Raw genomic sequence first — 225,216 nt, 5'->3', positions numbered from 1 at the left:
ATACTAAAAAAGGATAAAACAACATTAAAAATAAAAAGTATCTACATAAATAATACAAATAATACATTGACGAATTGAATTTAGCCTTAACACTTAAAATAATACATAATAAATAACTGATTATTCAACATTCCCATCAGGTTCGTTTCCGCTCATTTGTTAAATACACCCAAGTAGTGATAACCCTATTTTACCGATAAGACAAACAACCAGCCTTCTGATAATTGACTCCGCCCACAAAGCAATGGCCGCCGTCGCATAGTCCGAGGTGTGACAGGGAATTTTGCCTACTTTAAAAGTCCATAAATTAAAACACAATAATTAAATAGTAAAAATATCCTAAAACTAAAATTCAAATTCGAATTTAAATAAAAATAGCATAATAAAATAAAAACAGCATAATAATTAAATTAAAATACCTAAAAAATAGTAAATACGTAAAGTTCATTAAAGTAAAAATTAAAAACTAAAACATTTAACTAATTTAAAACGTTAATAATTAATATAATATACCTTTCACAATATAAAATTACTCATAAAATTAACATTAATAATAAATAAATAATAGTAGATAACAACTCTCAACACCCGGACTACATTCCGTAGATCAAACCGATAACGCAGTCAACAACACCATAAGTGCGAGCGGGACAAGTAGGGCTGACGCGCGCGATATCCATCTCGCTCACTGCCCCACCCACCGACGCGCCCAGGGCTGCGGATCAAAAATTGTTTTAACTTTAGTAAATAAAATATTAAAATAGTAAAAATTTGGAAATAATTAAAATCATTTAATTGCACTAATAATAATAAACAAAAATTAAGTAAATCGCAATAAAAACATAAATAATAGGTAAAATATTAGATAAACTAAAAACAATATTTTATTAAAATTATAACATTAATTAAATTAAGTAAGATTAAACCCTAAAATAGCCAAATATATTTTTTACATAAAACGTAAATTACACAATTAAACACATATAATATAAAAGCATATTAAAATACACAGTAAATAGGACATAAATAATAAAAGTATTTAATTACAGCACAATAGAAAGTAAGGAAATCTCAAAATTCCCATCAGGATACTCCCGCTCATTGATTGCGTAACACAATATATTCTCGCGTGTGGCAGCCCTGACACGCCCACCTGGCGCCAAGCGCTGTGTGTGGTCTGATAGTTCGAGAGCCGCCATCGGGTAGATTCTGTAAAAATAAAACGGATATTATACTAGTTAAATAAATATAAACTTAAATAAAAGTAAGAATAAATAAATAATATAAAAACAAGTAATCAAATAAATCGGGTTAAAATCGTAAAATATAAACAGAAATAACATTGAGAAATAATAAAATCGCGGGATATTATTCTACAAAAATTTATAATTAAAAACAGATATAAATTAAACTATTAGGCTTTTTTAAAATATATTAAAAAACATTAAAAGAAACTAACTTAAAATAAAATAATCCGGAAGACTACCGGCTCTTGAACTATAACAGATTGAAGGCGATAAGAAACGGTTGTGTTTTTGCTATTTTAAAACCATAGGCACTTGAATATTTCTCAATCTGGTAGAATTATAGAACATTGCTTTTTAAAACTAGTAGGCGAAATATTATTTTAGTATTGACTAAGCATTAAGCAAATCGTAAAAAGTCTTGCTATTAAAAATTTTAAGGCGCAAACATTTTTAAACAAATATTTAAAAACTTTAGTTAGACGTAAACCACGTGTGTTGGACACAGATCATTGACAAAGACAGACAGGGTACACGATTGTTAGCAAGTAGGTGACCTCGACCGGCGAAGGCCGTCCGTTAAACCGTGTTAAGCGGTATTTTTAGACCAGTTCGCTTCCCTATTGGGGCGTCTGTTAGAGTAGTGACTTTGTACATACACTTTATACTGTGACGTCTGTTTTTACAGTTTTAATTTGTAATTTTATATATACATACTCATTAGATAGTTGACCGGCTGTCCCCTATTGGGGCAACCGATTAGGATAAGTAGTGTAGTGTTTCAGTGTGATATATTTTAAAGTAAATCTTATTATTTTTAGCTTTACATTATATAATTATTGACAATTCAATTGACTGGTTGATTCCTATTGGGACAACAGATTAGTATTAGGACTTTTAAATATTTTGACAAAGAAAATTTTACACATTATTTACATAGACTCACTACACTTTTTATATTTTATATTTTTAAAAAATCGACGCGTTTCCCCTGTAATTGATATAAAATGGCAACGGTCCGTACCCCGAAAGACGCGAAACCCCCCCAAAGAAATAAAAAACGATCCTCTCCCGAAATTCAAATACATGTCCCAAAAAATCCTCCTATCGTACAAAGCCCAGTCGATCCTGCAGAGGCTCTCCTGACAGAGACAAGGGGCACAATTAAAAATAGTATTTGGCTGCTAAACCAGACCAGAAACATGAGAGGTGATTTGAGGTCTGGTCTAGCAGACAATCTGGAAAAATTGGATAGAAAAATGGAGGAGATAAAGGAACTATTCAGGGGAGGCTCAGCAGGAAAAGCAAACGAGAATAACATAGAGAAGAAAGATATGGAGGTACAATGCGAACATAAATTAAATTGCGACGAATGCAACTGCCACGAGCTGTTGGTCGCAATGTATCAAAAATTAAAAGAAAAACTTCATGTAAACATGGAAGAGTTAAGGGATTTTATGGCAGGTAGGATAGACGAATATGTAGAGAAATTAAACGACAGAATAACATATGAAACTAAGAAGGATACCGCTGAGGTAGTGGAGAGTTATGCGGCCAAGGCAGCGAAGGAGGTGGTGAAACCCTCACCTTCGAGATCGGGGCCTGTAACTGTCCACTCCTTAGCAATTACGGATAAGGAAAATGATCTGACAGGACAGGAGATAGTGAATAGCGTAGGGAAAATAATAGAAGCGAAAAAGGAAGGATTTCAGGTAGAGAGGATCAGAAAAGGGAAGGGGAGGAAAGTATTAATAGGATTTAGGGACAAAAATGAAAGAGATAGAGCAAAGAGAAAGTTAGTGAAGTGTGCGGGAGAGAAGTTTGAGGTAGAGACAGTAAGAAACAAGGACCCCCAGATCATACTGTACGGGGTGTTGAAGTCGAATACGGATGACGACATCTGTGACGCAATCCGTAATCAGAACAAACACCTCATACAGTACGTTCTGGACGGAGATGAGGATAGGGTACGAGTAAAATATAGAAGGAAAGGAAGAGACCCTCACACTGAGCATGTAATACTTGAGGTGTCTCCGGATATATGGCAGTGCTTCACCAAAGCAGGCCGCGCATATATAGATATGCAGAGAGTGAGAGTCGCCGACCAGTCCCCCCTAATACAGTGCTCTCACTGTCTAGGGTATGGGCATGGAAGGCGATTCTGCACCGAAAGCGCGACCCAAGTGAAGTGCGGCCATTGTTCCGGACCACACCACAAGTCGGAGTGTGAAGGGCTGAAGGCAGGTGTAAAACCCTGCTGTGTAAATTGTAAAAAGGAGGAATTGAACGCGGAACATAGTGCGTTTAGCGCGGAGTGTCCGATTCGACGTAAGTGGGAAGCCATAGCGCGAGCGGCGGTGGCATACGAACCAGAGGACGAAGAGTACGTGGAGCCCTCGTGGTTAAACAGTACTCAGAACACCTTTAACGTCACCGAATAACCGTCGCCGCTACGTGATATTGCCATAGTAATGCCATAAATATTGTTAGTATAAATGATGGTAATTTGTAACAGCAATAACCGTTAAAGCCAAATCAACTTATAATTAGCTATGTATAAATAGTTTATGTAATATGTAATAATAAATAGTTTATGTAGTATGTAATACATATTTAAAAAAAAAAAAAAAAAAAAAAAAAAAAAAAAAAAAAAAAAAAAAAAAAAAAAAAAAAAAAAAAAAAAAAAAAAAAAACCGCAATAAAATCTTGTATGTATTTGTACTCCAAATACAACAATTTTAACTGCAAAAAATAGTGTTTGTAATTGTGTTGATGTGAATTGTGTTATGTTAATCATCGTTTTAATCTGTGTTCTTTGTAATTGTTATATTATTGTATCATTGTATGTATTTCTTTCTAATGCATAAAAAACTTTGTATGTATTTGATCAGCAAATACAACAAACGTAATTGCACTAAAGAATCTTTATTTTAATTTATTGTATTGTTAGAAATGTATTGTGTCTTACATTAGAATACTCCATAAATATATTGTAATACTTGTAATTTAATTTAAACATATTGGTGTAAGTAGATATTGTCTTATTTTAATACTATTATATTGATTTTAAAAATCTGTGAAATTTTGATATTTGTTTGAAAATAAAATTAATATAGGCGAAAATACGGAAAGGCAAAATAAAACCGGCTACACGTTATAAAATGGCAACCCACTACTGTATAGTACTATAAATTTGTATAAAATTATTAAGTGCTATAAGCACACTCGAATCGGACACTCGTGCTGCTACTGTGTAGAAAGAATGTAAAGTGTATTGTTTGTGAAAGGAAATGTTAAATAAAAATATAAGTAGGTATAAAAAAGTATAATAATTAAAATTAAAGAAAGTATAATGTATATCAAGTAATGTAAGCTGAAATATGTAAAAAATAAACATCATAAAACTATGTAATAAGGCAAAACAATGTAATAATTGGCCTGTATAATGTACGGGGGAAATTTAGAAAAAAAAAAAAAAAAAAAAAAAAAAAAAAAAAAAAAAAAAAAAAAAAAAAAAAAAAAAAAAAAAAAAAAACCTAACCTAACCTAACCTAACCTAACCTAACCTAACCTAACCTAACCTAACCTAACCTAACCTAACCTAACCTAACCTAACCTAACCTAACCTAACCTAACCTAACCTAACCTAACCTAACCTAACCTAACCTAACCTAACCTAACCTAACCTAACCTAACCTAACCTAACCTAACCTAACCTAACCTAACCTAACCTAACCTAACCTAACCTAACCTAACCTAACCTAACCTAACCTAACCTAACCTAACCTAACCTAACCTAACCTAACCTAACCTAACCTAACCTAACCTAACCTAACCTAACCTAACCTAACCTAACCTAACCTAACCTAACCTAACCTAACCTAACCTAACCTAACCTAACCTAACCTAACCTAACCTAACCTAACCCGGAGTAAAACACATTAGCGGATGTGTCTCTGGTCGCAGTCGGTTGCATGCGGTTGCAGGTGCGGCCGAGTGTTGCCGGGTGCGACCGACATTGGCTACATCACAAGTTTTATGTAACCTTCTGAAACCCATGGAGACACGTCCGACTATCCTGTGTCGAGGACATTAACCAGGTGCCGCGCGCGCACACCTTTGGTTATGCTTAATGCTCCCGAGTTCCCCATCGCCGGGACGCTCCCAGGCGCAGACAGTGATATTGGTGAACAGACAGTGAAATTAGTGTTAGTGAGTCGCAAATCAACATCCGCGATCGCGTGGAGTGATACACGGTAACGAACGTGTCTCCGGTAGACATCGGTTACATGCGGTCACAGATGTGACCAAGTGTAACCGGGTGTGACTGAGTGTGACCGGGGGTGACCAACTTCGGTTACATCACAAATTTTATGTAACCTTCTGAAACCCATGGAGACACGTTCGACTATCCCGTGTCAAGGACATTAACCAGGTGCCGCGCGCGCACACCTTTGGTTACGCTTGATGCTCCCGAGTTCCCTCGAATGCAGGGTAGCACCGCGCGCGTCGCGAAGCAGCTATCGGTCGGCTGCCGTTACCATCGCCGGGACGTTCCCAGGCGCAGACAGTGATATTGGTGAACAGACAGTGAAATTAGTGTTAGTGAGTCGCAAATCAACATCCGCGATCGCGTGGAGTGATACACGGTAACGAACGTGTCTCCGGTAGACATCGGTTACATGCGGTCACAGATGTGACCAAGTGTAACCGGGTGTGACCGAGTGTGACCGGGGGTGACCAACTTCGGTTACATCACAAATTTTATGTAACCTTCTGAAACCCATGGAGACGCGTTCGACTATCCCGTGTCGAGGACATTAACCGGGTGCCGCGCGCGAACACCTTTGATTATGCTCAACGCTCCCGAGTTCCCTCGAACGCAGGGTAGCACCGCGCGCGTCGCGAAGCAGCCACCGGTGGGCTGCCGTTACCATCGCCGCTAGGATGCCTGACGAAAACAACCAACCAAAGAAGTTGACACAGAAGAATCAAGATTCAACATAGCATAAATGACATTGTAAACAATTGATATTGTATATTTCATGACAAATAAAGAAGAGGGAAAAAAAAAAAAAAGAAAAAAAAAAAAGAAAAGGAAAAGGAAAAAAGGAAAAAAAAAAAAAAAAAAAAAAAAAAAAACCAACCTATATCACAACCTACCAACCCAATGCAACCAAATGCAACCAAATTATTATTCCAACACGCCACGCCACTACTACTATATATTCAATACCATTTACAAAACAACCAAAACACAAAACACCCAACAACTCAGCACTACAATCAAAACTATCCTATGCACATCAAATCTTATGTATATATACAATCAAAACACAAACATCCAATAACTCAGTTACATTCGGATACACTCGGTTACGCTCGGCTACACTGGGTCACACATGATCACACTACCAACCCTATACAAACTACGTCACTAACCCAACTCATATTCATTACAACCAAAAACAAAAATAAAGCAATCCACACACACAACCTACCCAACCCAATACAAACTTTGTCACTAATCCAAATCGTATTAATTACAACAAAAACAACAAATAAAACAAACCAATCTCACAACCCAGCAACCCAACACAATTACCATTAACACTCAAATCATAGTAATTGCAACAAAAACAACAATAAACAAACCAATATCACAACCTCCTAACCCAATCCAAACTTCATCACTAACCTAACTCGTACTCATTACAACCAAAAACAAAAATAAAGCAATCCACACTCACAACCTACCCAACCCAATACAAACTTTGTCACTAACCAAATCGTATTAATTACAACAAAAACAACAAATAAAACAAACCAATCTCACAAACCAGCAACCCAATACAATTACCATTAACACTCAAATCATAGTAATTGCAACAAAAAACAACAATAAACAAATCAATATCACAACCTACCAATCCAATACAAAATTTATCACTAACCCAACTCGTATTAATTACAACAAAAACAACTAATAAAACAAACCAATCTCACAACCCAGCAACCCAATACAATTACCATTAACACTCAAATCATAGTAATTGCAACAAAAACAACAATAAACAAACCAATACCACAACCTACTCAACCCAAAACAAATCTTCTCACTATCAAACCGTGCTAATTACAACAAGAACAACAAACAAAACAAACCACAATCATAACCCAGCAACCCAATACAAATACCATCAACACTTAAATCATAGTACTTGCTACAAAAACACCTATAAACAAACCAATATCAAACCTTTCAACCCAATACAAACTTCATTACTAACCCAACCCAAATCGTCTCAACTGCAACAAAAATCAAAATATAAAACAAACCACACTCACAACCTACCCAACCCAATACAACCATTACTCAACCAATTCTTATTAACCCCAACTCGTCACACGTTATAACACACACCAACCCAACAATCCAACAATCAGCCCCAAACCAAGCTCATACCTATCAACCTGAAAACAGCCTGGTGGAATGTGTAAACCGATAGCGCTGAACACCGGGACGAAGCCCCAAATAACTGCCCCTCAAAAAAAAAAAAAAACCTAACCTAACCCAGTTCCGCTCCGACCGTGGCCCGAGCAAGTCGCAAAATCACGCGCTCCGCATTTTAAAAATCATTTCCGCGGCTAAAAGTGCAATAGTGAAGTGAGTGATACGTCATTCGACGCGGCTCGACGAGAGGAAAGGGTCAGTGAAAACCGCGTGGAAATCCGACGTCTCCAGCCCAAGAAATCGACGAAAAACCGGATTTTCCACCGGTTTTCGACCTTTCGACGCGTGCGGCGCGCGATTTATCGCGACGACCCCCTGCTTTTTGGACACCAATCGACGCGCAAGATCTCTCTGCTACTGTTCCCAAAAAACCAGATTTTTCTGGATTCTGGGTGAGGAGCAGGAGCTGAAAAACCCCGAAGAGAATTTTGGAAGTGTGCGCGGTGAAGTGCGGGGGGAAAAAGTGACCACCACCACTCGAGGCGGAGCATCAGGGGCTATACGGACCAACTCGCAGAACAGAAATCGGACCAGTGGTTCCCGAGAAAATTGAACTTGAAAAAGTGTGGAAATTTCGGACTCCCGTTTTTTGAGTTTATAAGCGACGACCCCCATTTTTCAAAATTTTGTTGTGTGTGTTGTGCTAAGGAGCTGCAGTGGAAAAAATTTTGTGAAGTTCCTGTGAGCGGTTCGGCCGGAAAAGGGGGAAAACCTAAAAGTTCCTAGGCGGTCTGGACTCGCAGGAAACCCGAAGACCAGCACCAGGAATCATCACCAGCAGCCGGGGGCCCCCGAGATACAGCTAAGTGGAAGTTTTAGTCAAAAATAGATGTGGAAAAGACACTAAAATTTTAGAGGTAATTTTAACTGACTTGCAAAAGTCCTACAACTATAAATTTTTGTGACATTGTAAATAATCTAACGTAGAATAATAATTAGAAAGCCCCATTAGAATTAAGATAATAGTTTAAGAGGAATTTAGATTTTAAGGAAGGAGCAAATCTCCATATATAAAAAAAGCTCGGAGGCAGTGCCACGCCCCCGAGTTTGGAAATTGCTAATTTGTGCCCTATTTTGTCAAAATTCATAATCTACAAATACAGTCCCAAATAGCCCATACAGGAAATAGCCCACACCCCAAATTTCATTAAAATCCAATCGGTAGTTTAGGCAGAATAAACAACATTCCATAGTTATCCGTGACGTAAACAATTTAAACTAGGTCAGCAGAAATAGGGTTGCAAATGACGCTTTTCGTAGGCAGATAATAAATTTCATAATTAGTTAAGTGTTTTCTAAAAAATTCCTTAAATAGCCTAATTGTCACTTTTAAAAACAAGTTACGCAATTTTATTCACGACATTTGGATAATCAAAATTGATATACATATAATAAGTAATAAAACTTGCTAAAATTGATCAAAAATTTGCATAAAAATCTAGAAAACTAACTACTGGTTTAAGTAAATAAAACTAAAGTCATTAAAATACACAATTAGAAATAAATATTAAATAAAAACTAATAAAAAGTAACAACTAAATTATACTATATAAAGTCATTCGGCAAATGCGTTTCTTAAATACTACTAGAGTACATTGTTTTAAACTAAATATAAAATTTGACCCATAAAACACAAATATCATCAGGTTAATTCTCAGCTCGTTTGTGGAAAATTACTCCAAGCTGATAGCCCTAATACACGCGAGAACGAAAACCCGCCTGGACTCCACCCACTATTCAACTTGTGTGGTCGTATAGTCCGGGACCTGCAGGTGGTTTAAATTACTAAAAAAGTTTTACTTAATAAAAATCCCCTAAACTTGTTATCTACCTATTAAATTAAGGAGATCTATATAATTAAGAGTTATTAGTAATTCATACCAAATAAAAAACGTGTAAATCTCTAAATATTAGAAAATAATTAAATAATAAAAATTATAAAACGTAAATAAAACATAAAAATAAAAACTATATACAATATTTATCTATTTAGTAACTGGAAATAGAATAAAACGGTCAATTTAACGATCAAAAAACAATTTTTAAAACCACCTTTAAAGTAAACTTAACGCACGGACTATATTCAATAGGACATAGTTAACAACACCATAAGTGCAAGCGAGACAAGTAGTGTTGACGCGCGCAATACCCGTCTTGCTCACCGCCCCGCCCACCATAGACCGAGGTGTGACAGGGAACATTGTTTCTCTTAAAAAGTAAATTACTAAAACATATTAATAAACAATAAAACAATCTAGAAATACCAAATCTTAATTCAAGTTGATATATAATAAATAAAATAACATAATAAAAGATTAAAATAAATTAAAATAGCATAATATATGCCTAGTTTATAATTAAATAACCAGAAAATAAAACATTAAACTAATTAAAAAACGTTAATAATAAATATAATATTTCTTTCATAATATAAATTAGCTTACAAATTTAACATTAAAACAAATTAAAAATACTAAAATTACACCCTTCAACACTCGGACTACATTCCATAGATCATAACCGACAACGCAACGATAATACTATAAGTGCGAGCGAGACAAGTAGGGCTGACGCGCGCGATACCCGTCTCGTTCACTGCCCCGCCCACCGAAGCGCTCAGGGCTGCGGATCAAAAATCTCGGCAACCCTAGTAAATAAAAAATTTAAAATAATAAAATTAGAAAAACAATAAAAATCATTTTGTAGCATAAATAATAAACTAAATTGAGTAAATAGTTATAAAAACATAAAATACTAGGTAAAACAGCAAACCAACTAATAATAATATTCCATTTAATAATAAAACTAATTAAATTAAAGCAATATTACACTATAAATTAGTTTAATATACTTTTAACAAAAAACGCAAATAACACAACTAAACACACATATTGTAAAAACAAATTAAAATATACAGTATAAGAACACAAATAACAATATTAAAGTAATTACAGCACAATAGAAAGTTAATAAATCTCAAAATTCCCATCAGGTTATTCCCGCTCATTGAAACTTATGAATAAAAAATTTTCCGTGTGGCAGCCCTGACACGCCCACGTTACGCCCTAAATACGTAACACTTCGTGTGCGGTCGAGGCGAATTAGAGGGTAAAGGAAGGACGAAAATAACATTGCTATTTAACTCTGACAGGCGGTTTGATTTTCAATTTGAAGTAGTTTGTTCTTTTAAACAAACCAGATTTGGGCTCAGATTATATTCAAAAACTATATAAACGTGAATAATCTTGCGACTGACATAGAGTTTTTTCGATTCGGCCGACGAAAAGCGTCCGAAAACTCGAAACAAAGATTGACGGAACGAGGTTTAAAAAACCGAAATTAGAATAGGACCAGTTTGTCTCCTTTTGGAACAACTGTTAGTATATAGGACGTAAGGACTTAATGCTATAAATAAGGTTTTTATGATTGAGTAACGTAAAAACGATAAATGACTTAGTGACATAGATAATATATAAAACTCTTAAAAAATCCGATATAAGTAAGAAAATTCTTAATTTACAAGCACTATCAGAGTTAGTCCTAAACGTAAGAGACCGAACACTACCATATTTGGGGTATTCGATAGTTTAGAATTAAGAAAATGACACTCTAAAAATTTAATATAAAATAATAGTGTTCCTGTGAAAAATAATTAGCAACAAGATAAGGTTGACTTGTGTTTTGCTTATAAAAATCTTAATCTTATACTAACTTATCCTAAAGATTAAAAGTTAAATAACTGACAAACATAAATATATATAGTGATAAAAATAGGCTATATTACATTATTAACACATCTATAAGGAATTAGGACAATCACTGTGATAACTTAGGATAGGTATTGTGACTAGTAATTATTCTATTTATTTACTTAATTTTACACAAGTATATACAATTTTTAGACGAAATATAATATACATATTTACAAATAGAGTTAGGATTAGTTATTATAACACAATAGCATATTAGGGTGTCGACCGAGTACATCATTTTTGGTGTATTCGTTAGGATAAGGTTTTACTTTGACAAATTGTATAGCTATAGACCGAGTGCATCATTTTTGGTGCAATCGTTAGGATTAAGTTTTTAAAATCGACAAACTATTGACTGGAATTAGAATTAATACATGTTTATCTATTCTTATTTTAAAACAAAAGTGACATTGCTATTGCAAAACAACAGGGATTTTATATCGACTTAATACGACATCTCGTGTGATATTGCTATAAAAATTGGACAGGGACTCATTATCCCATATAATAAATTCCCTGCATAAAATAAAAAGCAATATAAAATTGCGTAGTAGTATCTTGCTTTAAAGTCGCGAAAGTAAATCGTCGGTCATAACTAATCATTAAAATAATTAAAGATAAGTCAGCAGGGATAATATTCTATAAAATATAAGCATAGCGCAATAATTCTAGTCAGTTGTTACAAACAAATTAATACTTTTAAAAAATCTTAACACTAGTCGATTCTTATTTACTAAAATTTTATTTTACTTAATATTTTACGTTTACACTTTTACAATTATTTATAATTTTATAAACAGACGCATTCTCCCTTCAATTTTAAGTTAAATTATTATATTATTTTAAATATTTACAACTTGTATTTAAATTAACGCGATAACCTCCTCTTTTCAATTATAAATTGCATTTATCTATAAATTAAAGATGGCAATGGCCCGAACCCCTAACACCTTCAACCCTAACAAAACCTACGACGCGCACGACAGCAGCTTCAGCCATTTAAACTCGGCCCAGCTGCTGGCGAGCATGATGTCTAAGGTAAAACGTACTCTCCATCTCCTCAACATGACTAGAAATATGAAAGGGGATCTTAAGTCTGGGATGGTAGATGAACTACACGCTATCAGCGACTTAATTAAGGAAAGTTTAGACAGGCATGATAAAGAAAAAGGAATAGGAAAATACAAAGATATGGTACAGAGTAAGGACTCAGGAACGCAGCGTGAAAAGGATAGGGAGTGTGAAGGACTAGGCAGAGAATGTAATTGTATGGAAGAAGTAAAGGAGGAGATAAGTAGTTTTAGGAAGGAATATAAGAGTGAATTAATAGAGATTAGGAACCAATTAACGGAGGCTGCAGGTCTTAACGTGGACAACATCCACGTTAAGATAAAGGAGGAAAATGGGAAAGTAGTAGAGCGGGTATCAGAACGGATAGAGTCAACGGTAGGTGCCCTGACTGGCGCGATCGAGGGGAGGGGGGTCACAGTACTGAATGAACCGGAGACAGAGACACCTCCAACTTATGCAAGTGTTGCCCGGGGAAAGGGGAAAACCCAAACTCCATCTAGGGAACCCAAGTACAGGACCCTCCACTCCCTGGTCGTGACGGACAGGGAGAATTTCATGCCTACTACCGAAATAGTACAGCAGGTAGGGAAAATTATTGAGGCAAAGAAGGAAGGAATACAGGTAGACCGAATAAGGAAGGGAAAAGACAGGAAAGTCATTATAGGGTTTAGAGATAGGAAAGATAGAGACAGAGTCAGGGATAAAATAGAAAAAGCGGGGATATTATTAGAGGCACAGGAAATAGAAAACAAGGATCCCCAGGTTGTACTGTACGGGGTGCTGAAAAGCAACACTGATGACGACATAATAGAGGCCATCAGGTTGCAAAACAAACACCTCGTAGAGGACATCCTGGGAGGGAGGGAGGACAGAGTGAGCGTGAAATATAGGAAAAGAGGGAAGGATGATCACACTCAGCATGTGGTGCTCACTGTGTCGCCGTCGCTGTGGGCGCGTTTCACTGAGGCAGGACATCTTTATATAGACGTCCAGCGCGTCAGAGTCGCCGACCAGTCCCCCCTAATTCAGTGCTCCCGCTGCTTAGGGTACGGACATGGGCGGCGATTCTGTAGCGCAGCCGAAGATAAATGCGCCCACTGCTCCGGAGCACATCACCAGTCTGAGTGTGATGATCTGAAGGAGGGCGTTAAGCCGTGTTGCACTAATTGTAAAAAAGAAGGTTCAAAACAGCTGGAACATCATGCTTTCAGTGCGGAATGCCCGGTGCGGCAAAAGTGGGACGTTATAGCACGTGCAACAGTCGCTTACGACCCCAGCGACAAATAAGTGAGTGATGTAAGCTAGGCAAATAATGCATTGTAGGTAATTAATATTGTTATTGAATACAACAATGTAACAATTGTAAATGTGTTGTGTCAAAAAAAAAAAAAAAAAAAAAAAAAAAAAAAAAAAAAAAAAAAAAAAAAAAAACTTTGCACCTACATGGTATTATTGTGAAATAAGTGAGCATGTAAGGCATAAGACATTAAAGACACAACACAAAACTTCCGAAAACTGCCTCAATAACAAACATTACATATATATTTAACACCAATTGCACGCGCTATAACACCAACTTAACTTGCACCTACAATTATATTATTATAATTATGGTAGCAACAATGCCGCCGGTAATTCCGCGCTGACAGAACATTTAACACTAACAGTGCAGGCAAATTAAAAACTATATTTGTAAGTATTGTAAAATTTATATAACAATTAAGTAAGTACAAGATTGTTAAAATGATCATATATTAAGAAACTATTAATAAGAAGGCGAAAAATTGTAATGGAATAAACATGTTTTTAAAATTAAGATACAATTATATGCTATGTCAACACAAATGTAGAATATATACCGGAAAGAAATATTATACACAATATATATATAATACAATATAAGAAAGATAAATGTAAGGAGAATATAGAAAATTGTAAAAAATAATAATTGATAAGATAAATATGATAAGATAAATGTAAAGAAAATAGACATTAATACCGAAATAAGTAGAATGTAAATGAAAAAGTAAAAATACTGTAAGTAAAAAATTGTCAGCACACAAATTTCAAAAATAATGAAAATGTAAAAATCGACATAGGCAAATAATTGTCCCTTTTTCCTGAAGGGGGAACAAGAGGTCCCATATAGGGACCATTAAAAAAAAAAAAAAAAAAAAAAAAAAAAAAAAAAAAAACCTAACCTAACCTAACCTAACCTAACCTAACCTAACCTAACCTAACCTAACCTAACCTAACCTAACCTAACCTAACCTAACCTAACCTAACCTAACCTAACCTAACCTAACCTAACCTAACTAGATTAGAAATTGAACGTTGTGCTGTTATACTATTTTAAACTTGACATTTTATTTTGTGAAATTGTCATCATTGAAATTGTTATTGAAATCTAATCAACTTGTGCTGTAATTGTACTTTATTGTCCTATATATTTTGACATCTTACTATAAATTGTTTTTGGAATTTTAATTTAGAATATATAAAAATGGAACATTTTAATTGGAAATCTATATTGCTGATATTACCATATGGAAATTTAAAACAAAGGAATCACTTGTAATGATGAAAATGTAAATTAGTATTATTAAAACATGTATAAATCTGACGAAATGAGTGTATCATGGAAAATTGTAAAACCGAAATAAAAACTGGAAATGTACATAGCAATAAGACATGATGTAATAAAAGTAAGAGAAAAAACAAAGAAACAAAAAGAGAAAAGAAATAAAAAAGAAAGAAAACAAACAGACCTAATTATGTTAGGGGGAGGATTAAAAAAAAAAAAAAAAAAAAAAAAAAAAAAAAAAAAAAAAAAAAAAAAAAAAAAAAAACCTACCCTGTCTGTCTGTCTGTCTGTCTGTCTGTCTGTCTGTCTGTCTGTCTGTCTGTCTGTCTGTCTGTCTGTCTGTCTGTCTGTCTGTCTGTCTGTCTGTCTGTCTGTCTGTCTGTCTGTCTGTCTGTCTGTCTGTCTGTCTGTCTGTCTGTCTGTCTGTCTGTCTGTCTGTCTGTCTGTCTGTCTGTCTGTCTGTCTGTCTGTCTGTCTGTCTGTCTGTCTGTCTGTCTGTCTGTCTGTCTGTCTGTCTGTCTGTCTGTCTGTCTGTCTGTCTGTCTGTCTGTCTGTCTGTCTGTCTGTCTGTCTGTCTGTCTGTCTGTCTGTCTGTCTGTCTGTCTGTCTGTCTGTCTGTCTGTCTGTCTGTCTGTCTGTCTGTCTGTCTGTCTGTCTGTCTGTCTGTCTGTCTGTCTGTCTGTCTGTCTGTCTGTCTGTCTGTCTGTCTGTCTGTCTGTCTGTCTGTCTGTCTGTCTGTCTGTCTGTCTGTCTGTCTGTCTGTCTGTCTGTCTGTCTGTCTGGCTGTCTGGCTGTCTGGCTGTCTGGCTGTCTGGCTGTCTGGCTGTCTGGCTGTCTGGCTGTCTGGCTGTCTGGCTGTCTGGCTGTCTGGCTGTCTGGCTGTCTGGCTGTCTGGCTGTCTGGCTGTCTGGCTGTCTGGCTGTCTGGCTGTCTGGCTGTCTGGCTGTCTGGCTGTCTGGCTGTCTGGCTGTCTGGCTGTCTGGCTGTCTGGCTGTCTGGCTGTCTGGCTGTCTGGCTGTCTGGCTGTCTGGCTGTCTGGCTGTCTGGCTGTCTGGCTGTCTGGCTGTCTGGCTGTCTGGCTGTCTGGCTGTCTGGCTGTCTGGCTGTCTGGCTGTCTGGCTGTCTGGCTGTCTGGCTGTCTGTCTGGCTGTCTGGCTGTCTGGCTGTCTGGCTGTCTGGCTGTCTGGCTGTCTGGCTGTCTGGCTGTCTGGCTGTCTGGCTGTCTGGCTGTCTGGCTGTCTGGCTGTCTGGCTGTCTGGCTGTCTGGCTGTCTGGCTGTCTGGCTGTCTGGCTGTCTGGCTGTCTGGCTGTCTGGCTGTCTGGCTGTCTGGCTGTCTGGCTGTCTGGCTGTCTGGCTGTCTGGCTGTCTGGCTGTCTGGCTGTCTGGCTGTCTGGCTGTCTGGCTGTCTGGCTGTCTGGCTGTCTGGCTGTCTGGCTGTCTGGCTGTCTGGCTGTCTGGCTGTCTGGCTGTCTGGCTGTCTGGCTGTCTGGCTGTCTGGCTGTCTGGCTGTCTGGCTGTCTGGCTGTCTGGCTGTCTGGCTGTCTGGCTGTCTGGCTGTCTGGCTGTCTGGCTGTCTGGCTGTCTGGCTGTCTGGCTGTCTGGCTGTCTGGCTGTCTGGCTGTCTGGCTGTCTGGCTGTCTGGCTGTCTGGCTGTCTGGCTGTCTGGCTGTCTGGCTGTCTGGCTGTCTGGCTGTCTGGCTGTCTGGCTGTCTGGCTGTCTGGCTGTCTGGCTGTCTGGCTGTCTGGCTGTCTGGCTGTCTGGCTGTCTGGCTGTCTGGCTGTCTGGCTGTCTGGCTGTCTGGCTGTCTGGCTGTCTGGCTGTCTGGCTGTCTGGCTGTCTGGCTGTCTGGCTGTCTGGCTGTCTGGCTGTCTGGCTGTCTGGCTGTCTGGCTGTCTGGCTGTCTGGCTGTCTGGCTGTCTGGCTGTCTGGCTGTCTGGCTGTCTGGCTGTCTGGCTGTCTGGCTGTCTGGCTGTCTGGCTGTCTGGCTGTCTGGCTGTCTGGCTGTCTGGCTGTCTGGCTGTCTGGCTGTCTGGCTGTCTGGCTGTCTGGCTGTCTGGCTGTCTGGCTGTCTGGCTGTCTGGCTGTCTGGCTGTCTGGCTGTCTGGCTGTCTGGCTGTCTGGCTGTCTGGCTGTCTGGCTGTCTGGCTGTCTGGCTGTCTGGCTGTCTGGCTGTCTGGCTGTCTGGCTGTCTGGCTGTCTGGCTGTCTGGCTGTCTGGCTGTCTGGCTGTCTGGCTGTCTGGCTGTCTGGCTGTCTGGCTGTCTGTGTCTTTTGATTCCTTTATTCTTGTAATCCAGCTTTATTCTGTATTTCGTTTTAATAGGGATGATGACAAGGTCAAAGATTAGCGAATTTTGTTAATAAAATAAAGAAATCACGGTAAAATATAAGTGTTCCCAAAGTTTCAGCTTGATAGCATTTGTATTTTTTTTGTTATGCGCCTTCAAATTTGGATATTCAAGTCAAATTTTTTTTCAATTAAATTTCTTAATATTTGTATACAATGCGATAACTCATGCAATTAAAAGGAACTTTTGTTATGAAACCACTTTCATAAACGCAATATTTAATATACCTGTCGAACAAAGTTGTCTCCCGATGCGTACAAACTACGAAAGACTGACGTCATACTTTCGTAGCACTTTGTATGGAGCGTTTCGGGCAGGTCTTTTTATGAGATATTTGAATTGTCATATCTTGGTGAATTTTTAAGCTATCAGAGTCATTCTTTCAACAATGTTTCTATTTTTTAATTGTCTTTGAATTACCGATCAGAAAAAAAAATAGTCATCATGCCTATTGTTGGCGAAAAAGCATATTATTGTATTTTGTCCACACCTGCCTGCCCTGCCTGCCACCTGCCCACAGGCATGGATTGCTTAGGGCGTCAAGAAGTCTTAATCCGTCACTGCAAGAATGTCAATGGAAGGGCGGGACGGGGCCGGGCCGCGCATGTGTCCATATTTTGTGGTGTTTGGTAGGATAACTTTCGGAAGCTATTCCTCAAAATTTTAGTACAGAGTGATTATAAAAGAAGAAATACGTGTATTTTTATTTTTAACAAGGATCAATATATCCAAATTTGGCAGGAAGGTTAAATTGCACCCTGTATATTATAGTATTGTATTTTAGAATACTTCATTTTATTTAAATATATTTAAAAATAAAGGTAATATTATTATGTTGCTATAGGTAAATATGCACACAAAGGTTATGATTTTGATTTGTCAAGCCGCGCGGAACATCTATATATAATAAAATCGTAGGAAAGTCAATGCTGTACATTTAATATTTTTGTACAAAAAATAATACTTGGGACGTGATCTATAATAAAATCGTAGAGGTAAAATTTTTGTACATTGAAAATAAACTTGAAAAATCGAGTCAGGGGCATGTAAGAAGAGTAGTAGAACACATTTTAACTGTTTTTGAAATTTTTGTTTCTTTGTCTGTTTGTACAGGCTAATCTCTGAATCCGTTGGACCGATTTCAATTAAATTCGGCATGATGATACCTTACATCCCTAGTCAACATCTTAAATACTTTTTTAACCGACTTTCAAAAAAGGGGAAGTTAATGTTTACTGCGCTGTTTGTGGTCAGATTTTCAAAATTATTTTTTTGTTGTATAGATTGCCCGAATTTGATACCATGTTTACAATAAAATCGGCCAAGTGCGAGTCGGGCTCGCGCACGAATGGTTCCGTACCGTTATAGAGAAAAAAAAGGCCAAAAGTTGTGTTTTTGTATGGGAGCCCCCCTTAAATTTTAATCCTATTCTAATTTTATTATTAATTATTAAAGTACACAAAGAATTCTGAAAAAATTTTAACTGCCTGCCTGTTGTCATTATTGATATCGAGCAAAAAAAGGCCAAAAAAATTATGTTTGTTGTATGGGAGCCCCCCTTAAATATTTACTTTATTTTATTTTCAGTATTTTCTGTGATAGCGGCAATAGATATACACAATCTGTAAACATTTCAGAACTCTAGCTATAACAGTTCTTGAGATAGGAGATAGACAGCGGAGTCTTAGTAATAGGGTCCCGCTTTTACCCTTTGGGTACGGAACCCTAAAAACGGTGACATGTAAATTAACAATTTCGTGTGTAATATAGATCCAACTAAAATAATCGTAGATGGGTGTTAAATTTTCTAAATCTCGATTTTAATAACATACATTCACGCGGACGAAGTTGCGGGCAACAGCTAGTTTGACAATATTTTTAAATGTACAACATCCTATCTTATGATATGATTCAGGTGATAACGTCCCATCTGCACAACGGACTTACAAAATGCATCAGTCATTCCGTAAAAAAGCGTCCTATAGTTACATGTAACCCATAAAAGTATTTGTTGAACATCGTCCTATCATCAATTATAACGTCAACTTTTAACGACATTATTTTTGATGATAACACGGCGAATATTTACCTAACATATAAATATTAAACAAGTCTTACTTTTTACACTTAAAAACGTATTTATAAAACAACGTCTGATGTCAATATAGATTTGCCATAAATTAAAAACACTTTTAGTAGCCGATATTTACTATTACAATCATACATGATACAACTTTTATCCAAGCGAAAATTTCTACGCACATGATGCAACAACAACGTTGTCTCCGCACAACAACGCTCGAAGTGATAATAGCACGCCGCGAGTGCTCCCCTCTCCTCGTCCAATGTACGCTTGGTGCATTTTAAGACGGAGTTTGGTTCAAAAAGGACGTCTTACGATTCTGTATCTCGGAAAATAATTAAGACATAAAAATTCTGAAAATGAGAGACTGTAGAGCTTTGATTTCCTATTTCATTTATACAATAAAATCATTTTTGTCCTATCATCACATAGAACTCTGTTCTACGCATAGGTCGAAATTATAGTTTATGGGTAAAGTTGTGTAATGGGTGGCTAAAATATAAGCTTTAAAATTTGGCATACTTAAATAAAGTTTATTAAAATAATGAAATATTATGTGCACACAGCACAGCTATTTTTGGGTATTTTGATTTATTTTAAAAATATTTTTTGACAACATTTTTGTTGACACTGCGCGCTATAAACTGAAGTCCACGCGGACGAAGTTGTGGGCAACAGCTAGTAAATAAATGAATAATCGATTAATTCCAAGAATTCAGGCAATAGACCCATGAAATAACATAATTTAAGAAAAAAATAGCAAGTAAATTAAAAGTTAAAAAGTGATAAAATCTTATATCTTTTCTTGCAATTCTTGTATCATCATCATCATATCAGCCTATAGTCGTCCACTGCTGGACATAGGCCTCTCTCAATGAACGCCAAGATGACCGATCTCCTGCTACTCGCATCCAACATGGGCCTGCAACTAAGCGGAGATCGTCGTCCCACCTATTTGAAGGTCGACCTATTCTTGTATATATATATATATATATATATATATATATATATATATATATATATATATATATATATATATATATATATATATATACAAGAATTGCAAGAAAAATTGGAGTCACGGAATCGGTTCCATGGCCTTGCAAAAAACATGTGGTATCAACGCATATGGGCACAAATATCACTGATGTGAATAAAATAACACTATGATGTTATTTCAGGTTTGCGTGGTGTGTATTAATCTAATATAAAATTATAAAAAATAATAATAGTACAGGGTCACGGGTGGAACGGCAACGACGTAAAGCCGTAATGCCACAACACTTGCACGATTTTGTTGTATAATTTAAAAAAAAGAGGAAGAAGGAGTTTGCCGCGGCATTTTAAAATTTGAAGAAAAATAGAATAAGATGAGAGAGAATTTTCCGAGCTCCGCGCGCTATCTTGTTTTCGCATATTTTATATTTAATTTTATTAGTTCAGTATTTACATTTTATTTCATTGTTTTAATTTAGTGTTTCTTTTCATGTGTTTTACTCAATATATAAAATTGACTTTACGCGAGTGTGCTTAAATTTGTCCTGCCACCCGTGAACAGACACAAGCACTGAATTAATTTACAATAAATGGCGTCCCAACTTTAGGCCCGAATCCTAGCCGATGTATAATTGTAAATATGCCAAAAACACGTGGAAGACGATCGTTTGATTCCTCTATGGGTGATTCCCATATCACCATGTCCAGTGAAAATTTTGCCGCGCTGTTAGAGACTATTCAAAAATCTAGCTCGGAGATGTGCGAACGTGTTTTGGAGCGATTCGCTGCTCCAGCTCCTCAAGCTGCTCATTCACCGACGCCAACGTCGAGCGCAGCTGAGTCCACAGGAAACTTTCTACACTGCACTGCAAGGTTTTCCGGCACGGAGAATGTAGAAACGTTCATCGATGCAGTCGAAACTTATAAGGAGTGCACGAACATGAATGAATTGATTGCAATAAAACGTATGTCAATGCTCCTTACAAATGAAGCGGCGACTTGGTGGCAAAGCATTCGTGCCGAAGTCACCTCATGGACACAAGTCATTGAATATTTAAGAGATGCCTATGGAGACCGTCGCCCCGAGTACAAAATTTACTGGGAGCTCTTCCAGTTCGAACAAAGCGAAAAGGAGTGTACTGATTTATTTGTCTCAAAATGTAGAGCGCTCCTATCTAGATTACCGCCAAACGATCTGACGATCAAAGTTCAGATTGATATGGTTTACGGACTCTTAAATCATAAAATAAGAAAGCGATTACGCCGGGAAGACATAACAAGCTTCACAGATTTGCTTCACAAATTTCGCTTAGTAGAGGATTCATTGAAAGAGTCTGTAAAACAACATAGTACTACTAAGAAGATTTTATTCATAAATACAAACGAACAACAAAATGTTCCACATTTGAATATGGTGCGCTTGCAAAGCGCAGGCATAGGTGGTCGTCATGGAGACGGTGGCCACTGTCGCGCCACCCCACCGGGGCCTCTTCCATAGTGGTGTCGTTTTGGATTTTCAACAGGAATGCTGGTCTTTTTCAAATAATAGCGCTAACCAGTATCCCATGGCTTATGAGCCTCTGTTGTCTCCAGCAGTGGGGTGTTCCTACACTGACGTGCTTCGGGAAGATGAAGGGACAAAATTAGATCCACCTGACCGGGATCTGCTTGCGCAGACTTTGGTGGTCAATGCGGATATTTTCCAGCCAGGGGGAGAACCAACACCCTTCGCTGAGCACCACATTGATACAGGGGATCATTTGCCTATTTTTGTACCTTCTTATCGAATGATTCCCGCCAAAAAGGAACTAATGCGGCAGGAAATCGATAAAATGTTAAAGGAGGATATCATAGAGGAGTGCGAGTCGGCATGGTGTTCGCCAGCTCTGCTTATTCCCAAACCCAATGGCACTATTCGATTCTGTGTCGATTACAGACGTTTAAACGCTGTCACCAAATCCGACCATTACCCCTTGCCGATTGATGAATTATTACAATCAACGAAAAGAGGTTGTTACATGAGCACACTCGATTTGCGATCAGGATATTGGCAGGTAAGGGTTAATGAGCAGGATAGAGATAAAACTGCATTCACAAGTCCTCTAGGAACTTACCGATTCAAACGTATGCCGTTTGGCTTAAAGAACGCGCCAGCCACGTTCCAACGTTTAATAGATCGGTTGCGTTCTTGTTCATCCTTGGCAAATGTTACCCTCTTAGCATACTTAGATGACCTTTTGATAATATCTGAGGGTTTTCAGCAGCACCTCCAAGATCTCCAAGCAGTATTTAATCGTTTGCGAGAGTTTAAGTTACGCGTCAATCGCGAGAAGTGCGTTTTTGCCAGAGAACGAGTAAAATATCTTGGCCACGTTATAACTCAACAGGGTGTGTCTCCTGACCCTGACAAGGTTCAAGCCGTTTTAGGAATGAAAGAACCTAATAACTTGAAACATCTGCGGACATTTTTACAAACCTGTTCTTGGTTTAGGAAGTTTATCCCCAACTTCTCGTCCATAGCAGAACCGTTAACTAAGTTAACGAGAAAACAGCAGACCTGGACCTGGGGTTTAGCTCAATCTAATGCCTTTAAAGAGCTGAAACATCTTCTCAGCTCAGCACCTATCTTGATCCAGGCAGACTTCAATCAGCCATTCATACTGCGAACCGATGCCAGCAACTATGCCGTTGGAGCAGTTCTTCTCCAGGGGGAGGATAAATCTGAAAGGCCTATTGAATACGCAAGCCGTGTCCTGAATGCCGCTGAACGCAACTATTCAACCACAGAGCGAGAAGCTCTAGCAGTAGTGTGGGCAGTGGAGCGATTCAGATGTTACTTGGACGGACATCCAGTAATTATAGGCAGCGATCATCAGCCACTTCGATGGCTGATGACTCTCAAGTCTCCAACGGGACGTTTAGTGAGGTGGGCACTCAAGCTTCAATCATATGACATTCAGTATCAGTACACGCCTGGAAAGGCCAATGTAGTGGATGATACTCTGAGTAGACCCATGTGTTCCGAAGACACAGCAGATAGCTGTGGAGTTTGTGCAGTCATAGTTGACTTACCCACTAAAGGTCCTCTCGATTGAGACAGGAACAACTTACCGATCCCGAGGTCGAGAAAATTATAAAAGACATGGAAAGTCCAGATGAAGTGTCAGCCCGAAGGTGGTCAGAGCGAGGTTACCTGCTGTCACAAGGAGTACTTTACAGGTATAACCCCGATTCTGAAAGCGAAAATCCGCAATTGGTTATACCCAAGTCCATGCATCAGGAAATTCTTAAGGAATGTCATGATTCAGCTCTTGCAGGACATCCTGGAATTGATCGTACTTACTTCAAAATAGCGCAATCTTATTATTTTCCTGGAATGCGAAAGATTATCATAGATTACGTGAAGTCATGTGTGGATTGTCAGCGGTACAAAGCTACTAATGACAAACCACCTGGTCTTTTACAAACGCCAGTTTTGCAGCAGCGCAATGAGGTTCTTGCTATAGACCTTTTCGGACCATTGCCTGAAGGTGAAAATGGTGAGCGATGGATCCTACTGGTGGAAGACACTGCCACCAGATGGGTTGAGCTGTTTTCACTTCGAGAAGCGACTGCAGAAGCCTGCGCCCGTCTTCTTACTGAGGAATACTTTCTCAGATACGGTTTCCCACGCAGGGTTATATCTGATAACGGCGTTCAGTTTGTCGGAGCAGTCATGCAACAATGCATGTTTATTTTAGGTATTAAGCAAAATTTTGTTCCTTTATATCATCCCGAAGCCAATCCTGCTAAAAGGAAAAATCGGGATCTCAAGGTCCAACTGGCACAGCTAGTTGAAAACGAGCATACCTCGTGGCCGGAGAAGCTTCCAGTAATTCGTTTTGCCTTAAATAGTGCTTTATGTAGAACCACAGGAGCTACACCGTCTTATTTGATGTTGGCCCGAGAAATGAGGTCTCCTACTGAAGCTCGTCATGACTCATGACTTACGGGCCATCCTAGATAAAGAAAACTTTGTTCCTCAAATAACACCTTACCTACGGTCTTTTATAAGCTCGTTGACATCCGTCAGAGAGCGGGTAGAATCCCAACAGGACCAGGCTAAGCGTGTGGCTGATGAAGCACGCCAACCTAGCCCAAATTATCAGGTAGGAGACAAAGTTTTAGTGCGCTCCCATGTACTTAGCAAAGGCAGCCAAGGTCGAACGGCCAAATTTGTTCCCAAAAGGGATGGGCCTTATTTAATTACAAAGATATGTAGTCCAACTACATATTTCATCTCCCCAGTTGAAAACCCTGCTGACTCTTTAGGTAAATACCATGCCCGGGACCTAACTCCTTTTATAGAAAATTTCAGTGGGAAATAGGACCTGTACCTGAGCCAGTGGTGCCAAAACGGCATCGCGGACGACCAGCCAAGCTACCTAAACCTAGACTAGTCCAGGAACGGGACTAGAGTTCTCCTGAACTAGAGGGGGAGAATATAGAAAATAATAATAGTACAGGGTCACGGGTGGAACGGCAACGACGTAAAGCCGTAATGCCACAACACTTGCACGATTTTGTTGTATAATTTAAAAAAAAGAGGAAGAAGGAGTTTGCCGCGGAATTTTAAAATTTGAAGAAAAATAGTATAAGATGTTAGATGAGAGAAAATTTTCCGAGCTCCGCGCGCTAACTTGTTTTCGCATATTTTATATTTAATTTTATTAGTTCAGTATTTACATTTTATTTCATTGTTTTAATTTAGTGTTTCTTTTCATGTGTTTTACTCAATATATAAAATTGACTTTACGCGAGTGTGTTTAAATTTGTCCTGCCACCCGTGAACAGACACAAGCACTGAATTAATTTACAATAAAATTAAATTCATTATGCAACATTATTAGTAATTAGTATATAAAAGCGACTCACTTTTGCATCGAGGGCTCGTTTGAGTTCCAGCATGTACGCATATTGTTCCGGGTATATATAGTCGTAGGGAAAATATACAAGTAAACCGTCTACAGTTAACCTAAAAAAATTTAAAAAAGTTTATCAACTATATCCAGAAGCGTAATACAATATAAGTAAATACAATACTTACTTCATATTAAAGACGGTATACTTATTATATAAAATATTATATAAGACAAATTAAATATCAAGTAAGATAAAGGTAGGTAGGTAGTTTGTATTTATCACAAAACACTTTGTTGTTGTTTCTTTTTTTTTTTTAATTTATTGGGAGCTGGAAACGAGTCCTTTGCTCCAAAAAAAATACAATTAATTTCCAGTGTTGCCAACACGACTTATACAAAATTTGCTAAACTGCTGTTAAAATTTTGCCAAAATTATGCCAATTGTTATAAAATTATGCTCAACTGAGCTCCTCAATCAGGTCGCTAAATAAGTCCGGAGTGGTTACTGGTTAGTCCCCCTTGGCGCACCCCACGCTCTAATATAAAGTCATTAGAGGTTGCGTCGCCCGTTTTACAAAGTTAGTTTGGTTTTCGTACCTGTATCCCAAAAGACTTACAGTTTTTGATGGAACATTTGACTTCAGCAGCTTTCGCCATAGTAAAGTATAGTTTACCAGATCGAATTTTATGCTAAATTTGGCATATTTTTACGTTGTTTAGCATATTTATTTGTTGTTTAGCATATAGCATATTTTTTAGCATATAATTATTAAATAAAAATTTAACCATGAATCAAACGATCCGATTTAATTTATAAGCGTGAGTTCTAAAATAGAGTAATAATTACTCTGAAAAGAGTATTTATCACTCATTATTATCACTACCACATTCTAACGCCGAAATTGAACGCGTTTTCAGCTAAATGAATTTAGTAAAGACTTCGCAACCATTTGTCAGTCAAAATTTTAAATGCTATTTTATACATCTGTGGAGTATGCGTGGTGGCCACAAAGGAAGATCTTCCGACCGAGCGAGGTGGTATGCTCGGTCAGGCCGAAGCCCACTTGATACATCTCAGCTGTCGTTAGGTGAATTGTGGGTACCGCCACACATCAAATTCGGCCTAGAGAGGACAAATAAATGCTGTCATTCTTACTAAGTTCCGGATAACGTATTGCGCTCTATAGGTATTAGGTAGGTACCAACTGCCAAGGAGAGTTATAGTTTGGACAATGAATTTTCTATTATTATACATTTACATGTACATCAGCAGCATATTCAGGAGAACAAGGTATTTTGTTCGATAACGTAATTGATTAAAACATAAAATGAATTGAGATTTTGTTGATTATTAAAGATTTACAATTAAATAACGTTTTATTAGACTTTGAAAAGTTTAAGCATATTTTTTAGCATAATTTTATAACAATTGGCATAATTTTGGCAAAATTTTAACAGCAGTTTAGCAAATTTTGTATAAGTCGTGTTGGCAACACTGGAAATTAATTGTATTTTTTTTGGAGCAAAGGACTCGTTTCCAGCTCCCAATAAATTAAAAAAAAAAAAGAAACAACAACAAAGTGTTTTGTGATAAATACAAACTACCTACCTACCTTTATCTTACTTGATATTTAATTTGTCTTATATAATATTTTATATAATAAGTATACCGTCTTTAATATGAAGTAAGTATTGTATTTACTTATATTGTATTACGCTTCTGGATATAGTTGATAAACTTTTTTAAATTTTTTAGGTTAACTGTAGACGGTTTACTTGTATATTTTCCCTACGACTATATATACCCGGAACAATATGCGTACATGCTGGAACTCAAACGAGCCCTCGATGCAAAAGTGAGTCGCTTTTATATAATAATTACTAATAATGTTGCATAATGAATTTAATTTTATATTAGATTAATACACACCACGCAAACCTGAAATAACATCATAGTGTTATTTCATTCACATCAGTGATATTTGTGCCCATATGCGTTGATACCACATGTTTTTTACAGGGCCATGGACTACTGGAGATGCCTTCAGGTACGGGAAAGACCATTTCATTGTTGTCATTGATTGTTGCTTATATGATTCATAACCCAAGCCATGTGAGGTAAGCAGAAGCTAGGTACTTAAATAATAGTATATGATGTATTATTAGCCCTGCATTCCATTTGATGTTAAAAACGATCAAATCTCTCAAAAAAGATCAAAATAGGAGGCATTTTGAGTGTTTTGATCGTTTTTAACATCAAATGGAACACAGGGTAGAAAATTAAAAACACTGTTTGAAACTAAATAAATATTATTTATTTTCTAAAATAACCATACTATGTTGGGCAAGTAACCGACAGACAGAATAGTGTTTCATTTTTATTGAACATACAATACAGTAGGTTGTTTATTAACCATGTTTATCTTCACTTTAAGGAAACTGATCTATTGTTCTCGAACTGTACCCGAAATTGAAAAAGTTTTAGAGGAGCTGAAAAACTTGATCAACTATTACGAAAAATGTCAAGGAGAGAAGCCAAATATCACAGGAGTCGTGCTCAGTTCTAGAAAGAACTTGTGCATTCATCCAGATGTAAGAAAATAAGTCTTCTAATTATGAAATGAAATGAAAATATTTATTTCTAAATAGGTTAACAAAGTTAACACTTTTGGAATGTCGCGTCTATATGAGGCCTACCACTAACCTAACCTAACCCGGCGAGAAGAACCGGCGTAAGAGACTTGCACAGGGCCAAAAAGGTGGAAAATAACAATAGTAGCTTAATCTAAATTACACTATGTAAAACTGTGGTACATTTATATTATAAAAGCGGTCTATGGTTTGTCAGCTTATTTATCCCTGGTGTGCTACTCGTATCATTGAGGAAATCAGTTACCTTATAATAAGCCTTAGCACACAAACATTCTTTGACAACTTTTTTAAATTTATTAATTGAAAGATTTTGGACGTTTCTGGGATTTTATTGTATAGGCGTATACATTGACCTTTGAAAGATTTATTTACTTTGCTCAGCCTGGTTATTGGTATATCTAGCGTGTGCTTATTCCTAGTGTTTCTGCAGTGAATGTCACTTTTCGTTTTAAAATTATTTACATTTTTTCTCACGTATAACACATTGTCCAAAATGTATTGAGAGATTACTGTTAAAATTCTTATTTCTTTTAACTTTTCTCTGAGAGACTCAAAGGATGACATTGTATAGCTCGTTTCTGCAGCACAAAATATATATTGTGTTAATATCAGCAGCACTTCCAACTAATTGAATGCCGTAAGACATTCTACTATGAAAATAACTATAATAAACTAATTTCGCCGCGTCTTCATCACAATTTTCTGACTGCATATGCTGCGGAATTGAGCTTATCGGCCAGTTTGGACTGGCCCCCACATAAAGAAAACTAGCTATTTGATTGAGCTTTGCTCGGTATTCGATAAAATGACATTTTCTAAAAATGATTCCTAGCTAGATCGATTTATATTCTAAATTTCACGTTTAAAGATCCTACTTCCTACTATCCTACTAATATTACTAGCTGTTTGACCAAGCTTTGCTCGGTATCCGATGAAAATTACATTTTCTAGAAATGATTCCTAGCTCGATCGATTTATCGATATGAAACTTTACAATAATATAGCTTATACATCAGAATAACACATAGGCTACAATTTTAACCGACTTTTAATATGGGGGAGGTGTTATGTTCGTTTTCTTATGTTCAACGATTACTCCGCCGTTTGTTAACCGATTTTAAAAATTTTTCTTTTGGTATATAGGGGATCTGATGAAGGATCCATAAGTAATCGAGGAAACTCCTCAAAATTTATAGGGAAACATGTGGTGACTTCGGTTTCGTGAGAACTATTCTAAGCATATGCTACCAACAAGTAAGATTTCGCACCGAGGTATACCTGGTATACCGTGGTTCGGAAGGTGCTGAGAGAACTCCTGATTCTTTATAGATACAAGTTTGAGAGTTTCGGCGTTGTTTTAAAAACGGAAAGCATATGCTACGATGCAAATTACATTCATCATCAACATCATCATCATCATCACTACCATATTATACCATGTTATAGGTACTTTTCATAGTCTTTTAGATCGAGACTCGAGTTTGTCAAGCGATAATCAAAAAAAATCTATACCTACCTAATATTATAAACCTGAAGAGTATGTTTGCTTGAATGCGTTAATCTCAGGAACTACAGGTCCGATTTAAAAACTTATTTCAGTGTTAGATAGCTCATTTATCGAGCAAGACTATAGGCTAAGACCGAAGAAACTCAGGAAAATGTGGAAAAAACGGGGGAAATATTAGAAATTAAGAACTACTGGAGCAATTTTTATGGCAATATTTGGCATAGATATAGAGTAGACCTAGTGAAGGGAGTAGGGACATAAGAGCTATTTTTTATGGGAAAATGTACGGTTTCGGTAAAATTCCTAATTTACGCGGGCGAAGCCGCGCGGGACATCTAGTATAAGATAAAGTAAAGATATTGTAAGAAAATAGGTCTTCTAATTAAGAAAATTGTTAATGATTACTGCATCTGGGTGCACGGGAGTGCCCCCGCCAAGATGAGCCAAGCGAAGCGCGCACGGGCACTACCTACCTTTTCTCGAAATGTTTCGTCGTATTTTTGCACCCTCGTAACTTTGGTTCGGATAATGCCAGATAGTTGAAATTTTGCGGATATAATGGCATGAGTATAATAATTAAATGCGCAAAGTTTGAATATTGTTACTATTATATTTTAGATTTTATAGGTGTCCAAAAAACATTTCTGGCACTGACTCACCGATCATCAAAATTGTTAGGGTACTTCCTGAAGTCTGAGAAAGCTGAAATTTGGTATGTAACCTACTATTAGTACAGAAACAACAAAAAAATTATCAAACCCAACCTAACCTATCCCGTCCCCTTGATATAGAGGGGGGATGTTAGTATGGGATACCCCCGTTTCTTGTTCTGGATACAAAATTAAAAATAGAGTATAAAATATTTACGTATTTTAAAATATTTTTTGGCACAAGGAGTACCTTGTGCCAAAAAATACGTGTTAGCCATGTGAGACCACAGACTCACAGAAAACCGGCGTCAAACACCGCTCTCACAGAAAACCAGTGTAAAACAGCGCTTGCGCTGTGTTTCTTCTAGCGAGTTAAGCGGAGACCGGAAGCCCAACTGAACTATACCTTATTCCCTAATCCCTATCCCTGTTCTCTTCTGCTTATTCCCTTAGCCTATTCCTTCATTAAAAGGGCGAAAATGTACTTGCAACTCTTCTAATGTGACAGTGTCCATGGATCGCATGGACGACGGCAGTTGCTTTCCGTCAGGTGGCCCGTCTGCTTGTTTGTCCCCCAATTTCATAAAAAATCGGCCAAGTGTGAGTTAAACTCGCGCACAAATGGTTCAGTACCTCAATCGAGCAAAAATAGGCTAAAAAATTGTATTTTTCCCATACTTAATTATTTAATTTATTTAAATTTTATTATTGATTATTAAAGTACAAATATAACTGAGTATTTCGTCAATATTACGAGTGCCTTTGTGTTGCAGTTATTGATATCGAGCAAAAAATAGCAAAAAAATCACGTTTCTTGTATGGGAGCCCCCGTTAAATATTAATTTTATTTTGGTTTTAGTATTTGTTGTTATAGCGGCAACAGATATACACAATCTGTGAAAATTTCAGAAATCTAGCTATGCGGTTCTTGAGTTACAGCTTGGAGACACACAGACAGAAAGACGGACAGACATTGATTAAGTTTTAGTAATAGGGTCCCGTTTTTACCCTTTGGGTACGGAACTCTAAAAAGGGAAAGAGAACTTTTCTCTCTAAAAAGCCAGCAACTCGGCGACGATAGTTACTTTCCATCAGGTGACCTGTTGCTCGTTTGTCCCCTAATTTTATATTTTACCGATCCTGACAAGACACTTGCAACTTTTATAATATTGCGAGTGTACATCCTCGTTTGCACCTTAATTTCATAAAAACGCATGTGGTAATTTTTATTAAGTACAGAATCATTCTGTAACTCTTTATAAATAATATTATATTATATTATTATAATAGCAAAAAAATCACGTTTGTTGTATGAAAGCCCCCCAAAATATTCAATTTATTTTGTTTTTAGTATTCGTTGCTATAGTGGCAACAGAAATACATAATCGATGAAAATTTCAACTCTCTAGCTTCTACCGTTCTTGAGATAAGTACATCCAAGAGACAGATAGACAGACAGATAGACAGACAGACAGACAGACAGACAGACAGACAGACAGATAGACGGACAGCGGACAGACATCGAAGTCTAGTAATAGGGTCCCGTTTTAATCTATGTATAAAACGCCATCTGTTGAATCGTATTAGAACTAAAATGTTAATTCCATCGATATATTTCTGGATTTTTTATAATATTATACATAAAATATGTTTAAGATTTTTGAAATTTTATTTTAATACACATCCAAGACCCAGGAACATTGAAAACTTTTTGTTCCGCCTGCGGGACTCGAACCCAGGACCCCCGGCATGAGCGCTGGCCACGCGCAATGCGAATTCATTTTCATCGATATTTTCATGGAAATAAGATATTTTCCCACATCAAAATGTAGCCTATGTCCCTTCTCAGACTCTAGAATAACTGTATACAAAATTTCATTGCAATCGGTTCAGTAGTTTTGGCGTGAAAGCAAGACAGACAGAGATACTTTCGCATTTATAATATTAGTATGGATTAAGATAGTCGCTAAGTTATGTCTATTGTGCTACGGCCGGCCGTCGTATTTGATGTACGAAAAAGTTGACTCTGACGTAGCGCTGCAAGTGAGGAGTAATATTGTGCAATATGTTGTAGATCACTGGACTGAACTGCAACTTTATACTTGTGTTGAGGACGGGGAGATCTATCTCGATTCCGATACTTATTCACGGGATATGTTGAACACAAATACTTACGGTGCAACAATTTATGCCTTTACTTTTGAGGTTTACCAAAACAATGTTCTAAGAGGAACCTTTTCGCACATCGGCGGTCCAGTGAATTGGACAAGAAAAAAAATGAACTAAAAGAAAAAAATATCACCAACTTACAAAAAGAAATGAAATCCCATCAAAAACATTTTTATGTAAAAATGTTGCCAAGATGAGAACATATAGTTCGTGGTGTCAAAAAGTAGTGAGATCTCATGTAGAGCCAAGTTTTTAACCTTACATACTCAGCCCTAAATCTAAAAACCTTAATTTTACACTAAAGCCGCGGCAAAATACTTCATAAAATAATGTGTCAGCTGCACGAGGAGCATTTAAAACTCTACACATAAGTTAAAATGAGTGGCTTGGCCATTTTGTTATTCGGTATGCTATGGGCTTTGAATTAAACATATTACTTTTCTGTTGTACTTAATAACTTTTATATTTACTGTAACAAAATGGCCAAGCCACCCATTTTAACTTATGTGTAGAGATTTTAAATGCTCTTCGTGCAGCTGACACATTATTTTATGAAGTATTTTGCCGCGACTTTAGTGTAAAATTAAAGTTTTTAGATTTAGGGCTGAGTATGTAAGGTTAAAAACATTGGCTCTACATGAGATCTCACTACTTTTTGACACCACGAACTATATGTTCTCATCTTGGCAACATTTTTACATGAAAATGTTTTTGATGGGATTAACTATTTACCAAATATAAACATTATTTTAATCCCTCAAACGTGGATTCGTGGAAATCTATTGTCATTGCAGCCGAATGTTGCTTGGGAGTTGAAGCATTAATATAATACAGTGCTATCAAACAAAAAAGGCATCTAACGTGGGAGAGCCATGCTTCGGCACGAATGGGCCCGCTTGACCGGAGAAATACCACGTTCTCACAGAAAACCGGCGTGAAACAACGCTTGCGCTGTGTTTCGCCGTGTGAGTGAGTTTAACGGAGGACCAATTCCCTTACCTACCCTCCCCTATTACCCTATTCCCTCTTAAAAGGCCGGCAACGCAGCTACAGCTCTTCTGATGCTGCGAGTGTCCATGGGCGACGGAAGTTGCTTTCCATCAGGTGACCCGTTTGCTCGTTTGCCCCCTTATTTCATAAAAAAAATATTGAGTAGTGGTACTTGGTCGTAAAATGTAAATAACTGACCTTGGCAAAATGGACACGGTAATATTTGTCGGATTATTCCGACCTTGGCGGTTAAAAGGGTTAAGTAACTCATAAGTATTACTAGTTAACTAGAGATCGCCCAATGGTCGAAATTCGACCTTAGTTTCAACGACATTAGGACTACTACGTTTAATTTGTAAAAAAATATTTATCATATATTTTTTATACTACTTTATATATACATATATTTTATACTACTTTATCATATATTTTTTTCAACTCTCGTCTCTGGAACTCAGCTGATCTCAGACTGGCCGTGTAAGCATTGTCTAATAGTATCTAAGATTCAATAAAAGAAACTGTAATCCATTTTCAATTTGTCAATTTGTTGTCAACAGACTTCAACCATAAATAAAAGAGTATAATTCGTATGTATAGGCTTGTCACTCAAAAATCTGTCATTTCTCATGTGTGTGTGTTGTAGTGTGTGTAATGTTTTATTTGTTAAAAAATTGTATGATAAAAGCATAATTTTAAAACAAAATTAGCTCGATGCACTCCTTCAGCATATAAACTATAACTGTGCAAAATTTCATTCGCCTACGTTTCCCCATTTTTCGTCAAAAGGGATACAAAGTTTTTGGCTCACGTATTAATATATAGATAGTTATAACTTATATCAAAAGCTTGCAAATACCTTGGTATAGTTTTTTACAGTGAATGTAATTTCAGTCGGTAATTAATAATTAGTGTGTGGTTGTGTCAGGTGTCTCGGGAGCGTGAGGGCAAGCTGGTGGACGGCAAGTGTCACTCTCTCACAGCCAGCTACATCCGCGAGAGACACGAGCAGGACAGCTCAGTGCCCATCTGTGAGTCAACATTTATTGCACTCCGTTACATACTACACTTGCGTGCAAAAAAATCGACCCACCCCGCGCATTTCTATTCAAGTCGCTATATCTTAAAAAGTTATAGTTATTTATTATTTATTTTTATTAATAATGCGAGTTAATATGATAGGGAATGTGTACGTTTACTCTACATTTTCATTTCCAACATGCTTGACTACAAACGACACAAATCAGTAAGCACCCCCATCACTCAGTTTTTTTAATCGTTAATTGAACGGTTTTGTTCTGTATGAAAAATCGGTCAAATGTTATTGTTTTTGTTTTGTCTCGATTTTTATTGATTTATTGTTCATTTAACTCCATTTTAAACGTAATTTCTTTGTGGCGAAATGGATATTACTCCAAATAAAGCCTCTCAAGCAAGGGCTTTGCTAAGAGCTGAATTTAGACAACGAGTTGTGGCTAGAAGTGTTAATTTAAGTCGAACTTCGGATACAAGAGTATACCGAAGTATTCTAGAGACTCTAAACTTTACCATGCGACCATGTTCAGGAAGACATTGGGCTACATTTGAACGTGATGACCGTTTTAAGGTTTGGACTGGCCAGCAAGGAGTCCTAACCTTAATCCTATGGAGAGAACTCCTATGGGGAGATACCTATGGGGAGAACTCAAAAGGAGGGTCAGGGCCCGGACTCTTGCCGCAGATACCCTTCAGGACCTCCAGGTGGCTGTACAAGAAGATCGGCATGGTATCGCTCAGGAGTTCATCATAACTTTGATAAGGTCAAGGAAAACCCGAATAGAAACCTAAATTAGGGTAATGGGTGGCACTATGAGCTATTGAAATCAATTTGTTAGTGTTTTTTACAAGAAAGATGTCATTAATCGCCTACTGAAATGTTATGCCAAACTGACCGGTTTTTGTTTTAAGGCTGTAGAATTAGTAAACAATTTACAATTACAATAACTATAGCAATATAATTAAATCCTTATTGTACTACATTTAAAACGATTCCAACATTTATTTAATACTAATTATTTCTTGAGTTATTACCGTTTGAATCATAAGGAGAGAGGTGGGTCGATTTTTTTGCACGCAAGTTTATGTCAAGGACTGACTATTTCTTATAATTGTATGTACTTCATCACAAGCCTCATGGGTTAGTCAGAGTATTAATTATTATATTATTATGAAATTCTTCCTGCATCGAAATTAAAAAATAATATGTCTACTCAAATTTTTCCCACCACCCATGTATTTTGTATTCCCTGGGAATGCCATACATTTCTAAATTAAAAAAACATTTATACACTATTATATCCATACTAATATTATAAATGCGAAAGTGTGTCTGTCTGTCTGTCTGTCTGTTACCTCTTCACGTCCAAAGCGCTGAACCGATTTCGCTGAAATTTGGTATGGAGATACTTTGAGTCCCGAGAAAGGACATAGGATACTTTTTGTCCCGGAAAAATGTACGGTTTCCGCACAGTTAACTTTTATGATTTGCGCGTAAACTATTCGATCGATTTTGATGAAATTTGATATGGAGATATTTTAAGACATAAGAAAGGACAAGGGATACTTTTTGTCCCGGAAAAATGTACGGTTCCCGCACAAAAAACTTTTATGATTTGCAGGTAAACTATTCAATCGATTTGGATGAAATTTAGTATGGAGACACTTTGAGTATCGAGAAAGGACATAGGATACTTTTTGTCCCGCAAAAATGTACGGTTTTCGCACAATAAACATTTATGATTTGCGCGTAAACTATTCAATCGATTTTAATGAAATTTGGTATGGAGATACTTTGAGTACTGAGAAAGGACAAAGGACACTTTTCATCCCGAAAAAATATACGGTTTCCGCTCAATAAACTTTTATGATTTGCGCTCAAACCGCTAAACTGATTTTGTTGAAATTTGGTATGGAGATACTTTGAGTCCCGAGAAAAGACATAAAATACTTTTTGTCCCAGAAAAATGTACGGTTTCCGCACAATAAACTTTTATGATTTTCACGTAAACTATTCAATCGATTTTGATGAAATTTGGTATGGAGATACTTTGGACATAAGAAAGGTCAAGGGATACTTTTTGCCCCGGAAAAATGATACGGTTCCCGCACAATAAACTTTTATGATTAGCGCGTAAACTATTCAATCGATTTTGATGAAATTTGGTATGGAGACACTTTGAGTACCTTAAGACTTATGGTTTGCGCTAAAACTATACAATCGATTCTATTCGATTGTAAGATTTTATATTACAATTGATTGTATAGTTTTCGCGCAAACCATAAGTCTTAAGGTATTCAAAGTATCGTAGGTATCTCCATACCAAATTTCATCTATACGTGACATAATTATAAAAACATACGAGAGTCAATTCTGCAAATAGAATATTAAAAAAAATACTTGGGACCTCATCTACAATCGATATAATGGAAGCCAAAAATGTAGTTTTCATAATTTTCGTCTTTTTGTCTGTATAAATTATGTCCGAGATAAACTCAAAAAGATTTACTTCAAATACTACTAAGGGGTCAGGTCAGCACATAGGCTCCATATTATTAAAACGCTATCACCTAGGCAGGGCAAATTTAATTTTTATTAGTTTTTTTGCTCATTTCGTATCGAAAAAGTGTCTTCAACATAATGAAAGCCCATAAAATTTGCGCCCCCCATACCCCCCCCCCCCCCCCCCTAACACTTTTCGGCTGTCATTTGATTAATATGTGGAGTGTGTGTGCTTTAATAGAATATAAAAAAAAATACTTGGGACCTCATCTACAATCGATATAATGGAAGCCAAAAATGTAGTTTTCATAATTTTCGTCTTTTTGTCTGTATAAATTATGTCCGAGATAAACTCAAGATTTACGTCAAATTTTGAATATTACTAAGGGGTCAGGTCAGCACATAGGCTCCATATTATTAAAACGCTATCACCTAGGGCAGGGCAAATTTAATTTTTATTAGTTTTTTTGCTCATTTCGTATCGAAAAAGTGTCTTCAACATAATGAAAGCCCATAAAATTTGCGCCCCCCATACCCCCCCCCCCCCCCCCCTAACACTTTTCGGCTGTCATTTGATTAATATGTGGAGTGTGTGTGCTTTAATAGAATATAAAAAAAAATACTTGGGACCTCATCTACAATCGATATAATGGAAGCCAAAAATGTAGTTTTCATAATTTTCGTCTTTTTGTCTGTATAAATTATGTCCGAGATAAACTCAAGATTTACGTCAAATTTTGAATATTACTAAGGGGTCAGGTCAGCACATAGGCTCCATATTATTAAAACGCTATCACCTAGGGCAGGGCAAATTTAATTTTTATTAGTTTTTTTGCTCATTTCGTATCGAAAAAGTGTCTTCAACATAATGAAAGCCCATAAAATTTGCCCCCCCCATACCCCCCCCCCCCCCAACACTTTTCGGCTGTCATTTGATTAATATGTGGAGTGTGTGTGCTTTAATAGAATATAAAAAAAAATACTTGGGACCTCATCTACAATCGATATAATGGAAGCCAAAAATGTAGTTTTCATAATTTTCGTCTTTTTGTCTGTATAAATTATGTCCGAGATAAACTCAAGATTTACGTCAAATTTTGAATATTACTAAGGGGTCGGGTCAGCACATAGGCTCCATATTATTAAAACGCTATCACCTAGGGCAGGGCAAGTTCAATTTTTATTCGTTTTTTGCTCATTTCGTATCGAAAAAGTATCTTCAACATAAAATTTACATTTACATACAAAATTGTCTTTCACACTTTGTATCAATCTCCAATCTTTGCCTCTTGCTATAAGTTTCTATCTTAAACGCGCGCCCAGGTTACTTTGCAGGGGTATTTGCCCTCGGCCATATTTGAGGGGGCTGCGCCCCCCCCCCCCCCCCGAACCCCCCCTGTGATTGTTGCTTACATCAAAGTGGTATCGCGTCGTTATTGCTAAGTTTTAATTTTCCCTTGTAGGAAAAAGATTCCCTTCCCTAGTAGGAAAAAGTTATTAAAAGTGAATTTATTCCAACCTTAACTAAACAAAGTTTTCGAGTGTCATTTCATTAATATGTGGGACTTTGCCCTCGGCATTGAACCTCGACAATGCAAACGCCTCCGACAGAATTAGGTCTTGTTTCGGTCTTTTTAGTTAAAATTGTTTTGCAGTCGGGTTTTTGATTTTTTTTAATTAATTTATTTCTGTTTGCCTTTTTTTGGCATCCTCCCCCATTTCTTTCTATTCTTTAGCGCTGTCCTTGTCCAAGTTTTTCCTACTATTTTATATTATACACTATTGACTATACAATATATGAATTATGAACTGTAGTGAATAATTATAACTCTTAATTATTTAGTTATAAGTGACTTGTAAAATTTGCACGCCATCCAAAGGCAAAATATGAGAACTGTTTTACCCGACTAACATCATAATATTGTACTTTTAGCAAATTAACGATTTCTATTCTATTCTAATAAATGTGATGTATTAACATTATCTGAAGACTGAAGTCAACTGTTCCCACTGGCAGGTCAGTTCTACGAGGGCTTCAACCGCGAGGGGCGGGAGTCGATGCTGCCCTACGGCGTGTACACGATGGACGACCTCAAGCAGTACGGCGCCGACCGGAACTGGTGCCCCTACTTCTTATCCAGGTTTGCGGTGAGCCCCTTCGTTTCCGTTTGTCAGATTGAGTGAGGCGCCATCGAGGAAATTGATTCCTAGGCAGTTGACGGACTCCAACGTACCAACGGAACCAACGTCATTCGGTTGGATCGTGTCAATTGAATGTTAATTATTGTGATATGTCGGCTAGGTTTGACGTTACGCGACCAAACTACGTAGGTTCCCCATCTGCCTGGGAATCAACTTCTCTGATAGTACATTACGTCGATACAACACACCTCAGTCGCAGATGCACATTAATGCAGCTCTGCCGGGCGGCGTGTTACAGATAATGCACGCGGAGGTGGTGGTGTACTCGTACCACTACCTGCTGGACCCGAAGATCGCGGAGGTGGTGTCCCGCGAGCTGGCGCGCGACACTTGCGTGGTGTTCGACGAGGCGCACAACATCGACAACGTGTGCGTGGACTCGCTCAGCGTGGCCCTCACGCGCCGCCACGTCGACCGCAGCGCCGCCGCCCTCAACACGCTCGACGCCGAGGTCGCCCGCCTCAAGCAGGAGGACGCGACGCGACTGGCGCTGGAGTACGAGCAGATGGTGGAGGGGCTCCGCGAGGCGGCGGCGGCGCGCGAGACCGACCTCATCCTCGCCAACCCCGCGCTGCCCGACGAGGTGCTGCGCGAGGCGGTGCCGGGCAACATCCGCAGCGCCGAGCACTTCGTGGGGTTCATGCGGCGGTTCGTGGAGTACCTGAAGACGCGGCTGCGCACGCAGCACGTGGAGCAGCAGTCCCCCGCCGGCTTCCTCAAGGACGTGGCGGCGCGCGTCTGCATCGAGCGCAAGCCGCTGCGCTTCGCCGCCACGCGCCTGCAGACGCTGCTGCGCACCCTGCAGGTATCGCCGACGACCGACCACGGCAACCAGCCCCTTTGTAACTTTGATTGAACATGGTATACAACTTTGACGTTCGAACTTTTTTAAGTCAATTTTAAAAGTTTAAACGTCAAAATTGTGATCGAGCAATTATACATTTCAGGAACTATACATAATATTACAATATTATGTAGGTCCTGTTCATAGTTACATAATGAGGGGGCTCAGCCGACCCTAAATGCGGTCGATCTATCTAGCTACACCACTACACCTACTGTGTGTGATAGCACATTTGGACGGCGCTGTTGAGCCATGTTATTGTTGCGATATTGTCGCTAGTGGTGCAGTGGTATAGAGATCACTTCACAATTCCGAGGACGTTAATTCAATTACTATACTATACTGTACTCGGTGAAACGAGGCGGTAGCGGTCATTGACCTTTTTAGCCTAGGCGCCAAATGAAAAATGGTCGTACTATGTATTTAGAATATTTAATAATAAAATTGACCTCTTATAAAGACACAGATTATTACAGATTCATCGGAAAACCTCTTGGTAACTCCAGAGACCGTAACTCTTAGAATGATAATCTTCAACTTTTTATGAGTTTTATTTTTTTATTTTTATCGATTCACTAAACTAGATAATATACATTTACATCTTATTTCTAAATACAAGTTAGTAAGTATCATAACGTACATCCTCTTGAAGTGAATACTACATGCAAAATAAATCTAAGTTACAAAAATGGTGCTAAATTCTTGTTACCTAATCTTTGCTTACAATTTTATGTAACTTATCTTTGAATAAAGAGACAGAAGTACCAAAAATATCGATTTCACCGCAGGTCTTATTGTATAAGGCACACATTCGGTATAATGGGGAGTTTTGTCCATAATTTGTGTGGTGTACAGGTATGTCAAAGGTTTTTCTATTTAGAGTACGGCCGAGTACGGTCGAGGAACTGATAAATTGATCTTATTTAGAAGTGGCGTGCTGTCTAAATTCCCGTTTCGAAGTGATTTGCTTCATATTCAGTTCACATAATGTCGCCCCATTGTCGCCCAGACTAGGAACATCTGACACTTCATTGTCAATCGCGGTTTATATAGAAAATGACAAGTTTTTTGACAGGGATTCAATGACGGAATGACCGCTACTGTCTCGATTCCCCGAGTAACCCTAATAATATGTCGGTGTCGCAGATCGCGGACCCGTCGCAGTTCGGCGCGCTGACGCTGGTGGCGCACCTTGCGACGCTGGTGGCGACCTACACGAAGGGCTTCGTCATCATCATCGAGCCCTTCGACGACAAGACGCCCACCGTCTCCAACCCCATACTGCATTTCTCGTGAGTACATTTAAAGCGACAGTTAAATATCGTAAATGTACAGACTACAGTTACACATGCTCATTTCGAGCACAAAAGCGCTTCAACCGAGCAGGCGCTGCTCTCGTGCTCGTGTGTCCAACCGTTGCTCGAAATAATGCTACCTGCGGCGCGGGTGGCGGGGGTGGCGGGGGGCGTGGTTTACTAGCTCCGGGCTAGTAGTGTCCATCAGTTTGTCGCTGCAGGAGTACTATAGTAAGCATGCTCAATAGAAGCAAACGTATCGAGTTCAAACAGAATGCTAATATAAGCATGGTGTTTTTGAGCAAGCGTAATGTACCTTTATGTTTTACATAAACGTAAAACACGTTTTGTGTGCAGGTGCATGGACTCGTCGATCGCGATGCGGCCGGTGTTCTCGCGCTTCCAGAGCGTCATCATCACGTCCGGTACGTCTCACTCTATACTGTTGGCGGAGCTTCTTGTCGCGGGAAACTGTTCTGGTACAAATCGCTTGCAGTTCCACAGTGAGGGACGAACCGGTCGAATAATATGCATAAGACACTGAGTCATATAGCTACTGTACTGACGAGAGTTCACGTACATACAACACGAGGGTCGAAACTTGTAAGTCGTAAAGGTCGAACGACGGCGGGTGCCGACTCCCGGTGACGTCCATGACCGATGGTGTGTGTGTGCGCAGGGACGCTGTCGCCGCTGGACATGTACCCGAAGATCCTGGACTTCACGCCGGCGGTGATGAGCTCGTTCACGATGACGCTGGCGCGGCCCTGCATCCTGCCGCTCGTCGTCTCCAAGGGCAGCGACCAGGTGCGCCCGCCGCCCGACTCTTCTAAAATCTCGTCATTTCACAGATTTAACTCGATTATGACAATATAAAGGAAGAATTTAATAAAACTGTCAATCGAGAATGCATAAAGGCTCTCCCACACAGGCGCGTTATTTATTTATTTATTTCGGTGTGTGTACGATCGTTTGCGTCCTGATACAAAACATTCTAGAACTCATTTCGGAATATCGCAGAACGGAGAAACGCAACGTCCTACTTCCATTATAATAACGATATTAATAGTAACGATATCGCAATAACGCATGCGATATTATCGACCAATAATAACGCGCCTGTGTGGCCTTAAACGATTTTCCTCGAGTGAGTTTTAACTCTATTCACTCCCGCTTATTTTAAAAGATGAGGGGAGATATAAGATAGCGGTGTGCGGTGTGCAGGTGGCGATCTCGTCGCGGTTCGAGTCGCGCGAAGACGTGGCGGTGGTGCGCAACTACGGGCAGCTGCTGGTGGAGGTGGCGGCGGCGGTGCCGGACGGCGTGGTGTGCTTCTTCACGTCCTACATGTACCTGGAGAGCGTGGTGGGCGCGTGGTACGACCAGGGCGTGGTGGCGGCGCTGCAGCGGCACAAGCTGCTGTTCATCGAGACGCAGGACGCGGCCGAGACGAGCTTCGCGCTGCTCAACTACGTGCGCGCGTGCGAGAGCGGGCGCGGCGCGGTGCTGCTGTCGGTGGCGCGCGGCAAGGTGTCGGAGGGCGTGGACTTCGACCACCACCTCGGCCGCGCCGTGCTCATGTTCGGCGTGCCCTATGTCTTCACGCAGAGCCGCATCCTCAAGGCGCGCCTCGAGTACCTCCGGGACCAGTACCAGGTGATTCGACTCGTTCGTTCGCCTTCGTTTTATTTATTATAAAAGTAGCTTTGAATGAAGCTCGATTATCGATACAATCGCCAGTACAGCCAGTGCAGTGGGGTCATGCTGTATAACCTCCGCGTGCTCAATATTTTTACTAAAAATTACATTAATGTAAAAAATACAACAGTATGAAAACAACAGAGTAAGCCGCGACGTGGTTTTCCCGTTTGCAGATCCGTGAGAACGACTTCCTGACGTTCGACGCGATGCGGCACGCGGCGCAGTGCGTCGGCCGCGCGCTCCGGTAACTCGCTCTCGCTAGTCGCTACTTATATAATATTGGGGAAGATGCTGTTTTTTATCATGGCATAAATTTTATAATTTAACGTAAGAGAAGTTTTAAGAATGCAAAATTTACGGTTTCAAACTTTTTAAATTCCGAAACGAAACCGATGACGTCACATTTGTATTATTGTATGAAAAATTCAAAAAAAAGATTGCAGCAAATAGCAATGCATGTACTTTCCACCAAAACTATCCACCTATTTTCCAAATGTGTAATTTTATTAAAATAGAGGGGAGAGGAGAAGGGGGGGTTTCAGCATTTCATTCGTTTAGTATAGTCTGACAAAAAAGTGAAGAAATTAAAAAGTGGCAACATCGTAGTGTCATCCCTTTCAAATCAATCTAAGAAAAAAGGGATGACACTACGATGTTGCCACTTTTTAATTTCTTCACTTTTTTGACAGACTATAAACGTTGGGAACCCCCGGCTTAGCCTGGGCGCGCATTAGCGGCCAGGTCGCGACGGCCATCGAGATAATCACCTTAGTATGAAACAGCCATAGACCACGCGCACCTGGCCGCATACTTTAGATGGCCGCCGCGACCTGGCCGCAAGTGCGCGCCCGGCCAGGCCTAACGCTGAGCATTAATCCGCCGCCTGAGGGCATTCGTAGCCGAGTCGGGCGTAAGTTGCACGTGTTCCCCCAGGGGCAAGACGGACTACGGCATCATGATATTCGCGGACAAGCGGTTCAGCCGCGCGGACAAGCGCAGCAAGCTGCCGCGCTGGATCCAGGAGCACCTGCGCGACTCGCTCACCAACCTGTCCACGGAGGAGGCAGTGCAGATCTGCCGGCGCTGGCTGCGGCAGATGGCGCAGCCCTTCACGCGCGAGCAGCAGCTGGGCGTGTCGCTGCTCACGCTGCAGCAGCTGCAGGCGCCCGAGCAGCAGCAGCGCATCGAGCGCGTCGTGCAGAAGTAGCCGCCGGCGGGCCGCCACACACTACCGGGAACACTCTGCCACGCGGACCGATCGCGATGCTAGCGGCCAAAGTGAAGACAGAACCACGAGACGGGACACAAAACGAACGATCGAAAAGATTAGTGTCTCGCCGCGCTATAAAGCTTGTAATAAACAAGGTAAATAAAAAGATTTCAAATTTTGTAATAAATTTTATTTATCAATAAGGTAAAACAAATTCTGTTTTTACGCTTTTTGCACGCCGACGCCACGAACCGCAAGAAAGAGCGCAGTTCGCAGCGTCGGTCTACAACAGGCGATAAATATATTAAATATAAAATTGCCTATGCATTTAAAACATCACTTGTTCTTTTGCCTATAGAACGTATTAAAACAATCTTAAAAAATAAAATATCTAGTAGGTGAGCACACGTTGAACTATGGCTTTATATGCTAGTAAAAAATGTCTAAGTAAAATACTGTGTCAGGTCAAATTATATAAAGTTGCTTCACTACAGTTTGTGCGTTTTAAGATGATATGGGTGACAGTTTTCATATTCTTTGCTATGGGTGTTTTTTACAAAAAATCAAAATGTAATAAATTATATTCCATCTACACACAAAAACAAATGTTTCCTATAATTGTAAATGTATAAAAACGAAAAGTAGCTAAATGCTAACTTCTTAATATAAAATTACAAAATTAACTGTGAAAAATTATTGTTACGAAAATATTTGAAAAATGTCATATGCATGAAACGGAACTTATGTCAATAGAGATTGACTCTGTTGAATCGAAATCAAATCGATAAAAAAGGCGGCCATCTTAAATCGCCGGCACCACTGAAATGTCAGTAGGAAATCGATAATTTCGATTGCAATTCCTTTACGAAGTGATTCGATATTTTTAAATTATCGATTAATTTTTGTTAGGTAACTTCCCTACTATTGTCAATTATAATGTGTCACGCATATCATCATAAAACGCACAAACTATAATTTGCATAGGTATCTCTTGGTGCAACTTATGTATCGACTTGGATAATGATTTTCTTGTCAGATCTACAACTATTGTTAGCCACCAAATCAAATTCATCATAAAATATGAGGAGTTGATGACGAATATTTTGAATCTTCAAAATATTGGTATTCTAAACAACAAAGTTTTATCCAAAAATTTACAAAATTTCTTGCAATTTCTTACTGCTTCTAAAACTTTTGTATTTTTCCTACCCAAAGTTAAAATTGTAATGAGGCTACCATGCAATAGAGCATTAATTTTCAACGTTAGCACAGCTAAAGTATTATAATATATTTTATTTGTTGAATATTTATATACTTAAAACAAAAATTAATTTCATGTCCCTAAATATTTGGCCAGTTTGACAACCCGACAAGTTTTAAAACTAACTTTTGGTCACTAACTCAGTATTAGTGTTACAACCATAAAGTTAATATACCTAGCGGAATAGAGAAACAAGCAAGGCCTGAGCAAGAGAGATGTCACTATCAGTAACACTGCATAGTAAAATGAGATGTGTGATACATAACAGCAGCACTCTTTTTTTGACGTCCAGTCGGCACGTGCCGCACGTTGACAATTTAATCTCATAGAAATCATGTTCAATCATGCTTGTGTAAGTGTATACGTACACGAGATTGTTGTTTTATTCCGCTAGGTATATGAACTTTATGGTTACAACTTATCAGTTACAACTTATGTTATTACCTGTACTTTATTTATTTGTAAAATGATTAAATTAATGTTAAAAAGCAGTGATGCCTTAAGAGGATACAACAGGGGCTAGAGAAATGAAAAAAAAGTACGTGTAATATCTATAGCTGTCTCCCTTACCTCAAGCCTATACCGCAGAACGCGATAGAGACAACTGCAGAAAATCCAGAAAATTAACGATTCGTTGTCCCCTGATTCCTTCTCCAAAACTTAACCGATTTAAGTACTTTTTTCATTAAAGATTAAAAAAAGGCTTGAGCTGTGTTCCTATGTTTTGCTTTTTTTGTATAATCTAGCCAAATCTGTTTTCTGGACGTTTGAACACAGCGGAAAATCTGGCCATTTTTTTGGGTTTTTGAACGTTCATATCTTATTTAATAATTAAATTATGAAAAAAAAGAAAACATAGGGACATTGTATTAGTGGCCGTATGTATTCAGGAAAAAAATTATAACTCTACTAGCATTATCCAGGGAGGAAACAGGGGACAACGTTTGTATGGAAAAAAGGGCGGTTTGGAATCCTCTTAATGTTATGAATAACTTCAGCCATAATAAGAAGAAACAATAGTATTGAAATAGAATCAGTTCATACTCGGCAACATGAAATTTTAGGGGGCGTTTAAAATTACGTGAGGTGTTTTTTTTTTATTTTCTTACCCTTTAGTAAGATTTCGTGAGATTTTATTCAACGTGGTGGGGGGTGGGGGAAAGCCACCCCCCAATCTTACGTGAAATTTTTCAAAATGTGGGTTTCTTACGTAAACGCGTTGGATAGTCTGACAGTTAATAGATGTATAACGTCAAAGGTAGCGTCAAAGTATGAATGAAATTATTTTCTTTCGAACGAATTAGTGAAAGGTCCTAATCGTATTACGATAACGCTTACGATTAAATCTTAAGCATACAATCTGGATGATGTGGACTAAAATAGTATTTTTTTTTTGTAAGAGTGAGAAAAAAAAATTACGTGAGATTTGCTGAGACCCCCCCCCCCCCTCTCTCCAACGTAAGATTAGATGAGATTTGACTCGACCCCCTCCCCCTTAAACACCTCACGTAATTTGTGGGCGCCCCCTTATGTTATGGCGAGTACAATCTCTTAAAAAGCTGCTCACTACTTTAATACACACATATTTGCACGTTCTCAATAATTATTATGGTACATAATATAAATTACTTTATATACAATCCTCTCATACGCAAATGTGGCTCAGTCGTAAGTCATAAGTATTAGTAATATTTACTGACTTAAAAATATAGTATATACAATCGCATCACACAGTACGTTCAGTTCGGCGACAGGAAGGCACGGTCGGCGGGCGGACGAGCGCCAGACGGCGAATTCGCCCCCCGGCGCTAGTGCGGGCGCGGCGGGCGGCGACGCGGCGCGGACGGCGCGAGGCCGGGCTTGTGGAAGGCCCGCAGCAGCGCGCGGCCGGAGTGCGCGCACAGCTCGGCGCCGTCGCGAGCGTCCACCGCGCGCGCGCCGCCCGCCAGCGCGTTGGTGACGTGCCGCACGGCGCCGAAGGGCACGTGCGCCGTGCTCAGCCACTCCACGCCGCCGTCGCCTGCCGCCGCCGCGCCCACGAACTTGCCGGCGCCCGCGCTCGACACGAACACGATCGCGCGCTGCCCCTCCTGCTTGAGCTTCTGCAGCTTTCTGGCGAAGGCCTGCGAGAAGGGGAGCGCCGGTCCGGTGCCGGTAGGCGCCGCCTCCGCGCCGGGCGCGTCGTCCGCGCGGGCGACGAAGTATCGCACGCCGACGTCGCCGTTCCTCGCGTACTTCTCGATGTTAGCCAGGAGGGTCCGGCCGTTGGGCGAGCCGGGGCTCCCGGGTCCGCCGTACGGCTGCGGCGAGTAGCCCCGTGGGGGCGCCTCCGCGCGCCAGGAGGGCCGTGGCGCACCGTACGGGCCGGGGTGGGGGGGGCCGCCGAAGTCGTCGGGGTGGTCGTCGGGTCGCGCGCGCCAGCCCGCCGCGTCGACCGTGAGCGGACGGGGGCGCTGGCCGATACCGGCGGGCTGCTGCAGGCCGGCGTTGCGCTCCTCAGCACCGAGCACCGCCACTACCGTGCCGAGGATCTGCTCGTCCAGCGGCGTGGGAGGCTTGGCGGGATTGGCCATGCGCCGAACGACCAGCGCGCACAGCTTCTGGCGCAGGTAGTACACGCTGAGCGCGTCGCTCGCGTCCGCGGCGAAGGCGGTCCAGTCGTCGAGCGCAAGCACCGCGGCGTCGGGCGCGGCGGGCGCCTCCGCCTCGCTGTCCGAGTCCGAGGACAGGCCGGGCGGGTTGGCGCGCTGAGTGAGCGCGCCCGGCCCGAGCCGCAGCGGGCCGCCGAACAGCGCCACCGTCAGCGGCGTCACCAGCGTGCACGTGCGGATGAAGCAGAAGCGCCCCACGCGCGAGATCTCCTCGAACACCACCCAGTCGGTGGGCAGCGTCTGGGGCCCCGCGCCGCGCGCCGTCTGCAGGATCGACTTGGGGTGGAAGCGCACGCGGACCTCCTTAGACGTCCGCAGGGTGCCGGAGTCGCGGTCGACCCTCGCGACGGAGGGGTAGAGGCCACTTACGAGCACCGCCTTCACGACGGGCCACTTCTCGGAGTTGAGGTTGACGTCCTTGATGTCGCCCGGGCCGCGCGCCTTCACCAGGCCTATGGCGCGGAGCTGCGCCAGCAGCTGGGCGCGGTGGCCGACCACGGTCTCCATGGTCGCGCCGCAGATGAGGTTGCGCGCGCAGAAGGCCCGCTCGGTGCCGGCGGCGCGCGCGCTCTGCCACGCCTGAAAGGCCCGCAGCAGCGCCATGTGGTCGGAGTGGCTGTCGGCAGCGAACTCGCGTCTCGCGACGTGTCCGGCGCCGGCGCTGCCCCCGCCGCCGATCTGGAAGGGCTCCTTGTTGGCGAGGCTGCACACGATAGTGAGCACGGGGTCGAGGCACTTGACGACGCAGGCGTACAGCAGCATCTTGCCGAGCTACAATACAATAGAAAATCTTTATTGCAAGAATGTAGTGTTATATTTTAAAAATAAAATACCACAGACGCAATCAACCGAAAGATAGGTAGCAGCAATCTTCTAAGACATGACCGAGGTGTTAAGGCTGCGTTTTCCACCAGAGATTTGTTGCGAGGAATGTGTTTTTTCAGATCCAATAGCATCGCCGCGCTGAGCGACGTCATGGCAATGATTGCCAGGATTGCCAGGCAATCTCACGTCAATGAAGCGATTCTATTGGTTCTCAACTCACATTCCTCGCAACATATCTCTGGTGGAAACTCAACGTAAGACCACCTTGTCGATCACGGAAAAGCTTACGAGGAAGAGGAATCTCAATTATGACAATCAATGTAATAAAATTAACTTTTCAACGATGTCATGGCAATCTCACGTCAATGAAGCGATTCTATTGGTTCTCAACTCTCATTCCTCGCAACATATCTCTGGTGGAAACTCAGCCAAAGACCACCTTGTCGATCACGGAAAAGCTTACGAGGAAGAGGAATCTCAATTATGACAATCAATGTAATAAAATTAACTTTTCAACGATGTCATGGCAATCTCACGTCAATGAAGCGATTCTATTGGTTCTCAACTCTCATTCCTCGCAACATATCTCTGGTGGAAACTCAGCCAAAGACCACCTTGTCGATCACGGAAAAGCTTACGAGGAAGAGGAATCTCAATTATGACAATCGATGTAATAAAATCAACTTTTCAAAGTCACTATATTCATATATATATATATATATATATATATATATATATATATATATATATATATATATATATATATATATATATATATATATATATATATATGTATATATATATATATATATATACTTTTTTGTACCAAAAATTTTCCGCTTTTAGTGCTCCGTTATTTATGACGAAATCACAGTATTTTTATCATAACCTTTTCAAATATTTTAGAAAGAACCGGTGTTAAGGATATCGGTTAATGTCATTGTGTCTGTTTGTGTCACCTTTTTTAAATAAAGGTGTAATGGACTTTATAAGTATATCCGAACATTTTATATACCTTGGGCTCAGTTGCTTTCGATACGTCGCTGAGACTACACGTGCGCTTATTGTTAGCAATTATTACATTTTCGCGTGTTACCTACGAGCGCGCCGCACCGCGCCCGGTGCCCGCGCCTATCGGTCCGAGTGTTTACTCGCTAGTCACGCATCGTTTCTGACTACGGGAACGATGGAACCCAAAAGTTATTCGTCCGTTACCCAATCGTTCGTTTTCCCGACAAAAGAACAAGCAGTGATCGTAGACGCGATAGACGATATGCAAATAAAAGACTATGCCTACGCCTTCGGCAAAATTATCGATCCCGCAAAAATTAGATTCCTCAGTAGGATGTCTAATAACCGTGTTTGCCTATTCGTTTCTTCTAAGGAAGTCGCCGAAGAGTTAACAGACGTCCATCAGTGTATCACATTGAACAATATGAAAGTACCGATTCGTCCTCTGATAACGAGGAATAAACGCATTATACTGTCCAACGTATGTCCAATAATACCGCACTCTGTAATTGAAGCAAAGTTAACCGAGATGAAGATAGAATTGGCCTCACCGGTATCTTTTATCCGGGCCGGTATCACCGAGCCCGGGTTTAATCATATACTCAGTTTTCGTCGGCAGGCTTACGTTCCACCGGAAATCATTAATACTTTGCCTGAACGTATTCAGGTGGACTATGATGGTACATCCTACTGGATTTACGTGTCCTCAGACTCGATGACGTGCTTTTTATGCAAAAAAGAAGGTCACGTCGCTAATAAGTGTCCAAACAATACACAGTCGAATGAGAATTCGAATCCTGCTAACAACGCTAGTGATATTTTGAATGTCCCTAATTTCCGTCCGCCCGTAACTTTCAAAAGACCGCACCCGCCTACTACGACCGAATCGTCGCAAAGCGCGCCCGCTCCTACAGAAATATTGTTGTCAGATAGCGAGGCTATGAGTGAGTCTGACTCGAGCGAAATTTCCATCGACGACACTGACCCGGCTAAGAAAGTTGTTAAAAAACCAAAAAGGACGATCGACATACAACCCTCGGAGATTACAGAAATTGAAAAGATTTTGGAAAGCGGCGATTACCCCATGTCGATTAAAGAATTTATGAGTTTCTTAGATGAATCGTACGGTAAAGAAAATATTCTACAGATAAGCTTAACGTACACGGATGATATTGGACAGTTAGTTAAAATTTTAAAAGAAGTTATAAAAGAAATTTCGGCAAGAAAAGTTAAAAATCGGATTACTCGTATGATTAAAAAACTTAGCACATATTAACATCATGAATCTTAAAATTGTACAATGGAACAGCCGTAGTATTTTACCGAAGAAAGCTGAATTGGAGACGTTTCTGAGCAGGGAAAGTGTTCACATATGTATTTGTTCCGAGACGTGGCTTTCTAGCGATAGAAATTTCAATGTATCGGGCTACTGCTGTTTCAGACAGGATCGAAATGACGGGTTCGGTGGTTTGATTATTTTAGTGCATGTCTCACTTCCAGCTAGAGTAAAAGAATTAAATTTACCATCGAATAAACTCGATATGTTGTGTGTAGAATTAATTAATCAAAGTTCACTTCAATACGTATTAGGTGTGTATTCACCGAGTAATGTTAGGATAAGGAAGAGAGATTTTGACGAATTGTTCTCTCTCTTTAGCCGGAAAACCCTAATAGCAGGTGACTTCAATGCTCACCATGTTTCCTGGTCCTACACTACTGACGGCAGAGGTCGTATGATTGCAGAATCTTGCTCGGACCATAACTTTTCCTTTTTAAACGATGGGAGCCCAACTCGTATTTCAAAATTACACGACAGAATAATCTGTTCTTCTCCGGACATTTCCTTCGCCAGCTCCGATTTGGTGCTGGAGTGTTCGTGGGCAGTCACTAACGAAAATTTTGGTAGCGATCATCTACTTATTATGATCAAAATTAAAAACCATTCGCTATGTGAAAATTTTTCAAAACGAAACGTCAAACGAGCAAATTGGGAAGGGTACGAATCGGATATTGAATCGAAATGTAGCTCGTTTATTTTTAGTGATAGTGTTCAGGAAAATTACGATAACCTTTTCGGTATCATTAGTAGCGCAGCAGATGCTTTCATACCTTCGACACGAATTAGCGCAGGTCCTCTTTCTAAATTCAAACCGAAGCCGTGGTGGAATCAAAATTTGTCGAGAGCGATAGCGGAAAGGAGGCTCGCTCTTAAAACACTTCGCAAAAACCGTACGACAGAAAATTATTTAGCTTTCAAAGAGAAGGTGGTCGTAGCCCGAAAACTAATACGGCAGGCCAAACTAGATTCGTGGCAGAAATTCTGTGAAAGTATCGATTATAAAACGAATTGCACCGATATGTGGCGTAAACTTCGATGGATCAAGGGTTATCCGAGTAGAATGAACACGTTAACGGAGGAGGAGGCGCAACAGTTCGTGAGGAATCTAACTCCCGATGGCGCGGCTCCCCCTCCGCGTAATCAGTTTTTTAATAATTCCCGGGATCAAACGTTTTATCATATCACAATGGCCGAGCTAGTTTCTGTAATCAAACGAAAAGATACTTCTGCCGGTTTAGACGGTGTGCTGTATTCTATGATATATCACCTCCCAGGTAACGCTAAACATATTCTGTTAAAAATTTATAACTCGATTTACACAACTTCTACGATTCCTCATCAATGGCGAAATATTAAAGTCATCGCTATACCTAAACGCACCGGTGCCGATTTAAAGCATCGTCCGATATCGCTGATTAATTGTCTTTGCAAAATCTTTAATAAAATTATTACCAAAAGACTGGAACAGTTTTTCGAAGGAAATAATTTTTTTCCCGATTATATGATAGGCTTTCGTCGAGGACGATCCTGTTTGGACGGGCTCGCGCGGTTCGCCATGGATGTGGAACTCAGTTTTAATAAAAAAGAATTCCTTTTGTGTGCATTTACGGACATCGCGGATGCCTACAACTGTGTATCGGTCGAGGTGCTCATCGAGCGTCTCGTCGAATTCGGTGTCGATGTCCATATTTGCAATTATGTACGAGAATTTCTCAGTTGTAGGTTTATTGTCTATAAATTGACGAACGGTGAGGTGATCGTGAGAATTTGTCGCGACGGTTTGGCACAGGGGGACCCCATGTCCCCGACTTTATTTAATATTGGATCACTTAAAATTAAAGTATTGGCTTCCCCAAAATTAAGAATTGGGCAGTATGCGGACGATTTTGTTTTATATTGCAGTAGTAAAGAAATCACCGAATGTGCTTCACTAATGCAGGAGACTCTAAATAGTTTTGAAAAACTCTTAAACGAAATCGGTTTACAGTTGTCACTCAGTAAAACTAAAATATGCATATTCACCCGAAAATATCGCGTTCCCTCTGTCGAAATTAAATTGTATAATGTTACCTTAGAGATTGTTAAGTTTGTAAAATTTTTAGGTATTTGGTTCGACCATAGATTGAATTGGAAAAAACACGTTAACGAGACGCACCAAAAATGTCTAAAATACAATAATATTTTAAGCTGTGTCAGTGGCTTCAAATGGGGAGTTCATCCCATTCATCTAAGAAAATTGTATATAAGTCTTATCAGGAGTCGACTAGAATATGGAAGTGTCGTATTCGCCAACGCCAATCGGAACGTTCTTAGCAAATTGGATCTTATCCAGAACCAGTCACTGAGGCAATGCGGTGGTTTTATCAAGACTACGCCTGTTCATGTATTAGAAAACGAACTTTGCATACCTCCTTTAAAAATTCGAAGACAATTTTTATCTGAGAAATTTTTTATTAAAACTTTTTCGCGCCGCGACGATTATTTGATAAAACTTGTGGTTGATTTTATAAGTGAGATTGATTCCGGAACTCATTATTGGAACAGGAACGGTCTTCCTGTGATCGTCGAAAGTTACAAGAATCTTAATCACTTACCAATCTCGAGATACGACATTTGGCCTCCATACGAGCTCGATATGCATAGTTACGATATTCCATTTCAGGACGTATGTTTTACCGAAGTTCCGCTCGTACATAGGGCTAAAAAGTTAATGTCCCCGATAGAACTTAAAGCGGCCAGTGTTGAGCTACTGTCCACTAAATACTGTAACTACGTACATATTTACACGGACGGTTCGAAATCTTCTGACCTCGCAGGTTGTGCATTTTACGACTCTAAATCTAAGACCAAAGGTCAATTTTTAATTGACAATAATATCATTCCGATCATGAGTGTAGAAATAATAGGCATACTTAAAGCATTGCAATATATAGAAACTACTATCTATCGACGTGTCGTCATCGTTACTGATTCTAAGAGCGGACTTTTACATTTGATGTCTTGTAGTAAGGGTAGCACGGGTAGGCCCGAAGCTTTCCTCGTTATTAAATGTATTTACAATCTAATACGTAATGGGGTTAATGTTCGCCTGCAGTGGGTGCCCTCTCATGTAGGTATTTCCGGAAACGAGATTGTCGACGCTTTGGCGAGTGCGGCACGATCCGTCGGTACGTCTACTGTTGTGACACCTTTTTGCTATGATTATTTAGGAACTATTAAGAAAAATTGTTTTGATATGTGGAACCAATATTTTCAACAAAAATCTGTAAATTCGGGTATTTGGTATAGGACCTTAGTAGAAAAACCACCGAAACGTCCTTGGTTCGCAGACGCCAATCTCAATAAAAGAGATTTAACTCTCTCCTTCCGCCTCCGTTCAAACCACATTCCATTGAATAATTTTATTTACCTTATGGGGAAAACAGACAATCCCAACTGTACCGCTTGCGACCGATACGAGGACCTCTATCACATGCTCATGGAATGTAGGAGGAACGAAGGTATCAGGCTTGAACTTATACAACACGCTAAATGTAACAATTTGTTCTTTTTTGTTCATAACATTATGTCATCTAATTTTAAGGCTGAATGCAGTGATATATTTTTAAGTTATGTAATCCACTCATTGTATTTAAGGGATTTAGATCTAAGTTTTTTGTAATTATTAATGTTTTAAGGCCGACTTAATCTTACGATGTAAGGCCTATAAATAAAGAAAAAAAAAAAAAAAAAAAAAAAATATACCTTGGGCTCGACGGTGAGGTCGAGCAGATGGCGGCCGATCTCGGTGAGGTCCTCGGTGGGCGTGAGCGCGCCGATGGTCTTGAGCAGCGCGACTGCGTTGCGCACGGCGAGGAAGGAGGGCGGCTCGAGCGCGCGCGACAGGAAGTCGGCGATGGGCGTGTTGCCGGGCGCCAGCAGCTTAGTGTGCAGGCACAACTCCTGCAGCGGCACGCGCAGGATCTCGGGCACGGAGGTGAGCGGCAGCGCGGCGAAGCGGCGGCGCGAGCACAGGTGCCAGCAGCGGCCGGGCTGCGTGCGGCCCGCGCGCCCCGCCCGCTGCGCTGCGCACGCCCGCGACGCCCACACGCACTGCAGCGAGCACACGCCGCCGGCGGACTCGTAGTACTTCTCCTTCACCCGGCACGAGTCCACCACGTACACCACGTCGTCGATGGTGATGGACGTCTCCGCGATGTTGGTGCTGATGATGATCTTGCGCGCGCCCGGCAGCGGCCCGAACACCTTCTTCTGGTCGAGCGTCTGCATGTTGCTGTGCAGCGTGAACGTCTGGTACTTGACGGCGCTCATGTCGGCGCAGGCCTGCACGGCGTCGCGCAGCGCCACGATGTCGTCGTAGCCGGGCAGGAAGACGAGGATGCTGCCGCGCGGCATGTTGAGGTGCAGGTGGCGCACGAGCGCGAGCAGCAGGTCGTGGTCGACGAGGTCGGGCGGCGTGGCGTGGGTGTACACGTCCAGCAGGAAGTCGTCGGCGGCGGCGTCGGTCGCGGGCGGGGCGGCGGGCCGCGACGCCGCCAGCAGCGCGGCGCACTCGGCGTGCCCGTTCTCCGCCGCGTGGTCGTGCGCCGTCTTGCCGGCCTTGTCTTTGGCGAGCGGGTCCGCGCCTGCAACACGACACGACGATTCAATTTCCATTTTGTTTATTTGGAAATATTAAACTGACTCCTTTGAACGATCAAAGGAGTTTTTTCACATTTCCTTTTACAACTCCGCAACAACGATGGTTTCTATAAGTGACGTAGCGTCAAGAGTAATTATATTTTGTCTTTTACAAAAATCATTTAATTTAAATAAGTGATGTAGAAACAGCGCGACTTGTTTACTTTAGTTACTTCCACAGCATTATGGGCCAAGCCACAACACTGCGTTGCGGTGTCGCAAAAACAACATCGCACAAAAATACGATATGTTCTCACAGCGCAAAAATGTCATCGAAAATCTCGCTGTCGCGTCGCAAATTTCCACGATGCGTTCTGCGACGTCGTAGATTTTTACGATGCGACGCCGCAACGCACTGTTGTGGCCTGACCTCAACATGGTATCCTCCTACGGGAAAAAGCAGCGGACATTAATGCAATATCGTGCTACAGAAGCGAGCGATACGTTCTATTTATAAGATGTCATCATGTGAATCCTTAAAAGAAAAGTTCAAGGAAATAAATATTCTGACGGTCTCATCTCAATACATCTTGGATAATGTACCATATGTAAGAAAGAACTTAAATAATTTCAAAAAGAAAAGCGACAATCATGTCAGTCTGGCCCCGTGCTGAAGGACTTGTGTTACGGGGACCAGACAACGGAAATATATTTAAGATTTTTGTTATATGATACACATAATATTTAATACACATCCATGACCCAGGAACTTTAAAACCTTTTTTTCCGTCGGCGGAATTCGAACCCGCGACCACCGGCTTGACCTGCCAACAGCCCATTAACTGAGCCACAGACAAAGTAAGGGGGGCCAACAGCCCACTAACTGAGCCACAGACATACCTATGGCGAGGAGCTGCGCGGCGGCGGCGGTGAGTCCGCGCGCGGCGGCGGCCATGAGCGCGGTGCGGCCGCAGCGGGAGTGCGCCGCGTGCAGCGGGACGCCCTCCGACATGAACATGTACACCACCTGGCTGAACGCGTCCTGCGCGACACGACGGTATATATGTACCTATGGCGAGGAGCTGCGCGGCGGCGGCGGTGAGTCCGCGCGCGGCGGCGGCCATGAGCGCGGTGCGGCCGCAGCGGGAGTGCGCCGCGTGCAGCGGGACGCCCTCCGACATGAACATGTACACCACCTGGCTGAACGCGTCCTGTGCATCACAATATATTAATACAAATTTTAATTTTGTTTATCTCGCTAAAACTCAAGAACGGCTGAACAGATTTGGGTAATATTATTCTTGAAATATTTATGGAAGTCCGTAATATATTATATTAGGAGGAAAATGATACGAAGTCACCGGCTCGGGTCGTCATCTAGGAAGGAACAAGGATCAAAATAATAATAATAATAATATCTATGGACACTTCACAGCACGTCAGTCTGGCCCCGTGCTAAGTACCTGAAGGACTTGTGTTACGGGTACCAGACAACGGAAAAATAATTAATACTTTTATACTATACATATATTTAAGTTTTTATTATATGCTTAATACACATATTTAGTACACGTCCATGACCCAGGAAATTAAAACTTTTTGTTCCGTCGGTGGGATTCGAACCCGCGACCCCCGGCTGGAGCTACCAACAGCGGCAACAGCCCACCAACTGAGAAACAGAGGTCGTCTAATATTATAATGTTCTGCTGTTTAGCCGACAAACTACTAGATAATCCTCGTTGTGTACTGACCGCGCTGCCCTCGTTAAAACACTCGTCGAGGAACTCGTCCATGTCGGCCTGCATCTCGGCGTCGAGCGGCTCTCCCCCTCCGCCCGCCTTGCCCCCGCACGTCTCCGTCGCCGCCGTTTTTTGTTCTGGACACAGAGACAAGAAAATAATGTTTAAGGCTAGGTTATTCCAAATTCATGTTTCTAGAATGAGTAATTTTTAAAGAAAGCGTCATTAAAAAAAACTGAAAAATATATACATGTATAGATACATCTTTTAACTAGTGACTTTTATGGTTAGAAACACAATACAAATAATTTTACTCGATAAAAAAAAAACCGAAACAACCTCGATTTTAAAAACATTTTGAGTTTTATAGCACTTACAGGGACTCAATCAAAAAATGATTTGGATAGTTCGATTACTATTAAAATTTTACAGGGAAATGTACGGATACATGTTTAGTTATACTATTTTTTATCTAAGTAAAAAGGTTTTTTCTCCTATTTCGCCCTATCATGGACGCGGCGAGCGTCGTAAGCGTCGTGTACAAGGCCGAAAGTCTTTTCATACATTGACCATAAAATCATCATAATAGGCATGATGACTATTTTTTTTCTTCTTATCGGTAATTGAAGGACACTTAAAAAATAGAAACATCGTTGAAAGAATGACTCTGATAGCTTAAAAATTCACCAAGATATGACAATTCAAATATCCCATAAAAAAGACCTGCCCGGAACGCTCCATACAAAGTGCTACGAAAGACTGACGTCAGTCTTTCGTAGTTTGTACGCATCGGGAGACAACTTTGTTGGACAGGTATATTAAATATTGCGTTTATGAAAGTGGTTTCATAACAAAAGTTGCTTTAAATTGCATAAGTAATCGAATTGTATACAAATATTAAGAAATTTAATTGAAAAAAAATCGACTTGAATTTCCAACTTTAAAGGCGTATAACAAAAAAAATACAAATGCTATCAAGCTGAAATTTTGGGAACACTTATTTTTTACCGTGATTTCTTTATTTTATTAACAAAATTAGCTAATCTTTGACCTTGTCATCATCCCTATTAATAAGTAATAATAATAATATAGTTTACTAGCTGTTGCCCGCGACTTCGTCCGCGTGAATTAGTCCACAAAAATAGCCTATGATCCTTCATGTGGTCTACTTCTTATCTGGGCCAAATAATAGAAAAATTGCTCCAGTAGTTCGTGAGATAAGCCCATTCAAATAATTTCCCCTGTTTTTTTCCACATTTCCCTCTATTTCTTCGCTCCTATTAGTCTTAGCGTGATAAAATATAGCCTATAGTCTTTAATAAGCCATCTATACTAATATTATAAAGCGGAAGAGTTTGTTAGTTTGTTTGTTTGTTTGAACGCGCTGATCTCAGGAACTACTGGTCCGATTTGAAAAATTCTTTCAGTGTTAGATAGCCCATTTATCGAGGAAGGCTATAGGCTATATTTTATCATGCTAAGACTAATAGGAGCGAAAAAATAGAGGAAAGTGTGGAAAAAACGGGGTGAAATTGTTTGAAAGGGCTTATTTGAACACGCTAATCTCAGGAAGTACTGGTCCGATTTGAAAAATTCTTTCAATGTTAGATAGCCCATTTATTGAGAAAGGTTTTAGGCTATATTTTATCACGCTAAGTCTAATAGGAGCGAATAACTAGAGGAAAGTGTGGAAGAACCGGGGTAAATTATTTGAACGCGCTAATCTCAGGAACTACTGGTCCAATTAAAAAAAATCTTTCAGTGTTAGATAGCCCATTTATCGACGAAGGCTTTAAGCTATATTTTATTACGCTAAGACTAATAGAAGTGAAGGAATAGAGGAAAGTGTGGAAAAACGGGGGAATTTATTTGAAAGGGCTTATTTGAACGCGCTAATCTCAGGAACTACTGGTCCGATTTGAAAAATTATTTCAGTGTTAAATAGCCCATTTATCGAGGAACGCTATAGGCTATATTTTATCACGCTAAGACTAATAAAAGCTAAGAAATAGAGGAAAGTGTGAAAAAAAACGGAAATTATTTGAAAGGGCTTATCTAACGAACTACTGGAGCAATGTTTCTGTTATTTGGCACAAATAAGAAGTAGAGTGTAGACCACGTGAAGGATCATAGGCTATTTTTTGTAGAGTAATTTGTCTGTGAAACTTCTAATTTACGCGGGCGAAGCCCGAAATTATATTTCACGTGATCACGACATCACGCGTAAACAGCTGGACCCATTTTGCTGAAATTTGATACTTATATTTATAAAGATGCTTTGAGTCCCGAAAAAGAACATAGGATACATTTTGTCCCGGAAAAATGTACGGTTACTGCACAATATACTTTTATGATTTGCGCGTAAACTATTCAATCTATTTTGATGGAATTTGGTATGGAGATACTTTGAGTCTCAGAAAAGGACAAGGAATAAGTACTAATTTTGTCCCGGAAGATGTACGGTTCCCGCACAATAAACTTTTATGATTATCGCCTAAACCAGGCTTCCCAAACTTATTTGGTTTGTACTGTGACGCCCTTGGGACTTTGTCATTTCTTTATGACGCCCCTCAACCCAGCCCCCAAGAATACTTTCTAATATTAGAACTAGCCTACCCAACATAGGTTTTCATAAAACACTATTTGGACATTTATATTTTTATTAGGAAATAATGACCAAATCAAAACACAAACATAAGCCAGCAAGGCTGGCTAAAGTGAAGGATGCGCTTGCTTTTCTGAGCATAGCTTCTTAAACCGGGGATATAGACTGCCCAGGATGTATGAGAAACATAATGGACGAGGCGTTTACTCGATTTGGTTGTGTTGATATGCAACGCCCTTAGGACAATGTTGTGACGCCCCGGGGCGTCGCGACGCACAGCTAGGCACGCCCTGGCCTAAACTATTTAATATATTTTGATGAAATTTGGCATGGAGATTGGAGATACTAATTTGAATCTGGGACAAGGAATGTTTTTGTCCCGGAAAAATGTGCGGGTCCCACACAATATTATACTTTTCTGATTTGCGCGTAAACGACTCAATCGATGTACGGAAACAACTATAAACTAAGGTCTGTTGCCCGCGACTTCGTCCGCGTGGACTTTGTAGTTGTTCCCGTACATCGATGGAGTCGTTTACGCGCAAATCAGAAAAGTATATTGTGTGTCCCAGATTCAAATTAGTATTTCCAATCTCCATGCCAAATTTCATCAAAATAGATTAAATAATTTAGGCGAGAATCATAAAAGCTTATTGTGCGGGAACCGTATATTTTCCGGGATAAAAAGTATCTCTTGTCCTTTCCCGAGACTGAAAATATCTCCATACCAAATTCTATCAAAATTAGATTGAATAGTTTACACGCAAATCATAAAAGTATTTTGTGCAGTAACCGTACATTTTTCCTGGACAAAAAGTATCCTATGTTCTTTTTCGGGACTCAAAAGTATCTTTATACCAAATTTCAGCAAAATGGGTCCAGCCGTTTACGCGTCATGTCGTGACCACGCGAAATATAACGTTCCGCGCAGCTTCGCCCGCGTAAATTAGATATTTCACAGACATATTAGTCCACAAAAAATAGCTTATGATACTTCACGTGGTCTACTTCTTAGCTGTGCCAAATAACAGAAAAATTGCTCCAGTAGTTCGTGAGATAAGCCCTTTCAAATAATTTCCTCCATTTTTTCCACTTTTCCTCTATTTCTCCGCTCCTATTAGTCTTAGCGTGATAAAATATAGCCTATAGCCTTCCTCGATAACTGGGCTTCCTCGATAACACTGAAAGAATTTCCTGTGATTAGCGCGTGCAAATAAGACCTTTCAAATAATTTCCCCCGTTTTTCCACATATTCATCTATTTCTTAGCTCCCATTAGTCTTAGCGTAATAAAATATAGCCTATAGCTTTTCTGGATAACTGGGCTATCTAACACTGAAATATTTTTTCAAATCGGACCAGTAATTCCTGAGATTAGCTAGTTCAAATATGCCCTTTCAAATAATTTTTCCCGTTTTCCCACATTTTCCTTTATTTCTGCGCCCCTACTAGTTTTAGCGTAATTAAATATAGCCTATAGCCTTCCTCGATAACTGGACTATCTAATACTGAAAGATTTTTTCAAATCGGACCAGTAGTTCCTGAGATTAGCGCGTTCAAATAAGCCCTTTCAAATAATTTCCACCCGTTTTTTTCACATTTTCCTCTATTTCTTCGCTGCTATTAGTATTAGCGTGATAAAATATAGCCTATAGCCTTCCTTGATAAATGGACTATCTAACAGTGAAAGAATTTTTCAAATCGGACCAGTAGTTCCTGAGATTAGCGCGTTCAAACAAACAAACTAACAAACTCTTCCGCTTTACAATATTAAAGTACTAGCGACCCGCCCCGGCTTCGCACGGGTAAAAAATATATAGCCTATGTCACTCACTGAAAAAATGATTAAAATCGATTCAGTAGTTTTTAATCTATACTAATATTATAAAGAGATAAACTTTGTTTGTTTACTCATAGATCTTCTACTACTACTCGACTAAGAGCTGACGACCAAATCAGTCATATAGCTTCAGCTGTGTTAAAACTCCGTTAGCTACTTCCCTGAACAACCCTTTCTGATAATCTGCGTGCTGGCAGGCCGTGGGCGGTGGGTGTGGGAGTGGTGGGGTGGAGAAACATGAAAAAAATATGACTCTCTGTCTGACTGTATGAATCCAGGCTGTATCACAAGGACCGCTATAGATAGACTTCTGAAATTTATATCTATAGCTATCTACTTCTGAAATACGGAACCCTTCGTGCGTGAGTCCGTCTCGCACTTGGCCGGTTATTCTTTATTATCTATGTGAAAAAATTATAAATTAACATTTACCATCGCAAACAATTCGTTCGTCGACTCTCGAGGTGAACGGACGTGTTTCGTGTTGTCTGTTTGAGTAGTGTATTTTTTTGTGCTGTGTACTCTCTGAACATTGGAGCCCCCGCAGGGTGCTGTCTCCTTGGAGCCTTCGCCCCTTCAGGATTGGGACTTCGGACTGTGAGTGTGGCGGCCTCGGTACGAGTTTGCGGTTTTTGAAAGTTGTGAAAAGTTGAAGAGTAGGCGGGGATCGAACCCCGGCCCCTCGTGCGGTGTGCTGTGTTCCGAGCCATTCGACCACTGGATCGTGAGCCGCCGCTGCGAAATTTTCATTCGCTTTCGTATTGCAATCTCTAATATGTCAGCAGATATGAATTGCCACGGTTGTAAAAATACTCTAAGTAAGAGCAACTTCTTGAAATGTAATGGGTGTCACTCAAAATATTGCTACGAATGCCTCAATGTTACAGTAGAGGCAAATAAGCAATTAAATGCCGCTCAACTTGCTTCTCTGCGTTGTCCATTCTGCGAAAATGTTACAAGACGAAAATATAATGATGACGATACCCCTGTGCGTCGCAATCGCAAATACGACTTGTGTGATGAATCCTTGAATGTATCCTTCAGTCAAATAACTACTGGGTCAAATACAAATATTGCTCTTAATATTCCGTCAGGCGCCGAAAAAGGTAGCTAACCTGTTACTTTGGAAAATATAGGGAAGCTCATGGATCAAAAACTTTCTCTTGACTCGTCTTTTATGACCAACTTAAGATCTGTACTTCTAAAGGATATGAAGGACATGGTAGCCGCGGAGGTGGGGCAGGCTATTCAAGCGGTAAAAGCGGACTTTACAGCTACTACCGACTTTATCACAATGGAACAGAACGACATCAAAAAGGATATCGCTGAGAAAAATTCTCGCATAAAACACCTTGAGTCTGAGCTGTCTAAATCCCAAACTACACTGACAAAATTACAAAAACGGTTGTCCACTATGGAAAAAATCTCGCGGGATGTAAATCTCGAAATACATGAGGTCCCTGAAAGTAAATCCGAGAACTTGATAGCATTATTTAAGGGGCTTTGTAAGTGTTTAGATGTTGTTATCTCCGAAAACGATCTTAAGGCATGTCGTCGCGTGGCGAAGATGGACCCCAGCTCTAAGAGACCTCGTAATATCTTGGTCACTCTCTCGTCGCAACGCCTGCGGGATGCACTGATATCGGCAGCTACACGTTTTAACAAGTCCCACCCTAACGATAGGCTGTCTTCTACTCATATCGGTTTGTCTGGCGCTAATTGCAGAATTTATTTGTCTGAACACCTGTCTCCCGAAGTCAAAGAAATACATAACCTGGCCCGTAAATTTTGTAAGGACAATAGTCATAAATTTGTATGGATCCGTTTTGGCAATATTTATATTCGAAAAAATGAAACGAGTCCAGCCATATTAGTTAAAAATGCCGAGATGCTAAATAAACTAGTTTAATATTTTCACTTTTTGTGGTTTCTATGTATAGTTTCTTTTAATTTTTTGCAGTGATTAAAATATATTACCAAAATGTAAACCGAATAAGAAGTAAGCTTACACAATTTCATCTAAATGTATTAAATAGTAATTATGATGTCATTTGCCTGACGGAAACAAATCTTAACAAAAGTGTATTCGATAGTGAAGTAGTTGATTCTCGCTACAATGTCTTTAGACGCGATCGTATAGATACTCTATCGAAAAAAATCGAAGGTGGAGGAGTCTTACTGGCTATCCACAAAAAGTACCATGTAATCCGTCAGGCATCTTGGGATAGTGATATGGAGGATATCTGGATAACTCTTTTGCCTAACTCACACACTGAATCACGCTTCCATTTATGTGTTTGTTATCTGCCACCTGACCTAAGCCATAATCTTCTAGAAAGTTTCTATAACCACTGTCAAAATTTGCTTATTAATTGCTGCCCTGCTGACAACTTCATGCTTGTGGGCGATTTCAACACCCCCGACTACTACACTGCTTGGTGTAATAATACTCTTAATACAGCGATACCTCATACACACAATAAAAAGCTTTACCTTCTAAGCGAATTTTTGTCTTTTTGTAACTTAAAACAGTACAATAATGTCAAAAACTGCAATAATCGTTTTCTTGATTTAGTTTTGTCAAACATGGAGCAGGTAAGTGTTAACGAAGAGCTCGCATTAATCCAAGTGGATAAGCACCATCCCTCAATTCTTATTAGTGTATCTTTACCTAAAATGTCTAAAGAGCTTCGCCAATGTCTCACTGAACGGCTAAATTTTAAAAAACTTAAAATCTGAGTTAAATCGTGTTAATTGGCAGGATATTTTGCGATCTAATGATATTAACTCGTGTACAGATGCCTTTTATGACACACTGTTTAAAATAATAAAAAACCATACTCCTACCGTATCTAACAAAACTTTATCATACCCTATTTGGTATAGTAGAGCTTTAATAAAATGCAACCAAGAAAAAAATAAATATCATAAACTTTACAAAAAATTTTTGGCGGTATGTAAATAGCGTTTCAATACCGAACACTGTCAAATTTGATGGTAAATCGTCATCAAACGGTCAGGAGGTTTGTAATCTTTTTTCCAGTTACTTTGTTTCGGTTTTTGACAGCAATGATGACCTCCAATGTGATTATCACTATTGCACTAGCTCTAACAGCAATTACATACCTGACACGTTGTCCAATCCATACTAATATTATAAATGCGAAAGTATCTCTGTCTGTCTGTCTGTCTGTCTGTCTGTCTGTCTGTCTTGCTTTCACGCCAAAACTACTGAACCGATTGCAATGAAATTTTGTATACAGTTATTCTAGAGTCTGAGAAAGGACATAGGCTACATTTTGATGTGGGAAAATATCTTATTTCCATGAAAATTTCGATGAAAATGAATTCGCATTGCGCGTGGCCAGCGCTCATCCCGGGGGTCCTGGGTTCGAGTCCCGCAGGCGGAACAAAAAGTTTTCAATTTTCCTGGGTCTTGGATGTGTATTAAAATAAAATTTCAAAAATCTTAAACATATTTTATGTATCCATACTAATATTATAAATGCGAAAGTATCTCTGTCTGTCTGTCTGTCTGTCTTGCTTTCACGCCAAAACTACTGAACCGATTGCAATGAAATTTTGTATACAGTTATTCTAGAGTCTGAGAAAGGACATAGGCTACATTTTGATGTGGGAAAATATCTTATTTCCATGAAAATTTTGATTAAAATGAATTCGCATTGCGCGTGGCCAGCGCTCATCCCGGGGGTCCTGGGTTCGAGTCCCGCAGGCGGAACAAAAAGTTTTCAATTTTCCTGGGTCTTGGATGTGTATTAAAATAAAATTTCAAAAATCTTAAACATATTTTATGTATAATATTATAAAAAATCCAGAAATATATCGATGGAATGAACATTTTAGTTCTAATACGATTCAACAGATGGCGTTTTATTTTTTACTTTATTGTAACATAGAACTAATCATACTTATTAGTTAGTATGTTTTTGTTTATAGTTTTTAATACGTTAGAATATGATGTTTAATCCATACTAATCCATACTAATATTATAAATGCGAAAGTATCTCTGTCTGTCTGTCTGTCTGTCTGTCTGTCTGTCTGTCTTGCTTTCACGCCAAAACTACTGAACCGATTGCAATGAAATTTTGTATACAGTTATTCTAGAGTCTGAGAAAGGACATAGGCTACATTTTGATGTGGGAAAATATCTTATTTCCATGAAAATTTCGATGAAAATGAATTCGCATTGCGCGTGGCCAGCGCTCATCCCGGGGGTCCTGGGTTCGAGTCCCGCAGGCGGAACAAAAAGTTTTCAATTTTCCTGGGTCTTGGATGTGTATTAAAATAAAATTTCAAAAATCTTAAACATATTTTATGTATAATATTATAAAAAATCCAGAAATATATCGATGGAATGAACATTTTAGTTCTAATACCATTCAACAGATGGCGTTTTATTTTTTACTTTATTGTAACATAGAACTAATCATACTTATTAGTTAGTATGTTTTTGTTTATAGTTTTTAATACGTAAGAATATGATGTTTAATCCATACTAATATTATAAATGCGAAAGTATCTCTGTCTGTCTGTCTGTCTGTCTGGCTTTCACGCCAAAACTACTGAACCGATTGAAATGAAATTTTGTATACAGTTATTATAGAGTCTGAGAAAGGACATAGGCTACATTTTGATGTGGGAAAATATCTTATTTCCATGAAAATTTCGATGAAAATGAATTCGCATTGCGCGTGGCCAGCGCTCATCCCGGGGGTCCTGGGTTCGAGTCCCGCAGGCGGAACAAAAAGTTTTCAATTTTCCTGGGTCTTGGATGTGTATTAAAATAAAATTACAAAAATCTAAAAACATATTTTATGTATAATACTAGCTGTTGCCCGCGACTTCGTCCGCGTGGACTTCAGTTTATAGCGCGCGATGTCAACAAAATTGGTGTCAAAAGCTTTTATAAAAAAACCCTGGTACCCCTTAAATCAATACAGCTGTGCAGTTTTTTTTTTTTATGATATAAGGGGGCAAACGAGCAAACGGGTCACCTGATGGAAAGCAACTTCCGTCGCCCATGGACACTCGCAGCATCAGAGAGCTGCAGGTGCGTTGCCGGCCTTTTAATAGGGAATAGGGTAATAGGGGAGGGTAGGGAAGGGAAGGGAATAGGGGAGGGTAGGGAAGGGAAGGGAATAGGGGAGGGTATGGAAGGGAATAGGGTAGGGGATTGGGCCTCCGGTAAACTCACTCACTCGGCGAAACACAGCGCTAGCGCTGTTTCACGCCGGTTTTCTGTGAGGACGTGGTATTTCTCCGGTCGAGCCGGCCCATTCGTGCCGAAGCATGGCTCTCCCACGTACCAATGTGTGTGCACACAATAAGTATTTAATTTTTTTTATATTAAACTTTATATTTTATGCCAAATTTTAAAGCTTATTTAGCCCTCCAATTACACAACTTTACCCATAAACTATTTATCATTGATAGATTTAAGGTTACGTCACTGCACAGATAAAGTACTGACTTATTTAATACCGTAGAATAGATATAACCAATGATATTCTATGTTACTAACGTAACTAGATTGGAAGTTTACGGTAGCAACGCGTTGCCACTTCGAAGATGCCTGCAGGCATATCTCACATATATAATGACATAACGAATATATGACTTGACATTGTCTTTTGAACAAAAAAGTGGTTACGCATTTCTGAGAATCTTTTGTAAGACATTGCTACTCTACTCATTGGATATAACAATCGAAAAAAATCGAAACTTAAATGTAAGATGATACCACGTCTTATAGAAAGACTTTTGAGCAAACGTCAGCGCGATGTAGAAGACGCACGGCGCCATCTATTATTTTATTATATAACTTAATTTGAACAAATTTACGCATTTTCACCCCCTTACAACCCTTTTTTCCAGTAAAAACGTAGCCTATGTCCTTTCTCAGGCTTTAGACTATCTGTATACAAAATTTCATTACAATCGGTTTGGTGGTTTTGGCGTTTGGCGTGAAAGCGAGACTGACTGACAGACAGACAGACAGACATACAGAGATACTTTTGGCGTTTGGCGTGAAAGCGAGACTGACAGACAGACAGACAGACAGAGATACTTTCGCATTTACAATGTTAGTATAGATTATGTGCACACTGCACAGCTGTTTTTGGGTATTTTGATTAATTAAGGGCCGCGCTACACCGGAATGGCAGCGGCGAGGCGAGCACTTTCAGCGCTGCCATTCCGGTGTAGCGCGGCCCTAAGAGGGGTACCACTTACCAGGGTTTTAAAAAGTTTTTAAATTTGACACACATTTTGTTGATACCGCGCGCTATAAACTAAAGTCCACGCGGACGAAGTCGCGGGCAACAGCTAGTATATTAATTAAACAAAGTGATATAATATTAAAAATAAAAAAACTAGATACTAATAAAGGTGCTGGACCAGATTTGTTACCCCCTTATTTTATAAAGCTGCTTGTTACGGAGTTATCAATACCTCTAACTATCATTTATAATAAATCTGTAGCCAGTGGAGCTTTCCCTGACCGTTGGAAGACAGCACATATTATCCCAATATTTAAAAGTGGCGATAAGACAGATTGCAGAAATTATCGACCTATAAGTATTCTTTCCTGTTTCGCTAAAATATTTGAGTCTTTAGTCTATGATCATCTTTATAGTCACATGAAACCACTTCTTTCACACAAGCAACACGCTTTTATAAAGGGTCGATCAACTGTCACAAATTTATTGGAGTATAAAAATTATCTCTGCCAAGCTTTTTCCATTGGTGGCCAAGTAGACGCCGTATATACAGATTTTACGAAGGCCTTTGACAAAGTAAATCATCGCCTACTTTGTCGTAAATTAGCGTCCTATGGTATTCATGGAAACTTGTATAGATGGATATGCTCCTATCTAATGAACAGGAATCAACTAGTAGCGTTGAAGGGTTTCATTTCCTCACCAGCCAATGTTACATCGGGAGTACCTCAAGGTTCCCACCTAGGGCCTCTATTATTCGTGATTTTCATAAACGATTTAATACTTGAACTGTCTTGTAATTGTCTATTGTACGCAGATGACCTTAAGATTTTCAGATTGGTATCTAAAAATGAAGACTACTTGGCCCTTCAGCGAGACATTGACAAAATATCAGATTGGTGTAAAGCAAATCGTATGTACTTGAACGTTGGTAAGTTCTCTGTTATTTCATTCACTCAAAAACGTAATAAAATTAACTGGATATATAGCATTGATGGTCAAGCACTTACCCGCGTTCAAGTTGTTAAAGATTTGGGTGTACTTTTTGACGAGAAACTTTCCTTTCGTGCTCATTATGAACACATTATTTGCAAAGCCAATCAAATTCAAGAATTTGTTTTAAGGACAACTAAAGATTTCAAAAAACCTAACAGTTCTCTATATCTATTCTTAACTCTCGTGAGGACTATCTTAGAGTATGGGAGCCCCGTATGGTCTCCTAATTATAAAGTCCACGTAGAGGACATTGAGCGCGTACAAAGGAAATTTGTCAAGGTTCTTTTTTACCGTTATAACCCAGGACGATCTAATTTAAACTATCACGATAGGCTTATTAATCTCAAAATACAGACTCTTGAGAATAGGCGCATCTTCTTTGATCTTCTTTACTTCTATAAAATCATAAATAATTTATTAGACTCACCTAACTTGCTCTCGCATATTAGCTTCAATATTAAATTTAGTGCTCGTAGAGCAAATAACATTAACCTGTTTGCCTTGCAAATATACAAAAATAATATATCCTATTTTAACCCCTTAACACGCATGGCTCGTCAATACAATAATTATTCAAAACAAAATAAAAATTTAGACATTTTTGATAAGCTTCAATCGTTTATAAAGATTGTTAAAGACATCCTCCATATCACCTTAGAAGGTTCCAAATAACCTATTTTTATTGTTCACCTTTTTTTTTTCTTTTTCTTTTTAAATACATAAATTATAAGTATTAGTTAATGAGCTAATGTTATAGTTTAAAAGTATTTTTTTTTTAATAGTGTGCACATATGTTACTTTACAATCCAGGTCATAAACTGTATTTATCATGCTATTTCATTTCGATTGTAATGTGTTTTGTGCATTAAAATAAATAAATAAAAAAAATAAACACTATTAAGTCGCTGAAACTACATTTTTTCCAATTTTTTCCCAACCCTACTACACCCACACCCACCGCCCACGGCCTGCCAGCACGCAAATTATCAGAAAGGGTTGTTCAGGGAAGTAGCAAACGGAGTTTTAATACAGCTGAACCTAATTTTTTTTTCTTTTTTTCCCCACACCCACCGCAGTACGGCCTGTCAGCATTTATGCAGATTATCAGAAAAGGTTCTTCAGGGAAGTAGCTAACGAAGTTTTAACACAGCTGAAGCTGATTTGGTCGTCAACTCTCCGTCGATACTACTGATAGATCTACATTACTACTCAATAGTCAATACTCTGAATAGATCTAAACTCCTCTGCCGCGAGCGCACCCCCGACCCCGCCTTGGTAGCAGCGCCCACTTCAAAACGGGCGTAAATCGCAATATATTAATTTCGCCATAACTTCTAAACCAAACGTCCAATTTTAATCAATCAAAGACTAAATATTGTCTACATAAACTGTACTTAGAGATGAAATAATTTATTTTGATAAGGATTATTAGCATGAGTAAAATAAATGCGTTTAAATGTAGTCCAAAAAAATTAAGATTTTTAAATAAAAAAAATGGTTGTTGTGCCTCACTTGACATAGATAGGTATAGTGTGTCGCCGAGATTTTTGTAGATATTTATAAGATCTACATTTATTTAGAACATTGTATGGTTCTATCTTTTATAGGTTAGGCAGCGTACGCAAAATAAGTAAATTTTCTGGTTGTTTCCGAAAAACTGAAATATTTTACGGAACCCTATATTTTACAAAATAAAAAGTAGCCTATGTTACTTGTAAGTAATGTAGCTTTCGAATGGTGAAAGAATTTTTAAAATCGGTCCAGTAGTTTTTGAGCCTATTCATTACAATTAAACAAACAAACAAACAAACAAACAAAGTTTACCTCTTTATAATATTATAGTATAGAAGTATAGATAGATATTATAATATTACTAGATGTTCCGCGCGGCTTCGCCCGCGTAATTTAGGAATGTCACGGAAACCGTACATTTTTCCGCAAAAAAGAGACCATTGTCCTTTCACGTGGTCTATTCTTTCATGTGTGCCAAATAACAAAAATTGCTCCAGTACAAATAAGCCCTTTCAAATAATTTCCCCCATTTTTTCACACTTTCCTCTATTTCTTCGCTCCTATTAGTTTTAGCGTGATAAAATATAGCCAATAGCCTTTCTCAATAAGTAGGCTATCTAACACCAAAAGATTTCTTTTAATCGGACCAGTAGTTTCTGAGATTAGCGCGTTCAAATAAGCCATTTCAAATAATTTCTCCCGTATTTCCACACTTTCCTCTATTTCTTCGCTCTTATTAGCCTTAGCGCGATAAAATATAGCCTATAGCCTTCCTCGATAAATGGGCTATCTAACACTGAAAGAATTTTTCTAATCGGACCAGTAGTTCCTGAGATTAGCGCGTTCAAACAAACAAACAAACAAACTAACTAACAAACTCTCAGAATTATAATATTAGCATAGATAGATAATATTATATACGAACTTTGCCCGCGGCTTCGCTCGCGTTAAGAAGTATTATTATTTGAACTACTATTATATAATATACTATTTGAAACCCTTGGGGTTGGAATTTATCAAAATCCTTTCTTAGCGGATGCCTACGTCATAACATCTACCTGCATGCCAAATTTCAGCCCGATCCGTCCAGTGGTTTGGGCTGTGCGTTGATAGATCACTATGTCAATCAGTCAGTCAGTCACCTTTGAGTTTTATATATATATATATATATAGATTTGCAACTACATACATACATGGTGCAGATTAACATAATAACTAGTTATTTGACCGAGCTTCGCTCGGTATTCGATAAAACACGAATAAAATGTCATTTTCTAAAAATTATTTATTAAGAAATTAATAAATTAATTATTAAGAAACCCCCTATATATTAAATTTCATGAAAATCGTTGGAGCCTATTCCGAGATTCCAATTATATATATACAAGAATTGCTCGTTTAAAGATATCTTTACTTAATATTATAAATGCGAAAGTATCTCTGTCTATCTGTCTGTCTGTCTCGCTTTCACGCCAAAACTACTGAACCGATTGCAATGAAATTTTGTACACAGTTATTCTAGAGTCTGAGAAAGGACAGGCTACATTTTGATGTGGGAAAATATCTTATTTCCATGAAAATATCGATGAAAATTAAGTCGCATTGCGCGTGGCCAGCGCTCATCCCGGGGGTCCTGGGTTCGAGTCCCGCAGGCGGAACAAAAAGTTTTCAATGTTCCTAGGTCTTGGATGTGTATTAAAATAATATTTCAAAAATCTTAAATATATTTTATGTATAATATTATAAAAAATCCAGAAATATATCGATGCAATGAACATTTTAGTTCTAATACGATTCAACAGATGCCGTTTTATTTTTTACTTCATTTTAACATAGAACTAATCATACTTATTAGTTATTATGTTTTTGTTTATAGTTTTTAATACGTTAGAATATTATGTTTAATAATATTATCACTTGGTATAATAATAATCAATCTATCTTATCTCATAGAACTCCTACTGCATTTCTAAGGAGTTCGAGTGTACCGTGTTGGCCTATATTCCATCCAGAAAATATATCAATGCAATCAACATTTTAATTCTAATATATGAAAACAGATGGCGTTTTATTTTTTACTTTATTATTGTAACAGAACTAATCATACCTACTTTACTATATAATATTGTTTTTATTCATAACTAGCTGTTATCCGCGACTTCGTCCGCGTGGACTTTAGTTTATAGCGCGCGGTGTCAACAAAATTTGTGTCAAATTTAAAAACTTTTTAAAACCCTGGTAAGTGGTACCCCTCTTAGGGCCGCGCTACACCTTAATGGCAGCGCTGAAAGTGTTCGCCTCGCCGCTGCCATTCCGGTGTAGCGCGGCCCTTAATTAATCAAAATACCCAAAAACAGCTGTGCAGTGTGCACATAATCTATACTAATATTATAAATGCGAAAGTATCTCTGTCTGTCTGTCAGTCTCGCTTTCACGCCAAACGCCAAAACTACCGAACCGATTATAATGAAATTTTGTATACAGATAGTCTAAAGCCTGAGAAAGGACATAGGCTACTTTTTTACTGGAAAAAAGGGTTGTAAGGGTCGTAAATTTGTTCAAAAAATTCATAATAGATGGCGCCGTGCGTCTTCTACATCGCGCTGACGCTTGCTCAAAAGTCTTTCTATAAGAGGTGGTATCATCTTACATTTAAGTCTCGATTTTTTTCGATTGTTATATCTATTCTACGGTATTAAATAACTCAGTACTTTATCTGTGCAGGCAGTGACGTAACCTTAAGACCAAATTTCACCAACGACTGTTAAAGTTAATGCTCGAATTAGAGAAGACAGGACATTTTAACAAGCTATTAACACTAACAGCTTGTTAAAATGCTATGTTTATGGGTAAAGTTGTGTTATTGGGGGGCTAAATAAGCTTTAAAATTTGGCATAAAATATAAAGTTTAATATAAAAAATTAAGTACTTATTGTGTGCACACTGCACAGCTGTATTGATTTATGGGGTACCAGGGTTTTTTTATAAAAGCTTTTGACACCAATTTTGTTGACATCGCGCGCTATAAACTGAAGTCCACGCGGACGAAGTCGCGGGCAACAGCTAGTAAGATATATAATTAAAATTAGCAGCCGCAAATTGGCTCATGCTCGGCATGTGCTGGTACACCCAGGGGCATATTCAGCGCCGGTCTGCCACAAGAGCCATATTCGGTGACGACATGGATGTCATTATAAACCAAGTAACTAATTCATTCATTTACCGTATTATATTTTTTATTGTATTTTATATTTTTTTCTGTTTTGCATGTGTTGTGTGGTGACAAAATAAAAGTATTATTATTATACAAGGGGAGTGGACGTGAGGTACCTTCGAGATGTCCGTAGTAGGAGGAGTCCGGGGCGGCGGCGGCGGCGCGCAGGTCGCGCTCGGCGCGGCGCATGGCGGCGCTGCGGTACCCCGTCAGCCGCAGCACGTCCTCCAGGTAGTAGCGCTACGCACACATACACATACAGTTACTACATATTCACAAATTGCGCAAAACCGATCGGACGAAACAGACTTAATAGATTGGATCCTAAGAACAGGGACATACAAATAAACAATAATTAATCAATTGATCACTAAGAATTAGGAAATAGTTTGATACCTAAAAATCGAAACTGTTCCAAAATAAACTAAATTAGGTTTTATGTTAGTTTTTTCTATAATAATAGATTTATTACAGTAACTAATTGTTATTTGTTACAATGAATTATAAGATGTACCCCTAAAGACAGAGAGACCGACCCAGATGTCCGTCCAATGTACTGATCGTCTTTTCTTTACTTCAATCAATACAATTTCCGAGTCTCTCCGAGTCGAGAGCGAAACTCATAAGAACATAGACATCATTAAGACCAGTCTTTCCCAAAGTGGGCGATAATGCCCCCTTGTGGACGCTGGAGGTCTAGGTGTGGGACCCAGAAAAAAATGGGGGCGTTGTGTAGAGGCTTGGGGGTGATCTATTTCATCTGGATGCATTTAAAATTGAAACAAAAGGCGCTAAAACATAATTTGTTTACAAAGTGGGCAGTAGACAAAACAAGTTTGGGAATCCCTGATTTAGACTAATGCGTTATATAATTAATTACATATTAAAGGTTAGGTCTGATATTATGATACATTACACGCCAACTGTTCGTTAGTACGGGAACCTAACGTATGTTATACACAATACACTGATAATTGAAAAAGTATGTCATAGTGAGCACTGAGCACCTGCACGTCGAACAGCCGGCCGGGGACGTTGAGGACGGGGCAGTCGTTGAAGTACCGCGAGAATATCGCCGTGTCCATCGTCGCCGACATCAGGATCAGCTGACAACAACAAACACGAAACTACTCATTTTACTTCTAATACCATTTTATAAGTTACTTCTTTGCTTTTTACCACTTCTCTAATATTGGGGTGCAGTGGCTGCTTAAAGTGATCGCATATTTATCAGCAAGCACGCGCCAAACGCGCCACATTTCGTGTGCTATACCGTATACGGCGCGTACGGGGCTGACAAATGTGCGATCAACTTTATGGCTCATAGACTATATTATCCGAAGAATGTATTATCTGGCAAAGAAAAATTCGCACATCCTTCACCAAGAATATTGATTCGCCTTTAGCACTGTAAATAATATTATGTTACATACAAATAAATAATAATACTATTTATGACTCATATATTCTTTATAACTTTATACTTTTTTAATCTCTTATACAAAAGATGGACAGATGACATCACAAAAATAGCAGGGAAAAGCTGGATGCAAACTGCTAAAGACAGAGACAGGTGGAAAGAAATGGAGTAGGCTTTTACCCAGAATGGCACCCACGTAGCAATGGAACAAATAAACTATCAAGAAAAATATAATTAATAACAGTCTGCACTTGTACGATCCATCATCCATATCGTACATCAATTAACAGTTTTAGGGTTTTTAAGGAGTCAGCGTTTAGGACGCGCTCGCGTAATTACTTAATCCCACCAAAAACATTTTCATGTAAAAATGTTTCCAAGATGAGAACATAATAATATTATAGTTCGTCGTGTCAAAAAGTAGTGAGATCTCATAATATGTAGAGCCAAGTTTCTAACCTTACATACTCAACCCTAAATCTAAAAACCTTAATTTTACTCTAAAGCACGGCAAAATATTTGATAGTAATATTATAATGTGTCAGCCGCACGAGAAGAATCTAAAAACTCTACACATTACTCAAAATCGGTGGCAGAGTTTTTGACACGACGAACTATAATATTATTATGTTCTCATCTTGGCAACATTTTTACATGAAAATGTTTTTGGTGGGATTTCATTTCTTGTTGTGAGCTGGTTTACGTTGTTTTTTCTTTTAGTTCATTTTTTAGGGTTCCGTACCCATAGGGTAAAAACGGCAGCCTATTACTGAGACTTCGATGTCTGTCCGTTTGTGTCTCCAGGCTGTATCTCAAGAACCGCTATAGCTAGACTTCTGAAATTTTCACAGATTGTGTATTTTTTGGTGTATTTCTTTTAGGTTGCCGTACCCAGAGGGTAAAAACGGGACCCTATTACTGAGACTTCGATGTCTGTCCGCTGTCTGTCTGTCCGTCTGTCTGTATGTCTATCTGTCTCTAGGATGCATCTCAAGAACGGTAGAACTAGAGTGTTGAAATTTTCATCGATTATTTATTTCTGTTGCCGCTATAGCAATAAATACTAAAAACAAAACTAATTTAATATACTCATACAACAAACGTGATTTTGTGCTATTTTTTCCTTTTGATAATAATAGATGTCGCTGCTGGTCGTCTACATCGCGATATAGCTTGCACGAACACTCTAATCGACAAAAGATGTCGCTGTTTTTTTTTTTTTTTTTTTTTTTTTATTTATAAAATTGGGGCCGTCTATAGGCTGTTCGTCCATATCCTTTTTTTGTTATTTTATTATTTAGATTTTTCGCACCAAGATGTCGCTGTTGGGCACCTACATCGCACTATTGATGACGCGAAGATGTTTGGTATAGCCGTTTTACGTTTAACTTTCAAAGCAACTTTTTTTTTTCAATTAACCGTAAACCGATGTTTGCATTAAAAATATATTTTAAGACCTACTATACTAATAATTATCCTAAAATTCCTAATCAATCTGTTTCAAGTTTAAGTAAACTTGAAATATATTGATAGTTAAGTAACTAATTATTATTATTATAATTAATGAAATATTCTTATTAATTAAATACTTGCAAAGAAATGCTAGCACTACGACAATTATTTCAACTTACGTACCCAAAGGGTAAAAACGGGACCCTATTACTAAGACTTCGTTGTCTTTCCGTCTATCCGTCTGTCAGTCTCTAGCTATAACTCAAGAACGGTAATAGCTAGAGAGTTGAAATTTTCACAGATTATGTATATCTTTTGCCGCTGTAACAAAAAATACTAAAAATAAATTTCATAAAAAAAACTACTTAGGTCCCCAATTTGCATAGGAATCAATTTCTCTGATAGTATATCATATATTTTTTTTTGAATTATCATGCCCCTACTTTAGAAGTTAGAGGGGGGGTCCCACATTTTACCACTTTGGAAGAGTCTCTCTCGCAAACTATTCAAGTTAGAAAAAAATGATAGAAACCTCAATATGATTTTTGAAGACCTATCCCATACCCCACACGTATAGGTTAAATGAAAAAAATTTTTTTTTTGTTTCAGTTGTACCTATGGGGACCCCTAAAATTTTTAATAATTTTTCCATTTTTATATCAAAATCTTAATGCGGTTCACAGACTACATCTACGTACTAATTTTCAATATTATATCTCTTATATTTTCAGAGAAAAGTGGCTGTGACATACGGACGGACGGACAGACAGACAGACATGACGAATCTATAAGGGTTCCGTTTTTTGCCATTTGGCTAGGGAACCCTAAAAAAGATGGGCCGGAGCCCGGAGCGCAAGACCGGTGACTACATCAGGAAGAGACTGGAAACCCTGGATCAATACTGGCAGGAGTTTCAAAATAGCCACGTCAAGCTATGTGGTTATAGCGACAAGCCTCACGATTATTTCGTGACCGACCAGTTCGAGTCAACCAAAGAGCGCTACGGGCACATCCGGTCGGTCATCGTCAACTATCAAGCACGGGACGCCAAGCCGAGTACATCTGCTCCGGCCAGCGACTCCGTTGGGCGGCGCGTCGACGCGCACCTCGTCTCCAGCAGCAAGGCCAGACGCCGGGCACGAGGGAGAATATCAGGTAACTTTCAGGGCTCAGGGCGTCAACAGCAGGACTGACGAGTAGCTCAAGAAGCAAGCGAGCAACTTCAGGGCTCCACAGAGAAAGGTAACTAGTGTTAACTTATATACGTAGTTAGATAAATGGGAGCTAGATGACATACTGAAAACTTTACAATCTCGTTGGTCGGTAATCCATACTAATATTATAAATGCGAAAGTATCTCTGTTTGTCTGTCTGTTTGTCAGTCTTCACGCCAAACGCCAAAACTACCGAACCGATTGTAATGAAATTTTGTATACAGATAGTCTAAAGCCTGAGAAAGGACATAGGCTACTTTTTTACTGGAAAAAAGGGTTGTAAGGGGGTGAAAATGCGTAAATTTGTTCAAATTAAGTTAGTTCCAAAAATTCATAATAGATGGCGCCGTGCGTCTTCTACGTCGCGCTGACGCTTGCTCAAAAGTCTTTCTATAAGAGGTGGTATCATCTTACATTTAAGTTTCGATTTCTTTCGATTGTTATATCTTTTCTACGGAATTAAATAACTCAGTACTTTATCTGTGCAGTGACGTAACCTTAAACCTATCAATGATAAATAGTTTATGGGTAAAGTTGTGTAATTGGGGGGCTAAATAAGCTTTAAAATTTGGCATAAAATATAAAGTTTAATATAAAAAAATGAAATACTTATTGTGTGCACACTGCACAGCTGTATTGATTTAAGGGGTACCAGGGTTTTTTTATAAAAGCTTTTGACACCAATTTTGTTGATATCACGCTTTATAAACTGAAGTCCACGCGGACGAAGTCGCGGGCAACAGCTAGTTGATTATAAATACATCTTGAGATAGATAGTGAGCTAGAGTGTAAAAATAAAGAATATGATTCAATATTTTATCATTATGAGCAATTGTACGAAGACATCAAGAGGTCTATCAATAGGAAAATCAGGTCAATGTATCATTGGAAGAAGTCGACTCCGCAGATGGAGTTGCCTACTTTTAGCGGAAGTTTCCTGCAGTGGACGTCATTCAAGGACTTGTTTACGGAAGCTATCCACACCAACGCATCTTTATCAGGCGCGCAGAAGATGCAATTTTTAAAGGGCAAGCTCCGAGGTGAAGCTGAGTGTTTAGTTCAACATTAGAGGGAGGGAGGGAGAGATTAAATAATAGGTATAATAATAGGAAACTAATTTTTACGTCGCATATCAATACTTTAATGAATATCCCAGTGTCACAGCAAGCATCGTTAGGACATGGTTAGGAGCATAGGCATAATATATACTGTCGTATAGACCACCTGACAAGCCGAAAATGCGTGACCATTTTCGATCTGTCAATGTGTGCGTGTGCTAGTGATGTATATTTTACTATCGATAGTATAGTATTTTGCTATTGATAGTATAGTCCGTTCGAGTTATTTTACCTGAGTTTCTATAAGAAATAAATAATATGCAACTTTGACAGATTTGTATTTCAAATTAGGTATCATAAATTTTAATTGGCAAAAAAAAGGTGACGATTGAAAAGTAGATACACATTTTCTTTTGGAATGATTTTTCAATCGTCGGATATGTTATGACATGAGGTTCTTATAGGGGTAAATAATATACACATAACACATTATAAAGTTACTTAATCTATCTGGTAAATCAGCCCTTACATTGAAAGTAAACGTTGAAAATAAATAACACACATAGTATATTATATTTTATTCTTAAATTAAATACATATCATAAAATATCATAATATTTTTTATTACAATTATTTTTAACCGACTTCCAAACAGGAGGAGTCTAGACGTTCGGCTGTGGATATATTTTTTATGTATGTTCAACGATTACTCCGCCGTTTATGAACCGATTTTCAAAATTTTTCTTTTGTTGTACATTGTATTGTTCCGAGTAGGTATCATGTTCACAAAAGTGGTGGTCTGGTGATGGACACCATGAGAAATCGAGGTGACTCCTTGATATTCAAATGCAAATAAAACATATTATGGTCCCAGAAAACGTTCAAAATCTTTCGATTAATAAATTTAAAAAAGTAGTCAAAGAACGTTTTGTGCCAAAGCCTATTATAAGGTCAATGATTTCATAAACGATGGCACATCTTGGGAGTAGAATGCTGAATGACTGCTTGCAAGGCTACTTCTACATTACTTAAAATTATTATGTATCTATCTATGTTTACATTGTATAATTTTTAGTTACAGCATTGTAAATTTTATTTTAAAAGATTATTTTTTTTCTCACTTTTTTTGGTAAAAAGTGGGCCCCGTGCGAGTTTCTTACGCCGGTTCTTCTCGTCGGCTTAGTTCTCAAACCGGTGGTAGGCACCATGTATTCTGAAAATATATTTTATTTTAGATTTGTTCAGAAATAAAGCAATTTTGATTTTGATTTTTTAAAACACCAACTGTAAGTATAGAAAACCTTAAGGACAGCTAAAAAGAGTAAAATTATCATTTTTTAAACAAAAAATTAAAACCGACTTGCAAGGTAATGACAATAGTAATATTATACTTAAATGAACTAAAAAGTATTAAATAATTCTTATTCTGTACTCAGTATTAATTCTGTTCTCAATCTTCATTATTTTGCAATCGGTACCAGCTAACCTAATCGCCAGTTCTCTGACAGAATAGGTATAACAGCAACTTATATACTTAGGACTGATACCGACTTCAAAATTATGAAGATTGAGTACAGAATAAGGATTATTTAATACTGTTACGTGCTAGGGTTCGAGGATTTGGAGAGAAAGACCTGGTGACTCTCTTGAAGACTTTATTAACACTGCACTAAACACTAGGTCACAACACTTAGCACTAAGTCCAAACACAAATCACTAGGTCCAATCACTAAGCACTATCACTGTCCTAGGTCGTAGCCAAGTCGCAGGTTTCACTGGTTCACTCACTATTGATCACTCCGAAATCGCCTCGAAGATCGCTCGAAAGGAACTGACTTGCCGGGCCTGCCTGCGGCTCTTTTTATATGGCGAGACGAATTCCAGAAATTTCCCGATTCACGTAAACAAGTAAACAACCGTGGGAAATTTCTAGGCGGCTCGGGCATGTACCACAATAAAACTGCCGTCCTTGCGATAAGTGCAGTAAGTTGAATTTAATTTAGACCTTATGGACTCAGTCATAAGGTCTAAATTCAAACACGCTAACAAATAAAGGGTAAACACGTAAACAAACATTGGACCTTTTTAGAAGGTTCGAGTATGTACTTGCGCACCACGTGTCCGTATACCATGTACCGTAACACTACTCCCCTCTTAGAGATGCTCGTCCCGAGCATCATTGTTACTGCCATGGTATCGCGCCAGACGGTCTATGTGTACCACTTTGAATGTCCCTCTTGGTTGCTTTTGAATCCTGTAAGTCACGTCGTTCAATCGGGTAACCACTTTGTATGGGCCGTCCCACTTGGTCTGCAACTTTGGAGATTTGCCTTTTCGGCGAGTTGGGTTATGCAGCCACACCAGTGACCCTTCTTCGAAGCCGCTTGTATTCGATTTCCGGTCGTATCTGGTCTTCATGTTCTCACTTGACTGTAACCCATTTTCCCGAACCATGGCGCGTATATAGCGCATCTTTTCCCTTAAATCGCAGACATAATCTGGTACGGTCTTTGGTCCTTCCGGTGATCCTCCTGTCAAGAGGTCTACTGGTACTCGCAGTTCTCTACCGTAATTGACATACGCCGGGGTAGCTTTTATGCTCTCATGCTCGGCGGTACGGTACGACAGAAGGAAGAGCGGTATATACTTGTCCCAGTCCTTTTGTTTGTCATCTACCAATTTCGCCAAATGCCTCTCAAGGGTCTGGTTAAATCTCTCAACCATTCCATCAGACTGTGGATGGTACGTGGTGGTCCTCGTTTTATGCATTCCCAAAATTCTGCACACTTCCTGGAAGACCTGCGATTCGAAATTCCTGCCCTGATCGGAATGGATTTCTAGAGGCACACCAAAGCGAGATATTACTTCTTCGACTAATTTAGAAGCGACTGTTGTAGCTTCTTGGTTTGGTATGGCGAACACTTCGGGCCATTTGGTGAAGTAATCCATGACGACCATGAAATACTTGTTTCCCGATTCCGTCACGGGAAATGGCCCAGCTACGTCAACTGCGATTCGTTCCCACGGTGCGCCAACGTTATACAAGCGTAGGCTCCCACGGCTCCTTGTCTGTGGTCCCTTCACTGCAGCGCAAGTAGTGCATTCGCGGCACCAATCCTGTACATCGTCTCGACAATGTAACCAGTAGAATCGTTCTCGCACTTTTGTTAACGTCCTCTTTACTCCTAGATGACCTCCTGATACGCCATCATGCATTTCACGGAGAACATCCGGTACTCTCGTTCTTGGGACAACTATCTGAAGATGGAACTCTCTGCCGTTGGTCTTCTCCCATTTCCGGTAGAGTATTCCGTTTTGAAGTATCAGGCTGTCCCATTGCGCCCAGTACGCCTTAGTGACAGCGCCAGTGGGTGCAACCTCACTCCAGATTGGTTTTTCATCACCCCGTTTCTTCCATGTGATGATGTGCCGAAGGTCGTCATCTGTTTCTTGAGCCTGCCTCATAGCATCATTCTCCCATGGGCCCAAAGGACTTGTTTTCGTTAACTTTAATGTTACTTCATTAGATTCCTGCTTAACACAATGTTTGCAGTCTTCCGGACACGGCCTTCGCGAAAGTGCGTCGGCATTCCCATGTGCCTTTCCGCTGCGGTGTTCCGTCTTGAAGTCATACTCCTGGAGTTGTTCAATCCATCGAGCTACTTGGCCTTCTGGGTTCTTGAATTGTAGTAGCCACTTCAAGGCTGCGTGATCAGTTCGCAGTAAAAACTGTCTGCCGATGAGATACTTGCTGAAATGTTGTAGCGTCTTTACGACAGCCAAGAGTTCTCTTCTTGTCACACAGTAGTTTCTCTCTGGCTTAGATAAAGATTTGCTGAAATATGCAATTACAACTTCTCTTTCACCCTGTTTTTGAGATAACACCCCTCCAATGGCCGTGTTGCTTGCGTCCGTGTCGACTATAAACTGACCTTCAGGTTGTGGATACCCCAGGATTGGTGTTTCACACAGATGTTTCTTTAGTTTCTGAAAAGAATCTTCGGAAGTCTCGTCCCAAATAAACTGTCGTTTATCTTCTGTCAGCCGATGTAATGGCTTGGCTATCTCTGAGAATCCCTTAACAAAACGCCTGTAGTAGGAGCATAGGCCAAGAAATGCCCGCACTTCGGTTTTGTTCTTAGGGGTTGGCCAATTTTGGACTGCTTCTAGTTTCTCCGGGTCCGTCTGAATTCCATCACTGGAGATAACATGGCCGAGATAGTTCACCTTACTCCTGAATAAACGACACTTTTTCGGATTCAACTTTAACTTGGCCCCCTCTATTTTGGCGAAAACTCGTTCTAAGTTTCGCAAATGGTCCTCGAAGTCGCGGCCAACAATGATGACGTCATCCAAGTAGACTAAGCAAGCCTCTCCAACTAAGCCTGCCAGTACACACTCCATGAGTCGCTCAAATGTGGCAGGTGCGTTGCACAATCCAAAGGGCATGACGTTAAACTGCCATAGACCTTTACCGGTGGAGAACGCTGTCTTCTCTTTGTCTTTTGGATGAATTTCCACCTGCCAGTATCCAGATTTCAGATCCAGGGTCGAGAACCATTTCATGCCACTCAAGGTATCCAGAGTGTCGTCGATTCGAGGTAATGGATAGCTGTCCTTCTTAGTGACATCATTGAGACGTCTGTAGTCCACACAAAATCTTGTGCTGCCATCTTTCTTCTTCACTAATACAACTGGTGAGCACCACGGACTTGCAGACGGTTCAATTATCTTATTCCTTCTCATATCCTCCAAAAGGCCTTCAACTTCTTTTTCCTTTGCAATGGGTATCCGTCTTGCTCGTTGACGAATTGGGTTCTCGCTTCCGGTATCTATCCTGTGCTGAACCATCGACGTTCTTCCAAGGTCGCCTTCCTGACTGGAGAAGATATTCGCGTGGCGTTGTAAAAACTTCTTAGCTTTCATGCTCTGCGAATAAGTCAGATTACTCTTGCAGTCATCGAGTAGCTCAGTCACTATTCCATAGTTGCTGGGGTTTGCTGAGTCTGAGCCTGTGATCGAATTACACTTTCTCATCCAGACAACTTCCTCGCACTTTCCAATGACATCACCTTTGTTCAAGCAGAACTCGCGATCACCAAGATTCAAAACTCTGACCACAGCGTTACTGCTTCCACTAACAAGGGTTCTTGCCGTCATCAATTTATGCGCTGATGTCTTGGTAGGTGTGTCTTCGATTAACACGCATCTGTTTGACTTCTTCTTTCCAGCTGGCGGTAGTTTCACCAGCACCCGAGCTTCCGCACGTCCAGGTATTATGACTTTCTTTACACATTCAACTTTCCCGCAGGCGCCTCCAAGGATGAAAATTTCTTCTTCGCCACACTTGAACACTCCGTCGGCGACATTAATTCTGCAGTTGTGCTTCTTCATGAAATCCAAACCCAAGATGCAATCATCCATAATCTCAGCCACGATAACGTCATGAGGGTATGAGGATCCCCCTACATTAATCGTAACTGACATTTCTCCCAGGACGGGTATCGGCTGACCGGAGGCAGTAAGGAGCCGACAGTTAATTCTCCTCTTGTGTCTTCTTGCGGCTTTTACCAGATTTGGGTTCACTATCGTTCTAGAGGCTCCTGTATCTAGAGTCATTTTGCAATCCGTCCTGTTAATAGTCCCCTGAATCACAAGACTGTTCCCGCTGCATGCTTGGGAGATAACAGTTATCGGGGCTTCCTCCGTGTCAGCCTGCACTCGCCCCTTAGTCCTGGCTTTTATTCGTTTCCCTGATCCCGGGCAGGGAACGAGGCCCCTTGCTTTTTGCAGCTCCTCCATTTGTTCCAGACGTTCCTCGAGCATTTTCATCCTTGCCATTTGGGTCTCTTTCTGCGGGCAGTTAAGCTGAAGATGGCCCCTCTCGCCGCACTTGTAGCACATGGCTCCAGAACTTCTCTTCGTAGGAGCCTTAACCTCCTTGACTTCCTCAGAGACCTCGCGGATCTTATATGTCTGCCGTATGTCACGCCGAACAGCCTCGACCTCTAAAGCATGCGCCAATGCTTCCTTAAGCGAGGTGTGGTGACGTAGCCTCACTGCAGCTCTGACCTCCAGGTCCCTGATTCCGTCGACAAATGCTTGCACAATATTCGTGTCGACCATCTTGGCGTCAGCTCCTGGGTGTGCCTTCTTGACGAGTTTTTCAATTTCCAACGCCCATTGTTGTAGTCCTTCTCCTGGGCGTTGGACTCTGTCACGCAGTTGGGCACGGAACACGTGCTCCAGGTGTCGCTCCCCGTATCTGGATTCAAGTGCCTCCATTAGGTCTTGAAACCCATTTCCTGTATGCGCTTCTAGGACCGACAAAGCTTGCCCTCTGAGCGCAACAGTGAGAGCGGTCAGGCGTTGTTCATCATTCCATCCATTGGCAGAAGCAACAGTCTGGAATTGCTGACGATAAGCATTCCAAGAAGTAGTGCCGTCGTATGGTGGCACTTTTACTCTTGGCCCATGTGCCACTCCAGAATTTCCACTACACGTCGCGACTCCTGTGGTTTCCAGGCGCACTACTTTTTTCTGTAGTTCAGTGAGGCCGGTTTTCACATTTTCCACATCCACTCCCAACCCGGTAACGCGTTCGTCCATTACGTCGACGTCTTTACGAAGCTTATTCACCGTGTCACTAACATCCTTTATAGCCAAAAGGGCTTTTTCTTGGAGGTCCTTTTGTTGCTCTTGTGACTCCTGCAAAGCGCCGAGCTTGCGTTCTTGTAACTCTTGCAAAGCGCCGAGCTTGCGATCATGTGACTCTTGTGACTCTTGCAACGCGCTGAGCTTACGGTCTTGTGCCTCTTGCAAAGCACCGAGCTTGCGGTCTTGTGCCTCTTGTAAAGCGCCGAGCTTGCGGTCTTGTGACTCTTGTAAAGCGCCGAGCTTGCGGTCTTGTGACTCTTGTAAAGCGCCGAACTTGCGGTCTTGTGATTCTTGCAGAGCCTGAATTAACTCAATTAGGCTTTGTAATTGGGGAGCCACCTGAGGGGCCGCAGAAGCTACGGGCGATGCATGGTGGCTGGAGCCAGTAGGCAGGGGTTGAGCAGACGGAGCTCGGTGGGCGGAGCTAGTGGGCGTGGCCTGAGTGGGCGTGGCCTGGTGGGCGGAGCCAGTGGGCGTGGCCATGCCCAAAGTGGGCGGAGCCTGAGGGGCGTGGCCAGTGGGCGTGTCCCGGTGGGCGGAGCCAGTGGGCGTGGCCATGCCCTAAGTGGGCGGATCCTGAGGGGCGTGGCCAGTGGGCGTGTCCCGGTGGGCGGAGCCAGCGGGCGTGGCTTCAGCCAAAGTGGGCGGAGCCTGGTGGGCGTGGCCAGTGGGCGGAGCCATGTGGGCGGGGCCAGTGGGTGGGGCCTGTCCCTCAGTGGGCGGAGCTTGGTCCCCAGTGGGTGTGGCCTCCGCAACTCCTCTCTCGGAGTCAATGGCAGCAGCTCGCTGTGCCCTTGTCCTGACACTCCCCTTGAAGTCCTCTCTCGGAGTCAATGGCATCTCCAAATCGCACTTCTGACACCAGTTGTTACGTGCTAGGGTTCGAGGATTTGGAGAGAAAGACCTGGTGACTCTCTTGAAGACTTTATTAACACTGCACTAAACACTAGGTCACAACACTTAGCACTAAGTCCAAACACAAATCACTAGGTCCAATCACTAAGCACTATCACTGTCCTAGGTCGTAGCCAAGTCGCAGGTTTCACTGGTTCACTCACTATTGATCACTCCGAAATCGCCTCGAAGATCGCTCGAAAGGAACTGACTGGCCGGGCCTGCCTGCGGCTCTTTTTATATGGCGAGACGAATTCCAGAAATTTCCCGATTCACGTAAACAAGTAAACAACCGTGGGAAATTTCTAGGCGGCTCGGGCATGTACCACAATAAAACTGCCGTCCTTGCGATAAGTGCAGTAAGTTGAATTTAATTTAGACCTTATGGACTCAGTCATAAGGTCTAAATTCAAACACGCTAACAAATAAAGGGTAAACACGTAAACAAACATTGGACCTTTTTAGAAGGTTCGAGTATGTACTTGCGCACCACGTGTCCGTATACCATGTACCGTAACAATACTTTTTAGTTCATATAAGTATAATCTTAAATGAACTAAAAAGCATTAATTGCTTATAATTGCTTATTTTTAATAATTGCTTCAGTAACAAGTGCAACAGTATGTCAAACTTACTGGCACAAATAAAGTTGGGATAGCTCCTTTAACCAAAATAGTATTTATTCTAATTTTTCTTTAAAAATTTTCAATGAAATGTTTGCTACATATTGTTGAATTTTTCTTGGGATTCCAACCAACACGCCCAATTAATTTCAGCCATTTTCCTCTTATTAGAGGATCTTGAGGGAATCTGTAAAACAAATGATTATGATATATAAATATAAACCTTCCTCTAGTTTTAGAGTCACTCTATATTATAGTAGTTATATTATATTAGCTATATTATACTATACTATATTATATTAGTTAAAATAAGATAATATGTCCTTTTTAGTCCGGCCGCACATTTTCCGAATTTCTGATCACAAAAATTCGGACGCCCCGCCCCGCTCATACATTTTGACACGTCAGAAATTCTTTTAGTATGATGGGTCTACAACAAAATGTATCAACAGAGTGCGTTTCGCCGGGCGTCCGAATTTTTCTGATCAGAAATTTCGGATAATGTGCGGCCGGGCTTAAGGTGATAAATATAAAGGTAAATGATTTTTAATTTTAGTTTTATGTTATTGTAAAATATCGATAAGCATATCGATAAATTTGATTCAAGCACTAGCGTATATGTAAAAAATTTTGATGAAAAATTTTTCTTCAAAATTTGTGTAATATAAGAACAATAGTACCTTTAGTTACGCAAAATATGAAAGTAAAAGGGAGGATTCACAATATTTTATTTGAAATAGAGAACTAAAGACAGAATATAGCAAAAATAAACAAATCGTAGCAATTAGGACATGAAGATTAATTACCTGTGAAATGTATACTTTTCAGGATTATTCTTATGATTTACACTGTAAACACTTACAGCACAAGTCACCATTTTTAAATATAATAATATTTATTAAAAATACAAACAAATTGAACAATATATTGGAAATACCGAAGGGCATAAAAACGACTGACGACTTTTGACGACCTGTCAAATAAAAGTGGTTACAATTTTCATTAGACTGCCTCTCTCTTTTCATCTTGTTATAATTCCATAAAGGATTTTCTTCTCTCTCGCACTCTTTGTTGGTCTTTAGCATTATAGGTTTATGGTTAGGACATATCAAGAGAATCCACGATACGTCACTGGAATCATTAAACGCTATCAAAAATTTAGGTGTAGATATAAGTACATGGGATTCTCTACTTGTACATATTATGAGCCAAAAACTTGACGCCGACACATACAACGAGTACGTATCATTATTAAAGCAACCGAGGGAATTACCTAGTCTAAAGGAATTTCTTGATTTTCTTGAAACAAAATTTACGGCACTAGAGACTTCACGGAAAAAGCAAGAAAATCCGACGGCGAAGCCTAGTGCAAAATATACAGTCATATAATTTTAATCATAATTTAACTCAAGACAATCGTTTTTAACCGACTTCCAAAAAACGAGGTTATATAATATTCGACTGTGAATATTTTTTTTTTTTGTATGTTTGACCACTACTCCGCCGTTTGTGAACCGATTTTCAAATTTTTTGTTTTGTTATATTAGGTTTCACTCCAATTTGGTCCCATTTTCACAAAAGTGGTGATCTGATGATGGGATCCATGAGTAATCGAGGGAACTCCTCAAAATTTATATGGAAACATATGGTGATTTTAGTTTAATGAGAAGCATCCTAAGCATATGCTACCAAAACGCAAGATTTTGCACCAAGGTATGCTATGGTTCCGAAGATACTAAAAGAACTCTAGATTCCTTATAGATACAAGTTTGGGGGTTTAGGCGTTGTTTTAAGAACTGAAAGCATATGCTACTATGCAAATTACATTCATCATCATCATCATCACTACCATGTCAGGGTCACCAATGTCACAACTCACATGGTTGTATAATATGGATTCAATATACACACAACACCATAAAATATCATCAGTCATCACGTTATGTCCTTATTTATTTGGTACATTTCAAAGCGATTTTAATACAAAAAAAAACAAGTTCAAGTACCACAAAATGAACATAAGTAACAAATTCAACCTTTACTCCAGAGCGTAAGGCACACATTTGGGTTGGACTGAAGGAAACGGGGCACTATGGAAAAAAGACTTAGAAAATTTTTTCGTAAAAATTTTAACCTCTTATAACCACCCTTTTTGAATATACCAATCGATAGGGGGCGCCAAGGGATACAAAAAAGCTCAGATAAACTTTTCTCAAAAATCAACCCCTGTCGAAAGACAGGCCGAAATGTGACCCTCGTTAGTACGGAGAAATCCTTAGAAAATAATTAAGATTGAGTACAGAAATAGTTGAGGTTTAGCCGAATTCGGAAAAAGGCACTATTAGATAGGAAAAATTATTTAATACTTTTTAGTTCATATTAAATAAGGATGTTATTATTGTTTTTACCTTAGAAGTCGGTTTTAATTTTTTGTTAAAAATAATAATTACAAGAAACCAACATATTTTTCGCAATCGAAAGTATCAAGTAACCGAGTCAATAAACCTGCATATCCGGTAAAAACAGCTTGTTATTTTTGTTCAAACCGCGGACATGGTTTATATTATTACGCAAAATTTCTAGAACTATCTAGATAAAGGATGTAGCGTCCTTGATTGATTACTACTCCTTTTACTTGATAATTAATAAAACGATTAACTGAAAATATGAGCCGGGTGTGCGAGTACGCGCGATCGCCTTGATTGATCGATGCGAACTGATTTTAATAAAATATTAAGTAATTACGCGAGCGCGTCCTAAACGCTGACTTTAAAAACCCTAAAACTGCTTGATGTACGACATGGATCGTACAGCACTGCTAAGTGGAATTATAGCTATATAAATAAATAAATACATAAGAGTGCATTGTATTATAATATGATACAATGCAAATATTAGGTGAGCAATTATGATTTGTGACTTGCGGGGCCATTGCTTCTACCACTAAGACCTCGCGAGCAGAGCATACACAAATTTATATTTTATGTATTATGGTGAAATAAGTTTTTTTTAATGTTGGCAGTCATGAATACAAATAAACCTACATTACCATTAATTGCTAGACTGTGTAAGGAGTCAAAGAGGATGAACGCTTCACCTTGAGGTCTTTGTGCCGGGGCAGCGCGTCTCGCAGCGCGATGAGCAGGAAGTCGCTGAACTTGTCGCGCTCGTGCACCTCGTCCACGAACACGTGCGTCACGCTCGCCAGCGCGCCCTCGCCCGCCATCAGCGTGCGCAGCAGCACGCCGTTCGTGCAGTACGTCAGCACCGTGCGCGGGCTTACGCGGGACTCCAGCCGGATCTACATTATTTCATAATTGAATAATATATCCTATTTTAAGTGTCCGACCGAAGCTTCGGCTTCTGCTTCGGCCGCCTTCGGCCAAAAAAAACACCTTCGGCAAAGCCGAAGCTTTGCCCGTTGCCGAAGGTCTGAGCAACCGTCGAAATTGAACGAAAGACTGAGAGAGACCGTGAGAGAGCGACGGACCGGACCTTCAATATTGAAGTTTTGAAATAATTAATTGTAGCTTGTACACATATTGAACATAACTGTATTTTAAATAGATAAAACCGACTTCGAAATTATACGTAATTGAGAATTAAAACTCCGTATCTCCAAAACTACTAAACCGATTTTGATGAAACTTGCACTATTCCCTAAGTTGAACAATACCTATAAGTACAACAAAATAAGAATTACTTTCTTTTCTTTTCAATCTTGTAATCTGCTATCGACGTCGTCATAATCAGATATTTTGGCTGTTAGGATTTTTTATAGGGGTATTTCAGCATTTGCCTCCTAGTAGAGTCTAGTGGCGTTGGTCAAGTTCTAGGATTTGCCATCTTTTTAGTCTTCTTGTTTCCTTTTCAGGTTGTATAAGGTCTCTGACCAGTTTGTTTGTGTGATTACTTAGTCTTTCCTTGTATTTAGCACAGTACCTGCTTACTTCTTCATATTTTAGTAGTATTCGTGTATTTCACTGGTTCTGGCAAACCATGGTGAGTTGGAAATTGATCTTAGGATTTTATTTTGCAGTCTTTGCAGAATTTCTAGGTTGGAATTACTAGCTGATCCCCAGAGCTGAATCCCAAATGTCCATATGGGTTTTATTATGCATTTGTAAACAAGAATTTTGTTATTTAAACTTAATGGTGATTGTCTTCCACCAGTATAGTCTTTTACATTGAAAGTCTGCTTCTCTTCTTTTTGTTTGTCATATGTTTCTGATATGTTTCGCCCATGTTAGCCTTCTATCTAAGTGAAGTCCAAGGTATTTTACACATTTTTCTGTTGAATTACTGAAATCGGAATGGTAGTTCCAGAGATATACGAACACAAACATAAAAACATACATACATACATACACTTGTAATTTGGCACATTTGTTCAGACGCTGATACAGATTACAGACATACATATACGAAAATTGGGCAGTTCTGGAAATATTACATACATACGCGTCGAATTGATAACCTCCTTTTTTTAAGTCGGTTATAAAATTAATTACTGAGAGTCGAGCGATTAAATATTTTTTTAATGAAATAAGGGGGCAAACGAGCAAACAGGTCGCCTGATGGAAAGCAACTACCGTCGCCCATGGACACTCGCAACATCAGAAGAGCTGCAGGTGCGTTGCCGGCCTTTTAAGAGGGGATACGCTCTTTTCTTGAAGGTTTGAGGGTCGTATAGGTCCGGAAATACTGCCGGTGACAGTTTGTTCCAGAGTTTTACAGTGCGCGGCAGAAAGTTACGCGAGAAACTCACGGTGGAATTATAAATCTTCGGCTTCGGCCAAAAATAGACCTTCGATCGGACACTACTTATTTTATATGAAATAAGGGGGCAAACGAGCAAACGGGTCACCTGATGGAAAGCAACTTCCGTCGCCCATGGACACTCGCAGCATCAGAAGAGCTGCAGGTGCATTGCCGGCCTTTTAAGAGGGAATAGGGTAATAGGGGAAGGTAGGGATGGAAAGGGAACGGAATAAGGGAGGGTAGGGAAAGGAATAGGGTAGGGGATTAGGCCTCCGGTAAACTCACTCACTCGGCGAAACACAGCGCAAGCGCTGTTTCACGCCGGTTTTCTGTGAGGACGTGATATTTCTCCGGTCGAGCCGGCCCATTTGTGCCGAAGCATGGCTCTCCCACGTCAAAAAATTAATAATTATTAAGTTTTACTGAGAACTAGACGACGACCGCAACACCGTTAAAGTATCCTATGTCCTTTCCCAGGACTAAAAGTATGTATAATTGTATATACATACCGAATTTCATCAAAATCACTCATTCACACTTGTAATAGTGTAGTAGTATGGATTATTTATTTATATAGATTTTTTTATAATTTAATTCAATTCAAAATATGATAGCAGAACAATAATGCCACAAAACGTCAGTAATCGACCAACATGGTACATGTACATACAACGTTACACAAGAATAGATGTATACCTGGTATCCGACCGACTGTCCGATCTTCTCCTGGCGCTCGTGCGCGACCCGCTCGGCGACGGCGACGGCGGAGATGCGGCGCGGCTGCGTGACGTACACGCGCGCCGGCTGCCCGCGCGCCGCGCACTGATCCAGCACCAGCTGCGGCAGCTGCGTCGTCTTGCCGCACCCCGTCGCGCCCGCCACTATCACAACCTGACTCACCACAACTTTAACACTTGTATGATTACGATTAACAAATCTACATTAGCGTTACATCTATACATATAATTGTACATCGTTAATTCCTTACTAGAGGATGCTCGCAACTCCCTTGCACCACAATTCCTTTAACTCGAACCGTTCATTTTTCCGTAATAAAATCTTTTATATGTACTTACTCGGGACACAAACTATTTCTATATTAAATTTATCCTTATCGATTTCAGCGGTTTAAGAGCAAAATGTTAAAGGGAACCGAACATTTTCTCTAACAATATCTTGTAAAGTTAGATAAACTTTATTTAAGTGAGATGATGATGATAAATAAATAAATAGTACCTGGATGACCAAGCTTTGCTCGGTATAGCAAACAATCATTGACTTCGTGTTACTCAACAACGCCATCTGCTGGAATAGCTTTAACTGTTGTTGTGTCGTTAAAGCAATTAGTTGCTCACAAAATAGTATTTTTATTCGCCAATAGATGTCAGGAAGAGTCATATTTTTCAGTTTATCGATTATCGAAAAAACACTAATAAAAAGACATTTTCTAAAAAATGATACCTAGCTAGATCGATTTATCGCCCCCGAAACCCCCTATATACTAAATTTCATGAAAATCGTTGGAGCCGATTTCGAGATTCCAATTATAAAAAAAAATATATCCATACTAATATTATAAATGCGAAAGTATCTCTGTCTGTCTGTCTCGCTTTCACGCCAAAACTACTGCACCGTTTGCAATGAAATTTTGTACACAGTTATTCTAGAGTCTGAGAAAGGACATAGGCTACATTTTGATGTGGGAAAATATCTTATTTCCATGAAAATATCGATGAAAATTAATTCGCATTGCGCGTAGCCAGCGTTCATCCCGGGGGTCCTGGGTTCGAGTCCCGCAGGCGGAACAAAAAGTTTTCAATGTTCCTGGGTCTTGGATGTGTATTAAAATAATATTTCAAAAATCTTAAATATATTATTTTATGTATAATATTATAAAAAATCCAGAAATATATCGATGCAATGAACATTTTAGTTCTAATACGACTCAACAGATGGCGTTTTATTTTTTACTTCATTGTAACATAGAACTAATCATACTTATAATTAGTTATTATGTTTTTGTTTATAGTTTTTAATACGTTAGAATAATATGTTTAATAATATTATCACTTGGTATAAACTTGGTAAAAGATTAGAGATGATTTTATTGATATGAAGAACAACCATAATTAGATTTTGGTTATTGATCTTCATATATATATATATATATATATATATATATATATATATATATATATATATATATATATATATATATATATATGTCGTACGATGATTTGATAAATCCGTGTTTTCGCGAAATCCCTAGAATTTTCGCGAAAATTCGATTTATCAAATCATCCTACGACATCGTAAAATGATTTGATAAATCGAATTTTCGCGAAAATTCTAGGGATTTCGCGAAAACAATCATCCTACGACATATATATATACAAGAATTGCTTGTTTAAAGATAAAAGATTAGAAATGATTTTATTGATATGAAGATTAACAACCATAATTAGATTTTGGTTATTGATCTTCATCTTTGTGGTTTGTACTCTTGATTTTGGACAATTTAAAATAAAGTAACATAAGAACCTGTACAAACAGGCCGTCTTACCGCAGTTTCTTCCAGACAACCTTAAAATAATATAAAACAAAGACTTATGGCAAAAAATACTACATATAATACGTGTTACTATAATATATAATATAATATTCATATTAAAGATACATAAAAAATAATAAACTACACAAACTTTACATAAATATATTAAAAATGAAAGAAGTAGAATGCTACTCAACATGACAGTTTTAGATAATACTCTTTTACTCGTTTTTAAAAAATATTAATTGTTGGTGATCTTTGGATGGTTTCGGGAAGAGTGTTCCATAAATGTATTGCAGATATGGTAAAAGAACAGTCATAGTAAGCAGTATTATGGGAGGGAAAAGCAAGAGTGAGTTTGTTGGATGAGCAAAGAATAGGGTTTTTATGTCCAAGGAAGGTGAATTTATCGTTTAAATAGTGTGGAGAATTTGCATTGAAGAGAATATTGTATAGGAGATGTAGAATGTGAGTATTACGACGCATCTTGACCGGGATCCACTTCAATTTGACACGGTGTTCCGACACATGATCGTATTTTTGAAGACCAAATATGAAGCGGATACACAGGTTTTGTAAGCATTGGATAGAAGATACGAGCTGTTCACTGAGATCACAGTAACACACATCAGCATAGTCTAAGATAGGAAATAATAAAGTTTGAACTAGTGTAATTTTAGTTGGGATAGAAAGACTAAGACGTCTGAGGGAAGCGGTGGTGGCAGTCAGCTTTTTGCGCATCCTTAAAGTTTAAACAAACAAAATGCTTAAAATGGCAAGTTAAGCTCTGTATGGCTATTAAGTATTATGTTGCTTTAAATATAATATCAAAATCATTGTATACCTGGTTCTGCCATATGGCATTTATAAGCTCCGCTCTCTGCTCATAAACTGGCAGTTTCTCCCGGAACTTGATGAGATCTGGATTGTAAGTCGTGTTCGGAATCTGCAAAATCAATGTGGTATTCACAAAGCACATGGAAAACAGTATGCATTCAGTGTAAGGACATAATGTATGAAATAATGGTTGTCACCAACCTGAGCTACCCCATTGTTCAACTGTCCCAGAGCTTTATGAGCGAGCTGAGGACTTCTCTCCTTTTCAGGACAGCAGCTGAGATCGTCTTTCTCTTTACTGGTGATTGGAAATGCATTGTATAGTTCTGCTATACTACATCTCATGTTAGAGTCCAAGATCAGCTTAGCGTCATTTTGAATAATAGTTGAACCCAAACGCTTGTATATTGTTAGGTATCTATTAACACCTACAAAAACATGAAAAACATCCAGACATAATCATATTAAGAGTAGCCCCGCAACTAGTCCTAGCTGTTTAAAATGCAGGTCTTTAGGATAGTGACTAAATAAAACACACACACAATATCAACTATTATGATTTATGGGATAACCAAATACAGAAGAGAGATAAAAAAATCTTACCTTTTCCTCTAGATTTTGACTTTAATCCGAGCTTAGCAACGGTTTCATGGATGAAGCCTCGCTCTTGAGCCGACAAAAACGTCGGGAATTTTAATTCTGTTTCATTTTCGTCACTCAAAAATTTATCCAGTTGTATTTTCAGCGCTATACTCACTGACTCCGCAATCGGGAAACGCTTATTACCAAAACTCTTTTTATTCTTTTTGGAACTCATGATAATATGTTACTCATTTATCGTGTTCTAAAAAACCATTTGTTTTCGATTTTTAATGAAAAAGCGGCCAAATGTTTAGGACTTAGGTAAGTACCTGCACAGATTACTAGTATATATGGTACCTGTAACCTGACTGACAAATTATCAATTATGACAAACACAGTTGTCAGAACTATGAGATGTTTGTTTGTAAAAGGCGAAAGAATACGAAGCTATGAGTCTATCATTTGACGCTACAGGCGTTTGTCTATGACACCTACTTTTCTTTATTTAGCATCTACACACGAGCGGATATGCCATTTGGTACGCAGCAGGAGACACGCGGTAAAGGTATATAGGTCCGTACCTAACTTCACTGTGTATAAAATTGAGTTTTGACTTTTTGACGATTCACTCGTAGGTACCGTCAAATCTAAGGCCCCATCCCCACTCGCGCGCGAACCGAAATTCCTGCGAAGCATGAGTGAGAGATCCGATTCGCATATGTTTCGCACTTCGCGGCCCGTTCCCCGATTGTTGTCGGTTTTCTGTACCGCGACAAAGAGATTTTTTTTAATCTTGTTTTTAATAAGGGCTTTTGCCATACAAGACATGCCAGCATTGTTTAGTGAACAGAATATAATTAATCCTACTTTATACTTTATTTCTTTATACTTTATATACATTATTTACTTTAAAATAATATATATTATTATAAAGGCGAAAGTTTGTTTGGATGTATGGATGTATGGATGTTTGTTACTCTTTCACGCAAAAACTACTGAATGTATCTTAATGAAACTTTACAATAATATAGCTTATACATCAGAATAACACATAGGCTACGATTATAACTAACTTTCAAAATGGGGGAGGTGTTATGTTTGTTTTTTTATATTCAACGATTACTCCGCCGTTTGTGAACCGATTTTCAAAATGTTTCTTTTGGCGTACAGAGTGTCATCCCAATTTGGTACTATACTCACAAAAGTGGTGATCTGATGCTGGGAGCCATTACTAATCGAGGGAAATCCTTAAAATTTATATGGAAACATGTGGTGACTTCGGTTTCGTGGGAAGTAGTCTAAGCATATTCAATCAACAAGTAAGATTTTGCACCAAGGTGTACCATGATTAGATTGGGAAGGTGCTGAGAGAACTCCTTTGCATTGCTTTAAGAACGGAAAGCATATGCTACTATGCAAATTATATTCATCATAACTACCATATTATACCTTATAAAGTTATATGCATCCCATGATTATGAGCCTATTATGACCCATTGGTACTTTTCATAGTCATTTAGATCAAGATTCGATTTTGTCAAGCGATTTAAAAAATATTTATTTGTTTGATTGAACACGTTAATCACAGGAACTATTGGTCCTATAAAAAAATATTTTAGTGTTAGATAGCTCATTTATCAAAGAAGGCTATAGGCTATTTTATCACGCAAACTAATAGGACCGAAGAAACAGAGGAAATGTGGTTAAAAGGGAAAATTATTAGCAAGGGTTTATCTCACGAACTACTAAAGCAATTTTGTATGTTATTTGGCACAGATATAGAGTAGACTACGTGAAGAGAGATAAGCTATTTTGTTGCGAAAAAATGTACGATTTCCGTAAAATTCCTAATAATTTACGCGCGGGACATCTAGTTTATAATATAAAGTAAGATAAATACGGCTCAAGAGCGCAAACAATAGTGCGTCAAGAAGTCAAGAAATCAAAAAGTGACAACATTGCGAACATGTCGCGAACTTTGCGAGTGTGGATCAGTAAATTTGGCAGAATGCGCGATACGCAGCGCGCTTTCGCGCGCGAGTGTGGATCGGCAGTTACAGGTAGGCTAAGCGTTACCAATTAAACTGCCTATTAATCCCTGCCTATTAATAAGTAAATTTATTGATTTAAATTTTACGCCAAATTAGAGATTATTTCAATTAAGTATAGGTTAGGGCGAAGCCAAACGAGCGTAATTTGTGAGTTGTGTACTTGTGTGACTTGTGAGTCGCAGAATTTCTACCGGGCAGAATTTTGCTGCATTCAGTTTCATAAAAGGTCCTGTTCGATTCACACGAGCGTAATTTTGTGAGTCGTGATTAGTATGAAAAAAATTCTGCCCGGCAGAAATTCTGCGGCTCACGGGCACTAATTACGCTCGTTTGGCTTCGCCCTTACTATCCCAATGTAAACTCCATAAGGTCTAATGGAACCAAAATAAAAGTAGGTGTGCCACATTTTAGGCCCTTTTCTTTTTCTCATCTATATAAACTAGAGATCGCCCAATGGTCGAAATTCGACCTTACTTGCAACGACCTTAGGACTACTACCTATATTTTGTAATAAATAATATACAAAAAACTTAATAAAAAAGCTTTTATTATATAGTCTAAAAAGAAGAAAATGAACTCCTTAAAAATTTTAGCTATTAATTATAATCCTCAATATATTATACAATTTGCATGATAATAAAAGCTTGTCGCGCGATTTGTAAATAAACCATGGTTCACTCGGCGTAAACGTTAACTGAGTAAATTGATATTATATTTTTATTTTAATAAATTTATCAAGTACTGATAGATTGTTAAGTCTCGCGACAAGCTTTTAAAATCATGCGAATTGTATTATATATATATATATATATACATATATATATATATATATATATATATATATATATATATATATATATATATATATATATATATCGCGCGCGAAAGCGCGCTGCGTATCGCGCATTCTGCCAAATTTACTGATCCACACTCGCAAAGTTCGCGACATGTTCGCAATGTTGTCACTTTTTGATTTCTTCACTTCTTGACGCACTATTGTTTGCGCTCTTGAGCCGTATTTATCTTACTTTATATTATAAACTAGATGTCCCGCGCGTAAATTATTAGGAATTTTACGGAAATCGTACATTTTTTCGCAACAAAATAGCTTATCTCTCTTCACGTAGTCTACTCTATATCTGTGCCAAATAACATACAAAATTGCTTTAGTAGTTCGTGAGATAAACCCTTGCTAATAATTTTCCCTTTTAACCACATTTCCTCTGTTTCTTCGGTCCTATTAGTTTGCGTGATAAAATAGCCTATAGCCTTCTTTGATAAATGAGCTATCTAACACTAAAATATTTTTTTATAGGACCAATAGTTCCTGTGATTAACGTGTTCAATCAAACAAATAAATATTTTTTAAATCGCTTGACAAAATCGAATCTTGATCTAAATGACTATGAAAAGTACCAATGGGTCATAATAGGCTCATAATCATGGGATGCATATAACTTTATAAGGTATAATATGGTAGTTATGATGAATATAATTTGCATAGTAGCATATGCTTTCCGTTCTTAAAGCAATGCAAAGGAGTTCTCTCAGCACCTTCCCAATCTAATCATGGTACACCTTGGTGCAAAATCTTACTTGTTGATTGAATATGCTTAGACTACTTAGATATTATATTTTTATTTTAATAAATTTATCAAGTACTGATAGATTGTTAAGTCTCGCGACAAGCTTTTAAAATCATGCGAATTGTATTATATATATATATATATATATATATACATATATATATATATATATATATATATATATATATATATATATATATATATATATATATATATATATATATATATATATATATATATATATATATATATATATATATATATATATATAATTTTTTTTAGCAGCGCTGTTAAAAAAAAAATCGTGAAATCACTGTTGTAGAGACCGCGCGATTAGTTTACTTTAGCTACTTTCATAGCATAATGTCTTACGGCATCCTCTTATATATATATATATATATATATATATATATATATATATATATATATATATATATATATATATATATATATATATATATATATATATATATATATATTGTATATTTTTTACATTGGATTTAAACGTCAATGAGTGCGCGGAAATTATGACAAACACATTTGTTTACTGTGCCGATGTAGCCTTGGGTCGTAGACCTCGTAAAAAAGATCACAACTGTAAATGGTGGAACAGTAATCGTAAATCTGGCCTCGACCGTTCGGATGATAATTATATAATTAGTTTAAATAACCTACGCATTTCAAGGTCACGCTATCGTGCCGCCGTTACGTTAGCGAAAAATAATGTGCTGAAGAATGCCGCGAATAGACTGGATAAAGAGGGTCCCTGGTCCTCTTTATACCACGAGCTTAAACCCAGTAGCAGTAATGAGCCAAGCTTTTTCTCAAATATTAAAATTAACAACTCTTACACTTGTAGTTTAGAGGAAACGGCGAAGGCATATCTAAACGTTCTCATCCCAGACGACGAGCCCTCCTTGGATGATGAACACCAACGCGACATTAGGAGTAGAATGTTAGACCCCATTCATACACCGGTCTCAGATTTACCAACTTCGGAGGAGTTTATTAAAATAGTAAACCTTTTACCTATAAAAAAATCTGCGGGTGAGGATAAAATATCGAATATTATGATAAAGCAAGCATGTTTAGCGGCCAATTCATCGATTCAATATGTTTACAACAGATGTATCGCAGAAGGTATATTTCCAAAAATTTGGCGTTCCGGTTGCATAAAATTAATACCTAAAGCGGGAAACAAACCTCCTGACGACCCAAAATCTTACCGTCCGATAACGTTACTGCCTTGCTTAGGTAAATTACTAGAACGTCTCATCGTACCTCGCCTGCTTCCTGGTGGCCCTAAATTTCATAGCCATCAGTTCGGTTTCACCGCCGGGAAATCGACTGTTGACGCGGCGTTAGAAGTAAGAAAAATAGTTAACTTGTCGGAAACTAAATATGTGGTCGCCATTTCATTAGATATTTCCGGGGCCTTCGACCATGCTTGGTGGCCGATGGTGCTATTAAAACTAAAAAATCGAGGGTGTTACTGTAATATTTATTCCATAATACATTCTTACTTTTCTAACGGTCAAACTAAGCTTCGTCTAGGACATTGTACACACGCCAAAGATTTAACTTGCGGCTGCCCTCAAGGATCGGTAATTTCGCCTAAATTATGGAACATCGGATTCGACGATTTGTTAAGTCTTCCACTTCCACCGCTTTGTATACTAGTTGGTTACGCCGATGACGGGTTTCTTATCGTTCAAGCAAACTCGCGTTCCAAAATTGAGTCTAAAGCCAACAGTAGTCTTAATTTAATATCTGACTGGGGTAAGCGTAATCGTCTGAAATTCGCCGCGCAAAAAACTTACCAAATTCTTTTAAAAGGATCCCTTATATCTTCCCCTAGCATCAAACTTGACAATATTAACGTTAAACGCAAACAGTCACTCTGTTATCTTGGTTTTTACTTAGAAAATAAATTTACATTTTTAGAACATATAATTCAAACCGGTGAGAAAGCGAAACGCAACTTTTACTCCTTTACCAAAATATCTACGTCGACATGGGGCCTCTCATTCAAAACCTTAAAATTAATTTACACTGCTACTTACCTTGGCAGCATTTGCTACGGGGCCCCCGTGTGGGCCGACAGAGCAACTATCGGCGCGGCTCGTCGCAAGTTGCTACAAAGCCAACGTCTTGCTCTTATATTCTTGTGCAAAGCTTACAGAACCACAAGCACCGAAGCCTTGCCCGTGCTAGCCGGAGTTTTACCCGTTGACCTTGAGATTCAGCGTCGTGCGACAATGTACTATCATAATAAAAACATTGACAACCCGTTTTTTTTAAGCGCTCGGGATAAAATTAAAATAGCAAGATTGTTTGAACCTTTAGAAAACTCTTTGCAAAGCCTAATCTCCGAATGGCAGACGCGATGGGACTGTTCCACCAAAGGGCGACATCTTTATAATTTTTTCCCTAATATTCGTGAACGGCTATCCAAACATTGGATGGATATTGATCACTGCGTTTCTCAATTCCTGACCGGTCATGGAAATTTTAAGGCCAAACTCTACGGATTTAATCTAGTAGCATCACCCATGTGCGAGCGATATATATATATATATATATATATATATATATATATATATATATATATATATATATATATATATATATATATATATATATATATATATATATATATATATATTGTATATATTTTTTTTTTTTTACGGGCTTTGGCCCACCACACATTCCCACCACTGTATCTCCTGTGTCGCCAGGATTGACAGCGGTATCCAACCACGAAAACCCTTTGATATGATCTCAGGGAGCCCGAGGGACATGCTAAAGCTGTCTTGGGACCCGCAACGAAATTAATCAGAAGAAAATAGGAGGAGTAGGAAGAATTCCAGATTCCCTCCCCATATAAAGCGGGAGACAGCACAAGGTTGCAGTGACCGAAAGTCAAAGAACTGGAAGGGGGAAGCACCACGGGAATAAACGTTAATAATAATAGTGACTACTACGCTAGAGCTAAATTAATTTATTGTGTTAGACTGTTGCCAGTAGTAATTGTGACAAAAACGCTTGAAGGCACGGAAGTTCCTAGCGCTGTCCACGAGATCACCGTAGTATGCGACACCAGATGTACAGAGTAGGTTGTTTAGCATTGTAGTTCTTTCGTCCTGCCAGAGACTGCACTCCCAGAGAACATGATGAGCTGTTTGTTCAAACATGTTGCCTTCGGTCGAGCACTCGCACATGGGTGATGCTACTAGATTAAATCCGTAGAGTTTGGCCTTAAAATTTCCATGACCGGTCAGGAATTGAGAAACGCAGTGATCAATATCCATCCAATGTTTGGATAGCCGTTCACGAATATTAGGGAAAAAATTATAAAGATGTCGCCCTTTGGTGGAACAGTCCCATCGCGTCTGCCATTCGGAGATTAGGCTTTGCAAAGAGTTTTCTAAAGGTTCAAACAATCTTGCTATTTTAATTTTATCCCGAGCGCTTAAAAAAAACGGGTTGTCAATGTTTTTATTATGATAGTACATTGTCGCACGACGCTGAATCTCAAGGTCAACGGGTAAAACTCCGGCTAGCACGGGCAAGGCTTCGGTGCTTGTGGTTCTGTAAGCTTTGCACAAGAATATAAGAGCAAGACGTTGGCTTTGTAGCAACTTGCGACGAGCCGCGCCGATAGTTGCTCTGTCGGCCCACACGGGGGCCCCGTAGCAAATGCTGCCAAGGTAAGTAGCAGTGTAAATTAATTTTAAGGTTTTGAATGAGAGGCCCCATGTCGACGTAGATATTTTGGTAAAGGAGTAAAAGTTGCGTTTCGCTTTCTCACCGGTTTGAATTATATGTTCTAAAAATGTAAATTTATTTTCTAAGTAAAAACCAAGATAACAGAGTGACTGTTTGCGTTTAACGTTAATATTGTCAAGTTTGATGCTAGGGGAAGATATAAGGGATCCTTTTAAAAGAATTTGGTAAGTTTTTTGCGCGGCGAATTTCAGACGATTACGCTTACCCCAGTCAGATATTAAATTAAGACTACTGTTGGCTTTAGACTCAATTTCGGAACGCGAGTTTGCTTGAACGATAAGAAACCCGTCATCGGCGTAACCAACTAGTATACAAAGCGGTGGAAGTGGAAGACTTAACAAATCGTCGAATCCGATGTTCCATAATTTAGGCGAAATTACCGATCCTTGAGGGCAGCCGCAAGTTAAATCTTTGGCGTGTGTACAATGTCCTAGACGAAGCTTAGTTTGACCGTTAGAAAAGTAAGAATGTATTATGGAATAAATATTACAGTAACACCCTCGATTTTTTAGTTTTAATAGCACCATCGGCCACCAAGCATGGTCGAAGGCCCCGGAAATATCTAATGAAATGGCGACCACATATTTAGTTTCCGACAAGTTAACTATTTTTCTTACTTCTAACGCCGCGTCAACAGTCGATTTCCCGGCGGTGAAACCGAACTGATGGCTATGAAATTTAGGGCCACCAGGAAGCAGGCGAGGTACGATGAGACGTTCTAGTAATTTACCTAAGCAAGGCAGTAACGTTATCGGACGGTAAGATTTTGGGTCGTCAGGTCGTTGTTTCCCGCTTTAGGTATTAATTTTATGCAACCGGAACGCCAAATTTTTGGAAATATACCTTCTGCGATACATCTGTTGTAAACATATTGAATCGATGAATTGGCCGCTAAACATGCTTGCTTTATCATAATATTCGATATTTTATCCTCACCCGCAGATTTTTTTATAGGTAAAAGGTTTACTATTTTAATAAACTCCTCCGAAGTTGGTAAATCTGAGACCGGTGTATGAATGGGGTCTAACATTCTACTCCTAATGTCGCGTTGGTGTTCATCATCCAAGGAGGGCTCGTCGTCTGGGATGAGAACGTTTAGATATGCCTTCGCCGTTTCCTCTAAACTACAAGTGTAAGAGTTGTTAATTTTAATATTTGAGAAAAAGCTTGGCTCATTACTGCTACTGGGTTTAAGCTCGTGGTATAAAGAGGACCAGGGACCCTCTTTATCCAGTCTATTCGCGGCATTCTTCAGCACATTATTTTTCGCTAACGTAACGGCGGCACGATAGCGTGACCTTGAAATGCGTAGGTTATTTAAACTAATTATATAATTATCATCCGAACGGTCGAGGCCAGATTTACGAAGATTATTAATTTTGCGCCTGGCCCTTCTAAATTCTCGACGAAGATTAAGAAGTTTACTGTTCCACCATTTACAGTTGTGATCTTTTTTACGAGATCTACGACCCAAGGCTACATCGGCACAGTAAACAAATGTGTTTGTCATAATTTCCGCGCACTCATTGACGTTTAAATCCGGCCGAGTGAAGTCTCCGGCATGAGCGGTAATGAGGGAGCGGAATAATTTCCAATCGCCGTTCTTAACATTGTATTTATAGTCATTAGAATTGACTACGGTATCACTCGGGACCGCACGAGAAAACTCGTACACCAGTAAGCGGTGATCACTACATGACGCATCGGGAAGGACACGCCAATTCCTAATCTGGACGTACGCGCTAGATAGCGTGACGTCAATCGACGATTCGCCCGTAGGGCTACTAAAGGTAGGTGGTGCATCGGGGGTGTTATGAATATGGAGGTTAAACTCCGCAATAAAGTCTTCTACAGCGGTACGTCGGTCGCGGTCAGTGTACCTAAGCTGGCCGTGCCATAAGGGTGAGGATGCATTAACGTCGGCGCCTATAATGATTTTATTACCCGCAAGAGATTGTAATACGCATCGAAGTTGATGTAAATGGGGGCTTACGGAATCCGAGTACTGAAAGTAGCAGCTTACAGTGTAAACTCTAAACTGAGGACCCGATACCTCGGCTACCGCACAGTGCGACGTCGAAAGGTTAGTTAAGGCCGTGATTGAAAATCTGGACTGAGGTGTGTATATACCCGTGCGAGCTAGGTTATTCATTTGTATCATTTTCGACCGAGACGACGCGAGTTGATATTGTTCTTGAACAAGTACTAAGTCCAAATTGTAATCAGAAACTAACTTTTCTAGCTCTAAAGTCGCGTGCTTGTTATTATGGAGGTTTAACTGTCCTATATTTAAACTATCCATACCTAGTTGTTAAAATGAGTTGCTCCATTTTAGTCTTATACGTTGGACAGTCAGGGGAGCCCGTGGAGTGGTCGGAGGGTTTTTTATAACGAAGGCAGCTACCACAAACCGTTTTAAAATTGTCTTTATCTTTGTTGGGGCACGATAGCGAACTATGTTTTCCTGCGCAGTGATAGCAGCACGGATTAGGATCGCGACAGAATTTAGCGACGTGTCCATACTGTTGGCAGTTGCCGCAGCGGACGAGCTCGACGTCGTCCACGAAGCGACACATCGCCCAATCGATGAAAAGTTTTTCTTTTGAATCGATCAGGTGTTTACGCACTACAGGGTCTACTTCAATGCCTATCCATTTCCTGTTGTTATAATCTTTATTTAAAATACGACGCCTTACTATTTTTGTTGTGCGCAAAAATTGTTCTTGTGACATACCTATTAATTTCGCCGTTTATATTTTGGTTGTAAAGTGCGAGTAAGAAATTATCGTCCGTCATATGTTGCGGTACATCTTTTACTAGAATACGCGGGTTACGTCCTTTCGGCGACTCAAGTCGCAGACCGGCCGATTTGAGTGCTTCCACCGATTTTAATTTATTGACTTGCGACTCGCTAGTTAGTCGCAAGATCACACCCGAATTGGCGGTTTTTTTGACGCCGTGAAATTGGAAGCCGTCGGCCGGGTTGATGACTTTCATCAGAGCTTGTTTAGTCTCCGATGACGATTTTAATTCCGCCGATTTTTCTTGTGTCGGATAGGCAATAACGCAAGGAAGTGGTTTTCGCGTCTCGACTGGCGGCACTGACTTAGCAAGTCTTAATTTAAGCGCGTCCGAGTAGGAGGCAGAAGGCGCGGCGGAGACTGGTTGTATTACGGGATTAGTTTTAGCGGCCAGTAATTCGCGTTCCATATTGGCTACCTCGGTTTCCAAGGACGAGTTCTTAATAGCGAGGAGTGAAACGATTGTAGTTATTTTTTGTGTCATACTCATAATTTCTGACTTATTGGCAAAATTATTGCGACGAGATACGGTATCGTTTGCGAACTCATTAATCTTTGCTAAGTATGAGCTGGCTTCGCGGACAAGCTCGTAATAATTGCAAGCATCGTCGGATGCGCGACAATGACGTAACGGGGGACAGCTGCGGCTCGTCCCTAGTGGGTTGGTGACGCTTCTCCACGGGTGACAAGGAGGAAGGGGATAATTCCGACAACAAACGTTTACCGGACGAGTATGTCGGAGAACGAGGAGTTTTGTCACTTCTATTCTATTATATTCTATTATATTGTATATATATATATATATATATATATATATATATATATATATATATATATATATATATATATATATATATATATATATATATATATATATATACATGTATGATTGGAATCGATTGGAATCTCGGAATCGGCTCCAAATTTAAATGAACAGTTAAAGAACGTTTGTGTGCTAAAGCGTATTATAAAGACAATGATTTCTTCGAGGACAGCACTGGGAATAGGGTGACTCCATGCAGGTTACTTTTCTTTTATTTTTGTTACATAGCTGTACGCAATTATGAAAAACTCAAAGCAGATATGTTACTACCGCGCGCGTTGTGAAGATTCAAATACGGCCCAATTGGACCGTCTGTTATTTAGTCTGCATCGAGCGCAGTCACGAACGTGCCGCGTCTTGTCTTACCTAAATAAATTGAAAATTACGTCGTGCGTGTTTCGAAAATGTACCAATTATGCATCGAAAGTAAACAAAACACATGGAATCTCTTACCACATGTCTTGATTGCAGTAAATACCTCGATTATTTACATTTTCAATTATTTTTTTGAACAATCTGGAAAAAATCAAATTTTCGTCATAGAGTCTGGCTAGCGAAAGATGAGACTGGCTTTTAATTCCAAAACTGATTAAGGTAACACTGTCATTAACGTCAGTGTCACCTATCCTATAGCATCTGTTGTTTATGTGTCAAAGTGAAAAATATTTCTGTGGTTTACGTGATTTTCTAATTTAAACGTGACGAAAACTTTGAAAAGAGATTTGCGAAAACTGATTTTAGCTATGATTAGTAAATACGAACAAAAAAGAAGTGAAAAGGATGCAATTTTTAAACAAAAACAAGATTGTTTACATGAAATATCCCAGTGCAATGGTAAGTACAGGTAAAAGATTTTGATACTTTCAATTACAATTAATTAAAATCATTATTATTTAACATGTAATTGAATTTATTGTTTTGCAGGTAACATGAATGATGCAAAGGATTCAGTTATGCAAGTTAAAATATCAGGTATAAATAAATTATGAGATATTATTTTCCAAAAAGAGTGTTTAAAGACAAAATCAGTTCCCTGATGAGATTTCTTCTTAGACCGGTAAGACCCTAACGTTACAAAAAAAATACCTGAAAGCAACCTTGTTAAAGGACTGCACGGCAGTCCTGCCGTGAATGGGCCTATTTATTGAATGCTAACTTTATTTATGAACATATTTTCAGATGTCAGTGTTTGTACCCTAAAAAGGATTAAAAAAGAATGCCACAATAACAAAGGCGTGTGAATACGGGAGTTTGGCTGGGAGGTGTTAATGCATCCGCCGTATAGTCCTGACCTTGCACCTTCAGATTTCCACCTGTTTCAATCGCTGCAGGATTCCTTAGGCAGTGTCAGGTAGACATCACAAGAGGACTGCCAAAACCACTTGTCGCAGTTTTTTCATCAGAAGCCCCAAAATTTTTATAGCAATGGGATCGTGTCCCTACCAACAAGATGGCAAAAAGTTGTCAAACAAAATGACACCTATATATTTTAGTCAATTGTAAATAAACTTTATTAAAAAAACATTCCGAATCTTTATATAAAATGCGAAAAAAAAAATCCGCAACTGATTTTCTGTGTTGTTTTTTCATCTCCCCTTAATCCTTGGTTTTTAATCAACTTGCAAGGGGGGGTTATTAGTTTCAGGCATGTACATGTATGTATTAGATAAACATATTTGAGTATAATTAATACAATCTACGATGCTTACGAGTAATAATATAATATAGGAAATTATTTAACATTTAAATTAAATTATATTTAAACTTAGAAACAGTAGTGACAATTTAGTTTAAGAAAATGAAAATAATTGTTTGGGTTAAATTATATTTTGTAATATATTTCATGATGTACGGTAAGTATTAAAGAAGAAGTTTTAATACTCCGACAAAAACATGCAAGAGTTAAAGTTAGTAAAATAAAATTTAAGTAAACAACAACAATAAACTTATTCTTGAAATGAGTTATCCAAACTAAAATATAATAATATTGTCATAAATAATCAAGTATCAAAACTATAATTCCGACTATAGACAAGGTTGCCATACGTAGATTTTTTGAATTTGCCGCCTTTTTCCAGTCTCAACTTTCGCCCAGCGTTGCCAGAATGTTACTTTTGTAACATTTTACGTTACTTTTGACCCTTGCATGTTACATTCATGTGACATGACTACAGATGTTACTTTTACGTTACTTTTGGTAATTGAAAAAAAAAAGATGTTTGAAACCAAAAATGCGAAAACGAAACACACTTAGTTTTATTGAGTTTTGTCGTTACAGCTGACAATGCTTTGAATGAACGTGGCGAAAAAAGCAACTAACGCTGCCATCATACAAAAACAGATTTTTGACAGTTCTCCTTTATCAGCAGCGCCCCCGCCCACGAGTCTGACTCGCTCATAAAGGGTTCCGTACCGTGATAGAGCAAAAATAGGCCAATACCCCCCCCCCCCCCCCCCGGCATTTAAAATATTATTTAAGTAATACGAAATGTTACTTTTCCCTCAAAATGTTACTTTTCGCATGACAATAAGTAACTTTCGAACATACAGCTCTGGCAACACTGCTTTCGCTAGCCAGACTTTTGGACTTGCTCTTTTTGGCGGGAAGAGGAAGGCGCCTTTTTTGAATAACAATTTGCAAAAAATTATATTTATAGTTTTTATACATTAAAAGTAAGTTAAAAGTAGATAATATGCAGGACGAGAGCGACGGAGATGATCCTAACTATAAATCTTCGTCATCGAAGAAAAGGAAAATAATTGAAAACTCAGGCGATAAGTACAAACCCTTTCTTAAACCTTCATATTCAAGAAAATATCCTGACAATAATTACAACGGAGATTTTATTGTATTTGTCGAACATTTAATAAGGATACAAAAATAGGAAACATGAACCCCCTTAGCCTTTCGAAAATTTTCAAAAACGCAAAAGGAGTTTATGAAAGAGCTAGAATAAGCGCCCGCAAAATAAAAATAACTTTCAAACAAGCGGCATTAGCTAATGATTTCCTCAATGCATCATTTATTCAAGAAAACAATCTAAGAGCATATATCCCAGCAGCCTCTGTGGAAAGGGTTGGGGTAGTTAGGTACATTCCTAAGGAAATTAGTAATAGGGATTTGTTTGAAAAAATAAGTAGCGATATTGACATAATTGGTATACGTAGATTTATGAAAAAAGAAAATAATACATTTGTTCCGTTAAATACTATTACTGTTACTTTTTCTGGCACTGTATTACCACAATGCATTTTCTTAGATGGATGGAGATATAAGGTTCATAATTATATACCTCCAGTTTTACAATGTTTTAAATGCTTACTTTTCAATCACTCTGCAAAATATTGTTTTAATGAACAAGCATGTTCTAAATGTGCAGAGAATCATTCTTATAAAGAATGCACATCAGAAGTTTTAAAATGTAAAAACTGTGGAGGTAATCACCTAGCTATTTCTAAGGAGTGCCCAATTAAGGCTTCTAAAATTAAGAAAAACATATCTTTGAGAGTTAATAATTCTACTTATGCAGACATAACAAATAATTTAACATCTTTCCCACCTCTTACAAAAGCTAATCCTCAAAATGTTAAAATTGTTCCAGAAAAGATATCAGCCCAGGACATTATTAATAATCAAAAAATTTTAGAAGCCATAATAAGCACTATTGTAAGTATAGGAAATTCTAATGAGATTAAGACTACAACACATATTAAAGAAACATTCATTAAAAACTTTAATAAGTAATGGATAGTATTAATATTGTACAGCATAACATCCAGAGTTTAAATAATAAAAAACCTTTACTTCAATCACTCTTAATAGATAAAGAAATAGATATAGCTTTATTAAATGAAACATGGCTTAAAACTTCAAGTCCTCGGGTTCATTTCCCTGGGTATAATTTCATTTATAAAAATGCTACAAATGAACACGGAGGAGTGGCAATAATTATTAGGAATTCTATAAAGTATGTGCAGCATCCGACTCCAAATTATCAAGATATACAGACTATTGCCATAACCATAGAAACAGGTATAGGTTCCATTACAATCCTTTGCATTTACAGTCCACCTAGAAACAAAATTAATAAAACAAAATTAAAAAGAATAATTAATAATCTTCCTAAACCTATTATCATATCGGGTGATTGTAACGCCCATCACATAGCTTTTGGTTGTACAATAAATAATACAAGAGGACGAGACTTGTATGAAGTTATAGATGAATATAATTTATGTATTTTAAATACAGGTTGTGCTACTACAGTAGGCAGACCAAACAATAACACTTCTGCAATTGATGTTACACTAGTGAGTCCAGAGTTGGCTCCCTATTGTGAATGGCATGTCGGTGACGATCCGTTGGGAAGTTATCACTTTCCAACTTTTACAAAACTTAATACTTCTCCTATGCAATATGACATAAATAAAAATGTAAATAAGTATTTATTCAAAAAAGCTAACTGGGATAAGTTCTTTAATATGTCAAAAGATCTATTTCAAGATTTTGAATATAATTTACAAAATCCTTTAGAAAGTTATAATCATTTCTGTGATCTACTAAACACTTTAAGAGATGAATGTGTTCCAAAAATTATAATAACTAATTCATCTAAAAAATTTAAAAAAAAGGTACCTGCTCCGTGGTGGAATGATATTTGTGATAGGGCTGTAAAGGATTGTAGAGAAGCTTTGGAAAAATATAGAAGTAATTTAAGTATGGAAAATTATATAAATTATAAGAGATTAGATGCACTCAAAAAAAGGATTATAAAAGAGGAAAAGAGAAAAAGTTGGCAAAATTTATGCTCTACATTTAATAGATACACCCCAGTCACGAATATTTGGAATTTTATCAAAAAATATAAGCGTGTAGGTTCTAGCATACATAGTAAATGTGATAGTTTTGTACCAGAATTTTTAGACAAATTTACAAATGATGAAGAATGTGAAAGTTCATTAGAAGATATATTTAAAAGTAATAATGATAGTGAATATTTCAACTTCTATAGGAAAGATTTTAGCTGGGATGAATTTTATAGTTCCTTAATGTCAAGAAGAGATTCTACTCCTGGACTGGATAATTTTCCATATTTAATGATTAAAAACTTACACAAAAATGCACAAGCAGTTCTTCTTAATATCTACAATCACCTATGGTCCAAACAAGTTATTCCCGACGAGTGGAAAACTCAGTGTGTTTTGCCCATTCTGAAAAAAGATAAGCCAATCCATGATCATAATTCTTACCGTCCAATATCACTCACTTCATGCATTGGAAAAGTTTTTGAAAATATGATAAAAGTTAGGTTAGACTATTTTACAGAAACTAATTCAATATTACCAGATTTTCAGTTAGGTTTCCGTAAAGGAAAAAGTACAGTTGATGGCTTTGTTTCATTTATAAATGATATTAAGAATTCTATAATGGCTCATTCAAATGCAATTTGTGTATTTTTAGATGTGCAAGGTGCATATGATAATGTAAATTTGTCTGTACTTATTAAGGTTTTAAGTGAATTGGGGATTCCTGGTAGGTTTTTAAAATGGATATATAGATTCTTAAATCACCGTCTTGTCTATGTGAAATTTAATGATATACTACATGGTCCAAAATTTGCACATAAAGGCTTAATGCAAGGAGCGATATTGTCTCCAATCCTGTATAATTTATATACATCACAAATTTGTAAATATGTAAAAGTATTAGGTGTTAATGTTCTACAATATGCTGATGATATAGTTATCTATTGTATTAATCGTCTACTACGCTCGGCCAATTGTAATATTAATTTAGCTCTTAAGCAACTGTTAAATTATTATAATAACAAACTAAAACTAAATATTAATTCTTCAAAAAGCTCAGTTATGACTTTTGGTAAAAGTCAATGTAATGTTCAAGTTAAATGTAATAATGAAATCATCTCACTAGTAAATGAACATAAATTTCTAGGTATAGTTTTAGATAACAAACTTAAATTTAATGTACATATAGATTATATATGTAATAAAGCTTACAAGCGACTCAATATATTGAGATGTTTAGCAGGAGTTTTTTGGGGTGCTGATCCAAAAATTCTCTCAATGTTGTATAAAAGTTTAGTTAGGAGCCACTTTGACTATAGTTGCTTAGCATATATTAATGCTAGCGCTAGTCTTCTAAAAAAGTTAGATATCATTCAAAATCAAGCACTGCGCATTATAACTGGTGCGATGAAATCCACCCCTATAAACTCAATGGAAGTTGAAACTTATATTCCTCCTTTATTCTTGAGACGACTCATGTTAGCTAAGAAATACTTTGTTAAGATGATTGCAATTAAGTCCTCACTTCCTGTAAGAAAACTTAAAGTATCTGAGGAAATAACTAGTTTATTAGATTCTTCTGTAATAACATCACAAATTATTTCTACAAGGATTTTGCCACAGATGCCGACTTTGTTACAGTTGGTTTTAAATATGACAAATGACATTTATTCTAGTGATCTATGGCCAATTTATGACAACTTTGAAGGTTCTCTAGAGAAAAAATATTTGGTAACAACTGGAGACATCTATGGTAAGACCGACTTTCTCAGTTTTATAGAAAAGAAAACAGACTTTTACAAAATCTATACAGATGGGTCGAAAACTATAGATGAGGTTAAATCGGCTTATTATGATGAATTTCTGGATGTTACCAAATGTTTTATAATCAGTAATATGTGTTCTATCTACACAGCCGAATGTTATGCTGTTTATATGGCATTACAATATATAAAAACTTTGTCATATGTAAATAATTTTCTTGTAATATCAGATAGTAAAAGTGTGTTAGTAGCTCTAGATAATAGTAATTTAAGTTTCAAAAGTAATTATTTAATTTTTAAGATCAAAAACATTCTACATGAATTAGTCAGTAATAACATTAATATTGAATTTCTATGGGTTCCCTCCCACAGAGGAATTGCTGGAAATGAGAGGGCGGATACAGCCTCTAGAGGACCACCAGATGAGGATCATAAGGACATCATAAAAGTGCCATTTACAGACCTCTTTTTGACTGTCAAAGATGAAATGTTTGAGCTATGGAAAAGAATCTGGAATATAGTAAAGGGTAATAAGGGTAAATGGTACAGTGACATAAAGAAAGATTTTTCAGTCCCATGGTATTACACTGTACAGTTTGAATCAAGAAAATTCACATCAGTAATAACAAGGATGAGATTTGGACATTGCTTGGTCCCCTCCCACCTCCATAAATTAAGAATTTTAGATGATGCAAAATGCCCCAAATGCTTAGAAAATGATGCTGACCTCAAACATATAATCTTTGATTGCAAAGCACTAGGTCTGGACAGAATTTTACTCTGCTCTGAAATAGATAAAATTTGTAAAGATGAAGATATAAGTGTACCCCGCCGCCCAGAAGATTTACTGTCTAATTACAATTTCTTCAAATGTTTATACCGTTATATATGCTCAACGATGGAAAAAGTTTAAAAATAATTGTAAATAGGTACCGTAGTGTTTTGTTTTTTTTTTTTGTAAATAGTGCTTAGTGTGAACATTGGTGAGAGCCTGTGGTGAGAACCAACATAGAAGAAAGACATTCCTTTTTTTTAATTTTAATCTGTTGTATTTTGTATTATTATTGTATTTTTTTTGGAGCAAAGGACTCGTTTCCAGCTCCCAATAAATTAAAAAAAAAAAAAAAAAAAAAAAAAAAAAAAAATAGCCAGACTTTGGTAATCTGTGAAGAAGAAGGTTGAATTTATGCACGTGGTATTGTGTGTTGTTTAATTAAATTTAAAACTTATATTTCCTCTTTTTTATATTTGAACACTATTTTAATTAATGTTTAAATATGTTTAAGAAAATAAAGAATTTAGTGGTAGACACTACTGCATTTATAAAAGCAGCTAACTTGTCAGATATAGCTGACAATGTATACACCATTCAAGAAGTTATCGACGAAATTACCAATGATAGGCAACGGAAAAAGCTCGTGGTGCTACCATATGACCTAAAGGTAAAGGACGTGTTCACTGAGAATATAAAATTCGTTACAGAATTTTCTAAAAGAACTGGTGATTACACTAGTCTGTCCGCCACGGACATAAAAGTCGTAGCTCTCACTTATCAGTTGGAAAAGGAAAAACTTGGCACAGATCACCTTAAAACAGAACCGACGATGCAGAAAACCGTTAAAGTTACCGGCTTGCCCAATTTTCCACAAGAACAGATGGACAACAATGCAGAAACTAAAAGTATGCCAAGCTCACAAACTGAAACATGCCACAGTGGTAAAAATGAAGCTGATGATAACGAGTTAACTGAGGAAATCACTGAGCAATTAAAAAATGTTGATTTTAAGGAGTGCAAGGAAATTGACAGTGTAATGGTCAAGGTCACGGATGATGTAAACAACAGTGATAGATCTACTGACGAAGACAACTCAGACAGTGATGAGGGCGACTGGATCACACCTAATAATTTAAGTGAAAAGAAAAAGGAAATGGAGTTAGGGGATTTTGATGATGAAGTTGAATCTGTGGAGGTAGCGTGTATCACATCTGACTTTGCCATGCAAAATGTTTTGAAACAGATTGGCCTCAATGTAACCTCAGTTGATGGCAGAATCATAAGGCATCTCCGGACGTTTATATTTCGCTGCACCACTTGTTTTCAGACAACGAGTGTAATGACAAAACTATTTTGCCCGAAATGTGGTCACTCCACTTTAAAAAAAGTGTCCGTTAGCATTGACGATGAAGGCAACCAGCATATCCACATAAACGGCCGGAAACCATTAACAGCAAGAGGAAAGAAATTCAGTCTCCCCACTCCCAGGGGCGGCCAACACTTCCAATATCCTATCCTCACTGAAGACCAGCACATACACAAAAACTTCGCTACCAAAATTGGCCGCAGCAAAACAAATGCCCTAGACCCTGACTATACTGCTGGATTCTCCCCATTTGCCATGAAAGATGTAAACTCTAAATCGGCTGTGCTCGGTGTCAGAGCAGATAAACAAGATATCAAATATTGGATGAAACACTACTCAAAAGGCAAGAAGAAATAAAACTCAGTATATTATATTTCATAGTACTTGTATATTAAATGATATAAACATATTTCTAGCTTATCATATTATTATAATTATATTTTTATATCCGATAAAGTAAGTGGTATAAAACTTGCCAAAGCAAAACATTTCATAAAACAAAAAAGGAACATTTCCTTAAACAACAATAATAATAATAACAACAGTATAAAAAAGAAAATACAGCACCTGCTAATTAATTACTCGATAAGCATCCGGAACATGAAAAATCCTCAATGGAAAGAAGTGTAAAGAATAGTTTGGGTAGGCAATAAAAAACTTATAGTAGGGTTATAATAATAAATTATTAATATTAATCCTATCAAAATAGTTTTTGCTAAAGTGAATTTATGTGTTATGTCACTTTGGATATCATAATATGATTCTTTCAACAATTTTTAAAGCATTTAAATTGAAAAATTACTTTAAAGTACCGTAAATACAATAAAGAAGCATTTATTTTAAAGCTTGATCTGGAATTTCATTCTTTTTGAGCAGTCTATAATGCAATGTTTTTTTTTTATTTTACCAAAAAGTAGTTTTTATAATTTGGGTACCTTGTTGCTGGGTTTACTAAATATTATATAATGTCAAATGTTTATTTCTGTCCAAGTTTCTCTTCTATGAAGTTAAAAACAGATGACATGCAGCAGTATGAAGTCATCTCATGTTTAGGATGACCTGCAATAAATAATTAATAGCTTGAGGTAAGTCAACTTGTAATTTGTACACATAGTTTTTATTATTCAATGTGTGTACATAAGTTGTAAGTACACATAGTTTTTATTATTCAATGTGTGTACGTACCTGCAGAAAGTCTCAGTACATCATACTCTGGGGTGTTAATTGGTGTGTCCAGGGGAGAGGAACTGGAAATCCAATTCTTTGCTATCTGGAATAATTATAAAATAAAGTTGAAGCTTTTGATTGCTTCATTACATAATATCTTGTGTTATTGAAAATTGAACTTAGAAATTGTCCAGTTTGCAAGTCAACTAAACTTAAAACATAATAATATGCATTCATACCGTTTTTAAATAAACATTCATTTTAACCCTCGAGTAGCGATGAACAGAGTCTGTGAGGGCAACTGCTTTGACTCTCTGTTCAAAGTCAGTTCTGAACATGTCCGAGAGCATCAATGTCAAGTAGCCGCCGAAGCTATGGGCGACGATGACAATACTGGTCGCAGAACATGGCCTTATGTAGTGCTCCCAAACATACTTGCTATGCTCCTCTGAGTTTGAGCTGTTCATTATGATTTTATCATTCCTTGTATTGTCATTGGGGTTCAGAACAATTATGCCGTAATCCCTGGCAGTAGCTTCTTTTATGTAAGGTATCTGAGTGCCCATGTCCAAATTTTCGTTTATTATTAGACTGAAATTATGAGTTGTTTATTGCGCCAAATAATAATGTTTAAATAATACACACATGTTAAAATGTAATCAGAGTAGTCAGTAACTAAGAAGCGGTAACTAACGACTTCAAACAAATGGGCGAATAATAATTATATGCGAGTTGGGCGCGAGTGTCACTTGCGAACATGTTTCACAATGCTATGTAATAGGTAACGCAGTAATATGGTGCACGCCGGCCGATATGACATACTATGTCAAACATAGAAATTTTGAAATCTCTTGAGTCAGCTACTCCTCAGTTCTATTTACTCTGGTATAATTAAGTTTTAAACAGGCCAGAAAAACCAAATTTTTTTGAAACTAAATATGTTCACTCACGATCTCGCCCACTGACCGGCCCGCACCGCTCCAGACCCATGAATTAGCACCATGACAACAGGTTTCTTGTCATAATCCTTGGAAGTGAATATGAATGTACCAAAATCTTCAGTAGAATCTTTGGGAACCGGTAGCCTCACTAGGTTCTCCTGGGTCTCCAACAGCTGGTAAATATATTCTGTTACAGCTTCTCCCAATGTCTCATAGTGGGATTGACACTGCTGGTGGTCCTTGCTGATGTTGAACTGAAATGGCTCATCTGTAATCTTTCCATCGGCACAAATTTTTCTCAATTGACCTTCTGAAATACAACAATGTATAATAATTATTATTCATATCAGTGAATGAATTCTGTAATAGTGTAAAGTGACTTATAGAAAATACAAACAGTTCTGTCTATTCTGTAAAAAAATATGTTGATAAAGTTTGATTCAAAATGTTATTTGCAGATTTACTATGTTCTGTATTTAATTTTAGAAAAGCATGGAAAGAACCTGAGTTGAATGCGTATCCTAGGTCTGCTAGAGTTTTTGTCGCCGCCATTTTCTCACAATAAATTTTAGAAACACAATATTGATTCTTTAGGTGTTGCGGAGTAATGTACGCTTTTATTCTGCGGAAGACCTTCATTAATTAGCTTTGTTTTTCAGTAAAACATTTCTATTTTCTGGCCTTTTGACAAAAACAATACCGACATCCAATTTTCAAAACAAACTTGAGACTTCTTTTTTTTTTTTCATATTATTGCTCACAGATTACTAGTATATATCAGGGCTTCATAACGTTATCGAATACCCGAAAAAATACCGTTACGTACCGGTATTTTCATAATGGTAGCCAGATAACGGTATTTTTTATATCGATAGTCTGGCTAGCGAAAGATGAGACTGGAAAAAGGCGGCAAATTCAAAAAATCTACGTATGGCAACCCTGTCTATAGTCGGAATTATAGTTTTGATACTTGATTATTTATGAAAATAATATTATATTTTAGTTTGGATAACTCATTTCAAGAATAAGTTTATTGTTGTTGTTTACTTAAAATTTTATTTTGCAATAAATTTCATTTTGTTTTGTTTTTGACGAAAACTCTTGCATGTTTTTGTCAGAGTATTAAAACTTCTTCTTTAATACTTAGCGTACATCATAAAATATATTACAAAATATAATTTAACCAAACAATTATCTTCATTTTCTTAAACTAAATTGTCACTACTGTTTCTAAGTTTAAATATAATTTAATTTAAATGTTAAATAATTTCCTATAAGTATTATATTAATACTCGCAAGCATCATAGATTGTATTAATTATACTCAAATATGTTTATTTAATACAGTCATACTTGTACATGCCTGAAACTAATAACCCTCCCTTGCAAGTTGATTAAAAACCAAGGATTAAGGGGAGATCAAAAAACAACACAGAAAATAAAAGGTTGCGGAATTATTTTTTTCGCATTTTATATAAACATTCGAAAGGTTTTTTTTTTATAAAGTTTATTTACAGTTGACTAAAATATATAGGTGTCATTTTGTTTGACAACTTTTTGGCATCTTGTTGGTAGTGACACGATCCCATTGCTATAAAAATTTTGGGGCTTCTGATGAAAAAACTGCGACAAGTGGTTTTGGCAGTCCTCTTGTGATGTCAACCTGACACTGCCTAAGGAATCCTGCCGCGATTGAAACAGGTGGAAATCTGAGGGAGCAAGGTCAGGACTATACGGCGGATACATTAACACCTCCCAGCCAAACTCCCGTAACCACACGCCTTTATTTATGTGGCCTTCTTTTTTAATCCTTTAGGGTACAAACACTGACATCTGAAAATATGTTCAAAAATAAAGTTAGCATTCAATAACAAGGTTGCTTTCAGGTATTTTTTTTTTGTAACGTTAGGGTCTTACCGGTCTAAGAAGAAATCTCATCAGGGAACTGATTTTGTCTTTAAACACTCTTCTTGGAACATAATATCTCATATTTTATTTATGCTTGATATTTTAACTTGCAAAACTGAATCCTTTGCATCATTCATGTTACCTGCAATACAATAAATTCAATTACATGATAAATAATATTGATTTTAATTAATTGTAATTGAAAGTATCAAAATCTTTTACCTGCAGGGCTAAAATGCTAACTTTTAGCAATTCCTCTCAATCAATTCAGCGACGATATTACGAGCAATATCGTCGGTGATTTATCTAATTTTGTAAAATAACGTCCTACGTCAACGGCAATTCAATTCATTAGCAGATTCATAATTGAAACTGTATTGCCATTCTAAAAAACATAAAAACGAACATGACCGGTTTTTTTCTACATTTATTTATGATTTACTCAATGATCCACGAAATATTTGATATAATTGTTATATTTTATGTATTATACTATACATTTATTGTATTTTTGTTCATTTAAATCATTTTATAACTAAAAACAAAATGTTGTTTAATAATTTCACCATAATTTTCAAATATCGTTATATTTTCGTAACGTTACTGCCGCAAGGGCATCTATGCCCATATAACAATATAAAAATTTAACCGATACTTGAAGTATCCTTAGCATATTATGCTACCAAAAAGTAAGATTTTGCACCAAGGTATGCTATGGTTCCGAAGATACTAAGAGAACTCCGGATTCCTTATAGATAAAAGTTTGGGGGTTCCGGCATTGTTTTACGAAGAAAGCATATTATTATGCTACTATGTAAATTACATTCATCATCATCATCATCACTACCATCACACCACAGACCAATTATATAAAAGACTCTTGAACCCCATAAAAAACAGCGTGTCTGCAGTTTTAGTTTTCATCTGAACGATAGATGGCGTTGAGATGGTGCATTTATTTATTGTAGATAAAAATACAATAAATAAATGCACCATCTAGTAGACTACTCTTAAAACACGTTCACAAAATGCAAAATTCTCCCAAAGATGTCGCTGTTTAATTTTAATCGGAAATGACATTTATTAAAGGTTTCTTAACTCTTTTAGTTTTTGGCTCTTTTAAAAAATATATATATTTTTTTTTTTCATAAGTATAGATACTAAAAAAATGATTTTTTTTAATCCGTCGGCGGGATTCAAACCCGCGACTCCCGGCTTGAGTTACCAATGCGCTCATCCATCTGTTTTTCTGACATTATGTATTTCTATTGCCGCTATAATACTAAATACTAAAAACAAAATAAATTAAATATTTAAGGCAGGCTATATGTAGCTTCACTCTGCATCCTCTATCAGAATTGTTCGGAATCATACCTCCTGCAACTTTTCGCCATCGCCTCATGCGAAAAATAAACTTACCATCCTCATCGCCTTGATGAGTGGCAGTCTTTCACCGTGCATTTTTCGCGTAACTTTCTGCCGCGCACTGTAAAACTCTGGAACGAACTGTCACCAGCAGTATTTCCGGACCTATACGACCTGCAAACCTTCAAGAAGAGAGCGTATTCCCTCTTAAAAGGCCGGCAACGCACCTGCAGCTCTTCTGATGTTGCGAGTGTCCATGGGCGACGGTAGTTGCTTTCCATCAGGTGACTCACGACTCACAAAATTACGCTCGTTTGGCCTCACCCTAAGGGTTCCTTGTTGACTACGGAACCCTAAAATATGCGTCATGTCGATTTTTTTTTATGAAATAAGGGGGCAAACGAGCAAACGGGTCACGGCTCACAGATCACTGAATAATTAAATTAATCAACAATCTTGCGCGTAAATAAATAGTACGAGCACACCCGCGTGCACTGTGCAGTGTTCGCTGTAAATAAGAACAAGTATGACATGTCCGTGTTCGCGTGGAATGGCGCGTAATTTCAAACGCGGTACAAGACGGTAAGTATAGATGTCCGCATCTAGCACAGTAAAATTTAATACAGACAGACAGACGGCCTGACAGACCGAAACTATAAGGGTTTCTTGTTGACTACGGAACCCTAAAAAATAGGTAAGCACAAATCTTGCGAAAAAACTTTGGTGCTCGAAGTTGGGCTTTGAGTGAGATTTCGTGCGACTACTAACATGAACGGAATGTGTCGCGTCCAACTGGCATCGTTGGATATCAAAAATTACCGTTAAAAATATCAGTATTAATAACGTTATTTTTATACCTATAGGTATCTAAAAATGTTACCCACAGACTTATATGAATATAAACGAAATGTGTCGCGTCGAACTGGCAACGTCGCATACCAGAAAATAACGATATTTTTACCGGTAATAATAACGGCATTTTTTAAACTTATAGGCGTGGGTGCCAGATTTAGTACTGGGAACTACCAAAAGGGATGCGCCACTGCCGGTAGGCAGAAAATGAGAACTCAGGGTGTGGTTTCAGGACTTTACTAACTAAGCAAAGTTGTGGATCAGTGGTACAGTTTGTTACAGTCTTTACACTTTACAGTATATAGTTACTACGATAAATTATTAACACAACGGAAAGACGATGTTGCTTGCGGTGCGAACGTCGTGTGTATTGCGCGGGAGACTGAAAGGTACGTACGCGCAGTCTCACGGCTCGAAATCCACTGAAAACAAAATGGCGGGCGGCGCGTGCCGTCCGTTTTCAAAAAGGGGCGCGGGAGGCGAAAGGGGAGGTGCCGCGTTTACAGCGCATTACCCTGGCACCACACTCACACTCGCAGCATATCTAGCTGGCATGCGTCGTCGGGAGGCCCTCTTGGGCAAAACGCGGTTATTTGTATTAACATGATTTGCTATATACTCCCCCTCTAGTTCAGGTGTACGCCCTCGTTCCTGGACTAGCTGCTCATCAACCTTCTTCGGTCGTCCGCGTTTCTTGACGGGGTTAACTGGTTCAGGCGGAGTATCATCGTTACCAATGAACCGAGTCAAATCTTGAACATGGTACTTCCCTATAATCTCATGAGGCAGCTCCATACGCGCAATGTTGTACGTCGTAGGGCTTATCTTCTTGGCGATGACGTAAGGACCATCACGTCTCGGCATGAACTTTGCAGTGAGTGCCTTTGAACCTTTGCTCAAAAGGTGTGATTTTAGGAGGACCTTATCACCCACTTGAAAGTCCACCTGACGACGCGACTGATCGGCGTATTCTTTCGCCTTATCCTGCTGCTTTTCGACTCTTTCTCTAATCGCCGATAAAGAGTTTAGGAATCGTCGTAAGTAGGGTGTAATTTGTGGGACAAAGTTATCTTTGTCAAGTATGGCACGTTGGTCATGTGTTGCTTCCGAAGGTGACCGCAACTCCCTTCCGAATGTCAAGTAAGCTGGTGTTGTTCCTGTTGTACGACACACGGCACTATTCAGGGCAAATCTGATTACCGGCAAGTTCTTGGGCCAGGTCCTATGGTCTCCTTCAACCAATCGTGCTAACTGTGCCTTAAGGTCGCGGTTTTTTCTTTCTGCTGGGTTGGCTTCTGGGTGATACAGTGGCACCAAGTTCTGTGTCACGCCCAGGACTGACATACATTGGCGCATGACTGCCGAGATGAACTGGACTCCATTGTCAGATATGATCCTGCGAGGCAACCCATACCGCATGAAGAACTCTTCGATGAGGACACGTGCGCAGGCTTCAGCTGTAGCATCCTTTATCGCATACAGCTCTACCCATCTTGTGGCCGTGTCTTCAACGAGCAATATCCACCGTTCTCCTTCCTCTCCTTCTGGTAATGGGCCGAATAGATCTATGGCCAACACCTCGTTACGTTGGTTCATGACGGGCGTCTGGAGGAGGCCTGGAGGCTTGTTATTGCTGGCCTTATATCTTTGGCATTGAACGCAAGCTTTCACGTAGTCAGTTATTATCCTGCGCATTCCAGTGAAGTAATACAGCTGCGATACTTTTCGGTAAGTATTGTCAATTCCAGGATGCCCTGCTACCGCAGAGTCATGACATTGCTTCAAGATGTCTTCCTGTTGGTCAGCTGGAACTACGAGTTGTGGTGATTCACTGTCTGAGTCGGGGTTATACCGGTACAACACTCCTTGATCCATCATATATCCCCGCTCCGTCCAACGCTGGGCTGCGACTTCGTCATTGGCTTCAAGTTCTTTGACAATCTTCTCCAGTTCTGGATCTGCCAGCTGCTCCTGCCTCAACAGATCCGGTTTCTTCACAGGTACGTCTATTATTACAGAGCAAATGCCGCATTGATCGCGGGTTTCTCCCGAGCAGATCGGCCTACTTAAGGTGTCGGCCACAACATTTGCTTTACCTGGAGTATACTGGTATTGTATATCAAATGACTGGAGTTTGAGAGCCCATCGCACTAGCCGACCGGTTGGCGATTTTAAAGTCAGCAGCCAGCGGAGTGGTTGGTGATCACTTCCTATTATAACGGGTTGCCCATCGAGGTAGGATCTGAAACGTTCGACTGCCCATACCACCGCCAGAGCTTCACGCTCGGTGGTAGAGTAGTTTTGTTCCGCTGAGGTAAGGAGTCGACTCGCGTACTCAATTGGTCTTTCCTCTTTTTCCTCCCCCTGAAGTAAGACAGCTCCTAATGCGTAATTACTGGCATCCGTTCGTAAAATAAAAGGTCGACTAAAATCAGCTTGAATCAAAATGGGCGCTGAAGTCAGCAACCGCTTGAGTTCATTGAACGCTTGTGATTGAGCTGCGCCCCAAGTCCATGCTTGGTTTTTTCGTGTCAAACGTGTTAGTGGTTCAGCCACTTGGGAAAAGTTAGGAATAAATTTCCTAAACCACGAGCACGTTTGAAGGAAAGTTCTCATGTGCTTGAGATTGGTCGGTTCCTTCATCTCGAGTACAGAACTGACTTTATCATTGTCGATGGAGACGCCTTCCTGTGTGATTATGTGTCCAAGGTACTTTACTTTCTCCCTTGCAAAGACACACTTCTCCCTATTGACACAGAGGTTGTATTCAGTCAGGCGTTCGAAAACTGCCTCGAGGTCTTTGAGATGCTGTTGAAACCCCTCTGAGATTATGAGAAGGTCATCTAAGTAGGCCAATAGAACCACATCCTTTAAAGATGAGCAGGAGCGGAGGCGGTCGATGAGCCGCTGGAATGTGGCAGGCGCGTTCTTGAGGCCGAAGGGCATGCGCTTGAAGCGATATATGCCGAGAGGAGATATGAAGGCCGTCTTATCCCTGTCTTCTTCTCGGACGCTAACTTGCCAGTAACCCGATTTAAGGTCAAGCGTGCTCATGAAGCAGTTCCTTTTTGTTGATTGAAGCAGCTCATCAATCAGCGGCATGGGGTACGTGTCCGACCTGGTAACAGCATTCAGGCGCCTGTAATCTACACAGAACCTGACGCCGCCACGAGCCTTTGGGATCATCAACGCCGGAGCGCACCATGCAGACTCGCATTCTTCAATTATATCTTCCTGCAACATTTTCTCGATTTCTTTTTTCATAACCTCTTTCTTCGCAGGATTCAGACGGTATGGGGGCACTGCTATCGGTGGGTGCTCACCCGTATCTATACGGTGTTCCGCGAAAGGTGTAGGCGCTCCCCCTGGACGAAAAATGTGCGCGTGCCTAACGAGGATCTGGGCGAGTTCCTCTCGCTCTGCTGACTCCAGCTGAGTACCCTCGTCATCCCGGAGAACGTCTGTGGAGGCACAAGTAGTGCCACGCGAAGTTGGTTCAAAAAGTAGCGTATGTTTAACACGAGGATTCTTGTCAAAATACCATATTTCTTTGGAGAGATTAATAACGACACCCATAGCCCTAAGGAAATCTATACCGAGCAACGTCTCGTTGTCGCCGGACTCGGGGAAAATAAGAAATGGTATTGTGATGATAACGTGTTCCAACCGGACCTGCAACGTGGTAGTGAGAACGTTCATCTCACGTGCGTGGCCATCGGCGAGTTTAATCTGCCTCGTCGAAGGCGTGAGCGGGTGGCCTTTACGTAGAAGGAGAGCATATAGCGTGTGACCGGCAATACAATGTTTCGCGGCAGTATCAATTAAAGCTGTACCATTTACTCCCAAAATCTCGATTTTGAAAATGGGACGTAAGTCGCGACGTTTGACGGGACTATCACCGACGCTACATGCCAACAAGTCGTCATCGTCCTTAATACGTACATAATTATCATCATAACAATATAGTAAATTAACATCATCAGTAAAATTAAAATTTTTGACATATTGAGTCGATTTTTCTGAAAAATCTGACTTATTACACCTTTGCAATGTACCGTTACATGTACGCTTACCCTTAGCGTTATTTTGAGAAAAAACATTATTGTCGGTGTCAACAAAATTTTGTAAAAAATCAGACTTATTACACTTTTGCAATGTACCGTTACATGTACAAGCACCCTTAGCGTTATTTTGAGAAAAAACATTATTGTCGGTGTCGACATGATTTTGTGAAAAATCAGACTTATTACACTTTTGCAATCTACCGTTACATGTACGCTTACCCTTAGCGTTATTTTGAGAAAAAACATTATTGTCGGTGTCAACATGAATTTGTGAAAAATCAGACTTATCACACTTTACCTGCGGGCAGGTCATCGTAGCGTCATTGAAATTGTCAACAAAAAATGTACTACATTTGCATGCCAAATCGGACTTGTTGCACTTTAGCATTACACCGTTACAACAAGTACACGGAACGTTATGTGATAAATCTGAGTTACTGCACTTTCCCTCGGGACACATGTGCGAAATTATTACGTCATTAATTTTGTGACTACGAAATTTATAAGAATTTTGTACAAAATCGGTACCGGACTTTTTACATTTCGGTACAGTACCTTTACAAGGCGTAGGTACGTTTTCAATATAACTGGTATACTTGTCGTTAACACTATAGAACTTATTTACGGCATTTTCACTCGCGTTATTAGTGTCTCTGAAAGACTCACCTCTGTTCTCCAACTTACGGCACTGTTCACGGCGGTGACCGTAGCGCTTGCAGTAGGTACAGTAGGGTCGGGCGGGACCCGAGGCGGAGGCCGAGGTCGTCGGGGAAGCCCGAAAAGGCGCGTTCACGTCTGGCACGCCGCGCTGTTGCGGCTGCGGCTGCGCGGGCGCGTGCAGGGCTGCGGCAGCGCGGGGCGGCGGCGGCAGCGGCAGCGCGGCGGAGGCCGCGGGCTGCGCGCGCACCGCGGGCACGCCTCGTGTCTGCGCGCCGGCAGCGGAGGGGGCCGGGGCGGTGCGGAAAGTACTCGCGCCGGCCGGCGATGGCCTCGCTGTTGATGCTCGTCGCTCCTCTTCTCCCATTGAGTCTTCGATGTTTCTAGCATGTTGTAATAACTCGGCGAATGTAGTAAATTCCTCTCTGCGGAGTCGTTTTCTTATTCGCACGTTTAAAAGGCCGTAAATCATGTCTAATTTAACTTTTTCAGTCAAATCATTCTGTGGTAGCCGTGATAACAGGGCGCGCGCTTTAGCAACAAACACGTCGGTATTCTCGATCTGTTGTTCGGTTGCGAATAAGTCGCGGTAAATTCTATGGGGCGGCCGTCGGTCGCCGTAGGCGCTCCGTAGGTTAATTACGACCTCGTCCCATGTAGTCACTTGATTTTTAATGCCCTGCCACCAGGTGGCCGCGTCTTGCGTTAGCAACATTGACATACCTTTTATTGCATTACTATCAGTCACGTTGGCACACTCTTTATAGCTTTCTACTGCGTCTATAAATCCTTCTATGGACTCGGTAGGTGCGCCGCTAAACACAGCCTTACAACGCGCAAAATTCCCACTTTCAGTAGGCACCGGCGCGGGAGTCGAAGTCATCGCGCGGTGGCCGAGAACGCTGTCTAGAATTTCCTTTATAGCGTTCGTTTGCGTTCTTTGTAGGCCTTCGAGGAGCATAGAAACACTCTGCTGTGAGAATGTTGCGTCAGCAATGTGAGGGGCGGAGGGGCGGTGGGGAATGCGTGTTGCATCATCACCCTCGGCGTCATTATGCTGGAACTCCTGGTGTTCATGCTGATGCGGAGGTGGCACAGAGGAATGGGGAATGCTTGATGCATCGTCTCTGTTGCCATGTGAAAATAATGGCGCGGGCGCGGCCGCCATCTTTTGCGCGGGAGTCGCGGTTTCTAGCTCCTCGTCGCTGTAGATGTCTTGCGGTTGTTCCGCGTTCACTTTACTTCTTGTACGCGTCATTACTATTATTACGCGGATAATTCGTACGTAATGTGTATCGCGTACGCACAAATGTAGGTAGGTACGGAGTCGCGTCGCGGAATTCGACACACGGGGTTCACAAAAATCACACTCACAAGTTACAACACGAATTGTTTGATCACTTTTAGTTTTACCACTAATCCACACTGTTGGGACGCCAGATATAGGCGTGGGTGCCAGATTTAGTACTGGGAACTACCAAAAGGGATGCGCCACTGCCAGTAGGCAGAAAATGAGAACTCAGGGTGTGGTTTCAGGACTTTACTAACTAAGCAAAGTTGTGGATCAGTGGTACAGTTTGTTACAGTCTTTACACTTTACAGTATATAGTTACTACGATAAATTATTAACACAACGGAAAGACGATGTTGCTTGCGGTGCGAACGTCGTGTGTATTGCGCGGGAGACTGAAAGGTACGTACGCGCAGTCTCACGGCTCGAAATCCACTGAAAACAAAATGGCGGGCGGCGCGTGCCGTCCGTTTTCAAAAAGGGGCGCGGGAGGCGAAAGGGGAGGTGCCGCGTTTACAGCGCATTACCCTGGCACCACACTCACACTCGCAGCATATCTAGCTGGCATGCGTCGTCGGGAGGCCCTCTTGGGCAAAACGCGGTTATTTGTATTAACATGATTTGCTATAAACTATATTTAAATGTTATGTTACCTACTAGATATCGTTAAAAATATCGTTAAGCTACCCTTATAAAAATAACGGTACGCAACGGTAATTTTTCTAGTAATCGATAACGTTATGAAGCCATGCTATATGCTGGCAACATTTTTTACTTTAGTTATGTTTGCATACAAACTTCAAAGTTTTGAAACCGACTTTGTAATTTTAAATTTCTTTAGTTAAACAATTTCTATAATGTATTATTTACGACTTATGAAAAGTTCTAAGATCAAAGATGACGTTTATAGTAACATTTGATGATTCTGATTTTTACGACTTTTCATAGAAAAATGTCAAACGAATTGCTTAGTACGAATCATTAAATGAATTGCACGTTAGGAGAAGTTTAAAAATGAATCGTAAATGATTCATTGTATGATTCAACTACAACCATGCGACCATTTTAGCCCCGCTGCACTGGGATAATTCATGTAAACAATCTTGTTTTTGTTTAAAAATTGCATCCTTTTCACTTCTTTTTTGTTCGTATATACTAATCATAGCTAAAATCAGTTTTCGTAAATCTCTTTTCAAAGATTTCGTCACGTTTAAATTAGAAAATCACGTAAACCACAGAAATATTTTTCACTTTGACACTTAAACAACAGATGATATAGGTGACACTGACGTTAATGACAGTGTTACCATAATCAGTTTTGGAATAAAAAGCCAGTCTCATCTTTCGCTAGCCAGACTCTATCTAGTAACATAACCATAGACATAATATATACTGTCGTAGCATTATAGGTTTATGAACATAACCAATAATAATAATAATATTCTTTATTTGCATAAATATGGTACAATAAGGTGTTACTATAATTCTAACAGTGCTTCACATATTTGCACGTCAATTTTCTCGACGTGCAAATGTTAATTTAGTATACATTCTTAAATATAATTTGTCATAATAATTATTAATAAATGCATGCCTAATAATTTCCATCTTACTTAATAATATGTCAAAATTATAAATATAAAGAACAAACGACATGACAAAGGTAAAGACGAAGAAAAAAGAAAAATAATGTCAGCGGATGTGGATGCGTAAATAGTGTTCATGAAATCATAATAAACAACATTTGAAAATATTTTTGGGCATGAAAACGATAATTAATATAAAATCATTGAGCTATTCCATCCCATACAATGATTCGTTTATAGCTCGACTTAGAGGTGCGCGTGATAGGTATGGTACTACATATTTTTTAATAAGCTTATTTTTATGGTCCTTGGTGTTTCTCATCATTTACTATAGTCTATAATATTTTTAGCAAAAAATATCGTTATGAAAATACCGGTAAATATAACGATATTTTCTGGTATCAGGTATGCGGTATGCGTCGTGCACCAAATCTCACTCGCAGCCCAACTTCCGACTTCCGAACACCAGTTTTTATATACGTGGGAGAGCCATGCTTCGGCACGAATGAGCCGGCTCGACCGGAGAAATACCACGTTCTCATAGAAAACCGGCGTGAAACAGCGCTTGTGCTGTGTTTCACCGAGTGAGTGAGTTTACCGGAGGCATAATCCCCTCCCCTATTTCCTTCCCTTCTCTTCCTTACCCTCCCCTATTACCCTTTTCTCTTTTAAAAGGCCGGCAACGCACCTGCAGCTCTTCTGATGCTGCGAGTGTCCATGGGTGACGGAAGTTGCTTTCCATCAGGTGACCCGTTTGCTCGTTCGCCCCCTTATTTTAATTTAAAAAAAACTTTGACTTAACAAGTCAAGATTTCTACTATTGATTTGACGGGTGACGATACATTACCACTGTGTAAAATGAATAGTAAGAAAAAATTAAAGAAATACATTAAAATCAGAAAGTGCATCAAACAATACTGTAAACTGTCACTGAAAAATAAAAAATGTATAAATAACTTATCAAAACTTGCTAAAGAAAACCAAAAATTGAATAATAATTTGCTAAATTGTAAAATTGACTTACAGCAAATTAAATGTAGCTATGAGGCCGATGTATGCAACCTTCAGGCCGAAATTTCAATACTCCTCGACTCCTTGGATAATTTGAAAAAGAAATATGAATTGTCACAGCAAGAAATGCAGGGGCATATATCAGCTATGAATGATCTGCTGGAAGTGACTCATTACAATGAGGAGCTTGTTTACTCTCTATTGAGGGTCAACGGCTTCTCAAATAAAACAGATCCCTCTGTCTTAAATAAAGTAGCAGATATATGTTCCAGTCAGAAGGTGCATACTGAATGCCCAACACACATTACTTTGTTCAGTGACGAGTTAGGTAAAGATTTGGGTGTATATTTGAATAGAATGTGTATCGGACAATCTATCTCTAATTTTTGTATGCCCGGAGCTACATACAGTGAAATTTTAAAAAGGGCCTTAACTATGAATTATTGTCCGAATACTACATTAATAATTTTAGTTGGGAGGAAAGGAAAGGTAAATAGGAAACAGATGACTGAATTTTTGGACCAGTTATTTAGTATTGAAAATCTTAAAAAAGTTATCTTGTTTACTTTTCCTTATATACAAATGTTGCCAAAGAGTGATAATAAAGAAAATTTTGCTAGATATCAGCTGAACAGCCTTATGTATACTGCTGTAAATAATAATTGTATAATTTTGAATGACTCACATAAGGAATGTCAGGTTATAGATATCAATAATTTAGATTTTAAGGTATCCACAATGAAAAGAGATAAGTTCTTCTTATCTAATTTTTATAAACGACGTATAGCCAAGTTGCTATTTAACTTTTTATATATAAACCCAGCCAAGTTTTTGGCTTCCCCGACTACTGCTTTTATTGAGCAGAATATTAGTCATAGTGTTAACGATTTGGAATATGTTCCAAATATTTATTTAAATTAGATAATAAGACAATGGAGGACATCTCTTGCACAAATGAATTAAGTTCAAGTCTAAATGTTGAAAATCCTACCAATAACTTGATAGACTCAATTAAACTGAGGAAAAATAAATGTAATTTGATTAATCTGGTGCATCAGAATTTACAAGGTATGGTAGGTAAAGAACTTGAAATTGAGTTATTTTTAAAGGAATTTAACATTGATATTATGTGTATATCTGAACATTGGTTCAGATCACATGAACTCATTTTCAATTTCAATGATCACCAGATAGCAAGTTCGTTCAGTAGAGAAAATGCCATTAGAGGAGGCTCTCTAATTTTAATCAGAAACAATTTGAAGTTTAAGGAACGTAAGGATATCGTGAGTCTCTCTACTGAACGAATAATAGAGGTGGCCTGCATAGAGCTGAGCCATCTAATCATTGTGGGCGTATACAGGCCTCCATCAGGGTTATACGATTCTTTTGAAGTAACAATGGAACAAATTTTGTCAAAAATATGTGCATCTAATAAAAAGGTTATTATATGTGGTGATTTTAACATTAATTTATTAGATTTAACCTCCACTACTGTTAGATTCACATCTTTATTTCAATCGTATAACCTTTACAGTTTGTTTCAGGAACCTACAAGGGTCTGTGAGACTACAGCCACTTGTATTGACAACATATTTACTAATCTTATTCCTGATAAAAAAGAAATAATTAATAAGCTAAGTTCTGATCACTGTGGACAAATAGCTTCTTTTAATTTGAAATGTGACAGTGACGCGAAGAAAAATCTGTGTTTATTCCTGTGACCACAAAACGTATTGAGCAATTTAGAAGTAAATTAAATTCAAATATCCATTTATTGGATAGGTCACACAGCTCTGATGAAGCGTTTAATAAATTATTTAAGGTGATAAGAACTCAATTTAATTCAATATTTACTTCTAAAACAGTTAGAAACAGTAATAAAAAAACTAAATTTATTGAATGGGCAACAAAGGGGATTAAAATTAGTAGAAAAAGATTATATGAACTATATGATGAAAGGTGTATTAACAATAGTGAAGTATTTAAAACATATATTAAAAACTACTCAAAAACCTTTAGAAAAGTTTGCAAAGCTGCTAAAGCCCTGCCCCTCTATCATGAGCTCTTAAAGCCAGCCAGAATACTGACTGGCTCGCATTTTGGTACCATGACCTCTATTTTCCAGCCAGTCAGTGGTCACGTGACACAAAACTCACTTCTCCATTGTTAACTGAGTAATAATTTCGAATCATGACAACACTTCTGACATAAGCTCGCTTGCTTTTACGTCAAATACAGCAATTCAATAAACACCAACCAACGAGTAGCTTTTACTGAATAGTTTACATTTTAGTAATTTTATTTATTAATATTACATACTTTTTAGTCTTAAATTATATTGCTATTTAGTTGGTTAGTTACTTAATAAGTTATATTTTAGTCTATAGCATATATTTTAGTGAAAATAATTCGTTATTAAAACCAAAAAACTAAACATTAGAAGTGTCCAAATTTTTGGAAAACGATTAAGTAGGTATTCTCAAGTTAATCACGAAGTGATACATAAGAAACGTAGAGACCTTAGTAATCCATTTAGTGTTAGTGAGGTTTCAGAATAATAACATAAGTGAGGTGTAGTATACCTATATGTCTAGTCAACAATAAGGTTTGCATTTGTGCGATGAGCTAAGACTGCATTGATTTAGTACACAAGAAACACATACTTACAAGGTATAAGGAACACAAGTGTTGTGTATAATTACTTACTGTAAAACAAGTATGAATTTTCACCAAAAACCTACAGGTACAATCTTATAGTTGCATTGTAGGTTTTTGTGTTATTTCACAAACTATTTCCTTGTAAATCTGAAGTATTATTGGTATATGCATGATAAACACTGCACCAAAGAGGTAAATTCAATATTACTTACTTTTAACAAGAATTTTCAGAACACAACCTTTTAAACTTTAGATGTATGTATAACATGCTCCGGATAAACATTGACACACCTAAACTTCTAGAAAAGTTAAATAATTGATAATATCATAGAATCCCAATTAGCTAAATTCTCATATGAGCACTTTTTTATTTAAGTATAACTTCTTCTCTTGACTACAATATGGTATTATATGATGGGAATAGTGTAAATCACTAAATTTTACTCAAAAACAAAAACCTACATTATAGTACTTTTCCAAAAAAGACTTACTTAATAAGAATTGCATAACAAACATATGGAACTTATTGTTCATAAAACATAATATTATCATAGGAACATATATTATTATGTATTACCAAAAATACTTTTGTACTTACCTCAATAATAATAATAAGTATTAGTTTTATATTAAATTAAAACTTAAAATACATGAGGACTTACTATGTACTTCTTAGGAACCTATCTTAGGAGCATTTCGTACAATCTTTTGATTGCAGTAGGTCTTTGTGTTATTTCACAAACTATTTCCTTGTAAACCATGCATGATAAACGCTGCACCAAAGAGGTAAATTCAAAGGTATTACTTTCTCAATAACAAGAATTTTGAGAACACAACCTTTGAAACTTTAGATTCATGTATATTCACGAATAAATATTGACACACACACATACACCTAAACTACTAGAAAAGTTAAATCATTGATAATATAAAATCCAAATTAGCTAAATTCTCATATGCACTTTTTCATTTATAACTTCTCTTGACTACAATATGATATAATATATAATGGGAATAGTCACTAAAACTCAAAAATATAATCCTACATTACTTATAGTACTTTTTCCAAAAAGACACAGACAAAAATTGCATAACAAACATACTTATTGTTCATAAAACATAATATTTTCATTGGAACTTATATTATTATTACCAAAAATTCTTTTGTAGCTCAATAATAATAATATTAGTTTTATATTTTTACATTAAAATTTAAAATACATTTTAAATTTTAATGTAATAAGGACTTTAGTAAGTCCTCATGTATTATACATTTTAAAAAGATGTGGTCGTTTTAGGGACCTATCAGACAGAGTGGTCACGCGTTGAAGCATTTGCGTTGGAGCAGTCAGTGTGTGACTGAGGAGCAATTCTGACACATTCAGAACTCCTCCTGTGTGAGTATATAGAGATACTCACACGGGAGGCATTCTACAACATAATACAACACAAAGAACACAAAACCCTTGACCGCTCTCTGTCTGAGATATCCCAGGCAATTTCCCATAGTTGCAACTTGCAATGCAGTTTCTAATTGTTATTGGTTTGCCAAATAAAAGTCTGAAATTATAATATTGTTTTTATCTTTCATCAAAAGTTGGTATTTGAACTCCTTTAATAATAATAAATTAATATTTACACAAGGGATATTTGATTCATCTTCTTTGATTTTAAGTGACAAGACCTTGTTTAAGATTTCCGCTGTATAAATATTTTTATAAGTATAATAAAAAAGAGATTTAACACTTGTCTATCTGATACTAGGTTGATAATAAGGTTTAAGACAAATGTAGTACCTATTGATGAAAGCTGTGTATGAATATGTATCTAAGGTAGGTATATTTAAGTGAGAAAATAAATAAAAAAACATTTAAAAACGAGTATTTATTAAATTTCTTTTAATTAAAGCTTTTGAGTGAATATATATTATCTTCCTAGGACTTCGTCATCATTACACTTGCAATTCTTTATTATAAAATGTAGTACTTATAGTATCTCAGTGTTAGCAATCATCCTTTATCCTGAAAAATATTTGGTTCAGCGTACACAGTACTAATAATGTAAAATGCCTTACAAGGCACGAAAAGGGGATTATTAAACTTATAAATTGCCTGTTTATGTTACAATAATACCTATTTGAAAGCTCAAAAAAACGTAGGTGTTCAAGAATGAGTTCAAGTTCAACAAACTATGTTCAACTCATGACATCAACTCTGTTGTAATGCATGTAATTGTAATCCACAAGTTTGATGCATTTCTAAGACTTTTTCATGGTAGATTATTTAGCGTAGGTATCAAATAGGTATAGGATATAATAAACTTATCAATTTCTTGCTTAAAACATATTCTCTATAAACTTAATAACAATATCTAATTATCTTTTTTTTTGTCTCCTTCTTCTTCTCTTTTTTAATTGCCGACTCAGTTAGTTGCCAATGTCAGAGAATTCTTTCTCCTCTAGATCGCCATGCTTGTGATAATATAAACATGAAGGAGTGTTATTTTCTCAGTGTTTTCATAAAGGGCTTATAAAATACCAAAAAATATAAATAAAACCATTTACACATTTATAATAATTACCTTTAAATACAATAAATCGGTGCAAAAGTAACTATTCCTACATTGACCACGTTATATATTAGAAAATAGTATATTTTATAATAAAAAATATCAATCTTTTTTTAAACTATATTTTCATCTTGATTTACAATTTTTCCGTTAGTCGTTATGGCTAAGCCATTTCAATTCCTAAAAAAAAAACAATTCCGTTAGTCAAATTTGACGTTCGTGTTTGACATTTCTTAATCCAGTTCAGAGACAAATATTACAGGATAAAACCATTGAGAAGTAAAAGTGCAAATGATACCGAAACAGAACCACTCACTTTACAACTGTTTACATACCTGCACGGATTAGCTCAGGTTTTGACAAAGTTAATGATAGGGGTCCTGTACTTATAAAACAAAATTAAACGCTCTAAAAATAAAATAAAAACAACATGGCAGGTTATAGCTGGTGAGACTGGAAATGTATCCTGTCGCAGCTCTGATTTTGAACTATACTTTGAAAATAAAAAGATTACTAATGATCAAGAAGTTGCGACGGTCTTTGAAAAGTTTTTTGCTGACATTCCGGTCTCAACGACTAAAAATTTAAATTCTTCACCTGAAGCTGCCGAAAAGCTACTCAGAGACAATGTAAAGGAGTGTGATGTCAATTTTAAGTTTAGAGAAATTAACCCCAGAGATATTATTGATACCTTTAAATTGTTGAATATTAAAAATACTGCAGATCTCTGGGGCATATCTACAAAAATTATTAAATCAATAATTGATATCGTAGCTCCTCATCTAGCAATGATTTTTAATAACTGCATAAAAAATGGTGTTTTTCCTGACTTGATGAAGCATAGCAAGATTGTTCCTTTATTTAAAGCCGGGACTAAATCGGATCCCACTAATTTCAGGCCTATATCGATTCTACCGACCTTTAGTAAAATATTTGAAAAAATTATTTTAAAACAATTACTAGTGCATTTTAATTCAAATAATTTGTTGCACGATAACCAATACGGATTTACTAAGGGTCGATCCACAACGGATGCTGGTATAGGACTTCTTTGTAGTATTTTTGAAGCTTGGGAGGAGTCGCAGGATGCCTTAGGTGTGTTTTGCGATCTCTCCAAAGCCTTCGATTGTGTTGAGCATGCTACATTGATCAGGAAACTGCGCCACTACGGCATAAAGGACTCTGCTCTCAGCCTTTTGACTTCTTACCTTAAAAATAGGACTCAAAGGGTTGAGGTAAATAGTAAAAGGTCCAATGGAACCAAAATAGAATTAGGTGTCCCACAGGGATCTATCTTAGGCCCATTTCTTTTTCTCATCTATATAAATGACTTACCTTATCTAGTAAAGGATAATAATAATGAGATAGTGCTTTTTGCTGATGACACTTCACTTATTTTTAAAGTGAAGCGACAACAGTCGAACTACGACGAGGTAAACAGTGCTCTCTCAAAAATAGTACATTGGTTTAATGTTAATAACTTACTTTTAAATTCTAGTAAAACAAAATGTATAAAGTTTACTTTGCCCAATGTTAGGCAAGTCCAAACCAATGTGCTATTAAATGATGAGAAGATGAATTTGGTAGATAACACTGTATTCCTAGGTATTACACTTGATAGTAAATTACAGTGGGGTCCTCACATTGCTAATCTAGCAGGTAGGCTCAGTTCTGCAGCATATGCAGTCAGAAAAATTAGAGAAATTTCTGACGAAGACACGGCACGATTAGTATATTTTAGTTATTTTCATAGTAGGATGTCATATGGAATCCTTTTATGGGGAAACGCTGCCGACATTAATACAATATTTGTGCTGCAGAAGCGAGCCATACGTTCTATTTATAAAATGTCTGCTTTAGAATCTCTGAGAGATAAATTTAAAGAAATTGGTATTCTAACTGTTGCTTCTCAATACATTTTGGATAATGTAATATATGTTAGAAAAAATATAAATAAATTTAAAGTTAAAAGTGACATTCACTGTAGAAATACTAGAAATAAGCACAAGCTGGACATGCCAGTGATCAGACTTAGTAAAGTCAGTAAATCTTTTAAAGGTCAATGTATACGCCTTTACAATAAAATCCCAGAAAACGTTCAAAATCTTTCCATTAATAAATTTAAAAAAGTAGTCAAAGAGCGTTTGTGTGCCAAAGCTTATTATAAGGTCAATGATTTCATAGAAGATGGCACATCTTGGGAGTAGGATGGCTTCTTGCAAGGCTACTTCTACATTATTATATTATGACTTACAATTATGTATGTTGACATTGTATATAATATTAAGTTACAAAATTGTAAACTTTATTTTAAAAGAATAATTTTTCTCTCACTTTTTTGGTAAAAAGTGGAACCCGTGCGAGTTTCTTACGCCGGTTCTTCTCGCCGGGGTAGTTCCCGAACCGGTGGTAGGCATCAGGTAGACATTCTGAAAAAATTTGATTCAAATTTACTCAGAAATAAAACATTTTTTATTTTTTTATTTTTATAAGATGGTGCTGCAATTTGTTTAGTCAATGAATGCAGAAAATTATGCAAGGTACCTATGTCCGTATTTATTTGCTTGTTTTAATTGTGGCGAATGCGGGGGTTTGGCAAAATATGGATAATTATTTGTATGTCTTAGTATTTATTACTAGAATTCATATATTTTGTCCGTGGGAGAGCCATGCTTCGGCACGAATGGGCCGGCTCGACCGGAGAAATACCACGGCCTCACAGAAAACCGGCGTGAAACAGCGCTTGCGCTGTGTTTCGCCGAGTGAGTGAGTTTACCGGAGGCCCAATCCCCTACCCCCCTAGAAATGCCGCAGTTGAAAAACAATTTGTTACCCCAGGAGGGTACCAACTGCGTTGGAGAATCCCTCTCTGGATGTCCAGGCTCAGGAACTCCTGGAACTGAACGTGGACGTCCAGGCTGCCCCTCGTATTCTGAGGAGGGCAAAACTGCGCTCCAATCTGCTCGGGGCAAGAGCAAACACACAAAGGCACCCCCCTCGATATTAAACATGGACTTTTGTAATATCAGGGGATTACACTCCAACCTTAATGCTGTCCATTAGCACCTTGAAACGGCAAAGCCGGCTTTGCTCTTTTTAACCGAGACGCAGATATCATCTCCGAGTGACACATCATACCTTTCCCACCCAGGGTATTGCCTCGGGCACTCCTTTCTACCCAAAGCTGGAGTGTGTGTGTATATCTGAGATAATATCAGCTCTCGCCGCCTCAGCAATCTTGAGGTCATGGACCTATCAAACTTATGGCTCCGCATAGATTGCGACGACCACCCTCGCGTCTATGCGTGCCTATATAGGTCCCATAGTGGTGACCCCGAGACGGACCGACTCTTGGAGCACCTGCAATATTATAATCTGTGATACTAATAATTAGGTTCCATTGATAGGTTAACAGCTGTGATATTAGGATAGTTTTTGGATCGTGCCACTGTTTTATTGAGTTTTTACTATTGATATTGTATTAATTTTAGAAATTTTATTTGTAATGATGTATTAATTTGAACATTATAATAAATTGGCAATTTTTAATTATTCATAAGTAGGTCGTAAACAGGAAATGTATTTGGGAAAAAATGTATTAAGTGAATTAACAAGCCCTGATAATGTTAGGGGAGGAAGTAAGAAAAAAAAATCTCAATTCGAGTAAAACTGATCATGCGGGGAGATCTGTCTGCAACTTTGCCCTTGCGAATGACTTGACACAACTGGTTACTACGCCTACGCGAATTCCAGATGTGGATGGTCAGAATCCTTCCTTGTTGGACCTCCTACTGACTTCAAATCCTGACGGCTACCAAATATCCGTAACCGCACCACTTGGTTCATCGGATCATTGCCTTGTTAGGAGTTCTGTGCCACTTACGACGGTGTTAAGACAGCGCGCTCTTAAATACCGTCGTGTGTGGCACTACAAGTCAGCAGACTGGGATGGGATGCGGTCGTTTTTTGCATCCTATCTATTGCCAGGGATTGCTTAGCGACAAACAATACGGGTTCCGTAAGGGTCGCTCGGCTGGTGATCTCTTGGCAGACCTGACTCATCGTTGGGCTCAGGCAATTGAGTCGAAGGGAGAGGCATTGGCTGTTAGTTTGGACATTGCGAAGGCCTTTGATCGGGTTTGGCATAAAGCGCTTAAATACCAAAAAAATATAAATAAAACCATTTACACATTTATAATAATTACCTTTAAATACAATAAATCGGTGCAAAAGTAACTATTCCTACATTGACCACGTTATATATTATAAAATAGTATATTTTATAATAAAAAATATCATTATTTTTTTAAACTATATTTTCATCTTGATTTACAATTTTTCCGTTAGTCGTTATGGCTAAGCCATTTCAATTCCTAAAAAAAAACAATTCCGTTAGTCAAATTTGACGTTCGTGTTTGACATTTCTTAATCCAGTTCAGAGACAAATATTACAGGTTAAAACCATTCAGAAGTAAAAGTGGACATGATACCGAAACAGAACCACTCACTTTACAACTGTCTACTGACCTGCGCGGATTAGCTCAGGTTTTGACAAAGTTAATGATAGAGGCCCAGGTGATGCTGTATATACCGGCTCCCCTAATATTTCTCGGTAAAATGTCACTGAGAGTCGAAACGAACTTGTGTCTAAGGTGGAGAATTCATTGGAGAAGGTCTCTGAATGGGGTAGACGTAACTTAGTCCAATTCAACCCCATCAAGACACAAGAGCGAGACAGTACTTCAGTCCGGACCAACGCCTACAACTCTACAAGGCGCAGGTTCGGCCTCTTAAGGAATATTGTTCTCATCTCTGGGCAGGGGCGCCAAAATACCAACTGCTCCCTCTGGATCGTATCCAACGAAGGGCTGCTCGAATTGTTGACTGCCATAGTGTTTCAAACAGCTTGGGCCCCCTGGAATTACGCCGAGATGTAGCTTCACTCTGCATCCTCTATCGGTTGTATCACAGGGAGTGCTCTGAGGAATTGTTCGGAATCATACCACCTGCATTTTTTCGCTATCGTCCTACGCGAAAAACATACCATCCTCATCACCTTGATGAGTGGCAGTCTTCCACAGTGCGTTTTTCGCGTAACTTTCTGCCGCGCACTGTAAAACTCTGGAATGAACTGTCACCAGCAGTATTTCCGGACCGATACGACCTGCAAACCTTCAAGAAAAGAGCGTATTCCCTCTTAAAAGGCCGGCAACGCATCTGCAGCTCTTCTGATGTTGCGAGTGTCCATGGGCGACGGTAGTTGCTTACCATCAGGTGACCCGTTTGCTCGTTTGCCCCCTTATTTAATAAAAAAAATATATATTTTGTAGACTGTAGTTAAAAATATCAACAATTTTAAAAAAGGAAGCACAAAAATTTATGATAGCATTTACAAAATATGTAGGTATTATAACACGGAGAATATTTTAAGGAGCGTAGCCCGTCGGATCAGAGACGCTTTGCACACGACGGGGTGGGGCGGACCGGTCAATTTCGCCGCGAACGATAGCACAAAGGGAATCCTACAATATGTATTACCAACGCACGCCAAAGGAAAAAAGACCGCTCCACAGGTCCCAGGCGGGCTCTGGTGGCGCGGCATGTCCGCGGCTGCCCGCCGTGGATCACACAAACCAGTTTACATGCAGTAACGCAGACAGCGCGGCGGCGCGAGGCGGCAGCTAGCTCTATTCTCTCTATCTCCACTAGAACGAACGTCCTGAACTGACTGCCTCCACTCGTCGTGTGCTTTGTGTACCACCTCACCCTGTCGTTTTTTTTTAAATGAAATAAGGGGGCAAACGAGCAAACGGGTCACCTGATGGAAAGCAACTTCCGTCGCCCATGGACACTCGCAGCATCAGAAGAGCTGCAAGTGCGTTGCCGGCCTTTTAAGAGGGAATATGGTAATAGGGGAGGGTAGGGAAGGGAAGCGAAGGGAATAGTTGAGGGTAGGGAAGAGAATAGGGTAGGGAATAGGGTAGGGGTTAGGGGATTGGGCCTCCGGTAAACTCACTCACTCGGCGAAACACAGCGCAAGCACTGTTTGACGCCGGTTTTCTGTGAGAACGTGGTATTTATCCGGTCGAGCCGGTCCATTCGTGCCGAAGCATGGCTCTCCCACGTATACACGTCGTCTGCAAAACAACAGAGTCCGTCCGGCAGCCAGCGCACGGCACACGTGCTGACAATACAATAATTTACTATACAAACCATTAATTAGTAATATTTGAACAAAGATACTGAGCACTGAATTACTGAGTACTGACCATGTCATTCTCATTAGACGTCATTTTTCCTATAATATATACCTACTGGTCACCAGACACGTCTAGTTTAATTTTGTGCATACTGCATACTGAATTGACCGATTAAATTAAGTACTTATTTTACAAAAGGTAACGTTATCAAAGAACATATATTTACCGTTATAAATCCTATTTACCGTTATAACATTTACTTGTATTAATTCCAATTTTTACCGTTATTTCTAGTATCGGATAAATTTTCATACCGTTATCTATGCCCTTGAAGCAATAACGTTATGAAAAAATACCGGTATTTGAAGCCCTGGTATATATTTGTTATTGCTAATGGCGCTCGGCTTTTTAACTTATTTTTTAATTAACCATGGCCAGACCCAGTGTCAACTAAATAGTGCTTATTCCACTTATCCTAGCTAGGAAGTCCTAGGCCCAAGGGCGTCGCCAAGGGGGGGCAGGGAGGGGCAGCTGCCCCCCCCTAGAGATTCTAAAAAGTTGCCAAATATAATGCAAACAACGACCATAATATTAAAATCTGGTAATAGATGTAAGGCTCGTAGTAGAAGTGAAAAGCTTTATGTGCTGTCGAATTTACCAACAATTCATACATTCTTTTCTCATTCATAGAGAATGAGAAAAGTATGAATTGTAGTAGGTAAAGTCAACTTGCCCCCCCCTGCGCCATCGGCTGGCGACGCCCTTGCCTAGGCCCTAGCTAGGATCCTAAAAAATTTAGTCAAGTGGGATAACATTTAGAAAGCTAGGATCCTAATTTAACTAGGATCCTAGCTTTCTAATGGCGGGAAAACTAATTATTGCCCACTCCACACATGAAAATGTGGAGCCAAAATAGGAGCCGATTCTCGAACATATTCGTCTCTTCGCGGGCATATCGTCGAGTCTAATGCCCACTCCACACTCTCGCGAGATATTCGTTAAAATCTCTTGAGATTCTCATAGTTTCTACTTTCTTTTATTCCCCCGAGAGGGTTCAGTGTAGAGCTCTAGAAAGTTATCTGAAGATTCTCAGTTGTCATGAATATCTCGCGAGATGTGAAGCAGAATGCTCAACCTGGCTACAAAATATATATTAGTAGTAGTACCAAGAGAAAAGATGCCGAAAATTGTACATAATTTAAATGAATATTGTTTTCCCGCCATTAATACTTGACACTGGCCATTGTTATATAGCCGAAGTGCCATATTAAAAAAAACGGTGTTTTTTTTTTTTTTTTTTTTTTCTTGGCAACTTGACACAATTTTGCGTATGTTGTGCCACAGACGAGTAAAAGGAACTAGCGGAAGGAATAACAGGAACGGAATTTGGAAAAGTTAATTATTATAGTTTTTAAAATACAACATAAATTTAAAAAATAAAAGAGTAAGTAATATAATACAACTTTAAAAATTAAATATTAATATTATTTAAAGATAAGTATTTACTTAAACAAATATATACATGTTTATTATTATAACTTAGCAATATATTTACAGAAGTAGGAAATGGGATAGGTATAGATGATAAACTGTGGTATAAATGGGAATGATCATGGAGGGGACAGGATAAAATTATATGGTTTAAATCACCAATTTCACCACATTCGCATAAATTATCACGTCGTACGCCAATTCTCATGAGATGCGTTGGAATGCACAAATGAAAAAAAAACTGTGTTGTCAATTATCATACACTATTTATGACATAAACCTATAATATATTAAGAGGAGTCCACACCGCCCTTTTTTCCATACAAACGTTGTCCCCTGTTTTCTCCCTGGATAATGCTCGTAAAGTTATAATTTTTTTCCTGAATATCTACGGCCACTAATACAATGTCCCTATGTTTTCGTTTTTTTCATAATTTAATTATAAAATAAGATATGAACGTTCCAAAACCCAAAAAAATGGCCAGATTTCCCGCTGTGTTTAAACGTCCAGAAAACAGATTTGGCTAGATTATACAAAAAAAAGCAAAACATAGGAAAACAGCTCAAGCCTTTCTTTAATCCTTAGTGAAAATAGTACTTAAATCGGTTAAGTTTTGGAGAAAGAATCAGGGGACAACGAATCGTTGATTTTCTGGATTTTCTGCAGTTGTCTCTATCGCGTTCTGCGGTATAGGCTTGAGGTAAGGTAGACAGCTATAGATATTACACGTATTTTTTATTCATTTCTCTAGCCCCTGGTGTTACCTCTTAAGTCTATGATTTATGATTTTGGATTATATTCTCTTTGTTATCATCTTATATTAATCTGTGGTTATCATACGTCATACGTGTACAGAAAATAGAAATTCAAAATAGATCAATTATTTTTTATTTATAAATTGAGAATATTACCTTTTTGTTTGAGAGTCAGGCTACGTTTTATCACAATGGATATAACTCCATTATTTAAGGCGTGTATTAAAACTGTAAAAACAAGAAATAAAGCTTTCGGCATACAGAGTCCAACTAGCGATGATAAACAGCGTATTCTACGAAGCAAACCTAAGTCTGCTTTCATGACAGCGGCCAAAGACATCACCGTCCAAATAACAAAGCTACGGGACTTTCTTCTCGAGCACAGAGAGAGGTATCTGAGTTTCTTTAACAATATAACCGGCGACGAAATGTCTGACACGGAGAGGGATCAGATCGACACCGGCGCGCAGCGGTACATCAACACTTGCTCGCATCTCTTGAAAGAGTTTCGCAACGACAACCGCAAGCTGGCAGTGTCCCCGCAGACGCGCGAGTACATGGACGCTGTCGTAGACCTCGTAGACTCGTACTTGAAGGCCGTGTGTAAGATACACAGCGAACTGAAGGCATTGAGAGTAAAGCGGGCCCTGGACATACGAAAATTATCGCGGCTCGAGACGCCACTATCCAAACCTTGTCTTACCAAATCTTACTCTATAGAAAATATGACAAAAAAATTCAATGAGATTGAAAAACCGGACGAAATTGACACCTCCAAATCAAAAATAGATCTATCAGAAAATGAAATCGCAGTAATGTCGGATGAGGGAGAGTTGAGTGCCGAGGAGCTTCAAATGTTTGAATCAGAGAATGTTCAGCTACTGAACGAGCTCAATAGCATGACAGAGGAGGTACGACAGATAGAGAGCAAAGTCCTGCACATTGCGGAACTGCAAGAAATATTTACTGAAAAGGTATCTAAACTTTTTTTTAACTGGTAATTTAATACATTGTTCTAGGAGCTTATGTAATAACTAATAATTATTTACATTCCTTTTACATTTTTATGCAACAGTAACAATTCTTATAGCTTTAAGGGCATTCGCTGCGATGAGCGTGCGCCCGCGCCGTGCCGCCCGCGACGGTCACCCATCTCTCCCAGCGGCCAGTTATGGATTTTTATTGATATATTACCTAGCCAACAGATGACGACGCCAATGTGTACAACGGCGTCAGTCAATCAGCCCATTTGTCAGGTCTAGATTGTTGACCCATTGCCCGCGGGGCGGGCACCGATGGGTGAAACGCCTCACGTAGTGCTGCTCTATGGGATGACATGAAACAATCACGCCTAGCGGGTGGCCGCGCCGGGCGCACGCTTAACGCAGCAAACGCCCTAAACAGTTTATTTATCATGTGTTTTGTAATATTATGTCCTAGTCTTGTACCAGAAATCATGATTCAGGATACAGAATGTCTCCCTACCAAATGTTTATATTAATATGATAAGCATGCAGCAATCATTGAGCATAGAAACTATTTTTGCTTTGCAGGTGTTACAGCAAGAGCAAGACATAGACAGAATAGCTAACACTGTTGTAGGAACAACAGAAACAATGAAGGATGCTAATGAACAAATTAAGCAAGCAATACAGAGAAATGCTGGTCTTAGAGTTTACATTTTATTTTTCTTGCTAGTTATGTCGTTCTCTTTATTATTTTTGGATTGGTATAATGAATAAATCGAAAATAATATATTTTTAGTTGTTATTTGGTTGTTTCCATTTGATTTTATAATACAAAGCTCTGTAGTCTGTAAGGTAAGTCTTTAAACTAAAATGATTTACTTCAGAGATTGAAGTGATGCACTGTTAATCTATAATATAAAAATGAGTCGCTGAATGTGTTGCTAAGCGCAAAACTCGAGAACGGTTGGAGCGATTTCGCTAATTCTTTTTTTTAAATATTCCTTGAAGTACAAGGATGGTTCTTACGGAGAGAAAAATTCTAAAAAAAAATTTTAATTTCCTGAAAAAGTCTAAAAACAACACTTTTCTAAGATTTGTGATAATACTTAGAAGTCAAATATATAAAAATGGATTTTCAATTATGTTAGTAACGCTGAAATTCGAGAACGGCTGAACGGGTTGGGCTAATTTTAGTCTTAAAATATTCGTAGAAGTCCAGGGAAGGTTTTAAAGTGACACGAAGTTCACCGGGACAGCTAGTTAAATATAAAACTATTATTTAGCTTTTTCATTCCGAAGATTTAGTGAAATGTAAACGATCCTTCGAGGTGTTTTCGTGTATAGAGCAGCTATACCAATGAGTTTCTAAAATACTAGAGTAGCAATGTCTTACAAAAGATTCTCAGAAATGCGTAACCACTTTTTTGTTCAAAAGACAATGTCAAGTCATATATTCGTTATGTCAATAAGTATGTGAGATATGCCTGCAGGCTTCGAAGTGGCAACGCGTTGCTACCGTTCTGACATTGGCAACTCACCGAGGCGGCCATTTTTAAAAGAAGAAGAAGAACTTCCAATCTAGTTACGTTAGTAACATAGAATATCATTGAGCTATACTCAATAAGCAGCCTGTTGAGATTTATTAAATTAATGGCCCGTGCAAAGATAAGGATAATAATAATAAACCACTAATTTTGAAAGACTACTATTTTACCCCTAAAATAATGTTTTCAGCGATACCAAGACTTTAAATAGCAATGAGTTTCTAAAATACTAGAGTAGCAATGTCTTATAAAAGATTCTCAGAAATGCGTAACCAGTAACCACTTTTTTGTTCAAAAGACAATGTCAAGTCATATATTCGTTAGGTATGTCATTATGTGCCTGTAGGCATCTTCGAAGTGGCAACGCGTTGCTACCGTAAACTTCCAATCTAGTTACGTTAGTAACATAGAATATCATTGTTAAATAGTCTGTCAAGAAAGTGAAGAAATTAAAAAGTGACAACATCGTAGTGTCATCCCTTTTTTCTAAGATTGATTTGAAAGGGATGACACTATGATGTTGAAACTTTTTAATTTCTTCACTTTCTTGACAGACTTTAAATGTATTACTTATTAGTGGCCGTATGAAAAAAGTTCAGTACCACTATAACCGGAAAAATTGACAGATGTCGTATGAGAATATGGATTAAGGGGTGTTTGGACGCCATATTTAACTTTAACTTTACCCACGCCTCTGGTGCAACCCAGTCTTAAGGTTAAAGCATGGAATTAATATGTACTACGTACATATTAATTCCATGGGTTAAAGTTAAAGTTACTTGGTGCAATCCAGTCTAAAAGTCAATGGTTTCAACTACTAGGTACATATAACTAATCTGTGGTTTCAACTACGACAGTATATATCATAAACCTATAATGGTATATATTAAGTCTATGGTTTTAACCATCAGTATATATTATGTCTATCAGAGATAGTTCTCTGTAACGGTTATGTGTTGTAAATTACCTAATTATATATAAGTACTTTGTGGTTGTAAATAATTCTCTTTTATATTTGCTTTTCATCTCGTTTTTCTTAGTTTTAGTAATAAAATATTATTTAATGTACATAACTTTGAACTGTTTATTAGCAGACTTTTTAGCCTTTTTAGGCATCTGTCAAGAGTCAAGACCACGTCAATACAAACCAATGACGACAATATGTCAAATTGAAGAAGGGACAGTATTAATTAAACAAAACAATACTATCAAAACATGAGAAATGGCTTCGGCCTGATGAAAAAACTTATTATTCATATTATTTATATCAAAGAATTGGCTTCGGCCTGATGAAAACTCTATTGCTTCGGCCTTCACTATCATTCATTAAATAGAGAAAACATAGAAATGGCTGTATGGGCAACGCTCCCTTTGCCTGTCCCGACCGGGACGAATTAACAAAAAAAAAAAAATGTCTATGGTTTTAACCATGGTTTTGACGTGGTTTTGACCACAAATTACAGTATATATTTGGTTTTGACCGTAGAGTATACATTAGCAAGCTATAGAGCGCGCGCATCGCTTGTTCCCCGTTGTGCCGATCGTAAGCAGAAGTTCTATAGATACTTGTCAAACGTATAACGCAAGTCTAGTGATGTTCCATGCGCCATCGTAAGACGCTTATAGGAAAATATGTTCACACTCGTGCTTACAGTTCATACCTTGTTAGAAGCACTCTATAGCTTGCTATAATGTATACTCTATGGTTTTGACCATCTAAAAAGTTGTACTGTCTATGGTCAACAAAAAATTTAAAAAATGATGTGCCAACCATAGATACGGCGTTTTCACACGAGACACGACACGACACGATTCATCATAGACATAATATATACATTATGTCTATGCGATTCATAGACAAATATAAATTGCACGACAGACGTCATACAGTCTGTCGTTTGAACGTTTTCACACGAGCGACGATTTCTGCGACGACACCGTATTCACTTATGGCTAGTTTACACGTATTAAGTAGATAAGTAGTCAACAAGATTATAACTTAAATGACTTTATACTTACTTAACTAAATTTGAACATGCTACTTGCTACAAAATTTTGTGTTTACATGCAATTAATAACTTAAAATTAAGTTAAAAAGCTGTTACCTCGATAAGCAATGTATACGTGTAAACCAGCCATTACTTCTTAAAAATATGTCATCTATTGTTGGGGTCCTAAGCTGATAGTTAAGCTTATTATAAAACGTAGTCATAACTCATAATAAAATATTATTTATGTATAGTATAAACACCTGCCAATGGTCGTGTTCGTCGGCGTATTTTTGGACAAACCTTTAATTGCGCATGTCCAAAAGATGTCATGGCAACGCCATAACAAATTGCTGGTCAAGTCGTAAACAACGTCTTAATTGTTTATAGATGATTAAAATAATAAAAGCTAAACATAAATACATAAGCCTAAATTGTCTAACAGCCGCACAAATAATGTATTTAACACTATGATAGTGTTTGATTATTTTATTTTGGAAAATATGGATATGGATCACTTGGAATTTAAAAATTTAATTGTTTTTTTTTATGAAATAAGAGGGCAAACGAGCAAACGGGTCACCTGATGAAGAGAAGAGATGAAGGTGCGTTGCCGGCCTTTTAAGAGGGAATAGGGTAACAGGGAAGGGTAGGGATGGGAAGGGAAGGGAATAGGGGAAGGTAGGGAAGGGAATAGGGTAGGGGATTGGGCCTCCGATAAAGTCACTCACTCGGTGAAACACAGCGCAAGCGCTGTTTCACGCCGGTTTTCTGCGAGAGCGTGGTAAACTTGGGTTTTTCTATGTTTAATTCCTCGAAATTTATAACATATTGCCCATGTAAGCGTAGTCCATAAATTCAGCTATCAAATGAGACCTTTTTTATCTTCATAGGATATTTACATGTGAAGTACTGTCCTGTAAGTCCTTTGTTATGTCCTAGTAGGTAGGACATAACATTACACGCTTTTGACGCTTATACACCGATTTAAGGCTCTATCCTTCATATAGTATCTCAATGGTGCCAACTGTCAAGTTTGTATTGTCGGTTTTTTTTGCCGGGAATGTGAAAGAGTGATGACCTCCTTGTATTATTTTAATCTTGAGAAACCCAAGCGCGGACGAACCGCGCGAACACCTTCAGCGAAGTTCCCAGATGCGGCGACACCGAACGGTGTTTGAAATTTTGACAGTCCGACGCCTGAGAGGTTATAGATATATTGCAAATGTATTGAAATGTGTACACTTTTTTGATAAGTATTGTGAAGCATGTTTTTTCTCGGAGTTACTTTTCCTTAGTTTTTATTATTCGTAGTTGTTACTTGTTTCCACTTTCCCCGCCATAATATTATACTGGCCATGGTTATAGCCGAAGTGCCATATAAGAAAAAAAAAGTTTGTATGTCAGTTGTCACAGTTGTGTGAAATGTTTTGTTCTTTTTGTTTTTCATTGCTTTTTCCAAAGAGGCTTTTTCAATACAAATAAACTTTGTGTATCAGAATAAGAAACGAAAACGTCTTTAGAACAATCAAATAACTGTATTTGCTAACTGCAGTACCAAGTAATCCAATCATAATGGCTGGAACTAGCCACCCACAGCATTACAAACATTCAATTCCAATGGACATATTAGACGATTTGTGCAGGTAGGTAAAAATCACTGAGGTAGTAAGTACTACGTACTAGAGCAGCTATTGCGAACAAAAAACATGTCGCACTTGAGGCATGAGCGGGGAGGGAGGCGGGGCGGTGATTGCTATAGATCAGTACCGCAGAAGTGACACAGTTTAGTGCCTACACTCGATTGAATGCAGAATCCATTTCAGTAAGTGGATAAAATAAAAATAAAAATTCACTTTTTTATAAAATTTATAATTTATATGTATCCATAGTCCACTATAGCTAATTACCTTATTTAAATTACTTATATATTTTCAAATATGTACCATAATAAAATTATTATAATGTACGCATGTATAATGTACGTAATATTTTAAATACATATTACCAAAATACAAACTCGTCTACGTAAGTACTTCATTCATCATCGTCTTATCATAGATCTGTATTCTGTCTACATTACACTCTGAATCTACACTCTATGACAATGCAAAATGGCGCGCGTCTTCGCCTAGTAATTGAATGTTCGTATTTTAATTGAAAATAATTAAATAAGAATGCTAATACCGATGAAATGTTATTCCGTTGCATTTGGAAGTGTTACTGGAATCATTTTTGCAGTATCTTAACCCACAACTACGCATTTTTGCGACTTTTTTTGGTTTCTTTTTTGATTGTGGTATGTCTGGCGCGCAGAAGAGCTCGCGGGCGACTAAGTGCACTGCTGCTATATAGATTACGTCGAATGTGACCAAGCATTGCATTGCGTTGTCGAGTCTAGTACGTAGTACATACTATGTCAGTGGTAAAAATAAATACTTGTGAATGGTGTTCACTTAAAAGTTAAAGTTTACTCTTGGATATGTCGCAGGCAGATTGTCTAATCCACCATTTTACATTACAGCTAGCTGTTTTAAAAAACAGGGCCGTTTTGTAATGCGGTGGTTTAACGATTGGCTGGATTGTTATTGTGATACGTTCTTCAATAAGGCGGCCCACGTTTAGCCGCATCATACTTTCCACGTACCAGTACTTTCTTTACTGTTTTACATCAAGAATAATAGAAAATCTTTAATTGCACCTGAAAATAGTTCTGAAATTAACTGTTTTCTTTGTTTAACTCAACATTTTGCAATTTAGCAACACACTTTCAATGTCCAGCAACATTATTGTTGTTACGTCACAGGACTCACAGGTAGTGCCAATAGAGTATTAAGAATCGGAACTAAAAGCATCAAAGAGGCGACTTATCTTTCGCTTTATTAAATTATAGCTAGCCGTTTTGAATAATGTATGGCGCCGAATACATTCCGGCGATTTTTCATTCAGCCGCATTCAATCCGGCTAATCGATAAATCACCGCATTACAAAGCAGCACTGTTTTTTTAAAACAGCTAGCTGTAATGTAAAACGGCGGATTATACAATCCACCTGCGAAAGATATACTGCACTTTTTTGTTTATTCAATATTTCTTCTATGTTGTAGCTACTGAGAATTAGAAAGTTCTATGTATAATAATTATTGAACAAAGTAAATTGTTTCTTAACATATATACATATAACCTTATAATTTCAGTCGCTTTATCATCAATTTGCCACAAGAAGATCGAAGCAATTTGGTTCGAATCTGTTTTCAAATTGAGTTAGCACATTGGTTCTATTTAGACTACTACTGCACAGATGAATCAAATAAATTAAACCCATGTGGAATAAGAGAGTTCGCAGCGCACATCTTTCAGGTTAGTTATTATTAGATTTTTTGCATCCTTCATATTTGAGTTTGAGAAAGTCAAAACATACAGAATTCATTTTATGTATTGTCATGGCGAAAATATGTATTGTGATATTTTGCAGCATGTTCCAACTCTCCGTGAGCATGTAAAAAGTCTAGACTCAGTGCTGGACAACTGGAGAGAGTACAAACAGTCGGTGCCCACATATGGGGCGATTATCCTGGACACAGATCTGACTCATGTGCTGCTGGTACAGTCCTACTGGACCAAGGCTTCCTGGGGCTTTCCTAAAGGGAAGGTCAATGAAAATGAGGAACCATGGAAGTGTGCTATTAGAGAGGTAAACTGAACATTCTTACATTTTAAAATATCTGATAAAGCTAACTACACCCTCGCTAACATCGCTATGTTTGTATATTTCAGGTCCTCGAGGAGACCGGTTTCGACATTAGCAATTATATCAACAAACAGGATTACATCGATGCCACAATTCACGAGCAACATGTTCGATTGTATATAATTGCAAACATTCCGAGGGATACAAAGTTCCAGCCTCGAACTAGAAATGAAATAAAAGCCTGTGAGTGGTTTTCTATAGCCGATCTGCCAGCAAACAGAAAAGATATGACTCCTAAGCTGAAAATGGGGGTCAGTCCGAATGCATTTTTTATGGTACTACCGTTCGTGAAGAGGCTGCGGCGCTGGGTGGCCGAGCACAACCCCAAAGTGTTCAGACGCACCAGACACAAATCAATGGGCGACCTGGAGTCGTGTCGCAGTAAGAACAAACCTATCTCGCAGGGGTTGCAAAACGAAATACATGAGTATCAGCAGTCTTCCGCACACAAATACAAGTCTCACACAAACTACCAACCTCAAAGCGGTTCAAAAACAAGCAGTAATATGAACGCAAGCAACAAGAAAGGGAAGATGGCGAAGCGGCAGCTATTCACGCCGCAGAACACTCACACCAACAACTTCTCTCCAGTACAGAAACTGAAAACTCCCGTCAAGGAGGTAGATGAGAATGTCACTGTCAATTTTGTAGCACCATCTTGGGCTAATTTCAAATTCGACAGGCGAGCCATTTTGGACTGTTTGACTTGAAATACTTATCTATTTAGATATATAGATCTCTAGCAGGAGCATCACATTCTCTGATTTATTATGTCACTTGTGAGAGTTCATCTCACCATTGTTTTCTATGGCGTATATTAAACGCGACAGAGGTTATGAAGGTGTTTAATTTGTTTAACAAAATTTAACAAACACATTTTTATATGAAATATTTATTTAGTTTACAATAACTTTTATCCTTATCTATTTTGAATACCAAATTAAAATAGGTATATCACAATAAGGGCCTGTTTCACCACTTTCTGATAAAGTGCCTAATAGGCTATTCACAACTTTTTTGACAGATTCTCCATACTTGATCTGTCAAGTTAATTGGTGGATAGCCTTATCAGGAAGTGGTGAAACAGGCCCTAAGAATCATATTTTGCATCATAGTCGTAAATCATAATAATTAAAGGTATTTTTCTAATATTCATAATGTCTAAACTACTATACTATGCAAATGAATAGTAATAAAATATGTTAATTATTATTAATAATTTCACACACAAGGATTCAATCATGCAGATATCAAAAACTTCTTGAAACAATGCAACAGTTACATGTGAACTTTGTATTGGTCTGCTATGTAACATTTTATAATGCAAGTTTATATTATGTTTATATAAGTTTACTTTGTTTACTAGCAGAGCAGAAAATATTAGTTATTAATTATTATAATACAAATATATTCTATTTCATGAATTAGCATAATAATATTATGTCAATAGTCTTCTTGTGAAAATGTATGTTTTAGTGCCCCCATTGTTGCAATTTAAAATGCATCCAGATGAAATAAATCACCCCCCCAAGTCTCTACACAACGCCCCTATTTTTTTCTGGGTCCCACACAGCCCCCCTTTAGACCTCCAGCTCTCACAAGGGGGCGTTATCGCCCACTTTGGGAAAGACTGCTCTATATTATATATGAACTTGACACGTTACCGCGTTTCTAGACTAATAGTTCGTCGTAAAACGAATTCAGTTGCAATATTTTAATTGGAGGACGTGCTTAAGAGTTTAATCTTGGGCTACTCATTCAAAACATTTACCATAATCAAATAGAATGCATTGAGCGGTGTTTGTTGCGTATGAGGTTCGGCGCTAGTGCAGGCGCGTGTGCGTGCGGCGTCGCAGCAGCAGCGCCGCGCCGCCGCCGACTGCGAGCAGCGCCGCGCCGCCCGCGCCCGCCGCCAGCACCACCACCGCCGCCAGCGACAGCGACTCCGCCGGCACCGCGCCGCAGCCCAGCGACCACGACCAGTCCGTGTAGTTGGACTTGGCGTAGAAGCCGTCGCCGCTGTCGCCGAACGTCACGAGCGCCGTCTGCGCCAGCACCGCGTCGAACGCCGCGCCGTAGAACAGCCGCAGCGTGCTGTGCCGCGGGATACTTATCCTGCCCGAAACACCGTACTAATCTAGACAGCGTCGCATTAAAGTTCTAGCACGGTTGCGCTGTGCATTATCTTTGTTATTTTTGTCGATTGATTTTGTGAGTTTGACGAAACAAAATGTAACGCTTTTCGGTAACAAAAAGGCTATATTATATTCAATTTGATAAAAGCCAGTCAGGAGTTTACGCGCTAACAATGGAACATACATACAACTGTATGTATGTTCCATTGTATATGACGTGTTCAATACACAACACCTGTAGTCTGTATCTGTTCATACACATTACACACACCGACTCTATCTGCAGCCGCGGCTGGGTAAACAGTACAGGGAGAGTGTATTTACCTGTCGAAGTCTGCGACGTGTACGAGGGTGGAGGAGGCGACGGTGCGGCGCGGCTGCGTGTAGCCGACCGGCCGGAACTGCACGTAGCCGCCCGCGCCGCGACCGTGCAGCGCCGGCGACAATATCTCGTCGATCTGCAACGGGACAGGAAGTGTAGTAGTCGAGGGGCAGTCGAGAGAAGCGCGAATAGAAAAAAAACTTCGTTTTGATAAGATCATCCTGAGGTCCTCGAACCTGCTCGGGTCCGTGCAGATAAACCTATTCGATGATCTTGATACCTACAACCTTGCAAGAGGTTAAATACATACAACTCATTTTTAAATATAAACAGCAGAATTCTCGATCTCATCTTTTCAAATAATCCTATCGAGGTGAACCTCTGTACGGACCCGATAGTGCCGGAGGATCCCCACCATAAAGCACTATCCGTTGTTGCTAACTTTAACGAGTCGGACGACCTTCCCCACCGCCCGCTACCCGTATACCTATACCGACAGGCCGATTTCGTATCCATTAATCGCCATCTTTGTGAAATCGACTGGCAAAACGAGCTGGGTACTAGATCGTTCGATAACGCCGTTATATACTTTTACGACACGCTCGACATGTTAATAAGCACTTATGTACCGACGAAATTGGCTAAGCCGTGCGGCAGTTATCCTCCCTGGTACAAGCGGCCACTAATTAAAATTCTAAAGGAAAAAAATAAATTTCATTCCAAATATAAGAGGTACGGCAACCGCTCCGATTACGAGTCCTTTGTTTTACTCCGACGGCGTGCCAAGGAGATTGAGTGCGACATGTACCTTGACTATATGTCTAAAATCGAAAACGATATATTAAAGTCACCCAAAGCGTTCTGGTCGTACGTTAAACTTAAAAAAACAAAACAACTCGTATCCGTCGACGTTTAAATTCCAAAATACAAAGGCGACTGATGGGGAGGAGATCTGCAACATGTTCAGCGATTACTTCCAGTCGAACTTCCTCTCTGCCAGCACCTCGAACGTGGACTCGGTTTCAGTTTCGTCGTCTATCGGATCACGCTCGGACATCGGAAATACGGGAGCGAGAAGTCAACCAACTCCTCAAGTCGGTTGACTTAAACATAACCGCAGGCCCCGAAAAATACCGCCCCTCCTAGTATGCCAATGCGCCGACGGCCTGACGCTGCCGCTTACGATATTGTTCAGGCGCTCGCTCAAAGATGGCATCGTCCCTCCAGTGTGGAAGGCGGCATTCATTACCCCGGTCCACAAAAAAGGTCCCAAAGACGTGATCGAGAACTATAGGCCCATCTCGAAGCTATGTATATTTAGTAAAATACTTGAAAAAAATATTTATAGACAAGTGTATAGCGCATTAAAACACAGTTTCGGTGAACAACAACACGGCTTTCTGTCTGGTCGGTCGACTACAACAAATCTGACGATCTGCGCGGACTACCTGTCGAGCTGTATGTCGCAGCCTGCACAGGTAGACGTCATATACACCGATTACAGCAAGTGTTTCGACCGCCTCGATCACACTGTCCTACTCCACAAGTTGTCAGCTATCGGCATAAGGGGGGATCTGTACAGATGGTTCACCTCCTACGTACACAACAGATGCCAGACGGTAGTACTTAATGGTTACTCATCCAGATGCTCTTATATTCCTTCGGGAATACCTCAAGGATCTCTCTTGGGACCCTTATTGTTTAATATTTTTATAAACGATGTGTCTTCTGCCTTCTCTTTCTGCACAGTGCTTCTATTCGCCGACGATATGAAGATACTATGTCTAGTGAGAAATATAGATGATGCCGAAAAAATTCAAAAAGATCTTGATAATTTTTACCGCTATTGTGTCATCAACAAATTAGATTTGAATGTGTCGAAATGTTACGTATGTTCCTTCACCCGTAAATCTAATATTATAGAATATCCCTACAAACTACGCGATACTACCATAGCGAGAGTAAACACTGTCAGGGACCTAGGTGTCATCTTTGATTCCATTCATCTTCTATTCGACTCGCACATCGACCACATAATTAAAAAAGCTCGCAAAGCCTTAGGATTCATATTTAGACTCTCCTCTGATTTTACGCGCATTAAAACAATTAAAATACTTTATTGTGCATTCGTTCGTAGTCATTTGGAATACTGCTCGCCCGTATGGAACCCCAACTACGCTACCTACATTGATAGAATTGAGAATATTCAAAAAGTTTTTAAAATTCATACAGTTTAAGTCAAATACCCACCTACCTAACTATATCGAAAGATGCAAAAAATTTCACATCTTGCCTCTCGCCGAACGAAGAATCATTGCCGACTTGTCGTTGCTCTTCAAAATATTCAGTGGTTCAATTGATTGCCCGGAACTAGTCAGTAAATTTGAGCTCAAAATACCCTCCGGCTCTCTCAGAAGACGTCAACTCCTACACGTTCCATATGCCCCTACCACCTACCGGCAAAATGCGTACATCGTGCGAGCTAGGCGCTAGCAAAGCGTACAATACAGCGTCTCAAAGTACCGACGTAGATCTATTTAATACTAATATTAGAAGTCACAGAAAAGTGTTAACAGACCATTTCTTTAATACTACTGACAAAAGCAAATTTAGTTTATGATAATAATTTGCACATTACTGATACATGATGATCCAAGTATAGCTATTATTTTTATTGTTGTCTTTCTTTTTTATTCTTTTATATATATGATATTAGATATATTCACCACAGTGCGTCAATTTGACGTCAACCAAATGTATGTACAATCTAAACAAATACCTAGTCGCGAAAACTTTTAATTGGCATTTGTATTGTTACATTTGAATTCTACCTTTGTACTAGCTGTAAGTTTTCCTTTAAAATAAAATAAAATAAATAAAATAAAATCCACGGAATGACCAAGCCAGTTAACCTGTCAGTTTGACAGCGAATAGACGTGTTTTGTAGTGCTCCGTAGGTACTTAAAATTATTTTATCGCTGAATAAACTAACGTTTCACAAAAACTCCTTTCACAAATCCAAGACAAGTCTTAGTGCAGTGCAAAGTGTATAACAAACTATCAGAACTATTCTTAAAAAAGTGATAATTAACGACTAAAGTGCAAATAACGTCGGTAGTGTCCAAATTAATATTTGGAAAAAAATATCATACCACCGACAAAACGAATACAGGACAGAACCACGTACGCTCTATATCACTTATTAGAGCAACACGTCACACAGTCACCAGCTCAACGCTAAGCGACCCGGGCTCTAACGCAAGATCCTGAGTTCGATTCCAACTATACCACTGAGAACTTTTTGTGTTAAATTTGTAATCAAATATTATAATACTGCTCTTCATCTAATTAGTATGCCCCTAAAACGAACGCCTCCAACTAAAAACTCGACTACAGCTGATAATATCGAAAATCCAAGTATGGCATCGACGTTTCACACACCTATAACAGTCCAATACGACTCGGAACCAGATCTTACTGAGCGAGATATATCGGCTGAATCCGACTTTATTAACAAGACCAGAAGAACCGGCAAGCGACGCGCTATTGGAAGTCCGCAGACAGTTGATTCCTCTCCGCGCACCTCAGCCAACACTGAAAATATGACAAGTTTTATGGCGGAGATGCGCATGTTATTCAAAATGCAAACAGAGCGTCAAGAAAAACAATTTAAGGAGATGAAAGATACTTTGGAAAAACAAAATTTAGAGGTGAAAGAAAGCATACAATTTTTATCAAATAAATACGACCAAATTATAGGCGACATAGATAGTATAAAAAAGAACCAGAAAGAGCAAGAGAAACGGCTCTGCGAATTATCTGAGAGTAGCCATTCTTCAAAAGTGACGGAGCTTGAAGCAAAAATTGATTCTCTAGAACAACAAGCTCGACAATGTAATATTGAAATATGCAATTTACCCGAGAAAAGGAACGAAAACCTAATAACCTTAGTGGAATCAATTGCGAAGGTCCTGAATTTTCAGTTACTTCAACATGATATTCTTGCAGTACATAGAGTACCCCATGCTACGCAGCTTGTTAATAAGCCTAAAAATGTAATTGTTAAACTGAAATCAAAGATAATACGGGACAACTTTCTTAGCGCATTTAGAACTAATAAGAACAATATCCAATCAGATCAACTCGGAATCCCGGGGATTCCGAGTTGATCTGATTGGTTGGAGTTGGAGTTGAGCTGCAGTCAAAGTCTACCTCAATGAGCACCTCACTCTTAAAAACAAAATTTTATTTCGCAAAACCAGAGAAGCCGCTAACAAAAGTGGATACAAGTACGTATGGATCAAAAATGCGACCATACTGGCTCGTGAACGAGATGGCTCAACGGCATTTGCTATTCGATCCGAAGAGGACCTTAAAAAGTTTGCACAAAACAAAAAACTCCATCCGTAAAACATCTGGAACCTGTAAAACTATTTTATATTTTGTAATCATCTTTTTAGTATATAATTTTTTCAATAAGCTTAAAATAATTCTCTACATAGTTAATAAGTTGCTAAGATATGGTATGGATGTATATAAAAAGCATCATATTATCATGGTTAAAATGTTTCTGTGTCGCTTCTATCTTCACAGGTACACGTTTAAATTGATGTTTTTATATTTTACGATTAGTGTATTAATTTTTGATCTTAATATTTCAAAATATTGTATTTACTTTTGCTACCAAGAAGTGCATAAATCTCATATCATAATATCTTATAATATTTTATGTCCTTTCATATATTTTGTATTCACTCAGGTCTCATCACGTAATAGGCTTAATATTTCATTTTTCTATTTTATTAAATTATTATCAGTAATATTTATTTATAGCTATCAGAGTTCAAATGACTTCTAATGGTATCGTTGTTTACTATCAAAACTGTGGAGGTATTCGCACGAAGTTACATACTCTATACATGAACATCATGGCTAACTCATACGACGTAGTGGTCCTAATCGAAACCTGGCTAGCGCCCGACATTAATGATAATAATTTTATTGATGATCGCTACGTCGTTTTCAGGTGTGATCGCGACAGATTTCTAACTTCAAAAGCTGATGGCGGTGGTGTCTTAATTGCCGTTCGTCGTGAACTTAGACCTACAAAATTAATTACACTGTTTGATAACTCTGCGATCGAGCAGATTGTAGTAGAGATTCCCGCTGAAAAAGATGGGTCACGTCACATCATCAGTGCTGTGTACATACCGCCCCGCTCAAGTTATTCAGTCTACTCAAATTATTTAGACCTGTTACAAAACATTATTAATAACTCCCATGTTGAATCTTTCTTCGTCACTGGAGATTTTAATTGCCCAGACGTTGACTGGATAGAACAAAATAATTATGTTATCCCTAAATTAGTCTCGTTGGCTGTTAGGTCACCCAGTCAATTAGTATTGAATTTTCTGTCGATGGTGAATGGTATGCAGTACAACGCCTTTAGAAATAACCTAGACAGAATACTGGACATGTTTATTTCTAATGTAGACTGTGAAGCAGTTTTTTGTAACGCCTTGTCGAATTCTGTTCCACATCACCCTCCATTTTCCATTATAACTAGTATAAACACTAATTTAGTGCCTATGCAACGTCAGAGATTACTTACCTATAAATATTACAGAGCCAATTATGATACTATTAATAATGCACTAGAAAGCATAGACTGGAGATCATCATTAACTCACCTAACTTTTGAAGAGGCCGTATCGGAATTTTACGAGATTTTATATGGCGTAATTAAGATACATATTCCCCAGTCTTTGTCTAAGAGCTCAGATTTCCCTGTTTGGTTTACATCTAACCTAATTAGAATCTTCAAAAACAAAGAGCGCGCCTGGGTCAAGTGGAAAATATATAGAAATCGCATGGACTACGAACACTTCTCAAGCTATCGTAAATTGTTTCAGACTGAAATGGCCAAGTGTTTCCGTAATTACATAAAATCAATTGAAGACAGTATACCTAAAAATATTAAATACTTTTGGTCTTATATTTCAAATAAGAAAAAATCGGTTAATTTTCCCAATAAAATGCACTATAACAATGTCTCAGCGAACACTCCCTCTGAAGTTTGCAATTTATTCTCCTGTTTCTTCAGTTCAGTCTATGAACAATCCACTCTTGATCCACTTCGTTGGCAAGCCTCTGATGATATTTCAGAGTACGCAGAGTGTATTTCTGATATTGAATTTTCTGAAGATTCAATCAAAAATCCCCTTAAATCATTAGATTCTTCGAAAGGCGCTGGCCCTGACGGAATTCCACCATTCTTTTTCATAAAAACTGCTGTTTCTTTATCTGGCGCCTTACATATACTGTATAATAAATGCCTTAAAGAATCTGTGTTTCCGTCGGTATGGAAACAGGCACATATAACTCCGATTTATAAGAATGGTGACCGGAGCAACGTGGAAAATTATCGTCCTATCTCAATATTATCCACACTGTCTAAAGTTTTTGAGAGGCTTGTTCATGACGCAGTGTATCCTCATATCCATCGACTGATTTTACCTGAACAGCACGGTTTTGTCAAGCAGCGCTCTACATGCACAAACCTCATGTGTTTTGTCGAGTACCTATTCTCTAATATGGATAAACAAGGGCAAGTTGATGCGGTTTATACAGATTTCCAAAAAGCGTTTGACAAGGTTGATCATTCTCTGTTGTTAGATAAAATAGCCTTCAACGGGATACGAGGAAATTTGCTTCGCTGGTTTATGTCCTACATTTTTAATAGATCGCAAAGGGTAGTGATAAACGGCCATCGTTCTGAGTCCATATTTGCTAGTTCAGGTGTTCCCCAGGGATCTATACTCGGTCCACTTCTTTTTGTCATTTTCATAAACGACATACAACAATGTTTCAAAAATTCGCAATTTCTAATGTATGCTGACGATATTAAAATATTCAAATCGGTAAGAAATATTGCAGACTGTTTACTTTTACAGCAAGATTTGTGTAGATTACATAACTATTGTATTCGTAATAAGTTATTCCTAAGTCTTCCTAAGTGTCACACTATTTCATTCACAAAAAAAATAAATAAACTAAATTTCACGTACACTATTAACAACACACCTTTAAATAAGGTCAGTTTAGTTCGTGATCTGGGGGTCCTATTGGATACATCTCTACATCTCAATCAGCATATTGATAACATTATTAATAAAGTTTATCGCATGTATGGGTTTGTAATTAGGTCTACCAGAGATTTTGTTCGACCCTCCACACTTTTGTTACTTAACAAAACGCTAATAAGGTCCCAGTTAGAATATGCCATACCTGTATGGAACCCTCTCTATAACAAATATTCAAATAGTTTGGAACTGGTACAGAAAAAATTCTTACGCACTACTTATTTTAAATATAAGCGATCTACTCTACCATACACTGATTTGCTTAATCACTTTAAACTATTGAGCTTGGAATCCCGACGTCGGCTCCTGGATGCCATGATGCTGCACGGTCTGTGCAATCATAAATTTGACTGCTCATCCCTAACTAATAAAATATGCTACACCGTTCCTAGAACAATCAATCGACGTAGAGTTCGCCAATATAATTTATTTCACACTACATCCTGCAAGACTAACGCTGGTCTTCGCATTCCCCTTCGTCGCCTAGTGGATACATACAACAATTACTTTATTGATATTGATATTTTTGCACTATCCTATAATCAATTCAAAAAACATGTCCATGACTATTTAAAAAATTGTAATAATTAGAAAATCGTCCGTAGCTGTTATATTGTTTTTCTTCTTTTGTATTTTAATTATTTGCATATTTAAGGATAATATTAGAAAATATAAATGTTTTTCATCTGTTACAAACCACTTAACGCTATGCACTAATGCATTTAAAATTCTTTCTCTTTGTTAGGAATATTTTGTATTTTTTTTTGTTATGCCGCGAACAATGGTGTGGGTTATGTGTTTATCACTTTTATTTATGTAATTGTACTTACTTTAAGATTATAGCATGTAACTGTTTTTTGTTCCAATAAAGAAAATAAATAAAAATAAGCCGGGGGTCGCAGACTCGAATCCCGGGAAGATAACAAAAGCTTTTCAATATTCTCGGTACTCAGCACGGGGTCAGACTGACGTTGTTCGAGGCGTGGTTATTATTATCTAGTGTCCGACCGACGCTTCGGCTTCGGCTTCGGCCAAAAATACCACCTTCGGCGAACCTTTTTCCGAACTCTCATCCGTTTTCGAACTACACGCTCAGAAAAAGTAAAAATAATTAATTCACAAATAAAAAAAACCCGACTGCAAAAAAATGTAAACTAAAAAGAACGAAACAAGACCTAATTCTGCCGGCGCGGAGGCATTGAATTCACTTTTTAATTGATAGGACTCTTGCTTGTACGAGTTTCATGCCAGGATGAATAGAAGGCTACATAGAAACATACACGAAAACCGGCGTGAAACAGCGCTTGCGCTGTGTTTCGCCGAGTGAGTGAGTTTAGCGGAGGCCCAATTCCCTTTCCTATCCTCCCCTATTCCCTTCACTTCCCATCCCTACCCTCCCCTATTACCCTATTCCCTCTTAAAAGGCCGGCAACGCACCTGAAGCTCTTCTGATGCTGCGAGTGTCCATGGGCGACGGAAGTTGCTTTCCATCAGGTGACCCGTTTGCTCGTTTTATTTCATTAAAAAAAATGTAGAAGAAGAAAGTGGACTACAAAATGCAGTCGGAACTCGGAGGCATATTTTATGATTTGTGAATTAATGTTAAACTTGGTGCGACATGCTTGCCATTCATTATTGAAGTTTTGAAATAATTTTAATATTAATTATAGCTTGTAGACAATATTGAACATAATTACTAAGAGTCGGGTTAAGATTATAAACCTTCGGCCTCGACTTCGGCCGAAGGTTGTGGCGATTGACGATTAATCGGCTTCGGCTTCGGCTAAAAATAGACCTTCGGTCGGACACTATTATTATCCAATACCTCAAAGACGCCGGGGGTGTGCTCGTCATCCAAGCTCTTGCGGCGCTCGAGGCGCATGGTGTCGGCGACGTCGTCGGTGCTGACCAGCGCCAGACGGAGCGCGTAGCGGGCGGCGGGGTAGGAGGTAGGCAGCCGCGCCAGGCGGATGTCGACCAGTGACGAGTTGGCCGTGTGCACCAGACGAGGCAGCTCCTCAGCAGCATCCGTCCACGGCAGGTATTGAGTCTGGAGATACGTTCATACACATTTTTTTAGCAGTAGTAGCAAACGAAAGGGTGCAATTTCGTGAATGAATGAATAAATTTGCAGCGATTGTTTATTACAAATAAAATAAACTTATTATAAGGTAGGATACAAAACTTGAGTAAGGAAACATTAGGCTAAACTTACACGGGGGCAGAGTTGAAGCGTGGCTACGTGTCATTTTTTCGACTACAGCTTAATCACCTCTATTGTTTTATTATTTTAGTACAAATTTCTGCTATGAAAATACGCGAGCGCACTAGCGCGACTATTAATTTACTTTTCAGCAATTTGTACGCAATAATAGAACAATAAAAAAATAGTAAATAGTAGAATACTTCTTCTACTCTGCCCCAGTGTGAGTTGAGCCTTAATTGTGCATGATGTTTACCTGCTTGTTATAAAATCAGATGTTCCCTACAAAAGTGTTAGGGGCGTCTACCAGTCTTTTTGTAGCAAACACTTGATTTATCCAATAACCAATTTGAATTTTATGAAAGTACTTATTTTAATTAAGTTAGCATAGCTGTAGATCACATCCCAAGTATTATTTATTGCACAAAAATATTCAATGTACAGAATTGACTTTCCTACGATTTTATTATATATAGATGTTCAGCGTGGCTTTGCTTGCGTAATTTAGGACTTTCACGCAACCGTACATTTTTCCGCAAAAAATAGCCTTTGTTCCTTCACGTGGTCTATTCTTTATGTTTGCCAAATAACATAAAAACTGCTCCAGTAGTTCCTAAGATAATAAGCCATTTTCTAATAATTTTTCTCCGTTTTTTCACATTTTCCTCTATTTCTTGGCTCCTATTAGTCTTAGCGTGATAAAATATAGCCTAGAGCCTTTCTCTATAAATGGGCTATCTAACACTGAAAGAATTTTTCAAATCGGACCAGTAGTTCCTGAGATTAGCGCGTTCAAATAAGCTCTTTCATACAATTTCCCCCGTTTTTTTCACATTTTCATCTATTTCTTCGCTCCTATTAGTCTTAGCGTGATAAAATGTAGCCTATAGCCTTCCTTAATCAATGGGCAATCCAACAGTAAAAGAATTTTTCAAATCGGACCAGTAGTTCCTGAAATTAGCGCGTTCAAACAAACAAACAAACAAACTCTGCAGAATTATAATATTAGTATAGATATGTAAAAAGCGTCTTTCCCTTAGGTGCAATGTAGGGTCGCCGAGCGCCGCTCGCACTCGGCGCGCGCCCGCGCTGGCCGGCCGCCACGGCCCACGCTTAATTGACCAACGTAAAAAGAACTCCAGTTTGCAAACATTTTTGTGTAATATCCGAAGCTCTTCTTATATTTGTAGAAATACAGCAAAGCAGGGCGCGCCAGGAGCGGCTCGGCTTTTGCAATATACTTAAATATTATAATCTTTATTTTTCAACGTGAAATGAACCTTAAAACACATAAATGAAGATTATATTATTTGGTGTAATAGTGAGTGTCCTATCGCTCGTTTTTTCAAAATAGGTAGTGGGAAATCGAATTAATACCGATGTTGTGATAATGACATTATATACATATACTGATGACATATTATACTTATTAAACATCACATTGCACAGTGTACGAAGGAGAGGAAAAATCGGAAATTTTCTATTTTCTTCAACTTTGATTAGGCATTAGTATAATGAATGCGAGAGTAGAACACCCGCGTGTCAATTCGAAATACTTTTACTTTGTACCCATTTCATTTTGACCGCGCGCGCGCTTGTTAGGGGGCGCTAGGGTAATGTTTGCACACGGGCGCCACATGGGCTAGAGACGGCCCTGGTTCATTAGTTTCAGTTTATTTCATAATTTAGGAATAAATAAAAGTTTGGTGATTGTAAACAAGCAATTTTCGTAATACAGAAAAGTAGTCACCTTGAGGTGTATTGTGGCATTGCGGAAACGTCTATCATGTATCTTGCCACTAACAACAATCATTGCCTCCTTTGAGTCAAATTTGCTGTCATTCAGAGTCCACGAGACCATGTCAAAACTGTACTCCTTCCAAGGATAGCTCGTGTTGACCTTGCAATTGCTGTCTGTGTCATTATATTCAATGAACTGTAAAAAAATACTTTTTATACTAAGTAAATTTGTTTCGATAACAAAATGAAGAAATGGTAGAGCTGTAACTTGTAAGTCGGTGCCACTGTCAATGTGGGGCAAACTTTCACTTGCATTCAATATGCATATTGAATTACATTCAATATAAAACATAATATTTTTATAGATTCCTTAAATTATTATATCCAAGATTCATAGTAGCAAAATTAATATCTTTGATTTATCATTGTTCAATCAAAATGAAGCTGTATACAATGAAAGTAGGATAGTATTGTTATAAATAACATTCACATTTGTTGACTTGAGCACCACATATGGGTGGATTATGACTCATACAGTTAACACTGACTAAACAACAAAGCTCTCGTTTCTAACTAGCATATGTTACAATAATCATGGTATCAAATTCAATGTGATTAATATATTGTCGCTAAGCAAAATTACAATAAAATCTTATACATATTTTGCTTACTATGCAATAATTATAGTACACAAATAAAATACTATTAACCTCTACATCAAATAGGACATCTTACTATTATTAATATATTAATAATTTTATAATATTAAGCAACATAATTACATTATCAGCCCCAGGTTTACCTTATCCATGGAAGCTGCAAAACTGTATTTGGGGTTTTCTGTAAAGTTGAAGCTCCTGATACTACTTCCATCCCAGGTTATATTCAGTGTGGAGTTTACAGAGGTGAGGGCCAGGATGAATGTGGGCGCGTGGTTGCTGAAGTCCCAGATCTGGTGGATGGTGTCAGCGGGACCCTCGCACCTCACATATGCCACGATAGTGTCCGCGTTGCATGCCGCACAGCCAGGGTTCAATCCTGATGTTACCTACATACAAACAGTCGACTAAAATATATAGCACCTTAGATATTATAATTAATAAAGTGGGTAGAAAGTAGAAAGCGGAACAATACAAAAGTCGGTAGTATAAAATATAACAAAATTTGTTACGGTACCTTTCGATCCTGACCATATGCGAGGCATATTAGCATAAACACTATTCCGAATATCTTGCACATTATTTAAATCGTAATTGACGTTTTTATTTTATTATTCCTTTGTTTATTGTTTAATTAATTTGGGGTCAGAAGTCAAGCATGATAAGGGTGTTTGTAATCAGCACAGTAGCACGCGCGGCCTCGGGAAGTGTTAAGGACGAAGGTAGATATGGACTAGCATATCGAGCTGAGAGATTTAATCGTTACATAAATGTGTATGTGTACCACAGTCAACAGAGGGAACAGGCTTTTGTATTTTGCAAATTCACTTGCACAGATTACTAGTATATATTTGTAGATTCACTTGCTTTTGTTGATGAATTGATGATTGGTTTGACACGCAGATTACTAGTTTCAGGTTTGACAAATTCTTCTTCTTCTTCTTTTAAAAATGGCCGCCTCGGTGAGTTGCCAATGTCAGAGTGGCTTAAAGGACTTTGCTCTATGTAGCGAAGGTCTGGTGAAGTAACAAGACGTGTACGGTTACAAAACAAAATTACATATTTACAGGAGTGATTTAAATTTTGATAAAAGAACAAAAACAATGGCCAATTAAAATTTAAATGTCAGTGTCAAATCAATGTCAAATTTTATCTGATCATAGACTAAGGCATCTGACAGTATATTTTTCAAAATACGTGATAGCCAAAAGTTTGCCAGTGTATAATTAATTTTTTTAAATTAGTGTGAAAAATCAATGTAAAATAGATTACTCGTGGTCCACGAGTAGCTAGAGAATAGGGTTCACGAGTTGTGGACTCTAGTTACTCAAAAAAAGAAATGAGGGCGAGTTTTTTTTCGCAGTTTTCACACGTAAAATGCTAATAACGGCAACAATTTTGTATCGCCGCGTCCGCACATAATATGCGTCTATCGTCACGAAGCCAACGAATACTATACTCACAAGGAGCACGAAGCTTCGTGCTTCGTCTGTCATTCACCTGACAGTCTGTATCCACTGAAAAGTAGATTATCGCAAAGCATGTTGTATTTCACCTTTCATTGGAACACATTTCATCCACAAAAAACTGTGCTGTATTTTGTATTTTGTTAAATGTGATTCTGTTGGTGAATCAATAAATAAATAAATAAAATCAGGGACTGCGAACCGCAGTCACTACCTGAGTGGATGCCAATTCAGTTTTTGATCATTACACTCCCTGCCTTGCTTCGTTGGACTTTGAAATCTTGTTATGCCATTAATAAATATGTATAATATTTTTGTATTGTCTTATACACTATACACTGTGGTTCACTTACTGTGGAATGTGGATTGTTTTGTATTCTATATCTGCAATCTTGTACTTGTACGTTAAATTTATTTATTTTTGTCTTTTAATTGTATTATTCTTGTGGTGTAATGGTCAAAAAAGGGGAATAAACGTTTATTTATTTGGTCATTGGACTATACACGCAGATCGTCCAATGGTATCGTCTCAAGCAGTAAGCACGAAGCACTACGCATGTGCGGCCGCAGCATATGGACATTTTTTAGATCCAACTTCCAAAATCCAAATTCATAAATGTTTACAATTTACTCTTTATTTAAGTAATCTAGGCTTTAAGTAATCTATAATCAAATTAAAAATATAGGAATGAAAAATATTATTTTGTATTTTATTCATTTATTTCAATTACTACTTTTCTTTGCTGCGTTATCCTCTTGACTGGATGGCGTGTCTTGGCGTTTGCGTTTACTCTGATTCTTATTTTGATTTTTAATTGCCTTACAATTGTTTTCTCCGATACTGAAAACAAATGGAGATACATGAGTGATAGGATACTTTTATTACGGTAAAATGCTCGGTTCCCGCGCGATAATCGAATTTTGGCGCATACTTGACATTGGCCCTGGAGCCGGGCCCCCAGTGCGGCGCGGGGTTGAACTGGAAGCGCAGCGCGCCGGCCCGCCGTGACGCCGGGTCGGCGTCCGCGCGCGCCTCCAGCCGCACCGCGTGCGCCGTCGCCCGGGTCAGGATGTGCGCCGCGACCGGGTCCCGCTGCAGGTGGTCGGGCTTGACTGGGTGCGCGCGCGCCCACGCCCGCACCGCGTCCCACACGAACTGCGCCGGCGCGTCCGTCTTCAACGACTGGCGGGACGCGTGCGAGTACGACACCCGGTAGCCGCCGTGCAGCAAGGCCGACCTGGAAACGTCGTCGACGATCACTCTAAGTTAGTTTTAAATTATATATAATACTAGCTGTTGCCCGCGACTTCGTCCGCGTCACCAAAATGTGATAAAAAAGGAAATGAAAAAGAGATAATTTTTCCCCTTCCTTACCCAAATAGTAAAAATGGGATTTTGTTAAGTAGTTGATCTGCGTAGCTAGCACGGGGTTTCCCAGTCGATTCTTCGGAAGAAAGTAATGGCAGTTTCTTTCCCATGTCTACATATCTTATTCCCGAGCATGGCACCACCCATCGACTTGAGTTTCAGTGGACAAAGACAAGAAACTCTTTCCATAGCAACCATTAAAGCAACGGCAATTATTTTTTTTTGACATTTAGTTTCTTGGTTCTTTTTTTTAATTATGGCACCTCGGCTATAAAACCATGGCCAGTGTCGAGTAAATGGCGGCAAATTAAAAAAATCGACGTGTAGCAACCATAGACATAATATATACTGTCGTAAAGACCACCTGACAACTCGAAAATGCGTGACCATTTTTGATCTGTCAATGTGTGCGTGTGCTAGTGATGTATATTTTACTATCGATAGTATAGTATTTTGCTATCGATAGTTTAGTCCGTTCGAGTTATTTTACCTGAGTTTCTATAAGAAATAAATAATATGCAACTTTGATAGATTTGTATTTCAAATTAGGTATCATAAATTTTAATTGGCAAAAAAAGGTGACGATTGAAAAGTAGATACACATTTTCTTTTGGAATGATTTTTCAATCGTCGGATATGTTATGACATGAGGTTCTTATAGGGGTAAATAATTTACACTTAACAAATTATAAAGTTACTTATTTATTACTCAGGTAAAATCTATCTGGTAAATCAGCCCTTACATTGAAAGTAAACGTTGAAAGTAAACAACACACATAGTATATTATATTTTATTCTTAAATTAAATACATATTATAAAATATCATAATATTTTATTACAATTATTTGGAACCGACTTCCAAACAGGAGGAGTCTAGACGTTCGCCTGTGGATATATTTTTATGTATGTTCAACGATTACTCCGCCGTTTATGAACCGATTTTCAAATTTTTTCTTTTGCTGTACATTGTATTGTTCCGAGTAGGTATCATGTTCACAAAAGTGGTGGTCTGGTGATGGAAACAATGAGAAATCGAAGTGACTCCTTGATATTCAAATGGGAACATATGGTCCCAGAAAATGTTCAAGAACGTTCACGAAATGAAGATTGAGTACAGAATAAGGATTATTTAATACTTTTTAGTTCATATAAGTATAATCTTAAATGAACTAAAAAGCATTAATTGCTTATAATTGCTTATTTTTAATAATTGCTTCAGTAACAAGTGCAACAGTATGTCAAACTTACTGGCACAAATAAAGTTGGGATAGCTCCTTTAAACAAAATAGTATTTATTCTAATTTTTCTTTAAAAATTTTCAATGAAATGTTTGCTACATATTGTTGAATTTTTTTTGGGATTCCAACCAACACGCCCAATTAATTTCAGCCATTTTCCTCTTATTAGAGGATCTTGAGGGAATCTGTAAAACAAATGATTATGATATATAAATATAAACCTTCCTCTAGTTTTAGAGTCACTCTATATTATAGTAGTTATATTATATTAGCTATATTATAATATACTATTAGTTAAAATAAGATAATATGTCCTTTTAGTCCGGCCGCACATTATCCGAATTTGTGATCACTAAAATTCGGACGCCCCGCCCCGCTCATACATTTTGACACGTCAGAAATTATTTTAGTATGATGGGTCTACAACAAAATGTATGAACAGAGTGCGTTGCGCCGGGCGTCAGAATTTTTCTGATCAGAAATTTCGGATAATGTGCGGCCGGGCTTAAGGTGATAAATATAAAGGTAAATGATTTTTATTTTAGATTTATGTTATTGTAAAATATCGATAAGCATATCGATAAATTTGATTCAAGCACTAGCGTATATGTAAAAAATTTTGATGAAAAATTTTTCTTCAAAATTTGTGTAATATAGGAACAATAGTACCTTTAGTTACGCAAAATATGAAAGTAAAAGAGAGGATTCACAATATTTTATTTGAAATAGAGAACTAAAGACCAGAATGTAGCAAAAATAAACACATCGTAGCAATTAGGACATGAAGATTAATTACGGGTGAAATGTATATTTTCCAGGATTATTCCTATGATTTACACTGCAATCACTCACAGCACAAGTTATTATTGTTATATATAATAGTATTTGTTGAAAATAACATACGATTTAAATAATAAATTGCAAATACCGAAAGGGCATAAAAACGATTGACGACTTTTGACGACCTGTCAAATAAAAGTTGTTACAATTTTCATTAGACTGCCTCTCTCTTTTCATCATGTTATAATTCCATAAAGGATTTTCTTCTCTCTCGCACTCTTTGTTGGTCTTTAGGTATATATTATGTCTATGGTAGCAACCTTGTCTATAGCCAGAATTATAGTTTGATCTACGAAATACGAATAATAAAAACTATGGAACTTTATTATTCGTAGTTTGTAGATCAAAACTATAATTCCGGCTATAGACAGGGTTGCTATAAATCGATTTTTTGAATTTGCCGCCATTTACTCGACACTGGCCATGGTTTTATAGCCAAGTGCCATAATAAAAATAAAAACAGAATCAAGAAACTAAATGTCAAAAGCGGATCGTCAATAACGTCATGCTTGACTTATAGATTTTCAAAAGCGAAAGATATCGAGATAGGAAAGAAACTTTTACCCCAATGTTTTTCCGGTAAAACTGTCAAAATTTAGTTTCTTTCGTTTGTCTACGTGCTTGTGCTAGCTATGCTGATCACTTTTCATGAACCTAAACTTGTAGATAAAAACGCCAGTACTGTATAGAAAATCTTAAGGATAACGAATAAGAGTAAAATTATTATTTTTAAACAAAAATTGAAACCGACTTCCAAGGTAAAGACAACAGTAATTTTCTTAAATTAACTAAAGAGTATTAATTAATAATTCATATTCTGTACTCAGTATCCTGTTCTCAATCTTCATAATTTGAAGTTGGTACCAGTCATATAAGTTGCAGTTATATTTTGGCATAGAACTGGCGATTAGGTTAGCTGATACTTAGTTGGTACCGACTTCATAATAATGAAGACTAAGAAGAGAACTACTGAGTACAGAATATGAATTATATTTTAATACTTTTTAGTTCATTTAATCTAGATCTACAAAAAAAGCTGTAAATTGCACATAGAAATTGCGCTAAAGTTAGCTGCTACCGAGTAAAAAATTATGAAGATTACATTATATATATTACAGCAATAGTTGACGCGTATGTGTGTAAAATATCCAGGAGTTCTCTGTATATCTCACGAATTTCAGTATCAGATCACCACTTTTGTAAGAATTGTACCAAATTCGGGTTATTGTTATCCATACTAATATTATAAATGCGAAAGTATCTCTGTCTGTCTGTCTTGCTTTCACGCCAAAACTACTGAACCGATTGCAATGAAATTTTGTATACAGTTATTCTAGAGTCTGAGAAAGGACATAGGCTACATTTTGATGTGGGAAAATATCTTATTTCCATGAAAATATCGATGAAAATGAATTCGCATTGCGCGTGGCCAGCGCTCATCCCGGGGGTCCTGGGTTCGAGTCCCGCAGGCGGAACAAAAAGTTTTCAATGTTCCTGGGTCTTGGATGTGTATTAAAACAAAATCTTAAACATATTTTATGTATAATATTATAAAAAATCCAGAAATATATCGATGCAATGAACATTTTAGTTCTAATACGATTCAACAGATGGCGTTTTATTTTTTACTTTATTGTAACACTAGCTGTTGCCCGCGACTTCGTCCGTTCGTTATGTGCACACTGCACAGCTGTTTTTGGGTATTTTGATTAATTAAGGGCCGCGCTACACCGGAATGGCAGCGGCGAGGCGAGCACTTTCAGCGCTGCCATTCCGGTGTAGCGCGGCCCTAAGAGGGGTACCACTTACCAGGGTTTTAAAAAGTTTTTAAATTTGACACACATTTTGTTGACACCGCGCGCTATAAACTGAAGTCCACGCGGACGAAGTCGCGGGCAACAGCTAGTACCTCTATAAACACTAAGTAGCAACCAAAGAGTTTTGAAAATCAGTCAACAAACGGTGGAACAATAATATTATAATCAAAGGCATGATTTTTGATAATGATGTGATGATTCATGGCATAATTATAGTGATGTAAATACTGAGCGGGGTGACTGGAATTAAAGTATGGTGGAGTGCATGAGACGTTTATTGCAATCAATTGTTAGTACATGACTGAACAGCCAACAGTACAAAATATAACATGTAAAATATAACATAGCATAATAATATATAGACAATATAAGGTAACATACAGTAGGACAATGTCGATAGACAGTGTCGCTACAGTGATGATGATGATTAGTACTATTGACACATTGACATAATAATATGATTTTAGTTGCTGAAACAACGCCAAAATTGCCGAACATTTATCTATAAGGATTCAAGAGTTCTGTACAGCACCTTTGGAACCAGGGTGTACTTCGGCGCAAATTCTTATTTTTTGGTAGTTTATGCTTAAAATCCTTCAGAAAAATGTAAAATCACTGTATGTTTCCATATAAATTTCAAGGAGTCCCGTCGATTTCTTATGGATTGCATCATCAGATCACCACTTTTGTGATCATGTTACCAAATTCGGGCTACATCTCATACAACAACAAAAGAATTTTGGAAATGGTCTACAAACGACGGAGTTGTCCGCGAACCAATATAAAAAAGTAAAATATATCCTCCTCCTTTTTGGAAGTCGGTTAAAAAGTAGCCTAAGTTATGCCTTACTACATCAGCTATGTGCCAAAAAGTTCCGTCAAAATCGCTCCAGCCATTTCAAAGATTAGCCGGAACAAACAGACAGACAGACAGACATACAGACAAAAATTGTAAAAAATGTTGTTTTGGTGTATGTACCCTATATAGATATACATTCATATGCATCTAGTAAAAAACGGTTCTTTCAATATTATAAACAGACACTCCAATTCTATTTATATGTATGTATGTATGTATAGATGTCACTTAATAAAATAGCACATTTATTTGGCGGAGTTTCAATTATAGCATCATTAAAATCAATCTATACTAATATTATAAATGCGAAAGTATCTCTGTCTGTCTGTCTGTCTCGCTTTCACGCCAAAACTACTGAACCGATTGTAATGAAATTTTGTACACAGATAGTGTAAAGCCTGAGAATGAACATAGGCTACTTTTTAACTGGAAAAAGGGGTTGTAAGTGGGTGAAAATGAGTAAATTTGTTCAAATTAAATTAGTTCCAAAAACTCATAACAGATGGCGCTATCGCTTGCTCATATATATTTCTATAAGAGGTGGTGCCATGTTGAGGTAAGTTTTTCGATTCTTTCGATTGATATATACACGTCATTAATTAATAACTCACCTACCAACTTAGATATCAGAAACAACAGCGCCAAAACTACTGAACCGATTGTAATGAAATTTTGTACACAGATAGTCTAAAGCCTGAGACAGGACATAGGCTACTTTTTTTACTGGAAAAAGGGGTTGTAAGGGGGTGTTTATGCGTAAATTTGTTCAAATTAAGTTAGTCCCAAAACTCATAACAGATGGCACCAAGAGTCGCCTAGATCGCGCTATTTCGATTTATTTCTTTATTTCGATTGTTATACACGTTATCAAATAAGTAATAACTCACCTACCAACATAGATATCAGAAACAACAGCATACCAAATACCAATAATAAATACTAAATAGTTTATGGGTAAAGCTAAAGTTTTGTAATGCTGCTAAGTTGTGTAAAGCTAAATAAGCGCCTTTAAAATTTGGTATAAAAAAGTTTAAATTTAAAAAATAATAATATTATATGCACACTACATGGCTATTTTGGGTATTTTGATTTAAGGGGTACCAGCACTGATCTCCATTTATACAAGAACGCGTACTTGTATTATAATGGAGGTAGTGGGTACCAGGGTTTTAAAAAGCTTTTGACACCAATTTTGTTGACATCGCGCGCTGAAGTCCACGCGGACGAAGTCGCGGGCAACAGCTAGTAAATTATAAACAAAAAACTTTTTGAAACAAAAAGCTTTTGTTTAAATAGTCTAAAAAGAAGAAAATAAATTTATCTTTAAAAAAATTAACTATTAAGTTATAATCCTCAATATATTATACAATTTGCATGATAATAAAAGTTTGTCACGCCATTTGTAAATAAATTAGTACCAATTATTTTAATTACTTAATTACTTGATAAAATTAAAAATTATTTTAATTTTATCAAGTATTGATAGATTATTAAGTCTCGCGACAAGCTTTTATTATCATGCAAATTGTATAATATATTGAGAATTATAGTTAATTTTTTTAAGGAGAAATTTATTTTCTTTCATTTTAGACTATTTAAATAAAAGCTTTTTTTCAAAAAGTTTTTTGTTTATAATTTATTTTTTGTTTTTTAGTTATCTCTGGCTAGATTTTTGCATGACTAAAAAGTTAAATTTCATTTAACAAAAGTGGCCGGATTCAACCGGGCATTTTATGAAACCCCGCTGTCAGTCACGTCCGTAGTTAGTAGTCAAGTTCTGTAAAGTCACGACACGTAACGTCACGTCACGTGACGTCACGACACTGTACGTAACGTTATACATATTGCAGAAGTGCTTTAAAATATTCTGTACTATTCCCCTATCTCGGCTAAGCTGCTATATTGGATATAGAATGCCATTACATTCGTTTCAGAGTTACTCTCAGTAAGTCCTTTCATGTAATACCCATATTGCAGAAGTGCATTAAAATAACTATTCCCCTATCTTGGATGAGCCGCCATGTTGGATGTAGAATGAAATAACATTCGTTTTCGAGTTACTCTCAAAAAGCCCTTTCATTTAATATCCATATTGTAGGACTGCATAGAAAATAATTATTTCGCCATCTTGGATGGTCGGCCATATTGGATTTAGAGTGATGTCACATACTATATCGTGCATGGTCATCCAAACTAAACGCGTATGCAAAATTTCAGCTCAATTGGTTAAATATATCTACTTTAAAATTGAGTTCCAAAATTCCACCGTAACATACATACTTACAGAGCAAGTTAAATAGAAGCTTTTAATAATAATAAAATGAATCTTGACCGAGTAGACGAACGTCATTACACAGTAAAAACGTTTTTACTTCGGAATATACTATTTAACCGACTTGTCTATTACAGTGCTTTAGACCCAGTTTCATCAAGCAATGTTAAATAAATAATGGCTTGTTAAATCAGTTAATGGCCTGTTAGAGCTATCGAGCGTTCCACCATGCCCTAATGTCATGTTAAATCACCTAACACGGTGCTAAATTTAATTCCTGCTATGGAGGTCCGTTAAATATTTAACAGGCTGTTATATGAGTCAAAATAGCTTTGACAGATAATAATTATTAACCTGTTAAATTAAGAAGAACTATTATAGCGTAACAAATGTATGCGATCAGTGATATTTTAATTTGGTCGCATTATCTACTATTATACTACTATGGAAGAAAGTGACACATTGCAGCAAACATGTCGATTAATCTTGTTCATTGCAATTTCGTCGCCTTATAACAAGAATGAACGAATTGATAGTTGTTCACTTAACATTGCATTTACTAATCCGCTGTTAAATTTTTACTGTGGAACATAAGTATTTTAACAGTCTGTTTAATTTTCCAAGGTCCGTTAAGTAATGCCTTGTTAGGATTTAACAAACAGAGATTGGTGAAATTGGGTCTTAGCATCGTAGCTCACCTCATGATCATCATAGGCATGGGCTGGACGTGCACGCGGCCGCACAGCTTGTCCAGCACGTGGTACAGCGGCACGTCCTCCAGCTCCTCTCCCACCTGATTTAAAAATTCGTTATAATGAAAAATACTTAGTAATTATAAAAACAAATTTTTTAAATATATTTTTTTTGAATTATTTTGCATCGAATAGGCTGCTTAAAGTTACCGGTTAAATTTGGATGAATTTTGTCATAGATAGACCGAAAAAGACCACACATATTTATATCTGGAAAATGTTCGATAACCGCGGAAATGTTTTTTCGCGTGCGGAGCCGCAAGAAATGTTTAGAATAATATTGCTTACATGGTCCAGTCAAATTAGGCTTAAATTAGGTAGGAACCTCGGAATTCGAGATACCCAGCTGTAAGTCTGTAAATATTTGTATATTGGCACCCTAAATGTCTCAAAACTTACATATGGTAGGGTGTGCGCAACTATTAAATTTCAAGGTCAAAATGTCACAAAAATAGGTTTTTGCACTTTTTTTGTAAATATTTCATTTCCTATGGTTTTTTGAGAGCCAATTTATTGATGAAATATGCCATACATCACGACGTTAAAGGATCGGACACTAGTGTCGCGACACATTGAATATGGCGCGTTTCCGACCGGAAGCACCGGTTAACCTGAAGTGATACTTTGACCGCGCGCTCTCCACCCTCTTTATCGGAAACGGTTCACCGTATACAAACATTTTTTGAACAGAAGTTGTAGAGAATTTTTTATACTACATTATGGTAATAAATACAAATAACAAAAAACCCATAGGAAATGAAATATTTACAAAAAAAGTGCAAAAACCGATATTTGTGACCTTTTCGCCTTGAAATTTAATAGTTGCGCACACCCTACCATATGTAGGTTTTGAGACAACATTTAGGGTGCCACTATACAAATATTTACAGACTTACAGCTGGGTATCTCGAATTCCGAGGTTCCTACCTAATTTAAGCCTAATTTGACTGGACCATGTAAGCAATATTATTCTCGCGCGCCTCCCCGTATAGAGGTTGCCAGTGTCAGAGTGGAGATGCAAATGTTCAGTTAAAAGTATACGTAAGTAGTATGTATTGTGTAATATCTTTCCAGACTACAATTAATTTTAGCGGATGTTAATTAATAAAACAGGGTTTAGTGAAAGTATAAAGGCAGACCATAGACAAGACGCCGAGTAGTCGCCGAGCCGTGCCGAAGCGAGCCGCGTGCGTCTCGACGTGTGCCGACAGTCGCGACACGAAGTCGGCGTTGTGGATCGGCGCTGACCAGATCGGACCGCCCAGCTGCAAATATAACAGACGCTATACAAAATCACCTGTTAAGGTTGTTGAATATGTGTATGTCAGCAGCTGATTAGTCAGAATAGGTACAATTGATGCAGAATTTTCATATAATAATATGCATGTTTTTAACACGCTTTTATTAGCTTCACTTGTATGTATGTAAGAAAATCTTGGAATCTTAATTTGACCCACTTCCCAGTCTTCGATTAGGATGAAATTTTGCACACGCTCTGAGTTCTGATGACAACACAATATGACTATTGACTAGCTAAGAAACGTCATTACAAATCCAATATGGCGGCCTCCCCAAGATAGCGGACAGGCTATTTGAAATACATCCCCATAATATTATGTCGTGACTTAAATCTAACATGGTGGACATCCAAGATGGCGGATTGGCTAAAGCATATATTTTAGTTTTTGAACTATTATAGATTTTAAGATTCAAAGATTTTATTTGTAAACTAAGTAATTTACAAACATTGTAAGTAAAGACTTAGTACCTTGTGCAGGTGTTTGCTTAAAAGTTGTGAACAATTACAACATTATATATTATGATGACAATGCAAAATGTTATATCTTATTAATCTTTCTTACATATAAAATTCTCGTGTCACAATGTTAGGCCCCATACTCCTCTGAAACGGCTTTACTGATTTTAACTAAATTTTATATGCATATTCAGTGGGTCTGAGCAAGGGCGTCGCCAGCCGAAGGCGCGGGGGGGGGGGGGGTGGCAAGTTGACTTTACCTACTACAATTCATACTTTTCTAATTCTCTATGAATAAGAAAAGTAGGTGTAAAACTCTGGAACGAACTGTCACCAGCAGTATTTCCAGACCTTTACGACCTGCAAACCTTCAAGAAAAGAGCGTATTCCCTCTTGAAAGGCCGTCAACGCACCTGCAGCTCTTCTGATGTTGCGAGTGTCTATGGGCGACGGTAGTTGCTTACCCGTTACCGGGGGTAGGTGACCCGTTTGCTCGTTTGCCCCCTTATTTAATAAAAAAAAAGGTATGAATTGTAGGTAGTCGAAAGCACATGAAGCTTTTCACTTGTACTACGAGCCTTACATCTACAGCGATTGTAAAAACAGTATCTTAATACTATATACATATTATAATATTCTGTGACAGTACAGAGTCCAATGTGTAAAGCTACACGAGCACGAGCGCTTGACTATGCAATAAAAAACTTGTAAATAAGTTATACTAACATTGTATTTTTTTTTAATTTATAGTGGTCGTTGTTTGCATTATATTTGGCAACTTTTTTAGAATCTCTAGGGGGGGGGGGGGCTAGCTGCCCCTCTTTGCCCCCCCTTGGCGACGCCCTTGGGTCTGAGAATCGGCTACTGGGTACTTTTTATATTGATAAGTGCATTTATTGAATAAATAGTAAATTATTACAACTCGAGACTGACGGCGACGATTGTTTGTGCGACGGCCGACGGGATAGCGATGGACCGTTGGACGTTGCTATGGTAACATACTTATTTAGTCACTTACGTTAATATACTTTTTTTTTATAAATAAGGGGGCACACGAGCAATCGGGTCACGTGATGGAAAGCAACTTCCGTCGCCCATGGACACTAGCAGCATCAGAAGAGATGCAGGTGCGTAATAGGGTAGGGTAGGGAAGGAAATTGGGAAAGGTAGGGGAGGGAATTGGGGAGGGTAGGGAAGTTAATAGGGGAGGGTAGGGAAGGGAAAAGGGTAGTGGATTGGGCTTGACTTTATATTATGGCAAAGCAACGCTTGCCGGGACAGCTAGTATAATATATTTTATTAACAATATTTCTTATTATATAACTATACTAGCTGTTGCCCGCGACTTCGTCCGCGTGGACTTTAGTTTATAGCGCGCGGTGTCAACAAAATTTGTGTCAAATTTAAAAACTTTTTAAAACCTTGGTAAGTGGTACCCCTCTTAGGGCCGCGCTACACCGGATTGGCAGCGCTGAAAGTGTTCGCCTCGCCGCTGCCATTCCGGTGTAGCGCGGCCCTTAATTAATCAAAATACCCAAAAACAGCTGTGCAGTGTGCACATTATCTATACTAATATTATAATGCGAAAGTATCTCTGTCTGTCTGTCAGTCTCGCTTTCTAGCCAAACGCCAAAACTACCGAACCGATTGTAATGAAATTTTGTATACAGATAGTCTAAAGCCTGAGAAAGGACATAGGCTACTTTTTTACTGGAAAAAAGGGTTGTCAGGGGGTGAAAATGCGTAAATTTGTTCAAATTAAGTTAGTTCCAAAAATTCATAATAGATGGCACCGTCTTCTACATCGCGCTGACGCTTGCTCAAAAGTCTTTTAGAGGTGATCATCTTACATTTAAGTACATTGATTTCAGGGGTACCAGGGTTTTTTATGAAAGCTTTTGACACCAATTTTGTTGACATCGCGCTTTATAAACTGAAGTCCACGCGGACTAAGTCGCGGGCAACAGCTAGTAACTAATAAGTATGATTAGTTCTATGTTACAATGAAGTAAAAAATAAAACGCCATCTGTTGAATCGTATTAGAACTAAAATGTTCATTGCATCGATATATTTCTGGATTTTTTATAATATTAATATTATATATAAAATATATTTAAGTAAAAAATAAAACGCCATCTGCTTTCATATATTAGAATTGAAATGTTGATTGCATTGACATATTTTCTGGATGGAATATAGGCCAACACGCCGGTACACTTGAACTCCTTTATTTTAGAGTGCCTTCTGTTGTCAACTTGTCACATATATTAGAAATGCAGAAGGAGTTCTATAAGATAAGATAGATTGATTATTATTATACCAAGTGATAATATTATTAAACATAATATTCTAACGTATTAAAAACTATAAACAAAAACATAATAACTAATAAGTATGATTAGTTCTATGTTACAATGAAGTAAAAAATAAAACGCCATCTGTTGAATCGTATCAGAACTAAAATGTTCATTGCATCGATATATTTCTGGATTTTTTATAATATTATACATAAAATATGTTTAAGATTTTTGAAATTTTATTTTAATATACATCCAAGACCCAGGAACATTGAAAACTTTTTGTTCCGCCTGCGGGACTCGAACCCAGGACCCCCGGGATGAGCGCTGGCCACGCGCAATGCGAATTCATTTTCATCGATATTTTCATAGAAATATGAATATATCGATGAAAATGTAATATAATATTTTCCCACATCAAAATGTAGCCTATGTCCTTTCTCAGACTCTAGAATAACTGTGTACAAAATTTCATTGCAATCGGTTCAGTAGTTTTGGCGTGAAAGCGAGACAGACAGACAGAGATACTTTCGCATTTATAATATTAGTATGGATTAGTATATAATACCTATATATTATATTTTATGAGCTTTGTTATATTTCAACAACTATATAATTATTATTTATTATCTTTAGAGAAGAATTCTTCCAGGGAGTAAAAACAATTCTTAATAAGGTAAGTTTTTAATTTTCACGTAAATGAAATTAATTTAGTTTCATTTTTTATTTCTTCTGGTAAACGGTTATTCATATATTGGTAACTGCCATGTAATATGTTTTGGCTTTCGTTTAACATTTTTATTCTGGAGTATGGGAGGTGTAGTCTATTCTTATGTCTGGTGTTGATACTCGTATTGTGTATCCTTTACTTTAGTGAAATAATCAAAATTCTTAAAAACGAATAAATATTATTTACACAATACATATTTCGCAACATAAATGATATAATATGTAATGAAGTCGAAATGCTAAATCAACCTTACGTGATATTTCTGGTTGCAGTTGCTGCAGTGGTCTCCGACAGACACGGTGGGCAGGAAGGACTTGGTCTGCGCGGGGTTTTTCTCAGTGGGGTTCGGTTTAAACCCGCCCAGTGGATGCAGGACAAAATTGTCGCAGCCAGTGCAGTGATACACCATAGATAACTTACTAAAAACAGAAAATAATGCAACTACATATTTGTAAGTGGTTGGAACATGCAAAAATTACAATTAGCTGCAAATGTTCTGACTGAGTTTGAGTGGTTCTCCTGAATACCTGGTAGTTTTCTTGCAGTGTATAGCACCTGTCCGTACCCTCACAAACACCCTTATGTAGAAATCTACAGATACACTGAGTACGGGCTCAATGTACCGACTGTAGCGGTTGGCGTGGTGCTCTATACTCTGCAGTAGTATTCTAAGTGCCTGAAACATTCAACAATATCATATTGACTTCCTTCTACATAGATACTGAATATTACATAATAAGCAAAACAAAACAAATTTAGCTAACTTATTATTTAATAAAAATGTCACTACGCATACCATTTCATGGCAAAATTTGGCTTTAAGACTGACAGCACCATACTTGTAATAACATGTTTCAGGTGTATTTCCTGCCAAGATGGCCATGTCGGTGGCCGTGACGAGCAGGAGACCACCGTCTTGGACACTCTGTACAGCAGAGTCGAGGAATATTGCCGGACATCCGTATGGATCCAGGTCTATTGCTGTGAAACGCTTCTGGTGGTGCTTGTGTTTGTACATCACCATGCTGTAACATCCTACATCATGTTTATAAAATTCGAGAATAAACTTTCATGCCTCATCATTGTTGCAGTTCTATTTCCATGCAAGTCATTTGAAGGAAATTTTCAGGAGAGGCAAACACCAGCAAATTTGAAAAAAAAAACATGACTTAAGTTACATTCTGTACTTATACAAAAATAGTTTTACTACTTTTTAACTATACTCATTACTCAATGTACCATTGAGGAAACTGATTCCTAGGCAGTTGACAGACTAGCATCATTTAGTCGGATCATATTGTTACATGCTAGGGTTCGAGGATTTGGAGAGAAATACCTGCTGACTCTCTTAAAGACTTTATTCACTAAGTCCAGGTCACACAAGCACACACTAGGTCACAACACTTAGCACTAAGTCCAAAACACTAAGCACTATCACTGTCCTAGGTCGTAGCCAAGTCGCAGGTTACACTGGTTCGCTCACTATTGATCACTTGTGTTCACTCCGAAGTCACCTTGATGATAGCTCGAAACGAACTGAATGCCGGGCCGTCTACCTGCGGCTTTTTATATGGCGAGACGAATTCCAGAAAGTTCCCGATTCATGTAAACAAGTAAACAACTGTGGGAACTTTCCAGGAGGCACGAGCATTTACCACAATAAACATAAACAATTAAACACGTAAACACATAAACAAAATAAACCGGTAAACACGTAAACAAGACACTTCTAGAAAGTTCGAGCACAGTCTATTCGAGTATGTACTAGCGCGCCGAACGCCATCTAGTATTGAGTAGGGGATTTATGTTGCCTGTGTTCCCTCGGTAAGTTTTGCTGGTTTGTCGCTAGATAGCACTACGTGTCCGTATACCATGTACCGTAACACTATTGTCATTTCAATGTTATAGTTTGTGCGTTTTTACGTTTTAAGACTGGATTGCAACAACTTTAACTTTAACTGTATCTTTAACTTTGACTACAGTGCAAAATGTCAAATCTTTGGGTAAAGTTAAAAATGGACGCCATCAAGACGCCATATTTAACTATAACCAAAGAGCTCGACAAGGTTTTAAATGCATGTGGCATAAAAAGGAACTAACGCTGTCATCATACAAAAACCGCAATTATTGACAGTTCTCCTTTACCAGCAGCGCCCCCACCCACGCGCATGTATAACCTTGTTGGATCAGCTGTCATCTGTCAATTTCTCCGGGCAAAGTTAATGGTAAAGTTAAAGTTAAAGTTAAATTTACCTTAACTATAACTATAACTTTAAATTTAACTTTACCACGCCTCTGGTGCAACCCAGTTAGTTACCGGGCGCCTGCGTCGTATAGTTACAACTTGTTTTGCTTATAAATCGGGAACTAATTAACGTATCCAAGTAATTTTTTCACTAATATTAATTTATATTAAGCAGTCCACATTCTCTGTCAAAAATAAAAATTTTTGACAGTGAATGTGGACTGCTAATAATCAAAATTAGGTAACATTCTCCATTGTGATCTGTCGGCTGGGTTTGATATAACATGACCAAACTACGTAGATCCCCCATCTGGGAATCAACTTCTCTGATAGTACAAAATTTAACTTTAAAATTTATACACGGGAGAGCCATGTTTCAGCACGAATGGGCCGGCTCGACCGGATAAATATCACGTTCTCACAGAAAACCGGTGTGAAACAGCGCTTGCGCTGTGTTTCGCCGAGTGAGTGAGTTTACCGGAGGCCCAATCCCCTAACCCCCTACCCTATTCCCTTCCCTACCCCCAACTATTCCCTTCCCTTCCCTTCCCTACCCTCCCCTATTGCCCTATTCCCTCTTAAAAGGCCGGCAACGCACTTGCAGCTCTTCTGATGCTGCGAGTGTCCATGGGCGACGGAAGTTGTTTTCCATCAGGTGACCTGTTTGCTCCCTTATTTCATAAAAAAAAAAAACTAACATCATGACATCTTAAAATTAGTCACGATTATTTTCTCTCTTGAAAAGTTCCACTTACCAGGCATCATCATGACTGGTTTCCACAAGATGCTCTATCCCATTATATTCAATATTTTCCTTGATAGTTTGCACAGCTTGTTCTGATAAGTCATTGGCAATGATTTTGTCAACTTGTTGTACTTCCTTTGCATATCTAATGCTTCTCAAGCCTGTTGCTGATAGTGCTTCTAGAATTGTTATTGGTGCCTATAATTTATAAACATCCAAAAATAAGTAACTTATAACTTATTTGAATTAACTGCATTATAACATAATATGTTTAAACACTTATGGACATCGAAAGAGGGAAACGTCGGGATTAACAAAAGTGCCCCGCGACAAAATCCGTAAGTGTTTAAACCTTATAATATCATGAGTCATACTCGCATAAACTTAAGAAATCATTAAACAAAATATATTAGTTGTTGATTTGTAATACAATAATTAAAAAATCACCTCAACAATTGGTGAAGTATCTTCGCCCTTAGAGTCTCTCTTTTCTTTCTTTTTTAATCTTTCTTCTTTAAAATCCTGAATAAAAACACTTAGTACTGCTATACTTAGATCTCTGTTAAATTCTTGTACAGGGTTGTAAAAAACTTTCTCTGACGAGAGGCGAATTTCCGCTTGTCCTTCTATTATAGATTTAGTTGAATGTTCTGCTTTCGTTACTTCCATTTTCATTATAAGCTATTTACAAGCCAAAAAATGTATTAAGTATAGGCAGAATATTTGATCAAAGAGTATAGGTATAGTTCGTAAATGACTGTGATCTAATAATATAAATAACTGAAAAGCATATAACTGAACAGACCTTTTTGAATCTGTAAAATATTCGCACGTTTTTCATAAACATATATTTGGAAACTTTTATGTAGGTACTTTCAAATTCAAATACTTTATTTGCAAACCAAGTATACGTAAGTTTAATAAAATAGGTAAAATGTTCACCTATGTGTAAGGTGAATGGTGAATGGTGATATTTTTATTTTATTTTTTAGGTTAACAGTTGACTTGACAACTGACAACTGACTGCTGTCATTTAGCCAAATAGCCACATTCCACAAAAAGGATAAAACAGTTGTCTATGTTTTTTGTACCTCTGACTCTGAAGCAGGGCTTCAAACAGGGCTTCATAACGTTATCGAATACCCGAAAAAATATCGTTACGTACCGGTATTTTCATAATGGTAGCCAGATAACGGTATTTTTTTTATCGATATCTAGTAACATAACCAAAAAATATCGTTATAAAAATACCGGTAAATATAACGATACTTTCTGATATCAGGTATGCGGTATGCGTCGTGCACCAAATCTCACTCGCAGCCTAACTACCGACTTCCGAGCACCAGTTTTTATATACGTGGGAAAGCCATGCTTCGGCACGAATACCACGTTCTCACAGAAAACCGGCGTGAAACAGCGCTTGCGATGTGTTTCGCCGAGTGAGTGCGTTTACTGGAGGCCCAATCCCCTCCCCTATTCCCTTCCCTTCTCTTCCCTACCCTCCCCTATTACCCTATTTCCTCTTAAAAAGCCGGCAACGCACCTGCAGCTCTTCTGATGCTGCGAGTGTCCATGGGCGACGGAAGTTGCTTTCCATCAGGTGACCCGTTTGCTCGTTCGCCCCCTTATTTTCATAAAAAAAACTTCGAATTAACAAATCAAGATGGTGCTGCAATTTGTTTAGTCAATGAATGCAGAAAATTATGCAAGGTACGTATGTCCGTATTTATTTACTTGTTTTAATTGTGGTGAATCCGGGGGATGGGCAAAATATGGATAATTATTTGTATGTCTTAGTATCTAAGTTTAATACATATTTATTTTGTAGACTGTAGTTAAAAAATATCAACACATTTAAAAAAGGAAGCACAAAATTATATGATAGCATTTACAAAATATGTAGGTATTATAACACGGAGAATATTTTAAGGAGCGTAGCCCGTCGGATCAGAGGCGCTTTGCATACGACGGGGCGGGGCGGACCAGTCAATTTCGCCGCGAACGATAGCACAAAGGGAATCCTACAATATGTATTAGGGTACCAACGCACACCAAGGGCAAAAAGACCGCTCCGCAGGTCCCCGGTGGATTCTGGCAGCGCAGCATGTCCGCGGCTGCCCGCCGTGGATCACACAAACCAGTTTACATGCAGTAACGCAGACGGCGCGGCGGCGCGAGGCGGCAGCTAGCTCTATTCTCTCTATCTCCACTAGAACGAACGTCCTGAACTGACTGCCTCCACTCGTCGTGTGCTTTGGCTTTTGTGTACCTACGCGGCGAGGGCAGCTGCAGACATCGACAGGCAGACGCGGTCTTTATTCCTTCGAGGACAAAAAGCCCGCCTCGCCACGTCGTCTGCAAAACAACAGAGCCCGCCCGGCAGTCAGCGCACGGCGCACGTGCTGACAATACAATAATTTACTATACAAACCATAAATTAGTAATAAATTTTGAACAAAGAAACTGAGCACTGAACTACTGAGTACTGACCATGTCATTCTCATTAGACGTCATTTTTCCTATAATATATACCTACTGGTCACCAGACATGTCTAGTTTAATTTTGTGCATACTGCATACTGAACTGACTGATTAAATTAAGTACTTATTTTACAAACGGTAACGTTATCAAAGAACATAATATATTTACCGTTATAAATCCTATTTACTGTTATAACATTTACCGGTATTAATTTCAATTTTTACCGTTATTTCTAGTATCGGGTAAATTTTCATACTGTTATCTACGCCCTTGAAGCAATAACGTTATGAAAAAATACCGGTATTTGAAGCCAGGGCTTCATATACCGGTATAATAACGGAAGTTGCTTTCCATCAGGTGACCCGCTTGCTCGTTTGCCGTCTTATTTCATAAAAAAAAATTAAATTTTTAAATTTTTCCTAGTGATCCATATCCATATTTTTCAAAATAAAATAATCAAACACTATCATAGTGTTAAATAAATTATTTGTGCGGCTGTTAGACAATTTAGGCTTATGTATTTATGTTTAGCTTTTATTATTTTAATCCTGTATAAACAATTAAGACGTTGTTTACGACTTGACCAGCAACTTGTTATGGCGTTGCCATGACATCTTTTGGACATGCGCAATAAAAGGTTTGTCCAAAAATACGCCGACGAACACGGCCATTGTCATTGGCCGTGTTCGTCGGCCTCTTATTTCATTAATTTTTTTTTAAATGAAATAAGAGGGCAAACGAGCAAACGGGTCACCTGATGGAAAGCAACTTCCGTCACCCATGGACACTTGTAGCATCAGAAGAGATGCAGGTGCGTTGCCGGCCTTTTAAGAGGGAATAGGGTAACAGGGGAGGGTAGGGATGGGAAGGGAAGGGAATAGGGGAAGGTAGGGAAGGGAAAAAGGGAAAGGCGCAAGCGCTGTTTCACGCCGGTTTTCTGTGAGAGCGTGGTATTTCTCCGGTCGAGCCGGCCCATTCGTGCCGAAGCATGGCTCCCACTGGTTTGTTCATTGCAACGCCACCAACAAATTGCAATTGAGTTAAATGTCAAGTCGTAAACAGTTGTCGTTGCCATGGCATGACATGATTTGGACATGCGCAATAACTAGGTTTTGCAGCGAATGCGCTAAAAATTACGCCGACGAACACGCCCATTATCTTTCTCTGTATTTTCTGATGCAAATAATTTTATTACTAATGAGAATCTAAAACAGAACAACTGCAAAGTTTTTCTTCCATCTTTTCAAGTTAGTCGTGTTGGCTTGGTTAGAGGTATTCCAGCCGATTGGTCTGATGATGACATTTTGGCCAATATTACTTTACCGTATGGTTGTGGGGACATTTTGAAAGTAAGACGCTTAAAGAAAAAAAACATTGTAAATAATACTGTACAGTTTGTAAATATACCGAGTCAGTTGTTTTTACATTTGATGGCCAAGTATTACCAAAAATATTTTTTATGTGTTATAACTCCTTGCCTGTCGACTTGTACATCTATCCCACCATACAGTGTTACAATTGCTGCAGGTATGGGCATGTTAAGTCACAGTGCAGATCAACCCCCAGATGTTTCCGTTGTGGTCAGTCATTCTGGTGAGAAATGTTCTGTAGATGAAGATTCTGTTTTCTGTTGTCTTTGCCAAGCTTCCCATATAGCCACAAGTAAGAATTGCCCTGAGTTCCAACGACAAAAATTAATTAAAGAGTCCATGGCTCACAAAAACTTATCCTATGCCGAAGCATCAAAACTCCACCCTCCTATTTCTAAATTATACTCAACAGTTTTAACCTCTTCTAGTCCATCCCCTTCATTTATAGACTCTCAGAAACAAAATTTCTCATCGGTCACCAAAAACTCTGCAAAGAGGACAACCACAGAGTCATATAAAAAAACAGTCTTCCGACAACCTAGAACACCACCAAAGTCAGATTACAGTCCCCCATCGGGTTCAAATGGCACTGCTTTGCCTACAAATGGCGATAATAATAATACTTCAGTGCCCGAATTAATTACAGCTATAATTATCTTACTCAGTCAAATATTTTACCGTCATCAGTTTCACCGTCCAACGTAGCCTCTGTAAGTAACTCACCTGAAATTAACTCCCATGCAGTCAGCAAAAAAAATGAAATCATTTTGTGGCGGTACCCACAATTCGCCTAACATTCCTGCATCGCGCTATCGAAGTTTTCTGAGCGCGTCGGTATATATACGACAGCTGAGATGTATCATGTGGGCTTCGGCCTGACCGAGCATAACACCTCGCTCGGTCGGAAGATCTTCCTTTGGCCACCACACGCATATCCCACATTGGTGACCCTCGACAGAACACGCCTCCTTCATCATCTTCACTTCCCGTCCCTCCGCACCGCGCCAGCCAGCATCGCCTCATCGGGTACATCGTCCACTAGCCGCAATGTACCGTGGCCTGGGCGACTCCGCATCGGCATCATCGGGCTTTCTCACTACACCGACCGGTCGGCAAGCAGAGCACATCTCTCCTGATCAGCACGTAGCATCGGCCCCGCACGGCAGCTATCCGACTCACTGGATCCCGTGCAGCAGCTTACAGTTCCGACTCACTGGGACTCACTGCAACAGTTCCGACTCACTGGAACTCACTGGCATTGGCGACTCAAGCGACAAGACTTCAAGATTCGATCTTCGGTCTTCGGGGGGGGAGTGATGTGGCGGTACCCACAATTCGCCTAACATTCCTGCATCGCGCTATCGAAGTTTTCTGAGCGCGTCGGTATATATACGACAGCTGAGATGTATCACGTGGGCTTCGGCCTGACCGAGCATAACACCTCGCTCGGTCGGAAGATCTTCCTTTGGCCACCACACGCATATCCCACAATTTATTTAATAAACAAATATCACCCTCTTATATTTGCTCTCCAAGAAACATGGCTTAAGCCAGAATCTCTTTTTAAGATTCCTGGCTATGCTTGTTTAAGAGAGGACAGATCTGATGGGTATGGCGGTGCAGCCTTACTCATCAATCATCGTCATTCATTTGTACATATTTCACTTCCATCACATAATCCAAATATTTCTATAATAGCAGCATCTGTAAATAACATCTGTTTTGTCTCATTGTATATTCCACATCCATCCTATTCAATATTTTTAGAAATTAAGAACACAATTAGCCTTTTGCCAAAACCTTTTGTAATACTTGGGGATTTTAATGCCCAACATTTGTCTTGGGGTAGTAGTAATAACAATCAGTGGGGTTTTGAAGGACTAAATTTATTAGATTTCCATAAGTTATGTATTCTCAACACAGGGTTCCCAACACGGCAAACTGCACCTAACGAGGGTTATAGTGCCCCTGATTTGTCTATTTGTACTTCAAATTTATCTTCTCTTTTACACTGGTCAGTTCTATCATCTAGTCACAGTAGTGATCACTTCCCTATTCTTCTGTCTCTCCCCTGTAAAAATAAAAAGCAAAATCAGCCTACTAATTCATCATCATTAAAATATAACTTAAAAAATGCAGAATGGGAAAAGTTTTATCATACACTAAAAAATAAACTACCCCATCTTCCTAGTATATCACCAGGTAATGAATCTGTTTGCGCTGATGCTCTAGCATCTGCTTTGATCGAATCAGCTGATGAAACTCTTCCTATTAAGAAAACACCTAAATGTTACATTCCATCACCTCCTTGGTGGGATAATGACTGTTCAGTCGCTATACATAAAAGAAAACAGGCTGAAAGAGAATATAATAATAATTCTACCTTTGAAAACTATGATATTTATTGTAAGTCTATTAACGATGTAAAAAAAATATTTAAGAAAAAGAAGTCTGCAAGCTGGAAAAAGTTTTGTGAATCTATCTGTCCGGACCATAGACATAATATATACTGTCGTAAAGACCACCTGACAACTCGAAAATGCGTGACCATTTTTGATCTGTCAATGTGTGCGTGTGCTAGTGATGTATATTTTACTATCGATAGTATAGTATTTTGCTATCGATAGTTTAGTCCGTTCGAGTTATTTTACCTGAGTTTCTATAAGAAATAAATAATATGCAACTTTGATAGATTTGTATTTCAAATTAGGTATCATAAATTTTAATTGGCAAAAAAAGGTGACGATTGAAAAGTAGATACACATTTTCTTTTGGAATGATTTTTCAATCGTCGGATATGTTATGACATGAGGTTCTTATAGGGGTAAATAATTTACACTTAACACATTATAAAGTTACTTATTTATTACTCAGGTAAAATCTATCTGGTAAATCAGTCCTTACATTGAAAGTAAACGTTGAAAGTAAACAACACACATAGTATATTATATTTTATTCTTAAATTAAATACATATTATAAAATATCATAATATTTTATTACAATTATTTTGAACCGACTTCCAAACAGGAGGAGTCTAGACGTTCGCCTGTGGATAAATTTTTATGTATGTTCAACGATTACTCCGCCGTTTATGAACCGATTTTCAAATTTTTTCTTTTGCTGTACATTGTATTGTTCCGAGTAGGTATCATGTTCACAAAAGTGGTGGTCTGGTGATGGAAACAATGAGAAATCGAAGTGACTCCTTGATATTCAAATGGGAACATATGGTCCCAGAAAACGTTCAAAATCTTTCGATTAATAAATTTAAAAAAGTAGTCAAAGAACGTTTTGTGCCAAAGCCAAAATGATTTCATAATTGATGGCACATCTTGGGAGTAGAATGCTGAATGACTGCTTGCAAGGCTACTTCTACATGACTTACAATTATTATGTATCTATCTATGTTTACATTGTATAATTTTTAGTTACAGCATTGTAAATTTTGTTTTAAAAGATAATTTTTTTTTCTCACTTTTTTTGGTAAAAAGTGGGCGTGCGAGTTTCTTACGCCGGTTCTTCTCGACGGCTTAGTTACCGAACCGGTGGTAGGCACCATGTATTCTGAAAATATATTTTATTTTAGATTTGTTCAGAAATAAAGCAATTTTGATTTTGATTTTTTAAAACACCAACTGTAAGTATAGAAAACGTTAAGGACAGCTAAAATGAGTAAAATTATTATTTTTAAACAAAAAATTAAAACCAACTTCCAAGGCAATGACAATAGTAATATTATACTTAAATGAACTAAAAAGTATTAAATAATTCTTATTCTGTACTCAGTATAATTCTGTTCTCAATCTTCATTATTTTGCAATCGGTACCAGCTAACCTAATCGCCAGTTCTCTGACAGAATAGGTATAACAGCAACTTATATACTTAGGACTGGTACCGACTTCAAAATTATGAAGATTGAGTACAGAAGAAGGATTATTTAATACTTTTTAGTTCATATAAGTATAATCTTAAATGAACTAAAAAGCATTAATTGCTTATAATTGCTTATTTTTAATAATTGCTTCAGTAACAAGTGCAACAGTATGTCAAACTTACTGGCACACATAAAGTTGGGATAGCTCCTTTAACCAAAATAGTATTTATTCTAATTTTTCTTTAAAAAATTTCAATGAAATGTTTGCTACATATTGTTGAATTTTTCTTGGGATTCCAACCAACACGCCCAATTAATTTCAGCCATTTTCCTCTTATTAGAGGATCTTGAGGGAATCTGTGAAACAAATGATTATGATATATAAATATAAACCTTCCTCTAGTTTTAGAGTCACTCTATATTATAGTAGTTATATTATATTAGCTATATTATAATATACTATTAGTTAAAATAAGATAATATGTCCTTTTAGTCCGGCCGCACATTATCCGAATTTGTGATCACTAAAATTCGGACGCCCCGCCCCGCTCATACATTTTGACACGTCAGAAATTCTTTTAGTATGATGGGTCTACAACAAAATGTATGAACAGAGTGCGTTCCGCCGGGCGTCCGAATTTTTCTGATCAGAAATTTCGTATAATGTGCGGCCGGGCTTAAGGTGATAAATATAAAGGTAAATGATTTTTATTTTAGATTTATGTTATTGTAAAATATCGATAAGCATATCGATAAATTTGATTCAAGCACTAGCGTATATGTAAGAAATTTTGATGAAAAATTTTTCTTCAAAATTTGTGTAATATAGGAACAATAGTACCTTTAGTTACGCAAAATATGAAAGTAAAAGGGAGGATTCACAATATTTTATTTGAAATAGAGAACTAAAGACCAGAATATAGCAAAAATAAACACATCGTAGCAATTAGGACATGAAGATTAATTACGGGTGAAATGTATATTTTTCAGGATTATTCCTATGATTTACACTGCAATCACTCACAGCACAAGTTATTATTGTTATATATAATAGTATTTGTTGAAAATAACATACGATTTAAATAATAAATTGCAAATACCGAAAGGGCATAAAAACGATTGACGACTTTTGACGACCTGTCAAATAAAAGTTGTTACAATTTTCATTAGACTGCCTCTCTCTTTTCATCTTGTTATAATTCCATAAAGGATTTTCTTCTCTCTCGCACTCTTTGTTGGTCTTTAGGTATATATTATGTCTATGGTCCGGACACACATGCTTCTATAGTTTGGAATTATATTAAAAGGTACAGGTCAGCATATAAAACTCCTTTTCATCCTATGCCAGACTCTTTAGCCATCGATTTTTTAAATAGTCTAGCACCTTCTGTATCACTTCTCCGTCCATCACCTTTAGGTGAAGTTAGCCCTAAAGATCATAACTCGCTTTTTACTCTTCAAGAGTTAAAAGGTGTTGTTGCAAATTTAAAAGACTCGGCTCCGGGCATCGATGGTATCCCATACTCTTATTTTTAAACACGCTTCAGATGTAATTTTAAATTATTATTTGGATTTGGTTAATTTAATATTATTAACGGGTAATATTCCAAATTCATGGAAAACACAGAAGGTTATTCCCATTTTAAAACCTAGAAATACCTCCGTCTTCAGCTTCTTCCTATCGCCCCATAGTCATATCATCAGTGTTATATAGATTTAAAGATTAATTAAATTGTGACGTAAATATTGAGATAAAAAGAATAAACTAATTTATTACATGAATTTAATAATATTGGAACAGAAGTAGGAAAGGGTATAGATATAGAGGAGAGGTTATCATATATAGACAGGAGTGATCATACAGAGGACAGGAAAGAATAATATGATTTAAATCACCCACTTCCAAACCGCAATCGCATGCATCATCGTTGCGGATACGAATTCTTTTTAAGTGCGCCGGTGTGATGACATGTCCCAACCTCATTCTAATAATTATAGATGAAGTTGTACTTTTTGATAGCTTTATTTTGAAGAACCAAGGCTTAAACTGAATCTCAGGTTGTATATACTTATAATGAACACCTTTTCTTTGACTACTTACTGCCCAGTCCTTACTCCAATCCTGTTGGAGAAAGTTCTTGGCAAGAGACGGCAAGTCGTGACAATAATTCACATACGGAAACACATCTCCACAAGAAACCGCATCTTTGGCCAGTCTATCTGTCTCCTCGTTTCCAAGAATGCCGCAATGACTTGGAATCCAAACAAATGTAACAGACAATACACCTGTGCATTGGTTTCTGATTTGTATGATTATGGGAAAACGTTTTGATCTAAACGTAAATCTACTCAATGCGTGCAGGGCACTCAAAGAGTCAGTAAAAATTACAGTGTTTTTAAGCTTTGCTTGTAATATGTAGTCAACTGCTTTAAAAAGACCAAAGCATTCACCAGTAAATACTGAAGTTTGTGGAGGAAATTTAACTTTTTGAACTATATTGTATTGGAGATGGTAAATACCTACTCCAACACAATTATTATTATCTACTGACATTTTAGAGGCATCCGTGTAAATGTGATGCCAACCTTGCCAATTATTCGTTGTTAAATAATTAAAAAAAGGCTTTGCATAATATTTATCAGATTTTTTAATTCCTATGTCATAGCGGATATCAGGATTTAAAACAAGGGATTCAAAGGATGAGTTAAAAAGCAGGAAAACAGGTAATCTATGTGTAGGGGCATCAAGCGACAAATATCGGATATAGCTATTAACTAAGCAAGGGCAAGATTTGTGCAACCAAAATTGATTATTATATACTAAATCTAACAGTTTTTTTAATTTCTGAATAAGGGGATGGTTTGAAAATTACAAACAGCGAATAAAAAACTTGTCAGCCAGATATTGCCGCCTTAGATAGAGCGGTGGTTCACCGCATTCTACCTGCAATGCATTTATTGGCGATGATGCCATGGCTCCACAAATTATCCTCATAGATTTTGCCTGTATCTTATCCAACTGTTTAAACCAGCTACGTTACAAGGTTCTAAAAGGAATGTACCATAGTCTAAAACACTTCTTATTAAAGCGTTATACAGCAATTTTAGATTAAACAGGTGAGATCCCCACCACACTCCAGATAAACATCTAATTGTGTTTAACGAACGTTCACACTTCGACGCAATATACTCATTATGGGCATTACCATTAAGTTTCGAATCTAAAATTACGCCTAAAAATTTGGCCTCCTTGTCAACTGGAATTTGTAATCCATTATATTTTACCACCACTGGAGGAGGAAAGCGCATACAGGTAAAAAGTACAGTGGAACTCTTCTTAGCTGAAAGATCTAATCCATTCTCATCTAACCATACCTTTAGACGTGCTAGGGCCCGCGACAGTCTAATGGAGGCTCTTTCAATAGATTGATCTATTACATAAATTGTTAAATCATCGGCGTATTGCAGAAGATACAATTCACCATCTATATCTGTTAACATATATGATTCCAAATCTGAAGTCACGCTAGTCACTACATCCTCTATATCTGACGAATAAATATTATACAAAGGAGGACTTATCACTGAGCCTTTGGGCAGCCCTATATCAACAACCCGCACCTCCGTCGACGTTGTATCTTGTAAAGGCAGAGCAATAAATCTTTCCAATAAAACGTTTATAATAAAATTACTTATAATTTCCGGAACACCTAATAAATCTAACTTTCGTTTGAGAATATCTATCCTTACATTATCATATGCTGCGTTTATGTCCAAAAAAGCTGCTAAAACTGATTTATTTTCTGTAAAAGCAATACGAACGTCAGTGATAAAAAGAGCTAAATTATCTATAGTAGCTTTTCCTTTTCGGGATCCATATTGCAGTGTTGCCAACTTAGTGGAATTTCCACTAGATCTGGTGGTTTAGACGTACCTTTCGGTGGGAAAAATTTGGTTTTAGTGGCTAGTGCATTTCTTAGTGGATTAGATTATTTAAGTTAGTGGTATCTTTGACGTTAAACCACTAGTTTTTTTATTATGTTTCTAATCCTTGAAGACGCACGCTGGAAACTTAGCTCTATTATTATTATCTTTATTCGTTTTGCTGCATTCCAACGCTGATATAGAGCGATTATTTAGCATGATGAATGTTGTCAAGACTTAACAGAGAAACCGGATGAAGTTTGATCGCCTTTCTTTCGTGCAAGGTTAGCACGCGAAGGCAAATGCTGTAATAACAACTTAATACTAGGGTTGCTGAGGATTCCTCTTCCGCTTCCTCATAATGAGGAAGTTCCGCGATATTTTAGGTTCCTCAACCGTTACCGCATCCTCATAAATTAAAAAAAAAATCCTATTCCGCTATCGCTTCCTCAAAATTTAAGAGGAATTTATGAGGAATTATACTGCGCAAGCGCGTCGTGTATCCATTCATGGCAACGCACACGCCAGAGCGCGAGAATTGTATCATTTAAGTACTCATCTTTTTAGGGTTCCGTACCCAAAGGGTAAAAACAGGACCCTATTACTGAGACTTCGATGTCTGTCCGTCTGTCTGTATGTCTGTCTGTCTCCAGGCTGTATCTTACTGTTGCCGCTATAACAATAAATACTAAAAACAAAATTAAATTAATATTTAAGGGGGGTTCCCATACAACAAACTTAATTTTTTTTGGCCTTTTTTGCTCGTAATTAATAATGGCAACAGGTACGCGCTTGAAATTTTCTCAAAGTCCTTAATTTTATGTGTACTTTAATGATTAATAATAATATTAAAATACTATTTTTCCTCTTTAACGGTACGGAACCCTTCGTGCGCGAGTCCGACTCGCACTTGGCCGATTATTTATGTGTGTGTGTGTGTGTGTGTGTGTGTGTGTGTGTGTGTGTGTGTGTGTGTGTGTTTTGTGTGTATGTTACTGAGCTCCTCCTTAGCTGCTGGACCGATTTTGATGATTCTTTATTGTGTGTGTTTTGAGAATGGTTTAGATTCATAGTTTGGTCGGCTGGAAAATGCCTTTTAAATTTTTTTTGTGTAATGTATGTACCTGGTTATGTACAGACTGGACAAAGGCTTTTGGTTTGGGTCTGCTGGTATTTATAATTTCCTATCATCCCATTCCTCATCCGCATCCTCTTCCTCAAAAAATATCCTCTTCCTCATCCGCATCCTCTAAATTTGCGCGTGACAATTCCTCTTCCTCCTCCTCTTCCTCATAATCACTTCCTCAACAACCCTACTTAATACCAAATACCGTATAACAAAAATTAGAACTAAAGAAATTTATACTTCACAAACTGAACAAGTAAATGACAATGATTCCTCTAAAGACGTTCATCTTTACTCTTTAGTTAAGTACCTATCTTATACATAGGTACCTACATAGGTAACTAAAGTTTTCCTTTTTGTAGTAACAAAAATAATTATTTCATAATAATAATGACGTTGTTGTTGTATTATTTTCAAATTATATTCAGATAGGTTGTTGTTGTCTTTACGTTATTTAGTAGAATTCTGGTGGTTTGAGAGGCCATTTAGGTTTTAGCGGTTTCTCGTGGTTTACGCTGCTGAATTTGGTGGGTTAGTAAAAAAAAAGTTGGCAACACTGCCATATTGACTTTGGGCAAGGAGGTTATATCTATACTAATATTATAAATGCGAAAGTATCTCTGTCTGTCTGTCAGTCTCGCTTTCACGCCAAATGCCAAAACTACCGAACCGATTGTAATGAAATTTTGTATACAGATAGTCTAAAGCCTGAGAAAGGACATAGGCTACTTTTTTACTGGAAAATAGATGGCGCCGTGCGTCTTCTACATCGCGCTGACGCTTGCTCAAAAGTCTTTCTATAAGAGGTGGTATCATCTTACATTTAAGTCTCGTTTTTTTTCGATTGTTATATCTATTCTACGGTATTAAATAACTCAGTACTTTATCTGTGCAGGCAGTGACGTAACCTTAAGACCAAATTTCACCAACGACTGTTAAAGTTAATGCTCGAATTAGTATCACGTTAGCTGTTTCGTTTTTCATATGAATGAAAGAGAAGACATTTTAACAAGCTGTTAACACTAACAGACGTTGGTGAAATTGGGGCTAAACCTATCAATGATAAATAGTTTATGGGTAAAGTTGTGTAATTGGGGGGCTAAATAAGCTTTAAAATTTGGCATAAAATATAAAGTTTAATATAAAAAAATGAAGTACTTATTGTGTGCACACTGCACAGCTGTATTGATTTAAGGGGTACCAGGGTTTTTTTATAAAAGCTTTTGACACCAATTTTGTTGACATCGCGCGCTATAAACTGAAGTCCACGCGGACGAAGTCACGGGCAACAGCTAGCTGTTGCCCGCGACTTCGTCCGCGTGGACTTTTTCTATATATAATAAAGTACTCTGTGGTTATATTTTTTAATATGCCACTCCAAGCGGTTTTTTACGAGATGCTCTGCAATCTTTAATAATATAATATAATATTATATTATGAAACTTTCTAACTAGATCCAAAATCCTAAATTCCGTACTTACTTTGTTTTTCCACCGCCTATTCCCTACCTTTGTTTATGGCAAAGTACACCCCAGTGTCAGTGCCAAATCCCAAAAAAAAAAAATTGACGTTGATGACGATTGTCAGTTGGGCTTTGACAGGTGTTGACAGGTCATTGACAGGTGTTGGGTGTTGAACTTTGATTCTGAAAAAATAACCTATACATTTGATATTTTTGGAAAAAAATAAATATTACTTTATGTATTATATTGAAATAAATATTAGTAGAAAAAATGCACATGGCTAGTGCTTTAATTAGGAGTGCCGTTTTGAATAATTCCGGCCTTAGGCCGTCAAGTTCAGTATCGAGCAAAGTTACAAAAATTGCATCATATTTGCATAGTAAACCAGGGGAAAGAAGATTATTTAGTGCTTTCTCGAGATGCGGCAACCGTGAAATACGAATATGCGGTCACAACAATGTGTTTGTGCCAACTGCAGAGGTTAGTTAATATATATACTTATTTTTGACTTGTTCTTCCTAAGTTATATATATTTACGAGCTATATTAAATTTTAGATAGTAAATAGCAAGAAATATTCGACGAACAAGAAAAATGAAGACGAGGACGAAGGGATAGACGTGAAGGATGAGACACCAATGTTCTCCAGCCAGCTACCGGCCACAGTGGCCGTGCCGGAAGTGTGGCCGCAAGTGCCCGTCATCGCCATCAACAGGAACCCCGTCTTCCCCAGGTTTATTAAGTTAATAGAGGTGAGATTTAAAATTGCGTTTATAATATTGTAACTAAGCAACTAAATACAAATTTCAAGTTAGCATTAAATATCAGTCTAACATTTTAAATAACGAAAAATTTATAAAAATAAATACCAGCTTGCACACTATAGATATTGTCACATATTGAATGCTGTGTTAGTCATATTATGACTGGCCAGATACAATAACAGTTTTTGTTGTATTCAAAGGGTTCATTTTTTTCTGTTTCAAGTTTTTAATAAAAGATCTTTACAGGTATCAAATCCAGCATTAATTGATCTAATAAGACGTAAAGTAAAATTAAATCAGCCATATGTCGGTATATTCCTGAGGAAAAAGGAGGATGAAATGTCTGATGTGGTCTCAAATCTGGATGATCTGCACCAAGTGGGTGTGTTTGCACAAATACACGAGATGCAAGACATGGACCACAAACTACGCTTAGTTGTAATGGCCCACCGCAGGATCAAAATAACAGGACAGTTTATTGAAGATGAAATAGAGACGGGACCTGCAGGTATGATTGTTTTCCAAGTATAGCTTAAAACCCCTTTTTTATATGCATTTTTTATTCCAAGTTTCTAGTAAATACTATTTCAATATACAAATAACGTAGAATGAAACTAGAACACGATGAGCCGCTCTCTGTGCTGCAACTCATTTTGACAACATACGTGAGCTTCATCTCTGAATTGATTTCAGAAATGAAGCTCAAATTTCCGGTATTTAATGTTGAGTTTAATGTTACCCGCGAAGAGACGGACGCCGAGAGGCGGCGGCGGAAATACCGGAACACGAAGCGGAAGGAAGCAGACAGGAGTAAGGAGGAGAGCCGGGAGAAGCCCCTACCCGAGCATGTGATGATGGTGAAGGTGGAGAATGTGATGCACGAGCAGTTCCAACAGACCGAAGAGGTGAAGGCGCTCACGCAGGAGGTCATCAAGACCATCAGGGATATCATCAACATGAACCCGCTGTACAGGTGAATCTGCAGGGATATATCAATTATGCAGAGATTTTTGACTTGTACATTTCCCTGTGGTATTGAGTAATGTTCTAAAATCAAAATTGTGGTCAACTTAATGTATGCACTATGCACCAATTTTTATCAAATTGGTCAAAAGCAAACTAAAAATATCCTAAACCTTTAAATTGTTAAATAAAAATAATAAATCCAATGCCACAGCTAGAATCCACGCTCATATAAATGCAATCTTTACCACAGACATACAAAATATATGTATATTCACATGGTGAATCACCAGCAAGGTTTGCCAGCCTTCTTCTGACACGAGTAGGTACAGCTAATCTTGACATACACTCAACTAATACGTAGTTAATGTATTCTCTTTGGGCTCAACTCGGACTAGCGCAGAGTCAAAGTGAGGCGCCGCGTCATTATTATTTTTTATTTGAAGAGATAAATATGAGGTAGGCAAAAAAAAGTTTGACGCGTGTCGTCGCTTCGACTGTGCGCCAGGAGGAGTCAAGCCTTACGCGCTGCGTGTTAATCGTTAGTAACGGGTTTATTGTATGTGATGACTGACGCGCGGTACGCAGGGAGTCGCTGCACCACATGCTGGCGCAGGGTCAGCGCGTGGTGGACAACCCGGTGTACCTGAGCGACCTAGGCGCGGCGCTCACCGGCGCCGACCCCGCCGACCTGCAGGCCGTGCTCGAGGAGATGGACGTGAGTTACACACACTCAGGGAAACGCAGACTGGACTGTACAATACGTCGGTGTTTGTCATAGCTCATAGTCACATAGACGAAGAAATTGATTCGTCTATGTGACTATGAGCTATGGTACGTTATATACGTTTGGTAATTGGTCGGATGATGTCAATTGGGCTCCGAAGTTCTTAAAAATCAGTTTTCCTGCTCTACTTCCGCATAACACCAATCTCTAAAATACTATCCTCAAATCCGACAAGTTCCCTAACAAGTTATGCCATTCCAACATCATACTCTTGCACAAAAAGAGGTGAAAAAAAGAATATAGAATAGTAAGTATATTTATTTCCAGGAAATTTGTAACAATGTATCTTATAATTAGGTATAGTATCATATTTTCTGCCTCATTGGCGTGGAAATAATTATGTCTTATTTTAAACATTTTATGTAATAAATCTTATATTTTAATAAACATGCAAACGTGTCTTACTATTTGAAAAGATTTGAAGAAGGAATCCTACTATAATAATATTATAAAGGCGAAAGTTTGGATGTATGTATGTATGTATAGATGATTGTTACTCTTTAACGTAAAAACTACTGAACGGATTTTAATGAAACTTTACAATAATATAGCTTATACATCAGAATAACACATAGGCTACAATTTTAACCGACAAAATGAGGAGATGTTATGTTCGTTTTTTTATGTTCAACAATTACTCCGCCATTTGTGAACCAATTTTCAAATTTTTTTGGTGTAAGTATAGGTTATCATCCGAATTTGGTAGTTGGTACCATATTCATAGAAGTGGTGACCTGATGAAGGGATCCATAAGTAATCGAGGGAACTCCTCGAAATTTATATGGAAACATGTGGTGACTTCGGTTTTGTGAGCAGTATTCTAAGCATTTGCTACTAACGAGTAAGATTTTGCACCAGTGTATACCATGGTTCGGAAGGTGCTGGGAGAACTCCTGATGGTCGATTTACACGGGTAACTAACGGGTCGATTTTAGTCACCCGGCAAGTCACCAGTCGAATCGCCTGTCTAAGTCGAATCTCCACCCCATTTACACGGGTGACTAACGGGTCGATTTTAGTCACCCGGCAAGTCACCAGTCGATAGCTGTAGTATTCGTAGCAAGCGATCGCTTGCGACTGAGCGTTTGCACGGTCGATTTTAGTCACCAGCCGCATGCGGCCATTGGCCGCATGGTTGCACGACTTTGGGGCTTGCGACTAGCCGCATACGGCGTAGTCGAATTGCCATTTAGACGGTCGATTTTCGCCGTGCGGCGTAAATCTTGCGGCTTTAGTCACCCGTGTAAATCGAGCATGACTCTTTATAGATACAAGTTTGGGAGTGTCGACGTTGTTTTAAGAATGAAAAGCATAATATGCTACTTTGCTAATTACATTCACCATCATCATTGACCAGCGGAACAAGCCGAATTTCGCCACAATTTTTCAACAACAGACCACCTTCAGACAATAAACCAACTCATTGAGAAATACTCGAAATACAGCAAACCCCTTTACTTGGCCTTCGTCGATAACACAAAAGCTTTTGACAATATTAAACACGCAGCAATATTTCAAGCCCTCGCAAAGGTTGAGACCTTTGCGACTTGACTGGGGTTTGCCAAAGAGCAATGGAGTGCAGCATGTTAGGTTAGCTAACTAGCTAGCTGACCGAATAAAAAATAGTACCTTGCGCTCCAAAACAGGTGTTAAAGACGTCGGCATGAAAGCTGCAAAATTAAAGTGGGACTGGGCGAGTAATACCAGCCGTATGCATCCTGACCGTTGGGCAAAGGTCACCACCGAGTGGGTTCCAGAGGACGGATGACGCCGCCGTGGACGGCCTTTGGGGGAGGCCTTTGCCCAGCAGTGGGATAGTACAGGCTCGTAAAAAAATTAAATTCAATATAAGTTGTGATCTGTCGGCTGGGTTTGACACAACGCGACCAATTTAAGTTGGTCCGCTATCTGCCTATGAATCAACTTCTCTGATCGTACCATCGAGGAAGTTGATTCCTATGCAATTGACAGACCAACGTTATTTGGTCGAATATGTCAATTCAATGTTAATTGTGATCTGTCAGCTGGGTTTGACGTAAAGCAACCAAACTACTTAGGTCCCCGATTTGCATAGGAATCAACTTCTCTGATAGTACATACCACATACATTCTACTACATACAAAGCGTCCTGTAAGGCTGTAACCCGTTACCGTATATTCTATTCAAGACTATTCAGAATTAAATTCTCGTACCTTCGATCTACGTTCATTGTGAGGGGATTTTCGTGATTGACGTTGGGCTACGCTGGATAGACATGATCGTCAACATGACTGCGGATTTGTGGAATCATGTTGACGATCATGTCTATGTGTGGTGTGTACTCGCTAGTAGTATCTTTTGAAAAATTCAATCTATACTAATATTATAAATGCGAAAGTATCTCTGTCTGTCTGTCTGTCTGTCTCGCTTTCACGCCAAAACTACTGAACCGATTGCAATGAAATTTTGTACACAGTTATTCTAGAGTCTGAGAAAGGACATAGGCTACATTTTGATGTGGGAAAATATCTTATTTCCATGAAAATATCGATGAAAATTAATTCGCATTGCGCATGGCCAGCGCTCATCCCGGGGGTCCTGCGTTCGAGACCCGCAGGCGGAACAAAAAGTTTTCAATGTTCCTGGGTCTTGGATGTGTATTAAAATAATATTTCAAAAATCTTAAATATATTTTATGTATAATATTATAAAAAATCCAGAAATATATCGATGCAATGAATATTTTAGTTCTAATACGATTCAACAGATGGCGTTTTATTTTTTACTTCATTGTGACATAGAACTAATCATACTTATTAGTTATTATGTTTTTGTTTATAGTTTTTAATACGTTAGAATATTATGTTTTATATTATCACTTGGTATAATAATAATCAATCCATCTTATCTTATAGAACTCCTACTGCATTTCTAAGGAGTTCGAGTGTACCGTGTTGGCCTATATTAATATTATAAATGCGAAAGTATCTCTGTCTGTCTGTCAGTCTCGCTTTCACGCCAAACGCCAAAACTACCGAACCGATTGTAATGAAATTTTGTATGCATATATATATAGTCTAAAGCCTGAGAAAGGACATAGGCTACTTTTTTTACTGGAAAAAAGGGTTGTACGGGTCGTAAATTTGTTCAAAAAATTTATAATAGATGGCGCCGTGCGTCTTCTAGATCGCGCTGACGCTTGCTCAAAAGTCTTTCTCTAAGAGGAGGTATCATCTTACATTTAAGTCTCGATTTTTTCGATTATTATATCTATTCTACGGTATTAAATAACTCAGTACTTTATCTGTGCAGTGACGTAACCTTAAGACCAAATTTCACCAACGACTGTTAAAGTTAATGCTCGAATTAGTATCACGTTAGCTGTTTTGTTTTTCATATGAATGAAAGAGAAGACAGGACATTTTAACAAGCTATTAACACTAACAGACGTTGGTGAAATTGGGGCTAAACCTATCAACGATAAATAGTTTATGGGTAAAGTTGTGTAATTGGGGGGCTAAATAAGCTTTAAAATATGGCATAAAATATAAAGTTTAATATAAAAAAATTAAGTACTTATTGTGTGCACACTGCACAGCTGTATTGATTTAAGGGGTACCAGGGTTTTTTTATAAAAGCTTTTGACACCAATTTTGTTGACATCTCGCGCTATAAACTGAAGTCCACGCGGACGAAGTCGCGGGCAACAGCTAGTTTGAAATAAATAAAAACATCATTATTAAACACACATTTAAGTCGTTTCTATGTTAATTGCTCTTTACAGAGTTTTAAATTTATATACCGAAAGCAACTTCAACACAACTAAAAAAGACTACTTATAAATCTATTATTTAATTATGGATGACATAAAACTGTTTATTATTGTAAACATGCTATTAACTCGTCTGGCTCAGATCCCGAAGCGGCTGATGCTGTCGCTGGCGCTGCTGAAGAAGGAGTACGAGCTGTCGAAGCTGCAGCAGAAGATCGGCAAGGAGGTGGAGGAGAAGGTCAAGCAGCAGCACCGCAAGTACATCCTGCACGAGCAGCTGAAGGTATTCACATATACGACGCATACCGTACATCGAGTATACCTTTTTTTAAAGTAAAAAAATATAATTAAGCACTGACAACGTAGATGTACGGTTAATAACGGTTAATGGTTTCTAACGGACATTTTAACTTTCGAAGTAAAAACGTGTCAACACTCTTGTATTTTTGTTTGAAAAAATAATGCAGCAATTTAGGTTTACCAAAAGAAGTGGGACGTCACCCTGTGCTTAAAACACGTTTTTTAAAAATTCAATGTTGATTGAGGTGAAAACATCGTTTATACGTGGGAGAGCCATGCTTCGGCACGAATGGGCCGGCTCGACGGGATAAATACCACGTTCTCACAGAAAACCGGCGTTAAACAGCGCTTGCGCTGTGTTTCGCCGAGTGAGTGAGTTTACCGGAGGCCCAATCCCCTACCCTATTCCCTTTCCTACCCTCCCCTATTCCCTTCCCTACCCTCCCCTATTGCCCTATTCCCTCTTAAAAGGCCGGCAACGCACATGCAGCTCTTCTGATGCTGCGAGTGTCCATGGGCGACGGAAGTTGCTTTCCATCAGGTGACCCGTTTGCTCGTTTGCCCCCTTATTTCATAAAAAAAAAATGATATTAATATGCCTTCTTTTATGTTCATTTTATATTGGAGTCGAAAAATAATGAGATATATTTTATCCTAGATGACGGCCGCAACTCCGTCACGTTGCGCCTAAATGCGTTTATCGCGCGGGAACCTATGTCCTTTCCCGGGACTCAAAGTGTCCATGTCAAATTTCAGGTGATCAAGAAGGAGCTGGGCCTGGAGAAGGACGACAAGGACGCGATCGGGGACAAGTTCCGGGAGCGGCTCGCGGACAAGACCGTGCCGCCCGCGGTGCAGGCCGTCATCGACGAGGAACTCAACAAACTCAACTTCCTCGAGGGACACAGCTCCGAGTTCAAGTGAGTACGCCCGGTGCGACGCGCCCGCTGTTGTTACACGCGGCAAGCCTACACACACCACTATACAGTATACACTTACGTGCATACACGCACGCCAGCACACACGCTTGTACACACTACACATACGCCTATACGCACACGTCTATACACACATGTAACATATATAACTATATACACAGTACACACGCAGGACAGCACAAGTGCTCGCAAATGAAGTGTGTGCAGCATGTTGTAACTTGTAACGCACACAAAATGTGCTTTTGAAAAAAAATTTGGATTTTATTTGCCACACTTATGCTAGTCCATGTGTTGTCTTTATGTGGCTTTTTCAAAATATTGTGTGAGTCACGGGAAAGGACCCAGGACACTTTTTAATCTCGGAAAGCGTACGGTTCATGCGCAATAAACGACGGTTCCCGGTGCAAGTGTGTTGCGGGCACGGGGCAATAGCAGCAGGCCGGAGTTATATTTTTATGAGTGTATATAAACGCTCTATAAACGAAATCGGCCGCCCCCCCTAGGACGCCGCCGCCTCTAGGCCGGGGCCTATACGTCCTATTTATAAATCCGGAGCTGAATAGAAGTGTGTAGGGCTTGTCTAACTAAACTTAAAATGATGCGCATCTCCCTCGTATTCACAGTACAAAATTTTTCATTTAATAATATATCAACTGTGTGGTGTGGTGGGCGCGTCATTTCAAATTAGACAAGCTGTAACTTGTGAGTGTGTGGTGTCAGCGTGACGCGGTGCTACCTGGACTGGCTGACGTCGCTGCCGTGGGGCGTCACGTCGCCGGAGTCGTTGGACCTGGCGAGCGCGCGCGCCATACTCGACGCCGACCACTACGGCATGGACGACATCAAGACGCGCATACTCGAGTTCATCGCCGTCTCCAAGCTGCGCGGATCCACGCAGGTACCATCGAACAAATTGATCCATAGGCAGCTGACGGACCTACAACTTATATAATGCTGTTTACACACACGCCGCAGCGGCACGGTATCGCCGCCACCGTGGCGGCGCCGTGTGTAAGGGCGTGTGTGTAAACAGCCTTATGGTCGAGTAATGTCAAATCAAAATAAGTCGTGATCTATCGGCTGGGCTTGACATAAGAGCCTGTCCACACGGCGCGCAGTTGCCTTTGCGTTGTTTTACATACAAATAACCAAGGTGTTCACACGGTGCGCTGCGTCGTCGCAACGCGCTCATGACGGACAGCAGCCCACGAGACGAAGCGGGAGGGGGTGTTGACGTTAAGACTGCTTCGTAATAACTGCGATGACGCAGTGCCCGTGTGGACAGGCTCTAACCGCTAACGCAATCAAAATACGTAGGTCTCCCATCCGGCTATGAATCAACTTCACTCTGATAGTAGTACAATGCTATCGTTACTTCAGGGTAAGATCCTGTGCTTCCACGGTCCGCCGGGCGTGGGCAAGACGTCGATAGCGCGGTCGATCGCGCGCGCGCTCAACCGCCAGTACTTCCGGTTCTCGGTGGGCGGCATGTCGGACGTGGCCGAGGTGAAGGGCCACCGCCGCACCTACGTCGGCGCCATGCCCGGCAAGCTCGTGCAGTGCCTCAAGAAGACCGGCACAGAGAACCCCCTCGTGCTCATCGATGAGGTATGTCGTACTTGCCCCCCCCCCCCCCCCCCCCCCCTAATATACAACTTAAAAATAACTTCATTGCTTATGGGGAAAATTTTAACGTTTGAACGTTTTAAAAGTTCTAAAAATAAAACAATTTTTAATAAAAAGTTCTTACTGTTTTTAAAGAAAAAAAATTGCTGTGATCGAGATAGCGTTTCCTCTACATCATGCATACTAGCGTCGCGTCGGGTCGTCGTTGAGAGGTATGTTTCTCGCAGGTGGACAAGATCGGTCGCGGCGCGGCGGGCGACCCGGCGTCGGCGCTGCTCGAGCTGCTGGACCCGGAGCAGAACGCCAACTACCTCGACCACTACCTCGACGTGCCGCTGGACCTGTCGCGCGTGCTGTTCGTGTGCACCGCCAACGTGCTGGACGCCGTGCCGGAGCCGCTGCGGGACCGCATGGAGCTCATCAACATGTCGGGCTACGTGGCGGAGGAGAAGCGCGCCATCGCCGACCAGTACCTGGTGCCGGCCGCGCGCGCCGCCTCCGGCCTCACCGAGGCCCAGCTGCAGCTGCGCGACGACGCGCTCGACGCGCTCATCCGCTCCTACTGCCGTGAGAGCGGCGTGCGCAACCTCCAGAAACACATCGAGAAGGTAAAATAACCCTGAGCCCGTACTACGAAACCGTTTTGAGACTCAAAAACTCGAACGAGAATGCCGCGTCCTACTCTAACAAACTTGAAACGACGTTGTTAGAGCAGGACGCGGCATTCTCACTCGATTGTTTGAGTCTCAAAACGGTTTCGTAGTAAGCATACTGAGCCGAATTCGCGTACCCAAACTATAGTCACTGATAAAAACGTGACACGATACTAGTGTCGCGAAAGCATCCGCAGCTCGCACATATTATAATATATGCGGACTGTCGTGTCATTTCGTTGGTAATATACTGTTGATATCACGACACTATTTATTTCATGAAAGTAGTTTCAAACGTGCTGCAACTACTTTCACGAAACTTATTACAAAATGTATGAAACTAGTTTCCTAATGTAAATTCGGATCGACAGATTCAAAGCTCAGCCGAAAATACATTAACATCGGTTCGGCCGTTCGAGCGTGATGAATAGACGGACGTGAATGTTGTTATCTAAGCCTGGTGGTGTGTGGGCAGATCGCGCGGAAGGTGGCGTACAAGATAGTGAGCGGAGCGGCGGAGGCGGCGGAGGGGGTGGAGGGGGTGGAGGTGGGGGCGGAGTCGCTAGTAGAGCTGGTGGGACAGCCCGCCTTCAAGCACGACCGCATGTACGACCACACCCCGCCCGGCGTCGTCATGGGCCTCGCCTGGACCGCCATGGGTGAGACCACCGCCGAGTGTTGCTACTGTTACCTTAACAATTATCCATACTAATATTATAAATGCGAAAGTATCTCTGTCTGTCTGTCTGTCTGTCTGTCTTGCTTTCACGCCAAAACTACTGAACCGATTGCAATGAAATTTTGTATACAGTTATTCTAGAGTCTGAGAAAGGACATAGGCTACATTTTGATGTGGGAAAATATCTTATTTCCATGAAAATATCAATGAAAATGAATTCGCATTGCGCGAGGCCAGCGCTCATCCCGGGGGTCCTGGGTTCGAGTCCCGCAGGCGGAACAAAAAGTTTTCAATGTTCCTGGGTCTTGGATGTGTATTAAAATAAAATTTCAAAAATCTTAAACATATTTTATGTATAATATTATAAAAAATCCAGAAATATATCGATGCAATGAACATTTTAGTTCTAATACGATTCAACAGATGGCGTTTTATTTTTTACTTTATTGTAACATAGAACTAATCATACTTATTAGTTAGTATGTTTTTGTTTATAGTTTTTAATACGTTAGAATATTATGTTTAATAATATAATCACTTGGTATGATAATAATCAATCTATCTTATCTTATAGAACTCCTACTGCATTTCTAATATATGTGACAAGTTGACAACAGAAGGCGCTCTAAAATAAAGGAGTTCGAGTGTACCGTGTTGGCCTATATTCCATCCAGAAAATATATCAATGCAATCAACATTTTAATTCTAATATATGAAAACAGATGGCGTTTTATTTTTTACTTTATTATTGTAACAGAACTAATCATACCTACTTTACTATATAATATTGTTTGTATTCATAACTAGCTGTTGCCCGCGACATCGTCTGCGTGGACTTTAGTTTATAGCGCGCGGTGTCAACAAAATTTGTGTCAAATTTAAAAACTTTTTAAAACCCTGGTAAGTGGTACCCCTCTTAGGGCCGCGCTACACCGGAATGGCAGCGCTGAAAGTGCTCGCCTCGCATGGCAGCTCCATTCCGGTGTAGCGCCGTTAATTAATCAAAATACCCAAAAACAGCTATGCAGTGTGCACATAATCTATACTAATATTATAAATGCGAAAGTATCTCTGTCTGTCTGTCAGTCTCGCTTTCACGCCAAACGCCAAAAGTATCTCTGTCTGTCTGTCTGTCTGTCAGTCTCGCTTTCACGCCAAACGCCAAAACTTCCGAACCGATTGTAATGAAATTTTGTATACAGATAGTCTAAAGCCTGAGAAAGGACATAGGCTACTTTTTTACTGGAAAAAAGGGTTGTAACGGGGTGAAAATGCGTAAATTTGTTCAAATTAAGTTAGTTCCAACAATTCATAATAGATGGCGCCGTGCGTCTTCTACATCGCGCTGACGCTTGCTCAAAAGTCTTTCTATAAGACGTGGTATCATCTTACATTTAAGTTTTGATTTTTTTCGATTGTTATATCTATTCTACGGTATTAAATAACTCAGTACTTTATCTGTGCAGTGACGTAACCTTAAATCTATCAATGATAAATAGTTTATGGGGAAAGTTGTAATTGGAGGGCTAAATAAGCTTTAAAATTTGGCATAAAATATAAAGTTTAATATAAAAAAATGAAATACTTATTGTGTGCACACTGCACAGCTGTATTGATTTAAGGGGTACCAGGGTTTTTTTATAAAAGCTTTTGACACCAATTTTGTTGACATCGCGCTATAAACTGAAGTCCACGCGGACGAAGTCGCGGGCAACAGCTAGTTAAGAGGATTCCACACCGCCGTTTTTTCATACAAACGCTCTCCCCTGTTTCCTCCCTGGATAATGCCGGTAGAGTTATGATTTTTTTCCTGAATATCTATGGCCACTATTAGCATGTCCCTATGTTTTCTTTTTTTTCATAAATTTATTAATAAAAAAGATAAGGACGTCCAAAAACCCAAAAAAATGGCCAGATTTTCCTCTGTGTTCAAACACCCAGAAAACAAAACTGGCTAAAATATACAAAAAAAATAAAACATAGGAACACAGCTCAAGCCTTGCTTTAATTCTTAATGAAAAAAGTACTTAAATCGGTTAAGTTTTGGAGAAGGAATCAGCGGACAACGAATCGAAGATTTTCTGTTCTTTTATTAGAACTTTTGTCGTGTTGTCTTTATCGCGCTCTGCGGTGGGAGACTTGAGATTGGTGAGACAGCAATACATTTTCAAATACCTATTTTCAATTTCTCTCGCCCCTGGTGTATCCTCTTAAGTATATAATTGAGAAACAATGTCTTCTTTAAATTCACAACTCTCGAAATATTATGTTTTAATTTGAAAACATTTTTTTGTTTTTATTTAAAGGCCTCACATCGTAAGATTAAGTCGGCCTTAAAACAGTAACAATTCCAAAAAATTAGATCTAAATCCCTTAAATACAATGAGTGGATTACATAACCTAAAAACATATCACTGCATTCAGCCTTAAAATTAGATGGCATAATGTTATGAACAAAAAAGAACAAATTGTTACTGATGCCTTCGTTCCTCTTTCCATGAGCATATGATAGAGGTCCTCGTATCGGTCACAAGCGGTACAGCAGTTGGGGTTGTCCGTTTTCCCCATGAGATATATAAAATTATTCAATGTAATGTAGTTTGAACGGAGGCGGAAGCAGAGAGTTAAATCTCTTTTATTGAGGTTGGCGTCTGCGAACCGAGGACGTTTCGGTGGTTTGTCTACTAAGGTCCCCAGAACATTGTCGTTTGCTGTAAAAAATAGGTATAAATTGTTTAATTTACTTTCTGGTATTTTAAATTGTAATCGAGTCGATCTAAATTCTAAACTGTTCGCAGGCGGCAGCTCGCTGTACATCGAGTCTGTGGTGCGGCGACGTACTAGCGGCGCGGGGGGCGGGGCGGTGGAGAGCGGGGCGGGGGCGGGTGCGGGGGCGGGGTCGCTGGAGCTGACGGGCCACCTCGGCGACGTGATGAAGGAGTCGGTGCGCATCGCGCTCACGGTGGCGCGCAACTTCGTGGCGGAGCGCGACCCCAGCAACACCCTGCTCGAGACCGAGCACCTGCACGTGCACGTGCCCGAGGGCGCCACGCCCAAGGTACACTCACTACATACTCGTACATGATACATAGTACGCTCTCATTCGACCGAATAGGCCGCACACGGTGTGATTTCAGACAACTCGAAGTACCGAGCGATTCAGGATCACGTCTTTTCATGCGGGGAGCTAGTAGCTCCGCCTCGACAGTTTAATTTCTGACGACGTAACCTTACCGCTTTTGACAATTTATAGTTTATAATCGAGATGGGACAAGGTATCCGTCTGAACATTATATGTGTTGTGTCAGGACGGTCCGTCGGCGGGCGTGACGATGTGCAGCGCGCTGGTGTCGCTGTCGATGCGGCGCGCGGTGCGGCCGCGGCTCGCCATGACGGGCGAGCTCACGCTCACCGGCCGCGTGCTGCCCGTCGGCGGCATCAAGGAGAAGATCATTGCGGTATCAACAATTTTTTTTTATAAAATAAGGGCAAACGAGCAAACGGGTGAACTGATGGAAAGCAACTACCGTCGCCCATGGACACTCGCAACATTACAAGAGCTGCAGATGCGTTACCGGCTTTTCTGTACTTTTAATTTTTAAAGGGCCGCACGTGTCACTGTTTGAATTTGACTACACTACTGTCTGCATTGTTTTGCTATTCATTGTGTGTTTATGTATTTTATTTTCATTTTGTCTTTGAGCCTTAAAATCCGAAACTAGCCGACATGATTTTGATCAGAGAGATCGATTCATTGGCCGATGGCAGACTTTTGTTACAGGGAAGATGCATAATATTATAAAGTATATCGACTACAATGTAAAAGTCATATACCTATAAGAATGCGTATCGTGATGTTTTCAACACAACAACATTGATTATTATTTATTATTATTATTAATAAAATACGAATTTGAAAAAACGTGGATCGGAACGTTTCGTAAAGCACAACGTGACTTCACAATAGTTTTGGTAGTATTTACATTGCTGCATTATTTTTTCGAATTTTTCAATAAAAAATACAAGAGTGACGTCACTTGTCATTTCTTCTTTCGCTGGCTTCTCACGGCGCGTAATATCACGAGCCGCGCCGCGCCGAGTCCATTTGTACGAGCGAGCACGAGCCAATAGGCGAGTTCGCGCTACCCGTTCTCACGGCGAGTAATATCACGAGCCGCTCGAGCCGCGCCTTTGAAGTTACCGACTTCAATTGGATCAGACGCGCCTGCTCGAGCCAGCCCCGCCATGGGCCACCTCGAGCTACCCCCTTTACACGGCGCGTGGCTCGAGCTGGCGCGGCACGGCTCGTGATATTACGCGCCGTGAAAAGCCAGCATTTAAAACTTACACAATTATTTTAAAACCATAAAATTTTGCAAAATTTTAATGTTTTTTTTTAACTTATCAGTCATTTTTTCCTACACGAAAAATAATTTAAAATCTTAATATATATATTTCTTGTGTGCGTGTGTATGTGACTGAACTCCTCCTAAACGACTGGACCAATTTTGATGAAATTTTTTGTGTGTGTTCGTGGAGATTCGAGAATGGTTTAGATTTACAGTTTGGTCTACTGGAAAATGTTTTTTCAATTAATTTCTTATTTATAAGGAGTTGTTGATTTTGGAATGTTTTACATTAGATCCGGCGGACGGCGCTATCATCGCATTCAATATTATTCTATTTCAATTTTAGTTTGTCCTGACAGATGGTGCTACGATTAATTTGAAAAAAATTTTGTTATTCAATTCATGTGCTGATTAAAATATTAAATAAATAACACATAGGTTACAATTTTAACCGACTTTCAAAATGGGGGAGGTGTTATGTTCGTTTTCTTATATTCAACGATTACTCCGCCGTTTGTTAACCGATTTTCAAAATTTTTCTTTTGGTATATTGGGTATCATCCCAATTTGGTATTATATTCAGAAAAGTGGTGATCTGATGAAGGATCCATAAGTAATCGAGGGAACTCCTCAAAACTTATAGGGAAACATATGGTGACTTCGGTTTCGTGAGAAGTATTCTAAGCATATGCTACCAACAAGTAAGATTTTGCACCGAGATATACCTGGTATACCGTGGTTCGGAAGGTGCTGAGAGAATTCCTGATTCTTTATAGATACAAGTTTGGGAGTTTCGGCGTTGTTTTAAGAACAGAAAGCATATGCTACTATGCAAATTACATTCTTCATCATCATCATCATCATCATCACTACCATATTATACCATTTCATAGTCTTTTAGATCGAGACTCGAGTTTGTCAAGCGATAATTAAAAAAAATCTATATCTACCTAATATTATAAACCTGAAGAGTATGTTTGCTTGAACGCGTCAATCTCAGAAACTACAGGTCCGATTTAAAAACTTATCTCAGTGTTAGATAGATCATTTATCGAGTAAGACTCATAATTTATCGAGAAGGTTATATTATATTATTACTCTAAGACTAATACGACAGAAGAAACTCAGGAAAATGTGGGAAAAACGGGGGAAATATTTTTTATGGGAAAATGTACCTACGGATTCTGTAAAATTTCTAATTTACGCGGGCGAAGCCGCGCGGGACATCTAGTAAGAATATATAACCTTTACTAAGATAAGTTGATAAACTACATCTTCCCCATTCGGGTTTCAATCGATTCGATCACTTGCAGTGATTTGATCATTAAATTACTTTCTAAAATCTGATTGCTACACATTTACTAGATTTTTGTTTATGTATTTATGTGATGATTCTGAAAAGTTCGCGCATGTATCAGTTCACAGTAGTTCCCCGAGTGGTTCGACTGGTTGACGGTAGATGGCGCCGGTTTGTTTGTGTGTTCGTAACAATATTGTGTGGTGTAATGGTGTTGCAGGCGAAGCGCGCGGGCGTGGACACAGTGATCCTGCCGGAGGAGAACCGGCGCGACGTGTCGGAGCTGCCGGAGTTCGTGCGTGCCGGCGTCGCCGTGCACTACGTCTCGCACTTCACGCAGCTCTTCGACATCGCATTCGATGACGCCCAGGTCTAGCCGACTCCGACTCCCTGACTGCTGACATCTCACCTCCGACCCCACCTCCGCGAGTGACACTTATTGTGACTTTCCGATCTTAGCCTCTAGCGACGGCGACCAAAAAAATAATAAAACAAAATGCCACTTTACGACACCGGCAATTCTACCGACAATGGTGTAGTGACCTATGCCGCCGCTTCTTTGTAGTGAGTTCTAGAGCAAAATGAAACCTATAGTCTATGTCACAAAGTGACATTTTATTTGATTTTTTATTGGCCGCGATCGCTTGTCGTGTCGATCGGAACGGTACCTAGGTAAGCGTGGCTATGCTGTCGCAAAGCGAAGCGTCACAAGTCCCAAAGAACAGAGTGCCGTGTCGCGTAGCTCATACAATTCTGTCTTTATCATTATCCGAGCGATTGCGGACAAAATTTTGATAGAAAAAGTGTCGTTATGTCCGGACAAGAGGGTGTTTATGATATCGCATAATGTGTAAACTATGTAAGGCGTCACTCGCGTAGAGAGTCCGAGGTAGAATTATAATGAAGTGTAGATCGTATTATATACCGTAGCTTCGCCACTCGGACACCGCGGCACCGCCGGTAGGTATGGGACAAGTGGGAACAGTCGATAATAAAGCCGAGTATTCGTAACTTTACCGTGAGTATGTTATAATATGATGATTACGACGGAGCTTAGAATATGTCGCTTACGAGTACACAGGTCATAGGTGTCGAATGTTCCCGCTAGCCTGCAGGTGCGAAGGCGTTTAGTTTAGATGTATATAGAGGTAGAACCCACGTAGTAATGGAGGTAAAGGTGGCACTGTGTATGATTCCTCGAGTCTCGGCAATATTGTTTTATATAGCAGCACTGGCAGCTTGTAGGTCGCGGTGTTGCTATATTTAATGCTTCAACTCCCAAGCGGCCACGTGCGGCCGCGACAACAATAGATAAGCTTTTGTGTCTGGTTTTCCACGGTCGAGGTATCAATTTATTGAACAACGAACACTGCTCAATGAAATTTATTTGCCATGCGATGGCCAAAAACCAAAGGTTAAATTTCAACATAGAATATCCTACAAATCATGGTTGTTACGAGCAAAAGTTAAAAATAGATCAAGCTTAGCTTGTATTTTTTTTGTTATGAGTTAATATTGCTGCACAAGTTACGCTGCATATAGCTGGGCAGTGGGCATTAACTCGTTAAGCTTTGTCCATATCATAATATTATCGTTGTAAAGAATGAGTTGTTTGTATGGCATTTTATAAAAGACTTAATTATGTTAGTTTGTATGTAAATACTTTTGTAAGTGTACGATTCGTATGTTATTGATATTACATATTTTAATAATTACGATCGTTTTGTTTTATTTCCTTTTTTTCTTTTTATTCGCATGTCGTAATCATATATTTTTATTGTCTTATAGAACTGACGTAGATTAGAAAGTAGAAAATATGTAAGTATCAGTAGTCAGTGCCTGTACTACTCGTTTGTGACTTTTTAAGATTACACAAACAATCACAAAACCGCAATTAAATCATAATTATTTTCTATTTAACATGCAATTAATTGTAGTTTTGTAAACATTTTATAGGAACCTTTTCGTCTGAGACTCATTTTAAATAGCCATTTATTGTAGTGGGAAGTGCAAGAAGTGCTATAACAGATATTTGGGTGCGGCAGCGCTCGCAGGGGGAGCGGCGCGCGGGGCGAGTGAGCGCGGCCGTCGCGCGCGCGATGCGCACCTTCACCACGACCCGGGACGACACTCGCGACTTATAACATTTATATTTTAATAAAATAGGATATGATTGTTACTGATTGTTTCGTATTATTACCTATTCCGTGATGTCATTAGTGTCTAAACACACTATGCCGAATTTTCGCGGTGGAAGTTCGGCTTGATTCCGCTTGGATTCCGCCTACAATGTATTTTAAATTACCGATGACACATCATGCCGAAATTCCGTCTCATAACTCGTTAAATTGTTTGCTGACGTAATCATGCGGAATTTCCGCCGCAGAACTTCGGCATAGTGTGTTTAGACACTTAAAATATACACAAATTTAAAGAATGTGGGTGTCTGTCTGTGTGTAGACTGTAGGTACCAATTACCTGTGCGACATTAACCGCTAAAGTATGAACAGATTTTTTAAAAATATTTTGGTACGTATATTTAGATACTATCGAGTCCTGTGAAAAGACTTATGGTGAAAGGCTCCTACGCTATTAAGGTGTCGCCGCGTTAATAAGACCCCAAAAGTAGTAGATAATACACTTAGTAGGGACGTCAACATGATCCGGGGGGGGGGGGCAGCTCGGTACTCCCATGGTCAACACTGCCTTTTTTTGTTCATCAAGGGCATGTGTTATAATAATATTTGATAATTTCCCACCTTGGTTGGTCATGAACAGGCAAAGGGAAATAATTTCTCACCCGTAAAAACATAATTATTTTCAGTTTCAGTAATTTATATTTGATTTTATATACACAGATTTAAGAATAATTGACTTAAGAACATCTACAATAATTATATAAGCCATGCAAAACTGTTTTTTTTCGTTAGGCCCGATTAAGGGTTAAAATTGCTCAGTAATAATCCAGATGCCAAACGGGACTGTTTCTACTCAAATAATAAAAAAAAATACCTGTTTCATTAAATTGTTAATTAGGATAATGTATATTTTTTTCATTACAATGAGCTGCCCTTTAATTATGAGATATGCAAGACTGAAGACAGGTAAAATTATTGTTTACAGTAATTATACAATATACATCTTTATTAGATTAACTTCAATGATATTTACAATATTTTAAATAACGTTGCTCCTACTTGCGTATCGCTCTCTTTCCATCTTCGAGCAGCTGCAGCAGCACGGGGTACACCTCGTCGTAATGGGCGATCTGGTTCTGGCGGACGTGGTTCTGGTACCGCTGCAGCGCGCCGGCGACGAACTCGAGCCGGTCTCGCTCGTCGCGGTGGGCGTCCAGCCACTGCATCAGCCGGGCGGCGGTCCAGCCGGCACACGCGTGCGGCGCCACCAGCTCCGCCCCGCCGTGCGAGAACAGGTACATCATGACGAGAGAGTACGGCAAAGCGGCGCCCTCGTACTGGCCCCGAGCGATCTCCCGGGGAGTCTTCTCCAGCAGCAGGCCCAGGGCCTTCAGCCGACGGTAGTGGTCGCCCAGCTCCGTGATGTCGTTCACCAGCGGCGCGAGACAGGTCTCCAGCTGCTGACAGTCCACCTGAAGCTTTGCTCGGCCGTAGGCGCTCAGAGGGCGAACGTTGCACGCGTGGTAGACGAATCTGTCGATGCAGGACTTGGCGATGTCGACGCAGCACTCGTCGAGGGCGGGTTTCTCGTTAAACATGGACAGGTAGATGTCGCAGCAGCGTGACAGGAACTGCTGCAGCTCGCGCATGTACGGGGAGCAGCTCAGGCTCCTGGTTCCCGGCTCCTCCGCTCGACGCAGGTCGGGTTCGTCGTGCATGGTCAGCAGTATTATATACAAGGAGTTTTTTATTGACTCGGCGAACGACATCAGCACCGGCAAGCTGGTGGACTCCTTCAAACTGTTCTGAACGATTTGGACGCTCTCAGAGGGGAGCAGGGAGCTCATGTTGGCTAAGACTCTTTTAATCTGTGACGAAAAGTAGTACAAGGCGTTGCACAGATCGGCGTTCTTCTGCTGGGAGCTCGTCGGCGCCTCGATGATCTGTGCGACGTCGCTGTCCATCGACAGTCTCTGTTCTGCTTCCATGTTCATTTGCTTAATACACTTAGCTACGCTCTGAGCCAAGCTTATGCTTAAATTTTTATCACACATTGATACACTGAGGGCTTCTGATATGACTCTAACCGCGTTGTCCACTTGGTCGAGTGTGGGCACCTGGTTGAGGTGCCACATGCTTCTCACCGGCTCCAGGAGCTTGCCCAAAGACTTGGAGAGATAAGCGTTCTCCCATTTGGTGAGACAAGATTTATTCATTTCTAAATTCTTGTGTTTCAATCTGGCCAGCAGATCGTTGAAGCATTTTAACAACCTCGGGTAATCAATTTCCACGGACTGACTGACGGCCGATGGACTCTTCTCCAATTCATTCCCGAAGATGATGCACAGTTCCGACCAAAAATTTTTGGAAATATTTCTGAAATTACCAATGGCGTGAAGTTCATTGACAACATTCTGCAGCATGATGACTTTCGTGCAGCTGTTGTAGATGTCCATCCTGAACAACTTGTCCATGTTGTCCCACAGTTTTATTTTGAAGTCGTGCGCATTCATAATGTTAGCCTTGCCGGGAGCTACTCTACCCGAACTCGTTCTCTTCACTTCGATTGATACCATTTGTACATTGAGAGCCGTGGTGATGAGTGATTTTAAATCAAAAAGAATTTTTTGTACAGTAGCCTTGATCTGCTCATCTGTACATTGGAGGTTGTGAAAAACTTTGAAACATTGCAATAGTTTAGCCTTGTCACCACTCAGCAAGCTGCTCTGCAGCAGCTCGGTGGAGCTGGACAATAGATCCTGTCTCTGATGCTCCACCTGATTGAGTACATCATCGAGTAGAGCTATACCTTCAAAATCATAGTCCCCGATCAATTCTTTAAGTTCAAATAAAATCATGGCCACTTTGGGAGGGTTATCCTTGACTGAGCTGAGTTTATTCCAAAGGGAAAGGATCTTCGCGATGTGGCGAAGTAGATTGCAGGTAGTCTGGACCCGCTCGAGCATTAAAGTTTGGTTTTCGAGCGTGTGGTAGGGTGTGTTCACCCGCTCCTGGACCTTTTCAGCGCCTTTGAGCAGCTGCTGGACCTGGGAGCGCACCGACTCCAGCATCACCTCCAGGTCGGTGATGTTGCTGGCCTGAGTGAGTAGATCATTGTGTTTGGCGAGTACTTGACTTTCAAGCGATTTCGTTAGCTTTTCGATACCTTGGGTAAGTTTTGTCACTTGCTCGGTGACTGAAATGTTTTCCCCGACGAGAGGTTTTACTGTATCGACAAGAAACTTACTGTAAAAGTCATCATTTTCAATTTCTACACATACATCTTTTGCATCCATACTAATAACTTTACTTACATTAATTTCATTAGTATTTATTTGTGCAATACTATTAAATAATTATCTTCAAAAAGTGGTATAAAATAAAATAATGAATAATATTTTGGATTTTCGATTTTTGGAATCAGGAATGTTATGACTGATGACTGTATGACGTTTCCGGTTTCTGCGTTTCACACGCCAGTCAAATATGAAATAGGTATGTCAAAAGAAAATGGCGACATGTCTTCTTCTCCTTCTATTTTTTTTTGTTTTTGCCATTGATGCTGGGGGTGTACGGTGTACCGTGTTACATGAAATGTCGCAGCCACCTGGTTTAAATAGCCGTTCAATCAAACAGCTAGTATATATACCGTGTACGGTGTACCCCATGCGGTGTACCGACTACCGACTACAGACACTACAGTAGTCGGTAGGACCAGTAACTGGTCCAGTCAACTTAGGCTTAAATTAGGTAAGAACCTCTGAATTCGAGATACCCAGCTGTAAGTCTGTAAATATATTTTGTATAGGGAGTGCCTCTGCTGCTGGCGCTGGTTGCCGAAATGGCTGCCGGTGGCCGGCACCGTTTTCCGAAGTTTGCCGAAGTCACGCTGTTTGCCGAATAGGCTGCTCGCGACTATTCGGCAAACATCGCTTGTCAAATTACAGAATAATGATCAAAAACATCAGTCTTGAGCTAAAGGACTATGAAAAGTACAAATAATAAGGTCATAAATCATAATGTAAGGATGTATATTTTAATGGTGGTGATGATGATGTTGATAAATGTGATCTGCATAGTCGCATAATATAAGTACCTTTGCTTCTTTAAACAACGCTGAAACTCTCTAACATGTTTAAGGATTAAGGAGTCTGAAGTTCTGTTCAGTACCTTCGGAAGTTTATAACTGTGGTGCAAAATCTTACTTTTTGGTAGCTGAAAAAAGGTAGCTAAGATAGATGAAATGCACCACAAAAAACTAAAATATCCATAGCCGAACATAATATAACCTTCACCTTTAGAAGTCGGTAAGAAGTCGAATATTTGTATAATTATTATTTCTTTTTAAAATTTGTGTATCGGCACTGGAACCTAGCGTTTTACGCATTATCACCGGTTCCCATTTTGAGTGCCAGCGCCGGCAGCCGTTGTTTTAAATCTCGGCTGCCGGCAGTATACTTACCGCCGGTTCCCATTACTGATATTTTTGGGAGCCGGCGCCGGCAGCGGAGGCACTCCCTATTTGTATATTGGCACCCTAAATGTTGTCTCAAAACCTATTTAATATGTAGGTTTTGAGAGCGCAACTATTAAATTTCAAGGTCAAAAGGTCACAAAAATCGGTTTTTTGCACTTTTTTGTAAATATTTCATTTCCTATGGGTTTTTTGCTATTTGTATTTATTACCATAATGTAGAATACAAAACTTTTGTTAAAAAAATTTTTTCATACAGTGAACCGTATAAATAAACTACTTAACATACATACAGCCACATAGAGTCTAAGAACCGTATCACGGAATTGCGTCCTTACCTTATGAAGAAATTGAATGCCTTCTTTACATAACTAAATAGGATGCACACACACACACACACATACTGATCACAAACTATAAAGAATATTGATTTATTTATGCTGTTTAATTGTTTTTGCTAAGGAAGAGCGGAGATTTCTGGCACAAGTCTGTACTTAAGAGGATACACCAGGGGCGAGAGAAATTGAAAATAGGTATTTGAAAATGTATTGCTTTCTCACCAATCTCAAGTCTCCCACCGCAGAGCGCGATAGAGACAACACGACAAAAGTTCTAATAAAAGAACAAAAAATCTTCGATTCGTTGTCCGCTGATTCCTTCTCCAAAACTTAACCGATTTAAGTACTTTTTTCATTAGGAATTAAAGAAAGGCTTGAGCTGTGTTCCTATGTTTTATTTTTTTTTGTATATTTTAGCCAGTTTTGTTTTCTGGGTGTTTGAACACAGAGGAAAATCTGGCCATTTTTTTGGGTTTTTGGACGTTCTTATCTTTTCTAATAATAAAATTATGAAAAAAAGGAAAACATAGGAACATGCTAATAGTAGCCATAGATATTCAGGAAAAAAATCATAACTCTACTTGCATTATCCAGGGAGGAAACAGGGGACAACGTTTGTATGGAAAAACGGCGGTGTGGAATCCTCTTAATAGATAGAATTTATTATTATTATTATCAAGGTCAACCTGGGCAAGACCGGCATACTTTATTTGAAGTTGGCTTTAAACTGCCCCTGTTTCTTTTGTAATTACTCTAGAAAGACGGTGTTCACAGTTGGACGTAGTTATACAAAAATGTTCCAATCCACATGTCATGCTAAAATGAGTTAAATATACAGATCTGCGTATTTTTATATTTACTACTTGTTTCATTAATCTGTTTCAGTCCGCAAGTGACAGTTTTAGGTATTTTATTTTGACATTATGTTCCAACCCACACTTTGTCAGATTAATGCAATATGCAAGTCATAAAAAATGTATTAATCCGCAAGAAATATTTTAATAAACAATATTATTTTATTTCACCGGGAAAACAATGTTTCAATACTTTTGGAATGTTTTGACAAAACTATAAAATGGTCTCTTTTCTTAAAAATAATGTTTCAATACGTTTGGAACATTTTATCAAAATTACAAAATATTAATTTTTCTCGAAAATAATGTTCCAATTCCTTTGGAACGTTTACACAATATTGTGAAATATGTAATGCTTTTTCTTGAAAATACTGTTCCAATACTTTGGGAACATTATAAAAAAAAATATAAAATATTTACTACAAAAACGTCATTTTTGACAGTTCTCCTTTACCAGCAGCGCACATTGACTGACATTAACACATTCAATTAAAGCCTTGTCGAACTGTATGTATGTATATTACTAATACTTATGGCCTGTTTCACCGCTCCCTGATAAGGTGCCCGATAGGGTTATTTGACAGATTTTCCATACTCCATCTGTCAAATTAAGTGGCGGATAGCCTTATCAGGGAGCGGTGAAACAGGCCCTTAGTATTATTTTATAAAAATAATATTATAATCTAAAATTATTCTAAACTAGCCACCCGCCCCGGCGTAGTATAAAATATATATAAATATATGAAAAAATGATTAAAATCGATAGCCTTTGATCCTTCCCGTGGTCTACTTCTTATCTGTGCCAAATACCATAAAAATTGCTCCAGTAGTTCGCGAGATAAGCTCTTTCAAATAAATTCCCCCGTTTTTTCCACATTCTCCTATTATTCTGCGTAAAAAAGCATAGCCTTCCTCAATAAATGGGCTATCTAACACTGAAAGAATTTTTCAAATCGGACCAGTAGTTCCTGAGATTTAAAGCGCGCTCAAGTTAGCCCTTTCAAATCATTTTCCCCGTTTTTTTTCACATTTTACTCTATTTCTTCGCTCCTGTTAGCCTTAGCGTGATAAATATAGCTTAAAGTCTTCCTCGATAAATGGGCTATCTAACACTGAAAGAATCATCAAAATCCGATGCGTAGTTTTAAAGATTAAAGGGAACAAAGGGACATGAGGGGAAAAAAACGACTTTGTTTTATAATAATATGTATACAGGGTGTAACAAAAATAAGTAATAATACTTTAGGATGTGTACGTGTTCCTTGTAGAGAGTTCACTGTGAAAGTAGCAGCGCTGAAAGACGAAAAATTTTTTTCACTTTTGTATGGGCAAGGGTCCGAGCGTCACGAGTTTCCCCATACAAAAGTGAAAAAAAATGTTGGTCTTTCAGCGCTGCTACTTTCACAGTAAACTCTCTACAAGGAACACATACACATCCTAAAGTATTATCACTTATTTTTGTTACACTCTGTATAGATGATTCAAACAAATCAATTATGAGGATGCATTTGAGTAAGTACTCAATTTGTCTAATAATCAAAGTGTATTTACTATTTCCGCTATTTCTTTTCTTCATGCTAATCGCTTCTTGTTCTTAATCATCCATTTTCACCAAAAAAAAAAAAATAATAATATTTGAAACAGTAGAAACCCATAAAAATCTTGATTGAAAAATATGCCTTTTAAAAGGTGCCGAAAACACTGTCCACAACACTGTCCGCCATAGTGTGACGTCATATTTTTTGTATTTTATACTTTCTTTATTGAATTTTTTTTATGTGCTAAATGTACGAGTCTAAAA

The 225,216-nt window shown here is 38.6% G+C and overlaps 12 protein-coding genes and 1 long non-coding RNA gene across 19 annotated transcripts; 6 read left to right on the top strand and 7 right to left on the bottom strand.

The window, feature by feature from the left end:
• Window positions 1–27,081: 27,081 nt before the first annotated feature.
• LOC121734105 (general transcription and DNA repair factor IIH helicase subunit XPD) lies at window positions 27,082–44,452 on the top strand. Its single transcript, XM_042124520.1, has 13 exons — window positions 27,082–27,179; window positions 27,251–27,350; window positions 27,515–27,612; window positions 27,930–28,086; window positions 34,388–34,490; window positions 39,015–39,145; window positions 39,438–40,004; window positions 41,190–41,335; window positions 41,696–41,763; window positions 42,018–42,145; window positions 42,563–42,994; window positions 43,213–43,283; window positions 43,973–44,452. The coding sequence occupies exons 1-13, from the start codon at window positions 27,175–27,177 to the stop codon at window positions 44,244–44,246; spliced, it is 2,280 nt and encodes a 759-aa protein (XP_041980454.1). The 5' UTR covers window positions 27,082–27,174; the 3' UTR covers window positions 44,247–44,452.
• Window positions 44,453–47,001: 2,549 nt separating this feature from the next.
• Window positions 47,002–96,488, bottom strand: LOC121734491 (3'-5' RNA helicase YTHDC2-like). The gene is made up of 11 exons (XM_042125103.1): window positions 96,172–96,488; window positions 95,770–95,996; window positions 95,576–95,677; window positions 92,877–93,071; window positions 90,517–90,720; window positions 75,109–75,207; window positions 74,218–74,341; window positions 57,708–57,832; window positions 57,026–57,167; window positions 55,081–55,961; window positions 47,002–48,932 (listed from the first exon to the last, which is right to left on the bottom strand). Exons 1-11 carry the CDS (start codon window positions 96,383–96,385, stop codon window positions 47,319–47,321), a joined length of 3,927 nt encoding a protein of 1,308 aa, XP_041981037.1. The 5' UTR covers window positions 96,386–96,488; the 3' UTR covers window positions 47,002–47,318.
• Window positions 96,489–112,212: 15,724 nt separating this feature from the next.
• LOC121734134 lies at window positions 112,213–113,334 on the bottom strand. The gene is made up of 2 exons (XR_006036666.1): window positions 113,219–113,334; window positions 112,213–112,411 (listed from the first exon to the last, which is right to left on the bottom strand). It is a non-coding gene; the product is annotated as an uncharacterized LOC121734134 (long non-coding RNA).
• On the top strand, window positions 113,041–114,215 carry LOC121734132. 2 transcript variants are annotated; one of them, XM_042124557.1, is made up of 2 exons: window positions 113,041–114,050; window positions 114,142–114,215. In XM_042124557.1, exons 1-2 carry the CDS (start codon window positions 113,069–113,071, stop codon window positions 114,213–114,215), a joined length of 1,056 nt encoding a protein of 351 aa, XP_041980491.1. In that variant the 5' UTR covers window positions 113,041–113,068. The 2 variants fall into 2 exon arrangements, with proteins under 2 accessions (XP_041980491.1, XP_041980492.1); XM_042124558.1 differs by having other exon boundaries at window positions 113,053–113,974; window positions 114,142–114,192.
• A 747-nt stretch (window positions 114,216–114,962) lies between these two features.
• Window positions 114,963–116,319, top strand: LOC121734131 (RNA-binding protein NOB1). Its single transcript, XM_042124556.1, has one exon. It carries the CDS (start codon window positions 115,047–115,049, stop codon window positions 116,265–116,267), a length of 1,221 nt encoding a protein of 406 aa, XP_041980490.1. The 5' UTR covers window positions 114,963–115,046; the 3' UTR covers window positions 116,268–116,319.
• Window positions 116,320–116,751: 432 nt separating this feature from the next.
• On the bottom strand, window positions 116,752–118,742 carry LOC121734133 (FAM172 family protein homolog CG10038). 2 transcript variants are annotated; one of them, XM_042124559.1, is made up of 5 exons: window positions 118,522–118,742; window positions 118,028–118,328; window positions 117,317–117,668; window positions 117,096–117,180; window positions 116,752–116,969 (listed from the first exon to the last, which is right to left on the bottom strand). In XM_042124559.1, exons 1-5 carry the CDS (start codon window positions 118,655–118,657, stop codon window positions 116,887–116,889), a joined length of 957 nt encoding a protein of 318 aa, XP_041980493.1. In that variant the 5' UTR covers window positions 118,658–118,742; the 3' UTR covers window positions 116,752–116,886. The 2 variants fall into 2 exon arrangements, with proteins under 2 accessions (XP_041980493.1, XP_041980494.1); XM_042124560.1 differs by having other exon boundaries at window positions 116,755–116,969; window positions 117,096–117,176.
• A 3,667-nt stretch (window positions 118,743–122,409) lies between these two features.
• On the top strand, window positions 122,410–146,187 carry LOC121734215 (syntaxin-18). Its single transcript, XM_042124696.1, has 4 exons — window positions 122,410–122,423; window positions 125,168–125,173; window positions 144,610–145,398; window positions 145,978–146,187. Exons 3-4 carry the CDS (start codon window positions 144,616–144,618, stop codon window positions 146,164–146,166), a joined length of 972 nt encoding a protein of 323 aa, XP_041980630.1. The 5' UTR covers window positions 122,410–122,423; window positions 125,168–125,173; window positions 144,610–144,615; the 3' UTR covers window positions 146,167–146,187.
• LOC121734489 lies at window positions 122,653–128,763 on the bottom strand. The gene has a single exon (XM_042125102.1). It carries the CDS (start codon window positions 128,119–128,121, stop codon window positions 122,653–122,655), a length of 5,469 nt encoding a protein of 1,822 aa, XP_041981036.1. The 5' UTR covers window positions 128,122–128,763.
• Window positions 146,188–150,340: 4,153 nt separating the features above from the next.
• LOC121734251 (m7GpppN-mRNA hydrolase) lies at window positions 150,341–153,510 on the top strand. Of its 2 annotated transcripts, none has more exons than XM_042124730.1 (4): window positions 150,341–150,570; window positions 152,121–152,283; window positions 152,399–152,617; window positions 152,701–153,510. In XM_042124730.1, the coding sequence occupies exons 1-4, from the start codon at window positions 150,500–150,502 to the stop codon at window positions 153,382–153,384; spliced, it is 1,137 nt and encodes a 378-aa protein (XP_041980664.1). In that variant the 5' UTR covers window positions 150,341–150,499; the 3' UTR covers window positions 153,385–153,510. The 2 variants fall into 2 exon arrangements, with proteins under 2 accessions (XP_041980664.1, XP_041980665.1); XM_042124731.1 differs by lacking the exon at window positions 150,341–150,570 and adding an exon at window positions 150,579–150,749.
• A 479-nt stretch (window positions 153,511–153,989) lies between these two features.
• LOC121734393 (glycosylated lysosomal membrane protein-like) lies at window positions 153,990–192,110 on the bottom strand. 2 transcript variants are annotated; one of them, XM_042124991.1, is made up of 7 exons: window positions 192,088–192,110; window positions 167,393–167,485; window positions 167,019–167,264; window positions 166,227–166,412; window positions 164,099–164,323; window positions 155,134–155,267; window positions 153,990–154,789 (listed from the first exon to the last, which is right to left on the bottom strand). In XM_042124991.1, the coding sequence occupies exons 2-7, from the start codon at window positions 167,453–167,455 to the stop codon at window positions 154,498–154,500; spliced, it is 1,146 nt and encodes a 381-aa protein (XP_041980925.1). In that variant the 5' UTR covers window positions 167,456–167,485; window positions 192,088–192,110; the 3' UTR covers window positions 153,990–154,497. The 2 variants fall into 2 exon arrangements, with proteins under 2 accessions (XP_041980925.1, XP_041980924.1); XM_042124990.1 differs by lacking the exon at window positions 192,088–192,110 and having other exon boundaries at window positions 167,393–167,701.
• On the bottom strand, window positions 169,049–186,274 carry LOC121734392 (probable tRNA (guanine(26)-N(2))-dimethyltransferase). Of its 2 annotated transcripts, none has more exons than XM_042124989.1 (10): window positions 186,206–186,274; window positions 185,711–185,944; window positions 185,274–185,461; window positions 183,070–183,298; window positions 182,801–182,949; window positions 182,527–182,692; window positions 178,629–178,754; window positions 177,436–177,530; window positions 169,274–169,579; window positions 169,049–169,182 (listed from the first exon to the last, which is right to left on the bottom strand). In XM_042124989.1, the coding sequence occupies exons 2-10, from the start codon at window positions 185,936–185,938 to the stop codon at window positions 169,065–169,067; spliced, it is 1,605 nt and encodes a 534-aa protein (XP_041980923.1). In that variant the 5' UTR covers window positions 185,939–185,944; window positions 186,206–186,274; the 3' UTR covers window positions 169,049–169,064. The 2 variants fall into 2 exon arrangements, with proteins under 2 accessions (XP_041980923.1, XP_041980921.1); XM_042124987.1 differs by lacking the exon at window positions 186,206–186,274 and adding an exon at window positions 186,069–186,177.
• Window positions 192,111–199,678: 7,568 nt separating the features above from the next.
• LOC121734390 (lon protease homolog, mitochondrial) lies at window positions 199,679–224,730 on the top strand. 2 transcript variants are annotated; one of them, XR_006036713.1, is made up of 15 exons: window positions 199,679–199,984; window positions 200,061–200,255; window positions 200,514–200,775; window positions 200,961–201,240; window positions 201,819–201,948; window positions 205,912–206,052; window positions 206,826–206,989; window positions 207,728–207,905; window positions 208,388–208,615; window positions 208,861–209,241; window positions 209,762–209,945; window positions 212,764–213,023; window positions 213,274–213,423; window positions 215,832–216,366; window positions 224,716–224,730. XR_006036713.1 is itself a non-coding variant. In XM_042124985.1 (15 exons), exons 1-15 carry the CDS (start codon window positions 199,775–199,777, stop codon window positions 217,634–217,636), a joined length of 2,937 nt encoding a protein of 978 aa, XP_041980919.1. In that variant the 5' UTR covers window positions 199,679–199,774; the 3' UTR covers window positions 217,637–217,737. The 2 variants fall into 2 exon arrangements, 1 of the variants encoding a protein (XP_041980919.1); XM_042124985.1 differs by lacking the exon at window positions 224,716–224,730 and adding an exon at window positions 217,613–217,737 and having other exon boundaries at window positions 215,832–215,981.
• LOC121734391 (conserved oligomeric Golgi complex subunit 5) lies at window positions 218,728–221,143 on the bottom strand. The gene has a single exon (XM_042124986.1). The coding sequence runs from the start codon at window positions 221,043–221,045 to the stop codon at window positions 218,805–218,807; it is 2,241 nt and encodes a 746-aa protein (XP_041980920.1). The 5' UTR covers window positions 221,046–221,143; the 3' UTR covers window positions 218,728–218,804.
• Window positions 224,731–225,216: the final 486 nt, after the last annotated feature.

The sequence above is a fragment of the Aricia agestis genome, chromosome 15, assembly GCF_905147365.1.
Source record: "Aricia agestis chromosome 15, ilAriAges1.1, whole genome shotgun sequence".
Classification (NCBI taxonomy): Eukaryota; Metazoa; Arthropoda; class Insecta; order Lepidoptera; family Lycaenidae; genus Aricia; species Aricia agestis.
Note: the sequence above shows the minus strand (reverse complement) of the source record. Positions and strands in the feature narration are given on the sequence as shown.

What these genes read in the sequence shown, in the direction of transcription:
- LOC121734393 (XM_042124991.1), bottom strand. Translation starts at nt 167,455, where the DNA reads ATGTGCAAGATATTCGGAATAGTGTTTATGCTAATATGCCTCGCATAT. An exon ending in TTGCAGCTTCCATGGATAAG is followed by an intron (nt 166,413 to 167,018) that starts GTAAACCTGGGG and finishes ATTTTTTTACAG; the next exon opens with TTCATTGAATATAATGACAC. An exon ending in ATGCCACAATACACCTCAAG is followed by an intron (nt 164,324 to 166,226) that starts GTGACTACTTTT and finishes ACGTATCTCCAG; the next exon opens with ACTCAATACCTGCCGTGGAC.
- LOC121734215 (XM_042124696.1), top strand. Translation starts at nt 144,616, where the DNA reads ATGGATATAACTCCATTATTTAAGGCGTGTATTAAAACTGTAAAAACA. An exon ending in AAGAAATATTTACTGAAAAG is followed by an intron (nt 145,399 to 145,977) that starts GTATCTAAACTT and finishes TTTGCTTTGCAG; the next exon opens with GTGTTACAGCAAGAGCAAGA.
- LOC121734390 (XM_042124985.1), top strand. Translation starts at nt 199,775, where the DNA reads ATGCACATGGCTAGTGCTTTAATTAGGAGTGCCGTTTTGAATAATTCC. An exon ending in TGTTTGTGCCAACTGCAGAG is followed by an intron (nt 199,985 to 200,060) that starts GTTAGTTAATAT and finishes ATTAAATTTTAG; the next exon opens with ATAGTAAATAGCAAGAAATA. An exon ending in AGCTGCGCGGATCCACGCAG is followed by an intron (nt 207,906 to 208,387) that starts GTACCATCGAAC and finishes TCGTTACTTCAG; the next exon opens with GGTAAGATCCTGTGCTTCCA.
- LOC121734391 (XM_042124986.1), bottom strand. Translation starts at nt 221,045, where the DNA reads ATGGATGCAAAAGATGTATGTGTAGAAATTGAAAATGATGACTTTTAC.
- LOC121734489 (XM_042125102.1), bottom strand. Translation starts at nt 128,121, where the DNA reads ATGACGCGTACAAGAAGTAAAGTGAACGCGGAACAACCGCAAGACATC.
- LOC121734491 (XM_042125103.1), bottom strand. Translation starts at nt 96,385, where the DNA reads ATGAGTTCCAAAAAGAATAAAAAGAGTTTTGGTAATAAGCGTTTCCCG. An exon ending in GCCGGCTGTTCGACGTGCAG is followed by an intron (nt 74,342 to 75,108) that starts GTGCTCAGTGCT and finishes ATGTGTGCGTAG; the next exon opens with CGCTACTACCTGGAGGACGT. An exon ending in ACCTCACCGTCGAGCCCAAG is followed by an intron (nt 48,933 to 55,080) that starts GTATATTTTTTT and finishes ATTGTATTGTAG; the next exon opens with CTCGGCAAGATGCTGCTGTA.
- LOC121734132 (XM_042124557.1), top strand. Translation starts at nt 113,069, where the DNA reads ATGACTTTTGGTAAAAGTCAATGTAATGTTCAAGTTAAATGTAATAAT. An exon ending in TAGTAATTTAAGTTTCAAAA is followed by an intron (nt 114,051 to 114,141) that starts GTAATTATTTAA and finishes TCCCTCCCACAG; the next exon opens with AGGAATTGCTGGAAATGAGA.
- LOC121734133 (XM_042124559.1), bottom strand. Translation starts at nt 118,657, where the DNA reads ATGAAGGTCTTCCGCAGAATAAAAGCGTACATTACTCCGCAACACCTA. An exon ending in AGGATACGCATTCAACTCAG is followed by an intron (nt 118,329 to 118,521) that starts GTTCTTTCCATG and finishes GTTGTATTTCAG; the next exon opens with AAGGTCAATTGAGAAAAATT. An exon ending in GCCGGTCAGTGGGCGAGATC is followed by an intron (nt 117,669 to 118,027) that starts GTGAGTGAACAT and finishes TCATAATTTCAG; the next exon opens with TCTAATAATAAACGAAAATT.
- LOC121734131 (XM_042124556.1), top strand. Translation starts at nt 115,047, where the DNA reads ATGTTTAAGAAAATAAAGAATTTAGTGGTAGACACTACTGCATTTATA.
- LOC121734105 (XM_042124520.1), top strand. An exon ending in GGACAGCTCAGTGCCCATCT is followed by an intron (nt 34,491 to 39,014) that starts GTGAGTCAACAT and finishes TCCCACTGGCAG; the next exon opens with GTCAGTTCTACGAGGGCTTC. An exon ending in TCTCCAAGGGCAGCGACCAG is followed by an intron (nt 42,146 to 42,562) that starts GTGCGCCCGCCG and finishes TGCGGTGTGCAG; the next exon opens with GTGGCGATCTCGTCGCGGTT.
- LOC121734251 (XM_042124730.1), top strand. Translation starts at nt 150,500, where the DNA reads ATGGCTGGAACTAGCCACCCACAGCATTACAAACATTCAATTCCAATG. An exon ending in ATATTAGACGATTTGTGCAG is followed by an intron (nt 150,571 to 152,120) that starts GTAGGTAAAAAT and finishes TTATAATTTCAG; the next exon opens with TCGCTTTATCATCAATTTGC. An exon ending in GGAAGTGTGCTATTAGAGAG is followed by an intron (nt 152,618 to 152,700) that starts GTAAACTGAACA and finishes TGTATATTTCAG; the next exon opens with GTCCTCGAGGAGACCGGTTT.
- LOC121734392 (XM_042124987.1), bottom strand. Translation starts at nt 186,110, where the DNA reads ATGTTTATGAAAAACGTGCGAATATTTTACAGATTCAAAAAG. An exon ending in CCAAATTTTGCCATGAAATG is followed by an intron (nt 182,950 to 183,069) that starts GTATGCGTAGTG and finishes TGAATGTTTCAG; the next exon opens with GCACTTAGAATACTACTGCA. An exon ending in ACTGCAACCAGAAATATCAC is followed by an intron (nt 178,755 to 182,526) that starts GTAAGGTTGATT and finishes TTATATTTGCAG; the next exon opens with CTGGGCGGTCCGATCTGGTC.